The sequence below is a fragment of the Staurois parvus genome, unplaced genomic scaffold (genome assembly GCF_062004578.1).
Source record: "Staurois parvus isolate SC_StPar_1 unplaced genomic scaffold, SC_StPar_1.0 ptg000548l, whole genome shotgun sequence".
Classification (NCBI taxonomy): domain Eukaryota; kingdom Metazoa; phylum Chordata; class Amphibia; order Anura; family Ranidae; genus Staurois; species Staurois parvus.
In genome coordinates this window covers 4,799,720-5,088,077 of record NW_028318344.1, presented here as the reverse complement: position 1 = coordinate 5,088,077, position 288,358 = coordinate 4,799,720, and the positions used below count along the sequence as shown (strand labels likewise).

Below are 288,358 nucleotides of genomic sequence, written 5' to 3'. Positions count from 1 at the left end.
AGTTTAAGTAGACAGTAACACATGCACCACCAAACAGACAGGCCCCAACATTAGCCGACTTAAGTTTGTCAATCAGGAGCCAGGTACTAACAGAGGTACTGTCACGTACCTGATGGGAGACTGAATTGACGAGGTTGGTCTCACTTGTGTCACTAGCCCTGACCCCGCTGAGGTTGGAACAGATGGAGTCTAGGGACCAGGGGGACAAGAGCGCAAGTGGTTGTTGCTTGCGGCTCTTGCAGGTGGTGACCTTGGTAGGCAGCGTATCCTCTGATTTGAGCACCATAATAGCAGACAGAGCAGGTTCTGTGTAGTGCCCGATGTGCAGCAGAGCAAGGTAGGTAGCCAGGACACAGGACAGAAGCAGGGACATAGGATAGCTGGGGTCATCAACAGTCAGGCAGCGCGGTACTGAGTCAGAAGGAAAAGCGAAAGTCAGGAGCAGAGCCGAAGTCAGGAACCAGGAGCAGGAGAGTAATCAGAGTTGGGTCAGGAACAAGCCGGGTCAGCAACAAAGGAATCGTACAGAAGCAAGCAGGACACAGGGGGGAGCTGAAGATCAGTCAGCACTGAACTTGAGCAGAGGCCCTCCTTAAATAGCCTGTCTGGCGCCAATCTTCGCCGTGCGCATGCATGTGTGCGATCACGCATTCCTGCACAACCAGCAATTCTTCTGCGGGATCTCTTTCGCGCATGCGCGTTCTGGATCACGATTCTTCTTGCCGGAAATCCCTTACAGGTACCCCTCTCAGGAATGTGTACACCCACCCCCTTTTAGGAGTGAATGCGCAGAAGTCACTCATCAACACTTTTTGACTGGTCATTGCTGAGAGTTGTTGGGACATTTCCTTGTGATGTTTTTTTGTGGTTATTCTGTTCTTTATTAACACTGTGTGTACCAGTTTAAATTGGGTTAGCCTAATTTTGGCCCAGTTATGGAGTATTAGTCACCCTACTTAGTTCAACATAGTCAATTACCTATTTCTTGCTTCGTACAAAGCCTTTATCTTGTTGTGCGATAATACACTTACTTTATCTACCATGAAGTAGCCTATGGTCTGTTTCCTGTACGCTAATATAGTGTGGTAGTGTACTAATACTTAACCAAGTGTGTCAGAGGGGACAGAGTGGCTTGCAGAGTCGTTGCAGAATAGAGAACCCATCATACCAAATGGCTCCTGGGGGGTAAGTGCTATATTGGTCTTTATTTGTAAATTAAAGTGAGACTGTAAGGCATTCTTAGTGTTTAAAATGCCTTACAGTCTCACTTTGAAAGACACCACAAGATGCCTGGCATTTTCTTTGGCTACCTAGAAAATTCCCCTATGCACCTCTTTGAAACTAGTTTCACTTTGATACTGGGGATTTGAAATCAGGGCTACTACCTGACAGCTGCCGTTTTCTTGTCCAATGGGTTTGCTCTCACTGGCATTATAATTGGTTGTTGGCAGAACTTTGCCTTGAAGTCTGGTAAGTCTAGTCCCTGTTAGAAACTGAAGCTAATTTCAGAGAGGCATATACTAAAAACCTATAGGGCCACTGAAAGCACTGCAAGACTTCCCTCTGTAGTCCAAAGCACAGATCGGTTGCTCACATTCAAACAAGCTCATCCTGGCTAACAAAAACAGATCGGAAAACAGAAGGTGGAAATGCCACACACCAGAACTCAGCCACTATTATCACTATAAGACTGATCATCTGAATCATCAGACTGGTTCTGAGGAAGAGGAGATCGCTCCTTGAAATGCGGCAGTCTTAAGAGGGTCCTCATGATTCTGGGAGCTAATCCTCTATACTGGCTACTTTGTGCCTGACATGATTTGTTTGTACAATGTTTGTGAGTATATTTTATTTTGGATCATTAAAGTTATCACCCTAGATAATGCAAAAGGCTGGTGCACCTCCTGTTTTTCTTTGTTTTTACAGATAAAACCTTCTCCGTCAGGGGACTGCGGGGGATATAAACATGAGGTCATAACAAATTCTAAGCTGACCTTGAATAAAATTTTAAATTAAAGAGAAAAAAATCAAACCTATATCCTAATATGGTAATACATAATTATATCCTCTCATTCAAAATTATATTTAGGGTCAGCTTGAGTTTGTTATGCTCTCTCGGCGATGTCCCTTGCAGTCCCCTTTGGGGGGTGTTCATATAATGTCAGTGCAATTTGGCACACACAACCAATATGTACTTCTCAATAAAATTTCCCCATAGCCAAACCATAATTTTAACACCTAACCCCTGAACATAAAAATCCTTAAACTAAGCCCTAACACAAAATTTCTATCTGTATACTCTGTTTATACCACCTCCTTTTACTGAATCCTGACAATTGTACAGTCAGCTCTGCATCAAATGACACTGGCACCAACCCGACAGTGGCTGGAGCTTGTGATCCAATAAAGATCTTTCTGTTTATATTTATAGGTTGTGAGATTTTGTAGATGACATACTGTATAGCATATCAAATGCACAATATGTGTACATGGGCAGATTTCGTATGCATATAAACTATATTAGTGCACGTATGCCATGCTAGATGGATACCAGGAGGTTCTCTTTTGTTGTAACCCTCGGCACCCATCACTATATCCTGAATGTGTTTTCTAAAAAATGTTAATACACATATATTATACCGCCAGATGTTGTTTCATTGAACTATTCATGCACAGCATTTGCTGAGTTCTTTTTTAAATCAATAAAGTAGACTTTGTTGGAAAAAAAGAACTCAAGCACAGCTATTAGACAAAATATATACATCTATATTTGCTTTATTATTTGTACATTGTTGAAGCCCAAATTGTTTTTTTTTTAATTTTCATTTCACATTTTTGGATTTTGTTTTTGTCATTAGCAAATGTTGCATGCAGATCCAGTTCAGTTTGTTTAGGCCACAGGTGCCCTTGTGACCGTCCGTGCAAAACTACATTGAAAGTTTTGGGGCAGGGCTCTTATTTACCCTCCACACATATCAAATAGCTTAATTTCAAGTGTTACTAAACCCACAATGGTAAAATCAGTCTGTATATGCAGTAAAACATGCTTGTTATACTCACTCTGGAACATAAGGAGTTAATCTTTTGCATTGTGTAAAAACGCTGTGTGATCCTGACTTCTCTGATCCTCCTCTTCTTCCAGTGCCCCCCTCTTATCTCCTGATAAGACATATTATGTGGAGTCACTCTGCACATGCTCAGTTTAGTGTGTATTGCTAGAGATGTTTTTTTTTATTTCTTGGGAAAGTCCATGTGATCAGCACAGGGCCAATCAGCACTGTCCAGACAGAGGTCAGGAGTTCTGCATCCTCCTAGACCTAGAGTAAAATGAAAACTCCTCATACAATCTATAACCAGTGCTCTGCTGTCCACTGATAGGAGTTACAAGACTGCTCTAACTGCTGATGAGAAAAGGTATTTAGCAGTTTATATTTACTAAAATATTTGCATTTCCATGTTCTGTGTACTGTGGGAGACCAGATATAGTGAATGCAGGGTCCTGGGTTTAGTAACACTTTAATTCTATAAAAGTAAAAATAACTCTGAAATGCAATGTCAGAACACAAGCAGAGTGCATGCTTGCCATCATTATTACTCATGTTATATTGTTACTTTATTGCAACGTCTCTGAAATCTGAGCCTGGAATATTAATAACATAAAAGCATAAATATGATGTCTTTAGTTGAATAATAACTGAACTTTCAGAAGGTTTCTTTTTTTAACTCAGTCTATTTATATATTTCCCATCACAAAAAAAGAAAACACAAAGAGAGAATACAAAAAGGGAATCTGAGGTTCTGATCGCCGCTATTCACAACTAGTCCAGGTGAACAAACGGTAAGGAGCGATCTCAGCCTACATGTCTCTGAGTGAATTTTGGTAAGCTCCTGATATAACAGAGACTAGGGTTTGATTTTCTTTTTTGTCAATAAATTTAATAATTTTGTAAGTTCTATACTGCTCTCTTTCCTTAGAGAGGATTCTGGACTGATAAAACTCCTCTCAAAACCACCTTCAATGTTTCCAATCCATTTCCATTTAAGAGGATCTGATGTAACATCTAGCTCGTGATCTCAGAGAAAGTTGTATATAGTAATTTACAAGGTTTGAATTTAAAGATGAATACAAGGTGGGACAAAAGTAGGTATAATTTACTGATCATATACAGTTTACCACTTATGGAGCACTATAATGTACACAATATTCAAACCTAAATATAATTTTATAAACATTTATACTCATCTAGGTGAATGCAGCATGAGCCTCTACACTGAGAATTGAGCAAATACCACTGATGATTCACGTCTTGGTCTTCGGTGAGCAGAAAGCTGGTGACTGTCAGTCACCGGTTCTCTGCTCTGCCCCTCCAGCACTCACTGAAGCGCTGGGCTGTAAAAGCAGCTGGCTTAGGCTCTGGTTTGCTGGGAGGCTGAGCTAGTTGCAGGTCCAGGCATCTGGATGGATCGCAACATTGAAGTTATTATCTCTCTGTCTCTGGACTGGCTGAGTGATGTGTCACAAAACAAAGTGCACTTCGGTGATACCCAGAAGAAGTATGATGTCAGCTCCTAACAACCAATGCAATAATGAATGTAAAAATGGATGCAAAATGGACTTCGTCCATTTACAGTTTGCCTTCATTCAGTTTTGTTTAAATAGTACAGTGCAGAGACTTGTTCCATTTAAAAAAACACGGACCTGAATGGATGTGGATGTAGGTGTATAAAAACAGATGTTCACCTGTTTACATCCATTTGCTCATAGAAATTAATTGTTGTCCATTTTTCATCCAACAATGGATGGATGAAATTGGACAGATTGAATGTCTGTGTGAAAAAGCCCTAACACAAATACCAGTTAGCATCAATGTCAATAAATGCTTTTGAAATAAACGCCTTTCATTTGTTCACTGTGATTGGCTTCCCAACAAATCCACATCTTTTATATGCCCCCTAAACAAGTCAAAAAATGTCAGGTCAATGCTGCCATTGCTGCTGTCAATGCTCCCAACGCTGCTGCCACCTGATCCAATGCTGTGGAAAGGTGTTATCAAGGTAAATCTGTACTGAAAAAGCAACATGAGGAGGGGTCCTGCTGTAATGTATAATGTACAATAATGCAGAATGTGGAAGTAATGTATATCTACTTTTGGCCCACCATGTATATAAAAATAAATATGTAAAAATATATTTTTTTACTTCTTTGCTCTATGTTGTCAGAAGCTAAAGTGGAATCCATCCTCACTAAGTGCAGACATCCACCTGGAACGTTCTGAGACTTATTTGTAATGTCTTTGCTAAGCACCTACATCAGCGGAGTGTACAATCACTGAACACTCTGCTGAGGTCAGCGTCCCAGGGTACTGCGGCTGCAGATCACATGGCGTAGAATTGAAACACCACGGGACCTCCTTTTTCCATCTGGTTACTTTTCACCTTGACCTCTCTAATTTCTGCTTCTGTGATTAAAGCAAACATAAGGTCTGCTTTGAACATACACTATTATTCAAAGCTGAACTCCAGGCAAGTGTAAAAACAACCCACATGACATATTTATGTAATATGTATGGTAAGCCAAAACTTTTTTATTTATTTTTTTTTAGCTTAGCCTTTCTTAGGTACTTTCACAAATTTTCTGTACCAGTAATGTTTTTATATTTATTTGCTATAGGTACTTATATAGAGACATCAATTTATGCAGCACTTTACATATACTTTGTACGTTCACATCAGTCCCTAACCCTCAAGGAGCATATATTCTAAATCCCTAACTTACATTCATACATAAACATACTTAGGCCAATTTAGACTGGAGCCAATTTATTTACCATTATGTCTTTGGCATGTGGGAGGAAACTAGAGTACCTGCAGGAAACCCAAGCAGGCATAGGGAGAACGTGCAAACTAGTGATATATGTATTTCAACTGTGTAATTAGCAGCTTGCCTAGAGGTCATTTTTAAAGTGGTATTAATTCCAAAACAAAAATATATTACCATACATAAACTTCTTGGGATAGAGGTCAAAAAGCATTTTACATCAAACATGGTACTCGCACCGCCGTGATGACGTCAAGATTAGGCTCTGTCCAATGTGTTTTGTGTCAAAACACATCTTCAGGGGACCACAGCGTGATGTCATCACACATGCCAAAAGCCAGTGTATGATGTATAACACTTTTTGATCTCTACCTTTGTGAGTATACTTGCACAATAAAAATGTCTGTGCTCTTTGAGTTATAAATACATGGTGATTGAGGCAGTGATTTGCTGGAGTCCTTGAGGAAGTGCTGGAGCCATCTAGTGGTATGGGCCGCTGATAACATATCCCAGGGTGCTGCTGTTAAACCTTGGGTTTATTTTATCTGTGTTAGATTGACTTTCTATAACCTTTCTATAAGGTCTGGTCATTGTGGAAAGGAGTTTGCACACTAGAAGGTGGTGGAGTACTTTATAAGAATTGTTTTATTATTTTATTTTATTCACTTTATTATGAACATATGGTGTGTGAAATTTGAATTCGATTTTTACTGCACTTCATTTGGGTTCCCAATTGATGGTAACATGATGAATGATATGTTTTTATATATTTATTTAACTTCTGTTTGGACCATGTGGCATGTTTGATCAACTCTCCCACATACATGGGGTTGATATCGTATATTAGAGATGAGCGAAGTATTCAAAAATTTGATTCGACTGATTCGGCGAATTCGTGGACAATATTCGATTCGAGTCGAATATATTCGCTGTGAATTTAACTTAAAAAAGGGTGTTTCTAGACTTCAGAGAGACTTAATATTAGTGCAGAACACTGTACCTTTAATTTAAATGCCCTTGGAGTCTGCTGGGGAAGAGAAATAATACTGTCAGTCAGTATGACATGCAGATGAGTGCCGTCGATCTTAGAATCACCGCACACTTCACTCATTTGGCCAGTCACGGGGCCAAAACCAGTGTTTGGAGCCACAGTGTGGCGGTGGAGGCAGCAGCAATGGGAGGCCATACAGCAACCTATGACAAAATGGAAACCAGCAGGAGTGTGAGGAGACCTCAAAGTGGCACATGGCAGAGTGGGAGCAATGGGAGGCGGTACAGGGACCCATGTCACACTGTGGACCCAGCAGCAGCGTGACCAGGCGGTACGGGGGCCCATGGCAGATTACAGGCCTGGCAGCAGCAATGGGAGGCCCGTAGTAATCTATCAGCACCCTATGACAAAAAATGGAACACACCAGCAGTGTGTGAGGAGACCTGAAAGTGGCACATGGCAGAGTGTGGCGATGGAGACAGCAGCAATGGGAGGCCGTACAGGGACCCATGAGAGACTCTGGACCTGGCAGCAGCATGAGGAGGCGGTATAGGGGCCCATGGCAGATTAGGGGCCTGGCAGCAGCTATGGGAGGCCCGTAATCTGCCAGCACCCTATGTCAAAAAATTCAACACACCAGCAGTGTGTGAGGAGACCTGAAAGTGGCACATGGCAGAGTGTGGCGATGGAGACAGCAGCAATGGGAGGCCGTACAGGGACCCATGAGAGACTCTGGACTTGGCAGCAGCATGAGGAGGCGGTATAGGGGCCCATGGCAGATTAGGGGCCTGGCAGCAGCTATGGGAGGCCCGTAATCTGCCAGCACCCTATGACAAAAAATGGAACACACCAGCAGTGTGAGGAGACCTGAAAGTGGCACATGTTTGGGGCATGATTCATGGCGGATTTAGTCAGTTGTGTCAGGAACTGGTGGTTTGAAATCCAGACTAATCCACGCCTGATTCATTTTCACAAACGTGAGTCTCTCCACACTTTGGGTGGACAGTCGTGTCCTCCGCGGAGTTGCAATACCTCCTGCCGCACTAAACACGCGCTCCGATGCCACGCTACTGGCCGGGCATGACAGCCTTTCAAGGGCAAATTCAGCTAGTTGGGGCCAAAGGTCAAGTTTCGTTGCCCAGTAGTCAAGGGGATTGTCTACCTCGGTTGGCAGGGTGCTGTCCAAGTAGGCCTAAGCCTGTTGTTTGAGGTCCTGCTCCAGGTCCACCTGATGCTGCTGCTGCTGCTGCGGCTGGTTATTAGTTTCCTCACTGCGCTGGTGAAGAAAGCTACTCATCATCGACTGCAGACTGAGGCAGCTGCTGCTGGTGGAGTTGCCACTGCTCCTACCACCCCACCCCTCCCCTGCTGCCATGGCAGCGGAACGCGAGCGCACAGGGCCCACAGTGTCTGAGCATGGACGTTGGCGCAGACAGGCAGAGACCAGCTGACTACATAGGTGGTTTTTATAGTACGTTATTTTGGCCTCCCTCTCAGCAGGTGTGAAAAAGGCCACCATTTTGGAACGGTAGCGAGGGTCCAACAAGGTGGACAGCCAAAAGTCATCCCTCTGTCTGATGGTTATTATTCGGCTGTCGGTACGCAAGCAAGCGAGCATGCTATGGGCCATTTGTGCCAAGGAATGCGAGGGACTCCCTGCCTCCATCTCCACAGCATACTGCCACGGTGCGTCTGGGTCCTCTGTCTCCTCTTCCTCCTCCTCTACCAGATGCTCCTGCTCCTCCACTCCTGTCCGCTGAGTGGAAAAACCACCCATTTCACTCAATAATTCCTGAGCACCAATGTCCTCCTCTACCTCCTCCTCTTCTTCCTGTCCTGCCCCCAAAGGGGTCATGTGGCGTTGAGATCTGTGCACCACGTCTACCGCACCCTGACCAGCCATTATTAACAGCATTTGTTCCAGGGCGTGCAACAGAGGAATGACGTCGTTCATCCCATAGTCCTGCCGACTCACGAATAGCGTGGCCTCCTCAAAGGGCCTGAGCAAGCGCAGGTGTCACGCATGAGCTGCCAATGGCTGACATCTAAGTTACACAGGGAGTACCTTTATCCGCTTTTAACATCAGGAAATCTGTGATGGCCTTTTGCTGTTCGTAAAGGCGGTCTAACATATGTAGGGTTGAATTCCACCTTGTTGCAACGTCACAGCATGAGGAGTCGGTACGGGGGCCCATGGCAGATTACGGGCCTGGCAGCAGCAATGGGAGGCCCGTAATCTGCCAGCACCCTATGTCAAAAAATTCAACACACCAGCAGTGTGTGAGGAGACCTGAAAGTGGCACATGGCAGAGTGTGGCGATGGAGACAGCAGCAATGGGAGGCCGTACAGGGACTCATGAGAGACTGTGGACCTGGCAGCAGCATGAGGAGGCGGTATAGGGGCCCATGGCAGATTAGGGGCCTGGCAGCAGCTATAGGAGGCCCGTAATCTGCCAGCACCCTATGTCAAAAAATTCAACACACCAGCAGTGTGAGGAGACCTGAAAGTGGCACATGGCATGAGACACTGTGGACCTGGCAGCAGCATGAGGAGGCGGTACAGGGGCCCATGGCAGATTAGGGGCCTGGCAGCAGCTATGGGAGGCCCGTAATCTGCCAGCACCCTATGTCAAAAAATTCAACACACCAGCAGTGTGAAGAGACCTGAATGTGGCACATGGCAGAGTGTGGCGATGGAGACAGCAGCAATGGGAGGCCGTACAGGGACCCATGACAGACTCTGGACTTGGCAGCAGCATGAGGAGGCGGTATATAGGGGCCCATGGCAGATTAGGGGCCTGGCAGCAGCTATGGGAGGCCCGTAATCTGCCAGCACCCTATGTCAAAAAATTCAACACACCAGCAGTGTGAGGAGACCTGAAAGTGGCACATGGCATGAGAGACTGTGGACCTGGCAGCAGCATGAGGAGGCGGTATAGGGGCCCATGGCAGATTAGGGGCCTGGCAGCAGCTATGGGAGGCCCGTAATCTGCCAGCACCCTATGTCAAAAAATTCAACACACCAGCAGTGTGAGGAGACCTGAAAGTGGCACATGTTTGGGGCATGATTCATGGCGGATTTAGTCAGTTGTGTCAGGAACTGGTGGTTTGAAATCCAGACTAATCCACGCCTGATTCATTTTCACAAACGTGAGTCTCTCCACACTTTGGGTGGACAGTCGTGTCCTCCGCGGAGTTACAATACCTCCTGCCGCACTAAACACGTGCTCCGATGCCACGCTACTGGCCGGGCATGACAGCCTTTCAAGGGCAAATTCAGCTAGTTGGGGCCAAAGGTCAAGTTTCGTTGCCCAGTAGTCAAGAGGATTGTCTACCTCGGTTGGCAGGGTGCTGTCCAAGTAGGCCCAAGCCTGTTGTTTGAGCTCCTGCTCCAGGTCCACCTGATGCTGCTGCTGCTGCGGCTGGTTAGTAGTTTCCTCACTGCGCTGGTGAAGAAAGCTACTCATCATCGACTGCAGACTGAGGCAGCCGCTGCTGGTGGAGCTGCCACTGCTCCTACCACCCCACCCCTCCCCTGCTGCCATGGCAGCGGAACGCGAGCGCACAGGGCCCACAGTGTCTGAGGATGGACGTTGGCGCACAAAGGCAGAGACCAACTGACTACATAGGTGGTTTTTATAGTACGTTATTTTGGCCTCCCTGTCAGCAGGTGTGAAAAAGGCCACCATTTTTGAACGGTAGCGAGGGTCCAACAAGGTGGACAGCCAAAAGTCATCCCTCTGTCTGATGGTTATTATTCGGCTGTCGCTACGCAAGCAAGCGAGCATGCTATGGGCCATTTGTGCCAAGGAATGCGAGGGACTCCCTGCCTCCATCTCCACAGCATACTGCCACGGTGCGTCTGGGTCCTCTGTCTCCTCCTCCTCCTCCTCTACCAGATGCTCCTGCTCCTCCACTCCTGTCCGCTGAGTGGAAAAACCACCCATTTCACTCAATAATTCCTGAGCACAAATGTCCTCCTCTACCTCCTCCTCTTCTTCCTGTCCTGCCCCCACAGGGGTCATGTGGCGTTGAGATCTGTGCGCCACGTCTACCGCACCCTGACCAGCCATTGTTAACAGCATTTGTTCCAGGACGTGCAACAGAGGAATGACGTCGTTCATCCCATAGTCCTGCCGACTCACGAATAGCGTGGCCTCCTCAAAGGGCCTGAGCAAGCAGCAGGTGTCACGCATGAGCTGCCAATGGCTGACATCGAAGTTACACAGGGGAGTACCTTTATCCGCTTGTAACATCAGGAAATCGGTGATGGCCTTTCGCTGTTCGTAAAGGCGGTCTAACATGTGTAGGGTTGAATTCCACCTTGTTGCAACGTCGCAGATCAGGCGATGCTGTGCAATTCCGTTCTGCCGCTGCAACTCAAGGAGGGTGTGCTTTGCGGTGTAGGAATGGCTGAAATGCATGCAAAGTTTACGTGACATTTTAAGGATGTCTTGCAGTGGGATGGTGGATTTTAGGAACCGCTTGACAACCAGATTGAACACGTGAGCCATGCATGGCGCATGGCACAACCTTACTTGACGCAGAGCAGACACCATGTTCTTTCCGTTGTCGGTCAACATGGTTCCGATTTTCAGTTTGCGCGGAGACAGCCATCTGTCGATTTCTCTGTTCATTACACTGAGAAGTTCCTCCCCTGTGTGACTACGTTCGCCTGGACCTGGCAGCAGCATGAGGAGGCGGTATAGGGGCCCATGGCAGATTAGGGGCCTGGCAGCAGCTATAGGAGGCCCGTAATCTGCCAGCACCCTATGTCAAAAAATTCAACACACCAGCAGTGTGAAGAGACCTGAATGTGGCACATGGCAGAGTGTGGCGATGGAGACAGCAGCAATGGGAGGCCATACAGGGACCCATGACAGACTCTGGACTTGGCAGCAGCATGAGGAGGCGGTATAGGGGCCCATGGCAGATTAGGGGCCTGGCAGCAACTATGGGAGGCCCGTAATTTGCCAGCACCCTATATCAAAAAATTCAACACACCAGCAGTGTGAAGAGACCTGAATGTGGCACATGGCAGAGTGTGGCGATGGAGACAGCAGCAATGGGAGGCCGTACAGGGACCCATGACAGACTCTGGACTTGGCAGCAGCATGAGGAGGCGGTATAGGGGCCCATGGCAGATTAGGGGCCTGGCAGCAGCTATGGGAGGCCCGTAATCTGCCAGCACCCTATGTCAAAAAATTCAACACACCAGCAGTGTGAGGAGACCTGAAAGTGGCACATGGCATGAGAGACTGTGGACCTGGCAGCAGCATGAGGAGGCGGTATAGGGGCCCATGGCAGATTAGGGGCCTGGCAGCAGCTATGGGAGGCCCGTAATCTGCCAGCACCCTATGTCAAAAAATTCAACACACCAGCAGTGTGTGAGGAGACCTGAAAGTGGCACATGGCAGAGTGTGGCGATGGAGACAGCAGCAATGGGAGGCCATACAGGGACCCATGACAGACTCTGGACCTGGCAGCAGCATGAGGAGGCGGTATATAGGGGCCCATGGCAGATTAGGGGCCTGGCAGCAGCTATGGGAGGCCCGTAATCTGCCAGCACCCTATGTCAAAAAATTGAACACAACAGCAGTGTGTGAGGAGACCTGAAAGTGGCACATGGCAGAGTGTGGCGATGGAGACAGCAGCAATGGGAGGCCGTACAGGGACCCATAAGAGACTCTGGACTTGGCAGCAGCATGAGGAGGCGGTATATAGGGGCCCATGGCAGATTAGGGGCCTGGCAGCAGCTATGGGAGGCCCGTAATCTGCCAGCACCCTATGTCAAAAAATTCAACACACCAGCAGTGTGAGGAGACCTGAAAGTGGCACATGGCATGAGAGACTGTGGACCTGGCAGCAGCATGAGGAGGCGGTATAGGGGCCCATGGCAGATTAGGGGCCTGGCAGCAGCTATGGGAGGCCCGTAATCTGCCAGCACCCTATGTCAAAAAATTCAACACACCAGCAGTGTGTGAGGAGACCTGAAAGTGGCACATGGCAGAGTGTGGCGATGGAGACAGCAGCAATGGGAGGCCATACAGGGACCCATGACAGACTCTGGACCTGGCAGCAGCATGAGGAGGTGGTATATAGGGGCCCATGGCAGATTAGGGGCCTGGCAGCAGCTATGGGAGGCCCGTAATCTGCCAGCACCCTATGTCAAAAAATTGAACACAACAGCAGTGTGTGAGGAGACCTGAAAGTGGCACATGGCAGAGTGTGGCGATGGAGACAGCAGCAATGGGAGGCCGTACAGGGACCCATGAGAGACTCTGGACTTGGCAGCAGCATGAGGAGGCGGTATATAGGGGCCCATGGCAGATTAGGGGCCTGGCAGCAGCTATGGGAGGCCCGTAATCTGCCAGCACCCTATGTCAAAAAATTCAACACACCAGCAGTGTGAGGAGACCTGAAAGTGGCACATGGCATGAGAGACTGTGGACCTGGCAGCAGCATGAGGAGGCGGTATAGGGGCCCATGGCAGATTAGGGGCCTGGCAGCAGCTATGGGAGGCCCGTAATCTGCCAGCACCCTATGTCAAAAAATTCAACACACCAGCAGTGTGTGAGGAGACCTGAAAGTGGCACATGTCAGAGTGTGGCGATGGAGACAGCAGCAATGGGAGGCCGTACAGGGACCCATGACAGACTCTGGACCTGGCAGCAGCATGAGGAGGCGGTATATAGGGGCCCATGGCAGATTAGGGGCCTGGCAGCAGCTATGGGAGGCCCGTAATCTGCCAGCACCCTATGTCAAAAAATTCAACACACCAGCAGTGTGTGAGGAGACCTGAAAGTGGCACATGGCAGAGTGTGGCGATGGAGACAACCCACCGACTGTTTTGCTCGCTGCCAAGCTGCCACCCTCTTCTCCTGATGATGCGGAAGCAATAGCCTGATGACGACGAGGCTGCCAAGTGCGATCAGCCTCATCATCATCAATTAGGGTCTCCGCCTCACTACTAGCCCCCTCGGCTGCGTGTGGGTCAGGAGACAGACCTGTCTCTACACCGGCTACCGAGCCACTCTCCTCGCCACTACTTCTTCGCCTGGCTGCTGAAGAGGCGGATGTCTCCCCCCGTTCCTGACCGCCCTCTGTTAGCTCTTCCTCACTGTACTGGATGACACAGGGAGCACTAGCCTCTGTCTGCGAATAGTGCTGCCTCGACCCCTTCCTCTGCTGCCACGTCTGCTCGCTCCTAAAACATTGCCTCCTCTGCCACTCCTCTGCATGTTGTCTGACATACTCTTTAATTAAACGATTCTGTGTCCCTGAGTAACAATTCTGTGTCCCTGAGTAACGTTTCTGTGGCCCTAAGTAACAGTTCTGTGGCCCTAAGTAACAGTTCTGTGGCCCTCAGTAACAATTCTGTGTCCCTCAGTAAAAATTCTGTGTCCCTCAGTAACAATTCTGTGTCCCTCAGTAACAATTCTGTGTCTGTCCCTGAGTAACAATTCTGTGTCTGTCCCTGAGTAACAATTCTGTGTCCCTGAGTAACGTTTCTGTGGCCCTAAGAAACATTTCTGTGGCCCTCAGTAACAATTCTGTCTGTCCCTGAGTAACAATTCTTTGTCTGTCCCTGAGTAACAATTCTGTGTCCCTCAGTAACAATTCTGTGTCCCTCAGTAACAATTCTGTGTCCCAGAGTAACAATTCTGTGTCCCTCAGTAACAATTCTGTGTCCCTCAGTAACAATTCTGTGTCCCTCAGTAACAATTCTGTGTCTGTCCCTGAGTAACAATTCTGTGTCTGTCCCTGAGTAACGTTTCTGTGGCCCTAAGTAACGGTTCTGTGGCCCTCAGTAACAATTCTGTGTCCCTCAGTAACAATTCTGTGTCTGTCCCTGAGTAACAATTCTGTGTCCCTGAGTAACGTTTCTGTGGCCCTAAGTAACATTTCTGTGGCCCTAAGTAACATTTCTGTGGCCCTCAGTAACAATTCTGTCTGTCCCTGAGTAACAATTCTGTGTCTGTCCCTGAGTAACAATTCTGTGTCCCTCAGTAACAATTCTGTGTCCCTTAGTAACAATTCTGTGTCCCTGAGTAACAATTCTGTGTCCCTCAGTAACAATTCTGTGTCCCTCAGTAACAATTCTGTGTCTGTCCCTGAGTAACAATTCTGTGTCTGTCCCTGAGTAACGTTTCTGTGGCCCTAAGTAACGGTTCTGTGGCCCTCAGTAACAATTCTGTGGCCCTCAGTAACAATTCTGTGTCTGTCCCTGAGTAACAATTCTGTGTCTGTCCCTGAGTAACAATTCTGTGTCCCTGAGTAACGTTTCTGTGGCCCTAAGTAACATTTCTGTGGCCCTCAGTAACAATTCTGTGTCCCTGAGTAACGTTTATGTGGCCCTAAGTAACGGTTCTGTGGCCCTCAGTAACAATTCTGTGTCCCTCAGTAACAATTCTGTGTCTGTCCCTGAGTAACAATTCTGTGGCCCTAACTAACGTTTCTGTGGCCCTAAGTAACAGTTCTGTGGCCCTCAGTAACAATTCTGTGTCCCTGAGTAACGTTTATGTGGCCCTAAGTAACGGTTCTGTGGCCCTCAGTAACAATTCTGTGTCCCTGATTAACGTTTCTGTGGCCCTAAGTAACGGTTCTGTGGCCCTCAGTAACAATTCTGTGTCCCTCAGTAACAATTCTGTGTCTGTCCCTGAGTAACAATTCTGTGGCCCTAAGTAACATTTCTATGGCCCTCAGTAACAATTCTGTGTCCCTGAGTAACGTTTCTGTGGCCCTAAGTAACGGTTCTGTGGCCCTCAGTAACAATTCTGTGTCCCTGAGTAACAATTCTGTGTCTGTCCCTGAGTAACAATTCTGTGGCCCTAAGTAACGGTTCTGTGGCCCTCAGTAACAATTCTGTGGCCCTGAGTAACGTTTCTGTGGCCCTAAGTAACAATTCTGTGGCCCTCAGTAACAATTCTGTGTCTGTCCCTGAGTAACAATTCTGTGTCCCTAACTAACGTTTCTGTGGCCCTAAGTAACAGTTCTGTGGCCCTCAGTAACAATTCTGTGTCCCTGAGTAACGTTTCTGTGGCCCTAAGTAACAATTCTGTGTCCCTGAGTAACAATTCTGTGGCCCTAAGTAACGGTTCTGTGGCCCTCAGTAACAATTCTGTGTCCCTGAGTAACAATTCCGTGGCCCTAAGTAACGGTTCTGTGGCCCTCAGTAACAATTCTGTGTCCCTGAGTAACAATTCTGTGTCTGTCCCTGAGTAACAATTCTGTGGCCCTAAGTAACGGTTCTGTGGCCCTCAGTAACAATTCTGTGTCCCTGAGTAACAATTCTGTGGCCCTAAGTAACGGTTCTGTGGCCCTAAGTAACAATTCTGTGGCCCTCAGTAACAATTCTGTGTCTGTCCGAGTAACAATTCTGTGGCCCTAACTAACGTTTCTGTGGCCCTAAGTAAAAGTTCTGTGGCCCTCAGTAACAATTCTGTGTCCCTGAGTAACGTTTCTGTGGCCCTAAGTAACAATTCTGTGGCCCTCAGTAACAATTCTGTGTCTGTCCCTGAGTAACAATTCTGTGGCCCTAACTAACGTTTCTGTGGCCCTAAGTAACAATTCTCTGGCACTCAGTAACAATTCTGTCTGTCCCTGAGTAACAATTCTGTGGCCCTAACTAACGTTTCTGTGGCCCTAAGTAACAGTTCTGTGGCCCTCAGTAACAATTCTGTGTCTGTCCCTGAGTAACAATTCTGTGGCCCTAACTAACGTTTCTGTGGCCCTAAGTAACAATTCTCTGGCACTCATTAACAATTCTGTCTGTCCCTGAGTAACAATTCTGTGGCCCTAATAACGTTTCTGTGGCCCTAAGTAACAGTTCTGTGGCCCTCAGTAACAATTCTGTGTCTGTCCCTGAGTAACAATTCTGTGGCCCTAACTAACGTTTCTGTGGCCCTAAGTAACAGTTCTGTGGCCCTCAGTAACAATTCTGTGTCTGTCCCTGAGTAACAATTCTGTGGCCCTAACTAACGTTTCTGTGGCCCTAAGTAACAATTCTCTGGCACTCAGTAACAATTCTGTCTGTCCCTGAGTAACAATTCTGTGGCCCTAATAACGTTTCTGTGGCCCTAAGTAACAGTTCTGTGGCCCTCAGTAACAATTCTGTGTCTGTCCCTGAGTAACAATTCTGTGGCCCTAACTAACGTTTCTGTGGCCCTAAGTAACAATTCTCTGGCACTCAGTAACAATTCTGTCTGTGCCTGAGTAACAATTCTGTGGCCCTAACTAGCGTTTCTTTGGCCCTAAGTAACGATTCTGTGGCCCTCATTAACAATTCTGTGTCCCTGAGTAATGCTTCTCTGTCCCTAAGTAACGTTTCTCTGTCCCCAAGTAACGTTTCTGTGGCCCTAACTCTGTCCCTAATACAGAGCGGTCTGCCTCTCTTGAATGACTGGAGGCAAATGAAGAATTCTAAAATGGCCGCTATTTATAGCTCGACCATTACACAGTGCTGGCTGGCTGGCTGCTGATTGGCTAATGCGATCACATGTCATTAAGGAATGCATTATGGGTCAGCGCGCCTTGTCTGCGCGCCTTCCCAGACATCCCCGCTCCGTCGCCGCACATGTCCGCCGCCATTTTAGGAAAAATTTCGATTTTTCCAATATTCGACTCTAATTCCACTTCGCCTACTTCGATTCGCTCATCTCTATCGTATATGCTCCCCCTGACTGGGAGTAATGGTTGTTGTTATTTACATTCGTGATCTAAGGTCCGGATGAAGCAGGCTATCCCACAATGACCTACGTTCAAAGATCTCTGAGGACTTCCATGCTATAACTCTTGCATTCATTTATGTGGAATATAAGTGGTAGAGTTGATGTCTTGTTTCAAACTAAATTTATTTTTAATGAAATACATTTTTTTAAGCTGATATAATAAAGATATGTAGTTCTTTTTTAATTTCTGTGTCATGTGTTTATTTGACCATTGGAGGGTTATTGAAAGTTTCATTATCTGTTTCTTTATTCAGGAGACAAACAACCAGTATTTTCAGGGGAGGCCAGCAATACCAGCTCAATTAAAGTATAACTAAAGGTAAAAGTTTTTTTTTTAGTTTTGGTGCAGAGGGATTAGAGTGCTTGTTTATTTTTATTTCCCCCATTAAGGAGATTCACCCCCTCTAATTTGTCCTGTTTACCATTATCATTGAAAGTGAAAGTAAAAGTAAATCCCAAATTATAGGAAAATCTTCAAAGAAGGACACCAGTTCTGCTGACCTGGAAGTCCCCAAGGAATTCTCTTAATTTCAGGGATTTCCTCTCACTTGCTGTGTGACTATGGGACAGGACGTGAAGGGAAATCTCTGCAATGGGACACAGATGGCAAAAAAAAAATCTGACAGGGGTTATAATAATCCCCTACTCTATCCAAAAGGAAACAAAAATTTGCCTGTAGTTCTACTTCAATTTGCAAATAGAGATCCATCTCTTGCAGTTACCATATCTTGTCTGTCTATTCTTTTCTCCTGTACCTTACTATTAGCCCATCCCTGCGATGGGTGGCCCCACAAACCAATAGACAGGATTTGGAGCGGGCAACAGTGCAAGCCAGGTGTGACCACAACCAGGCGCTATCAGGGTATAAGAGTCTTGTGGTACTAGAGGTTCATGCATTTTAAGGGAAACAACGACCATAAACATGGGTCCTTACCACCTCCAAACCCACCAGAAGTTACCACTGATTAAGAACCTGACTGATAGTGAATTTTATGTATTTTAAACATTGGTGGAAAAACCTGTACATTCCAAAGTATCTTTGAGCTATGGAGCATAGAAGATGACACATTGGGGGAGATTTACTAATACTGGATTGGGCAAAATCTGGTGCAGCTCTGCATAGATGGGTGGCCTTATAAAGCAATAGACAGGTTTTGGAGGGGGCAACAGGGCAAGCCAGGTGTGACAACAACCAGGCATTATCAGGGTATAAGAGTCTTCTGGTACTAGAGGTTCTGCTAAGGAAAGTAAAAACTAAAATGCAGACACATGGGCATGTCTGCTATTCATTTCCCATTGAAAGTTTAAATAAATGCATTATATACATTTGGGGTGCAGGGAAACAGCACATTCCTAGTGTCTTACAAATGTGTGTCTTTGTAAAGCAGCCTCAGGGAGAAGAGAACACTACATGTCCTTCTTTTCACTTCAAAAAGGGATTGCTGTCCTCTGTGGGAAGCAGCAATATCTCTGCAACAGTCTGACACACACACTACTGAGTCACAGCAATCATGCTTTCGGTTGGTTGGAGAACTCTGTCAGTCAGCAGGGGTGCGTATGACTGCTGCAGAGGGACTCCTGTTTCCACTCAGTGCAGGACATATAAGTTTCTGCTTTTCTTAGGGCTACCTGACAAAAAAATTGCAGTAAGACACCATTACTATACCCCCGTACACCAAATGTTTATGAATCATTTCTCCTGAAACTTCAGGTGGGGTTTAATGTCATACCCCATTTTAAAAGCGTATGTATACATTTTACCTCCCTAGTTTGTGTTCCCATATCTCAAGTTCCCCTTATGTGCCTCCTAACAGTATATACATGTTTTCTGAACAATCCAGTGTATATTGTAAATGTTTTAAAATTCTTTCTGACATTTTTAATGCCTTAAAACTGCTATGATAAATTTACTGCAAGAAGTAGAATAAGATGTTCAATAGATAGACCTTTCCCTCTATAGGGTCTGGGGGTACAGTGAAAGGTAAGTGTGACTAACATAAATCCCATTGGTGTCAGAAGGAAGAAAATAAACCCCATTTTTGTTAGTGAGAGTAAAATAACTATCATTGTTGTTGTCAGTACAATAAAATAAGTCCCATGATTGGTGCAAATGGGATAAAATAAGTCCCATATCACTAGCGTTAGTGGTTTAAAATGAGCTCCATATCGCCGGTGTCAGTGAGATGCAAAAAGACCCATATCAGTGTCAGTGGGATACAATAAGTATCAATTCACTGGTGTCAGTGGAAGCAAGAATAAGCATTGGTATTTAGCTGTTTCTTATTAGAACACGTTTGCATGCTGCTGCTCTGCTTTTGCTGATGCTGGGCCTATAGGGATGCTGCTTGAAACCACGGGGGCCCATACAGCCAACCTGACAGGGCCCTCCCCCCAAAAAAAAACAACACAGTTTACTATGCTTCAGTTATGTATTTCACATTGTGAGTGATCGGTACCGATCACTCATTGTGTTCATTCAGGAAAGAAAAGGGCTAGCAAATGTGACATATTTATCGGACCCTTCCTCCACTCTCCATCCTGAAAGATCCTTTTGTGTGTTTGCAGTTGGAAGGAGAGGAGGGAAGCTGGTAGCACTGTGGGGGTGGAGAGACACAGGGGGACCTGGGTAGCAGGGGAAAACATATGGTCCACAGGGAGGGTGATGGTGCAGTGAGGGAGCAAATAGCAGGACTGATCCTCTGTATGACTCTCTCTGCAGCAGCTGAAAACCAGCAAGAGGGAGAGGAAAAGAAGCCAGCTTTCAGCTGTTGCAGAGAGTGCCATACAGGGGATCAATTCAAGTAATTGCTCTCCTCCCCTGCCGTGCTGATCACTCTCCCTGCTTACATCCAATTCACCCAGCTACCTGGGACCTCCTGCTGGCCTGGGCCTCGTACAGGAGGACTGGTGGTTCCCCCTCATCCACTGCCCTGACTGTGCCTGCAAGACTGAAGATCACTCCACTCAACAGGCACAGCTGGTTACTACAACAGGTATTCTGGTTCCATTCTGCAAAGTGCCAAGTGTCTTGGATCCTGCAGGGCAGCCTGCAAAATGGAGACACCGCGGGACACTATCCAAAATCAGTGCACCAACTGCTATTTTTAGCACCTCGCTTTAGACCTGTTAGGTTATTGTGCTTAGTCAAAGCAGAAGGAAACACTAGAATGAGGTTTGAAAGATAGTACCATTGCTGAAGACGTCACAAAACTGCATTCGTATGATGACGCCCAAGCAGTAGTAGCCAGGTTATAGCAGCACTAGCAGTCTAGCACAGCAAGGTCAGGGAAGATATTTATTAAATGCTAATTAAAGTATTCAATACTATTTAAATGAACTATCAATCTGACAATGTCCTCGGTACAAATGCTTTGTGGTTTTGCCATGCATTGCGGTGCATTGTATTAAAACAAAAGCCCAAGCTATTTTTTTAGCTTGTTAAAGTAATTATTTACAAAAATACCTTTACAAACATGTAATACTTACCTGCTCTGTGCAATAGTTGTGCACAGAGCAGTCCCAGTCCTCCTCTCCTGGGGGTCCCCTACTAGTACTCCCCCCTTCTGAGTACCCCCATAGCATATGATTAAAATCCTTCTTACAACCACTTTAGGTTGCACTGTCAGCCCAATCAAAATACATGGATTAACACAGCATGCCTTGATGCATAGTGTGAATAAGTCTTTGCATTGTCTAATAGTAACACCCATTCCTGTGACAAATGTCTAAGTGGGCAATACCCTTCAGTTTGTAGATATACAGTATGTTCCTGTTGCATCTTGAAGAAGTAAAAGGAAATCTTCCCAGTGAGATGCAGACAAAAAATTTACGTGGTTGGAAAACTCAGACATGAAATATATACAAAACATATCCCTCTATAGTGTGTACTTGTCTGAATCCAGAGCACGAAGTGTCATTTCTGTCTGCTGATTTGTTCCACTTTTATCTGTATGAATCACTTCTGACACATTTTCCTGACACCAAGAGGTAAAAAGGTAACAGAGGAGGAACCTCCCGCACAGAGCCTGTGATTGGCAGCTTCAGTTCTGTTCCTGTGTGCTGTATGAATGGAGGTGTCCCTTCCCTCAAGTGATCTCTGCAAAGTGTAACTTTATCTCCCCACCCCCTGCTTACTGAAAGCTCAGACAAGCTGTAGAAATTCTGGACTTTGAACTGACATAGAGAAAAGAAGACTGGAGATAAATAGGTACAACTTATATAGAGGGATTTGTTTCATCTCTGTGTATCACCTGAGGTCAGTCACTTGGTGTATATAAAGGTTTACAAATACTTCAGTTTGATCAGGGGACTAAACCTACTCTACATACTCTACTCAGATAGGAACATTGCTGATTGTACACACATTTACTTCTCCTCTACCTACATCCTTAGTACTTAATCATCTCCCAAATCGAGCCCCTACCCTATCAACAATTAACACTTAAAAGGTTACTTAACCCCAGACCCTGCATTCACTATATCCAGTCTTCCACAGTACACAGAACATGGAAATGCAATTATGTTAGTAAATATAAACTGCTAAATACCTTTTCTCATCAGCAGTATATAGCAGTCTTGTGACTTCTACCAGCACTTGTTAATCATGTAGAAGGAGTTTTCATTCTCCTCTGGCTGTCCTAGGAGGCTGCATGACCCCTGACCCTTTGTCTGGACAGTGCTGATTGGCCCTGTGCTGATTACATGCACCTCCCTCCCCCCCCCAAAAAAAAACCCATCAATACACACCAAACAGAGCATGTGCAGACTTCCCACTCCTGCTATGTACTATGGCAGATGGACTGGGGATAGTAAAAGAAGTGGAGGATTAGAGAAGACAGGATCAAACATCCTTTTTCACAACATCGAGAATTAACCCCTTAGGTTCCACAGTGAGGAGAACAAGCATGCTTTACTACATATACAGACTGATTTTACTTTTGTGGGTTGGGTAACACTTAACTTAGCCCTGAACAATTAAACTTGCCCAATTAACCATTGTCCTAACCCAATCTGCACCTCCAGTTCCGGTTTGTGAAAAGCTCTGTTTATTAACGCCTCTGGGTCAGGGGCAGACTGACAAAGGTACCAGGGGCATCTCATGGGGCCTCCTACTGACCCCGAGTCCTCGGGCAGTGCCTGAATGGTCAGTCCACCCCTGCTCTGGGTTTATCTTATCCTAAATTGGGATATTGCAATATTTGTGTCTTGGGTTATTTGTTATCTGTTTCTTCTATACATAAGGATGTTTTCAATGTGCAGTGCGTTTTCTATTATGTCATATAATTTACAATAAATGTTTTAAGTCTTATGGAGCTATATAATTTGATGTGTTATGTTTTATTTGTATCAGTCGTGTTATCAGTTGTATTATTTTGTAACCAAAAAAGGGAGTATCTGAGCTCTATCTATATGTTGGCAAGCAAAGAGCAGCACTTTGTTCTTATTGCAGCTGGAGGTGGTGATTGTGCCGGAGTCTAGTACAGTAATACCTCGGTTTAAGAATTCAATTCGTTCTGCAGGACCTTTCTTATAGCAAAAAATTCTTAAACCGAAATGCCGTTTTCCATAGAAATGCATTGAAAACCAATGAATCTGTTCCGGAGATCAGAAAAAAGTAAACACTAATAAATACCGCAAGAGTTATTTTATCAAGTCATGCGGCATTTTAGTAGTGACAACCATGTGTTAATATTTCAGATGTCAGCGGGGTTCCCCACTGACAGCTGAATGTAAAAGAATTGCCGGCAATTAAAAAAATAATTTAAAAAACTGCGTGGGGTCCCCCTTCCCATCCATACCAAGCCCTTTATGTCTGGTATAGATTTTGAGGGGAGCTCCCACGCCAAAATGTAAAACAAAATGGCGTGGGGGTCCTCCCCAAAATCCATACCAGACCCTTTTCAGAGCATGCAGCCTGGCAGGTCAGGAAAGGGGGGGGGGGCAAACAATGTTTCTTTTTAGTTTCTTAAAAGAAACAACATTTCCGTTAACTTTGGGGAAAGTGACAGCTAATTCTGTGAGCTATAGTGAAGAAAAAAAAAAAAGAGCCAGCAATTGCATTTAAAAATCAGCACTGACATACACTTCGTATTGCAAATAAAATTCATACAAAATTTGTAAACCGAGGCATTATTTTCAGTGGATTTTCATTTGTAAACCGAAAATTACTTTAACCGAGGCGTTCTTAAACCGAGGTATTACTGTATTTCTAGTACTGTCTGTGACTTCATTAGGAGACTTTCCTGCACTTATTGTACCTGTGACATCAGGAAAGTAAACGAGGCTAACAAGTGTCTTTGGGACAGGAAGACCCAATCAGCAATACAAAAGGCAGCCAAACTGAGCACAGTAAGCAGACTTCTGTTCTTTTCAATAACATCTGTTATATTACTGAAAACTGTACAGAATTAAATTGTTTTTTACATTTCCAAAACCTTGATTAAGGAATGTCCTTGGAATCCCCCAAACACGTTGACTTGTGTTATTGATTACAAAGACGAATAAGATTAACCAGGACAAACATCTTTAGAGTGACGCTCTCTTCCATTTGTTTTCCTCTAGCAATACATTGTGACAGATGTTGTGACAGATGTTCTAACCCTCCCTCGATCTAAAACTGAGTTGGGCTTTAAAGGGGAACAATGGGCAAAATAATAAATACTATATATTGCCTTGTGTCACTAGCATTTTGTGTCATGAGCAGGTCTACATGTCCTCCATGTGCACAGCCTCATGGTGGGGACACAACTGTACTCTTTAACCACTTAAAGTCCGGATACTTTTACCCCCTTCCTGTCCAGGCCAATTTTCAGCTTTCAGTGCTATCACACTTTGAATGACATGCGCGGTCATGCAACACTGTACCCATATGACATTTTTAGCATTTTTTTGAGACAGATAACACTTTATTTTGGTGGTATTTATTCACCATTGGGAATTTTATTTTTTTGTTATATAAATGAAAAAGTCCAAAAAGTTTGAAAAAAAGTGTTTTTCTTATAAAATTTTGCAAATAAATTATCTTTCTTCATAAATCTTGACCAATATTTATTCAGTTATCTTTTTAGTAAAAAATAAAATAACCCAAATTAGTTTATAACCAAAAATTATGATTTTTCAAAAAACATTTTTACATTTTTTTTTTTACATTATTATTTATGTTTTTTTTTTTTTCTTTTAACATACCGTCACCCTAGTGCAGGGGTGGGCAAACTGCGTCTCTCCAGCTGTTGTGGAACTACATTTCCCATGGGGCATTGCAAAGACCGGACATTACAAGCATGACTCCTATGACTTGCAGAGGCATGATGGAACTTGTAGTCCTGCAACAGCTGGAGAGCCGCAGTTTGCCCACCCCTGCCCTAGTGGTACAGTGTCACCATAGTGACACTGTACTACTTGTGGGGGGTGATAAAGATTTTTTTTTTTATTTACACTGATTGCTTTCACACCCATAAAGGCTGTAAAAGCAATAATTTCTCCTCTCTGGCTGCATTCTTGCAGCCATTGAGAAATACTTTGAGAGCTGTGATTGGTCACAGCTTGTCACATGGTACAAGGCAGTTGTGAATAGCCCTGTACCATGTGACTTCACAGATTTCACACGTAGTAAGCAATGATGTCAGAAGTGACATCTTGCTTACTACTATTCATGTGATCACTGATTGGCCAATCAGTGATCACATGATCGGGACCTCACACAGAGGTCCCGTACAGCGACTGGTGTTCCGCTGTGTCTGGAGGACACAGCAGGCACCAGATCATGGTGCTATGCGCTCCCAGGGAGCGCTCACAAGCAGGGAAGTGTGAGGACGTTTATAAATGTTCACCCACTCCTGCACTGCTCCCATCTGGCCGTTTATGTACATGGGCCGGAAGGGAAGTGGTTAACCCACTCCTGCCTGTCATAGGCTGGTCCCCAAGACTCTATGAGATGCTATGTGCATGGTTCTTCTCCTGGGTGCCATAACAGAGGCATCACCTGGGAGGGCCCTGGACTTACAAGTACGAGTAGTAGTCTGTCTTATACCTTCCTCAGACCTCATAGCAATAGACTCCAGAAGATGTTCCTATCTGAGGTTAATGTGGTTGTGAAGTGGTATACCCAGTGAAATGACTGGACTCAGGTGCTACACAGAGGTGAAACAAATCCTCCTACATAAGTTGTACCTGTTTATCTATAGTGGTATTTTCCCTACATCCATTCAAAGTGCCAAATTTACACAGGATCTCAGTTCTGAAAAGCAGGGGGCGGAGAGCTGAATTTACACCAGTGAGGAGAGCTCTAAGAGCTGATTGGAGGGAAGGGACACACCCCCTTCACACAGCTCTCAGTAACAGACACAGGAATTCTAGGTATTGCTGTGAGCAGGCAGGTAGGTGTAATTTATTGCAGAAGAGACTGTATGTCTCTTCTGCAATAAAAAGCTTGCCTGCTCTGAGTGAGTTACAGCCGGACTCTAGTTCCCCTTTACACATCGCATTCAGAGAGTAACTGTTAATGATTCATACTCTGAATGGACTAAGGTTATTAGTGCGGCCCTTACACTTTAACCTATGCCAAACTACAGTTTCCAAAGAAGGCAAAATAATATCTTGTGTTAAAAGAGATATAGACTAAGGTGACCAGATTTTCAAAATGAGATCCAGGGACACAACACCCATGCCTACTTTTAATGGGGGTGGGACGGGTTGAGGTAGTGGGAGAGACTAGTTGCACCAGATGGTAGGTGAGACTAAATTGTACTAGCAATGGGAGTGACTTAAAGAGGTATAGTTAAATAACATCTGAACCTATTCTGCTCTGGGTCAAGAGTGCGTAATTCACAGGAGTCCCAGGGTCATAGCTGTGTAAAACACAAAGTGCAAGGTAAAGTGCAGGGTATGAGGTAAGGGGCAAAAGTAAGTAAAGAGTACTTGCCAAGCACAAATTCCCCTCTGCCCTCAGTACACCCCACCTTCTATGTCAAAACCACCTCCATCAAAATTCTTACTTCTCTTCTAGAATTGTACTCACTGAGCTTCACAATATATTACATCTTTTGGTGAGTTCCCCAGGTTCCGATGCCATGTCCACCCAAGATTTTTTTTCTTGTATGTCATGTATGCAGCAATTTATAGAATGGCAACTAATGGGTAATTATGACAAAATCTAAGTAAAAATAGGTGATTGTGACAATACACTGTCATAAAGGGGAGAGGATGGTCATGATGACATGCTGTGGCTCCTGCTGCTGCTGCTCGAGTTCTGTGTGAAGAGGGGAGAAGAGATGCAACCATGCATAGCATTGGATCTATTCTCCCTTCTCTTCCCCTTCACACAGGATTTCTAAACTTCGGAATATTCCAGTGAGCACTATTGGAGCCATAATCCGTAAGTAGAAAGAACATCATTTCACCATAAACCAGCCACGACCAGGTGCTCCTTCTGACAGAGGAGTGAAAAGAATGATCAGAAGACTTGTCCAAGAGCCAAGGACCACTTGTGGAGAGCTTCAGAAAGACCTGGAATTAGCAGATACAATTGATTCAAAGAAAACAATAAGTAATGCACTCAACCGCCATGGTCTGTATGAACGATCACCACACAAGACTTCATCGCTGAAGAAAAACATGTTGAAGCTCGTTAAAAGTTTGCTGCACAACATTTAGACAAGCCTGTGAAATACTGGGAGAATATTGTCTGATCAGATGAAACCAAAATTCAACTCTTTGGATGCCATAATACACACCATGTTTGGAAGTCAAATGGCAAAGCACATCACTCCAAAAACACCATACCAACAGTGAAGTTTGGAGGTGGGAACATCATGGTGTGGGGCTGTTTTTCAGCATACAGTACTGGTAAACTTCATGTAACTGAAGGAAGGATGAATGGAAAAATGTACCAAGACCTTCTTCATAAAAATATGTGGCCGTCTACCAGGATGATGAAGATGAAACAAGGGTGGACATTTCAGCAAGACAATGATCCCAAACACAAACCCAAATAAACTCTCAATTGGTTTCAATGAAAGAAAATAAAGCTGCTAGAATGGTCCAACCAATCACCTGACGTGAATCCAATAGAAAATCTATGGAAAGAACTAAAGATCAGAGTTCATAGAAGAGGCCCACGGAACCTTCAGGATTTGAAGACTGTTTGGGGGTTATTTACTAAAGCTGGACAGCGCAAAATCTGGTGCGTAGAAACCAATCAGCTCCCAGGTTTTATTGCCAAAGCCTAATTAAACAAGATGAATTTAGAAGCTGATTGGCTACCATGTACAGCTGCTCCAGATTCTGAGTGCACCAGCTTAAGTAAATCTATCCCTTTGTATGGAAGAATGGGCCAAAATTACACCTGAGCAATGCATGCAACTAGTTTCTCCATACATAAGGTGTCTTGAAGCTGTCATCACCAACAAAGGATTTTGTATGAAGTATTAAATAAATTTGTTAGTGTGTTTAATACTTTTTCCCTGTGTAATTCCATTTTATTACACATAACTTTATTTCTGAACTTACTTGCTTTGCTTTCTTTGTATGTATGGATTGTATGGGTGAAAATCTCATGTCAATAGCACCTAGAAATACTGTATATTTACTGAGAAAAATGGTGACATGTTCAATACTTATTTTACCCACTGTATATTTATGGATAGATACACAATATACTATATATGCTGTATATAGGATTTATTTTTGAAGTGTGTGTAAATATGGGGCAATAGGCAATCATGGGGCCCCTGTGTCCTTGCCCAAACTCAAAAAAGCCTATGAAAAAGGTACCAGGGGTATCTCATGGGGCCCCCTACTGACCCCTTGCCCTCGGACAGTGCCCGAGTTTCCAAATGGTCAGTCAGCCCCTATATATATATATATATATATATATATATATATATATAATATTTGGGAAGGGGGGGATGTAGGCCTAAAATGCATTTTGACAAGTGCAAAAAGATACAAAACGAATAGAAATGCTGCGCAAAAGTGTGGAAATTCTCAGCATTCAGATGTTCATGAATACAGTCTTTAATGCAATCACGGGTTATTGATGACTGGTTGCTATGGGCTGCTTGAAGGTATATATATATATATATATATATATATATATATATATATATTTGGTTTTTTTATTTATTTATTTTCATATATATACACATATATACATATTTTTTTTGCAAACATTTGCTCCTGCAATGCACCCCAATAGAGCGGTAATAATATATATATTATTTTTTTTGCAAACATTTGGTCCTGCAATGCACCCCAACAGAGCGGTATGTCTTTGAAACAGTGGACAGGAAGATATTGAAAGTTTCATCGCCCCTTAGCTATGGCAATCTTGGAGCATCAATATGTATTTTCATGGATTTTCCCCTATACTGAATAGAGGCTTTTATTTCTGCTTTCTCTCTGTTTCTGATTCACTCAATTTGCTTCTGGCAAAAACACATAAACAAGCATAAATGATATTTGTGTACATCTCTGAGCTTGTGTGTTTGCTTTATACATACAAACATATGACATGAATAGGAGCACCTGCTCCTTGCCCCCCCTCACCAAGTGCTCTGCCAGGCAGCTAAGCACAGGATCATATTGGTATGCAGTGAGCATCTTATGCTGCAGTCAGCAGCTGTGATTGTAATGGGGGTTGGATCAGATGAAGGCAGAGCCACAGCAAGCTGAGCCAGTGGAATTTTGCATGTATTAACCCCTCAGCTGCCAAGCCACAGAGGTATCTTTCTGCTTTTTTAACAGCTTCTCTTAAAGCACAACTCTGATTTCTAATGTATGTAAAATTGGAAGGCAGTTCAGGCAATAATCAATCCGGAATTCATACTGTATGTATTACCTTCATTACAAAGCCTGTGATTTCCTAGAGGATGTTAGTGTAGACACGACATGTATTTTATTACAACTATAGCTGTATGCTTTCCATAGAAAATTCAGCCATTCACATCAGTCATTGTTTCAGTTCCTGCCATAATATCTAGGGCCAGTTGTGCCATAAAATACATTTTGCTTAGGGCAAAGCCAGCCCCAGGGAGAAAAATCATCATACATAGAATGTCGTAGTGGGTAGGAATAAGCACAGGTTTTGGCCAAGCCTAGGTTCCTCAAAGCTAGGGCATTCCCTTGTAATTGACTAAGTATGGCCACATGGTCTCATCAATGACTAAAAATGGCAATTTGGCCATTTTAGGTCAATGAGGTTATGAGCATCCCATTTGTTAAGTGCGGCTGTGAGAATGCACTAGCCACAGCTGGTTGGGTGCTGATTTTTCAGGAGTGATAGCTTGCTTTGGAAGACCCTAAGTTTGGGCCAACACTATGCTTCTTACTGGTAGGAACTGAACCCAGGGCCCCTGCAGTGCTTCAATACTAACAAACACACTACCCATACAATTTTCCATACAACATGTCAAGTCTGCTGTCTGATTTTGGCATAGAGAAATACTGAATATTTCACACAAAGGCCTCATTTACACTTGCAGTTGAGGGTGTTAAAGACATACAGCTGAGCCTCTTTTTTTACTATCCTCCAACTGCTCCCCCTTAATCTGCAAAGGCAACAGACTGAGGGGTGTACTTATACATGAAAAAATTGATCCCCACTATCATGCTTAATAGGTAGTACTGCCTGATAAACACGACTGGTTCCACTAAATACGACCATGCCGCAACCGCATGCAATGCACAAAGTTTACTGGTACAGTAGTGCAGGTTTTCAAGGGTTAAAACAAGCAAAGAAGAGGAAACATAATGTCCCTCACCACCTGTCAAATAGCATCTGAAGAGTGAACCACTGCGGAAACAAGCCCCAACAGTGATACTTCAAGAACCAGTGCGAACGCAAAATAAAAATATAGGAAATACATACTTATTCACCTGAAAGGGTTTCTCAACACCACCATCTGGGCACTGTGTGATTTGGCACAGGACTGTATCCTATTTGATGTATAGTATATAAGAACATAACTTTGGACTTTATAGGCAAATACAGTCCACAACAAAGTTTGTATATAAAAAAATACCATCTTTATTACAATTGAATTGTTAAAAACAAAAAATTATAGAATAACTCAAAACGGTTTTTCCGCTCATATTGTTACAGTTTATATAGCACCAAAACATACATTTCATCTAAATTGATTGGAAAATTATCCCCTACGTAATTCAAATTGTCAGAGCATCAGTGAGGTGCCCAGAAAGGCCACCCATGTAGTTTATGATTTCAGCCAAACGGGGGATGTTCCAATTCGAGTTATTCTTTGCTCAACATGTTTCGCAACAACGAGTCGCTTCCTCAGGAGATAGTTTGGTGCATCTACATGAGAAAACAGAAGTTCATTTAAACCTTCTTAATATAAGAATTAATAAGGTTTAAATGCACATGTTCCCTGGAATGAGGCTTTCGCCCTGGAGGGTCATGGGAGAGGTCTACCAATGTAGGAGGTGACTACAGAAATCCCATCTCAGTGAGTACTAGTGACCCCAGATGGATAAAGACTGTTTAATGTTTTATGTTTTTACTATCCTGCTTCTACCTAGTAAACCGCCATTTATTTCCTCCATCAGCTCATTCCCCCACAGCTATTACCTTTTGTATCACTCAACCCTTCCTTCTAGATTGTAAGCTCTAACGAGCAGGGCCCTCTGTTTCCTCTTGTACCAAATTGTATTGTAACTGTAATGTCTACCTTCATTTTGTAAAGCGCTGTGCAAACTGTTGGCGCTATATAAATCCTGTATAATAATAATAATAATAATACTAATAAGGGAAGATGGCCTACTAAAAATGCTGCATAATGTGTCCACTGCAGACCATTCACTAAATGTGAATGACAATGTACTGTTAAGTAACCCCAGATATTATGTTGATGTAATGTGGCTGTTTGTGCTGTCTTCCAAGTTCCAACAGGAAAGTGCAGCAACTTTATTTTTGTGTGGACATTCCTTTTTTTGTTAATATGAAGGTAAATGGCCAGAAATGTTGAAAGGAGGGTTGCGGCATGGAGGGTGGCAGAGGTTTAAAAACTCAAGCAGAAGCATCACTGTTCTAGCAGGAGAGAAAGTGGGACATAGATTTGTGCTCTTGGCGTTCAGTTCTAGCCATTCACAAGCCCCTCCAACATACAGATCTGCAGTATGCTGTGTGTTAAATTGCACTGTGGTAAAGGAGCCAATTCAGTTAAAAGGACTGCCAATGTACTACAAGGTACTAAAAATTGCAATCCCACCCTTCTCCCAGAGAGGTGACAGATTTTTAATATCATATACATTTATACATATGAAGAGTGTAGGGGTGTGTAGACAATGTAGAGGTGGGTATGGGCAGAGTAGTAGCACCATTCATGCTTCCAACTTTGGAACTTGCAAATGGGAGACAGTAACCTGCGGCATGCGTAGCAGAAATAAGTGGGTGTGGCCAAGCTTTAAACAGTGACAGGGGCTTAAATAAAACCCGGGCTTTCCTATACCTTTAAAATATCTTTCAATTGCTGTGCCACAAGAAAGAGTCTCACAGACACATATAATCATAAAAAAAAAAACTTCCATTATATGAATCAAGACCAGTGCCTAAAAACCTTTTGGCAATATCCCAATGTTTGTGAGCTAGTCCTATATCTTTAAGACAGCCTTTCTCAACCAGGGTGTCCAGGCACCCTAGGGTGCCTTGAGGTTTCTTCAGGGGTACATTGGGAAAATTTCAAAAGAATTGCCCAAAACCTGTATACAAGCCAGTGGGTGGAACAAGCCGGCCATTTAGTTACACAAAGCCACAGGATTTAATTGTGCAACACTACGACCTTCTAGCCGCTGTAATCCTGACAACCAATGACATCACCAGTTGATAAGAAGGATGTCAGCTTCCTGCACAGCATCCTAGTTTGACCCTCCCCTGCCCCATCTCCATCAGGACTGCGATCACATTAGCTCAGTGATGGAGAAAAACTAAGGGAGAAACACTGGAATACTAGTCATACTAGTTTTAGAATGGGGTGCTTCGGGACTGTCCAAAATTTTAAAGGGTGCCTTGACTGAGAAAAGGTTGAGAAACACTGCTTTAAGATGTTTGAACTCTCAACAAATGGAATGACCTCAGTATATATGGGTCAAATAAAGCTTGATTCCAAAACCACTATCATGTCTTCACTTTATTCCATCACCTTCAACTTTTCAGCCAAGCGATATAACAAAGAAACAGTAACAAAAAAACACAAAAAAAAAAAGAAGTATGGTCTAGTATATTCAAATTTTTATAAACACAAAGAAGAATTGATTATTATGCTCACATTTAGAAATGTGAGTGTGCCATACAACAACCAGTGCTTTTTATGCTTTCCATTCCCTTTGTCTCATTTCTTCTTACCAAACATAAATATTCAACTGTAATGTATGATGAATTCCTAGTCTCCACCATCCGTATAAATTTTCAATGTTGAAATGCATTTTTTCCCACAAAAACAGAAAAATTCCTTGATAGTGTAACATAGTTTCACATAAATCACATATATTACACAATAATTTTGCTCACATTTATTTGTGACTCAAAGTGCAAAGCCTTAAAGTGTTACTAAACCCACAACAGTAAAATCAGTCTGTATATGCAGTAAAGCATGCTTGGTATACTCACTGTGGAACCTAAGGGGTTAATGCTCTGCATAGTGTAAAAGGATGTTTGATCCTGTTTTCTCTGATCCTCCCATTCTTCCAGTGTCTCCTAAATATCTCCTGATAGAACAGAGACTCGGGGGCAAGCTGCATATGCTCAGTTTAATGTGCATTGCTAGAGATTTTTTTTTCTCTTGCGAGAGTGCATGTGATCAGCACAGGGCCAATCAGCACTGTCCAGATGGAGGTCAGGGGTCCTGCATCCTCCTACAGGAGAATGAAAACTCCTCCTACAAGCTGTAACCAGTGCTCTGCTGGACAGTGATAGAAGTTACAAGACTGCTCTAACTGCTGATGAGAAAAGGTATTTAGCAGTTTAAATTTACGAAAATAATTACATTTCCATGTTCTGTGTACTGTAGGAGACCAGATATAGCGAATGCGGGGTCTTGAGTTTAGTAAGGCTCCATGTACACAGGACGTCTGGAAAACACTTCTGAAACTGACTACTGGAAAACGTAGGTTAAATAACATCTGTTTAGCCGCGTTTGCATAATGCGTTTATGTGCTTTTGTGTTTAGAAGTGTTTATTAAAGATAACATCAGGAGACCTTCCAAAATGCCCAGAATGCACTGAAAAACAGTAAAAAATTAACTATTTCAGACATTTTGAGAGAAATAGAGAGAGCAGAAGCAGAGAGAGCAGTATGTGTTGAGATTACCTATCTTTTCAGGTTGTATCAAAATGGATCCCATCATGATCATAATGCAGGACGTTCTACCATTTTTTCCTTCACGCAAAACCTGGAACTGACTGCGCTGGTGTACCGGGTCCATTTGAATACATGGAAAATGCTTTGCATGCATTTCTGATGATGAAAAAAGGCTCTGGGCAACATTTGGATATGGAACAGTTAAAAAACACTTCTAAACGCAAACGCTTCTAAACGCGGTTAGCCGTGTTTACATGCATTTACAAGCATTTGGCATTTGAAACGCTGATAAAATCTACTCCTGAACGCAAGTTTGGTGTGTTACAAAAAAACCGACTGTAAACTCAACTGCCTGTAAATGCCTATAAACAACGATGTGTACATGTGGACACATAGGAAAACATTAGGGAGAGTTCAGGGGCTGCTGCAAAAATGCAGAAAAGCTCCTGAACGTCAGTTTATCAGCTGCAGTGTACATGAGCCCTAACACTTTAAAATTGGATTTATTTGGAAAAATGTGTGAGTCATGGGTGAAAATTGTGTGAATCTTGTGTGAAAAAAGTTTATCCCTACATGTATAACAAATTTGTAATATACTGCAGCCTGCCAGTCTTTCGATGCATTGGATTTCTTTTTTTTTTAGGCTTTTGTTCCTTTATTTTCATCCAGTGATCCTGCCAGTAAAATACATGTCCTAACCCTACCATGTTGTATGTGTGGAGGAGCAGCAGGGTCACTTCAGAATAATATGTGTGCTAGGTCTACTGAACACCTCACCCTCTGCAAGTATCCATAACATAGTGGGAGGTGATCTGTAGTTTATAGAGGTGATTCGGGTGGGGCTGATAAGATGGCTTGAAATAACACTGCAGGGTGTACAGGATGGCACTGGATTTCTGGTAGAAATTTTTGTACCTACTGTATAACAAAATAATTTTATGAAAATTTAACAGACCAAAAGGAAGCAAGGGAAGTTCATTGTTCAAGTTAACATACACTATGAAGCCTAAGTACAGCCAAAAAAAAAAAAAAAATCAGTAATATAACTTATAGTCAGTAGGATGAGTCTTTTGTGTTGATGCGTTTTTCTTTTACTAGAAATTCTTCCATCCATGCTCTCTCTACCACTCCCACCACCATAATAGTTCAGTGCAGCGGGGGTTAATACCACTAAGGGGGTGTCACATGCTATCATCAAGACATCCCAACTATGTATGCCCTTTCCTCCCAGCTACTACATTTATAGAAGCCATACTACAACTTCTATGAATGAAACATAATCTATGACTGGATGGAGGGGGCGAAGCTATCAGTCATCTGACTGTGCTCCATTCATAGATTGTGTTTCATTCTCAGAAGCTGTAGTATGGCCTCTATGAATGAAGCAGCTTGAAAGAAAGGATGGGCATAGCCAAACTCTATTAATCAGATCCTGTGGCAGCAACTTAGTTGTAATAACGCCTTCCGCACTGGAAGCTTACAGGATTTCTACTAAAAGAAGAAACATCAGCACAAGGGACATTGTAGCAATTGTGCATACAGAGATGAACGCGGTCACCCATCTTGCTAGGGATCCTCCATCTTGTATCATTTCTACTCCCAAACCAGCCTCCCTCAGGAATGTGGTCTGGATGATGCCAGAGATCACAGGCTCAGCGGGAGAACTTAATGATTATAAATCCCACTAGCTGGTGCTCGGGTGTCTGTTAGCTTCTCAATCTGAGATATTATAAAGCCATAAACCAAGTCCTTCACTGAGCTTCCAAGACATTCCAGATAAGCCGTAAAACAGACATCACATTCAAAATCCACTTTCCCCTATGATTTCATATCTTGGAATATGAAAGACTTACAAGGAGACCAGGCATATATTCAGATTGGTCACTTTAATACAAGTCGCCTGATATATTACACCCCCTATCTGAAATCTACAGGAGAGCAGAAAATTATATGTCCTTAACCGTCCCACACAGGTATGTCATATTTCATATCTAGACGTTCAGCAGATGCTTCTGCATATTAATCTACTAGTGGCTAGGCTGCGACATGCACAGAGGGTAAGTTATGGATTATGATAGAAACTGCGAGGGATTTTGATTCTAGCTTGGGTCTCCGCCTCCAACACCCTCCCCAAATGAGGCCATTGGTTCTCTGCTTCAAGGAGACACCCTGCTGAGTTCCTAGAAAGGCTGTTATGCTTGGAGCAGAAAGTTAGGTTAAGTTGAGTAGGTCGTGTTGAAGTTGAAGATTCTTCCCTTTTAACATCGGAACTAACTTTAGGAGATAAGGCACCCTTTTGGCTCAGGAAACTTGATCTGCTTAACCCAGGACTTTTGGCAAGTATGCTATCTCTCTAAATTTCTTTCTGTTATCTCTTTGCTGTGTTATTGCTCTCTGTATATTTATATATATATATATATTGGCTACATCTTTTTCTGTAAATATTTTTATTGCGCCCTTTTGACATTTTAGTAATAAATCTTACTTTATGAAAGTGTTGAACTGGTTCTAAATCATTTTAATGCAAACTAAGAACCCCTGCCTCTGAAGAGAGCTACTGTGTGTTTTAAACGTCTGCATACATCTGTCTGTGGTGACATTGTGTATACAAATGATTATTCAAACATCATAGTGTTATTGCTGATATTGCCGAGTTTCCTCTTTCTCTGTACAAAAAAAAGGTGGCGGCAGTGTGAAGGGTTAATTGCGTAATTAACCTGACCCAGTAACAATCTCTCCCAGGCTGCAGGTACACAGATTGTGGTCCATTAGCTGGAAAATCATTGTGCAGGGTGCAGCCGGGCGTGGCATTGTTACGCACGTGACAGCGCAGTTTTAGATTGGCTAGTCCTTCGGTCACGAGTTTGGTGAGAAGGGCTGGGGTCTGATGCTGTGATCATCACAGACATATCCTACTGACTGTAAGTTAAGTCCCTTGTGCTAATTTTTCTGATTTTTATTTTGACTGCACTTAGGCTTAAACAGTGATTATTCAAACAGTCAATAAACATGCACAAAGCTCCTTTCAATTATCAACCAAACCATTACACTGCACAGTAAATCTATAGTTAGACCTATTTCACATGGGCAGCCAGAGGGCAGTAAATAGAGGTGGCTGAGTTGCAGATTTACTGTCCCCCAACTGCCCACCTAAAATCTAACATACAGCAAGGGGGCTGTTCATATGCAGCCACAATGCAAAGCATTGTGGCCGAGGGCCTGCACTGCAACTGCAATCAGGGCTGTGGATAAGGGAGTACCACCAGTCCTCCTGCACAGGGCCCAGGCCAGCAGGGTGAATTGGATGTGGGCAGGGGGGATGATCAGCACAGCATGTGGGGGTGAATACTGGAATCAATCCCTTGTATGGCTCTTCCTGCAGTAGCTCAAAGCTGCATTCATCTCCTTTTCCTCCCAGCTGCTGCAGAGATAGCCATGCAGGGATTCAGTCCCAATAATTCCCCTCCCACCCCTCAGCTGCACCCATCACCCTCCCTGTGTACCATACATTTCCCCTGCTGTCCAGGTCCCCCTGTGTGCCCCCCACAGTGCTGTCTGCTTCCCTTCTCTGCTTCCCTCCGGCTGCTGCAAGCACACAATAGGATCCTTCAGAATGGAGAGTGGGGGAAGGGTCCGGTAAATATGTAACATTTACCAGTCCCATTCTTTCCTGCATGAACACAATAAGTGATCGGTACCGCTCACTTACTGTGTCCATTCATAACTGAAACATCTCTCTTTTTTGGAGTGGGCCCCTGTCAGGTCAGCTGTATGGGGCCTCGTGGTTTCTAACAGCAGCCCTAACTGTAAGCCAAACATTTTCAGGGAATCAAAAATTGCCATTCAACAGAAAAAAGCAAAACAAAGACTAGAACGTTCAGGAGGAGGTAAGCTTCCTGAACACCTGGAATCTGCTGCTTAGCTGGTCCTGAAGGCATGGGCTCTCTGGCCCATCCACCACAGATCCCATTTCACAAACTGCTGCAGTGTGAACTTACTGTGTTAGTAAATACTAAACCTCTTTAAAAATAAACTGCACAAGTTATTTCAGATACCATGGTCGTATAAAATGGACCTGTGTGGAGATAAAATACAACACCGGTGAAAAGTGCTCATCAAGCAGGCTTAGAGCTCATGTCACTTGTGTTTGTGTTCTAACAACTTAGCAGATCAGCTGCAGGTATGGGTCACAGCTCTGCTTCAACCACATCACTTGCACATTTTTCTCATCATGTCACCTTCTAGAGCTGTAAAGAAACGTGGGTGGTTGAATTTTAATCTAGTAAAGTAATTGAGAATACTATGGCTTCTTGAAAACATTCTTTTTTACTTAAACAGTAAAAAGATGTAAGGGTAACACAGTACCATTACCTGCTGAGTAATTCTCATTTTCTTTCTGGCAGACACCTATGTGGGAAAAAAAATTACACCTCTTTTTTATTATAACCATTGATGCTATGTTTTCTAAAAGGCAGGGAATGTGAGTCTTCCAAAACGCTGTTTCCAGGATTCAAGTATCCTCCTCTTTAGTTCTTAAAAGGACAGACGGTGTTTTTTCTCGTGTATGGAAGCTAAGGCGTTTTTATTTGGGTGAATGGAAAGCTCCTCATATGTATTACATACTGTATGTGTATCATATGTACTGTATGCATACGTGGTCCTACAGACATTTAGAGGCTTACTTTGGCTGTCTTGCTGTGTGGCGGAATATGAGTCCTAATTTGGGTACACTTGTTTCTCAATATCTGCCCAGGACCTCTGGCTCTTACTCCTGCTTTTATAATGTGTACATTTGGAGTCATAAAGATTGGAGCGTGTCCTTGCCTCATGGATAGCAGCATAGAATGGCCTTGCTCCTCCATTTTGTTTCTTAGCTGAGCTTTCTGGGTGGGAGGAGAGGAGGAGGAGAACAAAGAAGAATAGTTGTTCAGGGACAAAAACTGGCATGAAAAGCCTGTGTAGCTGATTACAGGCAGTTCCATTGAAGTCTATGGGGTCAAAAATGTGTTACACAGCTCAAGTCAAAAGCTTGTGTACCTTTTCAAGCTTTTCAAACTTCAAGCAACTATTCAAATAGATGTCAACAGCCACAACAGAAAAAATAATTACTTGCGTTGAGCATTGCTACTTATAGGGAAATGCATAAAAACATGCAACAATATAAATAGGTGTGAATGAGGCTAACAGTACAGCTAAGGATTTATAGCAAGGCATATTTCAGGTCTACCTCAGAATAAAAGTCGCCACACTAGTGGAAACGTTGTACTTCCAAACCTTTATGTGCGCTGAACAATAAGCATCCGCAAAAAAGCTCTAACTTGTGCTTGGGCATTGTAGACTCTCAAGACATTTGGAGAATTCAGCACATATCTATGCCTCAAGACAGCAGATGCCAGTTTCTATTAGTGATGAGCCAAAACTTACCCAGGTTAAATTTGGGGCAGATTTGGTACAATTGTTTATTCTTCATCGGGCGTATAGGACCCCTGTGCAATTGTACCCGTGGGGCAGGCGAGATTCACCTGATTGCCCGAGGTGTAGGGTCCAACAAGGTGATTTCATTCACATGCTCTGGCACTGCCCAAAGCTGGATATATATTGGAGTGAGGTCCTCCAGCTTATTTCCTTAGTGTCACAATATACTGTTCCCCAGGATCCCCTGCACTGTCTGCTGGGGGCACTGGACCAAGCACTGTTCCAACATGGAGGGTATATTACGATATCTAGACTGTTATATCTTGCTAGGAAGTTGATTGCAAGGTACTGGTTGTCGTCAGCCCCACTGACAAGCAAACAATGGATAAATTATGTTAATTCATTACTCCCCTGGGAAGAACTTACATACCAACATCGCAATGCTTATTGCAAGTTTCAGCAGGAGTGGCAGGGATGGCTAGATACACCTGGTCTTGCCCCTCCTCAGTTGATAGCGGACCGGCTCCTACAGGTGTGATGTCTTATATCAGGCATGTTGCTCCACTTTAGGGGATGTCACATGTATCCACAGTTTTCTCTGATGGATGTCTCGGGTGAACCAGTTGTCTCTTTTTTTTGTTCATGTTGGTTTAACTTTGATTTTGTTCCTTTCCTCCATTTATGTATACATCTAGATGGGGAGGTAAAAGGAAAAAGTAATGTATTGTCAATATAGCCTTGGTCCAGGTGTCTCCTGCTCAGGGGCGGACTGACAACTCATGGGGCCCCCGGGCAATAGGGGATCATGGGGCCCCTGTGTCCTTGCCCAAACTCAAAAAAGCCTATGAAAAAAGTACCAGGGGCATCTCATGGGGCCCCCTTACTGACCCCGGGCCCTAGGGCAGTGCCCGAGTTTCCAAATGGTTAGTCCGCCCCTGCTCCTGCTATGATTGGTCATTGCTTCAGTTATTCTGTATGTTACAGGATCCACGTATCCACATTGTTTTACCTATGCATAATTCTGCTGGTACAGTAACATTATTGTTGATTCTGTAAACTCTATTCATTGTCTTGACAATCAAAGTTCTTTGGATTTTAAAAAAATATTCTTACTGGACCACAAAAGAAGATGTAGACATTAGGGAGGATTTATCACAAATAAATCATAAATGTTTCAGAGCCACGAGGCAGAAAAACTCAACTGATTTACTGGACAGCATATGCTCCTATTTTGCTAAGATGCAATGTCAGAGGGAGAGAGCCGGCAGATGTCATGTTACATAAACAAATAATTATTCTATCATTTCAGTCCACAATACAATTTTATTTGTTTTCTGAGTCTACAGACTGAAAATTGTAGATATTTTCTGCAGAGTTTTGAAGCTTTTCTTGATATTGGAAGAGAGCAGGCAGCTTTCATTTTTTAAATATTAATTATTGTCTATTTTCCAAGTCAATATTTTTAGGGTGAGAGAAAGCAGATTGCATTTGGTACTATCAATTTAGCGTCTTCAGAGACTGAAAATAGAAAATAGAAAAGAAAATGTATTTTTACATTTTAAATGTAAATGGCATTTTAAATTTTACAAGATTTTCAACACAACTGTTAAGCCTTTTTGGGAAAAGACTGCTTTATGTGAGCAAAAGAGCAAACATATTGCATCATACAATAAAAATGATATCATTGTAAAATAAAAATGTTCCATTCTATTTGGATAGGCATCTAGAGAGAGAGCAGGCAGACTTCATCAATAAATATGAAATTAGATTGTATTTTTGTGGAGACAGAATATACCAATTATGCAATTATGATAATTTTCTACAGGAAATCTCATCCTTATAATTAAGAGGCAAGTTTGTAGGCAGAGAGTAGGCCTATTTCAGCTAGAAGTTCATCCATTTAGAGAAGATTTAATTGTAGAAGCAGAGAGTAGTCATATTTCATCAAAAAATGTAAATTACATAAAAGTTCAAGGATTAGTAAGAGGTGTGTACTTTTTCTTTAGTTCACATAGCTGGGGCAGTGAAACCTGTCTGCTCAGTGCTAAAGCTGGAGATGACAGGAAGCAGAATCAGAGCCTCTGACACCCTATGAAATATTGTCATTCCTATTGCTTTAGGCTGCTGATAAGATAGTAATGGAGAGGTGGAAAGGGAGAAGCTGAAAGGAAGAAGAGGACCTTTTGTTGCCTACCAGTGGCCTTCTAGTGCTGCTCCCACTAAGCTGTGTGATAAGCACTCATGTGATTCTTCATATACCTGGTACCCAATACGTAGTATTACCATTTGTGATGCTGACAAAGACTGCATAAGACTGCAGTGCAGTCTGAGGCACATGTTTTGAAAAAGACTCATACAGCTGAGCTCTGGGAAGTAGACCAGGAGGTAACAGTGGCCTGTATCTGTGGAGCTCTGCTATCTGGTAGAATCGGTGCTCCCTGCACTCCTCTGCGAGCTGCCCCTGAATGACATTTTGCCTCACTGTTGTTGTGCCTCTCCCTCACATTTCTCTTCTATATTTGGCACCTAGGTATGTTTGGAGACCTCATTATCCCCTAACCCCTCCTCATTGCTGCAGCTGCAGGAACATGAGTGCCAATTGTCCACTACTCCATCCTCCTACTCCTCGACATCTCTGCAGCCTTCGACACAGTTGACCACCCCCTCCTCCTTAATAAACTATACTCCCTTGGCATCAGAGACTCCGCTCTCTCCTGGCTCTCCTCCTATCTATCCCAACGCTCCTTCAGCGTTACGTATAACACTGCCACCTCCCCCTCTCTCCCCCTCTCTGTTGGGGTCCCCCAAGACTCTGTCCTCGGGCCCCTCCTCTTCTCCATCTACACCTCCTCCCTTGGCCAACTGATACACTCCCGCGGCTTCAACTACCACCTCTACGCCGATGACATGCAAATCTACCTCTCTACCCCTCGCCTCACCCCTTCAGTCTCCGCCCGAATCACCCGCCTACTGAACGACATATCAGACTGGATGTCACTCCACATCCACAAATTAAACCTTTCCAAAACCGAGCTCCTAAGTTTGCCCCCAGACCGCCCCCCCCCACCCTCTCCATCACGACCAACAACGTCACCATCAGTCCCACCCCGCAAGCCAAAGTCCTAGGTGTCACTCTAGACTCAAATCTGTCCTTCCAACCCCATGTCCAATCGCTGGCAAACTCATGCAGGCTCCACCTCCACAACATCTTCAAAATACGTACGTTCCTAACCCCAGACACTACTAAACAACTCATTCACTCCCTTATTATCTCACGACTCGACTACTGCAACTCCCTCCTCACCGGCCTACCTCATCACAGACTATCCCCGCTTCAGTCTGTCCTGAATTCAGCGGCCAGACTCATCCACCTTACCAACCGCTCCGCATCTGCCACCCCCTCTGTCATTCCCTCCATTAGCTTCCGATTGCCCAACTCATTAAATTCAAACTACTAACATTGACGTACAAAGCCATTCATAACATTGCCCCAAACTACCTTATCGACCTGATACCCAAATACCACCCAACCCGTACTCTTCGCTTCTCTCAAGACCTTCTACTTTCTAGCTCCCTGGTCTCCTTCTCCCACGGCCGACTGCAGGACTTCTCCAGGACTTCCCCCATCCTCTGGAACTCACTACCCCGATCCATCAGACTGTCACCTACCCTCCTCACCTTTAGGCGCACCCTGAAAACCCATCTCTTTAGGGAAGCCTATCCCACCCTCACCTAACAGCCGATCTCCTCCACTCCTCCCACCACTCCATCCCCCACAGCCACTTCCTCCTGTACCACTATCCCCTCCCTCCTAGATTGCAAGCTCGAAAGAACAGGGCCCTCGAACCTCTCATATATTGTCTTTTTACTGTATTGTCTCATATACTGTCCCCCACTATATTGTACAGCGCTGAGCAAACTTTTTGGCACTATATAAACACTGTATATTAATAATAATAATAATAATTGTCCCCCTGCCTGTTGTCCCCTGCCTCTATGCTCCCTTTGCTCTCTATTTCAGCCTCAGATGCAATTGTTGTGAATCCTCTTGCAGCAAGTGGCTGATGCTGTGCTCACATAAGTTAGAAAATTCCTTTTGCCACTTTGCAGGGCAATGGCAGGAGTAGCTGTGGCTGAGGAGGAAGAACAGGGTGCTTTTGCAGCTGATGATACCTTCAAGATACTCTGTGCCTGAGAGACAGAGGAAGATGATGAATGCTTGGTTATCCATTCCACCATCTCTTCTTCGTGCTTGGTATGTATAGCTTGCATACTACTAATAGAGAAAGACACATGTGCAGTCTTGGTTATGGATGAGGGGATATAACCAGTCCTCCTGTATGAGGCCCAGGCTTGCAGGAGGGCCCAGACACATGGGTGAATCGGATGTGGGCAGTGAGGGTAATCAGCATGGCTGGGGGGAGGGGGGCAATTAATGGGATCGATTCCCTGTATGGCTCTCTCAAAGTGGGGGAAGGGTCTGGTAAATATGTCACATTTACCAGCCCCTTCCTTTCCTGAATTAACAAAATGCATGATCAGGACCAATCATTTGCTGTTTTCATTCATAACTGAAGCAAGTAAACTGTGCTTTTTTGGGGGGGGGGGGGCAGTCAGGTTGGCTGTATGAGGCCCCATGGTTTCTAACAGCAGCCCTGTGTGCAGTGCTTCTTTATGTTGCACATCAATCGCCAATTTGGCCTGTGGATATAGAAGCTGTTTACCCCCCAATAGCTGCCTGAGAATCTTTGCCTCTCCTTTTAGGCCTCCCAGATGTGATGTAGGGCTTCATAGTTTTATTAACAGCTATGGCAAGAGATGTATAGGGGATGTGGCGATTTGGTGCACTTGACACTGTGGTGCTTTGGAGTAGCTTTTCTTAACTGGGATGCAATGGTACCCCCGGGTGCTGCCTGAGGTCGTCAGGGATGCTGTGGCATCCTGGTTGAGAAAGGCATTCAAATTTGACCAAGCTCTTACTCCTCCACCGAATTGTACATCAGCGAAGCAGGACGTCAATCAGGGGAGCACTAAAGTGCAGTGGAAGGGAGAGGTGTCTTCCTGACCTCTCTGCCTCCCCCTGCCAAGCAGTATCTGGAAGTGTAAGTGCAGGTACAGTACTGCAGTTTATAAAAATGATGTATGTGTGTGTATGTATGTATGTGAGTGTGTGTATGTGCAACTATGTATGTGAGTGTGTGTATGTTTATATGTACAGTATACTGTAACTGTGTATGTATGAATGTAGGGTACTTATAATCCTGCCCCCTAATCCTGCACGGTCAGGCAACCAGATGCAAGAGAAGGGAGGAGGGATACAAAGAAAGATAAAGAGGAAGAGATTAAACTCCTCACTGAAAATAGAAGATGATCGGGACTTTGAGGGTGCCAGCAATATTGAGACAGTTATAAAAAATACAGCATTTATTGCCATCGTTTAAAATTCACTTGTATAACATGTAAGTTTGAGTATCCAAAATTTGTAATGGTACTTGTTACAGTATTTTATATCCAGTGTATTGCTTCTCAACATGTTTTGCCTATTTTACGGCTTCTTCAGGAGAATTAAATATAACACCAACAAATACATAACTGGCTCAATTGTATGAAATGTCTGTAAGACCATTAATAGGTAGTTTCAAAGAACAAAGAGTTCAATCAACCTGGACGTAAAGACAGCTCAAATGGTTGGTAAGGGAACTCATAAGCCAACTATTAGAATGGAGATACAGTATCATAGAAATACTACTCGATGAACACTGCTTATCACAGCCGTGACAGTGGCAATACATCAGGGAAAAAGACCAGAGTTGCTGGTCCAAATTGAACACTCAATTCGCAAAAACCTCCCCATCACACCTTTTTTTTTTTTTTTTAAAAATACAGCATTTATTGCAATCATTTAAAATTCACACGATAACATATAAATTTGAGTATCCAAAATTGGTAATGGAACTTGTTACAGTATTTTATATTCGGTGCATTGCTTCTCAACATGTTTTGCCGATTTTAAGGCTTCTTCAGGAATATTAAATATACGCGAATTACAAAATATAATATATAACAACAGGGCCATGGATAAGGGGGTATCACTAGTCTTCCTGTAGGAAGCCCAGGTCAGCAGGGGGGCCCAGGCAGCTGGGTGAATCAGATGTGGGCAGGGAGGGTGATCAGCAAAGCAGGGGGGAAATTACAGGAACTGTCCCCCTGTATGGCTCTCTCTGCAGCAGCTGAAAGCTGGCTTCTTCTCCTCTCCCTACTGCTGGTTTTCAACTGCTGCATAGAGAGCCATACAGGGAGTCGGTTCCACTAATTGCTCCCTGTACCCTTCACGCTTTCTGTACACCAAACATTTCTCCCTGCTGCCCAGGCCCCCTGTGTGCCCCCACTCCTGCAGGGCTGCCAGCTTCCCTCCTCACCTTCCCATCGGCAGCTGCTGGCACACAGTAGGATCCTTCAGCAGGGAGAATGTGGGAAGGGTCTGGTAAATATGTCACAATTACCAGTCCCTTTCCTTCCTGAATGAACACAATGAGTCATAAGTACTGATCATTCACTGTTTTCATTCATAATTGAAGCATAATAACCTGTGTATTTTTTTGTGGGGGGGGGGCGTCAGGTTGATTGTATGGGACCCCCAAAAAAATTGATGAGGGGAACTTACCAGCAAATATTTAACCTGCTCAATTGTATGAAATGTCTGTAAGACCATTAATAAGTAGTTTCAAAGAACAAAGAGTTCAATCAACCTGGACGTAAAGACAGCTCAAATGGTTGGTAATGGAACCCATAGGCTAACTACAAAAATATTCAGAAAAAGAAAATCAACTGCCACCCATATCATGGGTTTGATTAACAGCTTAAAGCAGAAAGAACCTTAGTTTTATACCTATTCAAATGGAAATATAATAGAAATAATACTCGATGAACACTACTTATCACCACCGTGCCAGTGGCAATACATCAGGGACTGAAAATACTTTTAAAGGCCACTGTGACTGGAAAAGGTTTGAGAAACGTTACTTTAGAGGACTGAACTGGACCACAATACTATGCAATGCTTACGCTGCTGCTGAGAGATAAATAAATAAATAAAAGACCCTAACAAAATTAAGCACAAATAAAAGAGCTTAAGGACCAAAAAACTAAGGTAATAAAGAAACCACAAACACCAACCCTAAGGCTCCATTCACACTTGTGCAACTTGGCATGCATCTTTGGACATGACAAGTCTCAGCCCATTCTTTTCAATAGCACCCATTCAGATCTGTGCAACTTAAAGTTGCAGTGATCCTAAAAAAGGTGCCTGCACTACTTTAATGTGACTTTTGATGCAACGTAGGTCCACAGAATGTAAAGTGGGATCAAAGTTGCACTCAAAGTCGCATCAAATTCCCACTTTGGAGTTGCACATGTCTGAATAAAGCCTAAAAGACAAAAAACAAAACCTCCCATTTTTTATAAACTTGACAAAATGGAAAAAAGGATGTGCAGGCACAATAAAATGATAAAAAAAGAGTAAATCAATGAAACATCCCCAAAACGAAGACCAAATAAGGGGGAAACAGCGGCAACAGAACTTGCCACACACAAAATTAAGAAAAAAAGTACTAATAAAATGGGCTGTTGGGTCTTATCAAATAACAGTGAATGCAGGTGGGCTTACACTCCACTCTCCCTAGCCACACAATCTGCGATTCAACTGCATCTGCAATGCTTCAGTGGCAATATACAGCACTAAATATAGTACTGTATATAGCAGCACTGTATAGCTCTGTAGTAGCACAGTACACTAGCAACGTCTCTCTCTAAAAGCACTGACATCTGTTCCTCGCTCTCACTAAACTCCAACACACTGACAAAGGGCTGCTGGAAGAACTGTTTTTTTGTAGTGTGAGAGTTGGGACTTTAACCAAAAACCATGATTAGCCAGAAGACTTTGGCCATTCAAGTTTTTTAAATGCATGGTGGAACATTCAGCTGGGCAATTCCTACTGAGTGTCCTGAAATTTGGGATTTGAAGCTCAAGCAAGCAAAATTTGCACTGAACCTGGAGCTCATCCCTATTAGTTACTAAAGCCTCAGATAAGTCTCCCTTTGGTTTCTGAAGCAAATACATTAGTAAAGAGGCCAGTTAGTCCATGTGAGACCTTTTTACAACCACTACCCTTTTTTGGGTTTAGTTTCTGTCCATATCTCCATTGTCATCCATATTGGTCAGACTGCTATAGTATAGGCACCCTATTGCTGCCAGCTCCATACATCGAATGGACCTGACAGCAGGGGGAGTTTCTACACAATCCAGTGGCTGCAGCCTCCAGGATTGTGTATAAAACTGACAGGCAGACGTTTGCCTGTCATGTGGAAGCAGTCAGCCAATTGCTTCCACACACCCCAGTAATGGCGGCCACGCGCTCGCACTTCCACCATATATGTGCCATTGCTGACAGCATGAAATGGGAATAGGTTTTCTTTGTTAAGTAAAACCCTTTTATAATCAGCTGTCTGCTGGACACCTGTTTAATGAATAATTAGACTCACCTGTAGTTGAATTCTTGTTAATTAGGATTTTGATGTTTAAAATGTAGCTTTGCTTCTAAGACTTTCATTAAAATGTATTCATTTTTGTAACATGGTCTTAAATTAAGTTGTTAGGAAAAATACTTTTTTGTGTGTGCAAATTAACAAATCTTGTTTGCAATCAATGGCCTGCATTTGTGGGAGCATTTTGTAGTATAGTGTCCCATAGAAAGTGTTGATTGTGGAAGTAAAATAGAGGTTTTCTGAAACATCTGTTGGGGTGTACTCATTTATGCTGAGCACTGTACGTGGCTCCAACATGCCCACTCTACACCACCTTCCTCTATAGCTGACATGAAAAAAACCACACCGTACATGCACAACTATCTAATAGCTGCTAGAAAGCAAGTGATGGGTCACACATGTGCAATGCACAGCCCAAGCCAACAATGGGCAGCCAATACAAGGGGGCAGACAAGCAAGTGGAGCAGGGCAGTACACCCATTATATGGCATGCACTGGCAGAGGGGGGTGGAATTCCGCATTCTTGCCCTGGGCACTGGACGAGCCTTTCCTCGTACTGCACATGACCTAATATCAGACCAGCACCATCACGAAATAAACACCAGAATCTGTTTATTTGGATTTTATAGGCCAGAGCAGCCCCGTTAATATAAATCCAAAATCCATAAATATTCAAGTAACAGTTAACAAACACAACAAGCCTTCATTTAACTCCTCCTAAAACAATTACGATTTTAAAGTACAAAATTGTTCACCAACCCAAACCCACGAAAGACCATTGCCACACACATTGCTTCAAGACTCCATCTGATTTTAAATCTCCTTTAAAGCCCCCAATGTGCCAAGCTACCAGCTGATTACATTTACCCTAAACCTGCCATTTTTAAAGTGTCTGTACCACCTGAGATGATGCATGCATGTCTCAGCCTGCTTGCCCTCCACCTGACTATCCAGGATCTTATTGCATCTCTATCCCTCATGTGTCCCCTCCACAGCTAATCAGCAAAGCCGGTTTCATTCTATATGCCTCCTTGCACCCTTTATTCTCTTCAATGCCTCTCTACCTGTTCCCTGTTCATTTACCCCCTTGATTTGACTTGCAGCTCTCATGCACTCCACAATGAAAAAATACTGCAAGGATTCCAGATTGTGTACACTTCAGCGCTCCCTGAAGAGATTGGATTAATGAAATGCATTATGTGGAGTTGTGTCATCCTGCACACAGACTGAGCTAGCGCCAGTCTAAGCAGTGGTGCCAGTGCCTTGCGGCAAATAAGCAACATACCTGGCTGTTTGGGAACAGCATAGTCAATGTAAGTGCAACCGTTTTTATGTGCTTTTAAAATAAATAAAAGAATTTATGCTTTGCCACTTTTTATTGTCTTTCCTTCTGTGACCTGCATGGGTGAAGTATAAAAGGAGGTAATATTGCAACCTTTGTTAACTTTATGGAGGTCTGACCTGACCTAGTAGTGAAGGAGTGGTGGAAACCCCCCGTGATATGAAGCACAAGTTGACCCAAGGTTTAGTAGATATGATTAGTGGTTTGTGAAGGTGGAGGTCCTTCACATGGTGTTTGCAAAAAGAGGAGTTGAGAAACTTTCAGGGAGCAGTATTGATGTTTAAATAGTATGTAAACCCAACATATCTTATTCCTGATCTGTGCCTGCTGTACCATGTACTTGTATGAAACAATATCCTGTTCTCTTTCTATTGCTTCCTTTGTGTGAAATCCCTGGTGTTCCTACCAGTCCAGGGGCGGACTGACAACTCATGGGGACCCCGGGCAATAGGGGATCATGAGGCCCCTGTGTCCTTGCGCAAACTCAAAAAAGCCTATGAAAAAGGTACTAGGGGCATATCATGGGGCCCCCTACTGCCCCCAGGCCCTCGCCAGTGCCCGAGTTTCCAAATGGTCAGTCCACCCCTGTGCCAGTCCCTCTGCGTTCTTAATAAAAACTGACCACACTAGGCATGAGCGCACTCCGTGGTCAGTGTTCTGGCTGTGCTGGGGGCTAATCCAGTTCTCAGGCTTGTGCTGACATGTTCCCTCTAGAGAGCTATTCACCAAAAAGATCAGTGTGCTGCTGTCTCTCCTCCCCCCAGTTCCTTATGCAGCTGAGAACAGAGGGTATGTAATCATTTGTAAAAAAAAAAAAAGGAAAAACAGTATTCTAATTTTTTTTTATATGTATATATAAATGTTTTGCCTTTCATTTCTATTTTTAATTTAGTGGTTTGTTTTACAATGTGGGGGGTTAACATATACTTTAATGGGAATTGTAGCACTAAACTTTGACATTTTTTGTGAAGTACAAAGCTTTTTTTAATTTTAGAACAAATCACACTTTATTTGTTGATATGGTGCACTTTAAATGTATATAAATGCAAAGAGTGTATATACAGTATATATATGAATTTGCAGTTTGACACTGAGCACTTTATACAGTATGTATATAGGTGGATATAAATGTAAGTGCTGTATATATACTGTATGAATTTGCTAGGATTCTAGATTGTATTAGATAATCTCTGCTCTGAACGTAGAGTTATTGATAAATACTGTATATATATATTTGCCAAGTTGCTAAATTTACACAATTTTGCTGCTTAGGCTTAAAGCATATCTATGATTAAAATGTAATATAATATATAATCATTTCCATATTGTATTTCAATTATTCCTAGCCTACTCCTGTTAGTCTGCGCAACCCTGAAGTTTGTGAAGTTCTGTGACACGTAGTTATGATGCCCTGTGAGTAGGCACTGCTGTGTCACACATTTCACAGAGCCTGCCTTCTGAACCATAGAGGTACTGAAAGGAGAAGTTTCAGGAGGAGGATAAGTCTAGGAATCACTGTTTGCAGGCCGCAAGCTACCATGGGATATGTAGTCAGTAGAAATTGAACATAAAAAGCAAAGTAGAAGTAACAAAACCTGAAGGGAATCCAGGAAGTTGTGGAAAGAGAAAACCAGCAAACGGGTACTACTCACAACATGAAAGGAGATTTGTAACCACTTCCCAACGGAGATGCACAGCGGGTGGGCATTAACGCAGAGAAGCCGCATATCCAGTTGCAGACTCTGACCATGTTAGACACACCCCAAAAAATGTCACCATTGCAGATAGGGTGTCCTTCTGCCCTACTTCCAGGACCTCCCCTGTCCCAGTACCAGGCAATTCAGCTCTGATTCATCAAAGCTGCATTGCCAAGTACACAGAGAAAGTGCTGATAGCTACAGCTGTCAAAGAAAAGTATTCTGACAATGTTTATCAACAACATTGCCAACCTTGCATACAGAAACATACAAAGAAACAAATAAATGTTCCTCTGTTTAACCCCTTATTAACCCTTAGTTTACTCTACTCAGCCCTAATTAACTCCTTATTCTCCATCTCCATTCAATTATTATTTTCCCGCTCTGTTTTTTTGTTAGTTTATATTTTATTTATTTATTTCAGGTACTTATATAGCGCCGTCAATTTACGCAGCACTTTACATATATATTGTACATTCGCATCAGTCCCTAATCCTCAAGAGGTGTACAATCTAAGGTATTTTATTAACTAACTAATAATATTTAAACTTTTTTTTTTGTTTTGTTCATGAATATTTTTACACCTAACATATAAAACAAAAATAACATGACATATACAAAATATTACATAACATATATAATTTAACATTATTATTATTATTATACAGGATTTATGTAGCGCCAACAGTTTGCGCAGCACTTTACAAAATGAAGGTAGACATTACAGTTGCAATACAATTTGGTACAAAAGGATACAGAGGGCCCTGCTCGTTACAATCTAGGAGGAACATATATTTAAACTTTTCACATTTAAAAATGTGCAACATTGAAAAAAAAAACATAAATTTAGAGTCATTTTAAAAAGGACAAATTACAGAATAAAATCTGTTTTATGTGCAGTAACACAATTTATTTTTAAACTAACAAAAAAAGAAAAAGTGCATTTTGTTCCTTTTTGTTACATTTAATTGTTTAATGATTGCGAAAAAAAAAAATAATTGTTGCAAGACAATATTAATTAAAAGAAAGCCTTGTTTGTACTTAAAAAAACAAATATGTATTATGTTTTTATCTTACGTAATGGCAAAGTTATCGCCAATTGAACAGGTTGATAGCAGAAATCTAAAAATTGCTCTGGTCCATAGGGGGTGAACAGGTGTGGGAGGCGAAGTGGTTAAATGTTGCCCTATGTAAATAGTTTTCTGTGCTGAGAGTGTGCGCCCTGCATGCTCCCAGTACAGTCACTGTTGGGGACCGGAAAGCTCCCGAAGCATAATTGTGATTGGTAGCTTTCCGATCATGTGACCGCTGTGACTGCCAATTACAATGGTCACATGATCGGAATGCCCATCTCTGCCTCCCAGCATTTAGAACCTCTTAAAGGGCCGGGAGGTGGCAGTGGGAAAGGGATTGGGTAAGCTTATATTGGATTGTCAGTAATAACTATTGTTTGTATCATTATTACAATTCTGATGCTATAAACTGAAAGTTTATTCTGTGACTATAAAATTTGTTTAAAAAATTAGCTGAATTGATCTGAAATTCCATGTGAAATTCTCAGCTAAATTTGGTCTCCTGTCATTCTGGTCTCCTCTCTCTCTCGCTTTCAGCAGTCACCTTCAGTGCTTCTCAGTGTCAAAGTCCTTTTGCAGCATTTGCTTGTAGAATACATCAAACCTTGCACAGGCCTCTCCAATTTCACTACTTACAGTATTTTTTCCACTCCAAAATAGAATCACTTATTGATCATCTGTGTAAACAGAAACCCCACAAGGCTGCTACAGTAACCAATTCTTCCAATTATGTCCTTGCCATTTCATTCGCTTATATTTTTAAACAGGCTAAATTCCCAGTGTTTTAGTTAACAAAAAAAGTGCAGACAGACATGTATTTGAAAGATAATAAAGCATTGCATTTTAAAGGATGCGATTCATCTGTGCTTTTAATTAAAATACATCTAAATCCGAACTGGTTTATATTTAGTTTGTTAGAACACTGTTCATTATTAACTATTGGTGTGGGATTTTATCTTTATAAAATACTGTCTCTATTATCTTTTCACCTTTTTTTTTGCATCTCAGTGCAGCTGATCTCCTTTTGCCTCTTTCAGACACTTCTTGGATACATACAGTTGCTCCAGTTCCAGTTGTGCATCATTTCTACAGGATCTGTTTTCCTTGACTATAATAGAACATGTCCATACATTATGTGTTAGCATGGCCAGTTGTAGTCTTCATTGGTGGTGCAAGTGACAGGGTGAGAATGCAGGAGAGGAATTGGGAGATAGTTATCCCCCTCAGAGCAGGAAGTGCCTTAACAAGGACCTTCATGGCAGAACCACTAAGTATTCTGTGAATAGAATATGGAGATTTAAAGATTTAAAATTATTTCTGAAATTACATTTTAAAGCTTACATGAGATTTTAGTGATTGCATTTTGATCTGCTTAAGTATGAATGTCAATACATTGTGATACACCCAATAAAATGTCTATGCCCTTTAGGTCCAGTATGCTTACAATGTACTTGGAGGTCACTGCCAGTATGTAAAGTATTCTACCGGGCTTATTAGTTTCTCCCTGCTTACAGCTATTGCTCCGCTGTGTATGTCCACAAACATTCCGATCAAACTGTTCATCTACACCAGTGGTTACTAAATGGTGGATCGCGGTCCGGAACCGGACCAAGGTACAGTCCTGTCTGGACCACAGCCATGCCACTGCCATTTTGGGCTTCTCACCCAGCCACTGATGTCATCCTCACAGTGGATGGGGTGTGAGGAGCTGCAGATCAGGACTGAGGGGTGGGAGCTGGTGTTTAACCAGTTTGTTAATATGTAAAGACTTCTCTCTGCAGATCAAGACAGAAAGCAGGAGTCTTTTCATATTAGCAAGACAGGCAATCACCCACTTGTTAACATAACAACTTAGGAAGTTCCCGCCCCTCAGTCCCGATATGCAGCTCTTCCCACCCCTGCCCGCTATGAGGATGACATTGGTTGTGGGTTGGAGGCTCAGGAGAGGATATCCCAGAAGAGTTAGTGCCTCTGCCCTGCCTAAGGTACCATAGGACTGTGCGGTGGAAGACTTGCATTAAAAGGGGCTCTGTGTTGTGTTAAGGGGCGCTGTGTTTTGATGAGGGCACTGTGTTGTGTTAAGGGGCACTGGGTTTTGTTAAGGAGTGCTATGTTGTGTTAAGGGGTACTTTGTTGTGTTAGGGGCACTTTGTTGTGTTAAGGGACACTGTGTTATGTTAGGGGGTGCTGTGTTGTGTTAAAGGGCAATGTGTTATGTTAAGGGGCACTGTGTTGTGTTAAGGGGTGCTATGTTGTGTTAAGGGGTACTTTGCTGTGTTAGGGGCACTTTGTTGTGTTAAGGGAAACTGTGTTATGTTAAGGGGTGCTGTGTTGTGTTAAGGGGTGCTGTGTTGTGTTAGGGGCACTTTGTTGTGTTAAGGGACACTGTGTTATGTTAAGGGGTGCTATGTTGTGTTAAGGGGCAATGCGTTATGTTAAGGGGCACTGTGTTGTGTGCTGTGTTAGGAGGCGCTGTGTTTTGTTAAGGGGTGCTGTGTTGTCTTAAAGGGCAATGTGTTATGTTAAGGGGCACTGTGTTGTGTGCTGTGTTAGGAGGCGCTGTGTTTTGTTAAGGGGTGCTGTGTTGTGTTAAGGGGTGCTGTGTTGTGTTAGGGGCACTTTGTTGTGTTAAGGGACACTGTGTTATGTTAAGGGGTGCTATGTTGTGTTAAGGGGCAATGTGTTATGTTAAGGGGCACTGTGTTGTGTGCTGTGTTAGGAGGCGCTGTGTTTTGTTAAGGGGTGCTGTGTTGTGTTAAGGGGTGCTGTGTTGTGTTAGGGGCACTTTGTTGTGTTAAGGGACACTGTGTTATGTTAAGGGGTGCTGTGTTGTGTTAAAGGGCAATGTGTTATGTTAAGGGGCACTGTGTTGTGTGCTGTGTTAGGAGGCGCTGTGCTTTGTTAAGGGGTGCTGTGTTGTGTTAAGGGGCACTGTGATGTTTAAAAAAAAAACCACCAACAGAATAGGGGCTGCATATGCAGAAGCTGGCATCAAATGAACATACATTTTGTATGAACAAAACTTAAACAGGGTATACACACACAGTTTTTTTGTTTTTTTTTCAATCCAGCTGGCTGAACAGAAAAAACCTGATTGGATATACACAATGTGTTATGCAGGGATCTCCCCTGCTGTGCTATTGTATTCTGACAGGGGGGACATTTCCTTGCCAGGATATAGTACATATCAGCACTTGCAGCCATTGGTTGCAAGCGCTGCTTGAATGATGGTTTTCCAATAGGGCCATTCTGACAACTGGCTTCTGTTGAACATATAGCAGTAAGCACTGACCAAAATTCGTCCAGTTCCTGCTGGATCAGACAATAATTATGGAGATGAAGGCATTAAAGTACGCTTACTTCTACTGTGTCCAGAGTTTCAATTTGGCCCATAAACTCCAGCATAAATGTAAAGAACAGGGATAAACCAGAGGAGGCGGCCAACGTTGCTGTCTGACGTGGAGGAGAGGCTCACATATAAATGAGCCACTTTGGCCTTAAAGTTTGATGGTTGATGGGGAGGTGGTGTTGTGGTGCTGGTGCAACGTTGGTGAGACTTTAGAGATACATTTTGGAGCTTCTGGCTGGTACTGTATATTTTTGGTCTCCCAAGAGTTATCATTTAATTTTTTTTTGTTGTCTTTATTCGTTAGCATGTGTTTCCTTATTTGAGGATTGGTCCATTGTTTAATGTGCATTTGGCTGTTGCCACCTTCCCTTTGGTGTTCCATATTGTTCTGATTTAGGCAAGCTGAGCATTCATATTATTAATGTTATGCTACTGGTAGGGATAGTGGCCCCCTTTTTGTTTCATTGTACTTTACATTTATATTTCAGTATCCAGTTTGGGACCTGTGTTTCTCGTTTTTTCCAATGTAATGCTATCATACATGACGGTAATAATCATGTACGCTGAGCATTTAATCAGTGGTATCTATTCTCTCCCTTAAAGGTATATTTCTTTTTACCTAAACCTTTAGAGCATCTTTTGGAAACTTTCAGAGGAGTTTGATGCTTTTGTATTTTTATATCCAGCTTGTGAGCCCATCTACCAACTATCTGAGGCACCTTTCTGTCAGGGCTTATTTGAGGATTTTATGTTCTATCAAATTGCACTATAACTGCTCTGTATACCATTTGTTCACCTGAGCCATTTATGAATTATTTGGTAAATTGCGCTTCACTAACTTTTGAAATATCTGTATGATGTATATCATATATGACTTGCAGTGATCTAAATTTGTTTTACTGTTGACCTGTGTACTTAGGGTATTGAATCTGTTGGCATATTGTGTAATCAACATGATTTTTTGTGTAGATGCTATATTTAATATCTCCTGAAGAAGCTTGAAATAGGCAAAACATGTTGAGAAATATTTCACTGGATACATGTTACTGAACAAGCATTACCACTAATGTTGGGATACTCAAATGTATTTCTTTTAGTATGAGATTTTTTAGTGATATAATAATAAACATTATAACTTTTAGCTCATACCTTTATTTATGGTACCCTTAACCACTTCCAGTCAAGACACTTGTACCCCCTTCCTGTCCAGGCCAATTTTCAGCTTTCAGTGCTATCACACTTTGAATGACAATTGCGCGGTCATGCAACACTGTACCCATATGAATTTTTTAGCATTTTTTTGAGACAGATAAAGCTTTATTTTGGTGGTATTTATTCACCACTGGGATTTTAATTTTTTTTGCTATGTAAATGAAACATCCAAAAATTTTGAAAAAAAGTGTTTTTCTTATAAAATTTTGCAAATAAATAATTTTTCATCATAAATCGTGGCCAAAATATATCCCATTATCTTTTTAGTAAAAAAAAAAAAAATAACCCAAATTAGTTTCTAACTAAAAATTATGGTATGTTTTTTTTTTACATACTGTCACCCTACACTGATTGCTTTTACACCCATTAAGGCTGTAAAAGCAATCACTTCTCCTTCTCTCTAGCTGCATTCTTGCAGCCATTAAGAACTACTATGTGAGCTGTGATTGGTCACAGATTGTCACATGGTACAAGGCTGTTGTGAATAGCCTTGTACCATGTGACCTCTGTGATCATTCACAGATTTCACATGTAGTAAGCAATGATGTCACAAGTGACATCTTGCTTACTGCTCTGCATGTGATCACTAATTGGCCAATCAGTGATCACATGATCGGGACCTCACACAGAGGTCCCGTCAGATGATCGGTGTTTCACTGTGTCCGGAGGACACAGCAGGCACCGGATTGCGGTGCTGCATGCTCCCAGGGAGCACGCAAAAGCAGGGTGCGGGGAGGCCGTTTATAAACGGCCACCTGACCCTGCACTGCCACCGTCCAGCCGTTTATATACAACGGCCGGACGGGAAGTGGCTAAAGTCCCGTTTACTTTCTTTTCTATGTGAGGAGTTTATTCTCCTTCTATTTTTCTTCCTTTGTATCTCTTCCTTTCTTCTCTTGGCATTTTATTAAATTTTGGAATGTGGTGCCGTCGAGCTCCGTTCTAAATTCAATTATTCTTGTTTACAGTATATGATTATGAAGGACAGTAAACTGGCCCTTTGCTTAGAAGGTTTGGAGACCACTGGCCTCAAATGCACACAGTAGCTTTACAGTAGGGTCGTGTCTCATTATTATATTAATAAAACAAATGTTCAGCAAACATGCAATTTATGTCAAACACATTTGTATCATAATTTCACACATGAGCCTTAGAATTGTACATTTACCTTCAAAAATATCTGAAATGTTTCATGTGGAGTGCTTCTGCTGCAGTAGCTACCTAAAATAGTGCTCCTCATACAGATACACTATATTTACTATATAAAGTATTGACACACCCCTCCAGATCATTGGATTCAGGTGTTCCAATCACCTTCATGGCCACAGGTGTATACAATCATGCTCCCAACCTTGTGGTAACAGTTTGGGGATGGCCCCTTCTTGTTCCATCATAACTGCACACCAGTGCACAAAGCAAGGTCCATAAAGACATGAATGAGCGTGTCTGGGGTGGAGGACCTTGACTGGCCTGCACAGAGTCCTGAGATTAACTCGATAGAACACCTTTGGGATGAAATAGAGTGGAGACAGCGAGCCAGGCCTTCTCGTCCAATATCAGTGCCTGACTTCACAAATGCGCTTCTGGAAGAATGGTCAAACATTCCCATAGACACACTCCTAAACCTTGTGGACAGCCTTCCCAGAAGAGTTGAAGCTGTTATAGCTGCAAAGGTTGGGCCAATTCAATATTGAACCCTGTAGACTAAGACTGGGGTGCCATTAAAGTTCATGTGCGTGTAAAGGCAGGCGTCCCAATATTTTTGGCAATATAGTGTAGCTTCAGGGATGGAATGGTGCCAAACACATTGCTAAAGCACCAAAATACATCCCCACTCTTCTCCGCAAACTCTGGTTGGTTTGGCTTTTTCCACCTTTTTTACAGACTGACAGGCAGCAGCAGGGGCGGACTGAAAACTCATGGGGCCCCCGGGCAATATTGGATCATGGGGCCCCTGTGTCCTTGCCCAAACTCAAAAAAGCCTATGAAAAAGGTACCAGGGGCATCTCATGGGGCCCCCTACTGATCCCGGGCCCTCGAGCAGTGCCCAAGTTTCCAAATGGTCAGTCCACCCCTGGGCAGCAGATCCAATGATAAAAGCAGAGTGCTATCCACTTCCCTGCCCAGCAACTCCCCTCTGCATCAGCTATTGGCTGATTGGAAAACTCAAACACTCTGTTATTTGAAATACTGAATTTATTATAAAATATGGCACCCATAGCGGAGATCCCATTCCAAATTGCTGTACAGTATACATTGTGCAGTCATGCCACAATCCTTTTATGTATAAAATACTCTAAATACCGTGCCACAAGTGACAGTCTGTCAGACACATACAGTGGGGAAAATAATAATTTGATCCCCTACATATTTTGTAAGTTTGCCCACTTACAAAGGAATTAAGAGTCTATAATTTTTATCATAGGTGTATTTTAAATGATAGAGACAGATTATTACTCACAAATCCAGAAAAATATACAAATGTTATAAATTGAGTTGCAGTTAGTATAATACAGTGTATAGAGTGCAGCAGTCTCAATAGGAAAAGGGGGAGGAAGGGGGAGAGAGAGAGTAAAGCTGGCCATACACTAGAAGAATTTTGTTACTTTTTTTTTTTAAAAAAACCCTTGTTTGATTTTCTAATGGTTAGTGGGGTCAAATCGACATTCATTGTAAACCGCAGTGACAAACAATTTTAAGGAACAGGATTGAAAATGTTTCTCAAATGAATGAATTCCCAATAGTGAATGTAATTTTTGTACTGGAAATTACATTTGTCAGTCATCAATTGTACCAAGAATTCGTATGAATGTTTGTTCAAAAATCTACTTGTGTATGGCCACCTTTAGGGAGAGAAAGGGAAAGATAAAGAGGGAGGAGAGAGAGGGAAAGAAATTGCAGAAGAGACACAGAGAGGGAAGGGGAGCAAGAAAGAGAGGGGAGAAAGAGGGAAGGGGAGAGGAATAGAAAGTTCAGCATACAGAATGCTCAGTTACCAATTATGGTCCTCCAGAACCCAGGCACAGTCACCTGATCTCCTTTTGGATCAGACACTAACTCTTCTCATGCACAGGCAGCAGCAGCAAGCAGCCTTTATCTAGAGTTGTGTGCTCTAAGTTTCAAACCTGCCACCTGGCGCCCACATATCCACACAATCCCTTCCACCAAAGCTGCATTAGTGAGCTTTAGAACTCCTCTTTGCACAGCAGAAGTTGGAGTATAGGTGGACACAGGAGATGAGATGGAAGCTGGAGAGGATAAAGCCTCTACCCTATTCATGCAAAGTGCTTGGAGACTTCTGGGGGCTAGGAGAGGGTCTAGGACATTTGCGCACCCACTGCCAGCCAGGGGTATTTTCACAAACAGTTTCATCCATCCATGGACTTTAACCTCCTCGGCAGTATGATTCTTTCCTATTTTTGTGCTGAAAGCAGTACCATTTTTTTGCATGGAAATATGTAGTTTTTTTATTGTAGGCTGTAATTTTTAGGAATAACTCACTGAAATCTGTACGAACAAGAGTCTAGTAAACATTCCGGATATTATAAAACTTGAAAAAACGAAATCAAAAATTATAATTTAATAAATAATCATAAAAAATAATAATATAATAATAATAAATTTAAATCAATAGTATAATCAAACCAAAACACTGAAATTTGAAATACAGAGGCAAGTTCGCACATCGCTGAGCAAAGTCGCAAAATCGTTTTCAGTGTCTGATGATGAATTTCCCCACAAATCATTATCACTCAATTCTGCAAGTGGTTCTGATTTACTATTGCTGTTCTCCAGCTGGTCTAAAACCACTTTTGACGTAAAGGGATGCTTTTTGGACGCCATGGACTGTTCTAAGTTTCCAGACAGAAAGAACGGTCAAAATGCATGCAGGGCACAGGACAAAGCAGTAGGGACAAAATATATGTGAAATGCATTGAAACAGCAATGACAGCAAAAATGAATTTTTTAAAAAAATTTAAAATTTGTCCCCGGTTCCGGAGCCCGTACGTCCCGACGTCACAGGGACCAGAACACGGAAGCCGGATGCCGGCATCGGCTGGAGGAGAAGGCCGGGGACGCTGCAGGGGACACATCGCAGGAGCGAAGGACAAGTTAAGTGCTGCAGGGACTCCCTGAGCAACGCCGCATGGTAAGCCCGAGTGTAGCTCGGGGTTTCCGTTCTTGGTACTCAAATTTTACTCCGAGCTACACTCGGGAAAACTGCTAAGGAGGTTAATGGACAGGAGAAAACAGGATGATTTTTACAAACTGTCCATAATTTTCAAAAAATTCCCAACATGACCGATCACTCAGATTCGAGGGCTGTACAAAAATCAACCAAGCTGTGGCCCACTAATGATGAAAGTTTGAAAAAAAAATTCTTAGTTACAATTTTGAAAAGAAAATTTGTTCAGAATTTGACCCATGTATGGGCTGCATAACTGCAAAGTGCACAGCCCTACAGCAAAGTGAAATTCCACACCTAAAAAGAGCATGGAGACCTTTCCTCAGGGTACCATCTGGCCAGTAATCATTGGTGATCCCTCTTTCCAAAAACAGGGATTTATGAAGGGGAGGGGGATTTGTCCAATGTGACATACACAAAGTAATAAGATTACCTACAGCATTTAAAGTAAGATCCTTATGAAATTCTGCTGGCGGCCCACATTGTGTCTGGAGGCCCACTGACAGTGTCAGAAGTGTTCTGGTAAATGGCTTTTTGGAGATAAGGTTAACCAAGAGGTGAAGAAACTGTACTCCTTTGAATAACTTTACCAGTTAACTCGAGGGAATTAGATTTGCTAAAGAATAATGTTGATTCCCAGAAAATCCTGGTTCAGAGCAAAACAGCTGGATTTGCTATGTGTTCTTGTCATTGACATTGTGACAACACATGCATTGGTGTACTGTGGTGCCATACATTGAGAATGGCACCCCAAAGCACCTTCAGATTGCAAGTGGACTGCAATGCAGCTCAGCACATTGAAGGTCTTCTGTGTAATATACTACATTGTGAAAAAATTAAGCCTGACACTGTTTTTCGCTCATTGAGGGTAGTTTCAGCCCATTCATTTTAAATGAGCTACCTAATGCAGCATGCCGAAATGTGTGTCAATTCACAGCAATGTGAGCACACTGAGTTCTGGTGTAAATGGGTGCTTTCTCATATGAATCATAACACTCTTGACTATTTACTGTATTTATTATACAGTTAAAGTTGTGCTCATCAGAATTGATTGCTTTTAAACCCACACTGTTTTCAAATGATGAATCACTGTATTCATGCATTTTCTTTGGACAATCCATGCTGCATACTACTTTGTCACCTAAGTCAATGCCCATCAACCTACAAGTGTGGAATATGTTGTGAGAGGTAACTATTTAACATATGTTTTGAGTTCTCTCTGCTGAACTCATTGGTGTTTGAAACTAAGTCCATCATGATTTACAAATCACAATATTACAGCCACGTATGAAACCTATATGTCAGACTCCCTCCTATCCCCAGTTTGAAAATTAATATTCATAGGGTTACAAGAAAATTCACTGCATTACAGAAGCTTGGATTTCTCCTTCAATAATTATTCCTAGATATTGTATACCTCATTACAGAAATAAGAAAGCACAAAAAAAATCAATATTTAGCCAAAAAGGGAGATACTCTAGACTAGATGAACATTTTTTGGCTGGTTAGTTGACCCTTGTACCACCAGGAAGGGTGGCAGCAGCAGAGAAGAATGGCATCCACCTTCCAAAAAAACCAAAAAACAAAGCAAATCCAACCAATAATTATAAAATAGTTCACTGTTCTGTATAAAGTTCAAACCAGGAAAATGTTTTAACTGAAATAGCTATTATGCAAAAACGTAACATTTGAATCATTTATGTATTCTTTGGAAATGTGATTAAAATAGAGGACTCTTACCTAAATTTTAATGCTACCGTTTGTCATCAGAACATCTTGCTGCTAATGTTATGGCAACAGGGAATGTAAAATCCAATTTTCTTCCCTGCAGGACTTTTTTTTGCATCTATCTTGAATGAGACCCAGTATCCTCCTGGCTTAGTGCCCAGCTTCCCCTGCTCCAGGCTATAGAATCTGACGGTTGAGGATGCTGAACAAAGGTAGAGTTATTATGTAGATCAGCATCTTCTAACTAAGAGCCTTGTAGTAATTACTTATAATATGACAGTGGGAATTGGTGAATTATTCCTTGTGCTTTATACCCTTTTGATTTCTAGTTTCTTTTGTAGACCTTTTGGTTAGGTTATACTGTTCTGTTTGGTTACAAGAATGATGTAAAGCTGAAGGTTTCAGTCAGTCAGGATTTAGCAGGTGGTCTGATATTGAGCTGTACAAAAGAGATGGCCTGCATCCCTTGCCAAAGGCTACTTTGTATGGAATTTAGGATTTTTTTTCCAAGAGGCATTTAAACTGAAAAATGGGGGCAGATATTTAAATAATAAGGAACACTTCTGTCTCAAGCAGGTAAAAACAAATGTGGCAGTTTATGTTTTAAGGACATTACTAATGAGGTAGTTAATGCAGTTTAATGCCATAATTCTGATGCTAAAAATCCAAAAGTAGATAGCAGTGTTTGTCATGTCTTGTACATAGTTTGGGTAACAAATTTTGTGAGCTGACAGCTCTTATAACTAGTGAAAATGTGGACTTTATTGTGATTACAGATACTTGCCTCAGGGATTCAAATAACTGAGGACTAATTATAGTAGGGTACACAATGTACAGGAAAGACAGGCAGAGTAGGAAAAATATCATAAAGTGAACATTATTTAAAAAAAAACTAATTAAATGCTAGACCCCCTTTGGGGTTGCTTGGTACCAAAAGGGATCTCCCCTTAGAATTAGTGTAGTACTGTATTTAGACTCACATGACTGAGGATTATGATAGTCTGTCGATTTCTGAGATGAAATGAAGGGAGAGGTTTGATATTTGATATTTGGGAGACTTCAATATGCCAAACATTAACTGGAATTTTCAAACTGCACTTACAGCAGGAGTAGGGATATGTTGGAGGCATTGAAAGGGGTTTCTCAAAACCAGTTAGTAAAAAGACCAATCCAAGGAGACAATTTTCTGAGTTGGAGACCACTATATTAGAACAAAGACTGAAAAATCATATAGAAAAACAAACGTTTTACATTTCAAAAGGACACATTTTTCTAAATTAAAAAAAAAGAACTAAAGTTTGGAGTAACAAAGAAATGTACAAAAAAGACAAAAGAAGGCAAACCATATTATCCATGCTGCTATAGCACTGAAATAACTGGAAATTGCTAATGTTAAGTAATTAAAGAAAACCTTTTTAAGTACATCAATCACAGAAAGAAAAAACAAGGGGATCACAAAAAAAAGAAAACTAGGTGCAACACTTTTATTGGGTGAGACCTGGATGTAACAAACTGTTTACATCATTAATTCTGTTAAATCTTCTCAGAATTAAATGACAAAAACAAGTTGGCAAATCATAATGGTTTAGTGTTCTATTAATATATGTATGGATCAAACAGTGCAGGTTAATTTTTAAGGTACGAGGAAGATGGATCAGATGAATTGGCTGGCTTAAATCTTAAATTGCACCCAAAAGCAAAACTTTATTATATTGCAGCTTAATAATTCTTAAAGCCCAACTCCAGGAAATCTGAAAACTCTCCCTTGTAGTGGGGTTAAACCCACACCGCAAGGGTTCACTGCTCAAATAAGTCTGGGAAAGTGTGAAAGGAATTTTACCTACTGGATCCTCCACTCCCCAGGCAGACAGCACTCCCCCATGCTCTGACAGTGGACTGTTCCTCTGCACCCTCATGTCTAATGTATATGCATATTATAATTTCACCAAAACATTTGATACAGTTTCAAATAATGAATTCATAAAAGGTCTGTCAAGCTAGAACTTCATTCAGACTTACAGTGTCAGCAAACTCACGTGGTTTATTTTTACCTATAGGTAAGCCTATATTAAGGCTTACCTATAGGTACAGTAAATATCTCCTAAATGTGCATCGTTTAGGAGATATTTACTTTAGCAGCAGCTGGTGACATCATTGGTGCATGCGCACTGGGCTCTGAATGGACTGTGCCATTCATTCAGAACTCTGTGCAGTGGCCGTAACTCCTGTGCCCATTCGTGGGATTGATGTCATTGTGGCTCGGCCATTCATATGGCCGAAGCCTGCAAAGCTGGAAGGAAGACCAAATGAAGATGGAAGCTCCTACAACAGTGACAGCATTAAGCTGGAGGGCTTCATGTTCAGGTAAGTTTGTCAAAATGTGTTAGTATGCTGTGCCTATTAGCACCTTTTGACTTAAACTGCCCAGGAGCCCTTTTGTTGGGTATGGTTTACTACCACTTTAACTTTGCCAAAGGATAAATATTAGAATGTGATTGTCAATGGGGTTCATTTGGAAAATACACCAATCCTTAGTTGTATACCCCAAGGCTCTGTACTAGGTCCTGTTATATTTAATCTCTTTTAAGTGATATAAGTGAAAGTTTGATGGACAAGGTATGTCATTTTTGAGAACCATAGAAACAATGTTTTATCTAAAGTGTAGGTAATGCTTTGAATAGACTTCCAAGAAACTAAGTAAGTCAGTCAACAATACGTTAGGCATGATTAGGACAAACCTAAATCTATACAAAAGACCAAAAGGTTAACAAAAATGAATCAAAAAAAGGTCTGACTCGATGGACCACTTGGCTTTATATATATATTATTGTGCAGATGTAAAGAAATGCAGTAAAGTAAGAATGCTTTAAAAAATATAAATTGTAATTGTTTATTTTTAGCAATATACAATATGCAAAGTGAGTGAACAAAAGAAAAAACTAAATCAAATCAATAATTGGTATGACTACCCTTTGGCTTCAAACCAGCATCAATTCTTACACTTGCACACTTTGTACACTTGAACAAAACCAGGGATTTTGTAGGATTAGAGTAAGGTGTATGATGAAACTATTATACCAAGCAGGTGCTAATGATCATCAATTTCATATGTATGTTAACCACTTGCCGACTGCAGATAGCAAAATGACGGCTTCACTCCGACCGGCCAGTTCTGGGAGGGCGTCATATGACTTCCTCCCAGAACGCCCTGATGATTGGTGCCCAGAAGTGCCACCCACCAGTGCTGCCCACAAGTGCCCAGCAGTGCCACCCATCTGTGACCAGCAGTGACACCCACCTGTGCCCAGTAGTGCCACCCATCAGTGCCCATCAGTGCAGCCCAGCAGTGCCACCCATCAGTGTCACCCAGAAGTGCCACCCATTAGTGCCCAGAAGTGCCGCCAGTCAGTGCTGCTTGTCAGTGCCCATCAGTGCCGCCTATCAGTGCCCATCATCAGTGCCACCTTTATCAGTGCCAGCTCATCAGTACCGCCTATCAGTGCCGATTATCAGTGCCACCTATCAGTGCGGATTAGTGCCACCTATCAGTGCCCATTAGTGCCGCCTATCCGTGCCACCTCATCAGTGCCGCCTATCAGTGCCCATCAGTGTTATTTTTTTAAAAAGTGAAACTGATGCAGCCACTACATTTAAAGTGGTTCTAAAGGCTCAAGGTTTCTTTTTTTACCTTCCTGTGTTCTATGACATCTGTGTGAGTAGGAGCTGTGTGTGTGAATGGACACTCAGAGCCAGAGCTGGGGCGTGCACATGCTCTTCTGCCCCCATAGCAAGCTGCTTGCTGTGGGAGAACCCAAAAGGAGGGAGGGGCCTGGAGCACCGGCAGGGGACCAAGAAGAGGAGGATCAGGGATGCTCTGTGCAAAACCACTGCACAGAGCAGGTAAGTATGACGTGTTTGTTATTTAAAAAAAATGTGCACTAAAAATCCCATGGTCCGTAATCAATATTGGAAATGAGCAAGAGAGGGTAGCTATGTTGCTACATATAGTGGGACCATGAAGAATGAATGTAGCCACCCTCTAACAGGAAGTCGGACCACAGCAACAACAAAAAAAAAGGAATTTGGTGATTTGAAGGAGGCTGAGAGTAATATTAGTGAATTTCTGGAGTTGGGAACGCATAATTGAGTAGATTTCTTTTCTATCTAAACCAGAGCTTATTGTTGCTTCAAAATGATTTCCAGGTATGGTTTTTATTGAATAGTTATATTAGTACAGCTTGGACCAACGTCGTTAAGCATGTGACATACTTGGCTGATCCCTGTGAAAGTTGGAAATCGCTATAGTTACAGTGATCATTGCTAGCTTGCATATCCCTATGCCGAATGGCTATCCTGCTGATAAGTTAACACAGGGGGTCGCCATTCAATCAACCTTTTCATGGTGGTTTGCTATGCTGATGCTCTCCCTTTTAGTTTAGCTACAATAGGTTTTATCATCTACCCATACATACACTCATTGTAGCCTTGTCTTGGTGGATTTCCCTGTATAACCTTTCTTGCTGGCTCGCTTCATCTACTGCTCTCAGTTACAACATGCTAGTTGATGCCTCTCCATGGCAATTACCTATTGGCAAAGGTTTTGGATTTAGGTTTTTTTAAGATCTCTAACTTTGTGTACACATTTAGGTTCTACTGTCTCCTGAAGAAGTGAGCATCGTTTCATGAAACGTGTCATGACTATTATCAGGATCTGTGTACTTGATTGTATAAACTGCAGGGGCAGACTGACCATTTGGAAACTCGGGCACTGCCCGAGGGCCCGGGGTCAGTCGAGGGCCCCATGAGATGCCCCTGGTACCTTTTTCATAGGCTTTTTTGAGTTTGGGCAAGGACACAGGGACCCCATGATCCCCTATTGCCCGGGGGCCCCATGAGTTGTCAGTCTGCCCCTGAAAAACTGTAACCTTATGTGAAATATATACTTGTGTGTATAATTTTCACTTTTTCACTGTGTGGTCATTTGTATCTTGTTTTTAATTGATATTTGGAATAATAGATGTACTATTTTATACAATTTGATATTCATTTTTTGGCGCAGCTCAATTAAAAGCCCATGAGCATTTCCTATATTTATAGTAACTTGATGAGGTGTGGAAACAGGGCAGTGATGTCACAGTCTCAACCTCATCCAATCAGAGGATGCTTTGCATTCAATGAGAAAATACATGATGTTCTCTGAATGCTGCCCATGCTGAGCAAGCAACCTTCTGTGTTCACTGTGCAGCAGAGCAGCTGCTCAGCCTGGACCTAGAATCACCTGTGGTCCCTGTAGTAGTGGTGACTATTACAGAGATTTTGAGCTTGCACAGGGAATAAACAGGTATAGCACATTGTTACTGGACCTATGAAACTACAGTATGCAAAAAAAAAATCCCATAATTAAATTTTGTCTTTTTTTTTATTATAAATAGGTGGAATGTCAGGTGAATGTCAGGAGTGTCAGTTGCTCATAAACTTCCACTGACAAATTTGCCTTTAATAATATGACCCATGAAAAAACAGTAAATAACAAACAAAATTAAAAAGGATGAAACACATACACCTTATTTGCTACTTCCAACAACATGATTCTGCATGTGGAACAATCCTGCAGATGTAAGCCCATGGTAAACTGTGGGCAGGACCAATAAATTGTGGGTAAATTTGCAATTGTTTGCCTCCTCCCCTTCCTCTTTAACTTTTGGCACTTTATTTTTTGGAGTGGTAGTACCTGGTGTGGACCCTTTGACTACGCTTTCCACTAGTAAATGCTTGCCAAATCTAGGAGGATATTTATTAACACTGCCCATACTAAACATGGCTGCCAATGTTCACTCACTGTTACAGTGTCCAATCATATAGCAGCCCTTCTGGTGACACCTATGGAGTCTGCAGAGGAACAATATTCCTCCCAGCCTCCATTCCATCTGCACAGTGGCACAGCAACACAACATCACCTACAGAATGGATGTCAAACTGCATCTAGCTACAAACTGTCATTCAGACCAGAATGTAGTTTACCCCTTGGTGCCGGTGGCTCCTGGCCCTTTAAGGGCTTTGTGATGCTGGGAGGCGGGGTGGGGTTTACGGTCATTTAATCGCTGTGACAGCCAGTCACATGATCGGAAAGCTTTCCGTGAGGCGCCAGTAAATTTGCCAGGAGTGCACAGGGTGCACACTCTCGGCACATGTTTGTTTACATTGGGTACACAACAATGCATCCTCTCTACGTCAAGGCCCAGCTGCCGAGAGGCCACATATTTGTGTACCATCAGCGTCAATGATTTAACCACTTTACCTCTCACACTTATTTAGTTGTTACAATTCTTAAAATCATTTTGTGATATTGTAAAACAATTATTTTTTTTTTTTTTGCAATCTTGACAATAAAATGTAGCAAAACTAAACAAAACTAATTTTCTTTTGGTTATTTTATTTATGTATTTATTTATTTTTGAGCAGTGGTAGTTTAAAAATAAATAGTGATACTGCAGATAAAAAGTATACATTTTATTTGTAATTTGTCCTGTTTAAAATGACACAAAAATTATGATTCTGGTACAAAACATTGCAAAGTTGTTACAAATGAAAAAAAGTTTTTTTGTTCTTTTTTTAAAATGTGAAACATGTTATTATATGTTAAAGTTGTAAAAATATTAATGAACAAAAAAAAATTTAATATTAATGGTTGATTAGAAAAGAACAAAACATTAGTAGGAAAGTAATTGAATGGAGAAGAGTGTTAATTAATGTTATTAGAGTTATTAGAGTAAAGTAAGGGTTACTAAGGGGTTTGACAGAGGAATATTTTATTTAAGAAAAAAAAAATGTAACTTGTCATCTGCAGATTGAAGGTCATCCCTTTGACCTGTAGATGAATGAACCAAATGATACAAAAAATAACAATATTTTCCATTGTATCTTTCTATAACATCTGAGCAGACTTTTCTTCTTTCTTTTTTACAGCTGAAGCTGCCAACCTTCTCTGTGTACAATTGTTGTTTACTGGGAATGGGGTCGTGGCAAACAGACAGAGACTGGACGTGCTACACATGTCCTGTGTATAATGATGACCTTTTTTTAGGGAGTGCTTAGCATGCGTAAAATCTGCAACTACTCAAACAGGTGACAGCATACTGTGCATCCCAAGTTACAGTTAATGCATGATCTCCTTGACAGTGAGAATTGTCTCCCTTTAACAAAAGCCAAGAGGAGCTATGTTATTCTATAATGAATTTAATTTAATTGACCCACCAACAAAGTGTACATAAGGGAACTGTATTGTTTAGCTTTTTCATTCATACATTAATACAATATTTTAGGAATAAAAAAATTGTTGAACTCAATAACCAACGGAATTGATCAGCAAATACCACTCGTTAACAGACAGTGTAAAACGTGGATGAAAATAATACAAGCAAACGTTCATGGTTATGAAATGAGAGCTCCAGATACAACAGAAATTCTAAGCAAACTTTCATGTTATCAGACTTTGAGCCTTGCTGTTTGCTGATTCTTCTGTTTTTATTGTGAGCCACAGCAGGACCTGTATACTGAATTTAGAACATTGACAGATCAGCTCCCTGCAGCTAAGGATGAGTCTCTAAGGGCCCATTTATACCTTTGCTCTTAAACATGCATGCATTTTTAAAGGGAATGTATAATGGTTCTGTTTTTTTTTTATTTAATGTGGTCAGCAGTAAATGAATAGTTACAAAAATATGTTTTAGTCAGGTAAGTATAAAATATTGTACATGAATATTTTGTATCTCACTTACAGGCAGCAGGTGGAGTTCTAAGCTCCTTTTTACATGTTTAGCTGTATTTCCTTAGCTGCTCTGTTAAAGCTGAACTCTAGGCAGATATAAAAGTTACAAATGAATGCATCTCTATCATAAATAATATCACATTAAACAACAAGCATTGCAAGTACCTGAATAGCTTCAGAAATGGTTTATGCAAGTTCTGCTTGTTTGATCACTTCATGTTTTAAATGTTTGTTCACGTTTCTCCATTCCTACACTTTGCACATTGTTGCTTTAGATACGCATAAACATTTGACAAAGAAATCACAAAACAATCTGTTGTTTTATAAAATGTTGCACTCATATGGCTCAAGTAGTTTAAAGGGGGCTTCATAACAGTTCTTGTGGCATTTTGCTGTTTGTTTTGGGGATAAAAAAGGTATGACACAATAGTGGCAGACATTGGAGTTATGTTACAGAAGGCTACTTTGTCTGGTAGCAACCACACTCTTTTAGAGCCGAGTACTAGCACACAGTGCTGGATTACCAAATAGGCAGAGTATGCACCAACCTATGGGCCCCATGCCGTGACAACGGATCAAGATAATATTGATTTGATCTTGAAAGAAAATTACAGTGAAGTTTTCTTAAATTGTTTACAAAAAAACTGAAAAACAAAAATGAATCGACTCAAAAAAAACAAAAACTTTACATGAAATAGCCTGTAGAGAAAATACTATATTAAAGTGGTAATAAACCCCAAACTAAAAATTATATATATTGCAGCTCACCAGTGATTAGATGTGGTGGCTGCATTCATTTTCTCTTTTTAGCCTTTTCTCCTCTGTTTTCACCTGGTGATCTGGCCAGTAACACACATCCTGTATTAGAGTGCCTCTGGATGAAGGAGCACAGAGGCACATTTGGACCGTAGCATTGTTAGTCTGGGGGAGAGCACTGTTAGATGTACTAGCAGATTTAGATACATTAACAAAAAATAAGCTGAACTCCAGCTCACACTTTATAAACAGTTACAACAGTTTTTTTTTCTTTTAGGATAAAAGTTTTACAAAAATAAATAAAACTGATTATTGTAAGCACCCCTATCAGTGGTGTATGGTTTGTCTCATTCCTGTAAACTGATACACCCGGAAGAGAGCCTGTTCTTTTGAAAAACGACAGACTTACTGCCTGGACCACCAGATGAAAATAGCAGAAAGAAAGCCTAAAAAAGAAAACAATTTAGTAATCACATCTAAGAATTGGTAAGTTGCAACATAATAAGGCCTCATATACACCGAACATTTGGCCATCTCCCCTAGACACTTTTCCTCCTGGCCGTGGCGTTTTGACAGAAAAAATGCTTGATGCTTGTAAACACGTGTAATGAGTTTATGAACACCAAGCTCTTGGGTGTTATTTAATTTCTTGGCCATAATAATAATGTATTCTGGCAATTGAAATTAAATAACGCTCAAAGCTAAATGCACCTACATGCGCTTATACGCGCCAAGCACTTTTTCTGCCAAAATGCTGTTGTATTTGGATGCAATGTTTTGGGGTTTTATTTTCTGCCTCTAATTGCCTTTAACCACCTAAAGTATGTGTACATGGATACGTAGGCTAACATGCAGGGACGTTTAGAGGAAGAAACAACCATCAGACAACCCTAACAACCCTTATATCTTTGACGCTATGTGGGGAGTGTGACCTGAGATTGCTAGCAGCAGTGGATTCCATACTACCTCCTGGCCTGGACGTTGCCTTGGATTGGTATTCATAAGGCGAGTTGGCCCTTGTGGTCACCACTTTGAGGTGAGGGGCCATTTCTGCCATTTAGGATTTATCTGCACCGTGTTTGAAGATCACCTATCACGAGCACACAGCTGTTGACCAACAGTTACTTTGCATGTTGGATATCCATACTGTTTTCCAGCACTAGTGTGGATTTTATACAGTTTCTTTTGGACTTTCACTCATGATTAATTTTTTTCTATAGGAGGGACCACTATTATTATATTTTTTTCATTTATTTATTGGTCATGTTTTGCCGTGTTTTCATCCCCATAGGAGTCACATGATTTATGTATCAGTCCCCTAGTGCACCAGGGGTGGCTGGTTTGATTTTTTCCCCTATTGGGAAAGGGTTCACTTGGTAGAGTACAGATTGTACCTGTTCACCATCAGCAACACTTTATGCGATCCGTTTGGATCATCACTTTGGTTTGTCACTTTGTTTATGTCAATTTATTTGTCATGTGTATGCTTATTTTACATTTCTTGTGTTTTGTACTGTATTGTTAGCGCTTCACTATTTTTTATAATATAGTGTAATGTAGCCAAAACCAAGTAAGTAAACCACAGACATCAGGTTCACATTACAGTTTGTCTCTTAAAAGCTTGTCTTCTTTTAGCTGTCAGTTTGTAAGACATTTTGGTGCAACCTTCATATCTGTAATGTACTGTAGTGATGGCCATCTTTATCTAGTGACTTGTGTGCACAATACTTCGTTCAATGTTATCCCACTATGCCTCGCTCTCTTAAGTTGGCCATACACGTATAGATTTTTGTTGTAAAATTTTGGTTTCAAGAATATTTTTTTGATTTTCTGACCGTTAGCGGGGTCAAATCAATGTTCATTTTCGACAGCAGTGACAGGAAAATTCAAAGGGGCAGGAAGGAAAACTTTTCTCGATCAAATTAATTTTTGGCCAGTGTATGTGGTTACCATTCAGAAATTACATTCATTTTAAAGTCGAATATTAATAGCAAAAGGCAATTTTTAAATGACATTTGTCCATTCATCGAATGTTCGAAAAATTTTCATAAGACTTTTCTTAAGAATATTCTTGTCTGAAAATCTACATGTGTATGGCAAGTCTACTCTTCTCTACTGTGGGAACTTGCTTCTGGGTGAGCGCTGACAAAACACTAAAAAGGATAGTGCTGCCTGTTTGATTTTTGGAACCCATTAGGGGAACACCCTAGTAGCTAGGAACCTTGGTTTAGTTCAGAGGTTGACTGCCAACTTATGGCCCAGGAGGCAAGTACAATCCAGAAGTTCATGGTGCAGCGACTAGGCCCCTCTCCCACTCTCCCTCTTCCCTGTCTCCTCCCAAACCCCATCCCAGGCTGAAGCTCGGCTTCAGGTACTCTCTGCTCACTGGGCAAGTCTAACTAAACAGTGCTTGCAGCACTGACTCTGAGTTCCCAAACTAGCTGGCAGGGGGCGGCCGGGGGCTGCAGCGGAGATGTTTTACTCCTCTTCACCAGGAAGCATTTAAGCCTAGGTGTGTGCAGCCTATAGTATTAGGGTGTGCACCCTAAATCTCAAACACACACGTGTGTGTGTGTGTGTATATATACACTGCTCAAAAAAATTAAAGGAACACTTTTTAATCAGAGTATAGCATCAATTCAATTGAACTCCAGGGATATTGATCTAGTCCAGTGGTCGGCAAGCCGCGGCTTGCGAGCCACATGCGGCTCTTTACAAGCTTAAATGCGGCTCTTCTGTGTGCCGGGCGCCCGCTCCCCTCCCTCCTCTCCCTCCTCTCCCTCCTCTCGGACGGGCGTGTGCAGGGCGGCCGCCCCCTCACCTCCCCTCCCCTCCCCTCCCTCCTCTCGGACGGCCGCCCGCTCCCCTCCCTCCTCTCGGGCGGCCGCCCCAAAAGTCAGGACTCTGCAGCTGTCAGGATGTAGGCGGGGCAGCCAGGATGTAGGCGGGGCAGCGTGACGAACTCCTCTCCTCTCACAGTCCGCCCTGAAGACCAGAACGGCGCGGGAAGCACGGCGAGAGGAACGCGCAGAGCAAAGGTAAGTGGATTGACACAGGGGGGACTTACTATATGGGGGATGAATTACTATATGGGGGACTTACTATATGGGGGGACTTACTATATGGGGGGGGACTTACTATATGGGGGGGGACTTACTATATGGGGGATGAATTACTATATGGGGGACTTACTATATGGGGGGGGACTTACTATATGGGGGACTTACTATATGGGGGACTTACTATATGGGGGATGAATTACTATATGGGGGACTTACTATATGGGGGGGGACTTACTATATGGGGGGGGACTTACTATATGGGGGACTTACTATATGGGGGACTTACTACAGTTGTGGCCAAAATTATTCAACCCCCAATGCTGTAAAGGGGTTTAGGGACTATAGTGTACATTTGGAATTGTATTCAGAATCAAATCCTACAAGGACGTTGTAACTACCCAAATGCAACTAAAATGACATCAATTGTTTATGTAATACAGTAGTAAATGGTTCTTATGTGGTTTCTTCATTGCCACAATTATTCAACCCCTTAAAGACTACCACTCTGAAGAACAGAGGTTCATACAGGTGCTTTCCATCAGGTATTGAAAACACCTGTGGATGTCACCGAGCAGCAATCAAGCATAATAAGCACCAATTAGGCAGCTTTAAAATGACTGTGATACTCAGCTCCTTCTAGACATTTACTGGTGTGGTTACAAACATGGTGAAGGCAAGAGAATGGTCCAGGAAGACAAGAGAAGAGGTGATTTCTCTTCACAGGAAGGGCAATGGCTATAAGAAGATTGCAAAGATGTTAAACATACCAAGAGACACCTTAGGAAGCATCATTCGCAAATTCAAGGCAAAGGGCACTGTTGAAACGCTACCTGGTCGTGGCAGAAAGAAGATGCTGACTTCGACTGCTGTGCGCTACCTGAAGCGTAGAGTGGAGAGAAGTCCCCATGTGACTGCTGAGGAACTGAGAAAAGATTTGTCAGATGTGGGTACAGAAGTTTCAGCCCAGACAATAAGACGCACACTGCGTAATGAAGGCCTCCGTGCCAGAACTCCCAGGCGTACCCCCTTGCTGTCTCCAAAGAATAAGAAGAGTCGACTGCAGTATGCCAAAAGCCATGTGGACAAACCACAAAAGTTGTGGGATAGTGTTCTGTGGACTGATGAAACAAAATTAGAACTGTTTGGGCCCATGGATCAACGCTATGTTTGGAGGAGGAAGAACAAGGCCTATGATGAAAAGAACACCTTGCCTACTGTGAAGCATGGTGGAGGGTCAATCATGCTTTGGGGCTGTTTTGCTTCTGCAGGTACAGGGAAGCTTCAGCGTGTGCAAGGTACCATGAATTCTCTTCAGTACCAGGAGATATTGGATGGAAACGTGATGCAGTCCGTCACACACCTGAGGCTTGGGAGACGTTGGACCTTTCAACAGGACAATGATCCCAAGCATACCTCCAAGTCCACTAGAGCATGGTTGCAGAGGAAAGGCTGGAACATTTTGGAGTGGCCATCGCAGTCACCAGACTTAAATCCGATTGAGAACCTCTGGTGGGACTTAAAGAAAGCAGTTGCAGTGCGCAAGCCTAAGAATGTGACTGAACTGGAGGCCTTTGCCCATGAAGAATGGGCGAAGATACCCGTAGATCGCTGCAAGACACTTGTGTCAAGCTATGCTTCACGTTTAAAAGCTGTTATAACTGTAAAAGGATGCTGTACTAAGTACTAAGATTGAATGTCACTTGGGGGTTGAATAAAACTGATAATGCTGTGAGCACAGAAAAGACATTTGTGGTTATTTCATTATAACTGTTATGTTATATTTGTCTGACCTACAAGTGCCTCTTTAATGTAAATGTAAGCAAGATGACTGAATGATCAAAAGCAATGTCAAACTGGCCAAAACACTCAATTTCAGTGGGGGTTGAATAATTTTGGCCACAACTGTATATGGGGGATGAATTACTATATGGGGGATGAATTACTATATGGGAGATGAATTACTATATGGGAGATGAATTACTATAGGGGGGATGAATTACTATGGGGGATGAATTACTATATGGGGGATGAATTACTATGGGGGATGAATTACTATGGGGGATGAATTACTATATGGGGGATGAATTACTATGGGGGATGAATTAATATGGGGGATGAATTACTATATGGGGGATGAATTACTATATGGGGGATGAATTACTATGGGGGATGAATTACTATGGGGGGATGAATTACTATGGGGGATGAATTACTATGGGGGATGAATTAATATGGGGGATGAATTACTATATGGGGGATGAATTACTATATGGGGGATGAATTACTATATGGGGGATGAATTGCTATGGGGGATGAATTGCTATATGGGGGATGAATTACTATGGGGGATGAATTACTATATGGGGGATGAATTACTATATGGGAGATGTATTTTCAGTTTTAAAAATGTGGCTCTCAAAATAAATTTCAATCGTGGTTTTGGCGAGATTTGGCTCAGTTGAAAAAAAAGGTTGCCCACCACTGATCTAGTCAGTTAAGTAGCAAAGGGGGTTGTTCATCAGTTTCATCTGCTTTGGTGTTAATAAAATTAACAACAGCTGCACTAGATGGGCAGCAATGAGATGCCCTGTAGCAATTGTACGTACAGAGATGGATGCGAACCTCCATTTCGCCAAAGGCCCTCTATCTTGTATTATTTCTACTCCAAATCAGCTTCCCCCCTCCCTCGCTGTTGAATGACACGTGGTCCCTGTGTGCTGGGTTCAGAAGTGCACAGGATATCAGGCACAGCGGGACAGCTTCATGGTTATAAATCCCAAAATAGCTGGTGCCCAGGTGTCTATTAGCTTCTCAATCTGAGATAGTCGTAAAGCCATAAACCAGTCCTTCACTGGACTTCAAACGCATTCCTAGGTAGCCGTAAAACAGCCATCACATTTACAACCCACTTTTCCCTATAATTTCATATCTTAAGGTATTAAATAATTACATAAAAATAAAGCACATATTCAGATAGCTCAGCTTAATGCGAGTCACCTGATATCTTACACCCCTGGATTACGTATACCCGAGAGCAGAAAGCGATATCTCCTTAACCGTCCAAGGAAGAAATGTCATAACTGGTATCTGGACATTCAGAATATCATTCTGCAGATTATCCTACCCGTGGATAGAATGTTACATGTACCTAGGGAAGGTTATTGACCCTGGTATAACTTGCGAGGGATATTGGTTCTAGCCTGAGTCCTCCGCCTAAAACACCCCTCCCCAAATGAGGCGATTGGTTCTCTGCTGTAAGAAGACACCCTGCTGTCAGGTTTGGACAAGTAAGTTGAAGAATCCTCCCTTTTAACATCGGAACCAACTTGGGAAACGGTACCCTTTTGCTCTGAAACTTGATCTGCTTAACCCAGGACTTTTGGCAAGTACTCTACCTCTCTAAACTTCTTTCTGTTATCTCTTTGCTGTGTTATTGCTCTCTGTATTTATATATATATATATATTGGCTACATCTTTTTCTGTAAATACGTTTATTGCACCATTTTGACCTTTTTAGTAATACATCTTACTTTCTGAAAGTGTTGAACTGTTTCTAAAGCTCTTTAATGCAAACTAAGAACCCCTGTCTCTGAAGAGCACTACTGTGTGTTTTAAACGTCTGCATACATCTGTCTGCGGTGACGTTGTGTATACAAACGATTATTCAAACATCATAGTGTTATTGCTGATATTGCCAAGTTTCCTCTTTCTCTATACAAAAAGGTGGTGGTGGCAGTGTGAAGGGTTAATTGCGTAATTAACCTGACCCAGTAACAATCGCTCCCAGGCTACAGGTACACAGATTGGGGTCCATTAGCTGGAAAATCTTTGTTCAGGGTGCAGCTGGGGGATGCATTGTTACACATGTGACAGACCGGTTTTAGATTGGCTAGTCCTTCGGTCACGAGTTGGTGAGAAGGGCTGATGCCGCGATCGTCACAGACCCCAAAAATGGGAACGGTTTTACAGGTGGAGGCCACTGACATTTTTTTTCCTACTTATCTTTTCTGACTGTTTTTCACTAGTTTTTCTTTGGCTAGGGTCCGTGTCACTACTGGTAGCATGAGGTGATACCTGGACCCTACAGAGGTTTCACAGGCAGTCCAACTCCTACAGGATGGCACATCAATACATGCCATTGCCAGATGGTGTCCTGTGTCTCCCAGCACAGTCTCAAGAGCATGGAGGAGATTCCAGGAGACAGGAAGTTACTCTAGGAGAGCTGGACAGGGCCGCAGAAGGTCCTTAACCCATCAGCAGGACTGGTATCTGCTCCTTTGTACAAGGAGGAACAGGATGAGCACTGCTAGAGCCCTACAAAATTACCTCCAGCAGGCCACTGTTGTGAATGTCTATGACTAAACAATCAGAAACAGACTTCATGAGGATGGCCTGAGGGCCTGACATCCTCTATTGGACCCTTTGCTCACTGCGCAGCACCATAGAGCTCGATTGGCATTTGCCATTGAACACCAGAATTGGCAGGTCCACCACTGGTGCCCTGTGCTTTCCACAGATGAGAGCAGGTTCGCCCTCAGCACATGTGACAGACGTGAAAGGGTCTGGATAAGCCGTGGAGAATGTTATACTGTCTGTAACATTGCTCAGCATGACTGTTTTGGTGGTGGGTCAGTGATGGTCTGGGGAAGCATATCTACGGAGGGACACACAGACCTCTGCAGCCTAGACAATGGCACTATGACTGCCATTAGGTATCGGGATGAAATACTTGGTCCCATTGTCAGACCCTACGCTGGTGCAGTGGGTTCTGGGTTCCTCCTGGTGCATGACAATGCCTGGCCTCATTTGCAAAAGTATGAAGGCAGGTCCTGGAGGATGAAGGAATTGGTACCATTGAATGGCCCCCAAAATGGACTAGCCTGTTGCATCATGTTTTCACTTTGATTTTCAGGGTGTCTTTGAATTCAGTCCTCTGTAGATTGATAATTTTTATTTACATCAAACAATGGGGCATCCTTACAGTCCTAACACATTATCTAGTCCATATCATTATAGCTATCCAGCATATTATTGATATTCTTCCCCATTGAGATCTGATGTGTTTTCAAAGTATTCCTTTAATTTTTGTGAGCAGTGTATATATATATATATATATATATATATATATATATATATATATACATAAACACACACACTCTTAAGCAGCCTATAGATTATACAATTTTCTTACATCAGAGTCTCTCTTACATTACAGGACTCACTGGGAGGCAGGAGAGAGAAAGGAGGGGGGGAGGGACTCATGGTGAATAGAAGGATGGATGGATCAGCAGAATGCACCTTTCCTCTTCCTGCTGCTGGGCTTCAAATTTCCCGCCCACACATCCCCTTTGCCTGAGGCAAAACACTGCTGGGAAGTGTAAGTGGGGCAGACACGGGAGGAGATGGTGGGAGAAGTAGAACCAACTCTCTCTCCTCTGCAGTCCATGTATGTGTGTGTGTGGGGGGGGGGTAGGGGGGAACTGTCCATACTAGCTCTGGACTGTGGGAAAGAGACTCTCTCAGCTCAGAGCCTGTAGCCACTGGGGAGCCACAGACCGGCCTCTTGCGCCTCCCCCCACAGTGGAAGAGCAAGCTGGGGGGGGCAATTGCCACCCTGGCCCCCCAGCCCAGCTTGTCCCTGGTTTCGTTAAAGGAGAGGTTCACTTTCCATAACATTTTACACCCGCATGCAGAAGACACCCCCCCCCCCCCCTCAGCCCTGTTATTTGAAACAAAACAGAATTACCCTTTAGAATCGCTTTAATTATCTACAAGCAATATTATTTATCTAGCATCAGTCACAATCATGTTGAAAAAAAAAATATATATATATGTATATGAGTGTGTATGTGTTAGTTTGTGTGTGTGAGTAATGAGAAGCTGACCTCAGAATCTATAAAACTGGAAATAAGATAAACAACTTGTACAGTACACCCTGTTCTGAGTATATTAGGCAATGAATGTCTGTCCAATAAAAGGAACCCAGGGACCTGCTATACTTGCATCTTTTCCATTGTTTGATTAAATATAAAGTCATAATTGCAGTTGTCTTATTTCTTTCCTAATGCAGTCCACTATTATCGTTAAATTGAATTTGGGACTTTTGTTAAAGCAGTATTAAACCATGCAGTCCATCACTAAAAATCATAACTTCATTCCAAAACATCACGCTCTCATTAGTAAAGACTCTAGTCACCTCTGTTGGTATGCCTAATGTGTTTTGTAGTATCATCTCTTATTATTATTATTATACAGGATTTATATAGCGCCAACAGTTTGAGCAGCGCTTTACAAAATGAAGGTAGACATTATACTTACAAGACAATTTGGTACAGGAGGAAACCAAGGGGCCCTGCTCATTAGAAGTTACAATCTAGGAGGAAGGGTTGAGTGATACAAAAGGTAATAGCTGTATGGGATGAGCAGATAGACAAAAAAAAAAAGGCAGTTTACTTGTTAGAAGCAGGATAGGCTTCCTTAAAGAGAAAGGTTTTTAGGGATCATCTGAAGGTGGATAGATTAGGAGATAGCAGGACAGACTGGGGTAGGGAGTTCTATAGGATGGGAGAAGCTGGAAAGAAGTCCTGGAGGCAAGCATGGGAGGAGGTGGCAAGGGAAATAGAGAGCAGAAGGTCTTGGGAGGATCGAAGAGAGCGGTTTGGTTGATATTTAGAGACCAGGTTGATGATGTAGCTGAGTTGTAGATGGCTTTGTAAGTTGTTAGTATTTTGAATTTTACTCATTGGGCGAGTTGAAGCCAGTGAAGGGATTGGCAGAGAGGGGCAGCAGCATTCATGATGAACCGGAGGGTGGATAGCCTATGTAAAGGTAAGGCAATGAGGAGGGAGTTGCAGTAGTCGAGGCGAGATATAACCATTGAGTGAATTAGGAGCTTTGTGGTATCATTGATTAAAAAGGGGCATATTCTGGAGATGTTGCAGAGGTTGAGGAGGCATGATTTGGACAGTAATTGGATGTGGGTCTGAAAGGATAGTTCAGAATCCGGGGTTACCCCTATTACCCTGGCATGTGGTGATGGGTTGATAGTTGTGCTATTGATCCTGACCGAGAAATCAGGGGAAGAGGTAGGTGGGGAGGAAATATTATGAGCTCAGTTTTGGATAGATTGAGTTTTAGGAAGTGGTGTGACATCCAGTCTGATATGTCTGTTAGTAAATCGGTGATACATGAGGAAACTGATGGGGTGAGCAGAGGAGTAGAGAGATAGATTTGTGTGTTATCAACATAGAAATGGTATTGGAAACCATGGGTAGCTGACCTAAGGAAGAAGTGTAGATCGAGATAGGTAAGATTCAAACTAATGGAGAGTACAGTCACGGAGGCCAAATAAACATAGTTTTTTGAGGGAGAAGGGGTGGTCAACTGTTTCAAAGACAGCAGAGAGGTCCAAGAGTAAGAATACAGAATAGTGACCATTGGTTTTAACGGTTAGTAAGTAATTTGTGAGTTTTAGGAGAACAATATCTGTGGAATGTTGTGGGTGAAATCCAGATTGAAGGGGATCGAGAAGGTTATTCTCAATGAGTTGGCAGCTCAGTCAGTTTTAGACTAAATGTTAAAGGTGTTTGGAGACAAAAGGGAGTAAGGAGATGGGTCTTAGGTTGCTAAGATTTAGAGATTTGGGGAAGATGCCAGTAGAAAGGGAGAGATTGAAGAAATGAGTTAAAGAATGAAGGATAGAGCCAGAGGGTGACCGTAGTATTTGCAATTGAACAGGGTCCAGGGGGAAGGTGGTTAGGTGGGCTTTAGAAAAAAGTTTACCAACCTCCTCTATAGTGGCTGGGTTAAACAAGGGAAGTATAAATTGTGCAGGTGGACAAGGAGTGTAGGGTCAGTGAAATATCTGTACAGTGGAGATATTGTCACAAATTGTATCACTCTTCTTTGTGAAGTGATTAGCGATCTCCTGGGCAGTGAGTGAGTTAGTGGGTGGAGGTAATGAAGGCTGAAGTAGAGAGTTAAATGTAGAAAAGAGTTGATGGGGACTGCGTAAGAGGGTGTTAATGAGAGCGATAAAATAGGTAAGGTTGGCTATGTGGAGACAGAAATTGTATTTTTGAAGGGCAGATTTATATTGGTCGAAGTTTTGCTGGGTCTTAGTCTTACGCCATAAATGCTCAAGAGCACGGCTAAGTTTTTTGAGGCATCTGATATTGTCTGTTTGCCAGGGCAAATGTCAAAGGGACCATAACTCCGTGACGTCTAGCCACCGGCTCCTAAAATAGGTCTGGTGGCCACCTTTTACTTCATACGGTCAGTATACTTTGCTTGTATACTTTGATTTCATTGTATGTTCCCAAACCACGTGGATTAATAATTTCTTTTAAAATACTACACCATGGGCTATTTTTTTGTGCGCTGCACTTTCTATTTGTGTATCTTAAGAGGTTTCGTTGTGGTTACCTTTTCGTGCCTTTAGCTGCTATATTATTAAGCGCTCACTGAGTATATCTTATTACCCCTGTAATACTTGTTTTGCTGTCTGTGCTCCTGTTCAGAAGACTTCATCTCACTTTCTGTCCCTGTGATAATTGGATTTTGAAAATTTCGGATTGTCGAGGAAACAAGGATTGGTGATAAAGTTTCAGTGGCGACACCTTTTTCCCAACATAACTCTTAAGTAGTGAATTTCCCTTTCTAGTGGTAGATATCCTCTCACTACCTGTTGCCTCCTCCATTTGTAAGTATGAGTCATATGTAAGTCAAATGTATGTGATGCGGGGACTGCCTGTTATGGCAATGAACACATGCATTATAACTCATTAAATAGTAGCATAAAATAGTTTTTTGGGGGAAATTTCTCTATCATGAAGAACAAAAAAATTGCAGACCAAAATGACATTTATGTTTGTGATTTGACTTTTTAGACAAAAATATCATGAGAGAAAAAAGTGAATGGAATTAAACTAATGAATTAACCTTAGTGAATTAAGCCACATAACTACACCACATTACACTGCCACAGCACATTATACAGTATCATGCCATTTCAGCTAATTATGTAATGGTTGTAAGAACATATCACACTGTAATAGCAAATTACAACAACCAGCAACTGCACATTATATCACCAGGCAATAATACAGACTACAATAGCGTACGAAATCGTCCTTAAAGGACACAGAATGCAATATGCATATATGGATATTATGCCATCCAGCAAAATCACATATGCTCCATAACTGATTTATATTAACTAAGAACAGTATTTAGATATCACCATTTCCTTTAGTGTGAGTTTCCCCTATATTCAACCTCCAGAAGGAGTTAACCACCATCAGTCATCACCCATCAGTCATCACCCCACAGGAGGCTCCCCTCAGATTCTTCTGGCAGATTTAGATCCTCCACTAACCAAAGGACCCCCAATACAATGGAGTTCTGCAGAGTATCACCTATGACAAGAGTTTTACACAGACAACTAAAGTTAACTAGCATTTACAAAGACTTTTAGACTGACCATCAATATAAAGAGGTAATTTTTGCTGACCACTACAGATGAGCAAAGCACACCTGGGTCTGGTTCATGGAGGTTTGGCTGGACAAATCAAAGGTTTGGATGCCGAATCCAAACCCCATTAAAGCCAATTGGAGTTAAATCTGTCAAATCAGTTTTCTCCATTTTAAAGGCTAATAGCCAAGGGTTTGGCACAAAGTGCATTGACAATGAATGTACATTAATCTGTTGGACATGGCCATAGGTGGGCAATAACACCATCCCTCAGACCCCCTCAACATGCAGCCAGGGTTGTGAGGAAGAGGGCCTTATCCTCATAAACATGGGACAAAGTATTTTATCAAGGGGGTGTCCCTCCTGGCAAGGCACACCCTACATGTTGAGGACATGTGGCCTGCTATAGATCTGGAGGGGTTCAAGAGGGGGGGTGCCCTCAACATGTATAGGGTACTTTTCCAGGGAGGATACAAGGGCAAATACTCCATATCTCTGGCCCAGTGGTTTGGGGGGGGGGAGTATGTTGGCTGGGGCCCTGCCAGCCTACGTGAATGAGTAAAGAGTGCATAGTATACATACTCATTCACAAAAAATTAAATATTAAATAAACACACCACACACTTTGACAATTACTATACTAAAATAATTCCACAATGTAAATCCATTGTCAGTCGTGTTGTCTAGTGTTTCAGATCCTCATCAATCACAATGAGCAACACCTGCTGAACTGCTGAAAGAAGATGACCTACCTACAAGTCCACCTCATTGCTACTTGTAATGTACAGCGCTGAGCAAACTATCGGTGCTTTATAAATACTGTATAATAATAATTATAATAATAATTGCTACTCCCTACAGAGGTGGGCATGTGTCATTGGCTGTTAGGAATGCAGTTGCCGTTGGCTTTCTACCAACCAGCCAGGGCAGGAAGCTGTCACATTTAGCAGAGGTAATAATACTGCAGCTGAATGCATCACTTCTCACTGCAGTCAGGGGTTTTTACCAGTTCGCCTGTTTGCTGATTGATTATTAGGCAAATTTCCTATTGAATTCTTCATTGGTTCAAGCCCGAAGTTCATCCCTCATCAGAACCAATCAGTACTTAGTTCCATTGCAAATACTATAGATTTGATTGGAATACTCCTTTAATATGTTAATGATAAGATATAGGTCACTTATGCATATTTTAAGTGTGTAGGCAAGAAAACAAATTTAGAACAGATTTACTGGACAAAAATATAAATATTACAATCTGCTGCAGTTTTTTCATGAACACTGTCCTAGATTTGACTCCAGGAGAAATCTAATATGCTCTGTGACGTGTACAGAGACAAAAATACAAGTAAGAGAGAAAAGGGTTTCCTGGCTTCTGACATGTAATATTGCCTTCCAGCACATCAGTACATCAATAAATCGTTTCTATTCATTAATCATTTTTTACTGCACCACAGACACGTTAATCCTTTCACTAATACAGATACTTTCTTAGCATTAATGGGAAGAATATTTTTCCATAGATAAATATCTAAAATAGGTACAATACATTAATTACAGGTTGTCACCAACAATATATTGCAGCAAATCTGTTAGGGTACAGATCAGTAGGAGTAAAATTAATCTCATCATTGGTGTCAGAGGTAGCAATAATATACCCCATTCTTGCATTGGTTGAGCAAAACTATGGATGCTGGAACACAGAACCTTCCAGTACTCAACACACATTGCCACTCTGCACAATGTCCTAAATTTTGCAGGACAGCCCACAGTGCACAGATACTGCAGGACAGTGTCCAAACTCCTGGACTGCCTTGTAGGGTCCAGGACACTTGGCAACTTTGCTTACAGTACCTTTCACTGGAAACGCCTAAACATAGTAACTTAGAGGGGTGTACGTGTACTTTTGTCCATAGCATATCATTTTCAGCCACATAGCAATGCTCAATACTTCCAAATCTAGGCAGCATTCAAAGTTAAAGAGATGGCTCCAAATCACAGATTATTCAGTATTGGTAGTACAGTATTGTAATACTGATGCTGGGTGCAATTACTAAAAACAAGTCATATACATGCACACAATCAACATTCAGTAGTGCAGGTACTTTTAATCAGCATTTAACCACTAACAGTCCAGACACTTTTACCCCCTTCCTGTCCAGGCCAATTTTCAGCTTTCAGTGCTATCACACTTTGAATGACAATTCAATGGTCATGCAACACTGTACCCATATGAATTTTTTAGCATTTTTTTGAGACCAATAAAGCTTTATTTTGGTGGTATTTATTCACCACTGGGATTTTTATTTTTTTTGCTATGTAAATGAAAAGTCCAAAAACTTTGAAAAAAAGTGTTTTTCTTATACAATTTTGCAAATAAATAGTATTTCATCATAAATCTTGGCCAAAATGTATTCCGTTATCTTTTTAGTAAAAAAAAAAAAATAACCCAAATTAGTTTATAACTAAAAATTATAATTTTTAAACATTTTTGTTACTTTTTTTTATTTTTTTAATATTATTTTTCATGTTTTTTTTTTTTTTACATACTATCACCCTAGCAGTACAGTGTCACCATGGTGACACTGTACTACTTGTGGAGGGTGATGAAGATTTTTTTTTTTTTTGTTACACTGATTGCTTTTACATCCATAAAGGCTGTAAAAGCAATCATTTCTCCTTCTCTCTAGCTGTATTCTTGCAGCCATTGAGAACTACTGTGTGAGCTGTGATTGGTCACAGCTTGTCACATGGTACAAGGCTGTTGTGAATAGCTTTGTATCATGTGACCTCTGTGATCATTCACAGATTTCACATGTAGTAAGCAATGATCTCACAAGTGACATCTTGCTTACTACTCTGCATGTGATCACTGATTGGCCAATCAGTGATCACATGATCGGGACCTCGCACAGAGGTCCCGTCCGACAATCGGTGTTCCACTGTGTCCGGAGGACACAGCGGGCACCGGGTCGCGGTGCGCGCACAAGCAGGGTGCGTGGAGGCCTGCACTGCCACCATCCAGCCGTTTATATACATGGGCCAGACAGGAAGTGGTTAAACCATTACATGTTCTACGCATTGTGAAAGACCATCTACCAAATGAATACCTGCCCTGGCACATCATAGCATTCACCTGGCACTCCAAGAAATAACAGAATCCAACTGCAATATTCTTGCACTGCCAAAACCTCCACTTTTATTATCACACGACATGGCACACTATATCTTATAGTCATTACAATCTGCATAATAATCCACACTAATAACTAGAAAAGCTACAATTTCTGGGGAAATTGTGTGAAGTGTTCTTGCCTCCACCAGTAGTCTATAACTCACACTCTAGCTTTTGTCACTCTGCTGCCTGCTCACACACTTGGGTTCCTATGGCAACTCACTCTACAGCAAGAGCAGAGAAGAGTGGTTAAAAACAAACTGCTCCAACTTGCTCACTTCACTGGCGATTACCATCTTCAAACGGTTGTAGTTTAAAAATTATAAATCCTACACCGAAGAGCTGTATATTGTGAGAATCAGAAGACCCAGACCTACATTTTGATACATAGTATGTCTCTGAAATATTAAAAATGAAGGCACAGTAGCAGTTTAGAAATTGCCCTTCAAATTTGAGGTGGCTAGAGTGGAGTTTCAATGAATGTCAATGGGCGGCATGAGTTGCAAACAAATAGTCATATTGTGAATACTATCAGGACTATGGCTTAGCCGTGGACATTTTTAGTGGCAGCAGGGATAGCAGAACATTTTGATATAAGATTTGTGTAGGTGGGCTTGAAAATGAGGGAGTGATGGCAGTTTAGAAATCATGTCCTGATTTTTCAGCTCACACTCTAGCTTTTGTCAGCTCCCACTCTAGTTTTGAACATTCCTCCATTCATTCCTATTGGACCAATTTCACTACAAAAACTCCAATATTTCGTGAACCATTCGGCGAAACGTTCCACAAAGTAATAGCACACCAATCGGGAACAATCCGTACATTTCTGTATATTACTGTGTATGTAATGTAAAAACTGTGGGAGGAGTTAGGGTGGTAAAGTTGGCTATAATAATGAGAATATATATGTGATATAACAGTAAGTGCTCTTGCCATGCAAGAACACTTAATAATGTGAGCATTACAGCATGAAATAGACACATCATTTGACAGCGTCACAGCATAGAATTAATACATTACCAAAGCTATGTGGAAGCTGGGAGGAACAAATCCCATCGGAACCAAACTGCCCAGGGGGTCACGGAGAAGCCGTAGGCGCAACCAGTCGATGAGACCATATAGAATTGGTAAAAATCCCAGCGTCAGAGCGTCCTTTGGCCACTAGGGGAGCTTCTACTGGTCTTGCCTGGACCTCCGCCTTATAAACCCTTTTTCTGGAAGCAGTCCAATAGTGGGCGGCACCACACCCACCACAGCAGGGGCTAGCAGAAGGGTTCCGCGAGGATAACTGTCATGTTCTACCACCGTATTCGTTATCTGAAAAGTCACACTTTTGCTTCTTATCTACCCCAAAACATCTTTTCATCTCCACCAGACTTAAGGATTTCTAATTTCGATGTCCTTAAACAGGTTTTTATCTCTTAATGTGAGGTTACTAGATGTCATAAACACGGTTCATTCCATAAACAAGTTTTTATTTTTCTCTCAGCGGAATATCTTGAGACTCTGTTCCTTTGGCTAAAGAAATTACATCATCACTTTTCATGCCCCTGGCAATGCTTTATTGTAAAAATTACCCAAGAAACAAAGGGTCCAAGGCCAACACATTTCATAAGCCTTACATGTATGATTATACAAAGTGATAAAAGTAATGCCAGCCCCATTTCGTATTGATGTATAGTACATAAAGAGATGCCTATGTTTGCCACTCCGTGCAGGTTAAACCTTAGTGACAGTAGCCAGCATTTGTTTCACAATCAGCTTTAGGCAAAAATCTAATGCTGTCACTGTTTTATTTTTGCTTATACTCAGTGGCGGACTGACAACTCATGGGGCCCCCGGGCAATAGGGGATCATGGGGCCCCTGTGCTCTTGCCCAAACTCAAAAAAGCCTATGAAAAAGGTACCAGGGGCATCTCATGGGGCCCTCTACTGACCCCGAGACCTTAGGCAGGCCCGAGTTTCCAAATGGTCAGTCTGCCCCTGCTTATACTTAAACTTTAAGATCTGTGTTTACATCCTGATACTGGAACTGAAGTTTAACTTATAAGTTTTAACAAAGCTTCGGGAAGCTGGCAAGATTTACAAATGTTGAAGCTCATATGAACACGGTTTAATAGACTCATCACTTACAGAAGCTAGGTATTCTAATATAGTGTCCCAAATTTTGTTGTCAGTGTGTACTTAACACAAAGAGAACTGTTTGTGTGTATATAACAATATAGTGTAATACATACAGTATATGTGAATCAAACTCCATTGCTCTTAGAAAAGTAATGTAGTGTGGGATTATGTTACTATACAGCAAAGCTTTAAATTATCAGGAGGACACTTGAAGGGGATGGTCAATTTTTGTACAATGCAGTGCTTGAATATAATTCTGTGACTAATATGATAGTGATAGTGGCAGCTATAAATGCAATTTTCTTTGTGACTAAAAACCTACATTTGTTGCTCAGGGCTGCTTCTCCATGGTGTGGAGGACAAGCGCGAGGAAGGAGACTTGGCTATAAATGTAGGCACTGCTTCTGAGAAGTATAAAGCAGCAACAGTCTACTTTACATGCACAATCTCAACCAGGTCAGCTCATACTGGGCTTGCCCTAGAAGCAGTTTTTACAGAATGTCATAGCCTGTAATAACCTTTCTGTAATAATCTAATATATCTATCTTTTTCTTTTTAACTATAACCTAAAAGTATGGTTGTCAGCTTTTTACAAACCTAACGGTAAATGTATTTTCTTGTGTGTTGATAACCAAAACCTATTGTGAACACTGGACAAAGTAGGGAATGGTAGGAATCCATGATGCTTTTAGGTTTTCTTCTTTTTTGTTATCTGTGTCCCATTGTATAATATTCACCCAGCAGAGACACAGAAAGCAGTTAAAATCTAAATTAAATTGTATATAAAGTCAAAACATTTTTAGCGAGGAAAGGTTAAACCATCTGTCAAGTTTTTATTGCTCTCTGTGTTATGGGTGTAGATAGCATTAGGTTCCTTTCACATGATTGGTCCAATTGAACTGCCAGTCCATTTTTCAGGCAGACCCGATTGGACCCTCCATTGTCCTCTATGGAGTGGCGGAGGTAAGTGGACTTGTGTCTGTTTACACCCTCCTGCCTCAAATCTAATCTGATCTACTAATAGAAGGGGATCTATTCCTCTATGTTTAGGTGGATTGGAGGGCAGTGTAAATGAATAGCCGGTTTATTTACATCCAACCTCCCATGGAGCAGAGTGGGCTGTATCTGGGTCCGCTCTGCATAAGCAGAGTGGAACTGTCATCCACCCGCTCTTTTCTACTTACAGATCTTGCGGACCGCTCTGTTCTTGCGGACAGATTCCCTGCTGAGCAAGCGGATTCCGCTCTGTGTAAAAGGGGCTTTGCTGTTTATAGTTTATCATTGATAGATATCTAGTAATACAGACAGGGTCCCACTCTCGTTGGGAACAGATTTATACTTGCCAAGGTGTCCCCTTTTCAACACCCTAGACCTCACTTAATGCAACTCTATTTGAAGAATTGTAGTATTGGTAGCTTGTAGAGTGAGGCATGCTGTGAAGTGAAAAGAGAGCTTCCTGGTATTGTGCCTCTATTCACTGAAGGGAAGGGTGGGGGATTAAAGTGGGTTCCAACCCAGCAAAGTAGGGGTGATTTATGTATTCAGCCTCAACCTGCACAAAGATTTTCCAACAATATATTTGCCAGCAGACTGAGAATGATTGTCACTGGTGTAGGTTGACTTGGCCTTTAAGAGCACCTAATCTCTGCTTATTATTAATAAGTGCCATCAACTCGAGTCCCAGTCTGACTTGATGCGACTTGATGAATAAAGGCTCTAAGATGGCTTTGTGTTAGTCTTTTGAGATCCTCCAGTGTCATCCCCACAGCTGTAGTCAATGTGTCTAACCACCTAGTAGTCAGTCTCCCTCTTTGCCTGGTTCCTTCGATCTTCCCAAATACCCAATTATTTATTTTCTTCTCCAGTGATCTCTCCCTTCTGACAGTGTGACCAAAATAATTGCAACTTTATAATTTGGGCTTCTATTAACATAGCTGGTTTGATTCCTTCCAAAAATCTATTTTTTTAGTTCTTTGGGCTGTCCACAGAACACATAAAATCCTTCTCCAGCACCAATGCTCAAATGAGTCGTTCTTCTTTCTATCCTGTTTCCGTAGTGTCCAGTTCTCACAATCATAATTGAACACTGAGAAAATAAGAACATACACAAGTCTGAACTTTGTTTTCAGTGTAATTTCCTTGCATTTGAAAACTTTGTTGAGAATCTTCATTGTGTAGCTACCAAGTGCAATAATGTGGAATATTTCATCACTGCTGGTTTCTTCCTTGTTTATGATAGAGTCTAGGAGATTAAAATGATTTACAACTTCTATTTTGTCACTGTCAAGCTCAAAATTGTCATTTTCTGTGTTCATGATCTTCATCTTGTTTATATTCCGTTCTAATTCCATGTTACAACTTTCTACTTTAAATGTTCTCAGTAGATACAGCATATCTTCTTTGCTGCTGGTGATGATCGTTGTGTCATCTGCATAGCTCAGGTTGTTTATGTTTCGGCCGCCAACTTTAATACCGACAGACTTCTTCCAAATTTACTTTTTTCAAGATGGCCTTACCGTATAGGTTGAAAAGGTAAGGCGGTAAGATAAATTCCTGCCTGACACAATGTTTTATCATTGTCGTATTCATCCCTATATCAAAACATTTTTGAATCACCAATCAAACTGGAAGTTTTAAGATGTCACACATTCAATGGTATCATATTAAAATATCAGTTAATTTGATACAATTGAATAAAAAATGTTACTCCCAATGGATGTTATTACATGATCATAGACAATAAAATATTACATCATCAAACTGACTATGATGAATCAATAACATTCATTGGATGTAACTTTGTTTTTTAATTTATTGCATTAAATAAACTGATATTTTATTACAATACCATTGTATTTGTGACCAATTGATGCTTTTTTAAATATATGCAGTCTTGGTCATAGCTAGCTGTAACACACTAAACTAACATTAAAGCTGGGTATATTCATGTCAAAATTTGTCCCTTAGATTTTTTTCTTTCAAGTTCTACAGTTGCAAGAAAAAGTATGTGAACCCCTTGGGATTACATGGAGTTTTGCATGAATTGGGCATAAAATGTGCTCTGAACGTCATCTAAGTCACAACAATAGAAGAACACAGTCTGCTGAACATAATACTACACAAACATTAGATGTTGCCATGGTTTAATTGCACATAACATGTAAACATTCACAGTGCAGGGAGGAAAAGGTATGTGAACCTTTGGACTTAATAACTGGTTGATCCTCCTTTGGCAGCAATAACCTCAACCAAACGTTTCCTATAGTTGCAGATCAGACCTGCACAACGATCTGGAGTAATTTTGGACCACAACTCTTCACAAAACTGTTTCAGTGTAGCAATATTCTTGGGATGTCTGGTGTGAATCGCTCTCTTAAGGTCATGCCACAGCATTTCAATCGGGTTGAGGTCAGGACTCTGATTGGGCCACTCCAGAAGGCATATTCTGTGCTGTTGCAGCCATTGTTTTGTTGAATTACTTGTATGCTTTGGGTCATTGTCCTGTTGCATCACCCATCCTCTGCGGAGCTTCAGTTGGCAGACAGATGGTCGTACGTTTTCCTGCAAAATGTCTTGATAAACTCTGGAATTCATTTTCCCATCAATGACAACAATCCGTCCAGGCCCTGAGGCAGCAAAGCAGCCCCAAACCATGATGTTCCCTCCGCCATGTTTTACAGTGGGGATGAGGTATTGATGTTGGTGTGCTGTGCCTTTTTTTCTCCACACATAGTGTTGTGTGTTCTTCCCAAACAACTCAATCTTGGTTTCATCTGTCCACAGTATATTTTGCCAGTAGTGCTGTGGAACATCCAGGTGCTCTTTTGCAAACTTCAAACGTGCTGGAATATTCTTTTTGGACAGCAATGGCTTCCTCTGTGGTGTCCTCCCATGTACTCCATTCTTGTTTAATGTTTTCCTTATTGTAGATGTGTCAACAAAAATGTTAGCATGTGCCAGAGATTTCTGTAGGTCTTTAGCTGACACTCTGGGATTCTTCTTTACCTCATGCAGCATTCTGCGCTGTGCTCTTGCAGTCATTTTTACAGGACGACCATGCCTAGGGAGAGTAGCAACAGTGCTAAACTTTCTCCATTTGTAGACAGTCTGTCTTACCGTGGACACATGAACATCAAGGGTTTTGGAGACACTTTTGTAACCCTTTCCAGCTTCATGCAAGTCAACAATTCTTGATCGTAGGACTTCTGAGAGCTCTTTTCTGCGAGGCATGCTTCACATCAGTGCTTCTTGAAACCAGTAAACCCAAAACAGGTATGTGTTTTTTAAGGGCAGGACAGCTGTCAGCAACACATCCAATATCATCACATAGATTGGAGTCAAGGTTGGCTCACTCCTGGCTCCAATTAGCTCTGGGAGAAGTCATTAAGCTAGGGCCTCACATACTTTTTCCTCCCTGCACTGTGAATGTTTACATGTTATGTGCAATTAAACCATGGCAACATCTAATGTTTGTGTAGTATTATGTTCAGCAGACTGTGTTCTTCTATTGTTGTGACTTAGATGACGTTCAGAGCACATTTTATGTCCAATTCATGCAAAACTCCACGTAATCCCAAGGGGTTCACATACTTTTTCTTGCAACTGTATGTGAATACCCAGCTTAAAATAAGGTAATAATTAAATCAGATTGACAACACATTGCACAAATCTAAAACCAATAGCAGTACTAGTAGTATTGTAGCTCTAAGTTCTAAGAAAAACTATCCCACCACGCCGCCAACAAAAGGTGAGGATCTACATGATTTACACACTAAGTTTAACATAATTACATAAAGTGGAGTTCCACCCAAAAGTGGAAGCTCTGCTGTTTGCCTCCTCCCCCCCTCCACTTCCATATTGGGCACTTTTTTGGGGGGAGGGGGTTTTGACAGGTACCCGCTCCCACTTCTGGCTCAGTTCACAGCTGTGAACTTCACAGGTCCCAGAAGACGGCACGACTTGAGCATGCACAGTGAGCACCCAGCTGTGAAGTTGCAAGCTGTCACAACCTGGTGCCCACAGTTGAGATGCTGGCACTGGGGAGAGAGGAGAGAGAGAAAGGACGGTGTGGGTGAGTACATCGCTGGACCCTGGGATAGGTGAGTGTGTGTTTATTAACATTTATGAAATTTATAACGTTTATTAAATTATCATTTCTGGTCACTGAAGAGGGTGTTTATAGAATGAATGCCACCAATTAAAGGGTCTGAGGGGTGTGCTGAAAGGGTGTTTTGTAATGCTGCAGCAGACACTCTCTTAAAGCAATTATTCTAACTATATCTGTATTTCTTGTGACAGGATTTTAGAATCCAAAAACTGACGTTTTTTTGAACAGAATGATATTACGATTTGATAGACACAAATTATGAGGATTACTTATCTTAAGTCTATTTTTCCTAGGAAAAAGCTCTCCCATTAGCCTTTTGCACCTTGTAATACGGGCGTGTCTATCTGGTTTTTATTTTCTCATACTTTAGAGCAAGGGTAGGCAACCTTTGAGAGGTGGAGATCTATCTGAACAACATGAAAGAGATCAAAGATCACCGGGGTTTAGTGCCAGTTTTTAAAAAAAGTAATTAACTAGCAAGGCCTAACTAAATAGTAAGGAAAAGGAAAAATAAAATATAAAACAAATATCACTGTAAACATACAAACTTAGTCTACCTTAAAAATGGACAGTGTCAGTCAGTATGGCAGTGGATGGTATCAGTGAGTACAGCTGTAGACGTTGTCAATAGGGCAGTGGACAATGTCAGTCAATAGAGCAGTGGACAGTGTCAGTAGGGTAGAGGTTGGTGTCAGTAGGGCAGTGGATGGTGTCAGTAGTTTTTATTTTTATTTTTACTATTTCTTTAGGAGCCCTGTTGAAAGGGGAGCATACAGGAGGCTGGGCAGCAGAAAACAAAAGGAGCAAGGACAGCAGGGGCAGAGGGGAGGCATTATTTTCTAGTACTGATCCACTGGATTTTCTTCCTGCAGCAGCCGTATATTATTATTATACAGGATTTATATAGCGCCAACAGTTTGCTCAGCACTTTACAATATAACGGGAGACAATACAGCAACAATACAGTTCAATACAAGAGGGATAGTAGGGCCCTGCTCCTTGGAGCTTACAATCTAGGAGGGAGGGGCTAGTGGTACAAAAGGTAGTAACTGTGGGGGATGGACTGGTTGGAAGGGTAGAAGATTCCAGTATTAGCTGAGGGCAGGATAGGTTTTCCTAAAGAGATAGGTTTTCAGAGATCACCTAAAAGTGAGCAGAGTAGGCAATAGTCTGATAAATTGGGGTAGAGAGTTCCAGAGGACGGGGGAAGCTCTGGAGAAGTCCTGGAGACGAGCATGGGAGGAGGAGACAAGGGAGCTAGAGAGTAGGAGGTCTTGTGAGGAGCGGAGAGTACGGTTTGAGTGATATTTAGAGACAAGATCGGTGATGTAATTAGGGGCAGAGTTATAAATGGCTTTATACGCTATTATTAGTGTTTTGAATTTTATCCGTTGGGCAACAGGAAACCAGTGGAGGGATTGGCAGAAAGGGGTGGCAGATACAGAATGGTTAGTAAGGTGGATGATTCTGGCAGAAGCATTCATGATAGACTGAAGAGGGGATAGCATGTGATGAGGTAGGCCAATGAGGAGGGAGTTACAATAGTCAAGGTGAGATATAACAAGGGAGTGGATAAGTTGCTTAGTGGTTTCCGAGGTTAGGAACGGTCGTATCTTGGAGATGTTGCGGAGGTGAAGTCTACAAGATTTGGACAGTGATTGGATTTGGGGCTGAAAGGACAGATGGGAGTCTAGGATTACACCTAGTACCCTGGCATGAGGGGAGGGACTGATGATTGTGTTATTGATCTTGATGGAGAAGTCCGGGGAGGGGGCACGGGCTGGGTGGAATACTAAGAGCTCAGTTTTGTAAAGATTGAGTTTGAGGAAGTGGAGTGACATCCATGCCGATATGTCACTTAGTAGGTTAGTAATGCAAGAGGAGACTGAAGGGGTGAGGTGAGGGGTAGAAAGATAGATTTGTGTGTCATCAGCATAGAGATGGTACTTAAAGCCATGGGAATTTATCAAGTGTCCAAGGGAGGAGATGTAGATGGAAAAGAGAAGGCGTCCAAGGAAAGAACCTTGAGGGACAACTACAGAAAGAGGGAGTGAAGAGGAGGAGGCAGCGTTATACGTAACACTGAAGGAGCGCTGCGATAGGTAGGAGGAGAACCAGGCGAGAGCAAAGTCTCTGAGGCCAAGAGAGTGGAGTTTTTTGAGGAGGAGGGGATGGTCAATCGTATCAAAAGCTGCAGAGAGGTCAAGTAGTAAGAGTACGGAGTAGTGGCCATTTGTTTTAGCAGTTACTAGATCATTAGTGAGTTTTAGTAGGGCAGTTTCAGTTGAGTGTAGTGAGCGAAAGCCAGACTGTAAAGGGTCAAGAAGGTTGTTGTCGGTGAGGTGGGAGCTCAGGCGATTGTAGACTAAGCGTTCTAGGAGTTTAGAGGTAAATGGCAGCAGGGAGATGGGTCTTAAGTTGTTCAGGTTGGTGGGGTCCAGGGAGGGCTTTTTAAGTATGGGAGTGATGTGCGCATGCTTTAGAGGGGAGGGGAAGGCACCAGTAGAGAGGGAAAGATTGAAGATGTGAGTGAGGGAGCATAGGATAGAAGAAGAGGGTGACTGTAGTAGTTGTGAGGGGACAGGATCCAGAGGGCAGGTAGTGAGACGGGCTTCTGAGAAAACCTTAGTGACCTCTTCGGTAGTAGCAAGGTCAAAAGAGGAAAGTGTTGAGGGAGGTTTAGTATAAGGTATGCTAAGTGGGATGGATGTCTGTGCACTGGCGATGCCCCTACGAATTGCATCAATCTTGTTTTTGAAATGATTTGCAATCTCATGAGCAGTGAGTGAGGTACTGGGTGGAGGTGGAGAAAGTAGAGAGTTAAAAGTAGAGACAACAAGGACTGGATGACAAGGTATTAATAAGAGTGACAAAGTAGGCTTTTTTGGCAGCATGAAGGGAGGAATTGTATGTTAAGAGAACAGATTTATATAGGGTGAATGCTTGTTGAAATTTGGTTTTACGCCACAATCGCTCCAGCGCACGACTATGTCGTTTAAGATTTCTGGTGTCGTCAGTCTGCCAAGGTTGTAACGGTAGTGGCCTGATGCTTCGTGTTGTTAGAGGAGCAAGTGAGTGTAATGTGGATGAAAGCAAACTGTTGTAGACAGCAGTGGCCAGGTCAGGGCAGGACAGGGGAGAGATTCTGTCATAAAGCTGGTCAGTTGCAGAGTGGAAAGGAGCAGGGTTCAAGTTGTGAAGGTTTCTGCAGGTAATTGTTTGCTGCTTGGAGGGGTAGGTGTTTGAAGACGAGGACACTGTGAAGGTGATGAGATTGTGATCAGAGAGAGGAAGGGGGGTGTTTGTGAGGTTGTAGGGAGTGCAAAGACGGGAGAAAACAAGGTCTAATGTATTCCCATCAGAGTGAGTGGAGGATTGTATACATTGTGCTAATGCAAAAGATGAGGTTATGTTGAAGAGTTTGGATGTAGCCGGGTTGTTGACATTAATAGGGATGTTAAAATCTCCAAGAATGATAGTGAGTAGTTCAGAGGAGAGAAAGTAGGGTACCCAGGCGGAGAAATCATCAAGAAAGCGGGACACTGGTCAAGGAGGTCGATAGATCACTGCAATCCTCAGAGAAATGGAAGAAAACAGCTGGATGCAGTGAGTCTCGAAAGAAGAGAAGGATAGAGAGGGAGGGTTAGGGAGGACTTGAAAGGTGAAAGGTGAGGAGGAGATGCTGGCTTTCAGTTGCTGCAGAAGGAAAATAAAGTCGGTTGAAGACAGGTATTTTAAGAATCTGAATTCCCAGCAAGTGGCTGAGGATTTGGATTTTACCACCCTTCATACGCTAGCGCCCAAATGTGGCTGACTAAGAAGCCTTATGCTGGAAGCGAGCATAAGCATGCTTAAGTAGCTGCTTTAGGGCGCTGGGGGGGAAGGGTGTGGTAAAGCCCAAATACCAAGCCAGTTGCTGGGAATTCAGAGTTTTAAAATACCTTTCCATGGGAGGGAAGGGGGCTGGCAGAGGACACTGCTATGGGGGAAAGAGGGGAAGAGGAAACTACTGTGGGGGGGTGATGTGAAGGGCAGTAAAAGACACTGCTATGGAGGTGGCTCTACTCATAGCAGTGTTGTCTGCCCCCTGAACATTTCCTCCCCCCACAGTGGTGTCCTCTACCTTCTTTTAGCACTGTCCTCTGCCCCCTTCATATCAAACCCCCCCCAGTAGTGTCTTATTCCTCCCACAGCACTGGCCTCTGTCCCCCTTCACATCACCCCCCTCCCCATAGTAGTGTCCTCTATCCCCCTTTCCCCCATAGCAGTGACCTCTGCCCCCCCCCAGCAGTGTCCTCTGCCTCCCCCCTTCCCTCTCATAGCAGTGTCCCAAGCAGTATCCTAGCTGTGTACACAGAGGAGAGATTGGGAGGCAGCACAGTTCTAGACAGAGGGTGGGATCGAGAGCAGGAGCTGCCAGAGTGACTTTTCACATTAATAAGCTGGTGATTGATTGCTAGGACTGCCCTAGCAACCTATTACCTGTAGGTTAACTTGAAAAATGTATTTGGCCAGCTCCTCCTCCCGCCTTCCATCCTGAGCTGTGCTGTCTCCCACTCTCTGCTCTGCACTGAGGATGACAGTGGTGGAGGAGGTTGGGGGGAGAAGGAATAGCACCTAAAAGGTGGGGCAGGGACCTATTCGCAGTCCACCTGTCACCTGCCCAAGGTCAACAGGTAGACCGTAACTGGCAGGTTGCTGACGCCCGCGTTAAAGTAATGGACTTTGTATAGTCTGCTAGTTTGATCTCGGGTCAAAAACCAGACCTATAGATGTGTATTTGCTTCTAGAATATTTTACAACCAGTTTATAACAGCCACATTAGGACTGAGCCCATAAACAGTCTTTTCCAGATCATGGGCTGAGTAGCGTTTGATGTTTTTGAATTCCCTTCTAGGATATCTGCTTTGTGTTAGTGTGTCTGAGGCCCTCTGCACATTTAGGTGATGCTGGAGTGTCGTGTTTTTTTGTAGCATTTTACTTGCACATTTTCACTTGAATGGGAATACCTATGCTCCAAAACCTGTACCCTTTTTTGGAGCTGCCTTTGATATGTTTTGAATAGCGCATTTTTGTTAATTTGCCCATCTCTTTAGAATGCTTTGGGTACCACTAAAAATGAATGGCATTCAAACACGCATTGCATGTTTTGGTGTGTTTTTAGCTTGTTATGAAAATACAGGCAGAATTGCAAGTTTGTGCCTCCAATTCTGATGAGATGTGAACGGGGCCTGAAGCTGGACTATAATGTGTTATCTTCCACTAATGCGTAAAATAGACAGAATATTTAAATCTTACCATTTTGTCACTAACTTGTGCATTTGGGGAAATATAAGGGTGACTCTGTATCCAGTTCAACTTCCCCATTCTCCCCACTTAGTTTGGGGTTCATCATACCTTATTATTATCACAAGGGGCACTATACAGTATAAGGTCTGAGCCCCTGCATTATTATAACAAGAGAGTCTTAAAGCGGCATTAAACCCAAAAACAGAAATTTATATAATTACAGCTTACCAATTATTGGAGGTGGTGGCTGCATTCATTTTCTTTTTTAGGCATTTCCTTTATTTTTCGCTTGGTAAGCTGACAAAGTGTTATTTTTCAGCTTAGTTTCACAAGCCAAGCTGTTAAAAAAAAGTACCAGTTACAGGGCTGAGACAAACCATTTAAAACGTGGGTGCTCACAATCATCAAAAAAATAAAAAAACTGTAACTGATTATAAAGTGTTAACAGGAATTCAGCTTCATTCTGCTAGTCTAACAGTACATTCTCCCCAGACTGACGATGTTGCTGTACAAGTGTCTGCTTTACTACTTCATTCAGAATTCAGATGCCATGTCATCTAAGGATTGCTAAACTGTATGCAGCACTACCCCCACCAGAGCTGCTTGGTAGATTGGGTTCTTTGTTCTTTTGCCTTGACTCTGTGAACAAACTCTGCTCCTCTGATACACTAGGTTAAACCAATGGACATGACAATGCTATTGAGAGCACAAATATAGATATCCGGCACACAACTCTAATTAGGTATCAGAAAGCAAACACCAGACTAGTTAGTGGTAAAGGAAGCCAATATAGTGTCATGGGTTAAAGTAAATGGCAAAATAGAAGTACCAAACATAGTCCACTAGCAATAAAGTCACTAGGTTATAGCAGTTTATAATGGAATTCTATATGACTAGATTAAAGTAGACCTGGTAATCCACAGAATCAGCAATGACCAATGGCACTAGAGAACAGCAACAGCAACTGTGATCGATACTGCAATAATTTCTCTGTAACCAGTAGTCTCTAACCACTTTAAAGTACACTCTGAATGACAGCAATTAAATTTAAGCCTCCCTAAAGAGTACCTCTTATTGTGGACATCAGGCACAGTTCATGTGATGCAGATATCTAAGTGAGCAGTCCTTAGCACTAATTCTTCAGCTGGCTAGTGTTGAGGCCCAGTCTTTACAGTGGTGCACTGGTGTCCCAGTAAAGCCTGCATGCAGTGAATAATTCTGCTAGTTAGGTGGCCAGTCCCTGTGTGCTCTGCTAGCAGCAACTGGTGCTCTCTCACCAGTTCCAGTGATATAGCCACTTAATCCCTCTGTTCAGCTGTTCTCGCTTTTGGGTTTGCCTGGAGCAACTCCAGTTCTCAGCACAGTGGTTAATGATGCTCTGATTTCTGGCTCAGGAAACAGGCTTGTAGCAGGTTGTTGTGCACTCAGGAGTATTGATGTGCACACTCCAGTGCCCCTTGCAGCAAGAGGAAGTTGCCCCGTCTTTCTCCTCCTCATAGCAGGCTCTCATTGGGAGCATGCAGTCCAATAATCCACTGACTTTCACAGCATGACTCTTTTTCTGAACTACATCCCCCACACTTCAGTGTGGTCAGATTCTACTTGTCAGCTTCCCCTGGTAGGTTTAGGTGAGGTAGTGTTAACCCATTCAACCTGAAGTCTGGTGAGAGTACAGAAAGCACTGCAGCACTCTGTCCTAAATCACTCTTCGTCTCTAGCCAAGTACCTGGCTACATACAGTATATTACATTTTTGTTTCTGAGTTTAATACCACTTTAAGCAGCTTTCAGATTGGTTTATATGGGAAATCCTCTTCAAGAAAATGACCTGATTTTTCTCCAGCACCTCTGTCCTTCAAAAAAGGTCAACTGATTGCCTTCTGTTATTAACAAACTGTCGGAAAGTCACCAGATTTTTGTCCTGTGATCATAACCTTTAAAAAGGGTAACTACTCCAGGTCTATTTAGGTGACCTCATTTCAGTCCTCATCTACAGTTAACAAACCCTAAATCAACTGACCCGGTAGCTATATTATTCTACAGTAATTCCATTTCTCAATAAGGTGACCTGATTTTTTCCCAGTTCTATAACAATAAAAGCCAAGGTCACTGCAATCTTGGGCAGTAAAATAGATTACTCCAGCACAGAGGCTGCCTTTGGACCTTTCTTTTTTACACAGGACATTAAAAAGCAAAATAGGTTATGGCACTAATTTGATTTGATACCTTCAGACCTCGTACAACAAGGCACTGCAAAGCTGCACAAGGAATGGTGATTTGTTATGTATAGTAACAAATCAGACATCGACTCTGAACAAAAAGTGATTTCTGTAAACTTGGATAAGATTGCATGCTATAGGTTTCTACACTTTGCACATTATTACTCGTTTTGCTTTCTTACCGAAAAATCCATTACTATAGCTACAAAATTCTCAACTTAGTTCACAGTTATGAGATATGACACAACCTTGTCAATTAACTTACGAGATATCCATATGTTACATTTTAGTTTATAGTAGACCTCAAGCCAAAACATTTTTTTTACATTTTTGGATAGAGGAAGGAAGTCTTTTAACCTCTGTCAGTTATGTTTGTGCTATTTATGTTATATTGGGGGAATGTCTCATAGACACAACTGGAAGAGAGAAGAAATCCCTCCAAAAGTAAAGGAAATCCCTTGTTGTCACCAGGATCGCTAGGACTAGTGTCCCCATTTGAAGATTTCTCCTTTATTCCTGTTCTGGTGACAATTCAAAATGTGGGGTTTTCTTTCACTTTCGGTGTTACCAGTCATAAGGACTTTCGGTGTTACCAGTCATAAGGACAAATAGAGAGTGTGAATCCCCCTAACTGGGAAAAAAAACAGCGATAAAAACCTAGACTGATGATTCCAGAACTTTAGGTAAATAATACCTTTGTGCTATTGGTGAATTTGTCAAAACTGAACTGGTGGTATATCAATGGGGTGTCTGGGTGATAAGTGAGGTGCTACTGTGATCCAAGGATCTGCCACAGTAACTTTGGAATATGAAAGTAATATCTGAGTCTGAAGATCGAGGTTTCACACTAAAGTGTTAGGCAGACTATAGATGTGATTTTCTACAACCACAGTCAGTGTTGATGGGGGAATCCCTCCTTCAGAGCTATTGTGTTTTCCTGGTGGGGTGACACGGGGAGCCGTCCTTGCTGGGAGAGAACAATGATACCGGCTATCATGTTATAAATAAATAGTGCCACGCTCCTATTAACTCATATATATATCTCTTACTCCTAGAGGTGCATGAAATTTTATCTATAGCAATTCATAAATCTCTGTGACCAATAAATACAGTTATTAAATAAAAATAAAAATAGCAGTAATAAATTAATAGTGAATCACTATGACTAGTGAATCAAGCAAATTATATAAATATAAATAAATCAAGAACCTTCATACATGTGACTGATAACAATTAATCCTAAAATGGTTGTGACTGTAAAAATAAACATATAAATTCAAATCCATATATTCTAAATAAGTGCCCCTCTGATCTACTGTGATCACTCCATTTATATTGTGCAAAAGCATATAAAAGTGTGCACGTGCATATAGTAAAATAATACTATCAAAAGTCTTTCAAAGTAAAGTGCGGTGTGCAGGTGGATTCCTTATTCCCTCTCGCCGAGTGCTTAGTGGTCTCCCTATGCGCTCACCTTAATATTTGCCTGAATAAATCCAGGCAAATACGCTTTTAATCCTTCCAGGATTGATGGGATGGGATGATACTCTTATACAGGCTGTTCCAGAAGGTAGGTGTGGATCTATAGGGGTTCTCCTGTTCTCTCCTTTATCCCCTTGTGCAGCTGCTCATGAATAGATATCCTGACCAGCTCTCTAAGGATCTCCTAATTCCCCTCCTGGGGTTATCACCTTCTCCAATCCTCCTTATACCAGCTTGAGGAGTGTTGGTCAATTGAAAAAGAGAAGAAAACAGACCATGGTGCCTTATCTTTGTGCACAAAAGGAGATTTATTGCTGCCAATTGCGGTGTTGCACAATGGTATACAGCTCTATTGTAATCCAGGTCAGCATAGATGACAATCTACAGAAATACTCTGCCTCTGCCCCTGCAGTGCTGTCTGCCTCCGTCTGTACTGGAATCACCGAGCCTTCCCGATGCCACGTCGTGACGTCAGAGCCCCTCCCCTACGCGTTGCGTCACAGGGTCATGTGACTTCATCAGGGGGAAATGATTGGATGCCACGACTATGCTTATCCACCTATTTATATCTCTCGGCCGCCATTTTACTGAAGCCCACATGGGCGCGGCCATTTTCCTAGTGATTTCCTTTAGCTGTATAGAAACTGAGTGTTTGACCCGATTAGCAATGTCTGACAGACAGATACTAAGTTACACTCGAGTGGACACACATGAACAAACACTCAGTTTCTATACAGCTAAAGGAAATCACTGGGAAAATGGCCGAGGAGATCCTTAGAGAGCTGGTCAGGATATCTATTCATGAGCAGCTGCACAAGGGGATAAAGGAGAGAACAGGAGAACCCCTATAGATCCACACCTACCTTCTGGAACAGCCTGTATAAGAGTATCATCCCATCCCATCAATCCTGGAAGGATTAAAAGCGTATTTGCCTGGATTTATTCAGGCAAATATTAAGGTGAGCGCATAGGGAGACCACTAAGCACTCGGCGAGAGGGAATAAGGAATCCACCTGCACACCGCACTTTACTTTGAAAGACTTTTGATAGTATTATTTTACTATATGCACGTGCACACTTTTATATGCTTTTGCACAATATAAATGGAGTGATCACAGTAGATCAGAGGGGCACTTATTTAGATTATATGGATTTGAATTTATATGTTTATTTTTACAGTCACAACCATTTTAGGATTAATTGTTATCAGTCACATGTATGAAGGTTCTTGATTTATTTATATTTATATAATTTGCTTGATTCACTAGTCATAGTGATTCACTATTAATTTATTACTGCTATTTTTATTTAATAACTGTATTTATTGGTCACAGAGATTTATGAATTGCTATAGATAAAATTTCATGCACCTCTAGGAGTAAGAGATATATATATGAGTTAATAGGAGCGCGGCACTATTTATTTATAACATTGTATATACACTAGCAAGTGAGTCGGTGCAAGTGCCAGCACACCAAACACATCATATAAGAGGATAACTACAGTCATGGCCGAAATTGTTGGCACCCTTGATATTTCTCCAGGAAATCATGTATTTCTCACGAAACGTATTGCATTAACACATGTTTTGCTATACACATGTTTATTCCCTTTGTGTGTATTGGGACAAAACAAAAAAAGGGAGGAAAGAAAGCAAATTCGACATAATGTCACACAAACCTCCAAAAATGGGCTGGACAAAAGTATTGGCACCCTTTCACAACTGCGGATAAATAAGAATGTTACAAGCATGTGATGCTCCTGTAAACTCACCTGGGGCAAGTAACAGGTGTGGGCAATATAGAAATCACACCTGAAAGCAGATAAAAAGGAGAGACGTTCACTTAACCTTTGCATTGTGTGTCTGTCTGTGCCACACTAAGCATGGACAACAGAAAGAGGAGACGAGAACTGTCTGAGGACCTGAGAACCAAAATTGTGGCAAAATATCAACAATCTCAAGGTTACAAGTCCATCTCCAGAGAACTAGATTTGCCTTTGTCCACAGTGCGCAACATTATCAAGAAGTTTGCAACCCATGGCACTGTAGCTAATCTCCCTGGTCGTGGACGGATGAGGAAAATTGATGAAAGATTGCAACGCAGAATAGTCCGGATGGTGGATAAGCAGCCCCAAACATGTTCCAAAGACATTCAAGCTGTCCTGCAGGCTCAGGGAGCATCAGTGTCAGCGCGAACTATCCGTCGACATTTAAATGAAATGAAACGCTATGGCAGGAGACCCAGGAGGACCCCACTGCTGACACAGAGACATAAAAAAGCAAGACTACAGTTTGCCAAAATGTACTTGAGTAAGCCAAAAGCCCTCTGGGAAAACGTCTTGTGGACAGATGAGACCAAGATAGAGCTTTTCGGTAAAGCACATCATTCTACTGTTTACCGAAAACAGAATGAGGCCTACAAAGAACAAAACACAGTACCTACGGTAAAATATGGTGGAGGTTCAATGATGTTTTGGGGTTGTTTTGCTGCCTCTGGCACTGGGTGCCTTGACTGTGTGCAAGGCATCATGAAATCTGAGGATTACCAAAGGATTTTGGGTCGCACTGTAGGGCCCAGTGTCAGAAAGCTGGGTTTGCGTCCAAGATCCTGGGTCTTCCAGCAGGACAATGACCCCAAACATACGTCAAAAAGCACTCAGAAATGGATGGCAAAGAAGCGCTGGAGAGTTCTGAAGTGGCCAGCAATGAGCCCAGATCTAAATCCCATTGAACACCTGTGGAGAGATCTTAAAATTGCTGTTGGGAAAAGGTGTCCTTCCAATAAGAGAGACCTGGAGCTGTTTGCAAAGGAAGAGTGGTCCAAAATTCCGGGTGAGAGGTGTCAGAAGCTTATTGATGGTTATAGGAAGCGACTGATTTCAGTTATGTTTTCCAAAGGGTGTGCAACCAAATATTAAGTTAAGGGTGCCAATACTTTTCTCCAGCCCATTTTTGGGGTTTTGTGTGACATTATGTCATATTTGCTTTTCTGCCTCTGTTTTATATTTGTTCCAATACATACAAAGGGAATAAACATGTGTATAGCAAAACATGTGTTAATGCAATACCTTTTTTGTGTGAAATACTTGATTTTCAGGAAAAATATCAAGGGTGCCAACAATTTCGGCCATGACTGTATATATTACCCACTGAATGCCTCATTTCATAATAGCTCACAAGTATTCACCATTGATACCGGCTATCAGCTGTAGCCACTGGCAATAATCTCATGCTAGAAAACTGAAATGCTGGTTGTACCCAAGTCGATTAATGGATCAGCCTGCCCATACATCGATCAAATCTCGGCCAATTCCTGCTGAACTGGCCAAAATTTGAACCTTCTTTGACCAGTTTTAAACTCCAAAATGAGACTTTATTTCAAACATATATTAGGTGCTACAGCCAACGTGTTTAGGGGACCACACGTTGCCCCCTTCATCAGGGCTTAAAATTTATAGTATCCCTTGGTATGGACCCAAAATTGTTATTTAGACTCAGTATTAAGAAAAATCAACAATACAAGCAGCTAGTAGCACAATGACTTTACTAACTGTTATACGTTTGGAATAAAACGTTATTGTGGACTCTTTAGTGTGTCACCTCGATCTTCAGACTCAAATATTACAGCTATGCAAACCTAATAGGTGTTCTAATCCTTCCCCACTCCATCAAAAACTAAAGAAAATGTTTTGCCTTTAGTCATGCTTTACTAAAAATGTCATAGCTGAGAATATAGTGACTGGAAATCTCTCCAATACACACCATACACACCAGTTTCAAAGACCCTTCTGTAAAAAATACATAGGATTACATTGCTGGTTTTTTTTTTAATACAATTTGCTTGGCAACTTTCTCTTTCTAAGACAATGATCAGGAACACCAATGCATTAAGTTAGTGTGTGGTCTTGATCTTTATATTTATTGCAATTCAGTGATTCAGAAAGTACTGCAGCAACTGGATAAGCATGATAGCCAGTCAAATTGCATTTTTTACAGGAGAGGTCAACAAATGACACTCTTAAAGCGTAGCTAAAGTCCAAACAGGGGCGGACTGACAACTCATGGGGCCCCCGGGGCAATAGGGGATCATGGGGCCCCTGTGTCCTTGCCCAAACTCAAAAAAGTCTATGAAAAAGGTACCAGGGGCATCTCATGGGGCCCCCTACTGACCCCGGGCCCTAGGGCAGTGCCCGAGTTTCCAAATGGTCAGTCTGCCCCTGAGTCCAAACTTTTTTTGACTTGGATAAAGCAATGAGGGGTTAGAAGCTCTGTACTGTTGTTTTCTTTCTGTCCTCATTGAGGAGATTTACTCTGTTTGTCCCAACGACCACTGTCACCAATATCGAAAGTCAGGAAAAATCTAGTTTTGTCTTTAATGCTTTTGCTTACAATAGTCAGCTTTTTACTCATTTGTGGAAAATTTTTATCCCGAATTAAAAAAAATTCTGTAACTGCTTACATTTTTTTTTAGCTGGGTTCAGTTTTAATTTGTTAGTGACTTATGTAAAGCCCACCCAAATCTATCAGTCCATCTGACGGTGACTATACCTGCTTCGATTATATTATCCAATTGTGCGATTCGATTAAAATGATCGAATCAGAATCAACTCATATAGCAATAACTTTCCTTCCAATCAATTTAGATTCCATTTAGCTCAAATTTGCTCCGGTCAGGACAGAAAAGTATTGATCATTTTGAAATGATTGGCATCACTGGGATACTTTGTTTATGAATATAACCGTATTTTGATTGATTAGATTATAAGATTGGTGGAAACAGAGATGTGAACAATAACTGATGATCAAGTTATGATCATATCTTAGCTATTGATTGAAATCCACTTTCCCATGATTGATTGATTATTCCTATTGGAAGAGATTGATTGGAAAAGAATTTGATCATTTAATGAACCATAACCATAACAATACCCTCTCTAGACAATTCTGCTGTCTATGGGTGTCTCCATTGTCTCTGTAGATAGAGGAGCCACCCTAAGACAGGAAGCGTGTTACTGGCCAGATTACCAGGTAAAAATAAAGGAAAAAGCCAATGCAGCCACCACATTTAAGGATTGGTAAGCTGCAATATATTACATTTTTGTTTCTGGGTTTAGATACACTTTAAATGGACTCTAAACAGACTGCTCGGCTATGTTTACATGTGCAGTTAAATTGCTGTGCCTCTGAAAAGCTATCTATGTTCATATTGCTTTTCAGAGGTGTTAGGTAGGTAGTGAGGAAGCAATATGTCTCCTCATCACCTGTTTTCACACTGTAAATGCCACAACACTTGTGTGCATTGCCAGCGATTTCAGGGCATTTGTGACACATCCCCATTTGTTTGAATGGGTCATGTTTTGCTGTGGTACTGCCACATGACAGGAGTGGTAATTTTTGCTGTGGGAGTGAAGCAAAGTATTTAGACTGCAGCATGTGAACACCCCTGTCTGTTGCCTTTGCAACATAACACCAGATGGTTGGGGAGAGCTAAAAACGTTGCACAATCACATGTTTTTAATGCCTCCCCCCCCCCCCCCACAGCAAGGTTAAATTAACCCTAACTGTGTGCATACCTTTGACAAATTTACACTTGCTGCAGTCTATGCTTCTGTTCTCAAAAGATAACTTGTCATACACTTTGAGCTAGGGGAGGGGAGGAGAAACAGCAGCACACTTATCTTCCCAATGAATGTGTGTGTGTGTGCGGGGGGCAAGCCTGATCATTGAAGCAAAGTGCACTGAGCTACAGCACAATTAGGGCTCATGTACACTGCAGCTGTTCAGCGTTTTTTTCAGCAGCCCCTGAACTCACCCTAATGTTTTCCTGTGTGTCCATGTACACTATGTCGTTTACAATTGTTTACAAGCAGTTGAGTTTACAGTCATTTTTTTAAACGCACCAAATGTTCAGGAGTAGATTTTACCGGCGTTTTTCAAACGCCAAATGCTTGTAAAAGCAGGTAAATGCGGTTAACCACGTTTATAAGCATTTGCGTGTAGAAGCGTTTTTTAACTGTTCATGTCAAGATGCTGCCCAGAGCCTTTTTTCATCATCAGAAATGCATGCAAAGCGTTTTCCATGTATTCAAATGGACCCGGTACACCAGCGCAGTCAGTTCCAGATTTCACGTGAAGGAAAAAATGGTAAAACATGCTGCATTATGCTCATGATGGGATCCATAGTGAATACAACCAGAAAAGACAGGTCATCTCAACTCATACTGCTCTCTCTGCTTCTGCTCTCTCCATTTCTCTCAAAATGTCTGAAATAGTTAATTTTTTACTATTTTTCAGTGCATTCTGGGCATTTGGAAAGGTTTCCTGAGGTTATCTTTTAAAAACGCTTCTAAACGCAAACGCACATAAACATGCATAAATGCAGCTAAACTGACATTTTTTAACCTTGGTTTTCCAGCAGTCAGTTTCCATCGAAGAGTTTTCCAAATGCCCCGCGTACATGAGCCTTTAGAAGACTGAGCATGCCGTGATCTCAAGCCTAGTGTGGTCAGTTTTTAATAGAAAAGCAGAAGGACTGGCAGGAACGTCAGGGATTTCACACAAAGAAAGCAATACATAGAGAGCAGGATACTTTTTCATGTAAGTACATGGTACAGTAGGCACGGATCAGGAATATGACATGTTGGGTTTACATATTGTTTATTAAAATGAATTCTGATAATTGATTATGCATCAACCCAGTAAGAATGTCCTATATGTCTGCAGTAAATACTATGTATCTATGCTGGATTGTGACAGGTAGGATAACACCTTGCTCCGGGCTATAGTTCACCGCTGATTAGAAGTGTAAAGCCCCTCTGGCATCAATGATTAAATGTCCAGCATCCTTGTTTACTCTCCAGGAATGGGAGGGATGCTGGGAATCCTGCGACAGAGCAGACACATGCACAGTAGTAGAGGATGAGTCCCTAGTCATCGCTGCTCCCCACTGCAGTCCTCATGGGTGGCAGGTGTGACCAGTACAGCTCAATGCAGAGACATACAGAGGAGTGAATGGGAAGCAGAGTCTGCTGTCTCTTTAAGAGAGATCCCTCTGACATCACATTGAAGAGAAGGGAGGGGGTCAGAGAGGGGATTGTGAAATCTTGGCCACTCACAGAAGAGACTGAGTGCTCCTGAAAAGCTATGTAGAGGAAAGACAATGGGGATCTCAGGATAGACCAGGCTCCTAACTGGTCTTTTCAGAGCTGCGGATGCCTTTCTCACCATTCTGATCTGCTCATCACAGAAGACAAAGTCTGCCCTCTTCATCACCCCCCCCCCCCCATTCATTCAGCTGTATTTCCTTTTTTTTTAAACCTCCATCCTCGTGTTTTGATTGTATAAATATGAGAAGCATCCTCCTACTGCTCCAGACAGGTCCTCTTCAGAATCCTGGCACAGATGACTTTACAGTACCTAGACTTTAGCAAGCTGCAATACCCACTTCCCACCCCCCCCCCCCCACCACCACCACCACCTTCCACCATCCGACACACAGATCCATACCTACACCAATAGATGTATGTAGCTGATTTCCCTCTACATCTTCAGAAAAGGATGACTCAGATCTAGAAGCAAAATCACTAAGTACCTGGCTGCAAGGGGAAGAAAAAAAAGAGAGACCTTATTTTTTGTACAGAAGAGTTGAAGAATTGTCAGACTGGGGATACTGACACATATAGATGTCATTTACTCAAAGGAATGCCATTCCAAGATTTGCTGAAGCAGTAACTATGCAGAGGCTAAGAGAAGACTACCGCAGCTCTTAAATTCAGTGTCTACAAGGTGAGATGATGTCCTACATTGTCATATTCTGCATCTCCTGCTTCCTTTAACTCTTTCAGCTCAGCCGATGCATGTCCCAGGGGTTAAACCTTGACCGTGACCCCTGAAGGTTTTCCCTGCTTAATCTGTCTCTTATTCCATGCTGTGTTTTTATTCCCTGACCTGACAGCCTGGCGCATGCTGCATCCTAATATGGGGGTTTTCCATGCACGGATGTCGGGGAGGTCTATATCAATGAGTTAGCACTGGACGTGAGTTGTATCAATGCTTATGAGTCCAACCAAGATTTATTGTGGGATGGATCCAAGCATACCATGTAATTAGCCACTAACTGGCGTATAAATGTTTGTGCTGCCAGCTGAGCTGTTTAATAGAATTGTTGGGTAACAGAGATGCCGAGATTTTCTATCTGCAGTATCGAGAAGCGAGATTGATGAAGTGTGATCCGCTAGGGTCCCTCCATACATTATTCATTTACGGTAGTGGGGGATTTATCCAACGACGTGCAGTGCAGTATTTGTACACATATCATGCAGCACATGTCACTTCTCAATTCAATTGTTTTGTCAAGTTGTCAGCAATTCTATGCCGTGTGTGTGTGTGTGTGCCGCAAACACAGGACTATATTACATGCTGATGCACCGTCATAGGGCACCCTGATTGCTGATGCATGCTCTTCTAGTCAGGTGTCATAGTATCACAGCAGCATAGTGTAGTATACATTACATTCAAATTCCAGTTTAGATTTGTAAACCAGTGATTCATTGTAGGTTTTACAGGGTGGCAGTGGTACGGGGGGGGGGGGGGGGTGTCGGATGCGGTTCAGCCCTGCCAATGATTTCTTTTTAGACAGGGAGGAGCATATATAAAAAAGTGTGGGAAGCAGGAATGATATAGAATGACACATAATTACTTTTTTATTGGTTGGCGAATGAAGGAGGGGAGCGGGGGCTGTTAGTCTAGAGTAGATTGAGGTAGTACGGTGTGACCCCCCCCCCCCAACCATACAACCATAGTAAAGGGGTGACATGCATTGAAATAACCCTATGTATCTTTATCCATTTTGTGCCTGGAAGGGTTAGGGGAAAGAAGTGGAGGAGGGAGGGACTGCACCAGCGTTGATGAAAAAAGCTGATTCAATCCCTGTTTGGATCCAACAAGGCTTTTGGCTGAAAGGTATGACAGTGAGATGTGATATGCAGGTAGGGGATAAGATTTTACTGCAGAGGATTAGAGGGAATGGCGGTGGAGACTTTGGTGGGTAGAGGGGCACTTGGGAACTCTGCAACATGACAATCAGTCCCCTTGATATCCTGCTACCCAGGACTGCATAAGAAAATCAAGCTGCATCTCTGCGTACGTTGTTGATATGTCTTTTTCAAATATCATAAATAGTCACTTGTTTTGTCACCGTCCCTTTTTGTTTGCCATCGGTGACCTAAATCTCTGTGTTGGGTCAGTGTGGATCAAGTACTATGATGCCATTATTGACTAGAGAGACAGAAATTCCATCAAATGATCATTCTGGATTGGTGAAATGTTCTGCTTGCTATTTGAGGAGTTTGTGTCATTCTATAGCAGGCTGTGATGTAGAAATACCCAACGTTACTGCATTGCATATTCATCCTCTCAAGTCACCTCAGGCAGCCAGTGTTTAACTTTCGTCTTCTTATGGCAACAGAACTGGCATTTCTATAACATCTTGAAGTATTTTTCTTAACACGTCATGTGATTTTTGTTATCAGAGCCTCAATTTTCTAAAAAAAAAGTTGTTTATATATAACTGGGTTCTTTCAGAATTCAGTAATGTTTGTTTTTTTCTAAAGATGACCATACAATCTGATTGTACAATCTCCTTTAGATCCACCAAGGGCTTGTGTAGGGTATTGCCAGCTTTAGCCCTAGTCATGCCAATGAGTTCAGGTAATAATCACAATCATTCATCATCATTAATAAGTTATTGAGTTTTTATCATTTTATGAAGTAACCTAAGAAATACACACTGGGGGACCCAGCACAAGAGCCGCTGTGTTGAGTAATGTGTTGATTTTTTAAAAATATTATATATTCAGAGATTTATGAAAACCTGGAGCAGAAAAAAATGGAGTAGACCTGACTGGATACCTCAAGCAATATCTATGATTATCATTTTTTATAAAAATATTGAAAGAAAAAAAAAGTATACAGATTTCCACTGTACTGATACTATACCATACAGGAATGCAACATAGTATTCAGTTACACTGGGGTGACAACAGTAAAGAGTAACATAAGAAATGTCTGCGACAACATAGCTCTATAACTGAATCAGAAATGTGAAAATATTATAAACCTAAGCATCTAAGAATGATTAGGTGGGATAGGAAAGAGACAGGATAGGGGATTAAGTGCTTCAGATCCAAGGTGACTTATATCAGGCCCAAATGGTAAGACATATCAACATCCCAGGTCTATCAGGTGACAGTCAATATCTGATCGTAGGAAGTGTGAAACCCATGGATGCTGGATTTTTCCTAATTTGGGCATCATTTTATAGAGTTTTGCTGTCAACTTTTCATTGGAGAATGTCCAACAAAGTCTAGTTTTGACCATGGGTAACTCAAACGAGTCAGGTATCAAGGTTTTTGCTATAGCTTGTTTGGTTGCTGTCAAAACATGTCTCTATTTTGCTCATATAAGCACATTTATATGCCTTGGTAACAAAATATGTTGGAAAACAGCTCACAAAAAAATCACAGATGACCACTGAAAGTTGGCCTGTTCCTCCTTGCATTCTAGTGTCAGTGCAGAGATAAATGTAGTGATGACTATCACAGCCTGCTTACTGTATATGCTTAGGATGAGATTACATGATGCTCAATAAATCAGTTTGGCCTCATTTGTATGAATTCTTTTCAAGCAATGTAAAAATAGTGGTATGTTAAAACTTAAAGTGAAACTACTAGCTATTTTATTTTCTTTTAATTCCTTAAAATCAAAGAAAACATGCCTGCTATTTTAATCAAGAGAACCATCTTCAGTTTGCCTCTTTGAAACCAGTTTCAAGTTTCACTATGTTACAAAAGCATTACTTCCCTAAATTCAGGGCTATCCTCATCAACTGCCACTTTACTGTCAAGTCAGTAAGCATCAGTGTTCCATAAGGGCACTGTCTTTGTATATGCGAATGACAGTTGGTGGGCATTAGTTTTGATATCCAGCTCCAAAAAAAATGCCTCCCCTCCCCGTCCACCCTTGATGAATGTTCCTTTTTTAATTAATTTGTGTCCTATAAATACCTGGAATTTTTTTACAGTTTTGCAATGATGTCAATGTTCCAGCTTTACTCTTCAAATCACCCTGTTTGGGCATGACAGGGTAGCTGCACAAGAAGAGGCAGATGATGCAGGGTGTCACAAATCATGCATGCGCAGAAGAAGGACAGCCGACAATGGATGCCCCATAGTAAGCCTATAGTAAGCCTATAGTTGACGTCATTGCCCAGGCTCTGCAGCCATCTCTCCTCTTCACTGAAGCTGGTGCTGGATAGGTCATGTGACCGGACCAGAGAGAATTTAGAAAAGGTACACTATAAGTATAGATATCTTTCCTTCTAGAGGGTAGATAAAATAGGTTTAGAATGGGGATGGGAATAAATTTAAGCTTAATTAGGTTATGACTTGCCTTCCACTCTAAGTATTGCTGAAGGAAACAATATGTGAAAGTGGTGAGAGGACTCCCAACCATCACTTCTTTCAAGTGGTTCTTTATAAAAAAAAAGGGCTCTAAAATGGCTGACAATAAATATACTGTATGTCAGTCTAAGTGACTAGTTGTAAGTAGAAGTAATGTATTAATTATGTAGGCTGCCATTGCTGATCTATCCTTTTGAGATAGTGGAGGTAGGTGAAGAGCTCCATAGAAAGTCATGGAAACTCCAGAATGTGTGTTGCGTCTGCAGTGGCAAAACAACCATTTTTTCTACACTCCAGAAAACTGTTATATTAGGAAACAAACAACAGCTCAAACAGTACCAGGGCCCTAACGAAGGGGTATCCCCATTCTCCCGTAATGCATTGACTATTATCTACTGTATGTAATACACTAAATAAGTGAATATTGTTCTCCAGCCAGCTGGAATTTCTCAGACTTTCAATACTTACATGGTGTTCCTCATCTACCTCCACAATCTTCACATACTTGAAGGGACCCACGCCAAGTATCCTCTAAGAGTCAAACTTCCACAGACCTACTGACCACAGACAAGGTCTAGTTGTACCTCACACATACGCTACAAAGCTCTATCCTTTTCATAACATTATTCCCCTGGCTATTGTACTGATGCTTTGGTGATAACACTTTCAGAGTCACGTAACTGGATCTAGTATAAAGATCACTTCTGAAACACATTTACTGCATGCTTGTTCTAGTCTTGTGACTCAAATGGATTGAATCCAAACACAGCAAGGCAACTACTGATGTTGGTAAGAGACCATCAATTGCAGACCCATACCTGTTTCTTTCCAAGTTTAATTTAAATATGATTCCAAGGTATCAGAAATACAAAGGGCTGCTATTTTGTCTTTTCTGTCAGGTGTAAGCATTGCTTGATTACAGCTACAAGCCATGTATTACTGAAGAATAGGTAGGTAGGATGGGAAATAGCTATTTACCTGGTTTAGACTAGGGCTAAAAGGATGATTTTTATATCTCTTGCTAGTGAGAAATGTAAAAAGTGAAATCAGTTAATGGTTATATCTGCCAGTAGGACAGGATTTAACTTACCCATGTAACGCTGATACCTACAAACTTAAAATAATATGGCTATGATATCAAAGCCTTGTCAAATAGCAAATCTTTGCCACAAAAGATTTTTGTACAGATATGCACTTCTGCTGTACAGTGGGTGAATGTGCATGCCTATGTTATGGTAGTGTAGCGGAGGAATCTCTCCGTAAGGTGGATGTCTGCCATGGTCAGAAAGTGTATGGGGCATATGAACATTCATCAATCTGGCCGTAAATAGTCAGATGGGGTAAACGTTCTATGATTCCATTAGGGTCCTTTAGAGGGGGCTTAATAAACTATAGTAACAGTTAAAGCCCGGCTTTAGGACATTGATAAATTTACCCATTGAGTGGTGAACCCAACCCCCCTCCCCCACTGCATGGGTAAAATGTTCATTTGACTGTGGAGAAAGGATAGGATACAGATATTTACCTTATTTCCCGCTCCCCCAAGAGTCAGCACTGTCCTCTGCTGTCCAAGACTCTGAAACGTGGGTGGGCCCTTGCTGTCCTTGACTGCTAGTACTGCGTTGTACGGGATGACATCAGAGAAATGCAGTCAGCTGGACAAGAAAGTAAAGCGGCTTTAGGAGATCAGTCAAACTGAAAGGAAGATGCCTGCTGGAGTGATGACTAGGGCAAATATTTATACTTATTTTTTCCTCCCTAGACACATGAACTTTATTCTATGCAGTGCAGGTGGGGGGCAGGACCCCACTGCGTGGATGCAGCCTGGAGAGGGCTTTACATTTAACTTTGATGAACAGCTTTAAAGGGTCCCTGTAAGTAATGATAGGTCAAGGAGAATCTTCAGTTTAGCAATATTTGATTTTCCTGAATTTTTACATGCAGTTCTGCGAAATCTGCAGAAGCTCCCAGTTTGGCAAACCAGAAAATAATGTAACATGGATTGTATGAATCTCTACAAATTGCATATTAAGTTAAATAATAATTAGAAAAAAACCCGAGGTATTGTTTTTTGAGTGTAAGCAGGTTGTAACACTGCTGTATTTTGTTAGCGGCTGGCCCAGGCTGGTGAAGTAAGGGTTAACCCATGTATTCGCTGTTCCTGTGCTCTTGGGCCTCAGCCTGCCACTGGTGATATAAAAAGAGAAAGTCTGAGGTCCAGAGGCTGTTCCTCCCGCTTATAACTCAACTGGAGAAGGGACCGATGTGCCTTGCAGTCCACCACAGACACCTAGGTTCCACAGGATCACCACCAACAATGGACTTTACTTGCATGGACTACCACTTCACAGAGGTATGCCTGGGAAGCCACACAAATGTAGTTAGCATTAGGAATCTTGTTCACATTGGACTGTAATGCTGAATTTCACTTAGCAAAGTTACTTTAACTGTTCTGAGCCTGGCCTAAGGTAATTCCAAGGGGTGCATGTAGGTTATGGAGTATCAAAAAGAACCAGGGTCTGTAAAACAAAACTGAGTATGAATAGAGAGAGGAAGGGATATATAACACAAAGTGCCAACATTTCTAATGAATACAAGGGGGGGGAGTCCTCTTTTTTAGTGGGACTTTAACGGCACAATTTAATTGTATGATAAATTTCAACAATTCAAAAGAGATTTTTTTATAAAAACAGTATGAAATTTTGTTTTTACAATCTTCAAAAATAAATATAAAGCTACAATACATATTGCGGCGGTGTCTTCAGAGATGGTATTGCAAATCTAATCATGCATGGTTCGCAATTGACGCATTTCGAGATCAACAAAAATTTCTTCATCTGAAATGCTCAAGAAGGCATGACATACAGTTGCAAGAAAATGTATGTGAACCCCTTGGGATTACGTGAAGTTTTGCATGAATTGGGCATAAAATGTGCTCTGAACGTCATCTAAGTCACAACAATAGAAGAACACAGTCTGCTGAACATAATACTACACAAACATTAGATGTTGCCATGGTTTAATTGCACATAACATGTAAACATTCACATTGCAGGGAGGAAAAAGTATGTGAGGCCCTAGCTTAATGACTTCTCCCAGAGCTAATTGGAGCCAGGAGTGAGCCAAACTTGACTCCAATCAGTGTGATGATATTGGATGTGTTGCTGACAGCTGTCCTGCCCTTAAAAAACACACACCTGTTTTGGGTTTACTGGTTTCAAGAAGCACTGTCTGATGTGAACCATGCCTCGCAGGAAAGAGCTCTCAGAAGACCTACGATCAAGAATTGTTGACTTGCATGAAGCTGGAAAGGGTTACAAAAGTATCTCCAAAAGCCTTGATGTTCATGTGTCCACGGTAAGACAGATTGTCTACAAATGGAGAAAGTTTAGCACTGTTGCTACTCTCCCTAGGCGTGGTTGTCCTGTAAAAATGACTGCAAGAGCACAGCGCAGAATGCATGAGGTAAAGAAGAAACCCAGAGTGTCAGCTAAAGACCTACAGAAATCTCTGGCACATGCTAACATTTTTGTTGACACATCTACAATAAGGAAAACATTAAACAAGAATGGAGTACAAGGGAGGACACCACGGAGGAAGCCATTGCGGTCCAAAAAGAATATTGCAGCACGTTTGAAGTTTGCAAAAGAGCACCTGGATGTTCCACAGCACTACTGGCAAAATATACTGTGGACAGATGAAACCAAGATTGAGTTGTTTGGGAAGAACACACAACACTATGTGTGGAGACAAAAAGACACAGCACACCAACATCAAAACCTCATCCCCACTGTAAAACATGGCGGAGGAAGCATCATGGTTTGGGGCTGCTTTGCTGCCTCAGGGCCTGGACGTATTGTTGTCATTGATCGGAAAATGAATTCCAGAGTTTATCAAGACATTTTGCAGGAAAACGTACGACCATCTGTCCGCCAACTGAAGCTCCGCAGAGGATGGGTGATGCAACAGGACAATGACCCAAAGCATACAAGTAATTCAACAAAACAATGGCTGCAACAGCACAGAATACGCCTTCTGGAGTGGCCCAGTCAGAGTCCTGACCTCAACCTGATTGAAATGCTGTGGCATGACCTTAAGAGAGCGATTCACACCAGACATCCCAAGAATATTGCTACACTGAAACAGTTTTGTGAAGAGGAGTGGTCCAAAATTACTCCAGATCGTTGTGCAGGTCTGATCTGCAACTACAGGAAACGTTTGGTTGAGGTTATTGCTGCAAAATGAGGGTCAACCAGTTATTAAGTCCAAAGGTTCACATACTTTTTCTTCCCTGCACTGTGAATGTTTACATGTTATGTGCAATTAAACCATGGCAACATCTAATGTTTGTGTAGTATTATGTTCAGCAGACTGTGTTCTTCTATTGTTGTGACTTAGATGACGTTCAGAGCACATTTTATGCCCAATTCATGCAAAACTCCACGTAATTCCAAGGGGTTCACATACTTTTTCTTGCAACTGTATGATTCCATGTGAGGTAAAAACCGCCAGGAAATATTAAGAACAACATATGTGAACACAGCCACGTATTTCTCATACAGTATATCTCTGGCAAAAATGATGAAAAGAAAATTAATGAAGAAAAAACTGAGACCAGTGGATGAAAAATTACGCCCAAACGCTTCCTGAAGGGACCCCGCCCAAATCCACCGTCAACAAGATTACCTGCTGGTTGTTACTGATAGGGCAGTGCTACTATGAGTGCAAAGCAATAACCACAAGGAATCAGGTTTGAGATGTGAAAGGCAGCCCAATATGGGGCAATATACCAGGTCTATCCAAAGAAGCATGCTTGATGGCTTTGAGCTCACAGCCATCAACACTTTCTCTTGCAAATTCCTTGTGGTCATCGCTTCACACTCATATTAGCACTGCCCTATCAGTACCAACCAGCAGGTAATCTTGTTGATGGTGCATTTGGGTGGGGCCCCTTCAGGAAGCGTTTGGGTGGCATTTTTCATCCACTGGTCTCAGTTTTTTCTTAATTTTTGTTACATCATTTTTGCCTGAGATATATGAGAAATACGTGGCTGTGTTCACATAACAATTTGTTCTTAATATTTCCTGGCTGTTTTTACCTCACATGGAATCATACGTCATGCCTTCTTGAGCACTTCTGAAGAAGAGATCAAGAACGAACCATGCATTATCCATGATTAGATTTGCAATACCATCTCTGATGACACCGCCACAATATGTATTGTAGCTTTATATTTATTTTTGAGATTGTAAAAATAAAATTTCATACTATTTTTATAAAAAAATCTCTTTTGAATTGTTGAAATTTATCATACAATTAAATTGTGCCGTTAATGTTCCACCAAAAGAGAGTACTTTTCCCCTCCTTGCAAGTGAGTATGAAGTTACACTACATCAAGAAGAGGTTTAACTCAGCAAGTCAAGGAAGTGTAGGGCTGTTGCTACGAGTAACCAAGTACAAGTTCTAGACCCAGAGCAACCAGGCATAGGTGTGGTACTTGGTAAGATGGCAGATCCTCTGCTAATGAGGGGATCGCTGTTGGCTCCTTACCAAGCGGTCCATCTCCCATAGCAGCTGGGAGCAGACACGCATTATGGAGATCTATGACCTGGTCACAAAGTATGGGAAGCAAAGGAGTTAAGATTTGAGCATGCATGAGGTCAGTGCTATGTACTCATGGGATCCCAATCTGTTACTGTAAGTGAGGTAACAGAGGTACTCTGGTTGGTGGAGCAAGTGTAGGCTCAGCACGTTCCTCCTAATGCAACAACTACAGACATGGGACACCATGTTCCAGAGGATCTCTGTATTTTTACTGCACACAGTGTAGGCTCATCTCTAAGTTGAGGAAATTATTTAATGTTAGATTTTGCACATGGTCGCAGTCTCCGCTTGGTCCTGGGCATTGATGAGCATGCTTACAAGCAAAGGTACCCAAGTGTACAGGCAACGTAGACCCCACCCACAACCAAATTCCTCTAGATAGGCCCCCAAATGTCTGAGAAGGGACAATGCTAATCCTTGTCATATTTCTTTTTTTTATTTATTTATTTCAGGTACTTGTATAGCGCTGTCAATTTACACAGCGCTTTACATACTGTATATATTGTACATTCACATCAGTCCCTAACCCTCAAGGAGCGTACAATATAAGATCCATACATATACATATTAGGGCCAATTTAGACAGGAGCCAATTCATCTACCAGCATGTCTTTGGAGAGTGGGAGGAAACCGGAGTACCTGCAGGAAAACCACGCAGGCACAGGGAGAACATGCAAACTCCAGGCAGGTGGTGCCATGGTTGAGATTTGAACCAGCGACCCTAGTACTGCCAGGCGGAAGTGCTAACCATTTAGCCACTGTGCTGCCCATAAAGGAGGGGGGGGGGGGAGGATTCCTAAAAGCAGAACTTCCCAATTAGGTTAAAGTTAAGCTTCAAGTCTCTGCAATCATCCCTCTTTCATCTTTTGAGATAGAAAGCAGTCTTACTGAATTATATGACTTGATTTCAAAAGATTATTTTATCGTAGTTTTAATTTTTTTATTGTACACAATGTTTTTATCAGTTAAGGCTTTCAATACAATAATCCAGGGTTTCTCTTTCAAAAGACCCAAAAGTCAGTATATTGCAAAGCTGGACCTAGGTATTTTAAACGGTGGACACATAGTCATTACAGAAGCTCAACAATTTTGCTCCAGCCTGTGATGACTATGTGTCCGGTATAAAAGGTATGGAACACTGATTTGGTATTGGGATAACTACAGATAAAATAAGTTTGATTTGTCTTTCACTTTCAGGATAAAAAGTCAGGATTCTAGTGCAAGATTGGCTTGACCCTCTGACGTTGAGATGTATGGAAACATGCATACGCTTTGTATGAGTACATTCTACTAAAACTGTTAAAATACAGTATGTGGAAATAATTTGATATGTAATACACACTATATTTCCTAAACAGCTCATTTAACCTGAAATGTCTCCAGTTATAGCATCAAAAATATTTTTCTTGGATGTGAGGAGGCAGAGGTTCAAACACAGTGACGCAAATTGGTGGGATATAGAAAGTCATTGGGTGATAAAATTCAACTGGAATGCACCCAAAAGAATATAATTGTGTGCCTAGCTGGTATAGAGCAATAGGTCGCACAGCTAGCTCATAATCCCTACATATAAGTATTCACAGACATCTCATTTTATACTCAATTATGTTTGAATAAAGGAGCCAAATGACTATTTAATTCAGGAAAGGGATACCACAAAGGCATATATTAAACTTGTTTTAATGGCTGTAATGGAGCTACCTTGAGTTCTCTTGTTTTTAAGGATGGAATGTAATTTTTCATTTATGTGTTCTGAATATTCTTTATCATAACAGTAGTTATGTGTAGAGTACTTCCTGCTTAAATTCCCAACTTTTGGTTGGTGGACTGAAAGACTCATAGTAAATCATAGGAGGGCGACGGGAAGGCCAGCCCTTGAATTTGCTTTAAAGTCAGTATTTCCATATAAGTGGGCCAGGTTTTAGTTGTTCAAAGGAGCTTGAGAAGACATTGAAAAGTACATACTGACACTTAAGGGGTGATCATCAGACAGATGAGCGAAAGGTGGAATCATACCATTTATGGCCATTGTAAAAAATTGTAATTTACATAACATTTTTTTTCAAGTCAGCCTGTCATTAGTGAAGTCTGTGGGATGCCATTGTCTCAAAATACTACTTTCCTTCATACTACACCTACCCATTGACATCAGTTTCTATTGTTCACTTAAGGCAAAATTCAGGACATTTCTATTTTTTCTAGTTATAAACATAGTGTGAAAATCTATTACCCGCATTCTTGTGCACCCACATGATTTATGGTTTCAGAAACATATTTTATTCTGTCTGTATTACAGGCCCGGCATGCATGGGAGAGTTCTAACAATTTGCATACAATTTGCATGGAACTCTGGGTTACTGACAAGTTGAGCATCTCAGTGCAGGCTGAAAGTATTTAATGAATAATAGACTCTTGTAGTATCGTATTATATGGAACATTTCAGCAAGGACAACCAAGATAAATGAACTTAATTTTTGTGCCCAAGATTTATATATAGGTTTTGTACATATTTTTTAGGTTTTAACTTGCATTTATGTCATATATTCATATTGCATGAAATGCATGCAAATTGAAAAAAATCTGTACAGAGAGAGGCTTTTGAAAATGCTAATTACCTGGCTCTTACCTGGTTTCATTCATTTTACAGTTTAAGAGTTCTGATTTCACTCCAGTTTTCTAATCTGCATCTAACCTGTCCCCAGACACAGAGACCTTCAGGTGATTAGTATTCTTATATAGAGGTCAGCAATAACAGTCCTGTATTTCTCTGACTACAGGTTTCCTTTAAAGTATAAGTATGGAAATTTTTAATTGTTTTTATTTTTTTGTAAGTATTTGCTATGAATGAGAAGTCCCTGTACTAATGTCTACTCCCTTAGTGGAAAATTATTATCCTCGGCCCTTCTCCATAGCCATGCAGTGGTAATCTTCTAGTGTTGCAGGGGTTAATACGAGCCGCTGGATCTGTCATAGGCACTCATCAAGAGTCCTCTATTCGTAGAAACTGTACTATAGCTTCCATCAATGAACAGTGCTCTGTGAATGGAGGACAGGCAGATGAATAAAAGGTCCAAATCCTCCATTTCAGGCAAGAAAATACAGATGATAAAGACGAGAGCTATAGCTACTGATTGGATATGAAAGTATAAAATAATTATATGCAATATTTCTTATCTACCTGAGCAAAAAAGGAAATAAAATAGATTTTTTTTTTAATTTTTTAGTCTTGAGCATAAAATGTAAAAGATAATAGTTACCAGCATACTTACCGTTTAGCATAGTCCAACTTGCTCTTAACTGTTGTAATCAGAACATTTGATTCCTCTTGGATTTGAACTATAGTCTATAATGATTACCTTATCCATTTGTGTTTAGTGCTGTGGACAACTGCTGTGGGTAAACTGACAGCTGATCATGGCAGTAGTTGAAAGGCCATGATTTATGTTTAATTTCTTGGTCCTGTACACCTTCCAACCTCCACCTGGTATCCGTCAAAAGATTGTTAACATATGATTGCAAACTTTTAATCTTTTTAAACCATCTCATCAAATAAAATAAATATTTTTGAGATGTGTTTGTTGGTCACATTGGCAGCTTTAGCCACCCTCAGAGGTTACAGGAGATTTTTTTTTTCATGAGCCTCTGTCACTCAAGCTGTGGAGGGCAGAATGGAGGACCTGTCAGCAGCAAGTTGACTACGGGACTAGAGGCATGCTGTATGTTGGTACACATCCTGTGGCTCGTACAGGAAGAATAGGTGCAATATAACCACCCTACAATGCATCTGCTTTTGTTCTTAGGCCTGTTTCACATAGACGGTCGGAGAGCTAGGCAGCTGAGCTGTGGTTTTAACGAACCCCCCTCATCCCAGATTCCTAAAAACTAAACAACAGAAAGCTGTTTGCATGGAGCGGCCGCAATGTTTTGTGTCACAGTCACAATGTGACATGGCACGTTGACAAGCAGCACTGCCTGTCAAACTCAGCTGTCCAAGTGGGCCATGCCACAACCACAAGCCAAGCTCTTGGCTCACAGTTGCAACGCATCAACAATACAAAAGGCAAAAAAAGCAGGCATTCAGCAAGCAGTAGGATTGCATTCTCAATCAAACAGTGCAACATAAGTACAGTTATAAAGAAAAAAAGACCAATAAAGCTGGATAACAGTGAAGAAATTGCCTCCGTTCTAATACCAATTGGTCAGCAGGATTGCATTCTCACTCACGCATGTACACATATGTGTGGATATTTGCTCAAATGCACCATTCTCCATAATGGTACGCCCTTCCTGAAAGTATGGTAAGTGACATCAGAAGTAGTTTATCAAGAAAGAGAGCATGGACAAAGAGATGCTAGGAAAAAAATTATGAACATGAAGTGACTGAGACAATGAGGTGTTTCAGAGGACATGGCAACAGTAAACCCAACCACAATGCAGCCAAATGAGCAACTCAGTGTTCATTTCCAGCATGCCTGTGTATTGAGATGAATTCCTTTGTGCATGTGCAGAAGTTATGTCATCCTGGGCTGTCAAGATGGTAGAAGAAGCCAAACCCAGAAGAAGATTGGACAGAGATGTTAGAGCCAATAAGGGAGCTAGCTGAGGCTGCATCATTGGACTAAGTTTAGTGGCTTTACATCTACTTTAACAAATATTGAAATAAGTTCCAAACCACACAGGGAGGGCATTGTTTTCAATTATTTGGCTAATTATGGACTTACATTGTGAGAAGGAACAGTTAAACACAACCACTCTGTGGCACTGCAAAGCTGGTAGCAGAGCCTATGTATGTATTGAGGAATTATGACCTGCCACTATGTACTTATACAATTACAAGCTATACAAACAATGTACTCTATGTATTCTGTATTTAAAATTCATAACATAAGACTGTATATTTACTAAAGAGTAACAGAGTGTATTTTATTCAAGTCAGTTATTTGTAAAAGCCTGTCTTCTGTAGATATTCAAAAGCCATATGACTGCTGCTGGGTGCTGCTATCTTGGATGTGATGTCAGAGGCTTCAGCAAACTCAAAGCTGTCTCTTACAGCCTAAAACTACCTTCAACACAGACAGTAATTAGATCAGGGTTTCTCAACCAGGTTCTGTGGAGTCCTAGGGTTCCTCCAGAGGTTGCTAGGGGTTCTATGAGCAAAAAGCGATTTCTGCTTCTCGGATGAGTAACCACTGACACCAATGATCTTTTTAGCTGTCTGTACAGGGGGGATTATTCCCTATAACCACCATTGGAAGGAGCATTCCCACTGACCATCACACTAAAGTTCTGTGAGCTGTAAATATAATACTTATTAGTGGGGTTTTATTGATGTTATATCAAGGGTTCCTCCATGATAAAAAGGTTGAGAAAGCCTGAATTAGATACTCCTAGAAGTAGAGAGGACTATGATGTGCAAGGAAAGAGAGGGCTGTGCTATGGAACTGACTCTTACTGTACTAATCAGATTTTCTAGCAAGTTCAACAGCATTTTGCAAGGCAATTAAAAAAAAGGAGAAAATATAAGAAAACTTATGAAATATTTGGTTTACTGTGATTTTTATTTGCAATTTTTTAAGTTGGTGACAGGCTCACTTTAATATGTACCAATCAAAGAGAAATGTAATTAATGCGTAAAAAAAAAATGTGAAAAAAATAAATGATTCTACTTAATATATTGAACTCTCAGACACAAAGTGATGAAACCTCACTTTAAGCCCCTGGTGTTTTTAATAATCTAAACCTCCTTTGCAGTATTTCTAGCTGTCAAGTGGAGCTGATTTCCCTCTTGGCACTGAAGGTGTATTCTTTCTGGTATAGCTGCCACCAGCCCAGTGACAGCTCAGGAAAGTAGTTTCATGGGTGGGCTCATTAAGTCTAACTTCTAGCTCTGTCATTTTTTCTGATTTCACAGCCAACAGTAAGGCACAGCGGAATGTGAAATCAGCGAGTTTCGGTGACTGCAGGAGATTGGCCACTTAGGATATTACAATATATCTTGAGAGAGCTGATACAGAGACTCTGGGCTTAGGAAAAAAGTAAAAAAAAAAAATGCAACCAGGGTGTAGGGCCAGATTTCTATTTCTGTAGCCTGTAGGCACACAGCTTTTGGCATACCTACCAAACCTTCTGAGATGCAAGAGAGGAACCCGTTTTATAGTATCATATAGTAGAGTATATGAGTTTATGAACATTTTTATAAATCAATTAAAGTGTTTAAATGCTAGGTTTTTTTAATACATTTTTTAAATGTTGTAAATAACAAACAGGTTTATACTTATCTGCTCTGTGCAATGGAACTGCACAGAGAGGCCCCGATCCTCCTCTTTTTGGGTCTCCCTGAACCGCACTGTTAGTGTCCATAGACACAGACAGCGTGGCTTGGCCTCACCCCCACTTCCTCATTACAGCATTTGACTGACAGCAGCAGGAGTCAATGCCCCCCCCCCCTCTCTCATCCAAGTCTGTGAGAGCAAGGAGAAAGGAGAGAGCCAGTACAGACGGGTACAGCGCTGGATGGAGTGAGGGCTCAGGTAAACATAAGGGGGCATACTGCTACCTAAACATTTTTTACCTTAAAGGAGAAGTAAAGTAAAAGCTCTTTTGGCTGTACTTCTCTTATGAATCACAGGAGTGTAGTTCGTTCTGCACTCCTTTAATCCTTTTTCATCTGACAGAGGGCTAAAGCTCGCTGTTTGCTAACATCACAGAGCTGGTCCAGGCTGGGGAAACATCCTAACTACATGGTCAGGATCCACCCAGGGCCTGGACCAGCACCTGGATCAGTCTCTCAGCAATCCGCTGAAAGCCTGAGCCAGCCGCTCCTGCCCCCTCCATAGTCCAGTGATCCAGTGAGCTCTGGGGGGGTGGGCAGAGCAGACAATGGTGACTGACAATTGCCGCTTCCTGCTCAGAGCAGCAGGGAGAATTGAGCGATCACCAGTGTCTGATCGCTCAGTTCTCACCGTTAGAGCCAGCGGTGGAAAGATGCAGCATTTTAAAATTAAAACAAAAATCCCAAACTTCTCTTTTAATGCAAGGAATGCATTAAGGCAAAAAGTGTTCAGGCTTTAGAACCACTTTAACAACAGATTTCTGACAGTCGTTTCCTTTAGAACTACCTGTTCCTTATTCCAGAAAGCATTTATGCCAGTTTCAATAACATTATCGGTATGTGCACCAAATTCAGGCAGTTCTAACTACCCCTATTTCAACCACTTGCTAGCCATGCTATAGTCTATTGATGGCTACAGTGCTGTTATCCAGTTCTGGGAGGGCGTCATATGACGTCCTCCCAGAATGCACCCTCCGGCGCACCCCCAGCGGCACGCAGTCAGCGATCTCCATGACCGATGTGACCTATGGATAGAGCTGATCATGTGATGAGGTAAAAGGGCAATCACAGCAGCCTTTTCCCATGTGATCAGCTGTGTCCAATGACACAGCAGATCACAGAGTAAATGCAGTTGCCGGTTATCGGCAGCACTTTCCTCATGCTGTCACAGTGTGAGTAAAGTACTGCCAATAACCAACAGCTTTCACAGAGCAGATTGGCACTGATGATCAGTACCCCGATGATCAGTGCCATGCAGTGTTGCCCAGCAGTGCCACCCATTAGTGCCACCCACCTGTGTCCAGCAGTCCATCCCACCAGTGCCTAGCAGTGCCCAGCAATGCCACCCATCAGTGTCCCCCAGCAGTGCTACCCATCAATGCCCATCAGTTGTGCCCATCAGTACTCATCAGTGCCACCAGTCCGGGCCATCAGTCAGCACTGCCCATCAGTTTTGCCCATCAATGCCCATCAGTGCCACCTATCAGTGACCATCATTTCCACATATCAATGCAGCATCATCAGTGCCTCCTCATCAATGCCCACCAGTGCTGCCTCATCAGTGCCACCTCAACGGCGCAGGCTATCAGTGCCCATCAGTGCTGCCTATCCGTGCCACCTCATCAGTGCTGCCTATCAGTGCTGCCTATCATCAACGCACATCAGTGAAGGAAAATTGCAAAATTTTATAATAGAAACAAAGAAAAACTTTTTTTTTCAAATTTTTTGCTCTTTTTGTTTATAGTGCAAAAAATAGAAAACCCCAGTGGTGATTAAATACCACCAAAAGATAGCTCTATTTGTGTGAAAAAAAATGGTAACAATTTCATGACAGGAAGGGGGTATAAGTACCGGGTAGGCAAGTGGTTAAGAACCTCTGGCTATGGCAGTGACAGTTTCTTAAAGATTTAATTTTAGTTTGCAGATCAGGAAATTTGTGGTAATTAAAGTGATTCTAAAGCCTAAAGATGTTTTACCCTAATGCACTCCTCACATTAAGGTAAAATAATGTTAGGGTATTGGTATTGCCCCCCCCCCCCATTTTTACTTATCTGAGCCCTCATTCGATCCAGTGCTGTGCACATCTGCAGCTCTTCTCTCTCCTCACTGGCTTTGCTGGGGCACCAGGAGTCAATCAAAGCCAGTTAGGAGGGAGCAGGGGTGGGGCCAAATGTGTCAATGGATACAGCAGTGGAACATCCCAGTGAAAGGCTGTGCAGGGGAGCAGTGTCAGGACAAGTCTGATCTTTGGAGGAGAGCAGACTGAGGTCCCAGAATAGCTAGAGAACTGACCACGCTGTGCTCTCATGCCTAGTGCGGACAGTTTTTAATAGGAAAGCAGAGGGACTGGCAGGAACACCAGGTATTTCACACAAAGGAAGCAATACAAAGAGAACAGGATACTTTTTCTTACAAATACATTGTACAGCAGGCACAAATCCGGACTATGAAATGTTGGGTTTTCATACTCTTTAAACTCACTGAACATTTTTTATTTGCTACTTTATTGTTTGTCACAGTAAGAAAATGGGACTTTTTAGGCATGTTCCCTTATTTACAATATATTCCAGTTAAAATCCATATCATTTATTGTTCCCATTGAAACATTATGTTATAAAGTTACTGGCTTGCACATATTTCTGTCATATCCATATGCTTCACTAACACCCCATATTCCCATATCACAACAATTACCAATACTTCTGTTACACAAGAGATTTCTAAATTCTTGTGTGAAAATAGTCCAACGCATTTCAAACTATGTTCTTCACCAGGGGCATGGAAGACACAGAAAGTAATATCTTTACTGATTGCTTTTATCTGTTGGTTTGTGGAGTGTAGCAGCCAGGAGTGTGTGCAAAACCTCCCACTGCCCCTTCAATTCACATAAGTTGTTGGGAGTCAAAGGGTTAAAGAAGATCTAAACCCTAAGTTTAGTTTGCTAGAATACTGTGTACCATTTTTATAAAATCCTGTGTTCAATTTTGTTTATCCTAACTTGCATCTACATGCTGCTGATCTGCTCCAGTCTTTTTCAGACACTTAGAGGTTAATTTACTAAAACTGCAGAGTACAAAATCTGGTGAAACTCTGCATAGAAACCAATCAGCTTTCAGGTTTTTTTTTTGTCAAAGTTTAATTGGACAAGCTGAAGTTAGAAGCTGATTGGTTGCCATGCACAGCTGCAGCAGATTTTGCACTCTTCAGTTTCAGTAAATCAACTCCTTCCTGTCTACATGCACTCGTTGCAGTGTCTGCTGCACATCATTGCCCATTACCACTTATAGACTTCATCAGGGTCCATGTGATAGGATGACAATGCTTGTGCAAAATTTGGACACATTTGTCACCCTATAAGGCTAGGTTCACACCTATGCAGTTTGTGTTTGATCCGTTTCTCCAGTGCTTTCTGCATCACAAAACGCATAAAAAACGCACTACATGCTATTCTGCAGCATTTCCATTGAAGTCTATAGAACCAAAAACGCAACATTTTGCGTTTAAAAAAGTCCCTCTGACCCTTTCCAAAAAACTCATCGGTGAAAACGCGGAGATGTAAACCTGTCCCATAGGAAATCATGTTAAATGGACTGCTGTGCGTTTTTGCAAAACACAGTGGAAAACGCATAGGTGTGAACCTAGACTAACAGGAAGTGTCTGAACAAGGACCTTCATGGAAGGGTCACCCTATATTCATTTAATAAAATCTGCAGATTTGAAAACAACTTTTGAAATGATATTAACATGTTAATGCGTATATGATATTTTAGTAATTGGGTTTACATACAATATACTTTAATAAAAGGACAAGGGGTCATAACCATGCTGGAGGAATTCAGAATAATGAGCATCAAAATGTAATAAATCAGTAATTTATTTTTTGCTGCAAGGGAGGGACATTATCATCATTAAAAATGGTCATATATTTTCTATGCTAATGGGTTCTATTTATAAACAGATACCATTTCTTGTCAGAAATGCATTCTACGCTCTTACTCAGTGACTTGATCATTAGCTGTCTCAGTTCAACATGATCTAAGAGATCTACCTATACCAGTTTATGTGGTTCAGAGAATGTAATTAAAGTAGTATTAAACACTCAGCTTTTTTTTAACTTAACACACAATAATATAAACATTCCCCTGCACACTATTTATTAAAATTCTTACCCCAGCGGCTATAATTTACAACTTTCAATGCTGCTGGCTCCTGCTTTCTTGGTCTTGCTTCCCTGAACTTCCGATCTTCATAGGAAAGCATTAATAGTGGGCAGTGCAGTCCCAAGTCAGTCTGTTAGGTTGGAGAAGAGAGGGTGAGGAGGGTATAGAGTGGGGGGGGGGGAGCCTTGCCATCCAAGGTTTTGGGTTTCTATTGATGCACACAGTGTAGGGAGATACAACTCTAGTCCTTGCATGCACGGTTGGTTCCACAGGATGCTGCAATAGCAAGGAGCAACCTTAAAACAGGAAACCTGGGGCAGCAGTTGTGACACCAGCTTAAACCACATCATAGGCAAGGGCTAGAAGATAAAGGAACTCTGTACTCAGTAAGTGAATAAATCAGCTTTCAAAAGTGCTTACAAATAAGACTTTAATATCACTTTAAGGGTGCATTGACACCAGCGAATGGGACCTGCCCATGATTATATGACCAACAGGGATTTCCACAATTAGCCTCAAGAGGCAGTCCCTTTGAAAGCAATGGGAGCCTGCTCGCTCCTGCAGCTAATCGCGCCCACTCACATATAATCTCTCATGCAGAGATCACATGCAAATGATCGGCCTGGGGTGCAAGCTGTCTGCATCCAGACCTGATAATTCACATGTGGTCACTACAGGAGTGTGCGCAATTCGCTGTGAAAGCCAGCAGCCTCCCATTTCTTTCAGTTGGGCTTCTTTGCTGCTTACTGCGGGAACCCCCGCTGGATTTCTTGCATATAATCGCAGGCAGGATGCATTCATAAGTGTGAAAGTTTGCTAAAATATAATTTCACAATTTTTTAATTTCAAACTGAGAATATGGTGATAACATGCATAAGCAGAAATGATCACCAATGAAAAATCACATCTAAAAACAATCAGCAGATCCAGAGATATTGGCTGGACGCCATTCAACTTCAAGAAGAGAGGCCAAGTTAGGACAAAACAAAGCCTCTGCAGGCAACATGCAGGCAGGTGCAGTCTCTTTTCTCCACTTCAGGTGGTGCTCAACTGTAGTGGCATCACAGGAGAGGAAGCCAAGAGGAAAATGGTTCCTCCATGTTTCCTGGGTCACAGGGGCAATGACCAAGTTGATTGCTGGCCATCAATATGATCCTGGCAGCCATCTTAGGTCTGGCAGAATCTATTTAAGACCCTGTCTCCTGCATTTTTTGCCAGTATATAGCTTAGAGACAGATCAATCATCTGGCAGGGAAAGTAACGAGCGGTAGGAAGAGGTTCCTGACAGGTAGGGACAGGTTAGGGATATGCCTTCCTTTCTGGAATCCTCCCACTTGAATGCAGACTGGCCAGGCCGCATTCTGAGACAGACACTGTAGGCACGTTCAAGAACTGCTCAGCTCTACTTTGACCAGATATACTGTGTGTGTGTTCCCAGGTGGGAGCCTTCCCACTGGGCTGTTTGTATTGTTGAACTTTCTTCTCAATACAAGGTTTGTTTATTGCAACCTGACTCTGTGTCTTCACTGCTGCCGTACAATGCTGCACCCACCCACAGACAGTGCCAATGGGAGGGCGAGTGTTGCACCAGGAGGTTCATATTTTACTCCGCGTACAGGCATTAAGGAAAGTAGTATTTATATTTAATTTAAAGTTGAAGTTGCGCTTCAAAGCCTGGTCTTGCCCCTTCTGCCTTCTTGTTCCTCACTGTTAGTTCTTTAATTTTATGGGTGACCTTATTGACCAATAGGGAGGCTTAGAAAGTGGAAGAGCTAAGCTCTTCTTTTTTTAAAGTCAAAATTTCCACATAAATTCATTTGCTTATACATACTGTATTTTCATCATATATTCAGTAAGAATTCCTGATGTCTGTGAGGGGTTTACTATAATAACCTTTCTGAGCTACGTGTCTCAGATCTGCAAGATCACATTGAATGTTCCCAAGGGAAAGAATGATGATCAATTCATTAAGTGAATGTTCAAGTGGATGCAATGCCATTTCTTACAAGAAATGGTATCTGCATCTATAAATAGAATCCATTAGTGAAAAACCTGATCTTGGGAGTAAGACTGATATCTATATTTAGAGTCAAGAAGTATTTCATTGACCTCGAGGTTAAATCTGGAGCTCCATCTGAAGGTTTGTTTAGACTTCCACTGGATAAACCCCCAAATACATAAAATAGGTTGACCATGGTTGCTTCATCTTTTATTTATATTTGCTGACATTGTAGCCATGTAGATATGTGCATCTGATTGTGATGACAAAGATGGAAATGATGTTGTAAAATATTAATTATTCTGAATATTATTAATAATGCTATTACTAAGCAGTGGGGGCCATTCACCCTGGTGAGATATGGTAACGTACAGTAAAGGGTATGATTTGTGCATGTTTCAGCAGCACATAGTAATGAATGATCTTTGATACATTCATGTGCCATTCATTCTGCCTGGGTACCTCAACGCAAGTGAGTTGCAGCAGGCTACGATGAACAGATGTCATCTGTGCATTGTGGTGTGGTGCCTTGGAAAGAAAGGAACTTGTTCACTTTTTCATGCGTCAAGGTGGACTGCAAAAAATGTTATTGAATAAATAAATGAATAAGGCACAATCTTTGGCTGACTTAAGAGTTGGAATAGAGCCTATGCTGGAACATTGCAACAGATAAGGACTGGGAGCTGGAACAGAACCTACATTGGAACAGAAAAAAACTGTGAGCTGGGAAAGAATTTGCAAATGAGTTCAAGCATGGTCCCACATAAAGAAGGTGACATGGGATCTCACAAGGCGCTAAGTCTAAGGATCACCATAAACATTACAATCTGTACACGCCTTGTATAATCAAATTTAGATTTACCAAAACTATGTAATAAGAGGACCTACCTCATCTATCCAATCAATTTTTATCCAGCCAGGCAGGTCTTACACTAAACAGTTGCAGGTAGATCCAAAATAGATTGTACAATTAGGCTGTAACATGTTTGGCAAGCCTAAAGGCCAATAGGAATTCACCAGGAACCCCATAACTGTGTTTTGGACCTAGCTATGTGCTGGCTGCAGCTCACAACCCCAGGCATCAAGGAGTACAGTAGACATGAATCAGAAAGGAACCAGAATTAGGTCTGAAGCAGAACAGTGGACTGCAGGTACAACAAAATGGAGTGGTGAGCCAGGAAATACCAATTGAAGGCAGGCTGTGGACATGGATACCAGGAAGCATACCAGAAGTCATTGCAGGCAGCGGACACAGCACAGCAGTGAACTTGTAAAAGTGTTGCAGAAAGCTACACTGAATGTAAATGTACCAAGCAAAGGGAAAACACTGCTCAGAATGGTGCATCCGAGACAGAGAGAAGGTCACCCTGACTAGTGAGCCTGTGACAGGGAGAAGGCTGCTCCGATTGGTTGCAGCAGATAGGATGTGTCTGTAGCACTCCAGGTACCGTGCACCTGGAATTTTGCACAGCCATGTACCATAAAGGCAGTGGAAGTGGAAGGTATATAGCGCTGGCATATACACTATATTGCCAAAAGTATTGGGACGTCTGCCTTTATACGAACATGAACTGTAATAGCATCTCAGTCTTAGTCCGTAGGGTTCAATATTTAGTTGGCCAACGCTTTGCAGCTATAAATGCTTCAACCCTTCGGAATAGGCTGTCCACAAGGTTTAGGAGTGTGCCTATGGGAATGTTTGACAATTCTTCCAGAAGCACATTTGTGAGGCCAGGCACTGATGTTGGATCACAAGGCCTGTCTCGCAGTCTCCACTCTAATTCATACCAAAGGTATTCTATCGGGTTGAGGTCAGGAGCAGGCTAGTCAAGTTCCTTCACCTCAGACTCACTCATCCATGCCTTTATGGACCTTGCTTTGTGCACTGGTGCACAGTCATGTTGGATAGGAAGGGACCATCCCCAAACTGTTCCCACAAAGTTGAGAGCATGAAATTGTCCAAAATGTCTTGGTATGCTGACGCCTTAAGAGTTCTCTTCACTAGAACTAAGGGGCCAAACCCAACCCATGAAAAACAACCCCATACCATAATCCCCCCTCCACCAAACTTTACACTTGGCACAATGCAGTCAGCCAAGTACCATTCTCCTGGCAACCGCCAAACCCAGGCACATCCATCAGATTGCCAGACAGAGAAGCATGATTCATCACTCCAGAGAACACATCTGCTCTAGAGTCCAGTGGCGGTGTGCTTTACACCACTGCATCCAACACTTAGCATTGCACTTGGTGATGTAAGGCTTGGATGCAGCTGCTCGGCCATGTAAACCCATTCCATGAAGCTCTCTACGCACTGTTGTGCTAATCTGAAGACCTCATGAAGTTTGGAAGTCTTTAGCTATTGTCTCTGCAGACAGTTGGCGACATATGCGCAATGTGCACTTCAGCATGTGCTGACCCCGCTCTATCATTTTACATGGCTGAGTTGCTGTTGCTCCCAGTTGCTTCAACCTTGTTACAATACCAACAGTTGACTGTGGAATATTTAGTAGCAAGGAAATTTCACGGATGAACCTATTGCACAGGTGGCAATATATCACAGTACCACAATTGACTTCACTGAGCTCCTGAGAGCGACTTATTCTCTCACAAATGTTTGTAGAAGCAGTCTGCATGCCTAGCTGCTTGATTTCATACACCTGTGGCCATGAAGGTGATTGGAACACCTGAATCCAATGAATTGGAGGGGTGTCCCAATACTTTTGGCAATATAGTGTATCTATTCATAAAGATTAATGAATTGTTTTGCTGCACTGCAGTTTGATGTGACACATTGGTTAGTCTTAGAGTTTATGCAGATGGGGCATACTTGTCAAATGCTGCCTTTTGCATTTAAACATAGCACTGTTCAGAAGCATACAGTACATACAAATGTAAAACTCAGCAGAGATTCCATTTGACCTGCTTTTCCTGCAAGTCAGTTGCTTCTCAATAGGACCTGCTGTGTCCAAAGGAATGCAATGCCAAGCAGGCCAAATTGCAGCCTCAGAACATCCACACTGCACCATTGAACTCAACAGAAATTTGCTTACCTGTGTATGACATGCATTTTAATGCAGGGAAGCTACGAACGTTGACGTGAAATTTAAATCTAACTCAGATAGTTTTCTATATAGGTAACATCTTACATGCATGCCCATTTACTCCTTCCACCCCCAGGACATGTCTTTTTATGAACTGGTGTCTTAAACAGAACCACATCTTCAAAATGCTAATGCTTTTATAGAAGAAAATTTGTGATTCTCTCTCGAGTTCATTAGCTTTTTATTACATGATAGTATCTTGCTGGCTGTACAAACTTGAAATCCTTAAATCGTAATATGCATGGTGCAAACTGATCCAAGCATGCTCACTTTCTAATGGCTAGGTATCATAGCAAATAGTGTACCTGATGGATGCTATACTGCAATGAGCTTTAGGCTGGGATGCTTTTGCAATTTGTGAACATAGTTAAAAGTGCCCAATTGGAGCTTACTTGTATTGGTTATTACTCTGTTTACGAGCATAGTTTTCATGTACTTTTACTTTTAAACCATTAAGCTTGTTTGGGAAGATGAAGAGCAAAATGTATTACCCCATAGCAGTCAATCCAAATGTTTTGTTCGTTAAACTGATTACAGTAAACTCTGATGGGTGGCTGTGGGTAATATACTTTGCACATTGCATTGCCAATTTAAACAAGCCTGGTGCAGGGGTGGACTGACTATTTGGAAACTCGGGCACTGCCCGAGGGCCCGGGGTCAGTAGGGGGCCCCATGAGATGCCCCTGGTACCTTTTTTATAGGCTTTTTTGAGTTTGGGCAAGGACACAGGGGCCCCATGATCCCCTATTGCCCGGGGGCCCCATGAGTTGTCAGTCCGCCCTTGGCCTGGTGCATGTATTTATGTCACTCTTTTTTCCACTCCCTTCAATTGTATCCTGTATATTTCAAACAATGCTGTAACATTGCTTAAAAGGGTATTTAAACTCAATATAGAAAATGTAATATATTGCAGCTTACCAGTTCTGAGATGTGGTGGCTGCATTAATTTGCTGTGTTTAGACTTTTTGCCTCTATTTTCACCTTGTGTAAGTCTGTTTTTTCTTCAGCATTCATTAAGAGACCAAGCTGTCCAGCAAAAGTGCCAACTAGAGGGTTGAAACAAACAATTTAACACTGCTAGGGATGCTTGCAATTGTCAGCTTTTATTCATTTATGTAAAATCTTTATCCAAAAAAATGAAAGAAAAGGTTTTTGATAACCTAATCAGATAACCAGGTGATAGCAAAGGAAAAAAAAACAAAAAAGAGAAAACAAATGCAGCCACCACATTTAAGGATTGGTAAGCTGCACTTATACATTACATTTTTGGTTTGGGGTTTACATCGCTTTTAAAGTATATCTAAATCCAGGAACAAAAATTTGATATACTGCAGCATACCAGTCCTTGGTTGTGGTGGCTGAGGAAGACTAAAGAAAGGAGCGTGGTGACTCCAGAAACATGTATCCAAACATTCCTTGCATGTAGGAAGAGTGTCTGGCTGCTACTCCATGCTGAGCTTCTGTCGCTCAACGCCTACATTTTTCCACACGCATTGGCGGTGTTACCGCTTACTTGTAATGGAGAAGCCTCCCCCTGTGCAGTGGTTATGCTGATCCAGCCAATCCATCCATCCATCCATCCATGGCTCAGACACTGACTGTCAATTTCATGGTCGGAACTCACCCAAGCATGTAAGTTCATATACTGTTGTTTTTATATGTGTTTACAATAAACTGGATTTACTGCACTATATGACTACTCGGCTCCCCTCTTCCTTTTCCTGGACTTTTGGTGCACTTTCAGAAAATGTATCAAAACTGAGGTAAAAGTTCAGCTGCTCAATGTGAGGTTACCCTTAAGGAACTCATCCATCACTTACAGCGGTTCATTAATATTTACTTAAAAAGGAACTGATTCTGGAAGTTGTTCTGAAAAAAGGCAAGCAAATGGCAATGGATTAGTCACATGAAAAGGTGTTAAAGAGCAAACTACCTGTGTGGGTTCCATAGCAGAGAGAAATGTACTTAGGATGTAATTTTCTGACAATTTGGATACTGAAAGACAGGGGAGGAAAATATTCGCAAGCAATTCACCACTACGTGGGTTCTCTTTCTGTACTTTGTATCATAGGTCATTTATAACATACATGAAATGTAACCATTGTACATGCTATAGCTGTAGGTAACCTATCAGCAGATAATATATGTGTGCTGGGTGTCACACAGATGTTCTTTGATAATGAAAGGCAGAAAAAGCTAAAAGGAGAACTCGTCACTAAAACCAATGGACAAGACTCACACAACTGCTCTCTCTGTGAGCATCCCTCTAAAACATGCACTGGTAAATACTATACTTAAAAATCCCTAGCTGGACCCAACCAGTATGAACATTCTAAGGCCCATCTTGTCTGCCAGTCCTCTCTGACAATTCTTCCACTGGACAATTCTTCCACTGGTTCGCTCACCTATTGTATAAAATTCATAATACTAACAACAACATACAAAGTTATCCACAACTCTGCTCCAAGCTACATCACTAACGTCTTCCCATAAATATCAACAAACCATCCTCTTCGCTCCTCTCAAGACCTCACACTCGCTAGTTCCTTTCTTACCTATTACCATGCTTGCCTCCAGGACTTCTCCAGAGCCTCTCTCATCCACTGAAATTTCCTACCCCAATTTAATTGGCTATTTCCTACTCTGCTTTTAAGCAATCCCAGAAAACTAATCTCTTCAGGAAGGTCCAACCGTCACATAATAAACTCCACCCATACTTTCTCCATCAGCGCATCCCTCACAATTATTGCCTTTTGTATCACTTGGTCTACCCTTTCACGAGCAGGGTCTTCTGAAGAACCCTATTGTATTTTTTCTTTTCCAAGTGTCTCTGGGCTGGTCCCATGATGTCACCCATCCTCTTCTCAAGAGAGCTACTGAAATTCTCAAAACAAAATAAAAAGTTCTTTGCTGTGTTGTCTCAAACTTTACCTATAATTTGATGGACATTTGTTTTTTCAGGATAAGCCATCCTTTCCTATGTAATTGATTACTACTATAAGGCAGCCCATACATTTTGTTTGGTCAATCAATGGGTTCACGTCGAATATGTGGTCAGGGAGATTAACCCTGCTGAGCTATTGTATTCTGACAGCAGGGAAACTTCCCTGTTATCAGGATACACTGATTAGTATTGCTGGCTATGGCCTGCGGTGCTGATCGAGCAAGGAAACCTAACAGGGCAGTTGTACAGAAGTTGATCAGTAGATCGACTTATGTACAACCATAGTGCCCACCCATGGATTGAAATTTGGCTGGTCCTTGTTGAACTGGCCGATTTTTGATCCATGTATGGCCAGCTTAAAGGATAGGTTCACCTTTGGGAAAATTTACATATTCCACCCGTTTTTAGGGTGGAACATGTCACATGTTCCCACTCCTGGTGGCCACTGCCCGCTCCGCTGCATCTAGTGACAGCTAGCTGGCTCCCGCTCAGCCGAGTCATTCATTCATAGAGTTCTGTGAATGAAAAACTACAAGCACTGACAACCTTTGCAGCTGTCAGCTTGTAGTTCTCAATGAACTGCCACGGCGCTGTTGAGCTCTGCGGTAGTTCATTTTCAGGGTGTATCTGCTTGCCCACATGAGGTACGAGCAGACAGATACACTGACAAGTCTGCAGGAGTTCTGTATGGCACCCTCAATCAGCAATGCTTTCTAGGCTCCTAGTACAAAAAAAATTGTAAATGCACATTTTTTTTACCTGCAAAAAGATGTTCATTTCAATATTTTTTTTTTAAAGGTGAACTTATCTTTTCATGGTCTTTTCACACAGGCTTTCCAATCAGATCCATCTGTTTTTCAGGCAGACCTGATTGGAAGCTTCATGCAGCTCTATGGACAGGCTGATGTAATTGGACTTGTGTAAGTTTACACCTGCCTACCTCCAAGTCCGTCCCAGCTCAAAAAAAAGAAATGGAAATAGACCATTTTTCCAGACCAAAACATGATGGAGCAGAGGTCGCCTGATGTAAATAGACACAACTCCATTTACATTCTGGCTGCCTATAGAGCTATCATCCTGTCTGCCAGGCACAAACTGAATGGACATGGATGTCAAATAAGTGGCATCAGTCCTGTTCAGCTCCAATTCAACATGGGGCACACTCATGGATTCCCTCCTGAATAGAGTGGAGGGGCTCCATGTAATAAAGCCCTAAGATTGATATTCTTCTGTTCCTCTTATTTAAATGTTTGTAACAGTTCAGAATTTATTGCATTGTAGATTTCATAGAGTAAAATGTATCATCACAAAATATTGCAATTTCATCTTTCTGCTTACTACATTAGTTCTCTGTATACGCCGTATGCATTTATATCCTAGAATAGATGTATCCTCATGTGAAATACAAAACAATAGATTAGATTTTTTGTTTTTTACCATCAATTGCATTCTTGTACATTGTAAAAGGATTGGCCTATTCACCATTATTTCAGTGTTACAGGAGAATATTAATAGTTAGTCATTGCTGGTGTAGCACCCTCCTAGTTAACTAGTGGGAACTAGAAACCTGATTGACAATCAGGAGCTGAGTAGCAGCCCATGTGCCTTAGTCAGAAGGTTAAATTTGGGTCAGGAGCTGAGATGCTCTGCAGACCAGCTCTCTGGAATTCCCCCAGCTCTAGAGCTTTGGAGGAAGGTCAAGAAGCAGTGGGTGGATCTGAAGAGTGGCTGGTTTGTACTCTTAAGGGATCTTGGCCAATCCCCCAACAGGAGGCTTGGCAAGGGTCCAGGACAACCCTTAAAAGTGTTAGGAGGTGGAGGAGGGAGAGTTCGGTTAGAAGGTAGAGTGAGAGGTTGGAGATGTAGGAGGCTGTGAGGAGACCTGGTGGGATGGGCCCTACCTGCAGGCCGGGAGCTTGGAAGGAGGAAAGCTCAGAGCTTCACTGACCCCCAGAGCAAGGACCACCTGTACAGCAGGAAAGGTGCGGCCCAGCTAGTGGGCTTGATAGCAGCCACCAACCCATCAGCGGATCTGAGTGAGTACTCCTGCACCCCCTGGGTGGATAGGGAAAGGAGCACTCTAGTGGCAAACCAGATTCAGCACCTGCCCGGGACTGTCCATTTTTTAATGCGACAGGCACCAGATCCCCTGTTCAGGGATACCTCCAGATTGCTGGGTGAAGGAAGAGGAGATCATCTAGGGTCTGGGGTTGTACATTAGGGGATGCTGGCAAGCTCTCCAACAGAGACTGTGTTGCAGTGGAGGTTTGTAAATAATTCCAGAAAGTTGTCCCCAGTTCATCGGTTCCATTGAGCATCCTGTCCACCCCTAACCCTATCACAGTTCCCAGTTTTGTTATAAAAATAACAAAAAAGCTCAAGGACTGATCTCTGACTTTGGATGCAAGCTTATGTGGAAATGCGTGTTGCCTGGCTGTGCAGCACTATAGGGGGATCCGAAATCTCTTGCAACTCCTAAGGGGGCTGTGCTCACTGGTATCACATTAGAGTCTTCTATGGTAACTAGCTTGAATTTAAAGTATAACTAAAGGCAAAACTTTTTTTTTTAGTTTTGGATAGAATAGAGAGGCATCAAAACACCTGTCAGGTTTTTATTGCCACCTCTGCCCCTCTTAGGGAGTTTAAGCCCTTGAGCACACCTCAGTCAAAGCCTACGGAGATTATTTATTAAAACTGCATGGCACAATATCTGGTGCAGCTCTGCATAGAAACCAATCAGCTTCCAGGTTTTATTGTCAAAGCTTATTTGCACAAGCTGAAGTTAGAAGCTGATTGGCTACCATGCACAACTGCACCAGATTCTGAGTGCTCCAGTTTTAGCCTTGGTTCACATATATGCAGTGACATGGGCCGCGTTTTGCGTGGGCACAAGAGCCCATTCATTTGAATGGACTCCTGTTCCCCCCGTGACACACAGGGAAAAAGTCCCTGCACTTCTGAAAATGCAGCCTGCATGGGAACCTTGGTTCCCAGTACGGTTGCATTTTCCAGTGCGGTCAGCATGCCATTAGAACTAATGGCACCCGCCCATGGGTCCACATTTCTCTGTGCGGGTGGTGTGGCTTCACGGATTTTCGTGCGGATCCGCAGCGGCACCACCCGCACATATGTGAACCAAGCCAAAGTAATTCTCCCCTTATGTGCCCTGTTATGATTATCGCTGAAAGTGAAATTAAAGAAACCCTCCTGTTCTGAATATGGGACAGGAAGTGAAGGTAAATCTCCCCAATGAGACATAGATGGCTCAAATTAAACTGGCAGGGGTTATAACCCTCCCTTACTCTAAGATGAAAAAAAAATGCCTATAGTTCAATTTCAACTATAGTTTCATAGTAGTTGTGTGTGTATATGTGTGTATATATATATATATATATATATATATATACATAAAAAAACCAATATTCCATGGGGTTGATTTACTAAGCCCTGGTTCACACATATGCAGTATGGGAAACACAGATACCCCTACGCAATTACCGCACCGCATTGCGATCGCACTGTGTTTGCATTCAGCTGCCAGTGTCAATACTAAGAGAATGATACCCCAAACACATTGCAATCACAGTGCGGTTTGCTTGCACTGGATCACATGGTACAAAACGACTATGCAATGAGGTTGCAGTGCAGTTCCAAAAAAGGTGCCTGCACATTTTTGGCGGAGTGCAGTTTGAGCCCATTAAAAATACATGGGCTCAAATTGCATCTCACTGAATCGCATGTGAATTGCACAGGATTCGTGTGTGATTCAAATGCAATTCATAGTGTGAACCTAGGCCAAAGGCAAATAGGCTGTTCACTTTGCAAGGGAATTTTCCCCTAGCTTGTTGAATGTGGTGAAATTTCAGTTTGTAGTCACAAGCAAGGAGAAAAAAGCAGGACTTTTACTTATACATGATTGAATAATGGAAGTCAGCAGAGTTTCACCTCATGCACTAGGCTAGGGGAAAATTCCTTTGAAAATTAAAACTGCCGGAACTGTGGTCTACGTGAAGACGTCTTGCACATTTGGTGGTCGTGCCCGGGATTGATAGGCTTCTGGTCTAAGGTTTTTGGTTTGCTGCAAACGTTATTTCATGTTATGGTCCGTAGGGATGCAAGGGTGGCCCTCCTGCATTGCCAATTTTGGGTCTGTCTAGGTCTCAGCAGAAATTGGCATCCTACCTTTTTATTTCGGCCAAACGTGCTATAGTTCAACCCCTTCGGATGTCTTCCAGGGAGTGAAGACCCGGATGAATGCTGTGCTGATCAATGAACAGATGTCTAGCGTTCTTCAACATTCTCATTCGAGATTCCTTAAGGTTTGGGAACCTTGGATACGTTATTCCTTGCCATCCCTGCCTCCTACTAGCTATGGCCTCTTATAGTCGTTGCCTGTGCTAGCCGTGGATCCGTGACTCTTCTAGTCTTCTTTTCTTCCATGTTTTCTCTCTGAATTTTTCTTTCTTCCTTATTTCTTTCTATGTTTTTATATTTTTTTTCCTTTTTTCTATCAGTTTGGGTTCTTTTTCTTTTCTTTTTCCTTTCCCATATGTTCTGAGTTGATATTTCTTGGTAGGGGTTTTCCCTCTTTGTTTTTTTTCCCGGTAATATGATGGATTGCTGCTGCTACTATTTGGTTCAGCTTTTTGCCGCCCCTCCTTGATGTCATTGGGCAGTCCGTTATTTGGCTAACACACCATGCTGACTTGTATCTGCTTATGTATGTTATTGTTCTGTTCTGCCCCTGCGTGGGCGTATCATGAGCTTGTTGTATTATAAAAACAAAAACTTCCTAAATAAAAATATTGAAATAGAAAATTAAAACTGCCAATTTGCATTAGTAAGCCAACCCCCATGTGTCTTTTGACTGCTCTTTCTATGTAAGAATTGCCTTGACATTTTTGTAATGGTTTTATAAATAGTAATTTTGGTTCTGCTGTATTTTCAAGATAATTCTTTTACCGACACTTAAAGACAAGTTTCTCTAAACATTAAGTATTGCTTTAACTTGAGTATGCGTCAGCACTGTGTGCATTCATCAGTTTGTTCACTAGTTGTTTGCTATGTGAATTAAGTTATCTTCTGCAGGGAGTGTACTTTGGCATCTTGGATGGATTAAGATCCAGTGCTTCAGCTTTCAAGCTGTGGTCTTAGGGCATATTCACATCAGCCACTGTGTTACAATGCACTGGTTGGTGTGCGATGTGGTCAGGTCGGAACAGTGCAGTGCTGATGTACCAAACTTAGTGCATCGCACTGTTCAACTTTTTTTTTTTACAGCTTCCCTATATACTGTTCCCTGTAGATATACTGCTACAGGGCGGCATGGGTGCGCAAAATCACGTGTATATATACATGTTATGGGCAGCGCAGTGGCTAAATGGTTAGCATTTCTGCCTGGCTGTACTAGGGTCGTAGGTTCGAATCCCAAACATGGCACCACCTGCCTGGAGTTTGCATGTTCTCCCTGTGCCTGCGTGGGTTTCCTCCAGGTACTCCGGTTTTCTGCCACACTCCAAAGGCATACTGGTAGGTGAATTGGCTCCTGTCTAAATTGGCCCTAGTATGTGTATGTATGAATGTGAGTTAGGGACCTTAGATTGTACACCCCTTGAGGGTTAGGGACTGTTGTGAATGTGCAATATATGTAAAGCGCTGCGTAAATTGACAGCGCTATATAAGTACTGGAATAAATAAATAAATAAAATTTGCATTTCAGGGTAGGAGTCATGGCTGTCCCGGATGGTGAATATTCGCCCCTGCCTGGTGATTGCCGAGCATCTCCTACCAAGAGTAGAACTATTTATAAACTAAACAGTTCTCCCTGTCAGCTCCTGCACACTGCTTTGCATGGCTGTGCACAGCACAGCCATACAAAGCAGTGTGCTTACAGTGAAGCACACGGACACAGCACTATTTAAAACAGCACACAGTTAACCCTTTGATCGCCCCTCATGTTCACCCCTTCCTGCCCAGTGTGATTTGTACAGTGTCAGTGCTTTTTTTAACACTGACCACTGTATTGGTGTCAATGGGGATGTCAGTGACACCAAGTCAGTTCCCCCCCAGTATCAGAATGCCCGCCGCAGTCCTGCTATAAGTCGCTGATCGCCGCCATTACTAGTAAAAAGAAAAAGAAAAATACCAGTGTATATATACCGCCATTTGTAAACACTATAACTTTCACTAAACCAATTGATTTACACATATTGGGATTTTTTTTAGCAAAGACATGTAGCAGAATACATTTTGTCCTACATTTTTGAAGAAATTTGATTTTTAAAATATTATTACTGGACATGTTTAATAGCAAAAATTCAAACACATTGTTATTTTCTCAAAATTGTCGGTCTTTTTTTTTATAGCACACAAAATGAAAACCGCACAGGTGATCAAATACCAGTGAAAGAAAGCTCTATTCGTGGGAAAAAAAGGACGGAAATTTCATTTGGGTGTAGTGTTGCATGACTGCGCAATTGTCAATTAAAGTAATGCAGCGCCGTAATGCAAAAAATTGCCTGGTCAGTAAGGGGGGCAAATCCTCAGGAGAGCAAGTGGTTAATTTATTGAAATGTCATAGAGACGTTTCATAAAGTTCAATTGGCAGTGGATTGCCTTGAACTGCACTGTGATGAAAAAAATTCCTGCACACATTAGTTTTTTTTTACCGCACACTGATGGCACACCACCGCAGATAAGGATATAAGGCATTTGTCTTGTCTTGTCATGGGACTGCGCTGGAATAGCCATCCAATGAGGTCCCACCGCGGTGGTGTGACTGTACTCTTAGTAATTCTGCAGACTTACACTGTTTTAGCTCATATTCAGCTCATTTATACATTAGTAGGGTGGGAAAGCAAAGAGATCTGAGATATTATTTGCCTAAAAAAGGGTTGACACGGTACCCCCAAAACAAGTGACTGTCAAACGTTGGTAGATTTTGCATGTGGGGAATTTATCCTACACTTTGTATTACAACTCTACTAAGTTTCGCAAAATATTAGTGCTTAAAGTGGTTGTAAACCTTACATATACCCAGTAAAGTGACTGGCTACAGGTGAAACACAGAGATGAAACAAATCCTCCTGCAAACGTTGTACCTGTTTATCTAGGGTCATTTCTTCTTTACAGCCTTTCAAAGTGCAGAATTTATACAGCTTCACTGAGCTTCCAGAAAGTGGGGGCAGGGAGCTGAAGTTACACTATGCAGAGCTCAGTGAGGTAACCTCTGAGAGCTCATTGGAGGGAAAGACCTGCCCCCCTCTAAACAGCTCACAGGAACAGAACTAAGGTTGTCAATCTGCTGGACATCCCTGCCCTGTCACCTTTTTTCTCTTGGTGTCAGGAAAACTTGTCACAAGTGATTAATGCTGATAGCAGAGGAACGAGGCAGCAGACAGAAATGGCACTTAGTACTCTGAATAGAGACAAGTACACACTATAGAGGGATATGCTTTGTTCATATTTCAAGTCTGAGGATCACAGCCACTTTAAAGATTTGGTTATACCTCATCAACCAAGAGCACCAGTGGGAATTCCATTATAGACCTAGGTGCTTGTCCTTCTGGCCCCGAATACAATTACTGGGCCATGTCTAAATGTGAAACACATCACCACCCCCACGTTTCCTTACATACATAGCTCATCTTCATCTGCTACCTCCAGAAAGGACAATGAGCACTACTACCCAGCTTTTTACTGTTGAATTACCTGGATAATGAGGCACGATGCAGCTGATGTCATGCAGATCATTACTTTGTATTCCCTCTTCTTTTTTTGTTATAGCCAACATTTCACACATATCCTTTTTTACCCATGTGTTTCTATCTTACAGCCAGTTCACACCATATCACAGTACAGGAAAGACGCATTCTGTGTGCGTTTTCCACACCATATTCGATCATCATGTGATCTTCATGCTGTTGTTAGCAGCAACCCAATGCAGATTGAAAACAGTGAGCAAAAAATCGCATAGTACCACAGTACTATGTGATTGGTGCAGCGCTTCTTATTTATATCTGGTATTTATATAGCACCATCAATTTATGCAGCGCTTCTCAAGGAGCTTACAATCTAAGGCCCATAACTCACATTCATACATACAATGGTCAATTTACACAGGAGCCAACTAACTTACAAGCATGTCTTTGAAGTGTGGGAGGAAACCCATGCAGTCACAGGGAGAACATGCAAACACCAGGCAGGTAGAGCCGTGGTCAGAATACTTTTCCGCATGTGCATTTTTGACGTGTTTCGGTGCATTTTTAATGCATTTTTGACTTTTTATTTTCTCCCTGCAATGCAAGGAGTAAAAACAGGCATATCACTTAGTAAAAGCAGCACATACTACACATAGTAAATATTGTTAGGCACACAGTTAACCCTTTGATTGCCCCTAGATATCAACACCTTCCCAGCCAGTGTCATTTGTACAGTGATAGTATATAGTATTGGCACTGATCACTGTATTAATGTCACTGGAGATGTCAATGACTTTTGGTCAGTTCCAACCCAGTGTCGGTTAGTATCAGATTTCCCACTGCACTTTCACAGTCCCAACATATTACTGGTATAAAAAAAATAAATACAAATTCCAGTATATATCCCATAATTTGGTAGTTGCTATAACTTTTATGCAAAACACTTATTGGAATTTTTTTTTACCAAAGACATGTAGCAGAATACATTTTGGCCTAAATGTATGGAGACGTTTTTCTTGTATTTTTTTTTACTGGATATGTTTTGTAGCAGAAAGTAAAAAATATTGTTTGCTTTTTTTTCAAAATTTTTCAAAATGTTCAATGTTTTTTTCATTCATATAATAAAAAATAAAAACACAGTAATGGTTAAATAACACCAAAATCTATTTAACAAGCTGCAGCCTCCATGGAGCAATTCATCCTCAAAGTTCACAGTAAAAGCACTAAAGTCATTCAACAGCTTAGCTCCTTCTGTCCCTCCCTTCCCATCCGGAGCTCAGATGTCAGGTTTCTCTCTCAGGAAATTATCTGCATTGTATATTTACATTAGTCCAGCTTGGCACAATGTAAGCACAGTATACTGTACATATGTCACACCTGATGGGCCCTTCAGGATGCTAAACATCACTGTAGTATTTGATGCTACTAGAGTGATAGCCAAGATCTTCTGGGTATGCTTGGTCTTTGTATGAGCATCTTCCACTTTGCACACTGGGGGGGGGGGGATCTCACGTTTGGTACTGCTGCTATTCATTGAATACTTTTTTTTTCAATGCACACAAGGAGTTCTCTGACTGGACAAGGTGAAGAGGAGGGGCAGTGATGTCACAATTGTAAACACCCTCAGAAGTGTAATATGGATCATACAAACACTGTAGCTACTGCTTTTGCTGCATAACTTAGCTTGTTACAGGAAATAAAAAAAATAAAAAAACATTGGATCTACTGACAAGATCAAGAGGTAATAAAGCAATGTTAAAGGAAAAAAACAAAAACTGCTGCATTAATGTTAGCCACAGACCACATCGTATATGTCCTTTTTATTTTATGTCTATAGTCTGACCACAGGTTCACTTTAAATCCTTGTTAGATGTTGTATGATGATGTATAATTTTGTAGTCAGCATGTTTTTAGTAAATTGATTTCCTTGAAGATTTCATGAGTTGATTAAACCATTAGGTAATAATATCCATACATTTTTTGTGAACTTCCTAATTATTAAAACATTATTCTTCAGTCTCAACAGAGCACTATTGCAAATTATTTACAAGATCTTTTGTGCAACACTTATCCAGGAAAGCAGTTGCATTAAACCTTTTTAAATTAGTGTACATCATCTTAAAGCTGAACCTAACTTTATCTGAAAACACTATTTCATTCATTTTTAATATGTAAAGCAAACTCTTCCATCCATGGCTCCATGCTTTATTTTGAGAAATCACTTAAAAATCATCCCCGTCTGTAGCCATCTTAAGTAACAGCAGATGATTCATGTTGCATTTTTCCTGGAATCCATCTGCTCTTAGCTCAGGCATTCAGGCAGGAGGGTGTGCTTAGCTGAGAAAGCTCCTCTTCTGCTCTCCCTGATGAAAGAAAACAATGCCCATGAAGACTCCTGGGATGTATGACATCATTTTGACCTAGGCTGAAAACCAGGAAGAAACTGAGACAATTGTAAGTTGTAAAAAAAAAAGAGTTGAAAACATGTAAATATAAAATAACTTCCTTTCTATTTACTAATGCTAACAGCATAAAGATACAAGATAGTTAATGCTGATTTAGAGTTTAGTTCTGCTTTAATTGACTTCAAAACTGATTTATTTAAAAGTATATTATATAACACTTTGCCATCAGGTAGGGTTCATAGTCACTGGGCTTCTTAGAATGCAATGTTTTTTTTTTTAACTTGTGTTGAGATTTGTAGTCCAATACAATAACATGCATTTCACATCAGGAAAATGCAGTACAGATTGTATATTAAAAAATAGCTACTAAGGTTGGTATTAAGATGTTAAAGTAGAATTTTACCCATGACAATGTGATAAAAAATAATGTTCTTTAGCAAGGAACAAACATTCCACAAAAATAATTATGCTATCAAATTAGTGTGTGCTGTAAATTGCCACCAGCGTTGTTTCTGTTTCTTCTGGCTGGAGGCTACCATTTTGTTGAAGCCTGGAGCTCCAGAGCAGCAGTAAATCTTTAGACTGTCTGCTGATCGGCTTCTACATTTTCACACAGTGCTGAAAAATAGAGAGCAACTGAGCATGTGCAGAGCAGTACTAGATTATAATGTATTACTAGATTTTAAACAGTATAGGCTCTTATTTTTAATGTTTTATATGATTATACCTGCAAAAGGGACCAGCCTGAAGTGATCTATAAGGACTTTTCTGAATAAAGTTCCACTTTAACCACTTGCCGACCACAGATAGCCGAATGATGGCTTCACTGCGGCCAGCAGTTCTGGGAGGGTGTTGTATGATGTCCTCCCAGATTGGGCCTTCCTGCGCTCCTGGAGGTTTGCACCCTGCGATCTCCATGATCGCTGTGTCCTACGGACACAGCTGATTAGGTAATGTGGTAAAAAGCCAATCACAGCAGCCTTTTACCACGTGCTCAGCTGTGCTCACGCTGTCACAGCATCACGCTGTCACAGCATGAGGAAAGTACTGCCGATAACTGGCAATTGTCAGAGGACGGATCAGCACCGATCATCAGGGCACTGATGATTAGTGCCCTGGGGATCAGTGCCCAGAAGTGCCACCCACCAGTGCCACCCACCTGTGCCCAGCAGTGCTTCCCACAAGTGCCTAGCAGTGCCACTCACTTGTGCCCATCACTGCCACCCTGCCACCCACCTGTGCCCATCAGTGCCACCAACAAGTGCCCAGCAGTGCCATCCATCAGTGCAGCCCAACAGTGCCACCCATCAGTGCCCAGCAGTGCCACCAGTCAGTGCCCAGCAGTGCCACCCATCAGTGCCCATTAGTGCCACCTATCAGTGCCATCTATCAGTGCCCATCAGTGCTCATCATTGTTGCATATCAGTACCGCCTCATCAGTGCTGCCTATCAGTGCTGCCTATCAGTGCCCATCAGAGCTGCCTATCAGTGCCCGTTAGTGCTGCCTATCAGTGCAGCCTCATCAACGCACATCAGTGAAGGAGAAAAATTACCTGTTTGCAAAATTTTTTATAGAAACAAAGAAAAACTGGTTTTTTTTTTAATTTTTGCTCTTTTTTTGTTTATAGCACAAAAAATAAAACACCCAGCAGTCAGTATATACCACCAAAAGAAAGCTTATTTGTGTGAACAAATGATAAAAATGTCATATGGGTACAGTCTTGCATGACCGCGCAATTGTCATTCAAAGTGTGACAGCGCTGAAAGCTGAAAATTGGCCTGGGCAGGAAGGGGGTATAAGTGCCGGGTAGGCAAGTGGTTAAACACACAAATGTTAAACAGATAAATATCAGAGAGCATGGTGCTGTAGAAAATAATACATTTTACTACATGCTTGCATTCATTTAAAAGCTGATCTAAATACCTCCAACATAAAACATGAAGAAAGACTAAAAAGATCACAACTTCTGGCTCTGTAGTCATTGTCATCTGAGCACCTGTGTGTTTTTAGCTGGAATCTGTCCAGAAGTGCCCTGGCTACACCTGTTTTCAGCCACAATCTGAGCTGGCAGAACTTTAATCAAACAGCATCAATCTCATGAATTCTTGAACCAATGACAATATGCATGCATAATATATTAAAGTGATTGTAAAGGTAGAAGTTTTTTTTACCTTAATGCATTATCTGCATTAAGGTGAAAACACTTCTGTGCCCAGGACCCCCCCAGTCCCCCATAAGTACCTCAATCCAGCTCTGTGCCTCAGAGTATTGGCTCTCTCCATTCTCTCTCTCCTCACTGGGCATGGAGGCAGTAGAGGGAGCCATTGGTTTAAGCCTGTGAGGAGAGAGTGGGGTGTGGAGCCAAGCTGCGGTGTCCCCCCGCTAAATGAGAAGTGACACACCGGAGAAGACTTCATGCTTTGATGATGAACCACATCAAGTGGAACTTCCAGTGCGTCACTTCCGGTTTGGTGTGGAATGCATTCCGAGTGGCCCGTGGCTCCCATGTGATCAGAAGGGTAACAGTTTATAGTTTTCCCTAGTATTTATATTTATGGATGGATATTTTTTATGTGAACCATTTTTATGCTATTAAATCCTACGGTTTTATGTTATGAGAGAATCCTCTTTATTTTTTGGAATACATGCCATTTAATTGCCATTGAAGTACCATTTAACCAGTTGGGGAGGAGGTGAAAATGGAGAGAGGTGTTGAACAAGGAGGTCCCAGGCAGGGGCGGACTGACAACTCATGGGGCCGCCGGGCAATAGGGGATCATGGGGCCCCTGTGTCCTTGCCCAAACTCAAAAAAGCCTATGAAAATGGTACCAGGGGCATCTCATGGGGCCCCCTACTGACCCCGGACCATCGGGCAGTGCCCGAGTTTCCAAATGGTCAGTCCGCCCCTGGTCCCAGGGAAACCACAAAGTGCTATATGACTTTTCTTGTTGTATAACAAGGAGGTCAATGGCATCTGGTGAGGAGTGTTTCTAATCATTGCTGGTGATCACTCGGTAGTGGGAACAGTGGATAAAACCACTTTCATCACTTTACATGGATTTCTTGGTCATCTTATGTTGAATCCTATGGATTATTTATGATTTGGGACTTTGCACTTATATAAGGACTTTTTTTTATTTAATCATTTGCACTTACTAGTTTATACTATTACGTTTTTATGATCACAATTGCTTACATATGTTAATGGTGGGTAGCAAGCACCATCGGTGACATACATTTCTTTATATCCTTTGGGATAAGTGGCAGCTGCTAATAAGAGTTATTTTGATATTTGTTAGTTGGCACGAGTGGTGATTGTATATTATATCTGAATTTTGTCTGACCATTTGGGTGCCATGTAAACACTTGTCACACCTAGCAATGGAGCATGTGAAATGGTAGCAACAAAGCTACAACTTAAAAAAAAAACGTCTCATATTATCTTGGGTCAATCTTCTCTTCTGAGTCCCTTCTTTCCCATTTTAGAAAGCAATGTAGATGTGTCTACTGTCTGGCTGAAAATGAAAATTAGTATGCAGAGAATAACATATAAAGGGACTGCAGATAATTAAGTCAACGCGTACATAGAATAAATGAAAGCTTTTCCCATTTGCCCAGAGTTCATAATGATAACTAATCATTCTTGTAGTGCCTACAAACTACTGACTTAGATGCTTTAAAATGCCTACAAAATGATGTATAATAAAAAACAGCAACTTCACCAATTAACAGCACAATCTGCCCATTCAAACGTAAAACAACCTCATCTCTCAGCTGAATTGAGTGAACAGTACAGTAGTCAGCGCTTAGGAAGTCATTCTCTTTGTTCCTAACTAGAAGATCATGTGATTTGCTGCTATCTGCAGTCCTAATTAATCCATCCACTTCAGGGACTCTGGAAAAACTCAGTGCTGTGTGCAATGGTTTTCACTTGGCATAATGTAATACTATGGCATGAAAAAGGAGCGTAAAGGAAGCTTAGATCCCGCCACCTTGTCACCGTAATCTTAAAAAGAGCGCCTGAGGGACCGTGGTATCTTATACTGCGTGGTCAGATTACTTCACAAATGCAAAGCTTGCAGGAAACGTAGAGGAGTGCAGAGCTTGTAAAAAATAAATTGCATGTATTGAAGATGCGTACTTGCAAGAAAAGCACTACTTCTAGCTGAGAGGATGAGGGAAATCCTAGTTTTAAATGTACGTTTTTCACTTGTCTCACCTTCCTTACAAAGAGGTCATTACAGTACTATTGCATAATTTAATTTTTTTTATATTCAGGAGTGTATTCATCTTCCTTACACAGCATGTGAATAGTTATGCCCCTTTGTACATATTCCACCCCTTTTGTTATATACCGTGTCTTCTATTTATCTAAACATTAAATGTAGACTTTGCTTTTTAGAGACACTAAGACATCTGTTTTATATAGAGCCACCACTGGATAATAAATACCAGAAATAAAAAAAGATGATTGAATGTTTCCTGACCTGTAGTGAACAAAGCAGAGGGCCCGGGGTCAGTAGGGGGCCCCATGAGATGCCCCTGGTTCCTTTTTCATAGGCTTTTTTAAGTTTGGGCAAGGACACAGGGGCCCCATGATCCCCTATTGTCTGGGGACCGCATGCATTGTCAGTCCACCCCAGAACAAAGCTAAAGGAAGACCCAGCTGTTATGGTACATATTGAAAAAAAATGACAAAACTAGGGGAAGATGGTGCATCCTAAAAAGAGATTTTAAGGACTTAGGTACCAAGCTTAAGAAAAGGGTAATATTTTCTTAAATAAAGCCACAAGTCAAACCAAAGAGGCAACAGGAGCTAAAGGAGCTGAACAAGTGGCTGAGAAGTTGGTGTTAGAAGGAGGGGTTTGGTTTCATGAAAAACTGGACCATCTTCTTGGTTGGCTACTGGCTCTACTGTAGGGATAGACTGCATCTAAAATGTAAGGGTGCAGCTCTGTTGAGGGAGAAAATGGTTAGAATACTGTAGGAGCTTTGAAACTAGACCTGGGAGGGATCTGAAAAGAATTTAAGAAGTCAGCAGGAACCAAGAATATAGGAGAAGCTGGGCATGAACAAGACAGCAGAGTAATAGTATTACCTAAAATGAATGCAGGATGTCCAAAAATTTCAAAATGTAATAGAGAACAAACAAAAATAATAATATATAAAGGCTAGATGCTAAAAAAAAGGCAAGAACAAAAATTCCAGAAACCTGGCAAATAAAATAGATGACTTGGAGCATTTACTAATCAAGAAGGATTTTGACTTTGTGGTAATATCATAAACTCTGTTGGACTACTTACAGGACTGGGCTGCAAATATTTAAGGTTACAATCTCTTTAGGAGGGACAGGTTTGATAGAAGAGGTGGAGGGGCATGCATATGTCAAGAGCAATTTGAAAGTGAGTATAAGTGAGGATATCACCAATGAGCATGCTGATGGAGCAGAGTCTTTATGACAAGGGGTTCTACAAACAGTAAATTAATTGGGAGTATGTTATAGGCCGCTCAACATAGAGGATGAGGCAAAATATAATCTACTCTCACAAATAGAATTAGCTGGAAAACATGGTGAAATTATTATGATGGGAACTTCAGTTATCTGTACATTGATTGGAAATATTGATTGGGGCAGCACAGTGGCTAAATGGTTAGCACTTCCGCCTGGCAGTACTAGGGTCATTGGTTCAAATCCCAGCCACGGCACCTCCTGCCTGGAGTTTGCAAGTTCTCCCTGTGCCTGCGTGGGTTTCCTCCAGGTACTCCAGTTTCCTCCCACACTCCAAAGACATGCTGGTAGGTTAATTGGATCCTGTCTAAATTGGCCCTAGTATGTGTATGTATGAATGTAAGTTAGGGACCTTAGATTGTAAACCCCTTGAGGGTTAGGGACTGATGTGAATGTACAATATATATGTAAAAGCACTGTGTAAATTGATGGCACTATATAAGTATCTGTAAAAAATAATAAATAATATGGTAGTGCACTCTCAACTAAGGCTTGCCAGTTCCTGAACAAGATTCACACTGCAGGTTAACTTTATGGGACAAATGGTAGAAACCCCAACTAAAAATGTGAATATGTGAGTACCACTAAAACTCTTAGTTTTAAAAAAGCAAACTTCAACAAACTGCTCTCTATACTATTAATACTGAACAGCACCAGAATTTTAAATCAAAGAACACAGTGGATAAGAGGGAATACTTTGAGGCACTGTTAAATAATAGAATTCGCTGTTACATCACATTGAGTTAAAAATATAACAAAAAAAAATGCTAAACTTATGTGGCTGAATGCTAGCCTTCAAAAGCAAATTAAGGAGAGAAAAAAGTCTTCAAAAAATACAAAATATAAAGGACAGTTTTGGCATTTAAGGTTTACAAGGAATGCAGTAAGAAATGCAAGAGGAAAATCAGAGTAGCTAAAATTTGATTATGAAAAACACATTGCATCAGAAAGCAAGACTAATCCAAAAAAGGTCTATAAATATATTAACAGTAAAAAGCTAAGGACTGAGCAAGCAGACCCCTTGAAGGACAAACTCGGGACTTTGGTCACCAAAGACATAGATAAGGCTAAAGTGTTCAATCCCTTTTTCTTCCAGTTGTACACATAAACAGAGACATTAAAAGGGTTAGTAATGTTAATGCCAATGCTAGAGTAAGGCTAGGTTCACACTACTTTGATCTGATTTTGATCCAATTTATGTTTGATTATGTAGTGCAACTTGGTTGCTACTTGGTTGTGTTTTGGATGTGGTTTGCATATTCTGATGTGAAAGGGCACCATTCTGTTTTCCATTGTTATGCAATTTTGCGTGACATATAAAATTGCACCAGTGTGAACCTGGCCTAACTCCATTGTGGTTTTCAGAAAGCAGAACGTGAAACAGACTAGAAAAGAAAATATATATAAGTCACCAGGACCTTGTGATTTACACCTGTGAGTCCTTAGGGAGCTTAGTTTGGAAACAGCCAAGCCACTCTTCCTGATCTTTAAAGACTTCTTAGTGACTGGAACAGTAACGGCTGATTGGCATAGAGCACATGCGGTTCCAATATTCAAAAATGGACTAGATGTATACCAGGGAACTGCAGACTAGTTAGCCTAACATGAAGAGATTTAAAGGGGTTTGAGGGGATGCTAAGGGACTCTATTGAAGAATTTGTTAGGGAAAATGGTATCATAAGTAAAAATCAACATGGGTTTATAAAATATGACTCTTGGCAATGCAACCTATTAAAATTCTATGAGGAAGTGAGCAATAATCTAGATAAAGGAAGCGTGGTAAATGTATTACCTAGCTTTTGCAAAAGCCCCACAAATGCTTAATTTATAAACTTAGGTCTATTGGATTAGTGCAAGTATTTAATGTACATGGATAGTAATCTAACTTCAGGAATGGGGTACAGAAGGTAATGGTATATAACTCAGCCTCTGATGCGGGCTAAGGTTGTACGTGGGATGCCTCAGGATTTTGTCTTGGGGTCAATGCGGTTTAACTTGCTTCTAAACAACTTTGAGGTTGACTCTCATTTTAGTGTCCCCCCCCCCCCTTTAAACTTCAAATGGCTGTGGACAGGGGTGTGTACATACTGCGGTCGCAATGCTTTGCTTTCTGTCCACAGCAAAAACTACCAAACATGTCATGATCAATGGGATCTCCAGAACACAACAGATTTGAGCAAACAGAGAAGCGCCGCACCCGTCCCACAAAAATGTGCAATGCACATGATTGCAGTGCGTTTATCAGAAAATATGACACAAAATTGTGCAGGGAAATTACTTCAGCACAGAATGTAGCAACATTACAAGAAAACCCTCTATATAATAGGGGGATATGCGGAGACTTGGCACATAAAATTCAATACTGATAAACAAGCAGGAAAGATATTACTAAAGAGGTGTCATGTGATATAAAAAGATTTGGGGGTCCTAGTGGATAAAGGATATAAATGACATTTATTTGATGAATAAATCAATACTATAACCCCTTTTCAAAAATTGGTTCAGCTTCATCTTGAATATTCAGTTTAGTTTTGGCCCTCTCCCAATCATTAGAAAGGATGTCTTAGACTTAGAAAGAGTCCAACAAAAGACTAAATAACCTAAGCTCAGTTACCTTAGAGATGAGGTTCTTAAGACATGATCACTATCTATAAATTATTCAATGGTAACTGTAAAGGCGGTAATAAATTGATTAATCTTAGATCCCTGATGCAGACATATGGCATCATTTAGGGTTGAAGAAAAGGAATTCTAATCTGAAATTACGGCTGAAGTTCTTACAGTTAGAGCAGTAAAAAGGTGGATCCTGCTTCCAGGGGTAGTAGTATCAGCTGGGAGAATTGTCAAATTAAAAAATTTCCTCAAAGAGCGCAATATACAGGGATATGTATACTCTTAGAATATATACTGTTACAAATGAAAATCTGAACACACATACACTGGGAGTGGATGGTATCTTTTTCCAACCACACCTACTATGTAACTATGCAATTAACCAGGTATTCTGCTTGTGAATATCAATAAGTTAGAGGAGAGAGGCAAAGGATATCCTGCAATACATATTAGTGAACATTTCAGTTGTCCCTTTGGCACTGCAATGGCAGTAAGGTGACATTGTTGTGCCTACGGGATTGATGTTCTCTTTTTATATGGGGGAAACCCTGATAAAGTCTAATGGACACAGGTTGCAGAGAGCTTTGCCATGCTATACTTTGCAAACCACTAAACAGGTGCAAAAAATCCAAGGATCTGACCTTGACCAGGCAGCTCACTGAAACTCAGCCCTATGGTAAAATACCATCTAATTTTGTGCTGAGACAGCCTCTAGAGAAGACCACCCAATATATTTTTCTTGCACTTTGTACTATATGTACTGAAAAGAACAAGAAAATGTGCAAGATTAATACTTTTAGTATTTATTTAATCTAAAAGAGATCGCAGTACTCCTCCTGACAATGACTTTATCTTTTTTTTCTTGTGTTTCCAGATTCAGCATTTATTTCTAGAACAGAGATACTGGTCCAGAGAAAACATAATCTAATATGGTACATCTAAGAGTCTGGGCAGCAGCTTTTCTGTTCTTGTGTATACAGATTGCATCAAGCAGTTTACCCCCCTGCTGCTGTTCCTTGCTCTGCTAAATATCCACCACACTCATACAGCTCACTCCACATGGCATAGGCTTTCTGCTGCAACCCACTCTGTGACCAGCCAGTGTAAAAATCCATCACACAGTTTAATTTTTCTTTTGGCATTCATTCTTCTGAATAGAATCCAATGTAAAATCTACCACTCTCTCACAGCACAGTCAACACATCTTATGCCATCTGCTGCAACCCACCCTATGACCAGCCAGAGTAAACCTGCTGTCAGTCATATGAACAGAATTCAGTGTAAAATACATCACAATCATACAGCTTATTCTCTCTGCTGCCTGTGACCTGCCAGTGTATAAAGCATCCATCACAGTTTGACACATTACCCCCTCCACCACCCTTGTGCAAGTTTGTGTCCTATTACCTGTCAGAACAATACACTAAACAGTGCATTCACTGATAGAGGGGAGACTTGGGAGCTGCTTCCTCCTGCCTGCAGCAGACTCCTTTCAAGCAGAGCTATAACTCAGTCAAGCGTAAAGTGGCTGCAAACCCTTACATACAATCAGTGAAGTGACCGGCCTCAAGTGATACATAGAGATGAAACAAATCCTCCAACATAGGTTGTACCTGTTTATCTGCAGTCTTCTCTTTTCTACAGCTGTTCAAAGTGCAGAATTTATAAAGCTTGTCTAAACTGTCAAAAACAGAGGGCGGAGAGCTGAAGGTACACTCTGCAGAGCTCGGTGAGGAGAGCTCTGAGAGTTGATTGGAGGGAAGAGGCACACCTATCTACACACAGCTCACAGGAACAAAGCTGAGGATGTCAATCAACTAGAGCTCCCTTCCCTGTCATCTTTTTTCTGTTGGTGTCAGGAAAACTTCTCAGAAGTGATTTATGCTAATAGCACAGGAAAGTAGAAGCAGACAGAAGAGCACACTGTGCTTTAAAAAAATGCCAGTTCCCTTGGCAGAAAAAAACACTCATATAGAGCATATTTGTACGCAGTTTAGGCAAGTTTGGGAGTGTTTAGTGTTTTTTTTCTGCCAGAAAGCTCCAATAAAAAACTCAGAAGGGTTTTTTTTTCTGCATCTAAACACTGACCTTAAAATATGCCTCTAAACGTCTTCGGCTACATTTACGCATGAACTTCCCTGGAGGTTTATCTCTCCAAGCAGCAGAAAAATGCTAAACATGGCATTTAGCGATTGGATGTTTATTTATTTGATTGGAAAGAGTACTTTCTAGTTTCCTTGAATAAACACCCAAGCGCTAAACATGGCTTGCTTTTAGGTACATTTGGGGGCATATACACGCATTTTTGCTGTGTTTAGCGGTTTTTGGCCAAAACATTCCTCTTCTGAGCGTGATTCTTCTGTGTTCAGGAGGGAAATGCTTAACTGCACCTAAACTCTGCAGCTCCTAAACTCTGGTAAAAGCCTGTGCGTACATGGACACATAGGCTTTTATTGAGATGAGCTCAGGGGCTTTGGCAAACAAACACCAAAAAGCTCCTAAACTCAAGTTTAGGAACAGCAGTGTACATGAGGCCTTAACCTCCCTAGCGGTCTGATTATGTCCATATTTTGTGCTGAAAGCAGTAAATTTTTTTGCATATAAATATGTCATTTTGTTTATTGTAGGCCTGTAATTTTTAGGAATAACTCACTGAAATCTGTCTGAACAAGAGTCTAGTAAAAAATAATAATATAATAATAAATTTAATTCAATAATATAATCAAACCAAAAACACTGAAATTTGAAATATAGCGCCAAGTTCGCACATCACTGAGCTCAGTCGCAAAATCGTTTTCAGTGTCTGATGACAAATTTCTGCAAGTGGTTCTGATTTACTATCGCTGTTCTCTAGCTAGTCTAAAACCGCTTTTGACATAAAGGGACGCTTTTTGGACGCCATGGACTTTTCTAAGTTTCCAGGGAGAAAGAACAGTAAAAATGCAGGCAGGGCACAGGACAAAGCAGTAGGGACAAAATGTATGTGAAATGCTTTGAAACAGTAATGTTTTACTATGTAATATTAATTTATTAGAAAATGACAGTTTTTAAATTTGCCGCCGGTTCTGGCCCCCCGTACGTCCCGACGCTCGCAGGGACCGGAACACGCAAGCCGGATGCCGGAGATGGTGCAGGGGACGCATAGTGGGAGCGAAAGACAAGGTAAGAGCTGCAGGGAATCCCTGAGCAATGCCGCAGGGTAAGCCCGAGTGTAGCCCGGGGTTACCGCTTTTGGTACTGAAACTTTACCCCGAGCTACACTCGGGAATACCGCTAGGGAGGTTAATGTGCATGGACACAAAAGAGAATTAGCTGCTTCTACAGGTAAAACACAACACTCCTGTAGAAAGCAGCGATTTTTAAGCCCAGTGTGCATGGACCCTTAGTGCTCTTAACTGAGACAAGTACACACTATAGAGGGATATGCTTTGTTCATATTTTATCTCTGAGGTTTACAACCACTTCAAGGACTGTTGTTTAACAGTAAAAGGTTTAAAGGATACTGTTGCCTTTTATTGCGACATGTTAGAATTTTATTCAAGCACACTTGAAAAAAAAATTGCTATTTCACTTTCAGAAATGTCACCAACACGCACCACTATGTAGACCACTGAGTAATTATGAACTAAAAGATACTGCCTATTTTTCAAAGTGCGACTTAAAACACCACAATTTTAATAAAACGATCACATATTATCACATATGCTGCTATTGTTCTCTTACAACTATTTTGGTCTAAAAAAAAAATATACAAAATCTTCATTAAAAATTATGAAAAGGTCATTAACTGGATAACTTGAAGCAGAACTCCAGCCAGAAAATATCAAGATGAACATGAATAGCCAATTAAAAGATAAAAAGAACAAAGCCGGTGTTTGCTGCAATATTCAGCTTCAATCCAGGAATTTCTCTTGCAGTAATTTTTTCTCAGTAGATGTCCTCAGTCTGATGTCCAGCAACATTCAAACCACTTCTTGATCCCAGCTTTTTATGGATCTGCATTCAGCCTGTGATTGGACAATGAAAGGAGAGGCAGCACAGTTATGAGTTCATCTCTCTAGGTCAATATACTCAACAAGGTGCTGGGAACTTTCAAACTTGCACATAAAGCCATATGAAGGAAAACTTCAAACAAACTCGGTATCTCTGGCAGGCAGCTCCCACACATCAACACTTTCCTCATTGGGCACCCTAAAGTAGCATAGCAAGGCATAGATATACAAAAAGTAGCTCTGGACCAAAACCAGATAAGAGTCCTAAATCATTTTAATTGTTGGTAAATAAATCCTATAGAAACAGCCAATATGTTCCAATAACAACACCACTCCCACTTCAGAAGGGCTCAACACAGGATGCACCTTGGATAGATTCTGAGAAAGCAGTGATTTCACAGATCTAGATCAGAACCAATGCTGAAATCTTCTCATTGAGGGTCACCAGCTCTAAGCTAGATCTAGGAAGTCGCTATTTTCCCTCCAGCCATGTTTTATCCTGTGTTAAACCTGATGAAAGTGTTATTGCCCCCAAAATGCAATGGCTGTTTTTATATGATTTATTTACCAACAACTAAAAGGATCTTGGACTCTTTCATCAACTTTGGTCTATTGTCCCTTTCTGTATGTCTGTTCTTCGCAATTATCTCTCTGTCACTCTGCTTTCTCCTCCTATCAGCATGCTTCTTTTCAGCACATTAACTAATCAGCTCTTTGTACTGCTTCTTCCTCTCCCATGTAAGCCCTACTGTAAAGGGAATACTAGATGCTGATCCCAGGTCAGTGTAAGAATTTGCAGGCCCTACTAGGTGTCTGCACCTTACACCTGACAACAGTCTGTTTTTTATTTATTAATTTATATGTATTTATCTTATTTTTGTTGTTTTTTCAGACAGATTTGTATTACATATATACACTTAAAGATGATTGTGCTTAAATTTGTCACTTGAATGTACAGTACATGTGATACCTTTGATGAGAGCTCAGTAAAGCCCACATTCATGGCCACCTAAAAATGTAGCCTAAGGACCCCAATCAATCCACATACAGCCAATTAATTAATTGGAAGAGTAAGTATCACCATCTGGTGGTCAAAGAAAGCACTGCAATAGCTACAGCTCCAGATCAGTGGAAGATACCTTTAGAAAAACTTTTACATTCCTGCTATATGGATTCAAATAAATTGTCATAGTGAATCCAAATATACAAATTTTAGCACTCACTTGCACACTTTCCATTTGTTGTAATGAGGTTTAATATTCCTTAAAATGACATTTCTTTTAGTCAAAATGTAAATGAATAATTATAAAAGGGTTATATTTTCCTTATAGGACCAAAATTCATGCTCATAAAGGCTGACCGATATTGATAGCTGGACGTTGACTGTGATAACGCAAACAGATTAATAACAGTTGCAGACTATGACAAACAGTGTCAGTAAGGTCCCGTTCACACTTATGTGAAACAGGAATGTATGCAATATTGTACGCATTCCCACAGTGCATGGAAATGCTAAATGCACCAGTCAATGCCTATGTGCGAGATTGCACGCAATGCATGGTTATGTGATGCGATTTTAAAAAAAAATGTTATTGTCACTTATAGAGCAACCCATTGAAATGAATGGGCTTCCCTAAACGCGTCACACTTAAATAGAAAAAAATGTGTCTGCGCCAGGGGCGGACTGACAATTCATGGGGCCTCCCGGGTAATAGGGGTCATGGGGCCCCTGTGTCCTTGCCCACACTCAAAAAAGCCTATAAAAAAGGTACCAGGGGCATTTCATGGGGCCCCCTACTGACCCCGGGCCCGTGGGCAGTGCCCGAGTTTCCAAATGGTCAGTCCGCCCCTGGTCTGTGCCATTGCACTAGGCATAAATGGAGTTCAATGCTGACCATGCATGTTTCAACTTTGCATACTTTTGTAATTGAATTAAAATTTTTTGCAGTTTGTGGCATAATTTGCCTGTTTGATGGTGCCACACATATTTGATATTGTATTTTACATTTGATCCATATTGCAATCAAAACTGCAGTCTCTTATTTTTATGAGGATCTAGAGCATTGAACTGAAAAAGTAATCAATCAGTTACACCACAATTGCTTCAAATATTGAAATAGTGTTCAGCCCTGCTGTTTTGCTATTAATTTGATGTACAGATATCTGTCTTAAAGCATATGCATGTGAACCCTTGCCTTGTAAAACAACACATTCAGTTTAAAATAGAAATGAAAGGCAAAACATAAGTTTATATCACATAATCTCTGTTCTCAGCAGCATAAGGGTTTTAGGTGGGGGAGGGGAAACCGCACCACACTGGTATCCCAGTTAATTAGTCAATAGATGTGCGGAGAATGGAGGGGGGTGTCAGCACAAGTCTGATCATTGGAAGACTGGCAGGCTGTTCTTCCAAAGAGAAAAGGTATACCGCTCAGGCAAACAATCCAGATCAGTCCACAACAGGTGCAGGCTCTGGCTTGCCACCACATACGATGCAATAGGAAGAAGGGTCAGCCGCACACCGGAGGATAGATGAATATAGTGCATATTTATTGATCCATAGGACACACAAAACACCAGGACATAAATACAGGACTTGTTAACGCGTTTCACACGATCTCGTGCTTAATCATAACCAGTTCTTCCAGCACAGCCAGAAAACTGACCACTCTAAAAAGAATGTGCTCTCATGGCTAGAGTGATCAGTATGAGATGGGAAAGCATGGAGACTGGCAAGATCACCAGGTATCTCACACAATGGAAGCAATGTAAACAGAACAGTATACCATTTAATACAAGTACATGGTACAGCAGACACAAATCAGGAATATGAAATGTTGGGGTAGCATATTCTTTAATATACATACAAGTGGGTTTGTTTCACATAGACCCAACTGACCTGGAGCAAACACAATGAATCAATGCAACTGCAGCTTCAATATGTATAGGAGCATTATAGGAAACAGACTTACCTAGGGAGGTTCCCATGTAGAATCATATGATATTGGAAGCCAAAATCAATTCACTTTAAAATCTGCCTACTCTCAGACAAATATCCTTATTCACCAAAAGGGACCGTTACATACAACAGCAATTTATAATCCATCATCACCTTCAACTGAATGTATTCCTATTCATGGGTACTACATTTACAGGTGAAAATTGAAAAATTAGAATATTGTGCAAAAGTTCATTTATTTCAGTAATGCAGCTTAAAAGGTGAAACTAATATATGAGATAGACTCATTACATGCAAAGCAAGATAGTTCAAGCCGTGATTTGTCATAATTGTGATGATTATGGCTTACAGCTCATGAAAACCCCAAATCCACAATCTCAGAAAATTAGAATATTGTGAAAAGGTGCAATATTCTAGGCTCAAAGTGTCCCACTCTAATCAGCTAATTAAGTCATAACACCTGCAAAGAGTTCCTGAGCCTTTAAATGGTCTCTCAGTCTGGTTCAGTAGGAATCACAATCATGGGAAAGACTGCTGACCTGACAGTTGTGCAGAAAACCATCATTGACACCCTCCATAAGGAGGGAAAGCCTCAAAAGGTAATTGCAAAAGAAGTTGGATGTTCCCAAAGTGCTGTATAAAAGCACATTAATAGAAAGTTATGTGGAAGGGAAATGTGTGAAAGAAAAAGGTGCACAAGCAGCAGGGATGACCGCAGCCTGGAGAGGATTGTCAGGAAAAGGCCATTCCAAAGTGTTGGGGACTTTCACAAGGTGTAGACTGAGGCTGGAGTCAGTGCATCAAGAGCCACCACACACACAGATGGATCTTGGACATGGGCTTTAAATGTCACAATGTCTGAAGCTTCTTACCTGGGCTATAGAAAAACAGACCTGGTCTGTTGCTCAGTGGTCCAAAGTCCTCTTTTCTGATGAGAGCAACTTTTGCATCTCATTTGGAAACCAAGGACCCAGAGTATGGAGGAAGAATGGAGAGGCACACACTGCAAGATGCTTGAAGTCCAGTGTGAAGTTTCCACAGTCTGTGTTGATTTGGGGAGCCATGGCATCTGCTGGTGTTGGTCCACTGTGCTTCATTAAGTCCAGGGTCAACGCAGCCATCTACCAGGAGATTTTGGAGCACTTCATGCTTCCTTCCGCAGACGAGCTTTATGGGGATGCTGACTTCATTTTCCAGCAGGACTTGGTACCTGCCCACACTGCCAAAAGCACCAAAACCTGGTTCAATGACCGTGGGATTACTGTGCTTGATTGGCCAGCAAACTCGCCTGACCTGAACCCCATAGTGAATCTATGGGGCATTGCCAAGAGAAAGATGACAGACATGAGACCGAACAATGCAGAAGAGCTGAAGGCTGCTATTGAAGCATCCTGGTCTTCCATAACACCTCAGCAGTGCCACAGGCTGATAGCTTCCATGCCACGCCGCATTGAGGCAGTAATTGCTGCAAAAGGGGCCCAAACCAAGTACTGAGTACATATGCATGCTTATACTTTTTAGAAGTCCGATATTGTTCTATGTACAATCCTTGTTTTATTGATTGCATGTAATATTCTAATTTTCTGAGATTGTGGATTTGGGGTTTTCATGAGCTGTAAGCCATAATCATCACAATTCTGACAAATCACGGCTTGAACTATCTTGCTTTGCATGTAATTAGTCTATCTCATATATTAGTTTCACCATTTAAGTTGCATTACTGAAATAAATTAATTTTTGCACGATATTCTAATTTTTCGAGTTTCACCTGTATAGTCCAACTCCAGGAAAACTAAAAGTCCTCGTTTGCAGAGGGTCTGCAGGTTAACTGCTTGTTACTGTCTAGGGAATGGGAAAAGCATTTTTACTTACTGGATCCTCCATGCCCCAAGCAGACAACACCCCCTTCTGCTCCTGCAGTGGACAGTCCCTTGGTATTCTCATGTCCAATGCAGGGCTATTGGCCTTACCTCAGTCTTGATGAAGTCAAAGGACAATAGACTGATGGAGCATAGGGGAGAAGAGGCTGCCAGAACTAGTCTAACAGCCTGGAGAATCCTGCAGGAGTGGAGGATCAGGTATGTAAAACTGCTGTACCGCATTCCCTACACAAAAACAAGTGCTTAATCCGTGTAGTGTGGGGGCGGCACACTGCAAGGGAGGACTTCTACACCATGTTCCAAATTATTATGCAAATTATATTTTTCTCAATTACCTAAATAATTGATGTAAATAACAGTCAGCATAATTCTCATTTTATCAACTATTAAGAGTACAATTCACATTTTATTGAACAAACCTCCTAATGATAACAGTATTTTTGTTAAACATAAAAAACTTACAATGCACTGTTCCAAATTATTACACACAGTAAGTTTCAAAACACTTTATAGGTTGTAAAGAACTGAAAATTGTCATTTGTTGTGTTTGCAGCATATTTACTGAAATCAACATAACATAACATAGGAGCCCTTATTCGATAGCAGCTTCACAAGCCTTGTATCCATGGAACTTGTGAGTTTTTGGACAGTTTCTGCTTGAATTTGTTTGCAAGATGTCAGAATAGCCTCCCAGAGCTGCTGTTTGGATATAAACTGCCTCCCACCCTCATAGATCTTTTGCTTGAGGATGCTCCAAAGGTTCTCAATAGGATTGAGGTCAGGGGAGGATGGAGGCCACACCATGACTTTCTCTCCTTTTATCCCCATAGCAGCCATTGATGCAGAGGTATTATTTGCAGCATGAGATGGTGCATTGTCATGCATGAAGATGATTTTATTACGGAAAGCATAGTTCTTCCTTCTGTACCAGGGAAGAAAGTGATCAGTCATAAACTCCACATACTTTGCAGAGGTCATCTTTACACTTTCAAGGACACTAAAGGGGCTGACCAGCTCTGTTCCCATGATTCTGGTCCAAAACATGACTCCACTACTGCCTTGCTGATGTCGCAGCCTTGTTGGAACATGGTGGCCGTCCACCAACCATTCACTACTCCATCCATCTGGACCATCCAGGGTTGCACGGCACTCATCAGTGAACAGGACTGTTTAAAAATTAGTCTTCATGCATTTTTCTGCCCAATGCAGCCATTTCTGCTTGTGAGCATTGGTTAGTGGTGGCCGAATAGAAGGTTTATGCACAGTTGCAAGACTCTGGAGGACTCTACACCTTGATGTCCGCGAGACTCCAGAGGCACCAGCAGCTTCAAATATCTGTTTGCTGCTATGTAATGGTATTTTAGCAGCTGCTCTCTTGATCCGATGCATGGATCTGGCAGAAATCTTCCTCATTGTGCCTTTATCTGCATGAACCCGTCTGTGCTCTGAATCAGCTGCAAATCTCTTAAGAGTGTGATGATCACGCTTAAGTTTTCGTGAAATATCTAATGTTTTCATACCTTGTCCAAGGCATTGATCTATTCCACTCTTTTCAGCAGCAGACAGATCCTTTTTCTTCCCCATATTGCTTGAAAATAGTGCTCTGCTTAATAATATGGAATGCCCTCCTTTAGTAATTTTTCCTTAAATTGGGCTCACCGGCCAATCTAATGTTCACAGGTGTCCGAGATTGTTTTCAGTGATCAAAAGAGCCCTGACACACAATGCCATCCATGAGTTAAACTGAAAAACAAAATATTTCATCTTTGTGACACTTAAATAGAATTTGCATAATAATTTGGAACGCGGTGTAGTTTTATAAGAGTTTAGCTTAACAAAAAAACTAAAATTCTTTATTGAATAAAGTTGAAGCTGTTATTTGAAAACACATAGAGCTGTATGGGACTAACAAAAGCAAAGAAGAGGATGCAGCAGCCTAGTGCATTACCTTAGTAAACTATTTATTAATAAAATCAAGATAGATATATACTCTCAAAAATCTGTGAACAACAGGCACATCAAAAATGATCAAGCACAATGTTGCTTGACCCAGTGCACATACTCCTTGGATCGGGAAGACACTACCTGGGTCTAGTCGATGTTTTTTTCTATGCTTGGCATCTGAAAACTATTTTCAAAACTCATCATACTGTGTGATGTTTAGAACACTGCTCTCTACATCCAGTAGGTACAGACTTCTACAGTAGAATTACAGTAACACTTGGCAAAGTATCAGTGAACGGAAAGGAGTAAAATTGCTTGTTGAGATGGAGTGAGACATGGCCTGAGCTTGGAAAAAGCTGCAAAATGGACAATTTAAACTATGAACACCATGCTGAAATATCTGGGGAAAGCAGTGATAAGACTTAGCTATACATGCATAGATTTATTTCATGCAGCCTCTGGGTCGAGCAAGAGAAATCTAATAGATTCCTCCATCTATGGTAAACAGTATGAATGGAGAAATCACCCCTGCTGGCACCTGTGGCACCCAAACAGTATTTGATTGGATGCAGTCACAGTTCAGCCAACGATTCTCTGCTTGGCTCCCTCAATTTTTCAATTGAAGCTTGCCAAGCCAGTTGTAGCTTACAGGGCCACACACAGGTTGAATTTTAGCCAATTTAGCAAATAGCACTGATTGGTACACTACCCTACGTTCTTGTAAGGCAACATGGGGGTGGGGACAATTGGTAGGTATCCAAGTGGAGGAAAGGCACACCGAGACCAAGTAGAGTGATACTTGCTTAACAGTCTCAATCAAGCTGCAACGTTGTCTCACTGACACAGGTGGAGGTTAGTCCCAGCACTTACAATGCCACCTTGATAAGGCTTACTAGAACAGCATTTGGCAAGAGAGGGGGTGGCGGCATAATCAGCACTTGCAGCCTAATGGATAGTTAAAAGATGGCGGAGATAGCAAAGGTCACCATATTCTGTCCCTCCTCCTCAGTAACCTTTCCCCATAAAGCCTGTCCTTTTCCTATCCACTTTGCTAATGCGTGCCAACTGCAACTATTTATTAGCATTGCCCTCACCAGAAATGGCTGCAGAGGTCATCCAGTGTTGCAGTGCCGAATCAGACCATTGTTCCCCTAGTGGCACCCACAGATGCTTCAGAGGAACAAAGTTCCTCTCATCCTCCATTCCCTCTGTACAATGAATATCAATAACATAGCGCCTCCTCCAAAGAGGAGGGTGAACCACACATTCCTACAAATGAACAAATAATATAAAATCACACACTGAAAGTTTTACATCTGAAATCATTTCTTGAGAAAAAGACAACTTCCTCTGATTCACATTAAAAATGTTTGTTTCCCTTTCTTTGCCTGCATGTAGTTACTATGCAGTCTGTATTGATGCAGATGTGCTTCCCAAGATAACTTTTAATAAAATAAACTAATTCTGGCAGGGGGCCCTGAACAATCACCCTATTGTCCCCTTATAAATTCAGCACTGCCCCCAACCATTTATTGGTACTTTGTTCCTTTCCTCCTGTAAAAGTGTTTGTGTTTAGTTTGTTTTTACTATGGGTATTGTTTGTCATATCCAGAACCCAGAATTTTGGATGATGTTAAACTTTGACCTAATGGCCATATCTAAATTTGAATATTAGTGTTATTTTTGGTGGTTTGGATTTCCAAAAGGCTTCTGGGAAAAGGAGACTGAATTAGGCTTAAAAGGCTAAATGTGTCTCATATCTGCTTTTGCTATTGCCTGAGCATTATTACCTTGACTGTCAGTGCCAGAAGATCCCCCCTTCTATGTTAGCATTCCTGGTCAAATTTTTAAAAGGATGTGAAACAAACTTTTTTTTGGCCCCATCATCTCATCAGACAGGCCCACTAGGTTCTTCCCAAACCATTCATTACAATTTTACATCATTTGCTGCTTTTTAGCAGCAGAGTTTGGATTTCCATTGACTTCAGAAAATTCAGAATTTCAGAAGCTCACAAATTTTTAAAGGATAAGTTCCCCTTTCAGTAAAAAATAATAAATGCACATTTTTTTTGCACCAGTAATCAGTAGATTGCTGGTCCCATGCAGGTCTCCTGCAGATCTGTCAGTTTATTTGCTTGCCGGTACGGAATGTATTAGCAAGCAGATATACTGACAGGAAAAATGAATGAACTACCACAGTGCTCCACAGCGGCGTGGTAGTTCATTGAGCACTACAAGCCAACAGCCACTAAGACTGTTGGGACTTGTAGTCTCTCATTCACAGAACACAGTGTATGAGTGACGTGGCTGGGAAGACGGGCAGAGCGTTTTTTTTAAACTTGACTGCTAGCGAGGGGAGAGAAGATCACCTGCTAGCTGTCAAGGTGGGGAGCAGGGGGGAGCAAAAGCTGGTCTGATCATAACATGTTACACCCTGAATATGGCTTTAACATGTTACAAAAGGTGAACCTATCCTTTAAATAGATCAGCAGAACCACAACAGATTAAACTCATTCCCAATTACCTTAGAACCACTCACAGATGCAAAGTAGAAAACAGCATTGTAAGCTGCCCTTATGTGTTACGTCCAATCAGGGACTTCTTCAGAGGGTGACCCTGTGAAGAAGTCTCTGATTCCACATGAAGCATAAAGACTGAGCTACGTAAGTGACATAATCATGCTTGGTGGATGAGTGGGTCGCCGCTAGTTTGAGCAGAACAAGATGTGTTTCTCCTTCTGTGCTTTACTGTAATTTTAGGCACTCTGGATTGAGGCTTACCATGCTATTTCCTACTTTTTCATCTGTGAGTGGCTTTTAGTGATTGTTTTTAAAATATATTATGGCAGTGAGCCAGATGCTGTAAGTATTGATCCATTGGAGAAGATAAACACTTTATGTATCTGTGAAGTGTTGTTTGACCACCTGTTTTTAAGAGGTCCTTGTTGCAAGGTGAGCAGATTGTATGCAGAGAGGATTTGTAATGAAGAGCACTATGAAGAGCACTTTGGATTTGTCTGCAGGTGTTTTGTTAACTGCACTACTGGTGTTTATTACAGCAGTGTTTCTCAATCTTTTTCCAGTCAAGGCACCCTTTATAATTATAAACAATCTTGAGGCACCCCCTTCTAAAAAAACCCCAAAAGCTAATAGTTTTAGTTAGCGCAGAAGCATCCACACATGTAAGCATAAGTGTAAATAGTGAAGCGCTAGAAATAAATATAAAATCAACATAAACTATACCGTATACTGTTAAGATATTAATTATTATAATATTAAGAATGTGGTAATGATAAGTGACAAACCTATAAATAAACACAATGTGCTCTGATCACATTAGGATCCAATAAAGTGCAACTCTAGTGATAACCACAATATTCACTTGGTGACACTCTGTGATCCTAATCTCCCTTTATTTGAATCCTTAACAGGATAAATATGGTGACTGAACAATCGCGGTCCCTTATATAAAGGGAAAATATAATAGTGTTTGGTGCCTTATAAACATTAAATAAACTTATAAATAATATTCAGTCCCTCCCTAAAGAGACAAAATGCCCACATTTTCAAAATCTTCCCAAAAAGTCCAGTGAACATATATAAGTGATTCTCCAAAAACAAAACAATCATGCAAGTGATGAAGTGAACTGGTGATCTTCACTCTGGTGCCAAATTCTCAAATCAGCAGAAATGCCCACTCAACTCCAACTCTTGACCCTAGGGGCCAACACGCTTTTAGGATCACCTCAATCGATCCTTAAGGGTACAATTTTTCACCACAGGGACAGATGTCATATATACTCCTTATCATATTGACTCTTACTCCGCTCAGATTCCTTAAAGGCAATGGTACTGCAATACAGTTCACTCTCCACCTTCTCCACTCAGGATCATGGTAGTGAGATATAAAGAACAATATCCTCCATAGTGCAATACTCAGTGCAAAAAATAGTAGCCAATAGCACACTCACATGTAATCCCATGAACAAAAGCTTTTTCACCACAAGCTATGGGTGTACTGCATGGGCTGGGTGTACCAATATGGCCTCTACGCCCGGAAGTGCGTCACTGCGTCGCCGGAAGTTGCGTACCAACGCGTTTAGTCAAGTGCCACGTGACTTCATCAGGGTATAGCCCTGCAACTTGATTGCGACTTAGATATTTTGCAGCTTTGGATATGGCCAATCATAACTGTGCAGAGTGTGACTAATATTAATGAACTTCCAAAAATTTCTGAAGTTGCCCAAATGAAACAAATGAATGGCTTATGTCCGTCATCCATTTTTTAATAAAACAATTTTAATTTGTTGTTTTCATTATAATTTATATTGGATTCATTGAAGTTCATTACTATTGTGAATTGGAGATTTGGTTACATCCGAATCTCTCATTAATTAAACTTTTGTCCGAATTATGATTCATAACAAAATTGAATTGCGCATGTCTATTATTGAACTTACAAAACCCTCTGAAGTTGCAAATGAGTGAAACGAATAACTATGCATGAATTTGTTGTTTTGGTTATAATTTATTTCGGATTCATTGAAATAGTTACTATTGTGATTTGGAGATTTGAATGCATCCCAATCTCTGAATAACAAAAATTGCATACAAATTTCGATTTGTAATTAAATAAATCACACGTTTAGTTTTTACCCAGGAGCAAGTATATAACTTCTCTGAAAAAGAGGTCTATATTTGGAGGTGAGCAATATAGGCACACATATCCTCGTCTCCTACAGCTTTATGCAGATTGTTTGGAGTGGAAAGGTCTTCCTTCCTCTTTTTATGAGGCCCACGTGGTATTCTTGGCCAAGCTGGATAAGGACCCCTTGCAAAGTGCCTTCTATAGACCTATAGCCCCTCTCAACATGGATCTTAAAATCAATCCTTACAAAAATTCTTGCTAGCAGGCTTATGTCGTCATCCATTTTTTCGTTTCCTCGGATCAGACTGGTTTTATGCCACACAAGATTGCTGACATAAATCTGAGACAGTCTTCTCTCATATCCAGTTAGGCCCAAAATATCCAGTGGTGGTATTTTAGTGTTTCTAGACCTGGAAAAGGCCTTCTACTGGACTGGACTTGAAAGTAGCCCTAGCTAAATTGGGTTTTGGGTTGGTTTTCTTGAAATGGGTAGAGCTCCTTTATTAGAGCCCAGTGGCAGCAATCAAACTCAATGCAGTAGTTTCTGATTTTTGTTTTCAGTGCCCAGAAGCACTCATCAGGGGTCCCCTCTGTCCCATGGTTTCTTTGCCATGATGATGGAGCACTTGGCTTCCACCCTGCGTGCATCCTCTGAGGTACAGGGTATTTAGGTGAGCAGCCTAGAGGAAAAAATGGCCCTCTATGCAGATGACATGGTCCTTTTTTTTGCGTGTCTCAGGCACCTTACTGACTGTTTTGTCTACTTTCTGTGGCCTCAAGATCAACTGGCATAAATAAAAAATGTTACCCCTTTGGGTTCCCTCCCCTTCACTTGACTATTATCTACTAGGGACCACCTTATTCAGTACAAATTCCTGCACAGGATATATCTGACTCCGTCCAGGTTAACTAGAATCTATCCGTCTCAGTCTTCAGGTTACTGGCGTTGTTCTTCTCCTCATGCCAATTTCATTCATACTTTTGGGAGTGTGCAAACATCCAGCAATACTGGCTAGAGATTGTCCAGTGTATTAGGTCAGTCACAACTTTAGTTATACAACCTTTCACTGACACCTGTTTATTGAGTTTGGTGGATTCCCTAGCCCTTACAAAGGTCGTCTGCATCTTGCTTGCTTTATTATTTTACTATGCTAGGAAACTTATACTCCGCTCATGGAAGAAAACTATGGTTCTGTCTTTGTCAGCTTGTAAAGCTTTGATAAGCTAGGCCCTTGTTCTTTACAAAGCTACATATGCCAACAGGGTTGTTCCTGCTAAATTTGACAAGGTTTGGAGGGTGGATTAACTCCGTGAATACAGTCTCTGATTAATATCCTGTACCTTCTAGGTTGTATCGCTATTACCTTGCTTGTAGAGCCTATTTGTTGGTTTATGGGGTCTCTTAGTTGGGCCAAATCTGTAAGGTGAATAGTTTATATGGCTCTCTTCGGGCCCTTTGATATTGGCTTAGTAATGTATTGCTCTGGCTATGGCGGATTTGTGACCATTGCTATAACAACTGTATGTATTTGGGATACCTGAGTTTGAAGATCCTTATGCTATGATGGCTGCTGGTGCTGTAGCATTGGAATGTTTGTTTCATTGTCAATGTTAGTTTGTTAGTACTGTTTGTGTGCTGTATTTTCTGGCATGAAAAGCAAAAAAAAAAAGAAGAAAAAAAAAAGATTAATACAATATTTTCTCACAAAGTTTGGATTGAACTTTATGTGACTGTTTATATCAAAGGACATTTAATATCATGCTTTTCATTTTATTTGTTTGGACTTTAGTTGTTTTAAGAGTTTTGCTTGATACTTATTACCGCTGCATAGTTTTTGTTTCATGTCTGTTATGTTAGTGAGAAACTCTTTTTGGTGCCGTCTAGCCTTTGTAAATAAAGGAATTGGAGTTGGGATAAAGTTTGGGATAAAGTTTGTAGGAATAATTGTGCACACAGTTTTGTTTGTGTTTATTAGTCAGCTTTGAGAAATCTCAAAAAAATCTTGTAACAGCTTCTGGTTTCTGGCCACAAAATGAGATTGTTATCAATATACCTGTGCCATGAAATGACATGGCACAAGTACCTTGATGCGTCATCACTAGAGAATAATAAATGCACCCTCCCACACACACACAAACACACACACATCCCACCCCCTCAGGTACAAGTAGCACACTGTGTGTTAAAACAAACTCAATGTCAGAACAAATTTATTATATTCACACTACTCCATCTCAGCTAAGAATGGTGTCACCACTGCCAGCCCCTTCCTGAGATGGTGGTATGCTTGAATAAAGAGCCTCCACACCTATAGATACCAGCAGGGTGTTTTGAGGAACATGAATTCCATCCACAATAGTTAATAAGTGAATTGAGTTTTTTAAGTAAAATAACAACCATTCCATGTGAGAGCGTAAATAGTCAATCATTAAATGTACTAATATTTTGAGTGAGGCATTCCATAATATAACATAATGGGTCTCCTTAGTGGACATTGTAAGCCCTAATGCATTTTGGAAAGTGCATAAACTGATGGGGTTACTGGTTTTTTAATCTTCACATACTGTACTGTATTTGTAGAAGTGAATAGATCAAAACTTGCATGATTGATTATTTGAAACATTTCTTGAATTACTCCTTCTGTATTCCTTCTCTCAGATAAAAGTGGGAAAGCTGGGTTGTGCCCACATACTATGGAGGAGAGTAGTGCCATACATGTCTAGTGTGCAGGGGAGGACTGACAACTCATTAAGGCCCCTGGGCAATAGGATATTATGGGGCCTCCTGTGTCCCCGCCCACATTTAAGCCACGCCCCACACAAACTCCATCTACCTAGTGCACTGCCCACATTATATGCATTCAAATCTACCCCCTTTAGCTCCAGAGGCAGTAGATGAGGATGTACACATGCTGTGGCAGGAAGTATACTCCCTGGCACTTTTGGTGGGTGATCGCAAGTGAATGGGGCCACTCTACAAACACCCTGCAACTGTGTGCAATGTACACAGTTGCAGCATGCTAGTGTAGGTGCCAAGAGGTTAAAGCAGGTGGTGAGGAGGCAAGACAATGCCTCCTCACTGCCTGCTTTATCCCTTTGATTGCTGTACTGCACAAGGTTGCAGGGCCATTGCAGAGTGACCCCATTCACTTGGATGGGTTATGCTTAGCAAGTGTTACACCTGTCAAGCATGATAGGATGTATAATTTCTTCTGCGGCTGCAACATGTGTACACCCCCAAACTGAAAATGTAAACAAGCCCGTACTGTCCTGAGACCCCTCTCACAGTTGCTTTTTAGTGGACCCTTGGGATGAGGACAAAGAGCGACCCTGGGTAGGGGAAAAAAGAGGGACCCTAGGATGAGGACAGAGAGGAGCCCTAGGATGAAGAAAGAGAGGGACCCTGGGATGTGTACAGATTGGGATTCCAGGATGAGGACAGAAAGGGCCCTAGGATGAGGACAGAGAGGGGCCCCTGGAATGAGGACAGAGAGGGGCCCTTGGGATGAGGACAGAGAGGGGCCCTTGGGATGAGGACAGAGAGGGGCCCCTGGGATGAGAACAGAGAGGGATCCCTGGGATGAGGACAGAGAGGGATCCCTGGAATGAGGACAGAGAGGGCCCCTGGGATGAGTACAGACTAGGATTGCAGGATGATGACAGAGAAGGACCCAGAATAAAGACAGAGAGGAGCCCCTAGGATGAGGACAGAGAGGGACCCTGGGAGGAGGACAGGGAGGGGCCCCTGTGATAAGGACAGAGAGGGATCCTAGGATCTGGAAAAAGAGGGACCCTTGGATAAGGACAGAGAGGGACACTGGGATGAGGACAGAGAGGGGCCCCTGAGATGAAGACAGAGAGGGATCCTAGGATAAAGATAGAGAGGGACCCCTAGAATGAGGACAAAGAGGGGCCCCTGGGATGAGGACAGAGAGGGACCCCTGGGGTGAGGACATAGAGGGACCCTGTGAGGGGGACAGGTAGGGGCACCTGGGATAAGGACAGAGAAGGAACCTAAGGTGAGGACAGAGAGGGACCCTAGGATGAAGACAGAGAGGAACCCTAAGATGAGGACAGAATGAGGCCACTGGGATGAGGACAGAGAAGGGCCCCTGGGATGAGGAAAGAGTGGGACCCTAGGATAAGGACAGTGAGGGGCCTCTTGGATGAGGACAGAGAGGGACCCTTGGGAGGAGGATAGAGGTCCCTTCTCACATGTCCATTGCCCCTCTGTGGCAAGTGGCATCACTTTGATTTTGAGGAGAGGAGGTTAAGAGGATATGTGCTGAAAGGGTGCTTTGGGAAAGGAGAGGACTTGTGCTGGGGGGAGGGGTCGGATTTGCAATCCCTCCACCCCACTATCCAGCACAAGTCCTCTCTCCTTCCAAAGCACCCTTTCAGCACATATCCTCTTACCCTTTCACCCATGACTCCTCCATGTGTTCATCCTTGTTACTTGCCCCCCCCCACTTCCCAGGTTCTGTGTCCCCCTCCTCTGTATCCATCCATAAACTATACACAGACCTCAGATAACCAGTGCGGCTCTTGTAGTATAATGTCCCTCCTCCCCAGCTCCTCCTCCTCCTGTCTGTATACATGAGAACATCGAAGCTGAGGAGGGAGAGGAGGATCCCCAGTGAGCTCTGTGTGATGCATGGGCTGTCACTGGAGAGAGAGGCTGGTGTTGGCTGCAACAGAGGGGCAATCACCACGTGTGGGACCCTGGGCACCCCGCAAAAGATGTGGGGAAGTTGATCCAAATGCCCATGCTAGTGTGATCCTAGTGGTAACTGGCATGACAGGGGCTCTGGGATTCGGCGCAGATTAGTCAGGATGGAGGTATCAGGGGCCTCTCATGGGACCCCCTACTGGCCTCGGGCCCTCGGGCAGTGCCAGAATGCCTTAATGTTCAGTCCACCCTGCTGGTGTGAGTCCTACACATAGTAATTTGGGGGACAGACAAATCTATATCTTGTTTGGATATTAATTACAAGTAGGAACTTGATACTATATCAGTTACAAAGGTGGTGTATACGATGTACCTTATTTTAACTGACTTTAGGTATGTACCAGGGGCGGACTGACCATTTGGAAACTTGGGCACTGCCCGAGGGCCCGGGGTCAGTAGGGGGCCTCATGAGATTTCCCTGGTACCTTTTTCATAGGCTTTTTTGAGTTTGGGCAAGGACAAAGGGGCCCCATGATCCCCTATTGCCCGGGGGCCCCATGAGTTGTCAGTCTGCCCCTGGTATGTACTATACTGCGGTTTTACTGAGGGCATCTTCGTAGTAATTTATTATAGGCTATGTAAAAATGTTCCTTTGCCACCAATTGCTTTTCTGATATAAAGTCTAATTTCATACAGATCTTATTGGGTCTCAAGGAAATGGCTTCAGACTGAAATGTGCAGACTCCTTCCATTTATAGGGCTACATTGCTCTGATGTTTCAGGAATATACTATATGATGTTTCGTCAAGAAAACAAGTTTGAATATTTTTATCTTTTTGAGGGACAATTTCTGTGTGATGCCCTCTATATGCTATTTTATATATTTGACCTAAATAAATGTTAATATTTTATATATACTGTATGATTTATGAGTTTTAAGTTTTCTTGTGGGCAGTGGAAGGAAAGTCCCATTTTATTGGGAATTCTTGGTTCTAATTTCCTTTCTTTACTGGATTATATTGCAGTTGTTTGCCCTTTTTTTTGCTTGATATGGCAATGACCATGGACACAGGAGTGATGACATACCACAACATATCAGAGATCAACTCTCAGCTGACTAGGCCATGGTAGTAAAGATTCAACATATTCCATAACACTCACAGTAGACAAATGCCTGAAAACGGTACATTAAAAAATGTATCTTTTAAGTGAGTCTGAGTGTTCCATTTATATTACTAATGCGAAATACAGATTCAGCCAGAAGGTCTTTTGCCGTTAATATATATTTATATAGATTACAGCTGAAACATGAAAGGGATAGTGATTTTTGCTATTACATTATATGGAGATAAATTCCATCGAACAAAATTGCTAAGTAGGTCTTGCTTTCAAAGTATGTATTTTTTTTACTCCTAAATGGAAAATCATTTTTTCTTTCAAGCTACAGAAAAGACAACTGTGGGCAATTTGGTTTTCAGATTGCTTTGTAGTTTTACTCCAAATGTTATTTTTATTTATTTATGTTTTTTTTTTTTTTTGTAAAAACAGTAAGAACCCAACTGTATCCTGTATAAAGCAGCTCATTTAATCCAGTCACTTAAAAATGCACATGGATCTGCTGCCCTCTACTGTCTGTATTTGTAACAGCCTATGAATATATGTGTATGTACTTCCTATCCCTGGGTTGTTGGGTAAAAAAACCCAGAAAGAGGAAGTGAAGAGAGAGAAAGTCTCAGGAACATGTCCTGTCCTGGGGAGTTGCTACTGTTGTACTTTCAACCAAGCCTGAAGGGCCTATTATGCAAGTTTTCCTGTGTTCTAATAGTTTAACTGCAGTTGCTGAATGTGTATCTGAGTCCTTGTGACAGACAGAGTATCTCTCCATTATATTGGTAGGCAATATGGGATTCTATAGCTAGTTTTAGTTTAGGGCTGGATAACCAGCATAGACAAGAGCCAGGCTAGGCATCTCATGGCTACTTCTGGTAGTTAGAAGTCCAGTTGCATGTCAAATTAGAGACTGCAAGACTAAAGCGCAAAGTAGATAGGCTGACTATGACCTCACTACCATTTCTGTATGTGAGAAGCTGTGTTCCAGGCTGGTTGGAAAACAGTTACAGGATCACCCCATCACACAGATATTATTTTCAGGTCTCCTACAGGAAGACGGATGCCACATCAAGTCATTCCCAGGAGCCCCTGCAACTAGACTTTGTTGCATTGTTTATTTGGAGGTATCTCTGTTAATAACTAATTAAATATATACCCAGGTATATGTGCACATTTCCACCAAGGCTCTTGTTGGACCCTATGCTGATAATACCTGTTTGTACATTGGATATGTATTATTAAACTTCTTATATAAAGCTTGTATTATTTCCATACTGATGTGCTTTTATACAGTATACATATGGTTAATGTCATATGCTGGTTGCAGTAGTTCCTCTGTTCCCAATTACTTTGATTAGATTACTGGTTAATTTCCCATGAAAATAATTATTTCTGTTGACAGAGACCCTGTCCTGGGTGTTGGCACTGCTAACTTTATTGTCAAACACACTGTTCCACTTAGCAAAGGTTCTGGTTTTCTTATTTACCTACAGGTTTAGCACAACATCCTCTTTGGGGAGGACCATTTTCTTATAACCACTCCCCTCCAAAAAGAGGGCTACACGCATAAATGTTATTATAGAAAATAAGGAAATCACATATACAGTACCATTATTTTTTGTGTAAAGAAAGTTCTCAGTCTAAATTGAAAATAAAATATTCCAGTGTCATGGATCAGCTTTCATTTTGCACCTCAGATGGCCAGGTCAGTTTTGCAATCTTTCACATGCATCTTTCACATGCATCATGGCTCATTGCAGACCTGACATTTCAATATAGATACCATAAATCTTAGATTGTAAGCTCCAAGGAGCAGGGCCCTCCTAACCCTCTTGTATTGAACTGTATTGTTGCTGTACTGTCTCCCATTATATTGTAAAGTGCTGAGCAAACTGGTGGTGCTATATAATATTAATAATAAATCAGCCATGGAACACTTAGTGGCATGGCAGAAATCAGTGGGTCAAATTGAGGGCCACACCTACCTAATTCCAGTAAAAGATGATATCACTTTGGTAATAAGCATTATAGTAATCACTGTAAATTACAAGGGTATAAGAAAAATCTCATAAAGCATTTATCTGATACATGCAAGGAAGTGTAGTAAAAGGGTCTAAGAAAGTATGTTCAAGTTTGCTGTAAACCATTTACTTGCTAAAAGCATGGAATTGAGTGGGTAAAATGTTTCTTATGGTAGAACTTTATTTTGTATTTTTGGATAAAAGGTTAATAATGCCTGTCAGAAATGTTCTGCTGTCTGTATCCCCATTGAGTAGTTTCACCCTCACTGTATATCCTGTTGGCTATTGTGCCCTGGATAGAAAGTAACGGAGCATTCCAAAGTTTATAGTTTTCACTGCAAGGTGAGGAGGTAAAGGGAAATAATTAATATTGCTTGTTGGTGAGAACTTTCTAAGAGAAGATCTCCATTCACTTTGGAGAGACTCCAAGACAGGACATAATGGGACATAGACAAATAAAAATTCCAATAGAGGTTTTATCTTTCCCTGTTCTATGAGACAACTGTAAAATATTGAATTACCCATCACTTTCTGTCTTGGTAACAATAGACAATCACCAGCAATCTCCCCAGTGGTAACACAGACAGCAACAAAAACCTGAAGGCCTAAATCTGACCCACTCTATCCAACATAGAAAAATAACTAGAACTGATTTTTGTGCATACAGTTGCATGCATTATGGATTTCTCTGTGTCAGTCATGCTAAAGCAGGTTCTATACATTGTACAGATGTGCAACTTTGCAGGTAGTTTAAGGGGATCCCCCCAGGCACGATATTCAAAGTAAGTTTTCATTTTTTACTTTACTTTAAGCAATGAAAAATGACTGCCCAGGTACTTTTTTTTTTTTTTTTTCATTGATTCAAGTCCCTCAGGGCAGTCCCCAAATCTTCTTTATGGCCAATAACTTACATATAAGCCTTCAAAATGGGCACTTCTGCATTTACAAGTTCGAGTCCCACAGACTTGCATTGATTTCAAAGTTTGCGGTCGAACATTCATTAGAACACAGGAATGTTTGGCCCATCACTAGTTTTAACTCTTCCATACTGTATCCAAAACCAATAAAAATGCCTATACACAGCTTCAACTGATCAGTCATAGTAAATGCATTTTTTGCCTTCTAAACTCTGTGGAAATTAGGTTTAATAAACCAAATAGCAATGTTTTCAAATTTGACCGTATATTGAATTCTGCTTAACATTCTGCTTAAAGTGGTAGGAAACTCTTCTTGAAAAATTTTCTTATAGTAAAGCTTTCCTATAGGAAACAAATGAACATCTCCTAACCGTGAATTGTTTAGGAGATATTAACCCTTTCTGATATTCAGCGCATGCGCTCTGAAGGAACGGCATACATGTGCCGTAGTGCATGCATGCAAAAGTGATGTCATCTTGCCTCAGCCAGTCAACCGGCCAGGGCTTGTGAACCCGGAAGCAAGACCGGGCGAAGATGGAAGCCCTGGGGAGCCATGACAGCGCTCCGCTGGAGGGCTTAATTTCAAGGTAAGTCCTTCATAATGTACTAGTATGCAATGCATACTAATGCATTATGCCTTTAGCTTGCAGGGTTTTTTTTTTCTTTTTTTATGCGCTTTACTACCGCTTTAAGGTTTACATGTTATGCAAAACACAAATATGGGTTCTAACTGACAAGCTTTCCTCCAAACTTCAATTGTAAAAATGAAAAACACACAGAATTGACAGATGTAGAAAAGTATGTCTTATACAATTGAAGGGAACATATAGCGTTTAAAGCAACATAACTTTGTAGTCCTTGATCCCAAGAAACCAAACTAGGAAGTGTGAGGGTAGATTTGAAATAAAGCATTGTGGTTTGTTTCTGAGATTCTACATCAGTTTGTATAATAGAAGGACTGTAAGTATTGCCTGCTTCTATTCCATTAAAGATGGAGATGTTTGATGCTTCCAGGTTAAGAGTGTCAACTTCGAGCATAAAAAAACATTATTCCTAGGAGGGATTTAGAAAGGGTATGATTATGGAGATCACAAAGATAATACATAGGCAGATGCTTGGGTTGGAGATATTCTCTAATCCCACAAAGCACAGAAAATAATCTCCCCATTCCCATTCATGCCCCAATAGTAAAAAGAAAGTGAATACCTACAGTATACAATAAAAATATAGGGATTCTAAATATGGTATTTGGTGGACAGTAGGGGGAAGAATGACTTGTCATAAGGGACCAGTAGGAGGAAGACATGCCTTAATGAGTCAGTGGCTGGAAAAATATAGGAAGACTTTAAGTGAACTAGGAGTCAGATGGTGCTGGAGAGTTGGAAGACTCTGGATGGGGCTGGTTTTTACTGTGGGGAAAGAGGGGTCAAGGGGGAATGTTATGTGCAACTATGGAGTACAAGGTCTCTGGTGAGATTTGGAAATCTCTCCAGGGGAGAAAGAGTTTTCTGGGGGCACTGTTGGAGACTGCAGAAAGATGTGGGGGCTGTAGGGGCAGCATTGTGTAACACTGTTTGATATTAGGGTCACTATGGGAAACTGGAGGCTATACAGGCTAGGAACACTGTTAGAGTTTGGGGGACACTGCAGGGGGCGGGGGGCACTGTGGGAGGCTTTCTGGAGTTCTGAGGGCTCTTTGAAACATTGACAAAATCTACAGGCCACTGCGGGAAGGTGGTAGGCAATATTGGAGGTTAGTGGCACTTTAGGAGCTGGGGGGGATGGACTGTGAGAGGTGTTCTATCTTCCTTTCCCTGATTACTTTAGACTTGCCTGGTGAGGCATCACAAGGAGACAATGAGGTCGTGCCTGGTGGTGAAATTGCAATTGCCACGCTGCGGCCCTGTTAGTAGGAAGAGGACACTGTAACTATCCCTGCAGTCCAACAGCAGGCCATGGCCCAGGGGTTGAGAACAACTGCCCTTAAATATAAAGACAATACATGGAGAGTTTATTTAGCTGGGGTATATTTAGAGAAAGAACTTCAATTGAACTGCTCTGTCACTAGGTTATATTAGCGAGAACCTATATGTGTTTTCAAATTCTGACCATTCTTGTTCTTGGTGTGTGACTTGGCTCTTCTCCCTAGACTTGTCATATCTAAAAGTACATTTAGTGAGGAGTTTAAATAATATCTAGAAACCAGCTTAGCATGTTTTGATTGTTGAAGTATTTGTTCCAGTTGTGGCTGAACAAGGGTTACATAATGGAGGCTCACTTATCCCATTAGTGCATGTAATGACTTTTTCAACTTGGATACTTGGACACAAATAATTTCCTTTACTATTAGAAAAAGGAACAAAGAGCGCACTGTACATGCACAACAAACACCAAGGCATGTCCCAAAGTTGCAGCAATCGTTTGAGAACAGCAGATGTCATTTTTGCCTAGGTATCTCCTGTGGCTTGTGCTTTTTTTATTATTATTATTATTATTATCTGCGGACTTACAATTGTGAGATTGTAAGGTGCTCGTTTTTTTTAGTTGATAAACATGTGCCTTTTTTAACTTGACCTTTGCAGAGAAATTACAAATTTGCGCTAATGGTGAGAATCTCAGTTGAGCTACTTTCTATATTTAGAAATGTTTGGGAGGTGCATTTAGTGCAGTTTAATTAATGCCATTTAGAGGTCTATTTATCAAGGATGAAAGGGTTATTTTTGATTATCATCCCCTCAAACATATTTGAGTAACATTCACCCTATGTATCAAATTTCATTAAATTTTCTTTCACAATGACCATGTGCATTACTAAAACCTTGTAAAAAGTATCATTGCAGCACAAAGGTTATTATTGTCTATAAAAAAAATCATTTTGGTAAGATAATATTGAGACTTGGGAAGTTAATATTGGGAGAATTTCAGCTGATGCTTTTATTTTCATCCAGCAAAGGCAAGCACTTTAGAAGATGGTGTCAGGGGAATTCAGGTGCTGAATCATTAGCTTCTCAGGTCTTTGCATTGTTTGTACACTTCTTGTTAACTTAGAGTACACTTTGTTAAATACAATGCAGACTAACTGACAGCCTACACTCTCAACTAGTAATAAGCTGAACACACCTGGGTTTGGTTGGAAAAGGGTTTGATGAACATGATTAACGTTTGGGAGCAGACTCCATTATACACGACGATGGGTAAATATTCGGGAATTTGTCCAAGCACCCGAACAGCCAATGTCTTGTTCGAACTTGTGTTCAGGAGTAACATTTAGCTCATCCCTATTTTCAACAAATGTTGCTATTGCCAGAGTAGCCTTGAACAAGAATTATACCTCCAGGGGCGGACTGACCATTTGGGAACTCGGGCACTGCCCGAGAGCCCTGGCCCAGTAGGGGGCCCCATGAGATGCCCCTGGTACCTTTCATAGGCTTTTTTGGGTGTGGTTTGAGTGTGGGGGCGAGGACACAGGGGCCCCATGATCCACTATTGCTCGGAGGCCCCATGACTTGTCAGTCCGCCCCTGTATACCTCACTTCACATTTGGCTTCCTTTAATATGATGAGCATGTATACACTATATAACACACTGTAAACATACACCCCAACTTTGGAACTTGAGAAAGTTGAACACCTTGGGATGGAGATGACGTGGCACACGGAGCATGCCATGACAAAAAATTTGGTGTAGTCAAACTGCCCTGAATATGGGACAGCGCTTAAAGGAGCATGGTGCCTTCATATTTGTACCCCCCAAAATATTACACTATTACTGTGCTAGGTGTGAGAGTCTCACCTAAATAAACCTATAGCATCAAAAAATAAAAACTGTAGCCCTGTCTGATAGGTATGGAAATTGCATTGCCCAGGCATCACGTCCATGCTGAAGCTTGTTCCCCCTCCTCATGGGTCCACAGGGGGAAGGGGAATATGATTGACCACATCAGCAGCCTCGGAACTTAGCTCCACCCCCAGCTTGAAGAGAAGCAGTACAGGCAAAGAAAGAATCAGCAGACCTAGAGCAGGGGCAGAGAGAGGTATAGGGGAAGGGGTTTGGTGTCATCAGCAGCAGGAATTAAGCCACCCCCAGTTCACAAGGAAGTTCCAAGCTAAAAGAGAGATAGAAGGGAAAATTATTTTTACATGTACTTATATAGCACCATCAATTTACACATATATATTGTACATACACATCAGTCCCTGCCCTCAAGGAGCTTACAGTCTAAGGTCCCTAACTCATAAATAGAGTACACATATCAGGCCCAATTTAGATAGGATCCATTTACCCTACCAGCATGTCTTTGGAGTGTTGGAGGAAACCCACGAAGGCACAGGGAGAACATACAAACTCCAGGCAGGTAGTGCTTTGGTGGGGAATGGAACCAATGACCCTAGTGCTGCTAGGCAGAAGTGCTAACCACTTTGCCACTGTGCCACCCATCCAAAGAAGTTCAAATATTGTGGCCTACCTCTTGTTCTGCCTTCTAAAAAAACCCATGTGGGCTATCAGGGAAGGTGCTGGTTTAGGAAGAAAGAGGGAGGTATGGGGACCGCCAGGGAGAGGTGACCAAATATTCTGAGCAAAATTCCTAGTATATGAAAATATAAAATAAAGAGATAATCTGGCGCACTATAGGAAATGTAAAAGTCCACAATGCCACTGGAAAAAAATGTCTACATGTCCAACATGACAGGAATGCCTGGATCAGTGGCTGCTGATGTGAAGAGCTAGAAGAACTGTGAAAACAGAAGCAAACGAGAGAGAGCGGCGCCTTCAGAGTGTAGCATTAAGATGTTTATTCCAAGGAGCATAAACGATGACAATTTACAAAATAAAAGCGTATTAAGTGCTCATCTGAAGTTGTAATAGAGCTGCAGCTGGCCAGTCCCGCTGTGCACACTGTGGTATGGAACATTCAGCGATGCTCCCTGCACTTCCTGCATGGTCCATGAACCTTGGGAGAGTGGAGGAGACGTCGGCACAGGAAGCTTCATCAGGTTATCCATGGCGTGATGAAGGAGCACGCATGCTCCAAACGCATGCCATGCCCAACGATTACAGCTTCCTGTGCTGACGTCTCGTCCACTCTCCCAGGGTTCGCAAACCATTCAGGAAGTGTTATGAAAATTCTTCAAAAACAGTACCTTGCACATTACAGAACATACAGTAAAGTAACTCTTTCAGTATGTGCACACATGATGGCTACTGCTTCACAACTCTTTTTTTCATAAGTATAACGCGCAAATGCCAATGTCATGCTTTTGTCTTGCTGCTAAACAGTTTTGCTGTATTATATGACCATATCTGCTATGAATTTTCTAAAATTTAAAAATGTCAATCATATTTAAAATGTACCATTGATCACCCTATCATATCTTTTAACAAATTACTTTTTACACATACTTGCCTTTGATTTCTACCTATCTATCTTGTTTTTTTTTCGTATTGCAAACTTAATTTTTATATTTTTTATTGGCCAAAGCGATATTTTAGAAAACTGTATTTTAATAACTAATTTTGCATTTATTGCATAAAGTAAGCCATGCATTTTAGCAAGTTTACCATTTCAGCATTTTAGCAAAGTCATTATATGCTTTTACATCAAACCAGTGGGCTGGATAAATACCAACGACAGCATAAGTATAACACAAGGTCTCAAAAAACATAAATACACACGAATAAACACTTTTAAACTAAGTACCCTAAAATCCTGAAGGCTTCTATTATGCAAACATTGATCAGACTCTCATAGCATTGCTGTGGTTTGCCCTTTCCTGCTCTTATCAGCCTTACTGGTCAGTAGGGAGCTAAAGAGTGATCATAAGATATATACCCACTGTTTATTCATGTGCCTTGGAGAAATAAGTGTAGATCCACAAAGTATGTGTAGGTGCTGCATTATCATCACAAAACTAATTTTCAAATTTTACCAAGCTCACAGGTACACTTGCAAGTCATTCTTAGATTATGGCAAGTTCTACAGGGAAAGATATAGTCACTGCTATAGCTGTATCCTGAAATAAGGAACCCGTGTTTTATTGAGCCTGCTTTACTAGTCCTAAATTATCAGTGGAAATAACTCTTTTAAATTAGCATAGGAACTGGGATTAGATTATTTAAAGCACTGCTCGCATGTTCCTGTCAGATGTACTGGACAGTTCAAACGCTTCTGCTGGGTCACTGATAAGAGCATGTCTAGCCCGTCCCTATTGTCACAAACATTTCCCAAGACCACACACCAATGTATTGAATCAGAAACAGGGGCGGACTGACAACTCATGGGGCCCCCGGGCAATAGGGGATCATGGGGCCCCTGTGTCCTTGCTCAAACTCAAAAAAGCCTATGAAAAAGGTACCAGGGGCATCTCATGGGGCCCCCTACTGACCTCAGGCCCTCGGGCAGTGCCCGAGTTTTCAAATGGTCAGTCCGCCCCTGATCAGAAAACAAATGATCACAAAATGGCTTAAAGGAAAAAACCCCTCTAACATGTTTCACCTGTATAGGGCTTGATCATAGAGGCCACTACAATTTCCATTGCTTACGTATTTTTAGACAGGCAGATCATGGCTGTGGGAAGGACTGGTAGGGTTTTGTACATAATTTTCCAAAAACTTCCCAGCACCCTGCCTCAGGCTCCTGCAGTCACTGCTGATATCTATACCTCAGCAAGGGCAGACAGTTACTGAGCCCAGCCCCTGATTGGCCTCAAATCTCTTGACTGGCATTGACCTAAGAGATAACACAACACGTTGGCAGGGACTCTGCTAACCTGCCATTACTATCACTCACGTTCCATGTCTCTTCAGTCAGAAACAAACACAGCTCCACCTCTTTACCACAGATAGTAAGCACTCACAGCTGATCTTCACATTTTATTTCTCAGAGCAATAATTGCAAGATAAAAAAACACCTTTTAGGTGTTAAACAATACTTTGTCAAAGACAACGCAAACAACCTTGACAGAGCATAGTTGTACATATCAGATGGCTGCCAGAAGGTCACATTTAAGTGTTAGTCTACAGTGTGAACTTATGCTCATTTTAAATACCCATTTATTTGCAATATGTTTAAACTTGACTTTTAAAGAACTAAAAAATTGAGTTTTTTCTAGCACATTTTTGAATTATCAAAGTAAATACAATGTATTCACTAGCATTACTGTCGCAAAATGAGCATTAACTTTGCTAACTGAACATATACTTTGCCAGGTGTACAACCTCTATTTCCTTGTAAATCAGCCTCCAGTGTCTCTGTCAGAAAGGTCATCAATAATTTCCATGTTCTCCAAATACAAAACTTTGTATCAACAGCTTTACATTTTCTCAAATAGTGAAATTCTTCATTTTGCACATACAATGCACTTTTTGCTTGCCTCACCTTGATGAAATATGAAATGCTAAGTTAAACACCATGTTTTTTTTTGTCAACCACTAAAATAGCAAAATTTGCAAACACATTTCTCAGTGTAATGATATATAAAACACATGTAAAAAGTGCACATATAACTGCACGTTACATAGTTGATTCTGCATTAAAAAAATTTAGATTACCACACATACAAAAAGTATGACAAATTTGATATGAAACATACTGACTTTTTATGCGGTCATGGATTAAGAAAGAAATTATCATGCATTTTCAGTAGCATTAAGTAGTTCTCTCTCTCTGTTCTGTCTCTCTGTAATTATCATTTCCCTGTTTGCATTTGTTTGCATTATATATCTGTGGCATTTCCGCAGTGCATACACAGAGAAATGCACTGTTAGGGCAGATGGTTAGAGTTAAGGTTATCAACATGGAATGTATATCAGACTGTCCCATTTTTTCCTGTATGCAACATATTTACTTACAGTATATGTATTCATTTGTGCCCCTACCATGTTAAACATATTTTATACATTTGTGGACAAGGAAAATATTCAAATTGCTAAAAAAATTTTGTCTATCTCTTCATTGTTCCTTTTTTTCCCTTCACCTTCTGTCCCTGTGACAGAAAGAAAAGGAATCTAGAGATCAGCTGTCATTGATACAAGAGGGCACAGAAAGCAACAAATCAAAGGTCCTATTCCTTCTATAATACAAGAAAAAAGTCATATACAGGTGTGAAAGTTAAAATATTCTGCCTTAAAGCCTGTATCTTAGTAATAATCCACTTCGTGTTTGATAAGCCTCAAGTATGCTGCCTTCTTCCAACTGGGGAATAAAAAATGAAAAAGGTGGTGCAAAGTCTTGTGCGTTACTTTTAAAAATTATTATTAAATTAGAAAGTATCAATGACGTACTGAAAAAAGATGTGATAATACATATCCATGGATACGTAGACCCTCGTAAATGACACTGGATACAAGGTACAAATGCTTCATATGGACCTGGACTCAATAACAAGCAAGCAAACTGACACATTTCAAGGGCAGAACCCTCTTCCTCTGAGCTATGAAGAGGGTTTGGTCCTCCAAACACATGAACTTGCTTGCACATCCAGACATATCCGTATGGCTTTTTTGAGTATGTCATTGACAATTTAATCATTTAAAAATAGTTTTTAATGGTAACACACAAGGCTTTGACCCCCTTTTTCATCTTCTATTCCTTCCATGGTCTACTGAAAACTGTTGGAAAGATTTTACCTCCACTTCCTGTCCAGACAAGTACAGAAAGTGATGGGGTGGCGATTAAGCCCCAAAAGAGCACCAATATTTTTTGTAGCTGAAGCAAAATTAAAGGTTTTGGTTGAAGTGGGACTTTAAAGTTGTGTGCACTTACAATGTGCATACGAATAGTATCTGCAGCTGCTGAAAGCAAAATTCTGGCTCAGCCTTAACTGCCTCCTGCACTTCATTTTGTCTTTGATTTCCCCGCTGACACTGTCAGCTCCTTCCTTCATTGGATGCCTCCTGTAGCAAGCCAGGTACTAAAGAGGTGTCCTAGCTTGCTTGATGCTGTTGGGTCTTAAGCTGGGCTGTGTGCATCTATAGACATACATAGCCCCAGTAAGCCACACTCCTGCTCCCTTCTCACAGGAATTTGACTGATGGCAGTAGAAACCTATGACTTTGCTGCCCTCAGTTTCTCCTGTAAAAGCAAGAAGTGAGGGGAGCAGTGCTGGAGCTGGAAACAGCTCTGATGACATGGAGCCGGGTGAATATTTAGGGATTGGGGGGGAGGGTCTGGAGTAGGACAGTTTGTTGGGCATTTTTTACATTAAAGTGGAACTTCACTCTCTCAATAAACATTGGATATTTTGAACTCTTATGCTGCTAGCTTTAGTAAATAGATAAATAAGTATATCATATGTACATGTTCTAAACTGTTTTTTACATTTCTTTCATTACTTCCTGGTTTCCATGCCTAGGCAAATGATGTCATACATCCCAGGAGTCTTCAGGAGGGAAGGAGGAGTTTTCTTAGCTAAGCACAACCCTCCGGTCTGCATGCCCGAGCTAAGGGCAAATTAATTCCAATTGCAACATGAATCATTTTGTCCTTACAATAGTTGGCCATGGCCAGAAATGATGGGGGATGTATTTCAAAGTGATTTCTCAGCAAAATAAAGCATGGAGACATGAATCGATAGAGGAGTTTGCTTTGAATATTACAAATGAACTAAACAGAAGTTTTGGTGCTCAGATACAGTGTAGTTCCATTTTATTGCTGAGAATGCATTAAGTTCAAAACCATTTAGACTTTAGCACTATTTTAAAGCCTGCTAGTCAGTGGTGAGGCCAAGTGGCAAACTTTTTAGCTGCATGTAAAGCCAAATTACAGTATTAGAAAAGAGTATAGATAGTGGTCCAATCCAGGTATGAGGATTGAGGAACAAAATAACATGTCATTATTTAATCACAGGTAAACATACTCTTTAAACATTGCTTTCACAACTGATTCCTTCCAGAGCACCTATTTTATTAGTATGCAAATTCTCAGAGAAAAGCTGCATTATGTGGATTGCATGACTCGTGGAAAAGAAAAGTGCTAGATCTAAGTCTGTAGAAAAATTGTCTTTAGTAGTGTGTGGCTATACAATATTGTTCCTTTAATTGGTAACTAGCGATTAGAATATGTTATTTTCTGGCAATAAAGGAAAAAACAAACCTACTGAGTACAGCTCAGAGGTTGGGCAAAAAGCAGCTACTAAAAATGGCAAATGAGGCTTGCAGTAGTAGACTTATGCAAACAATTTATTAATGGTATCAAAAAAATAATCTATTATCAAAAATAGCTCAGTATTAGAAACACGCAGTGCTTATTCACCAATGCAAAAAATACCAAAGTGCATTAAAAACAATGTACACCAAGTAAATATCCGGACATCTATTTTAAACATACATTATATACAGTATACACTGAAAAGGAATCCAGTGCGGTCAACCGCCTCATCTAGTACATAAACCAACTTCAATCCAGCTGGAGATGCAATGCATATATGCCCATAGGCCTCACACTACTGCCTATTCCTACTAATTCACCCTAATATCTAGCTAATGCACTACATCTCCCCAATGGGTAGTGAAGAGTCCCAATGGACATGTGGAAGTAAAATTAGACTTTCATCCACTGCACCAGCTGGTTGGCATTTAGTATATGCCTAAATGTAATGCAGATAGAGGCAGCACAAAAGCAAAGAGACTTGCAACATAATCAATAGTCATTCAACAGCAGCTAGACGTCTCAAGGAGTCTTGCTTAGTAATGGTTTATCAGCTGGTATATCCTCCTTGCCTTTGAACCGTCATCAAATGCATAGAGGTTGAATGGTTTTGGCAATAAGCCTTTTATTCCTCTAATGAATGACTATTGAAGCAGAGCACAAGCAAGATATCAAAGGGATCAGGTCAAGACAACCAAATAGTAAACAAGTAGGAAAACGCTTAGCAGGATAACGAATGACTATTGAAGCGGAGCACAAGCAAGATATCAAGGGGATCAGGTCAAGACAACCAAATAGTAAACAAGTAGGAAAGCGCTTAGCAGGATAACGAATGACTATTGAAGCGGAGCACAAGCAAGATATCAAGGGGATCAGGTCAAGACAACCAAATAGTAAACAAGTAGGAAAGCGCTTAGCAGGATACAAGCATTCTCAGCCAAGCAGTCACTCAGGAAGTGTATAAGTAGCAAAGTGTCCACCCTTATCAATAGCCCCAGATCAACCCTGTCAGATGGTCGTCCATATGGGGAGTGGGCTTTCATAACATTGCTTGTCTACTTGGCAGTATGCAATACAGGATATCCCATCTTACCACACTGCTGGCACTTCATTCCTTCCCTATACACTTACCATCCATGGTACGATGTAGTAACTCCTTGCTATAGGTAGCCACTCTGTTGGTAGCCCAGGCTCCCATGCTTCCTAAAGTCCTGCTGTTGTGCAGGTAGGCATTGGGGCTGTACCTACATGACATTACTAGACGTACCGAGGACATCAATGCGTTTTGCTAACATACAAGCGTAACTTCGACAGGACCACAGGCAGCTTACAATTCACCCTCTTACATTGGGTTGGCCTAATAGCCGTAGCCATCAATTTCACATTTCTTAAAGTGATATTGTACAATTTCCTCCTGACTAGGTTCAAGTCCCCATTCATACTTGTATCTTCCACCTTTGGGATCAATCACCATAAAGGGGCTCTCCAAGTGCAGATAACTTTAAAGATTAAAAATCAGCAATTGGAAATGATAAAAATAGGACATGCTTCTCTGTGTAATAGGTAAGTATTCCCTAAATCTATCCTCTCAGATATATAATATTCAAACTAACCTTCCTGTCTACTATCAGAAGAGTGAGCGATGCATTGCAATGCACTACAGTACACTGAAATAACATACAGGTAAAAAAAAAAAAAAAATGACCTGTGCACTATAATAGCTTTATTATAACATCTTCATTTGTCATGGCAGCACACAAGTGTTCTTTACTGCCAAGTGGTGTGGTGTGGTGTGGACTATCGCTTTCCAAGCCTTCCCATGGTTAATGTTATAGCTGATCAAATATGTTTTAAGTTTTGTTGGATTTTCCTTTGTTTTAACCTCTTCCCCGCCGCCCTATAGCAGAAATACTGCTACAGGGTGGCAGGGCTGCACAAAATCATGTACATATACATGATTTGTATTTTTAGTAGGGGGCGTGCGCCAAGCTACCCACTCCTCCGTTGGCGGCTACAGGTGTTGATCACTGGGTGATCCCCCGCCGCCACCCGGCTATCACTGTGAAACAGTGACAGGGGAGAGATCTGTGTGTAAACAACAGAGGTCTCTCTCCTGCCAGCAGTAACATGCTGCTGTGTATTTCTCTGCACAACAGAGAAATACACAACAGCATGTTTCCCCAGTAAAACACACACTGCACATCTTGTAAAATAGCACACAGTTAACCCTTTGATCGTCCCAGATGTTAACCCCTTCCTGTCCAGTGTCATTAGTACAGTGTCAGTGCTTTTTATTAGCACTGATCACTGCACTAGTGTCATTAGGTTGTCAGTGGCAGTTAGTCAGCCCCCCCCCCCCCAGTGTCAGAATGCCCACCGCAGTCCCACAGTCCTGCTATAAGTTGTTGATCGCCGCCATTACCAGTATTAAAAAAAAATAGCAGTATATATACCGCCATTTGTAGATCCTATAACTTTCACGTAAACAAATTAATTTACACGTATTGGGATTTTTTTTAGCAAAGACATGTAGCAGAATACATTTTGGCCTAAATGTATAATGAAATCGGATTTTAAAAATTTTTTTCCTGGATATGTTTTATAGTAAAAAGTCAAAAATATAGTTTTTTTTTTTATAATTGTCGGTCTTTTTTTGTTTATAGTGCAAAAAATAAAAAAGCACAGGTGATCAAGCTCTGTTTGTGAGAAAAAAAGACATTAATTTACGTACAGCGTTGCATGACCACACAACTGCCAGTTAAAGTAACCTGGCGCCATATCGCAAAAAATGGCCTGGTCAGGAAGAGGGGTAAATCTTCTGGAGGTCAAGTGTTTAATATGTTGCTATTAATAAATGTGTATTTACATGCTAATGCCCTATGTACACCTTTCACTTTCTTGATCTTAATTACTCTGCAGGTACAGCACAGCACCATCGACTGTCTTCTCCCTGCATCCTAGAATGAGTAATTGCAGCAGTCGTGCACTGACCCTACTCAGTAGTGTCTTTGGAGCGTGTGGTCTCCTTCTTGTCGGCATAGCCGTTAGCACTGATTACTGGCTGTACATGGAAGAAGGAATCGTTCTACCTCAGAATCAAACTACTGAAGTCAAGATGGCATTACATGCAGGACTCTGGAGGGTGTGCTTTGTAGCTGGTAAGTCTATCAATATTACAAGGATTCACAATGAAATGCTGCTTACATCTGTATTTTTGAAAGTTTCTGTTGGTGGGGTAATTGTGCAGGTATGAATCTACGTAGAGATGAGCAGCAATTGGTGTCAAGCAGACTCTCATTTGAAGATGTGTGAATTTCCTTTCTTCAGTGTTAGGAATCCTCCTGGATAAGCTGTGGATGGGAGCATAGGCTGCAGGGCCAGATGTTGCTGGCCTTGTTTTGCTTCCCACCCATTTGTGTTCAGCTATTCTTTCTACAGTTAAAGTGGACCTCTTGGTTGCTTTATATAATGGGAGGTGCAGTGCAGTGGCAGTGATCACACAGAGTCCAGCTAAAGAAATAGAACTTGTATTAACAGCCAAGTCAGAATGCAAACAGCCCGGTGGGGAAAGCACCAGACTGGGGACATGCACAGAAAGTCTTGGAAACGTAGAATAGAGTGGATCTTGAGCGTGCCAACAGCATTTGTCTCAAACGGCAGAATGTGGCCTCGCCAGTCTGCACCCAAATGGAAGGATTCCAGGAAGGGTGGCGTGTCCCTATCCTGTCCCTGCTCATCTGGAACTTTACCTAACACTACTTACTTTCCCTGACAGACAAGTGACCTGTCCCTGCACTACCCACTTACAAAAATGCATGCCAAGTTTTAAATAGACTCTGCCTGACCCAAGATGGTCACCAGAGTCACACGAGGTGTCAGCATCCAGTGACCTAGGAAACCATAGAGGATTATGCTACTCATGGCTTCCTCTCCCTCTGCAATGCTGCTTCAGTAGAGCACCACCTACAGTAGAGAAAATAGACTGCATCTGCGTACATATACAGTAAGTCTGCACAAATACATTTCTGACATTGCACAATATACAGCAACAATATATTTTTAAAAAATGCTGCACCCTTTAATAAAAACCAGTACTTGATCACCAGGCAAGTGACTTTGCTGTAGGCAAGAGGAAGCATTTCTTCAGCCTCCTATCCCCCAGTGATCGGAATGCAGCACAGGAATCAGGATATATGTTTGTGTCATCTCCACGCTAACAGCTCAATCAAGGAATTAGATGCTGACCTGAATGATGTCTAAACAAAGATGGCTTTGTCCTTCTATAGAGCAAGGACAGAAGAAGACATTGTCAAGAGGAATACAGTGATCTCTATGAGAGAAAATACATATTTGTAGATCTTACACTTACACATTGCTTAGCATGCATGTATGCAATTAACATGAAAAAATGTATTTGATCCTAGTTCCACTTATAGCCCCACATCTTTTCAATTAAATGAGTGTGCCAACACATGTTCATTCCTTTGCTATTGTTTTTAATGGTGCTAGTTCTCATGTGTGTGCGTCATTGTTCTGCATGTGCCACATTTTCCAAGTCATTTTTTAGTGTGTCAACACACATTGTAGGCACTGTTGAGTGCAATGTTAGTGCTTGAAAATGCAGATAACATCCGTTTTATTGTGTTTTTAGCTCACGGTAACTATCCTCATGTTGCAACCTCATCTTTGAACAAGAAAGCACAGAATGCATGAAACTGCAAAAAAAACACATGAAAATGTGTGTTTGAAATATGCATAAAAATGTATAACAAACACATCCAGCTTTTTGATGGTTTCTGTGTCACTAGGAATACCAGTGCTCTCATTCTGCCTCTACCCTTCCCTCCCCTTGGCTATGATGGTTCAATCACTGGATCATAATCCCACACTCCTCATTCATCCCTAGCTTAAAGATTCTAATTCTGCCTGCTTATCCCAGGTACAGCAGTTGAAACTCAAGACTACAACATTATTGCATACCATATATTATTCAATGTTATACTTTATAAAAAAACCAAAACTGTGATAGTGATCTATTGGCCGTTCACTAATGTAGTGGGCCAAACAATCTACAATGTACAGTCTTCATTTGAAATGACACCAGATGGTATAGCATTTTTGGGGTTACTAATGTCCCCTTTTACCAGGGGTTTGAAAGCTGTATAGCACCAGAAATGATGACTCTTGGAGAAAGGTTTTGGGAGCTTATTATCCTTTGTGTTAATACTGTTGCTGGGATTCTGCTTTGGTCTGTTAGTCAAGTCCTTCAAAAGGTTTTAGTACATGGTCCATGTTCTCCATCTCCACAGGTTGACAGTGTTGTTGTTGAAAAGTGGGTCCATTGCTTCTCTATAGAGTAGAGCCACCCTAAGACAGTAAGAGGGAGATTTACTAAAACTGGTGCACTCAGAATCAGCTTCTAACTTCAGCTTGTCCAATTAAGCATTGATAGAAAAAAAACCCTGGAATTGATTGGTTTCTATGCAGATCTGCATCTGATTTTGCACTCTCTGGTTTTAGTAAATAACCTCCTAAGTGTGTTACTGGTCAGATCACCAGGAAAAAAAGGGAAAAAGTGTAAATAAAGCAAACTAATGCAGTCACCACATTTAAAATGATTGAAACCCCTTCCATATACTTAGTGAAGTGACTAGCATCAGGTGATACACAAAGATGAAACACATCTAACATACAGTAAGTTGTACATAAGTTGTACCTGTTTATCTGTGGCCCTTTCTTATCTACAACCTTCAAGAACACACGCTTTATACAGCATCTCTTAGCTCTGAAAAGCAAGGGATGATGATCTGAAGTCTCACAGTGTAGTGCTCAGTGGGGAGAGTTCTGAGCCCTGATTGGAGGGAAGGGACACACACCCCTCCTCACAATTCACGGGAACATGCGCAGCTGTGGCTGGGAATCACAGGCTGTGTGCTAGAGCTTTTTTCCCTGTCTCCTTCCTATCTCTCAGGGTTAGGAAAAGCAGACATATGTGACTTATGCAGGTAACAGAAGAAGAAAAAAAAACATTGAGTGCTTTGGATAAAGACAAGTACACAGTATAGAAGGGTGTGCTTTGTTCATATTTCATGTCTGCAGTTTACAACCACTTTAAGGAATGGTAAGCCTCTTTTGGGGTTTAGATACATTTTTAGGAGTCAAGGGTTAGTGCATACATTCTACAGTATTGTGTAGGCTAACTGTAGTGCAATAACTCACAGCTGTTATGACTTATGAAGTGCACGCTTGTTAATGAATTGTGATACAAATTGGCAGTAGGTGAGGCAACAATCTCACAAACACTGCAGTTGGCATTTTTTAACTAAACTATGACAGTATCAGGGAAAAGAATAAACATTAATTTGGGGGAGGCAGTCTTTTGCAAGGCAGAAGGCTTTGTGACACCTAGTCATTAAACTGTAACTTTGGCAAAGCTGGCAATGTCTGGCCGCCGATACAACAGAAATGGACAATGGCACTGCTTAGATCTGAGCCAAGGTGGGCAGCTAAATCAATGGCTGCACTATGCTTTCCTCAATTCAATTTCACTGCTGTCAAATCCATTTGGAGAAGCAGTACCAAGACTGACAAAATGTGACACAGACCCTTTATAAGTTTTCTTTACAGCAGCATGCAGTACTTAGCCAGAATGATTTATAACTGTAGCAATACCCTTATGCACCTTTCTGTATTGGCCAGCCCTAACTGCACACACATCAAAGCACTGTATAATATATTTCCCTCAAAGGTATTACAAGATAGATAAAGAATGCATTCCGTATTTGCAAGTGATAAGTATGAAAAGTTGTTGCTCTCATTTTCCCATAATGATGTCTCTTACATGAATTTGAATAATACATGATTTGCATTCATTTACTTATTTTGTGGAAAAACTGTGTGCAACACCCAATTTGCTCACTAGCATGTCAAAGACGAAAGGCTTAACTTTTGGCTTTGCTCTAATTGGCCATGCTCTAATTGTTACACATCCTTTTTATTGCAGTTAGCATTGTCTCCTGTCTTTTAAAGGCTTGATTCTTTGAAGCTTGCTGCTCAATTATACATTAATTTTCTTTTTCTATAAGCAAATCTCAGTAATCATCTTGGATTTATACACTGTGCTTATAAATATTAGTCTTAGTGATAGGGTTTTATTTAGGGTAAGCAGTGAGTGTGAGCTACAGTATTTAAAGGCAACATAATAAAAAATATCTTTCAGCTGCTGAAATTAATATGTATTAGCTATGCATGTAATTTTTTACATTCTAGTCATATTTTCACATATCTTCTAGAACCATATGGTACTCCTAAAACCCAAGGTGCGCTATTGTGCACAGACTTGAATCTGGCTGCACAATTATGGGTTGTTTGCATACTTTCCTGCTGGTTTGTTTTTTGTCTTTTACTCATTATTAATGTCTCCATGACTGCTGAGAAACATAAAAGTTAAATTAAAGTGGCCTTACCCAAATATTAATTTTGAATTGGAAAAGGGCAAGGTCGCAGCTCTATTCTTTATTGCCATTAAACATAAACAGCCAATATACATTTTCTGTCCCAGTCATGATTTTACTGTGAGCACCTAAACAAAATTCACAAAAAAAATTGAATGCCTGTCCTCACCATGAATGCTGGACTGATATTGGACAAACCCAACAACCTATTTAAGGGAATAAACCATGAGTAGCCATCTGGTCGCTGGCAAGGTACCAACCGCCAATAAATATGTGACAATGAAGCAGAAAACAAGGTGGGTGGTTGGGTGGTAAACTTGTCAGATGCGTTTTTGAAGGTCAGTGATTATAGTCCAGATCTTGAAGCCCACCTCTTAATCCAATAAGACCAGTATATAAATCAAAATAACTGTAACCTGCTGAATCTGCAGAGCCTCTTAGGATGCCATGCTCCTGTTTTGGCGGTTTCGCTATCCACACTTATTTACTTGATCCTATACAGATTATAAACGTAATAAGTGATTATAACCTTTTGTCTATACCTGAATTTAGCCAATAGTATTAATATTAAAAGATAACCACTGTGCAAAAAATAAAGATCTAATTTATTTACACAGCAAGGAAGCTTTCTATTAATCAAATACAAGAAAAATATAATACAGAATGTTATCAATACAAAGGCTACAAGATAGTTACAAGAAAAAGACAGAGCACTGGTGATACATTACAGCATCCTGATGTTCTGAGGTCTGTGCTGTGGGAAAGCACATGGCAGGAAAGGGGAGGCTTCTCCATTGTCCAAGGTGTTTTATGCACTTTACAAGAGACCATCCCAAGAACCACCCACCCAAGTTATCTTCCAATGGGTGGGCTTCAGAGCAAGGTACACAAAGAAGCAATTGCCTTCCCCCTCACCTCCATTGAGTCTTTTGTGTAATCCCCCCCCCCACACACACAGTCACAGTAACATACATAGGTGTGTTGAGGTGATACAACAGATGGTAAATATGTTGCATACATTGAGACCCTGAACAGAAGTTATTATAGGCCCAAAATAGCCACCACATCTCCCCCTGAAGTTCATTCGAGAACTTATGCCCTCCCTCAATGATTTTGTACCCACCCATGACCACCCAGAAGGCCCAACCCCCCCACCACCACTGCGGCCTCCTCTTCTTTCTTGATCACGAAGGAACTCCTAGTAAACAAAGAAGTCCTGGTGCCTCCGAGACCTCACATTCGCACCATGAATGCCTGTGCTGCGATGTTTCCTCACCCCTCTGCCTTGGAAGGATGGAACTCCAACATCGATGGCGGGATCCTGGTATCTTTAGTCCCGTAGCTTGGGAACACTGTGCAATGTTTGCAGAGATTGGATCAGACCGCGAAATGGCACTATTCAGCATGGCGAAAGATAGTTGAGGAAGGTCTAGCTTTTGCACCCTTGTCTCTAGAGATGACGTGGTGGTTGTTGTTTCTTCAGGTGGTGGTAGGGCAGGCCTCCAGACAATCATACATGGATACGAAAAAAGAGAAGGAGAATGTTATTGGGGGGAAATCAAGCGTGAAGCAGCTGTTTGGCCTTTAAGGTTGTTAACCATAGGGGGTCTTAATGTGGGCAAGTAAAGCGGGATCCCCACAGGATGCAGAGTCTGAGCAACAGCCGGTATTTACCAGAGCCCCTGAAGGTGGGGATGGCCGATGCTGCATGCTATTGTCAGGTCTCAGTTCCTGGGTTCTCCCCACCCACTCACAGAGCTCGGGGTGGAAACTATAAACAGATGTCTGCAGGAAGCAATTCTAAGCCTGTGGATCCCCATCGGACTCTTGAAACTGAACCGGGCACAAATGCCACAGCCTTATAATTCAGGCTAAAAAAATTACATGAAACAAGGAAAAAAAAAAAAAGAGAGGAAAGAGTAATAAAAGCAAAAGCATAAACAAAACGATATAAAAAATAAAAAGGGTACAGATTTAATGCTCCTCCAACTACGACTTTTACTTTAGGATGGTGAAGAGCAATGAATCTGTATTCATACAAAAAAATTAAAAATGAGAAAAGGTGAAAAAAAAATAATATATACTGTGGATATATATAGTCGCCTGGGAAAACTGCATTAAAACACAAAAACATTGCAAAAAAATTGCAGCAGTTACTAGACAATAGACAAGTCCTCCACCATACTATAATCAACAGTATATTTGCAGGTCAGGTACACAAAAACAGGGATAGTAAAAAAAAATTTGATTGAAAAAAAACTTTTAGAATTTAGATAAACCTGACTGCATTTTATTTCTCCAATTTAGAGGCTTCTCCCTAAAACAAACCAAAAAAACAATAAAAAGGGGAAAAAAGAAACAAAGAACATCAAGAGTTTCCTTTTCCTTTATGTTGTTTTAGGGTCCTCTCTTGAATGTGCAAATTTCTTTTGTGTGTATCGGATCAGGTTCTTTAGAGAGCAGTTAATGGCCTCTCGGTTTCTCAATAGGAGATACCTCATTGAGGTACACCTTCTTATAAGTTTGGTGATCATTTTCCTGACAGTGATGCACATTATTAATTGCATCAGGAAGAGCAACAGGGTTACACAAATCAGGTGAAGAGGGTGGAGTAAGATGTTTAAGAAAGCTGTGGCTCTAGGACTGTACCTGAAGAAACTCATCAGCATACCTTAGCATCTCTCTAATGTGTGTGTTACTTGGATTAATCGACTTTGATCCAAAGGTAACACCTAAATTGACCACTCCACTCCTCCTAAGACATCCTGATCTCCAGCTCCCCTGTTACCTTCTCCCCTGCTCATCATCAGGACTACTCCAGAACCTCTGGAACTCCCCTCCCCAGTATGTCCAGCCAACTCCTATCCTGTTCACCGCTAGGTGATCCCAGAAAATTAATTTATTTATGGAAACTTCATCTGCCTCCACCTAAAAACTATACCTCAGCCAGCAACATCAGACCATTCTCCCGCAGCTATTACTCTTTGTACCACCCCCTCCCTTTAGATTGTAAGCCCCTTGAGCTGGGCCCTCCTGTTGATGCTCTGCACAAACTGTTGGCGCTATCTAAAACTCAAACTTTTAACTCTGGCCCAAATCCCAAAGGAAGTTTCTGTAGGTGTATGGAGGTGTCAGGTTTGAGACCAAGCCTTTTCCCTGAGGTAATAGGGGTATATCCCTGTGTCTCTGCTATTCTTTGTGCCAGCATTGCTGTCTCCTGTAAAGCCCCAAGCCTAACATAGCACCCTCCTTTCTCCAGCACCCATCAGTATCAATCATCTGAGGATGTCCGGACTCATAAACCATCAAAACATGATGGACTCGGGGGTATAACACAGTAAAGTCTGACAGGATAGTACCCAAATTGACTGCGGTATATGCACATTGTTCAGTCCCTGCAGCTGGACACAGGGATGAGACAGTGCAAGTCAGGCATTGATAGCCAAGGACCTGAGCCATCCACCAATCCTTATGACTCATAGCAAACTTGGATACTACCCTACCTGTGTCTTTTCAAAGTGGAAATTATCCCACTGAGAAAAAAAAAAACAATCATTCCTCCGAGGTCCTGGGACACCTCTGATCGTACCTGGGTACTGGACAGAGCAAGTTGGATTTCCTGACCCCTTCACCAACATGTAGCAGACCTCCCAATTTGGTTCTGAGTATCTCCAGATCCGTATTGTAATATTAATTGAGGTACACTAGGAGTCTAGGACAGGAAGGGCACCTATGGGTACTATGTGAGGAGACTACAGCATACCCGAATGTATCACAAGGTGAAGGGCTCTTGGAAGAGCCGAGGCACAGTGTTCAAGGATCTGCTGCTATTGGGAACAATTGGCCAATAAACAAATAAGAATCTCTTGCAGCGCCGAGGTGCTGGGATCACTAAACAGGGGGTAAAATTCAATTTGACAGGTGTGCATAGAGACACACAGATACTGGGGACAAATATACAAAAACACATAAAAACAGCCATGCAAACAAACAAACTGAATTCTCTAGAAGACAGGTAGAGGTACACTGTGACACTGGACAGGAAACAGGCTTAAAAATACAATTGGGTACACAAAGGCAGGCTGCTAGGAACAATAAGGTGACAAGCCTATGGTAATTAGGTAAGCTTGAAAAGAGAGCCTGGCTGGGGGTGGGGGTGAAGCTAACTGAATTAACAGCAGGAGGTTAACCAATCTACAACACAAGTTTTGTGAGACAACAAGGATCAGCCAAACCTTACAAGTTAAAGCCATGGCACTACATATACCATCATACCTACTGATCCTTAGGAATATCTTCACAAAACACAAACACAATAGATGTAGTAACACTTTTTAGCGCTGTCCTAATCAGATTTCCATCTGAAAACTGGCTTTACCTAGTCACCAATCAGTGGAGCAAAGAAACTTGTTCATACTTTAGCTCCATACATGTCAGATTAGGACATACAAGTGTACAATCCAAACGCACACGTTCCTGCATTACCAATGGCGGTGTGTATAAGTGGGTGCTGCAGCGACCGTCTGCTGGAACCGAACAGAATCAGCAAAGCAAATTTTCACCAGCACACTGAGGATCACCAAAAGTTTTAATGAACGATCACGTGGTTATAACAAAGTAATTAGAATATAACATACAACACACGCTTAGACCTGAACAGTAAGACACAACCTGACTGACAAACTCAAACAAGCACCATCTAACTAATGGGGGTGAAACTCATAAACATGGACATGTGAAAACAGACAATACAGGAGAAAGACAATTTTGGAACGAGATGATCTCCTTCTGTTCGGAAAGCCCTGAAAGCCAATGACAAAACCTGTGAGGTAAAACACCAATAAAATTTAGAAATAAAACATTACATTTCCACCTAAAAAATAAACAACCAATGGTTAGGGCTTTACAACAGCAACACAGCTTACAGTGAATATTAAAAAAAAAAAAGATGTTTAAAGAGTGCGCTTTTTCTATTACAAAAAAAAATTGTTGACGTCAACTAATTATTACCACGTGGATTTTGTTTATGGTATACCATTAATATCCAAAAAAAAAAAAAATTGTTTACCATGGTTAAAATGAGCAGCTCAAAACAAACATTTTAGTGTTACCATTCATTTACAAAATGTTGTACTTCACCAAGAAAATTCTCCAAACTTGTCTTTCTAGAAAAACAAACACATCATAGTGAATACAGCTCAGTACATTTGCATATGAATAGGATCATTTCCACTCACAGACCTGGCTATACAGAAGGGGGGGGGGGAACAGTTGTTGGTGGGCTGTCAGCAACTGAGACATTAGATTTTTTGAAGCTCTAACACACACATTACATTCACCTTCAGACAAGACAACATAGATTCCATAAACACACTCTTACAATTTGTTATCTTAAAGACAAACTCTAGATACCACTAATACCATCATGTCTTCTCCAATAACCTGGACTTTTTCTTTTTACTTCCATAAAATCCATTTTGGAAGTTTGAGATTCTTTTAATGATTCCTCCCTTTCCAGTTGCTTATTCTCAGCCTGTGTAGATGCATTCTCTACCTTCATCTGCTGGAATGGGACCCGTGATCTCGGCCGTTCATACTTATTACACTTCGGCCATGTTCGTGCAATGTGGCCAAATAATCCACATGCATAACATTTGATCTTTTCTAAGGTGGTCCGGCATCTATTAGCTAAAGGCTTTGTTTTAGACTGAGAATATTCAGTGACTGACACCTGATTTGCAACTTTTTCTGGCTGCATACAAAATGAAGGGGTAGCTTTACAATCGCTCCTACCATCCAGAGATTTACAGATGTTCACACAGACACTAGGGGAGGATGATTTTTCACTGAATTCACAAATACTTAAATCAGTCTTTTTATCATCTACTTTGATGGGAAAATGAGCGAGCTGCTTCTGGCAGTCCACAGAAAATTGATTCAATTCACTTTCTGTGTTCTTCAATTTTTCTACTAACTGATCAATTTTCTCCTGTAATCTTTTGTTATCTCTTGTTAGCTGTTGGTGGCTAGCATCAGAATTGGTTACAGAAGTTTTTAAACTACTCTTTTGGATACTTCAAGAGCTTCCTGTAGTGATTCGTTTTGCACCTTCAGATGCTCATATTCCTTAGCCATCCAACAGGCAGCAAAGATCAGTGGAGTTTTTCCCGCACGCTTACTATAACTTTTCCCGCTAGGTTTTGATTTTGTATCTTCTTCTAACTCCAGTCTGGCCTTTCCCTGACTAACTTCTCTGTTTTCCTCATTCTGTTCCTGTTCCTCACAGTCTTTTGGTCTTACCTTGTGGCTCTCCCTTTTCATCAACTGCTGATAACAGTCCATATCAGTGCTTGAGAATTCCACTGGCAAGGACTGGGTAACTGCATAAGGCCCCAGTCCTGAAGATTGCTCATTGTCCCCCTGTTCATCATTGCCACAATTCTGGGGTTTAGACTTTTGTGACTGTTCCTTTATACATTTACTTTCAAGTGTTTGGAATGCGTTCTCATGGAATGATTCCATATTAAAAACATTCCCTGCTTCCCTACTCATTGACTCTAACAGCCATATACTCCAAGCATCTCTTTCATTTGGGCGTGTCATCTTTTTATGATGATCATACCAAAGGTCTTCCCAGGTCTTAGGTTTAAAAGTACCTCTTTTAGAATACTTCATTCCAGTCCAGCGCTCCCAATCATGTATGTATTCTACCACCCAGGGTCCATATTTACCGATCATCTCTTCCCTTGGGGTCAGTTGGCAGGGTTTGCCACACTTAGACGCCCTCCTTGAGTTGATGCTGTTACCCATCCTTACGGATACCGGACCCTGGAATAATTCCCAACCTTAAGCGGTTGCCCCAACCTTGAGCGGTTGCCCCCAGAGGTAGCTAATCTCTGGCCAATGATTGGGTTGACAGGTTCTGCCCCTGTCACCGTTGCTGCTTTTCACTACTTGTAATATAGTCCTTCAAGCAGCCTAGGGATCACCCGAACTTGATAGTTCAATCCCCCCCGTGGACGTTTCTGAAGTATTCTGACAGATTTTTTCCTAAATTGCTCCTATTATCCCAAGAAGGATTAGAGTAAACTTAAATAATCAAAATTTGAGTGCTTGAAACGCATCAGGCGTGAGACACAGCTACTTGCAGTATGGTGTGTAGTAGTTACAATATAGCTGGTTCTCACAGATCTAACTACACGCTTACAATCTACAGTTAGTAAATTACAAAGAGGACAGATTCATACTCACACCCCGCTGCAATAGGTGCAACCCAGCAGTTATGATGTTTCCTTATACACTCTCAGTACAATTTTAATTCAATTATACTGTTCATAATCAGTCTCATCAAAATATTAGTAAAGACAAAAGGTAAAAATGACATTTGACAAAGCTTACTAGTCTAGGTATTTTAGACAGAAATGGAAGATAGACATGAAAACAAAGAAAGATGTAAATAATTATCTATTCCACACAACAAGTAACATTTACCTAAACATTCAGACTTCCTCACTAAAGGGGCACCATTTGTTTTGGCGGTTTCGCTATCCACACTTATTTACTTGATCCTATACAGATTATAAACGTAATAAGTGATTATAACCTTTTGTCTATACCTGAATTTAGCCAATAGTGTTAATATTAAAAGATAACCACTGTGCAAAAAATAAAGATCTAATTTATTTACACAGCAAGGAAGCTTTCTATTAATCAAATACAAGAAAAATATAATACAGAATGTTATCAATACAAAGGCTACAAGATAGTTACAAGAAAAAGACAGAGCACTGGTGATACATTACAGCATCCTGATGTTCTGAGGTCTGTGCTGTGGGAAAGCACATGGCAGGAAAGGGGAGGCTTCTCCATTGTCCAAGGTGTTTTATGCACTTTACAAGAGACCATCCCAAGAACCACCCACCCAAGTTATCTTCCAAAGGGTGGGCTTCAGAGCAAGGTACACAAAGAAGCAATTGCCTTCCCCCTCACCTCCATTGAGTCTTTTGTGTAATCCCCCCCCACACACACAGTCACAGTAACATACATAGGTGTGTTGAGGTGATACAACAGATGGTAAATATGTTGCATACATTGAGACCCTGAACAGAAGTTATTATAGGCCCAAAATAGCCACCACAGCTCCCAACAGGCAAGACTTCCTTTTTAAAGTACTTAAGATGTTGTCATTTCCACTTGTTGGTATTGGTATCTCCTGTTTTTGGTGTGTCCCTCAGCCAGCAAGGGAGAGACTCCATAAATGTGAGTTGGTGTTTCAATTGGTTGACTCTGCCACTGGCGAGATGCTGCCAGCATCAGAATTGCCTTTTAAGGCTCGTTTTCAATGCTTATTGAATACCACTTCTGTTTTTGAAGTCAGCTAATCTCAGCTGTTAACCCTGTTAGGTTTTTTTCTTCTTTTTTCCTACAGTAAAGCAGAAAATCTCCAGTGTAATGTAATTCAGTATAGTTCTGATGTCTCCAGGATGAGGATTCTGCTCTTCAGTGTTTACTTCTTATAAATATGTAATTTCAATATACTCTGAAATACAAATTACTAACAACAAATATGGGACAGCGCAAACAGAACGCATGCATAAATAATTTGACTCTGCAATGTTCCAGTAAAAGTTTGTATATTTGTCTCTAAATAACCTATTTACAGTTGATGTGTGTGTGCTTTATTAAAGCTAAATGCAAACCAAGGCCTGCATGCAGTATAAAAGGGTTAGAGCCTCTGACAGGTCTTTATTGGCATCTGTTTCCCTATTTTGAAGTTTTACAATCACTTATCCTTAGGAATGCAAGACAGAAAAATGCTGGCAACCCGGTGTGCTGTTCTGGTTACTCTTTATCAGCTACATGACATGAGTACAGTGTAAGAAATGCTAACGCGTTTTGGCTATACAGCCTTGCTCATAGCATAATGTGCTTTAAAAAGACAATACTTAAATACTCTTCAAGCCCACCACCACAACTAATTGCGGAGGCAGGACTATAAACAATTAAAAACAATTAATATAGATATAATTGCAAATGGAAGGAACTAACAGAGTAATGTAAAACTACATCATCTGGAAAGACAACAGAATATACAGACACAACACATTACTTAATGAGTTACTTTAAAAATAGGTCTAAGTCCCATCTGTTGTTTAAACCAAATGATGCTCTCATATTGAGGGTGTGGATCCACCACACTTCCCTATGCAATAACATGTACACTTATATTAGGACCCTATCCTGTCTTTTGACTTAGGTTCTATGCCTCTCAGCCTTTTGCCCTGACCTCTGGTCTGTGATATGACATTGCAGGAATGAAGCCTGTACTGGCCTCTGCAAACTTTTGAACTAAACCTATTGTCTGCCAATTGTTCAAAAATCCATTCACAAGAGTGTGTTGTTTTGACATGCATTCTGATAACTATGCCCATTCATTTCCTATTGGTCCTCAATGAGTGTTACCGCACCAGAAGAATACACCTAACCCCTTCTTTGCCAATGTACTGGAGCACAATGAATGTGTTTTCACATTGTGGTGCTATAAAGATTTGGGTGGGTTGCTTAGTGCATGGATGCACATGGGGGCATTAGAACTGAATAGAAGCACTTTCAAAATACATGCACAAAGCATGTGTCCAATGTCCATCAACATGTATTAAAATGCTTCTGCATATATTGGAAGTCACTCAAATTTTCTAGTTAGCAGCTCAGCTGTCCCCAAAGAGGGCAAACCAGGGAATGACTTGGCAGTGTTAGGTATTGAGATCCATACCTCTTTGCAAAGGTTGGTAAATGATCCAATGTTCTCTAAGGCAGACAGACAAAGTGGGCATGGGGCCGGGATTTACTAAAACTAGTACACTCAAAATGTGGTGCAGCTGTGCATGGTAGCCAATCAGCTTCTTTTTTTTTGTTTCATAAACGTTTATTAAAAGGTGACAGCATAATACAAGGAAAATACACTCGAAGTAACAATCAGGTAGTGGACATACCCAGGGGCGGACTGACAACTCATGGGGCCCCCGGGCGATAGGGGATCATGGGGCCCCTGTGTCCTTGCCCAAACTCAAAAAAGCCTATGAAAAAGGTACCAGGGGCATCTCATGGGGCCCCCTACTGACTCTGGGCCCTTGGGCAGTGCCAGAGTTTCCAAATGGTCAGTCCGCCCCTGGACATACCATAAACTAAATACAGGAAAGAGAAAGGCAAAATGCGGCACTTTTGGCAATTGAAACATGTCAGGTCACGACAATGATAGGCCTGTAATACTCAGGTGTCACTATAATACGACGTGGAGGATGACAGCAATACATCCCCATCAAATACGTGTCGGCATGCCAATCTGTACAGGGGGGAGAGCAACACTCAAAGCCTGCCCCAAAGGCAATACGCCATCTTGAAACAAAGAAAAGCTTGTGGTGTAAAAGTGAATGTCCTGAGTGCTACTGAAGAACATATAAGAGACAGACTATCCTCATACCTAGTGGTCCATAAGCAAATAACAGAAAACGACTAAACCTGATATATGTATAGAAGCCTGTCAAAGAGAGAAGAAAAAAAAAAGAAGGAAGAGAAAAGAGAAAAAGAAAGGGAAAGGAAAAAGATGGGAGCCAAAAAAAAAAAAAAAGCCAATCAGCTTCTAACTTCAGCTTGTTCAATTAAACTTTGGCAATAAAACCTTGAAGCTGATTGGTTTCTATTCATATCTGCACCAGATTTTGCACTCTCCAGTTTTAGTAAATAACCCCAAGTGTGTTCCCCAATCTCTTCTTGCAGAAAGGTGCCCAAATCTTCCAAGTTTTCTAAGAGCATACCAAGTACTCTGCCATGCCTTAGGTTTCTTTATTTCAACTTGAGCTTTCATCAAAAAGTGAACATGCACAGAGGTGTGTAGAGCTTTATTAACTGCACTGTTTAAGGCCACAGATCACTGGTGCTGTGCAATCTTGACTTCCTGGAGAGCCACTGGGATTTTCCAAGCAGAAATTAGAAATGACATACACCAGAAATCCTGAACACATGGGAAGGGAGAGGTCTTGAAGAATGACAAGGGTTTCCATCTTACGTCTCTTTTTGGTACCCTGGACAGTGATTATTGATGGCAGTGAGAGACTTTAAGGCATTTGTCCATGTTTATTTTTTATTTGGATGTCTGTATGTCATTTGATAACACCCACACTGTTTGAACATACTGTATATTAATGTCCCTGCACTGTCTGTGAATTCCTGAATGCTGTTGTCACAACAAATTGAACGCCATGGCTAAAGCAGACTTAGCATCAAAATGCACATTCAACTTTGCTTGACTTCTGCCATAATAAAACATGCTGATTAACATATAAAAATCAGAGAGACGGAACGTAAAAAAAAGTATACTAAACTTACACAGCGGCTTCCAAATGTGCCCTCTAAATGACAGGTCTGATGTGTACAGAGCCAGAAAACTCAAACATATGTGGTCAGTCTGTGAGCAGCACACTAATACATGTAATGTTTGGTCCAGGGATGCTCACTGTATGGTTCCTCCAGCTCTAGAGTAATCAGACCACAGGTGGAACTCTGCTCCAACATCAGTACTGGATACACTTTTCCTTTGATCAACCATATGAACTTAATATTAAAGTGGACCTTCCCCTCGTTTCACTAGAAAGCTCATTATCATGCAGCCCTGCATGCTGATATGAAATAATTAGTTAACCACTTCCCTTCCAGCCCATGTAGATAAGCGTCCGGACGGGAGCGCTGCCGGAACGGGTTGACATTTTTAAACATCACCCTGCATTGATTGCCTGTGCGCGCTCACCTGTTCTGCGCTTCTGGACATAGCGGAACACTGATCGCTGTACAGGACCTCTGTGTGACGTCCCGATTCATGTGATCACTGATTGGCCAATCAGTGATCACATGAATAGTAGTAAACAAGATTTCACTTCCTGACATCATTGCTTACTACTTGTGAAATCTGTGAATGATCACAGAGGTCACATGGCACAAGGCTATTCATAACAGCCTTGTACCATGTGACAAGCTGTGACCAGTCACAGCTCACATAGTATTTCTCAATGGCTGTAAGAATGCAGCCAGAGAGAAGATCAAATGATTGCTTTTACAGCCTTTATGGGTGTAAAAGCAATCAGTGTAAAAAAAGAAAAAACAATTCTTCATCACCCCCCACAAGTAGTACAGTGTCACTATGGTGACACTGTACTGCTAGGGTGACAGTATGTTAAAAAACCATAAATAATATAAAAAAAATGTAAAATACATTTTTTTTACTAAAAAATAGATGAATACATTTTGACCAAGATTTATGAAGAAAGATTATTTATTTGCAAACTTTTATAAGAAAAACACTTTTTTTCAAAAATATTGAACTTTTTCATTTATATAGCAAATAGTTAAAAATCACAGTGGTGAATAAATACCACCAAAATAAAGTATTATCTGTCTTAAAAAAATGCTAAAAAAGTCATATAGGTACAGTGTTGCATGACTGCGCAATTGTTATTCATAGTGTGACAGCACTGAAAGCTGAAAATTGGCCTGGACTGGAAGGGGGTGAAAGTGTTCAGACTTGAAGTGGTTAAACAAATGTGTTTACCCAAAATTACTGTTTTTCCACTTCCTGGTTGAGTGAAGTACTGGTGATGTAACCCTGGCCTCACAGATGCATCCTGAGAAGGCTACACCAGCAGTACCTTTCCCCGCTAATGATGTGTACCTTTCCCCGCTAATGATGTGTACCTTTCCCCGCTAATGATCACATGTTCCAGGAGGCAAACACAGGGGTTTATTTGTTAAAAGCAAATAGATTGTGCACTTTGCCAGTGCAGTTGTACTAATTTCCACCAAAGCATAGCCACTTGCTCTCCGGAAGATTTACCCTTGTTCATGACCAGGCCATTTTTTGCTATACGGCACTGCGGTACTTTAATTAACAATTGCGCGGTCATGCAACACTGTACGTAAATTAAATGTGTAATTTGTTTTTCACAAATAGAGCTTTCTTTTGGTGGTATTTGATCACCACTGAATTTTTTTATTTTTTGTGCTATAAACAAAAAAATACTGACATGTGAATTTGAAAAAATTCACATGCAAAGTGCATATTCTATTTGCCTTTAATAAATCAACTCCACAGAGTTCTAGGCAGAGTTCCAGGGCATACTGTAAAGGAAGATGAATTCAGCTTCCCTTAGTGAATATGGCCCCTGTAAGAAAGAGGAGGAAAAGAAAAATAAGGCATGGAAAGGAAAAAAAGCCTGCAAATTATGTATGTTATCTGTTTGTAGATTGCCATTACTAAACATTTCTAAAGTGGCCTTTGTTGCAATATTTAAGATAAAGGTGAAATTCCTCTTTAATCCTCATCTTTTGAAAACAGGTTCTTAACTAATAGAATATGTACTTCTCTGGATGAGGGTTCTTTATCTTGTTAAAGTTTTTCTGCAAATTATTATTTCAAAAACTAACAAAAAATATATGTTACACAAACAAATTCTAGTTGACATATATAGTCAACATGTAAAAGCTGTGCCTGACATACTTACATGTATACTTACCTTTTCAAGACTAACTCCAGGCATTTATTTGAGCTTTTGATAGAGAAAGCAAGAGATAATGTTTCTATCAAGTATTTATTTCTGCCTGGGACTTTCATTGGAGAGATTTTTCCTCCTGTCCTGTTTTTGTGACACCGGGATAAGAAATGGCAGGAAAGGCTGTAACCAGGATAGAAAGGCAAAAACAGCAGTAAAGCATTCTCAGACTAAGATTTCCTCTTCTGTGTTTTTGTCCTCCTTAGAGAGATTTCTTATTATTCCTGTCCTTTCAGGAAGCAAGAATAAATCTCCCTAATAGGGAGTCAGATAATAATAAAAACCTCTAAAGGCTCTAACTGTTCTGTCGTCTGTTTAAAAAAAACAATTTTGGCTGTTGTTGGGCCTGCTTTGAGAAACAGTGATTTATGATACTAGAAAATGACAGTATCTCCAGTCTCTTCCACACATAGTTGTAATTTCCTTTTAATTAGTGAAAAATATAACTTTCTTGTATATTCTATTACATAGTGATGTTCCCTACTGCAAAAGCAGGGGTGTTGCTATAGAAGACTGCATATTATAGTAAAAGATCATTTCCAATATATCAATATAATTAAAAGGTCTAGGGGCGTGGCCAAATGTAGGAGTAGCCAAAAAGTGGGTGCAACCTCATAACATATGACTTGTAGTGGCACACCTTTCCTCCTATACTTTGCTATGTTTTAAACAACATAGGGCCCTGGGCAAAAAATGAAATGATGAAATACAGATAGAAGAAGCCTATAGAAGAAAAACGTAAGTGTAGCACCCTTCTAGTTTAGCTAGGGGGAGCTAGAGCCCTGATTGTCAGTGAGGAAGGCTGAGTAACGGCCTTGGTGTAATAACTAGAAGGTCAAATTGTGGTCAGGAGTTGAGAGGCTCTGCAGGCCGGCCCCTCTGGAATTTTCCCCTGCTGCTTTGGAGGAAGACCTTAGAGGCAGTGGGTGGATCTGCGGAGTGGCTGGCTTGCATTCTTGAGGGATCCAAGCAAATCCCCAACAGAAGGTTTGGCGAGGGGCCAGGATATCCTTAAAAGTGTTGGAGCCTGCTCAGCTTCAGGAGAGTTCGGGTGGAAGACAGTCAGGAAGATGTGAAGCTGAAGGCAGGAGGCTGAGAGGTGGCCCAATGGGATGGGTCCTACCTGCATATCTGAAGCTGTAAAGGAAGAAAGATCAGAACGTCACTGACTTCAGAGCGATGACCACCTGTATGGCAGAGGAGTGGCCAAGTTAAAAGGCCTGCTAGCAGCCACCAACCCATCAGTGGTACAAGAGAGGATCTGAGTGAGTACCCCTGCACCCCCTGTGTGGATAGGGGAAGGAGCACTCTTGTGGGAAACCAGATTCGCTGCCAAATTAGGACTGTCCACTTTTAAAATAACAAGCACAAGATTCCCTGTTCAGGGATACCTCCAGATTGCTGGGCGAGTAATCTAGGGTCTGGGGTGGTACATTAAGGAGATGCTGGCTAGCTCTCCAACAAAGACTGTGTTGCAGTGAAGGCTTGCAAATAGTTCCAGGAAGTTGTACACAGTTCATCAGTTTCCTTGGGCATCCTATACACCCCTAACCCTATCCCAGTTCAAATTCCCTAAATAAAACAACAAAACCAAAGCTCAAGGATTGATCTCTGACTCTGCATGCAAGCCTGTATGAAGATGCTTGCTGCCAGACTGTGCAGGCTATAAAGAGACCCAAATCTTCTAGCGACTCCTAAAGGGGTAGTGCTATATAAGCAAGCCATAGATGATAAGACCACAGGTTGCAGGAAAGAATTGCTTGATTGCCCCGTCAACACAGTCAGTGCTGATGGGGGATCCCTCCTGCAATGCTATTGCGTTCTGCCTGCTGGCAGATTACTATGATTACAGCTAGAGGCTATAGCCACCAGCAATATTTACATGTAAAAATCCAACAGGCTGGTTGTACTGAATTTGATCGACGGATCGACTTCAGTAATACCAGCCTGCCCATAGATGTATCGAATCTCAGCCGATCCCTTCTGAATCAGCCAAGATGTGATTCATTTGTGGCCAGTTTTAGGAGTCTGCATATGTTACTTGATCATAAAAATATGACAAGTAATGAAATGGGAAGTCATCTCAAAAGTCATGTCATGTTAGCTAAATTTATCTTGCAGAAATAGTCCTCAAAATGAATACTAATTGAAAAAAACATGTTCCTTTAAATGAACCTGCCATTGCAAGCATAACAGTGCCGAATACTGATGTGCTAGAAAGGATATTTAGAAAAGATTAGCAAAAGTATATATAAATGAAAAATGTGAATGTTCATGTTATGATTATAAGAAGAAGACAGAAATACAATGTTGAAATGAAAAGTCAGCATAACTTTAGCTAAAATAAGAGAGCATCACAAAGGAAATTGTTTTCTTGGCCAAGGAGAGTGAACCACTAGAGGTAAAAGCATCTGTGACTTGCCTATGATTAGAAAGGGTTCTGACCCTAAAAGAGAATGACACTTTGGCAAGTAATAAACTATTTAATGTGATAACATGGGGTGCTTGTCTATGACATTTCAAATAGGTTTACTGCACTTGAAGCGATGCATCAATTTCATGTGACACCTTTTAGCTTAAGTGGATTATTTTGCTTGTATGGAAGAACAGCGGCACCATCAGTGAGCACTGCGATAGACTACAAAATAATGGAATATCTTTTTAGATGTGACAAGCTGCGCAGTTGCCAGAATTCTTGTTTGGTAGGCTTCTAATATAAAAGATTAAAAGTTATTTGAAGGAAGAATTAAAAATCTGCAAGATGGATAAGATAGAACAAAGGATGGCTGTGATCCAGCACTCTGACCTTTGGAAGAGAGAGGAAAAAGCATGGAGAGACTTCTCAATGTAAAGTAGTGATTCACCTAATAAGTGAATGCAATAAAAGTCAATGCTAACTTCACATTAATTCCATTGATTCAAAGTTTACTCACTTATTGACCACAACACACTAAACTAAGGCTGCCAGGCTAAACTTACAATTATAGTGTCTCTCTGTGGAAAGCTAACATTTTATTCACTTTCTTACCTATAGCTGAATGATGGCTACAGCGCAGTCCAGCTCTGGAAGGGCGTCATATGACGTGCACTTGGGCACTGTCTGTGATCGCTGTATCCTTTGGACACTCTGATCTCATGACATAGTAAAAGGCCAATCATAGCGGTCTTTTACCACATAATCAGATGTGTCTAATCACAGCTGATCACCATGTAAATACATATATGTTTACCACTGCTCAAGGTAGAGAGACTCCCAATCTCCAAGCACAACGCCTCCTGTAGGTGCTAGCCCAGCTTGTATGCTGCATAGATGAGAACAAAGGACGTCCGATCGGCTGCACTCCAAACAATCAACTTTATTGAACCAAGACAAAACCAATACAGACGGTGGAAATATAGTGGGGGACTGGCAGGTAAACGTGTTTCATGCTAAAAACAGCACTTATTCATGTCTGTATTGGTTTCACCTTGGTTCAATAAAGTGGATTGTTTGGAGTGCAACTGATCGGACGTCCTTTGTTCTCACTATGTAAATACACTTGACAGTTATCGTCAGTAGTTCCTCATGCTTTCACAGCATGAGGAAAATACTGCCGATATCTGGCAACAGTCAAAAGGAGACATCTGCACTGATAATCAGTGCCCTGATTATCAGTGCAGCCCCAAAAGTGCCCATCAGTACCCAACAGTGCTGCCCATCAGTGCCCAGCAGTGCTCAACAGTGCTGCCTGTCTCTCTGAAAGAGAACATAGCCAGGAATATTAATGGCCCAGTCATGTGAAGAATGAAGCCAAGATTCAGCAATACCAATTAAATCATAGTTCTGTTCATACACCAAAGCTTCCAACTCACCTATTTTGCTTGGCAGACTTCTGGCATTGGTGAACAAACACTTTAATCCATTGACACCTTGTTCACTCTCTGAAAGAGAACATAGCCAGGAATATTAATGGCCCAGTCATGTGAAGAATGAAGCCAAGATTCAGCAATATCAATTAAATCATGATTCTGTTCATACACCAAAGCTTCCAACTCACCTATTTTGCTTGGCAGACTTCTGGCATTGGTGAACAAACACTTTAATCCATTGACACCTTGTTCACACGTATGTTGCATATTTTTTATTTTCATACAAATTGTACCAATTCTACTGGTTGTTTGCAACATGGGAACCTTCTTATCATCTGCCATAGCCCTCCCCCCATCTTTCCCCATTCCACCCACCAATAAGTACTGACTCCTGTCTGCTCTGTCTACCTCGTTATAATCTAATTCTCCCTCCCCACTCTATCCTAGTTTAAATACTCCTCCAGCCTCCCCATAAACCTTTCCCTCTGCTGCTAAACTAATACACCTTACTAACCAATCTGTTAATGCTGCCCCTCTCTGCCAATCTCTTCCCTAGCTTCCACTAGTCCAATGTTTAAAATTCAAAATACTAACCACAACGTACAAAGCCATCCACAACATCACCCCCAGCTACATCCCAACCTCATCTGTAGGTATTGTCCAAACTATCCTCTCTGCCCCTCTCAAGACTGCCTCCTCTCCAGTTCCCTTGTTGCCTTCTCCCACTCTCACCTACAGGACATCTCCAGAGCCTATCCTATCCTTTGGAAATCCCTGCCCCAGTATGTCTGGTCAGCTTCTACCCTGTCTGCCTTTAGGTGATTCTTGAAAACTCATTTATTCAGGGAAGCCTACCCCACTTCCACTGAAGGACTGTACTTGAGCCCCCCCCATCAGATTATCCACTGCAGCTATTACCTTTTGTATCACCTCCCCCTCCCTCTAGATTGTAGGCTCCATGAACAGGGCCGTATATAAATCCTGTATAATAATAATAATTTCTGAAAGCAAACACCCTGAAGAATAAAATGATGGTTTTTCCAATTTTTTATGTAACATGATATTTGCACAATGGTTTATCAAGAACAAAACTTTAGTAAAAATACATTACAGTTAATTCAGGGCACACCAATGCAATATATTGCCCAAGTGTTGAGTAAATAGATATTCAACATATTAAACTTTAAATTTATATGGCCCAAAGAATGACAACAAACTTTTTTACCTTATATTTATATTGTATGTTACTTTCACTAAAATTTTATTTATATCACATAGGGGACATACAGTAAAATCCCATATGTGATGTAATATGTTTTAGACAAATTCTCTTTAATGAGAAATCAGGGGTCTTTTATATATCTGATGCCTCACCAGACTCCATTTGCTTCTTCCCTGGCCACAAGAGCCAGAGAAAGTGTCACCTGAAACCAGAAGTGACATTTTACACACTGCTTCCAGGTTCATTCTAGCTAGGAGAGATCATCAAATACATGTACACTGGCCTTCCTCTTTTCCACCTGTCTGTACCTGTCATACGGTTTCTGAAGCTTGCAGGTGGGACAGCGGAACTTGAGAAGCATGAGGGGGGTTGTGGTGGGGAAGGGTGAATTAAGAAGTGTTAAAGTATCACCTATTGATAATTTAGGTTACCGTAATTTATTTTGCCATTTTGTGGCTTGGAATACTGGGTATCTTGTTATGTGACACTATTTTATCTGTTTTTGTGCAAAAACAAATGTGGATCACATTTTCACCTGAGAACCACCTAGGAACAAAGATTAGAAAGGAAGGATTTATGCTAAGCAGGCATTATATGCCATCACGTTCTTGCACACCAGTAACTATAGATGCTGATTAAAAAGGACAAACAGATACTGAATAGTGAAAGCTGAAGTTTAGGTATGAATTTTGTTACATATAATATTGGTCCAGCTTGGACTAATGTAAATATGCATATCTCATACCTGGGTGATCTCTGGTGGAATCTGCAAACCACTGTAGTTAGCTGCTGCTGCTACTACAGTGATATCACCAATCATCTGGATCCAGTTGTTTTTTTTCTTTTTCAGTGAATACAAGGGGTCCCCTAACTGGACATGGTGGAGAGGTGAAACAGAGATGTCATTTTCTCCACCTTGTCCAATCAAAAAATGCCTTGTATTTATTTAAAAAAAATTAAGGTAAATGTCAGAAGAGCAGAGCAAACAACCCCCTGTGGTTACTATACACAAGGGCAACCCCTCAGATCAATGCAACTATGCAAAACATTTCTACCAAAACTTCAGCTTTAAGTGACCATTTTATGGTGGCTTTGCAAAGTTTGCATAACATTTTAGGAATAGCGTCCCTTTAATTGTATTTTTACATCTAACCATCAAGGTATATTTGAATATTTTCCAAATATTGCTGTATTAACCAACAAAATTGAATATTAGTGTGCTCACCTCAGATCACCTGGTAACCTGTGCAATAATAAAGAATGCAGAATCAGCTTTGATTTTGTATTTGTTAAAGCTTTCATCCCCTGTTTATTCTCTGTGGAGTTCATAAAATGTCTGCTACAGATTTTTAAATCTTTATGCACCTAATAATAGCATGCTTTGTCATCATTGTTGATGTGTAAAGTAAATTGCAAGGTTAGCAAAGTGATTTTATAGACTTGCTTGAGTAATTATACATTTACATCAATTTTCATTGGAATGCAGAACATTTACCAAGAGGAGAGAATACCACAATCAAAAGTCGGAATTTCTAACTGTAAATCAATATAAATGATACACATTAGCACAGTATATTGGCATATCTTGCCACAGCATATTTAAAAAAAAATGTGTGTATTCACTTTGGTTGCTTTTCTCAAATAAAGATGCCTGCTATACAAAGTATTAGTAACAACTCATGTTGAATATGCAGTTTAGTTTTGAGTACCAGTTCACTAACAGGATGTCACTGAAATGGGGAGAGTGCATAGGAAGGTAACTAAATGAATAATGGAAAGAGCTAAATGTGTTCATTCATAAGAAGAGGCGATCAAAGAAGAATATTATAACCTTTTGTAATGATTTGAATGGTCAATATAGTAAATTTAGTGGCAACCTTAGAAAGTATTATTTTATTGAAAGAGTAGTTGATGCTTGGAATAGTGAATCAGTCAACAGTAAGTGGATTGAAAAATGCTTAGGACACAAAAAATGTGTGTGTGTGTGTGTGTGTGTGTATATATATATATATATATATATATATATATAGTATTTACACTGTATATATATATATATATATATATATATATATATATATATAAGTAAATTGTTATCAATACTTACTGTAACTGGCTTGTCTTCACTAGAGATGAGCGAATCGAACCAGGCGAACCGGAATTCGAGTCGAATTTCAGGAAATATTCGATTCGCGTCGAATCCGAAATTTTGCCTACTTCGGGTGCGCGAATCGAACATTTCCCGATCAGCCGGCAAAAGTGTCCTTGCAGTGAGCTCCGCTATTTCTGACAGTTCTCTGACAGAAGGAACACATGTTTAGCGGTTGAAACATTGTATCTATTAGTTTCCATTTAGGATACAGATGTTTCAACCGCTGTACATGTGAAGAAGCTGTCAGAGAACTGTCAGAAATAGAGGAACTCTGCACATACACTTTTTGCCGGCTTGGAATTATTCTTCTTTTCATCCTACTTCTTCTTCATCCTCATCCTCATCCTCTTCTTCTGAGGATGAGGATGAGGATGAAGAAGAAGAAGAAGAAGAAGAAGAAGAAGAAGAGGAAGTAGGATGAAAAGAAGAATAATTCCAAGCCGGCAAAAAGTGTATGTGCAGAGTTCCTCTATTCTGCAGATACACTTAGAGGAGCTCTGCAGATACACTTAGAGGAGCTCTGCACATACACTTTTTGCCGGCTTGGAATTAATCTTATTTTCATCCTACTTCTTCTTCTTCTTCTTCATCCTCATCCTCATCCTCAGAAGAAGAAGAAGAGGATGAGGATGAAGAAGAAGAAGAAGAAGAAGTAGGATGAAAATAAGAATAATTCCAAGCCGGCAAAAAGTGTATGTGCAGAGTTCCTCTATTCTGCAGATACACTTAGAGGAGCTCTGCACATACACTTTTTGCCGGCTTGGAATTAATCTTATTTTCATCCTACTTCTTCTTCTTCATCCTCATCCTCATCCTCAGAAGAAGAAGAAGAGGACGAGGATGAAGAAGAAGAAGAAGTAGGATGAAAATAAGAATAATTCCAAGCCGGCAAAAAGTGTATGTGCAGAGCTCCTCTAAGTGTATCTGCAGAGCTCCTCTAAGTGTATCTGCAGAATAGAGGAACTCTGCACATACACTTTTTGCCGGAAACCGCTGTATGGAGGGAATGTCATAGAACTGTCAGAAATAGACTATTTCTGACAGTTCTGGGACATTCACTCCATACAGCGGTTGAAACATTGTATCTATTTTTTTCCATAAATGACATTCTGCAAATACACTTAGAGGAGCGCTGCAGATACACTTTTTGCCGGCTTGGAATTAATCTTATTTTCATCCTACTTCTTCTTCATCCTCATCCTCATAAGAAGAAGAAGAAGAAGTAGGATGAAAATAAGAATAATTCCAAGCCGGCAAAAAGTGTATCTGCAGCGCTCCTCTAAGTGTATCTGCAGAATGTCATTTATGGAAAAGAATAGATACAATGTTTCAACCGCTGTATGGAGTGAATGTCCAAGAACTGTCAGAAATAGACTATTTATAACAGTTCTGGGACATTCACTCCATACAGCGGTTGAAACCGCTGTATGGAGGGAATGTCATAGAACTGTCAGAAATAGACTATTAATGACAGTTCTGGGACTGTCCTTCCATACAGCGGTTGAAACATTGTATCTATTTGTTTCCATAAATGACATTCTGCAGATACACTTAGAGGAGCGCTGCAGATACACTTTTTGCCTACTTCTTCTTCTTCTTCTTCATCCTCATCCTCTTCTTCTTCTTATAAGGATGAGGATGAAGAAGAAGAAGAAGAAGTAGGATGAAAATAAGATTAATTCCAAGCCGGCAAAATGTGTATCTGCAGCGCTCCTCTAAGTGTATTTGCAGAATGTCATTTATGGAAAAAAATAGATACAATGTTTCAACCGCTGTATGGAAGGAATGTCATAGAACTGTCAGAAATAGACTATTTCTAACAGTTCTGGGACATTCCTTCCATACAGCGGTTGAAACATTGTATCTATTTGTTTCCATAAATGGATCCATGTATGGAAACAAATAGATACAATGTTTCAACCGCTGTATGGAAGGAATGTCCCAGAACTGTTAGAAATAGTCTATTTCTGACAGTTCTATGACATTCCCTCCATACAGCGGTTGAAACATTGTATCTATTTTTTTCCATAAATGACATTCTGCAGATACACTTAGAGGAGCGCTGCAGATACACTTTTTGCCTACTTCTTCTTCTTCTTCTTCATCCTCATCCTCTTCTTCTTCTTATAAGGATGAGGATGAAGAAGAAGAAGAAGAAGAAGAAGAAGAAGTAGGATGAAAATAAGATTAATTCCAAGCCGGCAAAATGTGTATCTGCAGCGCTCCTCTAAGTGTATTTGCAGAATGTCATTTATGGAAACAAATAGATACAATGTTTCAACCGCTGTATGGAAGGAATGTCCCAGAACTGTTAGAACTAGTCTATTTCTGACAGTTCTATGACATTCCCTCCATACAGCGGTTGAAACCGCTGTATGGAGTGAATGTCCCAGAACTGTCAGAAATAGTCTATTTCTGACAGTTCTGGGACATTCCCTCCATACAGCGGTTGAAACCGCTGTATGGAGTGAATGTCCCAGAACTGTCAGAAATAGACAGAAACTGTCACAGAACTGTCCTTCTTCTCATCCTTCTCCTTCTTCTCATCCTTCTCCTTCTTCTCATCCTTCTCCTTCTTCTCATCCTTCTCCTTCTTCTCATCCTTCTTCTCATCCCTCTTCTCATCCTTCTCCTTCTTCTCATCCTTCTCCTTCTCCTTCTTCTCATCCTTCTCCTTCTCCTTCTTCTCATCCTTCTCCTTCTCCATCTTCTCATCCTTCTCCTTTTCCTTCTTCTCATCCTTCTCCTTCTGCTTCTCCTTCTCCTTATTCTCATCCTTCTCCTTCTTCTCATCCTTCTCCTTCTTCTCATCCTTCTCCTTCTTCTCATCCTTCTCCTTCTTCTCATCCTTCTCTTTCTTCTCATCCTTCTCCTTCTCCTCATCCTTCTCCTTCTTCTCATCCTTCTCCTTCTCCTTCTTCTCATCCTTCTCCTTCTTCTCATCCTTCTCCTTCTCCTCATCCTTCTCCTTCTTCTCATCCTTCTCCTTCTTCTCATCCTTCTCCTTCTCCTTCTTCTCATCCTTCTCCTTCTCCATCTTCTCATCCTTCTCCTTCTCCTTCTTCTCATCCTTCTCCTTCTGCTTCTCCTTCTCCTTCTCCTTCTTCTCATCCTTCTCCTTCTTCTCATCCTTCTCCTTCTTCTCATCCTTCTCCTTCTTCTCATCCTTCTCCTTCTCCTTCTTCTCATCCTTCTCCTTCTTCTCATCCTTCTCCTTCTTCTCATCCTTCTCCTTCTCCTTCTTCTCATCCTTCTCCTTCTTCTCATCCTTCTCCTTCTCCTCATCCTTCTCCTTCTCCTTCTTCTCATCCTTCTCCTTCTTCTCATCCTTCTCCTTCTCCATCTTCTCATCCTTCTCCTTCTTCTCATCCTTCTCCTTCTTCTCATCCTTCTCCTTCTCCTCATCCTTCTCCTTCTTCTCATCCTTCTCCTTCTTCTCATCCTTCTCCTTCTCCTTCTTCTCATCCTTCTCCTTCTCCTTCTTCTCATCCTTCTCCTTCTCCTTCTTCTCATCCTTCTCCTTCTTCTCATCCTTCTCCTTCTCCTCATCCTTCTCCTACTTCTCATCCTTCTCCTTCTTCTCATCCTTCTCCTTCTCCTTCTTCTCATCCTTCTCCTTCTTCTCATCCTTCTCCTTCTCCATCTTCTCATCCTTCTCCTTCTCCTTCTTCTCATCCTTCTCCTTCTCCTTCTTCTCAGCCTTCTCCTTCTCCTCCTTCTCATCCTTCTCCTTCTCCTTCTCCTTCTCCTTCCTGATCTCCAAGGGCATTTAAATTAAAGGTACAGTGTTCTGCACTAATTTAAAGGCTCTCTGAAGCCTAGAAACCCTTTTTATAAGCCATCTTCGTAGCGAAGAAATTCGCATCGAATCGAATTTCATACTGGAATTCGCCGAATCAGCCGAATCGAATTTTTCAATACTTCGCTCATCTCTAGTCTTCACATCAGCACACCTGTGGTTGTGATCCACTCCTCCTATGAACCCTCAGGACCACCTTTCTTAGCAGAATAAAAGAGAGTTCCTCCCCTCCATTCCTGTCCTATATGCAACAGGCCACTAGGGAGGGAAGAAAAAGTTGAACTGATGTGAGAATTGGCCAGGAAAGGAAAATTATGGTAAGTATTGGTAACATTTTTCCATTTTCCTGGCCAGAGTCACATCAGCACACCTGGGATATAACTTAGCTAATCTAGGGCAGGACAAAAAAACAACAAAATCAATCTGTCTTGCTGCTTCATTAATCTTTTTTTAATTTAGTCTGAAAGGGTGCTGATATTACCATCGCCCCAAACTTAGCCCGTTTAGTGGATATCACATCCAATTTGTAATGTCTGCATGTAATGCATGAACTCAAGCTGGCCATTCTGCATATGCCTTCTACTGATACCCTAGCGAGTGATGCACATGAGGCTGCCACCCCTCTTGTTGAATAAACTTGTATCATTTATGGAGGAGTAAGGACCTGTTGTTTATATGCTAGGCTGATTATCCTGGTAATCCAGGTAGCTATGATTCTTGCCGATGCCGCATCTCCTCGCCTGGGTCATACTGGTAGAATAAATAAGTTATCGAATTTACAAATCCATTGGGAGCAAAGAAGATAGGTTGTAAACAAGCTGACCATATCGAGTGGTCTAAGGTCTAGGTCATCTGCTTTCTCCGGCAGTTGCATGAAACTTGGTAAGACAGGCTCCCAGTTTACATGGAGTCGCGAGACCACCTTGGAGGCTAAAGCGGGTGAGGGTTGCACAATAACTTTATCTGCCAACACAATACAAAATGGGTCTCTGCAAGATAGGGCTGATAGCTCTGATACTCTTCTCACTGATGTAGTGGCCCTGAAAAAAGTTAGCTTAACTGTTATAAACCACAATGCACATAATTTCAAAGGGATGAATAAGGGCTGGAGCAGGGCATTTAGCACTATGCCCAAGTACCAGGCTGAGAAGAGGTTCTTTTTAGGAGGCCACATAATTAGTTCTGCTTTAAGAAATTGTTTTACTAAGACCTCATCTTCCTATTTGTGCCCTATAAATGAAGATATTGCTAATATCTGTACTTTGATCGTGTTATAGGCTGAACCCTTATCCAGCACTGATTGCAAAAAATCTGGCACATTTGTGATCTTTGGAGTCAGTGGGGAGAACTTTCGCTGTGCAGCGAAGGCTACAAATTTCCCCCAAATCCTGGAGTACGTAGTGTTTGTAGAGGATCTTCTCGCCCTTAAACGTGTAGAAATTACCTCCTCCGAGAGGTGTTATGACTGTAGTCTGGCTGATTCAAGAGCCATGTCGTTAGTTTCAATCTCCCCAGATTGGGATGGCTCCATTGACTCTGCTTCAGTAAATCTCTTATCAGAGGCAGAGGTACTGGTGGGGCTGATGCCATATGTAGGAACAGTGGAAACCATGGCCTCCAAGGCCAGAAAAGCAGTATCAGGATGGCATGGACTTCTTCCTTTGCGATCTTTAACAATGTCCTCATGATCAGAACGAGGAAAAGGTATACTAAGGGGAAGCTCCACGGTATTGAAAATGCATCCTGCATTATTGCTCTGTCATCCCTCTACCTTGTTACAAATTTTGGCACTTGTGCATTCTCTGGGGTTGCAATCAGATCCATGGAGGGCATCTCTTAGTTGGCAAAAATTGGTTCCAGGTAGTGTCTGTTGATTGCCCATTTGCTGTTGCTGGGAAATCTCCGTCTCATTTGATCCGCAATATGGTTTAGTTTGCCTGGAATGTAGGCTGCAGTTATGGCCTCCACATGTGTCTCGCCCCAGGTCAAAATCTTGGTAAGCTGTAGTAACGGACTATATAGGTGATATCTGTCTGATTTCCCATCATTAACTTGACCTAGGCTCTGTATTTTAGGCTCTTGAAAGCCAACAGGGCTAGGTAAATTGCTCGCAACTCCAGAAGATTGGAGTGTCTGGTTTCGGTTGTACGCCATCTTCCCTGCACCTGCCTACTGAGGCAGTGAGCCTACCAGTCCCGGAGACTGGCATCTGAGGTTATCAGGATCCAATCTCCTGGGCTGAGGATCATGCCTCATAACAGGGTTTCTGGTGACATCCACCATGCTAAGCTTTGGCAGATCTGTGTTGGTAAACGGATTCTCTGTTACACCAGCCCACTGTCTTAGAAAAGGACATTTGAAAAGCCCTTGTGTGAAATGTTACTTAGGGAACTGTGGAAGTTGCTGCTGTAAACATCCCCAGAAGCACCATGCAATTTCTTGTAAAAAATGCAGGCGATTTCATCATGCTGCTGGCTCAAGCTCTTAATTCGGCTACCTTGTAGTTGGGTAGGAAGATTTGGCCCTCCTGTGTGTTGAATATTAGGCCCAGGTATTCCAGCTCCTAGATTGGAACCAGTTGGCTCTTTTGAGCGTTTATAAGCCATCTGAAGTCGGACAGGATCCTCAACACCAGGTTACGCTAATGTGCCAGCTCTTCGCTTGATCAGGTCACTACCAGGATATCGTCCAAGTAATGGAAGATATTTATCTTCTTTAATTGATTGACCGCAATGGTGGCTAGTAGAATCTTGGAAAAGACCAGGGAGCGGTGCTGATCCCAAAGGGCAGACATCTGAATTGATAATGGCCTTCTCCTAATGTGAATCTTAGATATTTCAGGTGGTGCCTGTTGACTGGAATAGGTAGATACGCATCTTCCAAATCGATTGAGATCAGCCAGTCTCCAGCCAGTTTAGGATCGATAAAGAGATTTAGAGATCTCATGTCCAAACCTGGCCCCGAGGCTTTTGGCATTAAGATTGGAGAATAGACACTTTTCACTCGTTCTAAAAGCACTGGAGAAATTAAATCCTTCTACTGTAATCCGGCTACATATTCTACTATGCACATTCTCTTCCTCTGATCCTATGACCATTCTGTGTGGACAAAGATGTTCAGTGTTTTCTCCTGAAATATTATCTTGTAACCATTCCTTGCCATCTTCTAGACTTCTTTTACACCGTCAAAAAGACTTCTCATTATTTTTAGCCATTTGGGATGCTCTTGATTTTAGGCCCCTTAAAAAGCAGCTTTGCGTTCCTCTCCATTGGGCTCTAGCATATATTCTCAGCCAGGTCTATATGATATGGCCTCTTGTGCTTTTCTGAAGTCAGCTTGCCCCAACCGAAAGGTCTGTTGTCTCCTTTTGTTCCTTTAAGGTAGAAGACCTGATCTTCCTCCAGTGACTCACTTAATGGCCTCTTCTAGGGTCTTACCGAATAACATCTTGCCATTACACTTAATATTGCAAAGCTCCTGTTTCGATGTGCCATCTGCAACCCAATGATGCAACCAAAGGACCCTCTTTGCTGTCACTGAATGTGCCATGAACCTTTCCAGCAGCTTGACCAGGTCTATGGATGCCTCTGCTAGAAATGCCGCCGTTAGATTGAGATCCTATAGCACTGTAATAATTCTAGTTGCCTCTACTCCTGATCTTAGGGTATTTCCACATTCATTACCAAAACATTAATGCTCTTGAAATGGAGGTTAGTGCTATGGTCAGCCGTCAGACTGTGCCTACCACAGAATAAATCCTCCAGAGGTCAACATTTTCCCACCTATTCATTGGGTGCCTGAAGGTGGTAGTCTTCTAAGGGAAAAAATACGTACCTTACCAGATGCTGCAAGGCTGCGTCTACTCCAGGGGCAGTGTCCCGGAAATCAGCATTTGAGGCCTTGAATGGATACAGTTTTGCGAATCGATTTTGGGTGTTTTCCTCCTTTTCTTGCCTCTCCCATTCATTCTCATACAATTTGCGGATCTTCGTCATACATGGAAACACAGCTCCCTGTCTTTTTAGGTATGGAAAGTATCTCCTTATCCTTTCCAGGGACTGAGAGTTTTGTTCCCATTCTATGGCCTTCTTAACTGTTGTAATATATGGATGTATAAGTTGGAAATCGAACAACTGTTCAGAAACCTCTTCTGATTCGGGTGATGTTTCAGAGGATATCTCTAGCACCAGTGGTGAACTTTGCCTTTGCTTTGGGGTGCTCTTGGCCTTAGGATCACTTTTAGATGCACTTTAGTTACCACATGTATACTATCGGCCATGGCCTCATGGAAATAATCCTTGATTTTGTTTGCTTCTGCCTCCTTGTCTCATGCATTCGGGACACAAGAACTTCTTAGGTGCTGATGGAGCCAAACCATCCCAACACAGGCCCTCGGCAGGACACCTTCCTGAGCTCTTTGCCTCTGTGGCTAAACACTTACTGCAGCCTGGACTGCCCAGAGAGTGGGGCATATGATTTGAATGCAATTCAGTCATATGCAGAGAAGTTGAGCCATGGCGGCACTTTTCTTTCTGTGAATGTCTATTTTTAGGGCTTCTGCTCTTAAAAGAGATTAGACACCCAATTAATCTGGTGTGCAACACCCTCCTTCCTTTCCAATGGCCTTCATGCCTTTTGTGGCTGAGGCGAGCTCATGGCTGCTAAGTGTGGGATTGCTGCTATATTTTTGACATCACAATATGGCACCAGATAGCTGCACATGCTCAGTAGTAGTCTATGATCTATGAGGTTTCTACAGCTTGTGCTAAATTCCACAGCCATATGCCAGGAAAAAACCTTTCTCAGATCTGTTAAGAATTTGGTAAGAACATATGAATCTCAAGCCACAAAGTGAGGTGGATTAATATAATTTGCAGGAAAATAATGGAGGCGAGTCAGCTAGCACAAGTCCACAAGGCATCTTCATCCAGGACCCCTGGATGTTAGTCTGGCAAATCTATTTTGCTATGATCATAAAAAAGTGCAGCGCAGCACTGAAACAAAGGAGATAAGCAAGTTCACATCCTGTGTGTTTTTGTAAGTGGTTGTAAAGGTTCAAGGTGTTTTACCTTCATGCATTCTATGCATGAGGGTAAAACACCTTCTGTAAGCAGCTCCCCCCTCAGCCCCGGTACTTACCTGAGCTCCATCATGATCCAGCGATGTGCACAAGAGCTTAGGCTCTCCGGGGACTCTCCCTCCTCATTGGCTCCCGCTGCTGTCAATCAGAGCCAGTGAGCCAATGAGGATGGGGGGGGGGGTGGTCTGAGCTGCGACTCTGTGTGTGAATAGAAACGCAGAACAGCAACTCGGGAGCAAGCCTGCTTTGGTGCCCCCATAGCAAGCTACTTGCTCTGGGGGCATTTTGCAGGAGGGAGGGACCAGGAGCACCAGCTGGGAACCTGACAAATGGAGGATCAGGGCTGCTCTGTGCAAAACCACAGTATGACATGTTTGTTACTTTTTAAAACATGCCTTTGATATCACTTTAAGCAAATAAGGGGAAGCAGCACACAGATCCAATCAGTTGTGCTTCAATGTAAGGAGCGTGCTGATAAGAGGAGACAGCAGAGTGACAGAGAAATTATTTAATCAGTTTGCTGTTCCTCATTTTACTGTCCAATCAAAGACTAGAGGAGAGACAAAATATGTTAGTGTTACTAACAGGTCTCTTCCCCAGCCAGACAGGACTGTGCGGTGTAGCTGTGGAAGTCTCAAAACTGAATAGATAGAAATTCAAATCTTTTGGTAGGTAAAGCAGTTCTTTTATATGCATTTCATTTGTCTATTTAGCTGTTTGCCTGGAGTTGAGTTTTAAGGTATGATTCACCTTGGTTTACGTCTGTTATTAAAAGTGACCCTTGAGAAAGTCTTCCACAATCTTTGTTGACCAACAGCAGCCAATCATATTCTCCTTTTTATTTTTCCTTACTGTAAGTAGGAACTTAATTAGCTTCTATGGGGCATAAAAATGTTGAAAACATTAAAAAATGTTGAAAAAGTTACATTCCTTTAGCCACTTTGGAATTCATTTGTTAGATATGTAGTTAAAATTAATTTTATTCTTTCTTTACAGGTAAAGACAAAGGTCGGTGTGTCGCTTCTGAATTTTTCCATGGTCCAGATACGGATGCTGTGACAGAAAATACTGCAAACATACTGAGTAAGTGCACAGATCACAAAAAATGGATATCCTTCTCATCAAGGGCTATTCACATAGATTTACAAAGTGTGGTATCTCTCACTTGGATAAGAATAGTTGTTCTTAGACATCCCAGTATAAAAATGCATGGCTAAAGGCACACCCCCTACAGTGGAGACATTTCAAGATCCCATTATTTCTTCTGCAGCCTTTCTTGGACTGTATGACAGCAGTTATACAAAGCAACACCTCACTGGTATCACCTTAGAATCAGTTTATCACTTTTCAGTTAATTTAAGGGGTCTATTTATAAATGTTTTCACACAAGATTCACACAAACTTCTCAGGAATTTAAATTTTTTTCAATTGATTCCAATTAGAATAGTGTGTGTATTTTTGGTGAAAGTTGCTTGAATCTTGTATGAGATCATTTATAAATAGACCCCTAGTGTAGGGATGATGAAAAGTACATGGGATCCTTAAAGCGATTCTAAAGGTTCATTTTTTCTATTTTTTTTGGAAAATAACAAACTTCTATACTTACCTGCTGTGTGCAGTGGTTTTGCACAGAGCACCTTGGATCTTCCTCTTCTCGGGCCCCCCGCAGGCTCTCCTGGCCCCTTCCGCCTGTCGGGCGCCCCCACAGCAAGCAGCTTGCTATGGGAGCGCCTGCTACTGTGTTCATTCACTCACAGAGCCATGGCTTGGCCCCACCCCCTCTCTCTACTCATTGGCTGACTGGATGTTATTGTCTCAGCCAATGAGGAGGCAGAGATCCTGGACAGTTGGCTCGTGATGAGACTAAGATAAGCATTGAGGGGGCTGGGGGCAGTGCTGCATACAGATTTTTTTTACCTTCATGCATAGAATGGATGAAGGTAAAAAGCATTCAGCCTTTCCAACCACTTTAAGCTTATTACACAATCTGATTCCCTGAGCATCGGGTATTGGTGGGTTGAACTCCGATTGGAAGATGGCTACATAATTGTGACACCTTCTCCTTTTGATTCTCTGGTAAGTAACCACTGACACAAGTGATCTTTCAATAGGCTGTAAATGAGTCATTCTTCCCAATGACCCAACACTGTAACAGTGCATTCACCCCAATGATCAAACACTGAAACAGTGTATTCTTCCCAATGACCTTTACTCTTTACTAACAATGACCCCTAATGTAACAGCGTTTCCTCACTGACCACCTAGGTAAGAGGGCCTGTCTTCACTGACCAACAGTATAAAAGCTGCACTTTATAAATTACTATAATTTGTACTGCCTACTTTCATTTTCCAGCCATTATTATTATTATTATTATTATTATTATTATAATTTGTGCCTTGTTATTACTGAAAACAATTCTGTCATACAGAGCAGGAGGGTGTTAGAAAATGATCCATTCTGAGTGTCAGATATGCTAGGTAGGCCACATTTTTATTCTTTATCTAATATTATGTTTAAAACTTGCCAAGCATGATAATGTTCCTTAAGCTGTAGATATCATGTTTGCTTGGGGTTCTCCAAGACCTGAAGATTATTTATAGAGTTCCACCATGGTAGAAAAGCTGAGAATGGCTGTTTTAGACCATTGTGAGCAGAGAAATACAAGATAGATGTAAGTTCCATCAAAGCTTTGTGACAAAAGTATTTAGAGGAAAAGTTTTCTGCAATGTAAAGCTGAATTTTTACAATGCCCTGTTCCCAGCCAGAATATTCCTTTGAAGCACCATAGTCTGACTTCTATTCTTTCTTCCACCACAGACTCATTCGGCCTCCAGAGTAGTGTATGATGCCTTTCCCCACTCAGTATAAACAAGGTTCAGGTACAGAGAGTCTAAATTCTCAAGCTGTTAGTGGTGGTGGTGTCTGGTTCATAGGTACAGTTGTTGTTTTTTTATGTTGTTGTTATTTTGCATGATTATATTTCATCTGTATATCAACACCTGGACAATATCAATTTAGAATTGCTTTGTAGCTTGAAAGTGAACCTCCACTTTACTATGGTTCAAACAGCATACAGCACAGTGCTGGTAAGTGGGGTGTCCATGGATGATTTCCTCACTGCTTGCTTTCTTGACAAGTCACCTTACAGCTTGCACTAGGTAAGGATATCAGATATTGAATTTCAGTGCTTAGTCAATAAAGGTCAAGGTCAATATTCAGTATGTGTCTTGTGGGCAAATACTGCAGGAACCAGCAAACCTTGGGGCCTTACAAGAGTACTTAATTCACCATTTTGGTTCATGGATAGGGATTTTAGCACAGATGTTAACACATCACTATTGCAATACCTTGGTTTTACAAGGTAATTATTGATTGGAAAAGAGTAGGGCATGGATAAAGAGGTTAAGCGCCAGGTTATGTTTAAGAATTCAGTCAATTTAACATTTATCTTAAATTCTGACCTCACTCAGGAGCCATTCATATAAACACAACACCAAAGGAGAGTTCCTAAATTAAATAAAACAATTTATTTACTCCCCATCTTCCATATCAGTTGTGACAAGGTACCACTGTATTCCTTCAGCAATCCACAAATCTCTCTTAGAGATCCTTTCCTAATTCCTCCAACAGTGTAAATTTCCTTCCCATCACAACAGTCCCGGCATACTTTTGCATGGTACCTCTGGTCTTCAGCCACTTTCCACATGTAGGTCCACATTCCAAGTTTTGGTTCCAACTCTGGCAGTATGTACAGTACCACAATGATTCTGTACCTTGAGCCTAAGTTTGGATCCCAACATTGGATGCTCAAACACTCCTTGATTTCTCTCTGGAGATCCAAATATTTAAAAAAAACAACAAAAGTATGACTTAGAAACTTCAAAAACAAATCTATTATTTTTTTCCTGACCAGTTCATTCTAGTGTCTATGGTCAGCTAAACGCAAGAGCTAAAGGTTGTTGGCGACTGGAAGGTTCCAAGTCCAAGGAAGTCATACTTATCCTTTTTCCAGTATTAGGGTTTAGAGTTGCATATTATTCAAAAAACACTAAGCATTTTATTCAATGGCTAGGTTTAAAGGAACTGAGATTTTTCCTACAGTTCTTGTTCAGTCAGCCAAATAAACCTATAGATGTTCAAACAGCAGATAGGAGGAAAATAGAATACAAATGAATACTCTTTACAGAAAGTAATACAAATATATAACCGTTAATAAGGAGTACCCATTGTGCTTTGGTTTTGCTGCCTTCCTGGGCCCCAGAGCAGCTGTCCCAACTGCACTCTCTCTGTTTCACATTTGTTTCTTGTACTGTCATATGAAAGCGAAATGAGGACTTCCAGGAAATAGACTATGCAAAATCTGCAAGGAGGACTGGACTGGGGATAGAAGGGCATTTGCCCACTTGGCTAATAGTAATAAGACAATTTGAGCTGATGGCTTTTAGTGGAGATTCTTCACCATTAAAACATTGACAAGAGCATGACCCACAGTCAATGACACATGCTGTAAGTATATAAAACTACCCACCCCTTTAAGATCTCATGTCTGGCAGAAGGAAGTCTTGCCAACTTCAACCAGTGCCTACTTCTTTTGGATCTCTCAGATGTTATATGACTGAATGCTGAAAGATACAAATGAAGATGTAAAATGTATATCACAATAAACTAAGACCTTTAGGAACGCTCATTGTCCACCATGCTCACCAATAATGAGGTACCCTGGCACACTTTGTTTGTTGCACTTTTTTAACTTACAGAAATTGCTGTAACTATGAAATAGATAGTTGGTTGTTCTTGCTTTCCCAATTCAAAGATTCCCAGTCCTCTCCTTGAAATATGGGACTGAATAACAGCTTCTCCAATTCGAAGAATCCCAGTCCTCTCCCTGAAATATGGGACTGAATACTACCTTATATCCAAATAGACACATACATACATCTCAGCATACACCCACATTCACAGGTGCAAAAATTAAAACAAAATGCAGTGGAGTAGAAAGTAACAGCCTAATGCAGGCCATAGACGGTTTGTTTATCGGCCGAATTGTCAGCCAAAAAACGAAACATCGGTCGTTCTGTTGCCACCAATGATTACGAAAATTGGCCATTTTTCGTAAATTTTCCAGCATTACCGATAAAAGAAATGAGGAGGAACCGCAAAAATCGGCTGATGACATTGCCCCACTAACGGTGCGAATAACGACCGATTATTCTTTCGGACTAAAATTCGGCTGATAAATGAACCATCTATGGCCTGCATAAGAGGCACCTATGGTCAACACTTATATAAAAGAAAAAAGCTGTCATTCCTATTTTTTAGGCAACGTCTTTGAGTCTGCTGCTTTATACTACTCAAAGTGGTTCTAAAGGCTGAGGGTTTTTTAAATAGTTACATAGTTAGTCTGGTAGGAAAAAAATCCATCTAGTTCCACCAATAAAAAGCAAAAAATGTATACAATCCTATATACACAATCCTATACCCACAGTTAATCCAGAGGAAGGCACAAAACCAATACAAATAATGATCCAATATGCTCCAGCAGGGGAAAAAAAATTATTCCTGATCCCCCAAGAGGCAATTGGACATTCCCTGAATCAGACAATAATGGAGGGTGGAATGGGGATAGATGGGGGGAAGGGTTATTCCAGGTGACAAGAAGGTTCCCATGTTACAAAAAACCATTGGAATTGATAGTACTATATTTGTACTGCTAAAAAAGATATGCAAAACCTTAATGCATTCTACAATAGTAATTTGTCTAGACAAAAATCTTCAGTTTGCCATGCATTAGTTTAATTTTTGTTTTACTACTTTGTATATCTACTTGATTTTTTATATTATATTTTAAGAAATAACATGCATGTGTTTTATTATATGTGAAAAAAGTACAAAAATATGTACAAAATACACTTTTCAGTTTTTTTTAATAGTTGGCTCTGTTGCATATATTTACACAATATTTCTCATATTTATGTGAATTATGGGGTCCCAAATCTGTGTAACTTTAAGTATAAATAAAACTAGTATGTATATGATGTATAAAAGAGGGTGAAGATTTTACATTTCATAGTATTATTTTATTTTCATATAATGCAAATGACTCTAGTTCATGGAAGATTAAAATGTCTTAATAAAATACATCCCCGGCATCTTATGTACATATGATTTACAGCTTCATTTCAGTTTGCTTTGCAGAGGACCTTTACATGGTGATGCTGGAATGACAAAATGGTATTTTACCAGAGAACATCAGGAATACTCCTTCTTTTTAAGTATTAGTATAGGTTTTCTAATACAAGAGCCATATGTATTCTTACTTTCATCTTGGTGTGCTTTGCATATTTTTGCCAGATCTGTGTAGCAATCCACTGTGGAACTTTGCCTCTGTACAGCAGTTTCCTGTAATAGAGACTCATCATTGCTGTTTGTCCTTTTGCAGGGTGACTGGTCTTGTTTCCACCCCCTTGTATAGCTTTTTGCAGATAGGTTGTAGTGGATGTAGCCTGTTGGGTCCCTCCCACAGCTCTACTCTCTGCACAGGCTATGTGCAGTGCAGTGATGAAGTCACTGGTACTTTTATAAGGTAATACTTAAGTTTCCTAAGGTATCTAGTGCACACAAAGTTGATGTATATCCTTTGTGCTTACTAAAGAATATACAATATTTCAATGAAAGTTTTGTTTCCAGAACTCAGCTGTAAAGCCCAACTCCAGCCCATTTTTTTGTTTAGGACAAATACGTTCTCTATTAGGTGTTTACATGTAGTTTGTGTTTCTTTTGCTTATTTCTTGCCCTAGGGTCACTTCACCCTGATCCTAGCTCCCTCTCAACACACATTATATAGGCATGGTTCACTGTTTTTATTATTAGAAAACCCAGTTTGAAAAATGCCATGCGGCCGTCATCAGAGTGCATGTAGACAATAAACAGCTGTAAAGTGGTTGCAGGACATCAGCATTACTTAGATACTACAAAGTCTAGAAAATAAATTAGAAAATATTAGAGTTAAAAAAAGGGTAGTTGTTTATGATACACAGTGCTTTAGCAAACTAAATGTCACTCTGTTTGAGCTTACATCTACCTTAACAGCATCGTTCTAGTTGTGTATATATTTGCACTTACATCTTATGCTGACATTTAGGGTTTCAAAGATTTTCTTTTTTTTAATGCAGAGACTATCCGCAGTGCAACCCCATTTCCTATGGTTAGCCTTTTTCTTGTGTTTACGGCCTTTGTCATCAGCAACATTGGGCATATCCGACCACAGAGGACCATACTAGCATTTGTTTCTGGAATTTTCTTCATACTTTCTGGTAAGTTCCTAAACTTGGCTCAAGTAACAGGTACTCTTTATAGCCCATCTGCTCTGCTGCTAACACTTACCTTCCCCACACTCCTCTGAAGCCCACTTTCCAGTTGGAGCCCTTGCAAATACCAAGTATTGGTAAGCATGTATTCTTCTCCACCTACACGAGTACTGTAACATTGGGGAGGATGGAAGGTCCCCCATGATTCAGAAATTACTGAATTTTCACACAAAACAACACTGAGCTCACACAAGGCTGTAGATGGTGAAGAGTTGATAGCAGAGGAGGTAAGCTATAGCAAGAACCAGAATGGGAAAAGTGATATGTCCATATTAAAAAGTATTTTGATAAAAAATAAATCACCTCCTTTAAAAGAAATGTATTGTGCTTAAAATATCAACATAAAAGTGATATTTCAGTCATAGGTGGAGTCTGCTGAACTGAATTTCTTGTTGGCATCTTGTATATCCTAGAGTCAATAGCTGCAAGATCTCCCTGCAATAATTCTCAATCTGTTATCTCCAGATTTGAAGTTTTGTGTGTTTCCTACCACCTTAAGAAAAGAAAAAGACAAATATGGGGAATACACCTGTAACGGAACCGGACCCAGATTGCACTAGGGTATTTCCATTAGACTCCCGCTTCCCTGTCCGAACACAGATCCACGGACACCACCGCTGGCCATACAAGATGAGACAGCACCAGGCTTGTACTAAAACAGGAGATATACTGCTTTATTTTAACATAGATACAAGATATATACACAGAGCGGGTAAATACGCACCCAGACAGGAAACACATCAGCAGGCCGTCCCATCAGGGGGAAGGGCTGCCGGAAACATGACATCCCATAATAGTTTTCTCCCAAGCAAGACACACAATAGAACAATGGGATGCACCACATGGCAGTGAACAATGAACAACCCCCACACCAATACACAAACATTACATCCCATAATAGTTTGCTCCCAAGCAAGACACACAACAGAACAATGGGATGCAGCCACATGGCAGAGAACAATGAACAACCCCCACACCAATATTAGAACGTTTCACCCTGTACCCCTAACAGGCACAGGGTGACTTACACCTAATAGGAATATGGGGAGCTGAGACAGGTGTCCCCCCACCTCTCCAAAGGGGGCTGTGTTCCATGGGCCCCCCACCCAAAATCACTCCCGTCACAACACCCCTGTATTTTGGCCAACTTTGCAAAACTGAAAGTGCAGTGTGCTGTGATCAATATTTTTTTTTCTAAACCCAGGAGACAGTTAAAAAAGAAACAATAATTTAAGTAGAGGCTTTCATCATCATTTTCCTCACAATCTAAATGAAAAAGTTTGTATGGAGTTTTCCTTTACCCAAAAGCCTAATTATTGTTGTAATTTTTGAGTTTGGACATTTTCTGGAACATCTGCCAGTGTATGCATTTTCATTATCCCCAGTAGCAGGGAGGAATCTATAGTTTCTGCCCTACAAGGCCAAAGGCTTTGAGCCACTTACCCCAGTCAACTGACTAAACTCACAGTAGCAAGATCTGCTGGTGCTAGAGTGGCTAGAATAGTCAGTTTTTGAACTCTGCATCAATACACAATGGAACCAATGATTGGAAGAGTACATTACATTGTCATCCTTCTCTGCTAGCAATTCTGTTCTAGTTTTATGGACAAACTGTAATTACATACTACACTATTGCACCAACGAAGATACACAAACTGTTCAAGGACAACAACAATAAGGACCTGGTGTTATTGCTAGAACAGGATGTGTGCTAGCCCTAGTTCACACCAAATGTGGATTTGAAATTGCGCTACTTCAGCTGAAGTAGCACGATTTCAAAGCCGCTGGTCAGTGCAATTTCATGTGTGGCTTGCCGATATCTGTGTGACTTCATGCACAGATGTCAATTTAAGTTGCACATGAAATTGCCAAAAATAGTGCAGGAACCTTTTTCAAAATCAGTGCAAGTCAGAGTCTCATTGATTTGAACAGTTCATTAGGCACAAATAGAGTGCGTCTTGTCATGTGATAAACTTGCTATTGATAATCATCAAAGTGGTTTTGTAGACAGCTTTGTGCCTTCCTTGAGTCCTGCCATTTTAGGCAACAATCTATTCAGAAATTAGTAGGCAAATAGCTCACTTTCTGCATATATTGGTAAAGTGTCAGACATTGTGTAGTCGTCTAATATTAACCACTTGAGCTCCAGAGGATTTACCCCCCTTAATGACCAGGCCTCTTTTTGCTACTCGGCGCTGCACTAATTCAACTGATAATTGCGCGGTCATGCAATGCTGCACCCAAACAAAATTTACGTCCTTTTTTTCATACAAATAGAGCTTTCTTTGGGTGTACTTTGATCACCTGTGCGCTTTTTATTTTTCACGCTATAAACAAAAAAAGACCAAACATTTTGAAGAAAAACAATATTTTTTACTTTCAGCTATAACAAATATATAGTAAACTCAAAGTTGGTTATAAATTTAGGCCAAAATGTATTCTGCTACATGTTTTTGGTAAAACAAATCCCAATAAGTGTATGTTGATTGCTTTGTGTGGAAGTTATAGCGTCTACAAACTACGGTATAAATACTGCAATTTACGCCATTTTTCTGCTATACAGCGCTGTGCTAGTATAATTAGGACAATTGCGCGGTCATGCAATATGGTACATAAATGAAATTTACATCCTTTTTTTCCCCACAAATTGAGCTTTCTTTCGGTGGTATTTGATCACCTGTGCGGTTTTAATTTTTTGCGCTATAAAAAAAAGGCTGACAATTTTGAGGAAAAAAAAACAATATTTTGGACTTTTTGCTATAAAACATGTCCAGTAAAAAAAAATGCAAAAATCAAATTTAGTCATAAATTTCTGCCAAAATGCATTCTGCGACATGTCTTTGCTAAAAAAAAAAACCCAATACGTGTAAATTAATTGGTTTACGTGAAAGTTATAGCGTTTACAAATGGCGGGAAAGATACTGGGATTTTTAGTTTTTTTTTATACTAATAATGGCGGCGATCAGCGAATTATGGCGGCGATCGGGGACTTATGGCAGCGACCAGCGACTTACGGCGGGACTGCGGGACTGCGGCGGACATTCTGACATTGGGGGGTACTGACTTGGGGTCACTGACATCCCCAAAAACACTAATACAGTGATCAGTGCAAAAAAAAAAAACACTGACACTGTACTAATGGCAATGGGAAGGAAGGGGTTAACTTTATTTTGCAGGGAAGGGTTATAGGAGTGAGGGGAGTGTTTTACTAGGGGGCGGGGGTGTGTACTGGATGGGACAAGGCTGATCGAGAAAGAGAAACTGTTCTTTCTCGATCAGCTCATCCTCGAGCTGACAGGGAAGTGACAGACAGCACAGCTAGTGCAGCTGTGCTGTCTGTCACTGTTTGCCGCCCGGCGACTCACATCTGCGGCGGTGATCGGCGGGACAGATAGGGCGGCGGCGCGCCTCGCGCGCGCCCCCTATTTGTTTACAAAACACACGTTTTAAAACGTGGTTTTGCCTGCGAGTGCCGCCCTGCCGCCGAATATCTATAGTGGCTGGGCGGCAAGTGGTTAACTTATAGACAAGTTAGGATCAGTAAAACATGACAATCTTTTGTTGTTGATCCTAACAGATGGATGTTGCCTCCAGTCCAAAAGTTTATATGCTTACAGTCTCCAGCAATGGAAATAAGGTCCTAAGAAAAACCTACAGATAACCTCAGAAGAAATACAGGCTGCTCTTAAGGAGCACAATATGACAATACTACAAAAATGAGCTGCATTGTCGAATTGCCAGAAAGAAGCCTTTACTGCACCAATGCCACAAAAAGCCTGGTTACAATATGCCTGACAACACCATGACACGGCTCACTGAGCTTTTTCGTAGCATTGGTACAGTAAAGTCTTTTTTCTGTCAACTCAACCATGCAGCTTCTTTTTGTTTAACCATTAGCCGCTCGGCCTATAGCCGTTTGGCAGCGGCAAAAATGCATCAGCTTTCCGGGTGCACGCCATTTGGCGTGCTCCCGCACATGTGCAGTTCGCGCGGTTGCAGAGCCGCGCAGCGGCGCGATCTGTCACCGGCCGAGTACCTCAGACACGGCCAATGACAAATCTGAGTACCGGCCCCCATTGCCAGTACCATGTGACCTGCTGTGACCAATCACAGCAGGTCACATGACAGTTGTATACAATGGATGGCTTCATTCATGCCATCCATTGTATACTAGTGCCTAGCTGTGAATGGTCACAGCTAATCACATGCACATGTCATGTGATTAGCTGTGGCCAAATCACAGCTAAGCACAAAAAACAAAAAAACAAAAAAAAAACTGAATGAATCGATTTCATTCAGGTAAATGCTTGCTTATAGCAAAGTAATTATTTGCTTAAAAAAAAAAAAAAAAAATACTGATCACTTCCCCAAAGTAGTACAATGTTACTATGGTAACATTGTACTACTTTGGTCATAGTAAAATATGAAAAAATCTTAAAAAAAATAAAAAAAAGTAATAAAAAATTAAAAACAATAAAAAAATTAAAAATATATATATATATATATATATATATATATATATTTTTTTTTTTTTTTTCATACTGTCACCAGTCAGTGTCCCTGTTCACCGCCATGCCAGTTATATGATGACGCTGTACTGCACTGGTGACAGTATGTAAAAAAAAATAGTGAAAATAATTTTTTTAATTTTTTCATTTTCCGAAAAATTATGACAAAAAAATACAACTTCAAAAAACTCGCCATTCCTCTTATGAAGTACGTCGGACTGTCTACTCTGCAAAAAGGGGTCATTTGGGGGATATCTGTACTGTTCTGACATTCTTGGACCTCAAAAAATTAGATTGGCTGTCAGTACTTCAGGATTGATCAATTTTCAGATCTATACCATAGTTTGTGAACTCTATAACTTTCCTACAAACTAAATAATACATCCTAATTTGGGTTATTTTCACCAAAGACATGTAGCAGAATACATCTTGGCCTAAATTTATGAAGAACAATTATTTATTTGTAAACTTTTATAACAGAAACAAAGAAAATGTGTTTTTTTTTTCAAAATTTTTGGTCTTCTTTTGTTAATTTAGCAAAAAACAAAAACCCCAGCGATGATTAAATACCACCAAAAGAAAGCTCTAGTTGTGTGAAGAAAACGATAAAATTTTAGTTTGGGTACAATGTTGTATGACCGCGCAATTGTCATTCAAAATGTGAGAGCGCTGAAACGTGAAAAATTGCCTGGGCAGGAAGGTGTAAAATTGCCCGGTATTGAAATGGTTAAGTATCATCATATTTTGCTCCTTGAAACAGCCACACCATCTTTTTCCAGAGCCTGTATTTCTCCTGATGTTACCTGTGGGGTTTTCATTGTATCCCAAACAAGTCTTCTGGCAGTTGTGGCTGCAGTCTTTCTTGGTCTACCTGACCTTGGCTTGATATCAAGAGATCCCTGAACATTCCATTTCTTAATAAGTAGTTGAACAGTACTGACTGGCATATTCTAGATTTTGAATATCTTTTTATATCCTTTTCCATCTTTATAAAGCTCCATTGCCTTGTATCAGTATCTTGCCTGCTCAGTGCATCCACATGAGAGCTAACAAGCTCATTGACCTTTTTATACACAAACACTAATTGCAATTTAAAAAGTCACAGATGTGGGAAATTAACGTTTAATTGCCATTTTAACCCGTGTTTGTCATCTTGCGCATCTGTACCAAGGCCAAACATTCCTGGGTGTGTAAACTTTTGATCAGGGCTATTTGGGTGACGTCTTTTATCATTATGATTTAAAAAGGAGCCAAAAAACTATGTGATAATAAATAGCTTAATATGATCACTATCCCTAAATAAAAGACAGTTTTTTGGCATGATCAGTCATTTTCAATATAAATGCCAAAATGTCACCATTTCTGCCAGGGTATGCATACTTTTGAGCACAACTGTATATATATACTTTTGAGCACAACTGTATATACTGTGTGTATATATATATATATATATATATATAATATACATACATACAGTATACACACTACTTTGCCAAAAGTATTGGGACACCCCTCCAAATCATTGGATTCAGGTATTCCAGTCACCTCCATGACCACAGGTGTGTAAAAACAAGCACCTAGGTATGCAGACTGCTTCTACAAACATTTGTGAAAGAATGGGTTGCTCTCAGGAGCTCAGTGAATTCAAGCGTGGTACTGTGAGAGATTGCTACATGTGCAGGAAGTCCATCTGTGAAATTTCCTTGCTATTAAATATTCCACAGTCAACTGTTAGTGGTATCATAACAAAATGGAAGCAACTGTAAACAACAACAACTCAGGCACACAGTGGTAGGCCACATAAAATGACAGAGCGGGGTCAGCGCATGCTGAAGCTCACAGTCCGCAGGAGTCGCCAACTGTCTGCAGAGTCAATAGCTAAAGACCTCTAAACTTCATGTGGCCTTCAGATTAGCACAACAATAGTGTGTAGAAAGCTTCATGAAATGGGTTTCCATGGCCGAGCAGCTGCATCCACGCCAAATATCACCAAGTGCAATTCAAAGCGTAAAATGCAGTGGCGTAAAGCACGCTGACACTGGACTCTAGCGCAGTGGAGATGTGATCTCTGGAGTGAGGAGTCATGCTTCTCTGTCTTGTAATCCGATGATTGTGTCTGGGTTTGAAGGTTGCCAGGAGAATGGTACTTGCTGACTGCATTATACCAAGTGTAAAATGTGGTGGAGGGGGGATTATAATGTGGGGTTGTTTTTCAGGGGTCGGGCTTGGCGCCCCTAGTTCCAGTGAAGAGAACTCTTAAAGAGTCAGCATACCAAGACATTTTGGACAATTTCATGCTCTCAACTTCGTGGGAACAGTTTGGGGATGGCACCTTCCTGTTCCAACATGACTGCGCACCAGTGCACAAAGCAAGGTCCATAAAGACATGGATGATCTAGTTTGGGAACTTGACTGAGATGACCTCAGCCCAATAGAACACCTTTAGGATGAATAAGAGTAGAGACTGCAAGCCAGGCCTTCTCATCCAACATCAGTGCCTGATCTCACAAATGTGTTTCTAGAAGAATGGTCAAATATTCCCATAGACACACTCCTAAACCTTGTGGATAGCCTTTCTATAAGAGTTGAAGCTGTTATATGTTAAAGTTCATGTGCGTGTAAAGGCAGGCGTCCCAATACTTTTGGAAATATAGTTTATATATAAACCTTCTATTCCAAAATTCACATGCAGTAATCCTGTAATAAATATTAAACAATTCATACAACAGATCTGAAGTGCCAAAATAGTGCAGTAAATAAATTACCTTCGTAAGAAAATCTCAGTAACTTAGTAAATAAAAATATGTGAAAAGTAACAAAACCATTAAGTAAATCCATGAATAGGTTAAATAATTTTATCCAAAAACAATCCCCATCTCAGTTCATATACTCTATGAAATGAGTATTCATTATCAGAAGAAACTTCCCACTGTGATTCTTATTACAACTCAGGACCTCCCCCTACCTCAAGCCACCTTCACACATGTATAAGAAACAGTAGTGTGCTCACCCTCATACATGACCTCTAAGAGCTTTAAGAGGGCTACATCACATATACTGGAATACCATTGTATCAAAAGAATGATTGACGCCTCTTGCAGCTTGCAGAATAGCTCCTTTCCTCTTGTTATCTGCCTCAGACCTGGAACCTTTGTCACTGTGTCTAGGTGATTTCTGCATATGTTCCTCAGTAAAGAGAGATCTATGCTCTCCACAAAAACAAGTTTTATTAAGAATCATAAAAAGGAACTCACATAAAAACAATAAGTTTTTAAATAAAAAGCAGTCCTGTTCATATCCAATCCCAGGGGTTTCATCTCCCAAACACACCAATCCCTAACAGCATGTACAACTCTCTTCCATTCAGCAGCATAATACCGGTATTAATTGCTACAGATTGACTTGTTGCATCTCACTGGACTTCATCATAAGCTATGAGGGGAGAGTGCATCACACGCATTGTTTTTCAAATTTTTAGTTAAGTTGTGCCAGTGTAACACATATTGGTGCTGGCAAGCTCTCAGAGAATATTTGTTTCAGATTAATGAAGGGTTTGCTGCATGGTGATATTGTTATACAGTATATAAATGTGCAATATTGTGGTTGCAGTTATAGTTGTCAATGAATGAAGAATAATGAAATCTTATAATTAATTTGTGTTTTGATTATCTTACAGGCCTTTCCCTAATTGTAGGCTTGGTTTTATATATCTCAAGTATTAATGATGAAGTCATGAACCGGCCCAGCAGCTCTGAACAGTACTTCCACTACCGATATGGCTGGTCCTTTGCTTTTGCAGCCTCATCGTTTCTCCTTAAAGAGGTTTGTGAAATTTTTTTTCACTAAACTTTAAATTTTTATAAGCATGCTTTTTCCAAGGGCTGTAATTTCTGGTAGCCCTGCAATCTAAATATCTGAATTTTATGTAAATGCTCTATTGACTTTCTTCTCCATCACTACCATTGCTACAGAAAAAATGTTGGGCTCAACATGTCTCACAAAAAGTGTTCTAAAAGCAAGCTGGACACCAGGAAGAGAGTGGAGAGGGACATGACCCTTCCAGGATCATACAGGGATTTAAAGCGGAGTTCCAGTTGAATTAAAAAAAATTAAAATTAGCAGCTAAAATAACTGTAGCTGCTAACTTTTAAAATACAGACACTTACTTACCAGTCCCTCAGTCCAGCGGTGTCCTCACTACGGTTGGTTTCACTGGCTGTCTTCTCTCCCCGGCACCGGCATCTTCAGTGTGGGCACCCTGCTGTGACAGCCTGTGGCTTCACAGTCAGGTGCCCACTGTGCATGAGCGAGTAGCTCTGCGCTTTGTGAATGGTCCTGTAGTCTTCTGGAACCTCTGGGACCTGTCAGGTTTCCCAGAAGACTATGGGGAGGGAGGGGGGAGAACAACTTCCACTTCCTATCACCTTAGGCTATTGCACAGGAAGTGGGAGTGGGTACCTGTTAAATTTGGCTACCCTCTCCCCAAAAGTGCCAATCCTTAACAGGAAGTGGGGGACAAAGCCTTAAAGCACAATGGTGCAGCTCCGCTTTAAGTCCTGTGATCAATTCCCTAGAAGACTTCAACCACTGAAACCCTGTATGCAGTCCCAAAAACAATACATAATGGTTTGCCACTTGGCATGTCAAAATAATGTCTCTCAGCAGTCCCCTCCATGAATATCCTTCTTTTATATTCCCTTATTGATTTTGCACTTCTGTCTCTTTGATGTTACTCAGCACATCAACAACGTTCCAAGAAATGCAGAGTCACAGCAGCATAAGAACCCCTGAAGCTTTAGCTCATGGAGAAATTTAGATAGACATGAAAACTTAAAATTTTAATAGATTTTAGCTTTCACCTCTCCATAGGCCATGTGCATCAGTATGCTATGCTGTTCACATTTCTGGGGCTGCAGAAAACCTGGTGTTCTGTAACTTCCTGATCCCATAGGGACGGCATTATGCATGTCCAAGGACCTCAGAATTATGCAGTAACTATGCCGTGCCCCGATAACATTTTATTGACTTTCATCATTCATCCTCATAGCAGCTGATGCATTAAAAGATTTTACAGAATGATTATTATCAACAGGCTGTGGTTTGGTTCGTAGGTAGTATGACAGCTTTGCTCAAACTATCTGCTGACATGGCAGAATGATGAAACTTAAAGCAAATGTGCATTTTGCCTTTGTAGGGTTTCTTTAAAGCTTGACCCAGCTGTACAAATTCTTTAATTTCTCTGTTGTTCCATTCAGCCACTGGAAGCAATAAAAGGAAGCTCTATGTAAAGTCAGAGTAACTGTAATTGGTGCTTGGAGAGGATTGTCTCTCCACCCCCATATGATAGTGTTGGATTTATCACCAATCTGTAGCACTGTCACATGAGGGAGAAAGGCATAAAGCAAACCTGTTGCATTGCCCTGCATAGGTAAAATACAGGTTTGCTTTAAGGTAAACAAAGTGGACTTATACATCTTGCTTTCTCACTTTCTATATGCATTCCAAATTATCAATATCATCACTATTGTTACATGTATTATTATGATTACTACCATCATTTTTTTTTTGCAACAACTTTTATTTACAGGGTGCAGGTGTCATGTCAGTATATCTGTTCACAAAGCGGTATGCCGAGGAAGAGATGTATCGTCCTCATCCAGCTTTCTATCGCCCCCGACTCAGCGACTGTTCAGACTACTCAGGCCAGTTTCTCCACCCCGAGGTGTGGCACCGTGGCCGAAGTCCATCTGACATTTCCAGTGATGTCTCAATCCAGATGACCCAGAACTATCCACCAGCCATCAAGTACCCAGACCACATACACATATCAACATCCCCCTGCTAAAAGCAAAATCAGTGGTAAACTTTTTGGAAGATCTAAACATCTCCTTAGGATACAGTTCTCTATAAAGATGACACAGCTTGGCCTGTTCAACTAGAGACAGAGTACTGTGGAGCTAAAACTATGAACCTTTACTTCCAAATGTCTGGAAATTTCCAGCCCCTGTACCTGGAAATCAGTTCTTTTGACTTTGGCCTCTTTTTAGTTTTATTATTTTAACTTTACTATTGTTACGTTGGCAATTATTTCCAGACTATTTTGGTGATATGATTTAGCCATATCTTGTTTTAATCTCTTTTTAGCTTATGTTATATTTTTTTCAGAAACTAGATTCATTTATTTGATTATTTTATCATCTTCCTTATTCATTTCTTCTATAAAAAGAAATCTTAGTACCTTGATGAAGATTTATACTCACTCTTGATTTTTTGGCTTTGCGAAAAATTCTTTCTTAACTCTGCAGTGAAAAATATGGACAATGGAAAAAGTACATGAACAAAATCTTTTTCTTCCACTGCAAGCTTTATCTTAATGTAATATTTACCAGACTCTAAAAGAAGAAAAATGCTAGCGATAAAATCTCTCCAGCAAGACTGATAAAATGAAGAACAAAAGAAATGTCATCATAAAAAAATTAATTGCAAAAGGAGAAATATTTTACTGGTTTCAGGAAGACACAATGGTGTCCAAAAACTGAAAAAAAGACTTTCATGCTTAAATTGTCTATTGTGTCATCCTCTCAACAGGTTGACAATTTTTTGGATGTGATCCAAAGTCTGACATATATTATAATTTTTTGCGTTCACTGTGCAGCCTGAAGTTATAGACAGTTGTCCCCCATGAATGTTGCTTTCCATTAATATCTTATTTTTATGGGAAAGGAAAACTAAAAGCCATAGAGTAGTGAAGTATGATAAATTATTTTATTTTATAAATAAATATGCATCCTATTTTAGAATGCACTAAACATGCTGTCTGCAGGCACAGTTATCTGATTGAACTATCCAGGTTAAATGTTCTTTTCAATAGTTTTATTATCGATTTAGAACATTTTGTTTTATTTTTGTGTTATTTTGTTAGCTTTCAGAGTATACAGAAGACTTTAAAATAGGAGACTAACCTCAATGTCCTTGCTTAATTTTGTGCAGGGGAAAGTATAAAGTGCATGCAATTATGTTTTACTACATTGCACAATTTGTGGGGATTTTGAGGATTCATTACTAGACCTCTGTTGTCCCCTGTATAAATGTCCATTGGCCTTTGATGCTGTGCCTTCAGTGACATCATGCCAAACTCTTAAAATGTCACACATACTGGACCATACCACCAAACTCTTGTATTCTGAGGATGCTGACACTGCAGAAGGATTGATAGGATATATAAAGGTTTACAAATTGAAAACTAAGGAATAAAATGTTACTCTAGGACAGGGTTCTCCAAATTTTCAAAGCAAAGGGCCAGTTTACTGCCCTTCAAACTTTAGGCCGGACTGTGGCCAGTGGTAGTAGAAAATGCCCTGGCATCGGTGGGAGTAAACAATGCCATAGACTTGCTGGTCAGGTGGGAGTAAAAAAATGACATCATTGGTGCCAGTGGGAGAATTAGTTCCCCATCTCTGGTGTCCTTGGGAGTAATATTAACCACATTGTTGGTGTCAATGGAAGGAATAGTGCTTTGTCTTTGTTATCAATGGAAGTAATAGTGCCCCAAGGGCAGATAAAAGGCAAGCACATCCAGGCCACAGTTTGGAGACCCCTGCTCTAACATATAGTCAATCATTGCACAACACAAATGGTTCTGACCGAGCTATGTGACAGTCTAATAGTATATAGTGTACAATGCACAACTGATCACAACAGAGCACTGAAACATTGAATGGATGGACTAGATGCTGTTTTTGAAGAGCATTGCTGTTCATTTGACATGCTATAATCACTAGGTGTGGGCCCTAACCAAACACACTAGTAAGCACATCCAAACGGTGCTAGTTAGGTTACAAGGTTACCAATTTGAAATAACCACAATTAGGAGGAAAAATTAAATACCCAGTCAAAGGTAGCCACACAGTCCAATCACATAGCAAATAAATATGCATCAGATACTAAGAAAACAATAATACAGTTGAGAAATCCAAAAACAAATCCCCATCCATAAAACACCTAAAATAGACAGGAAACCTCAGTCATAACCTCAGGATTTTTCTTGCTTTTAAGGGGTATTTGCCTTCCTTTGGATCAGCTGTCTCTGTAGGGTTCTGTATATGCAGGTTCTCAATTTATTCATGTTTTAATGTATTTCTATTGGTTAAACTCAATGGACTTTTTCAACCTAGCTAACTATGTAACGATAACAATCATCAGTCAATTCATAATCAACATCTAGGATTGAGACAGTCAACCATAAAACATGATATAATGGTCTAATTAGAAGTGTATAGTAGCACAATATTCCCATTAGATCTATACTACAGGGCCAGTTACTCGGTTTGGACAATAAACAAGTATAACTCAAACTAATGAGTATCAAAATATCTAACAATTTACATTGAAGAACAAGCATATAAGAGCTGGAGTCACTATTGTTATAAAACATATTTTATAGCTACATGCCAAGCTGAAACTCTCAAAAGACAGCAAAGTGAGAGTGTGTCAAACAAAAATATATAAACAGTCAAAGAAAAAAAATTAAGAAAAATATAGATGCAAAAGGAAGGAAAAACAATAAAACCCAGTCTGGTCACTGGGGAAAAAATCAAAGGCCCAAAGAAGAGAATGACAGTTAGGGTACAAATATTGTGGATGTGATTTGCTTTGTTAGATCATTTGAGCAAAATTTAGATGTGCAGGTAGGCTGAAAAAGAGGTCATTTGTTGGAAAGGATGGTTCTACATGAATGGTGAAAAGGCATTCTGTAAAAGCAGAAAAACAGTAGAAAGATAACATATTTCTACAAATACACCAAGAGCTTGCATTTTCAGTTTGTTACATTCCAACAAAAAGATATTACCTTTCCTTGAAGCTTTAAATATGAACCCCAAGCAAACAGTTTAACAAACATGTTAAACAACATATACAGAAGCTGTTTTACATGTCAAAGTATTTGTATTTCTGTCCATACAGTTCTGACATTCACACAGGACATCCTGTTGGATCGACCCACTTTCTGTGGTGTCCTCTTTTCACCTACATACTGTGTGGATAGTTAAAGAGCAGCAAGCTGATGAAGTCATCCCTTTGCTTACCCCTTCTATCATCATGTTTCTTATCAGCACATTTTGCATGCAGTACACCTGATGGCTCCCATTCCTGCTCCTCTTTCTCCCCATCTGAGTGCTGCTGTATCAGGGATTGCAGGAAGATGATACCAATGATCTAAAACATTGCAAGAGGATGATACCAATGCTCTAAAAACAAAATAATAATGTATTAATGAATACAGAGCTGCATTAATGTGTGCATTTTATATCTGCCTGGAGTTCAGCTTTAATCAGTATCTAACACAGTAATATTCCCATGCTTATACTGAAACATTTATACCAGAAAATATAAAGGGAACATAAGAGAGTACAGTAACTTCTTTTAAGTTATGAAATAAGAAGCAACCAAAGCAACTTTCATGGGGATTTCTGAAGTCATATAAGAGAGAATGGCTGACACAGTGGACATAAAACACTTAAAAAACACAGAAAAGAGACTTATAAAAAAAGTCAGCTTGTCAAGCTGCATCTACTTCCCATGTTGCACTATCCACACTAACACATTCTGACGTGTTGGTTTAATGTATAGAAAAATAATGTATAGCCTAATGTAGTTCATTTTACTGCTGTGGTTTTCACAGGGACTCGGGAAGGCTTGGCTTGCATTTTGCCCATCGTATATACCTTTCATCCATGGAAGACATTTTGTTTCTGCAGTGAGCAGACTATAATGGTGTCTAAAGAGCACTGAAATGTACATAGATAGTTGATATGTATCAATGCAATGTAAGAAATTGAACCTGACCTATAGATATGAAATAATGACCTGTCTGGAAGTCTTTACCAGATATAGATAATGACACTATAACTATATATTTTACTATTGAAGTATATGGCCTTAAGCATTATAGTTGGCACTTAAAGCTCAACTGAAGTCAAGACATTTGGACAGAATAGAGAATGATTAACCCTCTGCCAGGCTTTATGGCTGTCAGTCTTCCTTTTAGGGAGATTTCCCTTTACATCTTGTGACCACACAATACTTGAGAGGGATCACACTGATGGAGACACATGGATACATAAATAATATAATTGACAGAAATTTGAACCTTTCTCCACTCTGCAGGAAATGCTGAAATTGCTGTCTGTTACCCTGTCATAGAGTCTCTACTTCCTGCCCCGGTACCAAACAGACAGTTCTTTCTCCATTAAGGCCACAGGCAGTAATAAACCCTGGCAGATGCTTCCTCATTCTATTTAAATAAAATGTTTGCCTATAGTTGGGCTTTTTAAGGACCAAGACATCTAAAGCACAAGTTGGTTTATATATAACTGTTGTAAATATGATTTTCAGAAACACCTTTATGAAATGGTTTGAGAAGTCAAATTAAGAAATCAAAATAAGAACTATTATCACGGGTTTTTTTTTTTTCATTTTCTATCCACAACAGATTTCCTGTTGCATAAGAATGAATGGAATTGAGAGTTTTAATTTCCCCTAAATTTTGGTAAAACTTGAGAGATTCCAGTAAATTTCACAATTTTGGTTTTGAGTCAATGGAGAGAACAAAATTAAGTTGGTTGGAAGATCCTTTCAGCTACTGTATCTTGAACTTGCTGTTGTTTTAAAATGGGGTCCCTAACTAGTCTAATTACTTTACGTGTTTCTCACAGAATGAAACAACATATAGTGAAAAAGTGACGTAATTAAATTTAAAGTACTCCTTCAACCACCTTACCCCAGAGTGTTACTCGAGCTTGATATTATATGTAACAAGCGTAAACCGAAGCACCACTCAGGGTAGCTGTTTTTATCTACACATCGATCCTCCCACTATTTATTAACCCAAAAGTGCTATACTCACAGCACTTATGCATTTGTGGATATCAGATTTTGGCTGCAGGAATGCACACAAATTGAGTACTATCTGTACCTCAATTTGTTTAAAAGCCATTCAGGAGAGACATCTAATAGACCCCTGATGCCTTCATAAAGAGATCTGGTCTTGTAAAATATACTATTACATATTGACTTGTCAGCCCCTTTGTGTCCCCAACATACACACACATACACATTTGCACACATACATGCACTCAGGACAGGTAAACAGCGATCACATACTGGATATTCCAGTGCACACCTCTGAGAAAGGAATAGTTCCAGGACCAGTATTTATTGTTAACCAAAAACTAATGAACTGAAATTTTTGAAAACATCTCCTATGTAAGCATCATTATCAAGGCTTGACATATTTAGTACCCATTTATTCAACAGCATCCCTTTTTTTTCAATTTTGCAAAAGAAAAAAATTGTATGCACTAAAATTAATTTTAGTGTATTTTTTACTAAAAATGTAGGTTTCCAAAAAAAAAACCCTACCCGGAAATGCAAATCATGTGTATATACGTGATTTTGCCCAGCAGTGCTGCCCTGTAGCAGTACTTCTCCTATAGGGCAGAGGGCAAGTGGTTACACCCCGCAACAGATCACATAACGCAGTGCGATTGCCAGAAATCGCATCACATGGATGAGAACACCCATGCGATGCGATTCAGGTGTGGGTAAAAAAATGGTCTTGCGCCTTTTTGGTGCGAATGCGATGCAATTTGAGTTATACAAAATGTAAGGCTCAAATCTCACTGCACAGACATCACATGAAATTCACACAGGAAGAAGAGGAAAATGAAGGAGGTGCCAACTGAGTGTAGTAGATTAGTATACAATTTAATGACAGGAAAAAAAAAGATGGACACCAGGCTGCTACACAGACCAGGAAGCTCCACGCCGAACCAACGTGGAACGCACCAGTGGAAGTGACGTCATCGGAAGAGAGATACACACCGGATCACAGAGATACACAGGCTACACGCTGTTTCAGCATGGAGCTTCCTGGTCTGTGTAGCAGCCTGATGTCCATCTTCACTTCTATGGCACCCTGGGATCATGGCTGGTGGTTCCTGCAGGACAGAGAGGAGCGGCTCCCCATGGAATTACAAATAAGCCCTGTTTTATATTTACTCCTGTGAGTGTTTTTATCCCTATCATTAAATAGTATACTAAACTACTACACTCAGTTGGCGCCTACTTCATTTTCCTCTTCTTCCATTATCTAGAGCTGGCAACACTCTAAAGGATGACAGCCACTATCTGACCCTCAGCATTCAATGGACTTACATTAATCCATGGACCCTCATAGTCATGGCTTTGTATAGTGCCCTCACAGTCATTTGACTACTATGGTTTATTGTTATTTTTATTCTGGATAACACATTTGTGTGTGTCAGTATCACACTGTCTTGTTAATTCGCACATAAGTGTGGTGTCCCATTCAGCATTAGTGTGAACCCGGTCTAAAACATGCATTTTAACTTGCAATACATTTTAAATGCTCATTTTAAATGCAGCTTTTTGTTGCATGTTTTTCTGAGGGGAAATGTATTGCTAAAGAGGATAAATAAAGTTATTTCTTTTTTCTAAGCAAATTTCATCTATTTTTGAAAGTTTTCCCTTTTTCTGGTAAGCAAAATTGATATTTGCATAAAAAAAATCTATGAGTGCCTATTAATACTGATGCAGTGCAAAACTCACAGGTTTCTATACGGTACCCCCACCACATCAAACTCGCACCCCATTCAAGCGAACTGCTGCGGGTGTGTATGTTAACGACGCTCCAAAATTGGTTTGCAAAATGCAGTTCGATTTGCAGAATAGGATTGCATGGGTGTTCACAACCATGTGATCCAATTCTGGTGCGGACAAAAAAAGTTATCTGCACGATTCTAGTGTGAATGCAGTGTGATTTGAGCCATACAAATTGAATGGCTCAAATTGCACCTCACAGAAATTGCATGTGATTTGCACAGGAATGTGGTGTGATTCCTGTGTGAATCACATGCAATGTGCAGTGTGAACTGGCACTTCTGGCTAAATCATTTTGCTTATCCCTACTGTCGAGTTAATGAGTTACCCCATACCACCATTAATCTCAATCAGCCCAACATGGGGAAAAACATAAAACGTGTGCCAAGGCAGTTTTGGAAAACAGTATTTTCTGTGATAAAATACTGCTTATATTTCCATTGGATATATCTGCTGGCAACATGTGTTCAAATTAAATGTTCTGGCCACTCTATCTACTCAACAAGTAATAATTAAGTAGCTATGGAAACACATTATTCAGTATCAGCAATCCCACTGAAGCTGGATCCTGGTTGAGAAATTGTCAATGTCAACCTGTAAAGGAAGAATGTGATACTTAACTTTTGGGCAGGTGATGTATCAAACCTTTGCCCTCTTACAGAGCCCTTGGCACTGCTGCTATCTAACAATGTGGATGTGCTGGATAATACACTGCTCAAAAAAATTAAAGGAACACTTTGAAAACACATCTCAGTGGGGAAAAATATTATGCTGGATATCTATACTGATATGGACTGGGTAATGTGTTAAGAACGTAAAGATGCCCCATCGTTTGATGGAAATGAAAATTATCAATCTACAGAGGACTGAATTCAAAGACACCCCAAAAATGAAAATGATGCAGCAGGCTAGTCCATTTTGCTGAAATTTCATTGCGGCAACTCAAAATGGTATTCAGTAGTTTGTATGGCCCCTACATGCCTGTATGTATGCCTGACAATGTCGGGGCATGCTCCTAATGAGACAATGGATGGTGTCCTGGGGTATTTCCTCCCAGATCTTGACCAGGGCATCACTGAGCTCCTGGACAGTCTGAGGTGCAACCTGCTGGTGGCGGATGATATCCTAAAACATGATATCCTAGAGGTATTCAATTGGATTTAGGTCAGGCGAGCGTGGGGGCCATTCAATGGTATTAATTCCTTCATCCTCCAGGAACTGCCTGCATACTCTCGCCACATGAGGCAACGCATTATCGTGCACCAGGAGGGACCCAGGACCCACTGCACCAGTGTAGGGTCTAACAATGGGACCAAAAATTTCATCCCAATACCTAATGGCAGTCAGGGTGCCATTGTGTAGCCTGTAGAGGTCTGTGCGTCCCTCCATGCATATGCCTCCCCAGACCATCACTGACCCAACACCAAAACGGTTATGTTGAATAATGTTACAGGCAGTATAACATTGTTCATGGCTTCTCCAGACCCTTTCGCATCTGTCATATGTGCTCAGGGTGAACCTGCTTTCATCTGTGAAAAGCACAGGGCGCCAGTGGCAGACTGGCCAATTCTGGTGTTCAATGGCAAATGCCAATCGAGCTCTATGTTACCGTGCAGTGAGCACAGTGTCCATTAGAAGATGTCAGGCCCTCAGGCCACCCTCATGAAGTCTGTTTCTGATTGTTTGGTCAGAGAAATTCACACCAGTGGCCTGCTGGAGGTAATTTTGTAGGGCTCTGGCAGTGCTCGTCCCGCTCCTCCTTGCATAAAGGAGCAGATACCCTGTTCAGCTCTCCTAGAGTTACTGCCTGTCTCCTGGAATCTCCTCCATGCTCTTGAGACTGTGCTGGGAGACACAGCAAACCTTCTGGCAATGGCACGCATTCATGTGCCATCCTGGAGGAGTTGGACTACCTGTGCAACCTCTGTAAGGTTCATGTATTGCCTCATGCTACCAGTAGTGACACTGACCCTAGCCGAATGCAAAACTAGTGAAAAACAGTCAGAAAAGATGAGCAGGAAAAAGAAATGTCACTGGGCTCCACTTGTAAAGCCATTTCTGCTTTGGGGGTTGTGTTATTGTTGCCCATCTAGTGCTCACGTTGTTCATTTCATTAACACCAAAGCAGCTGAAACGTAACAACCCCCTCTGCTACTTAACTGACCAGATCAATATCTCAGGAGTTTAATTGACTTGATGCTGTACTCTGATTAAAAAGTGTTCCTTTAATTTTTTTGAGCAGTGTATATGCTCTGCTGTGTTAATGTTGCAGCTGGTGGGATGAATTGCAGGGAATAGCAGTAGTGCCCAGAGCTCTTCAAGAAAGCAGAGATTTGACACACTATTGGTGGGAAAGGTAAGTATTATAGTTTTTTAATTCGAAATAGTCTTTGAGGATGTCAGTTACCAGAAAACCGCTAACTAACACATTAGATGTGCTTCCATTACTTGGTAAAAGTTATTCTGGGCAGACCTCTAGACATGCTTTCACCAGTTAAAAAATGTATGTGCTCACCTTCATGCCTGACTTATGTAACTCAACTTGTGTTTTAGGTCTGGTGGCCCTTTCATTTTCTTATGATATTCAGCTGGCAAATAAAAGAAGCCAGTGTTCACTACAGTGTCATAATATGCCTTGTATGGTCAGTAAAGACCTCTAGATATATCATTATTAATAATATAAACCTCTCCTTACTAATAAAGGATATTATATTTTTTGCTAGAGTTTAGATTTAAGCTGAGCTTTCATAGCCTATCATTTGTTAAAGGAATGAGTGGAAATGTAATATTAAAAAGCTATCCCCACTAAAATGACAGAACATAAGTAATGTATAATGCATACCTCTAACTGACCAAGAAGATTGCCTAAATTTCATTGCAATAACTGTTATGATTATTACGTAGCACATGTCTTGTCAATTGTAAAAACATTTTTCAAGAAAGTTTACTGAGATTTGAAATGCACAAACTGTTCAGTTCAATGGGTTATGTTAATGCTGTGTCCTGACACAAAAAGGTTTGAAATTACCACTTATGTTTCCATGTGCCTACCAGTAGTTATTTACCACACACATACAGTACTCGTCGCTATATGAACACATTATGTTCATGAGTACAGTATGTTCATAGAGGAAAAAATAACAATAAGAACCCATTCACACATGTGCACAAATTAAACTGCATAACTGCAATACTCATTAACAAGAAACAGGTCCTTGCATTGTGGCATTTAAACACACCTACTCAGTGCACCACACTATATGTGTGTCTTTGCGCACTGAAAAGTTAATGATCTGTACATTGTGGTGTGTTGGCTTTAAAACAATTCATTCATGTGTTAATGTGTTCTGCCAGCCCATTTAAAATGAATGGGCTATCTAAAGGTTGTGTTACAGCACATATGTTAATGTCTGTGCTGAAATGCAACACATCCTGTGAATGGGCCCTAAAAGTTACATTGGAGTTAATAAGCTAGTTATATTTTCACATTCTGAAGTTTATTAATAAGCAATAAGTCAAGGATATGTAGTTACCCAGGGTGAGTGGTCAATCCCATTTTTAGTGTTTTTTATTTTAGTGTGGCCAAAAACATAAATGATTAATTGGTTTATGAGTTCGGTGCACTTTTTACATTGCTTTTTGAGTTAATAAAGGGTAATTGTACGTTTATCTACAAAAGAGGAGCAGAGGAGGGAAGAATGAATGGACTGACTAAATGATGCTTAATGGCTTTATCTGGTATGTCCAGATATGACAAGTATTTGCAAGATTTGTACCATTACCAACCATTGCTTGGTAAAACCAAGTATTGAAAGGTTAACACTTACAATAAGGAGCAACTGGTAAAATCAGGTACACTCAGCATGGATTCCAGAGATTTGAAAATTTGCATCAAATGCACTGATCTCTGCTGAAAATATGCAAACATTGCCTTTACTCCATGGTCTGATCCTTTAACTGGCATTGATTTACTAAAGGAGCAGGAAGGAGTAGAAACTGTTCATTTCACAAAGTGAATGCTTACATTGCAAATTCTATCTTGTTTGTAAAGTATATGCTGACTCATCTTGATAAGTAAGGTAAAGTATTGTTCCCTTCAATCATTCATTCACGTACAAAAAAAAATCCTGTTCATTTCTACATTTTTGGTTGTTCAAAATGAATTTTGCTTTACTTTTTTTTTTCTTAAATTAATGAGGACAAAGCACCAGATATTCTTTTTCTTTTCAGGTGGTTGCATGCTAAGTAATGTGTGTGTGGAAGTTTTCAAGGTATTTATTACATCATAGAGATTATTGTACTCCCCTTAACAATTCATTCATCCGCTTTTCTCATCAGAAGGAAGACATTTTGTACAAGGACAGCATGTATTTACTGGTGCCCGTGTTATTCTTGGCTGTTCTCACAAATGTCTGACACAGATTAGCACCCATTTGGATGCGTAGATATAAAAGCTCTCCACTCTAAGCCGTTCCTCCTCACTGCCACTTCAAACCCTGGTGCCATCTCTGCTCACAAAGTGCTAAGAAGAAATCCACCACACACTGCATGGATCACTGGTGTCCCCATTTATTCGGAGGGGTATCCACAAGCTTAAAATTGACAGCTCCCATCAAGGAGCGCTCCTCTACTGAGTTTCACTCACATAGAGAGCTTTATGACTAAGTTCTATGGGTGAAACGCATTAACCTCCCTAACGGTATTCCCGAGTGTAGCTCGGGGTAAAATGTCAGTACCAAAAGTGGTAACCCCGAGCTACACTCGGGCTTACCATGCGGCGCTGCTCAGGGATTCCCTGCAGCACTTACCTTGTCCTTGGCTCCCACGATGTGTCCCCTGCAGCGTTCCCGGCCATCTCCTCCGGCGGATGCCGGCATCCGCCTCCTGTGTTCCGGTCCCTGTGACGTCGGGACGTACGGGCGCCGGCGGGAAATTTGAAAATTTTAAAAAAATGTCATTTTTTTCAAAACGATTTTACATAGTAAAACATTGCTGTTTCAACCCATTTCACATACATTTTGTCCCTAGTGCTTTGTCCTGTCCCCTGTCTGCATTTTGATTGTTCTTTCTGCCTGGAAACTTAGAAAAGTCCATGGCGTCCAAAAAGTGTCCCTTTAGGTCAAAAGCGGGTTTAGATCAGCTAGAGAACAGCGATAGTAAATCAGAACCACTTGCAGAATTGAGTGATAATGATTCATGGAGAAATTCGTCATCAGACACTGAAAACAATTTTCCGACTTCGCTCAGCGATGTGCGAACTTGGTGCTATATTTCAAATATCAGTGTTTTTGGTTTGATTATATCATTGAATTAAATGTATGATTTAGACATATTTCATATTTAGACAGATTTCAGTGAGTTATTCCTAAAACTTACAGCCTACAATAAAAAAACTACATATTTCCATGCAAAATAATGGTACCTCTTTCAGCACCAAAAATATGAAATAATCATACCGCCAGGGAGGTTAAAGGGGCAGTCCTAGATGAGGGTTGCCAATGCCAAGCTTGTGGATATCCTTCCCAATAATTGTGGACTCCTGTGAATACTCTGGGATTTGGTGGCTTTCTTCTTAGCTAAGATTTGGTCCCTCTGCTTTCTCTCACCTTTATTAAACTTCCTACATTGTTAAAATGTTGCAGTCTGATCATTTGGGGTAGAAAAAAAATGAAAAAATGCTACCTCCTACCTGCAGCAGGCTAGTGACATAATTTCAGCCTAAACAAATATCACTTGCCTGAAGCATGTACTCTCTTTTAATGATATAGGCTAGGTTCACACTAGTGCAGCTGTGATTTGCTTTTCAGTGTGATTCAGCCAAGTTGCTTTTCTGATGCATTGGACTCATTCCTGCTGTTAGCTAACAGGGATGAATCATTGGTTGTTAAAGAGCTGGCACACAGGGATTCCCAGCTGACAGCAGAATGTAAACAAATGAGCCTGTCAGTAAAAATAAAAAATACATAAAAAAAAAAGTCATTGTCCCCATGTTGATTAAGACAAGAGCCTCTTCCTTACAACCCAGACCCGGTACTTGATGAGGTGCAGGAGGGTGTGACTTGATGTAAGTCCATGTCAATCATGATGAACGACGGCTGGCTACCTGCAGAAAAAAATGTCAACCACTGTTACCCTACTGCACCTGCTGTTTGCCACCGCCAAATGACAGCTCCAATTCCCCGCCACTTAAATAAACAAGGGGACAGCATCAATAGCATCACAAGGGATGGGGCCACTCGGTGATGTAATTGACCATATATGGACAATGACCCCACTGGATAACCCCCACTCCTCATTATATCATTGGACAATATGGACATGTCCGTATATGGTCAATGATGCCACTGGTTGGCTCCCTTGTGATGTCATTGATCCTGTAGCCTGCATTCACACATGGGCAGAGGGTAAGCAGATTGTATGCCCAGTGATTGTGAAGCATTTTTTCATCGTGTTTTAAAAGCTTTGTGTAAGCATTTTTGCACATATATTAAGCTTCAGGTGTTTGTTTCCTGGGCTGGGCAGGGAGTGAAGAACAGTTCTAGAGGAGGAGAGGAGTTCTTCAGGCACACAAAGGTGCAAAAATTAATGTATTGTGCATTTACTGGCACTCCAATTGAAGTCTATGGGGCCAAAAAAAAACCCAAATACACTCACAAAAAAGCTCAGGTACTTTTCTGAGGGTTGGGTGTAGAGTGTAGGGCAACTGAGTGTACACGTGTGAACTGGGGCAAATAGAAAGAATGAGATTTTGCATGTTAAGTGTAGTCAGGCATACGGAAGGGAGCTGGAAAATTCTCAAATGTGAGTTGGAACTTAGTTTTGTGATGCAGATACTTTTCATTTATCATAAGACTAGTACCTTTCTATGGTTGTTTGGGGGTGCAGAAGATGATCACAGTTTTCAGAAGTCAGCCAGTAGGATTTACAAGTTTTGGACTGTGAAATCAAAACATAGGGGTTAATGTACTAAAATTGGAGGGTGCAAAATGTGGCGCAGCTGTGCATGGTAGCCAATCAGGATCTAACTTCAGCTTGTTCAATTAAGCTGTGACAAAAAAAAATGGAAGTTGGTTTCTATGCAGAGCTGCATCAGATTTTGCACTCTCCAGTTTTAGTAAATCAATTGCATAGAGCAGGGGTCTCCAAACTTTTTAAACGAAGGGCCAGTTTACTGTCCTTTAGGGGGGCTGGACTATGGCCAGTGGGAGTAGAAAATGCCCCGGCATCAGTGGATGTAAACAATGCCCCATCCTTGGTTTTAATGGGAGGAATAGTGACCCCTTGTATTAGAGGTAGGGACAGTGTTCCATCATTGGTGTCAGTGGGAGGAATGGTGCCCTATCACTAGAATCAATCGATGTAATGTACCCCATCATTGACATCACTGGATGGATCAGTGCACCAGTGTTATTGTCAATAGACAGAATGGTGCCCCAAGGGCCGGATATAGGCAAGCAAAAGGCCACATCCGGCCTACGGGTCACAGTTTGGTGACCACTGCCATAGAGTTTAACATTGTTGACAGATTTTTCTTATTCAAAACTGCACACTTGATCTTCGTTTTCTAGATCATATGGTGATGCCTTTTAAATAAAGGTCTGTTTCTTCTTCTTTAGAACATAAACATTTTCCTAATTTCGTATTGCAGCTAATATTGTTAAGACTTGCCTGCAGAGACAATACGAGTGGTATGATAAAGCATTGCACAGAATGGTGTCATATCCAAACCTTATCCTTGGTAACAGTTATGCTAATGAGAATTCAGGTTCTCCATCCTGGGGCTATCCAGACAGACAAGTTTGGGATTAGTATGTCTGCTACATATAAAACAGCCTGCTCTCAAGAAATGAAATCTGATTATATTTTGTATTATAAACACACCGTGCTCTGGATCCACAAGCGAGACTGCACTGTGAAAATACTGATAACGTTTGATTGTGTTTATGATAAAAAATAATGATGCCTGGAAGCCAGTGCACTCAAAGGAAACTTTTGTTAAACACAAAAACTGTTTTGATTTAGCAGTTTCTATATCATTATTTTTATTATATTTTTGCATTTGTGGCAACACTCACTGATCTGTGAGTACCATGCTCCACATGCATTTCCTACAGGAAAGTACATTATCTGACCTACATAGCTGATGCAATTGGCTGACGATGATACATGGCATCATCATGTGACTTAGATAAAATGTATTTTAAGGATACCAGTGAGGCCAAAGGGAGCACTGTTTGTATCTAAAAGTGATCCGTAATGTAATATCAATGCATTTTCAATAAATTATAAGCTGTGCTGTGTAAAGAGAAACAAAATGCAATAAATAGTAGCTCAATGTCTTACTATATTTCTACTGCTATTCACATATGTGAAAAGAAGTTCATTATGTGCTAACTCTTGCATTTGGTTAAAGTGGAATTCCAGTCAAAACCTTAAAGTGCTAGTAAACTTTCTTTTTTTAAAACCCGCTGAGAGGTAACGTTTTTATAACAGAAGAGACCCCAGAGGTCTCTTCTGTCATAAATGCCCCCCCCCCCCGCCTGTCAGTGGGTAATGGGATCTGAGATGCGTATGCGTGGCTCAGACCACATTTACGGCTCTCTCTGCGTGCTGCTGTGATGTGATGTCACTGCAGCCTGGCCAATCAAGTGGCCGGAGATTTGGAACCTGGGAGGAGGACCGGGTTAACATGAAAGTGCCAGGGACCATGAGGAGCGAGGCAGCCCAGCACTGGAGGGCTCCATTTGTAGGTAAGTCTCTCATCATGCACCAGTATGCAATGCATACTAGTACATTATGGCTTACACCTGCATGGGGCACATTTTTAAAATTTCTGATATAGACTTTACTACCACTTTAAATTTCACACATATTTCTATGAGCCCTTTAATCACCTTTTGTATTATTCATTCTTGCCTGTGTAACTGCTGCTGACCTTTTGTCCTCCGATTCTGTCCTGTTCTGAACTATTCCCTTTCTCTGATGGACAATGTTATAATATCACTGCTGAATCCTACCTCCTTATACTGTTGGACTCTCATCTCTCTTCCTGTACTGTGGCGTAGACATGTCAGATGATTTCTCTTGAATGAAGGTTCAGAACAGTTCTTCCCATCAAGTGTTAATTTTGGCGTCAAATTTCTATTTAGTTTTAGCTATAGTCTTTTGACTGAAATGCCATTTTAGTTTTAATTGCATTTTAGTCACCTGAAATGGTTTCAGTTTTAGTAGTATTTAGTTGACTAAAATCTCCAGTACATTTTATTTGACTAAAATCTAATGGGTTAAGTTCAATTGCAATGCATTAATTAAGCATTTCTCTAGAATTTCCAAACTCATTATATACACCTGGAGTAGAAAAAAAATAATATCATATTATTATTTATGGTATAAAGGTTTGAACAAACCACAGACACAGATTTAGCCATTGTATAGCTCCTAAATTTCAAGAATATTGCTTTTTTGACAGAAGTGTAATGGTAAAATTAAAAACAAAAAAACTCTTTACGTGATGCCACCATGCACAGTTACATGAACTTTAACAGTTCAAGTAACTGAATATAACAAAAAATTTCAGAAGCTACACGCACAGGCACTGCCACTGGCACAGCTTAATAAACCAATACTTGAGCCTATTTCTACAATAAGAATCAGTTTTTACTGTTCGTAGAATATTATTTCAACAGTTCTAATTCTCAGATACGTTCAAAGAAAAAGTGCGCAGTCTACAATGCCATTAGTGTGTGATTTATAACAATCACCACTTTTTATCAACTCCAATCTCTCTCAGCATTGATAATAGAGGTAAATATTATACTAAGACTCCCCTACGGGCACAGGCATTGTGTAGGGCAGCCTTACGCTGAGGTGTGTGGTGTCCTGTTAGTCCATGCTCTGAGGAAGGGATTTTGACTCCCGAAACGTGTTAGCACTTTACCCGAGGATGCATGCTGTCCATGATTGGCACCTTTGACTTCTTGTCTCTGTTTTTATGACCTTTGTGGCTTGTGAGTATGTTTTTGCATCTTTTTAATACATTTTTGGTTGTTGCATTAATGCACAAGTAGAGTGTACCGTTTTGCTTATTTTTTTGCTAGTATCAAGATTCCCCAATCTATCAAGGGCGGCACCTCAGCAAGTGCACAATTCCATTTTGAGTGCAGCAAGAGAGATTTGAGCACCGGTTTCTGGTTACCACCAGACACCTGCACAGCGCCCCCCTATGGAGGGTATTTAGACACATGCCTACTCTGCCTAATTATAAATCTATTATTTACACATATTAATTATACAGGTTCTGTGGCTGATTACGGTGGTAATTAAACTCACTTAGTGCCTTATCTGCAATAAATTAGCCCCAGAACCTGTGTAATTAATATGTGTTCAGTTTTAAAGAGATGAGGTGGCAACCCTATATTGACAGCATATCTATTTGCATTGATTTGTGGACAAAAAACAAAAAAAAGTACTCACTGCTTCATTCCTTGCTATAAGTGCATGCTATTTTTGTGTTGAACAAAATAAACCTGAACATATATTGTTGGTCCTTGAACAAGTAGCCCACCAACACACTGCACAGTCAATTAAATCATATGTGGACAAAGAGGAAGATCCTAACAGTGATAACAGAGAATAGAAGTAATATGGTGGCGGCATTTAAAGAAACCACAGCAGCTGAAGAGGAACCACCCAGCTTTAATAAGGAAGACTCCCTCATGACAGAAAGTGACTCTGAGACTGAGTCTGAAATTGATGATCTGCGGTGAGCAGTTTTTGTTATTATTCTTTTACATGATGACAGTCAATTATCACATGGATATGAGATGATTGATATTGGGGCTGTATGCTCTACTCTACTGGAGTATCTTTGTTGTCTTTCCAAATTATTTGTAATCTCATGTAAAAGTATTCCCATAAGATGTTGAAGGTTAAAATAGAATGGAAATGGAAACGGTAACCTTTTCTATACTTTATGCTTATCTGGCTGTGTTCGTCTTGTTAGGTACCAACAGATCGACATAGACCGGACACTGTGTGTGGTGCATACCTTACAACTTGTAGTCCACATGGTACAGAAGGAGGCAAGTGTTAAGAGAATCCTTGATAAAGCAAGATCAATAGTGAACCTCTTCTGCAAGTCTTCCATTGCAACACAGAAGATTTTGGAGCAGTGTGGTCTTACTCTTTTAAATGACTGTCCCACACACTGGTCAAGTAATGCATTCAACACAATTGCAAGACTCCTCAAACTGAAAGAGTCAGTCTGCCAAATCACAAACAGTATTAGATGGGACAGCTTGCTCCCTAATGAATGGCAAAAGCTCACATCATTGCATGACCTACTGCTGCCTTTTGCAGAACATACTACAACCCTCCAGAGTGACATGTCCATGTCCCTGCTCTCCTTGATGTACTCTGCCATCTTGAGGACTTTAAACAGAACACTGTATACCAAGACCTTATCAAACTTGCACAGAAAATGCAAGGAAATGTGAACCAGTGTTTTGCTTCCTTCATTCTTAGATCGAACCGATTAAATGTTCTCGCCACTTGCAGCAGCTACTTGTTTTGTCAACCCTACTGTCTGTGAAACCCTTGTTGATGTGGCTGATGATAACATTCAAGAAATGCGTAAAAGACAATGAGTATGCCCATGCTGTAAGAAAACCGACATTGGCTCACACATATGTTGAGGATCTGTCTGACTCTTAACATGATATGGAAGAATGTTGAAAAATCTCAGGAAATGGAAGAAGCAGAAGCACCATTCACATCAAAGCAACCAGTTGTTCGGTTTCTTTCAATATGCCACAGAACACCCAAGCAGAAGATCAGTCTGACTGGTAGTCCGATGCACTCAATCCATTTTGCTATGGCCTCCTCCCTGGCCTCAGTGGTTTGTTGCACAGTGCTATGGAGGGTGGTCTGAGAAGGCCTGTAATGCATGCAGTGCTCTGGGCAGTCTGAGGAGGCCTGTAACGCAAAGTGCTCTGATCCTCTGGAAGGTCGGAACTGTTGCAACTCAGGAGGCCTGTATGCACAGTGCTCTGGATGGTTGCCTCAGGAGGTCTTTAATGCTGCACAGTGCTTTGAGTGGTCTGAGGAGGCCTGTAATGCACTGTACTCTGGACGGTCATGAGTCAGGACTCTTGAGAGGCCTGTAATGCACAGTGCTCAGGATGGTTGTCTGAGGAGGCCTGTAATGCTGCACAGTGCTAAGCATGCCACACCACTAAGCATGCTACAGTTGCTACCTTTCTTGCCTGGAGAGGAAGCACTCACAGACTTTACAGCTGGAGCTCCAAGGAAACCGGCAGTTCACATTTCATTCTGTTTTTGTTCATTGAATAAAATGGAATTGACAATTGCGCAGTCATGCAACACTGTACTCATATGAAATTGTTATTATTTTTTTCACACAAATAGATCTTTCTTTTTGGTGGTATTTAATCACCACTGGGTGTTTTATTTTTTGCACTATAAACAAAAAAAGAGCACTGATGCACTGACAGGCAGCACTAATGGGCACTGATAGGCTGCACTGATGAGGCGGATGGGTGACATTGACAGGCCACGCTTTCTGACTGCCAGCACTGACTGATGGCACTGACTGACGATGCTGCTGGGCACTGATGGGCTCAACTGATGGGCACTTATGGGCGCAAACTGCTGGGCAGCACTGATGGGTGGCACTGTTGGGGGGCACTGTTGGGCACTAGTGGGTGGCACTGCTGAGTGACACTGATCATCATGCAATTTTGCTCTGTGACAGCTGCTGGTTATCGGCAGTACTTTGCATGCTGCTGATAAATGGCAACTGTATTTACTCAGTGATCTACTGTGTCATTGGGCACAGCTGATCATTTCGTAAAAGGCCACTGTGATTGGCCTTTTACTTCACCATGTGACCAGCTGTATTCATAGGACACAGCGATCACAGAGATCGCCGGGTGCATTTCACTGGGGGCGCTCAGGAGGGTGCTTTCTGGGAGTACCTCATATGACGCCCTCCCAGAACTGGATAACCACACTGTAACCGTCATTCAGTTATAGCGCAAGTGGTTAAAGCACAAAGGTTTCCTATTTAAGTATTTTGATAAGCCTTGTTTTACAATTTAATAGACTTAGACAAATCAAAGGTAAAGCCAATATTGTCACACAGTTAAGTGTTGAGGGTGTGAGAGTTTAATTTTCACTAAATGGAGTTAAATGGGGTTGGTTTACTAAAACTGGAACTAAAGAGAGCAAAATCTGGTGCAGCTCTGCATAGAAACCAATCAGCTTCCAGTTTTTTTTTAGTCAAAGCTTAATTTAACAAGCTGAAGTTAGAAGCTAATTGGCTACCATGCATAGCTGCACCAGATTTTTCATTCCCTAGTTATAGTAAATCAACCCCAATGGTTTTCTGTTAACTATCTCAGCACACTCACAGTATCAAGAATGAATGAATTGCAAAAATGGTGACCTTCTACAATGCTTTTTATGGAGCTGTAAAACAAGTCCTCTTGTCTATTAAAGGATATTTTTGCCTTCCCAAAAAAAAATAATAAATGCACATATTTCTTCAGAACAAAAAAATATGCATTTATTATTTTTTTTGCAGGAGCCTGGAAAGCATCACACCCGTGATCAGAAGATCAGAGTACGATGTCAGGCTTCTGCAGAGAAGCTTCATGAAAATAAGAATGACAGACACAGCTGTGTGGATGGAGCCCAGCACAACTACACTCTCTTCAAAAGTGACAGCGGGTGCTGGGGAAAGATCCCCATTCTGAGAGGGATCCATGGAATTTGCAGCAGGAGTTGTAACATGTTACAGCCTCATGCGCACTGGGCATTTTTGCAGCTGCTCCTAAGGGCAATAACCTTTTTTTCCCCCTGCCTCTAAACCAGGGCTTAAAATTTCCACTCACCTGCTCGCATTTGGCGAGTGGAAATAATGTGGTGGCGAGTCACTGGCAAAGCTGGAGCCACTATAAGGCAGCACAGGCAGCTGGGTAGACAGACAATGTCTCCTGGCACACCCATCATGTCACAGTAACCCCACCTACAGCCCCAGGACACGCCCACCTGAGTTGCCGGGCCTGCACTCAGTAGGTTTGTCTCGGGATTGCCGGGATGGAGTTCATGGAGAAGCGACCGTCCAATAAGCTGTCTCTGGATAACACTGTACTGCTCACCGCCGTCATAGAGGCCAGCCAGAGCCTGCAGTCCCACACTGTGAGTGTATTTGTGTATATGAAATACAGGGAGGGCTGTGTGTACACCCTGTGTGTGATCGCTACCATTCCTGTACAGGATACATGGGGGGTGTACATCACAGATCACTGATACATGGAGGGTGTACACTATAGATCACTGATACATGGCGGGTGTACACTATAGATCATTGATACATGTAGGGTATACATCACAGATCACTGATACATGGAGGGTGTACACTATAGATTACTGATACATGGGGGGTGTACATTACAGATCACTAATACATGGAGGGTGCACACCATAGATCACTGATACATGGTGGGAGCACACCCAATAGGGGATCATGGGGCCCCTGTGTCCTTACCCAAACTCAAAAAAGCCTATGAAAAAGGTACCAGCGGCATCTCATGGGGCCCCCTACTGACCCCGGCCAGTGCCCGAGTTTCCAAATGGTCAGTCCGCCCCTGTTAGCAAGTAAGCCTTGTCACCCTATGACAGGAAGTGTGTTAAGGTCAGGATTACCAGATGAACAGTGTTTTGCTACTGGATTACAGTATCCCAGATCTAGCAGCCTCATGGACAGCGTGAACTCCTCCCCTACAATGAATAACCAAGACTGTGATGAAGTCTGAAGATTTGGTAAACATGCAACTTCCCTTGCAAAGTAACGTTAGCTGTGTAAAGTCACATTAAAAACGTGAGGTTTTCAGCATTTTTTAGCATTTTTGTATTAGCATTTAGTGGTGTTTTGCCACATTTTTTCGCATTTGCGGTTCTTAGGGGTTTTTTTTTACCCAAAAAAATGTTTTTGGTAAAAAAAGGACAAAAACACCGGTTTGCCGCGATTTACCACATTTTACCATGTTTTACAGCTAAAAAACTGCTCTAGAAACCCACTAGTTCTGGGTTTTTTTTCCAGCTAAAAAACGTCCCTGCCAAAAAAGTCTATGTGTGCATGGACACATAGGATAACATGCTGGGGGGTTTACTGGCTGTAGAAAAAAACATCAAAAGCCAAAAACAGCCGCTGTAAAAACATCCAGTGCAGGGGCGGACTGACAACTCATGGGGCCCCCGGGCAATAGGGGATCATGGGGCCCCTGTGTCCTTGCCCAAACTCAAAAAAGCCTATGAAAAAGGTACCAGGGGCATCCTTTGGGGCCCCCTACTGACCCCGGGCCCTCGGGCAGTGTCCAAGTTTCCAAATGGTCAGTCCACCCCTAGTCCAGTATGCACGAGGACTAAATCAAAGACACTGAGTTACAGTACATGACATTATGGTTAATAGATAAGTTCACTTTATTTTGGGTGGAACATGTAACATGCTATGGCACCTGCCTTCTCTTCCTGTGATCCCCCCCTCACTAGGAGTTCCTCCCCAGCACCTGCTGTCGCTTTTCAGCAATAGTGCGATTGTGCTGGGCTATGACCACATACTCTCCTCAATCATTCACAGAATCCTATGAATGAATAACCTGCCAGTACTGTTTGCTATCACCGCAGATCGACTTGTAGGTTCAATGGGCTGCAGGGGTGCTGATAAGCACTCTTGTAGTCCACTGACTTGTCCTCCAGCTTTCAAACAGAAAGATTGTACAGAGGTATGGGCTGAAGGCCATGTCTGCAGGAGACCACATTGCACCTGTGATTAGCTGATGGCAGGTTCAATGCTTTCCAAGCTTCTGTAAGAAAAAATAATAAATGCACATTTTGTTCTGTAAAAATATGTGCATTTATTACATTTATGCAAAGGTGAACGTAGCCCTTAAGATTCAGTCTTTTATTTCTAAACCCAGTAAAAACATATCTAACACATTTTTAGGGTTACAAAACTCTATTCTTTGGGGCTCACATGTGCAAAAGGAGATAGACAATGTCCATGAGTTGATACAAATACATATAAAACTATAAAAATGTATAAAACATTGTGTAGCACCCTGCTAGGTAGATAATTAAATAAAAATGTGGTGCGCTACCTCTTCATAAATAAATCCATAAGCCTTGAAAACATATGACAGTCCAAATACAAAATAGTGTAATAATAAATGTCCAATCCAATATGTCGCGTTATCATCCAGCAATATCCAACACCATGGTTGAATTGTGGCCTCACTCCCTGTTCACCTTGACCATTGACCATAAATTATAATAGGCCAAACACACTTTATAAGGATTATGTGCCTCCAAATTTCTGATCCCTGACGTGTTCCTTCCACATATTATGTCTCCATTGGACCTTTAAGTTCAAAATCCGTGCAAAATAAAGAAAAACAATACCATAGTGCAACACCGTTTTTATATATAACCAAAAATTAAACGTGTTACAATATTCACTCACATTAAAAAAATAATATGGGACTCCAAATTGTGGTTAACAATTATTAGCATTACTCCACCATGCTAACTACACCCTGTTCCAAATTATTATGCAAATTCTATTTAAGTGTCACAAAGATTAAATATTTTGTTTTTCAGTTTAACTCATGGATGGCATTGTGTGTCAGGGCTCTTTTGATCACTGAAAACAATCTCGGACACCTGTGATAATTAGATTGGCAGGTGAGCCCAATTTAAGGAAAAACTACTAAAGGACGGTGTTCCACATTATTAAGCAGAGCACCATTTTCAAGCAATATGGGGAAAAAAAAGGATCTCTCTGCTGCCGAAAAGAGTGAAATAGTTCAATGCCTTGGACGAGGTATGAAAACATTAGATATTTCATGAAAACTTAAGCGTGATCGTCACACTATTAAGAGATTTGTGGCTGATTCAGAGCACAGACGGGTTCATGCAGATAAAGGCACATTGAGGAAGATTTCTGCCAGATCCATGCATCGGATCAAGAGAGCAGCTGCTAAAATACCATTACTTAGCAGCAAACAGATATTTGAAGCTGCTGGTGCCTCTGGGGTCCCACGGACATCAAGGTGTAGAGTCCTCCAGAGTCTTGCAACTGTGCATAAACCTTCTATTTCACCACCACTAACCAATGCTCACAAGCAGAAATGGCAGCATTGGGCAGAAAAATACATGAAGACTAATTTTCAAACAATCCTGTTCACTGATGAGTGCTGTGCAACCCTGGATGGTCCAGATGGATGGAGTAGTGGATGGTTGGTGGATGGCCACCCTGTTCCAACAAGGCTGCAACATCAGCAAGGCGGTGGTGGAGTCATGTTTTGGGCCGGAATCATGGGAACAGAGCTAATCAGCCCCCTTAGGGGCCCCGAAGGTGTAAAGATGACCTCTGCAAAGTATGTGATATTTATGACTGATCACTTTCTTCCCTAGTACAGAAGGAAGAACTATGCTTTCTGTAATAAAATCATCTTTATGCATGACAATGCACCATCTCATGCTGCAAAGAATACCTCTGCATCAATGGCTGCTATGGGGATAAAAGGAGAGAAAGTCATGGTGTGGCCTCCATCCTCCCCTGACCTCAATCCTATTGAGAACCTTTGGAGCATCCTCAAGCAAAAGATCTATGAGGGTGGGAGGCAGTTTACATCCAAACAGCAACTCTGGGAGGCTATTCTGACATCTAGCAAACAAATTCAAGCAGAAAATGTCCCAAAACTCACAAGTTCAATGGATGCAAGACTTGTGAAGCTGCTATCAAATAAGGGGTCCTATGTTACAATGTAACATGACCTGTTAAAATGTTTAAAAAGTTAAAATGTTGTTAAAAGTTTGATTGAAATAGCTTTTGATTTCAGTAAATATGCTGCAAACACAACAAATGACAATTTTCAGTTCTTTACAACCTATAAAGTGTTTTGAAACTTACTGTGCGTAATAATTTGGAACAGTGCATTGTAAGTTTTTTATGTTTAAAAAAAATCCTGTTATCATTAGGAGGTTTGTTCATTAAAATTTGAATTGTACTCTTAATAGTTGATAACATGAGAATTATGCTGACTGTTATTTACATGAATTATTTAGGTAAATGAGAAAAATATCATTTGCATAATAATTTGGAACAGCTTTGTACATTGTAGTATTTCCCATCACCGAATAGGTGCAACATGCACTCACCTTCTTCCCTGACCTAACGAATAGATCATACAAGCTAAGGAATAGTAACCAGATTCTGCTTATCCACTGCCGATCCTTAGTGGTTACTTCATTAGTTCTGGCCCTTTAAGGGACACACACACGTTGTTGCAGGAGAGTTGAGGAGGATGTGAGGCTGAGAGACAGGAGCCTGGGAGGGAACCCAGATGGAGAGGGGCTCACCTACAGGCAGAAGGACCTGGGTAGGTCAAAAGCTTGGAACTTCAACGGCCCCCTGAGAGAGGACCACCTGTCTGGCAGGGAAGGAGTGGCCCAGTTAGAAGGCCTGGTACCAGCCACTGACCCACCAGCAACACAGGAGAAGGACTAAGTGAGTAAACATGCACCTCCTGGGCCAGAGAGGAGAAGGAGGCACTGTTTCACAATTTACTGTTTCACAATTTGTATGTGGCAGACCCTGGATCCCCTGTCCAGGGATTCCTCCAGCCAGCCAGATAGAGGAGCATCTGGGGTCTGGGTTGGTACTACATGAGACGCTGACTAGCTCTCCAGAAGAAACAGATTGCACTTACCACTTGTACATGGTTCAGGAAGTTGTCCTCGGTTTCTCAGTTCCATTGGGCATCCTGTACACCCCTTACCTCATCCAAGGTCTAAACCCCCTAATAATACTTCAAAACAAGCTCAAGGACTGGTCACTGACTCCTAAATACAAGTCTATGTGGAAATGTGTGTTGCCTGGCTGTGCAGGACTATAGGGGGGACCCAAAACTTCAGCGACTCCTAAGGGGGTAGTGGTACAAATGCATATGTAATAGTGATATCACAAAAGGTTTGCTGCCAAACACTGATTAAACCCTTTGCAAACATTGATTGAAAAATGAATGTCAGTCATAACAAGGATTATCTTTAAGCTTCTTGTGTTTTTTTTTTTTATAACAAACATGTTGTACTAACCTGCTCTGTGCAATGGCTTTGTACAGAGCATCCCTGATCCTCCTTTTCTAGGTTCTCCACCCAGCACCTCCTGCACCTCCCACCCTAGCTGAGTGTCTCCATAGTAAGCAACGTGCTATGGGGGCACCCATGTATGCTCACAGCCAAGCTTTGCTTTGAGTGTCCATAACACATACAGAACGGGGCTCGACCCCACTCTCCCTCTTCGTCACTGGCTCTGATTGACAGAAGCCAATGGCTCCTGCTGCTGTTTCTGAGCCAATGAGAACTAAGAGAGCCAAGAGCGCCTCAACTCCCGTGCACATCACTGGGTTGAGATTGGGCTCAGGTATATATTTAAAGGGGCTGCAGGGGAAGCTGCATGCAGAAGGTTTTTTACCTTACTATATAGCATCCAGTAAGGTAAAAAACCTTCTGCCTTTATACCACTTTAAAAATAAAATAAACTATGCCCCCACCTCCAGATTTAAAGAGCTGAAACACACGTTTCTATCCTTATAGCAAGTGGGCAGGAGGCATGCAGCTATTGCCATGTGGATACAGCCATGATGCATATCAACATTGTGTGGAGTACTTTGAGAGGGTTTTTTTTGTATGCTGAAAGGCTGATGGGAACGAGGTCCTTCAGAAGGGGATGTCAGCAAGGGTGTGTCCCTCTTGCATCATGCCCCATGCTATATATTATTCCTTAAAATAGATTTGGAATGCTCTTGTGCAAACACTATTTCTTTTTGCTTGTAGATATTATATCAAACAATAACTCCAATATTATTATTTTTTTAGTTTTTCCTCTGGTTTACTCAGAGGCATGCAGGAAGTAAGCCTAACATAACTTTTGGAAGATAAGGGAGGGTCACAAGAGAACCATCTTATCTTGCAGCACAGTAAATTGGTTTTCCTGATTGCAAATGCTTAAATATTCCCTAGGATTTTATCTGTAAATAACTGGCAAAATGCTATCGTATGTGTAAACAATTTAAATCCCAAATTTAATGATTGTCATTTAGGTTGGAAGTAGAAAGTTTACTTCCAGCCAAAGTTCTTGCTTGTTGTTTTATAGAGCTTGGAGAAGGGCTTTTAGCCCCCGTTCACACCGGGTGTGACTTGTCATGCGACTTGACAGATCAGAGTTGCATGACAAGTTGAATCCTATTTGCCTCTATGGAACCGTTCAAATCAGTGTGACTTGAGTTGCAGTGACTTTGAAAAAGGTAAAAAGGTTACTGCACTGTTTTGTGCAATTTCATGTGTGGCTTGCATTGACGTCTATGTATGAAGCCACACAGAATGTCTGCAAGATGCAAATGAAGTTGCACTGATCAACGGCACTGAAATCGCGCTGAAGTAGCACGACTTCAAACCCCCATCCAGTGTTAGTCGGGGCTCAGTTTGTCAGTGCTAAAACAGCAAATTTGGATTATTCAGTCATCATAGGCAGCACATTCCACCTTAACACCAAAAAGCGAGTCATACCAAAAAATACTGGGACTTTAAATGTGCTGCCCATAGCAGCACAAAACTGTATATTAAAATTATTTTTCAAGTTTATTAAACAAACTTCATTAAAATATTACATGACTACAATGTTTAAACACATGAGTAGGTAAAAAAAATACATTCCTAAAGTCCAGCTTTGTACTTTCTTGGCTTACGTCCCCACACTTTACATGATCTCCTTTTTGCATGGAATCATTAGATCAAAAGTGACTCTATTCAACCCATTTCTCTTTCTCAGGAACTCAGAGATACTCTGTAATCAGACAAATACGTACATATAATTTGCATCCATAAATGGCTTTGTATTTAAAATCTAGGCACATTAAATAGAGTGGGTAAGTAACATATTTGTATATTTGTATATACAGTATATGCGTTATGGAAACATACTAACTTAACCCCTTGGTACTGGCGCCTCCTGGCCCTTTAAGGGATTTCAGATGCTGGAAGGGGGGGGTTATAATCATGTGACCTCTGTGATTGCCTGTCACAGTGGTCACATGATTGGAAAGCTTCCAATCACAAGTAGTGATCGGGAGCTTTCCGCTGGCCGCCAGTAGTTGTGTTTACATTGTGGTGCGTATATATGCGGCATGTTGGCAGTAAGTCCCACCTGCCAAGAGGCCGCATATATGCGCACTGTCGACACCAAGAAGTTAAACATGAGTTTACATGTGTAGCACTACCCCATAGGAGTCACTGAGTTTTGGGTCCCCCTATGGTCCTGCACAGCCACAAGTATAGACCATCAAAAAAAAAACAAGCAAGCCTAACAGAATAGGTAAATAGGTGCAGCAACACAGGGGTAGTAGGTGGTGAATTTGCTAATGGAACACTTTCCTTCTCCACCACCACCTCCCTCCTCTACTCCTTATACCCCTACTTCATCCACTCCTCCCTCTAATCCTCTTCCCCATTTTCCTTCACATCTTCCTCCTTCACCACTGCCTTCCTCCTCTACTCCTCCTCTATTTCCCATTTAATTTTTCTTCCTCCAATGTGATTATGGCACAAGTAAATTCTCTGGGTGGCTGCTTTCTTTTTCTCCCCACCAGTGACAAATCATGCAGGAGGTGATGAAATGGCTGACAAAGCCTTTCTCTTCTTACTCTTCCCAGACATAGATGAGTCAGTTGTCTTGCAGTGCTGCTAATGTACCTGTAAGAAACACAAGGTGGAAGTATCCTGCAACTCAGCGGTACACATCCTGGTGAAAAACCTTATGGATTTTTTAGACTCAACTGCAGGACTTTGTTGGAAGGCAGCAAATTGAGGGACTACATTTCCCAGAAGATCTGGTGTGTGGTCGGAGGCATATGCACGTAGAAGCCTAGGAACAGAGGCAGGAAGTGAACTGGGGTAGAGCTGGAAGGAAGGTGTGAGGAGGAAGCTGTGTGGAATGCCGGAGGACTGGACCAGGCCACAGAGTGGGAGAGAAGAGAAAGAGGGAGGAATAGCCAATTACTGACATCACCAAAGAATCTGGACAACTACCCCATCAGCTGGAGACCCAGAGGGCTGCTGTCACCAACAAACTCTGCAAAAGGAACAGCAGGACCGCTGGGGTACGCATCTACAGTGAGACCACCAGTGACTAGGATGGTGCCACAGATCGGGTGAGAGAGTTCTAATCTCCAGCCAATTAAGTTGCCACTGACTTTATATTGAATAAGCCACTCTCTATATAGTTACTGACATTATTCACAAGTTACATATGTTACATGTGTTGAGGCCTAGTTCACCCGGCCTATTAGCAAACACATCTCCAGCGTAACAAAACGTGAATAGATAGGTGCTTGCTCAATACAATATATATCAAATAATTACAAAGTGCTCTCCCAACACCATATAGATAGTTAATTGGTACAGGATAGACTAAAATCCCCAATATATTAGGTGAATAAAAATACCATATGAGGGTATCCCGTAGTTCAAAAAATTCTTCTCCACCACGTGTATGTAACAGATGAATTTCTCACTCACCAGAAGGTGTTGACCCCCGTTAAGGTGGTCAGATAACGCTATGTGGTCAAGCAATATGTAGATTCCCAACTGTAGGCTCTCATAGGATGAATTTCCTGATTCCCTTGGCTCGCCAAGGAACAGAAGATGTTGACCCCTAAAAGGGTGGTTACATGACACTAGGCAATCGAATAATATATAGATTCCCAATTATAGGCTCTTCACAAGGTAAGTCTCCAAGTGCTCTTTTTGTATTAACAATTTTTATTGGTTTTCAAATAAGTAAATTATAAACAGAACAGAGAGAAACATCGATGGCATAACTACATATAATCATGTCCAATAGAATCATACAAAGTCATACAAAATTAGTGCAGAAACAATCAGGATCTTAGATTCGAGCCGGCAAAGAGGAAATGAAGGAATCCCACGGGAGCCAAATCAACTCAAATACAGCAGACAAACAATTATGTAAAGCAGTCAAATACTCCATCCGTCTTACTTCAGCAATAAGTTTGTACAAAGTCAGCAGTGTGGGGGGAGTAGAAGATAACCAACCCATAGGAATACTTCTCCTGACCGCGGTCAACACGTGAGCAGCAAGTTTTCTGGCTGGATTAGATAGACCCGGGAATGGCAAGCCCAGCAAAAAATGCAGAGGGTCAAAAGGGAGCGAGGCATGCAGCATTGATTGCAACAAGGAACGGACATCCTCCCAAAAAGGAACAATAGATTTACAAGTCCAAAAAATATGATAGAGAGAACCTGAATCCTTACCACAGCGCCAGCAGACAGGAGAAGCACTCGGGTTGAAAGCATGAAGAACCTCAGGTGTTTTGTACCATAACATCATAATCTTATAAATGTTTTCCTTAAAAACCACACAAACAGAAGATTTAGATGCATTTACCCAAATATTCTTCCACGTCAGTAAATCAATATCACGTTGTACAAACTGAGACCACCTACGCATGTAAAGGTGAGTTTCATTAGATAAAGGGGATGCAGCCATAAGAATTTTATAAGTATTGGAGATAATACCCCTTTGGTGGGGGCTCTGCATACATAAACGTTCGAAGGGTGTAGGCTTCCCCAGGATCAATGAGGGTGATAGAGTAGAGAAAAAATGGCGTATTTGGAAATATATATATAGGTGATGAGGAGGTAAAGAAGCTTTTTTCTGGAGATCCGGGAATGAATGTAATTTACGAGTCACCGGATGTACCAAGTGACGCAATTGAAAAAGGTTAGATACCACCCAAAGAGACATCCGAGATATGGCCATATTGTCTGGCAGGTTAGGGTTGTAGAGGATATTTGTCAAAGGGGAGCATTCAGAGGCTAGAGTAAATTGAGTCTTACATTTCTGCCATACCGTCAATGAAAATTGCATGGGACCAAGGAATAGATGGCGGAAGGAAGAGATATCCACTGCCGCGAAACACCAAAGAAGGGAACAAGGATGAACTGGGGACAGTTGTAAAGATTCAATCTCAGTCCATGTGTTGGGAGGGTGTTGCGTGGACCATGACAGAAGAAAACTAAGGTGAGTTGCATAATAATACTTGATTATATCCGGCGCTCCCAGACCTCCCCTAGAACGCGGAGAAAGCAGAACAGAACATGCAATCCTGTGCCGCATATTGTGCCAGATAAAGTGTAGGAAAGATTTCTGAAGCGAGTGAAGCTTGGACATAGGAACGGGAACGGGGAGAGTTGCAAACAAGTGCAAGAGTTTGGGTAACACGGTCATTTTTAGAACGTTAATGCGACCGAGAAAAGAGATGGGCAAGGCATCCCAACGTTTCAGAGAGCGAGAGATTGCTATAAACAAAGGGGGGAAATTGGCCTCGTATATGGATTGGTAAGAGAGGGAAATATTAGTACCTAAATATTTTAAAGAGTGTGTGCACCACCGGTAGGGAAAGGCTTCCTGAAGCGAGGACAAAACGATAGGTGGGATATGTATTGGGAGTGCCTCAGTTTTGGACGTATTGACTTTGTAACCTGAAATAGCCCCAAATTGTTTCAAGGACTTATGCAAAATCGGTAAAGAAGTATGGGGACTCGTAAGCGTGAGAAGAATGTCATCTGCAAATAACGATAATTTGTACTCATGGGAATGTGACTGTATCCCGCGAATATCCGGGTTCGACCTAATAGCGATGGCTAGAGGTTCCAGACAAAGAATAAACAGTAAAGGAGAGAGTGGGCAGCCCTGACGCGTTCCGTTTGACATCTGAAAGGGAGGCGAGAGAAAAGAAGCTAATCTGACCCGTGAAAGGGGGAATGAATAGAGGGCCTTCAAAGCTGCTACAAATGGACCTTTGAAACCAAATCTCTCCAAGACCATGAACATATAAGGCCAGCTTAAACGGTCGAAAGCTTTTTGAGCGTCCAAGCTTAATAACACTGTAGGGGTAGAGGACCTGTTAACCAGATCAACCAGATCAATAGTTCTCCTAGTGTTATCTGCGGCATGTCTGGCAGGTACAAAGCCCACTTGATCCCTATGTATGATCTTGGAGATGATTCCGGACAATCGGTTGGCTAAAATTTTGGTAAAAATCTTATAATCGGAATTGAGTAGGGCAATGGGGCGGTAGTTGTCCACGATAGAATGGTCCTTATCGGGTTTAGGGATGACCGAGATATATGCACGGGAGAATTCAGTCTGAGGTATAATTCCCTTAAAAAGATCGTGATATAGAGAGAGGAGATGCGGTGCCAGAATACCAATAAATGTTTTATAGTAGGAGTAGGGCAATCCGTCCGGTCCCGGAGCTTTACGAGAAGGGAGAAGTTTGATTGTGTCCAGTAATTCCTCTAGGGTAATGTCAGCATTAAGGGTGGCAGTGTCCGAAGGTGAAATACTCGGGAGTGACAATGTATCAAAAAAATTATCAAATAATGACTGTGTTAGGGGTGGGTGCAGGTCCGGGGTTAAACAGTTATACAATTTCCCGTAAAATGAGCCAAAAAGCGTTGCCATAGCCCGAGGATCGTAAGTGGGGCTTCCATCTGGCTGTATTAGTAAGTCAGGCATCGTGGAAGGGGACTGAGCTTTGAGACGATTGACTAACATACGATGGGGCTTATTGGAAAATTCATAGAATTTCTGCTTGACCCAAAGGAGGGATTGAGCAGTCCTACTGGAGTCAAGAGCTTTAACCTGATCCCGTAGAGAAATTACCCTCTGGAGCCCAGTAATAGATGGCTTAGCCAATAACCGACCTTCCGCCCAAGATAGCTGTTGTATGAGGGAAGCCCTAGCACTCGCCGAGGACTTTTTTAAACGAGAACCCATAGAAATACAGAGCCCTCGAAAAACCGCCTTGTGAGCCTCCCATAGAGTTGAGGAGGAGTTTACGGAACCAACATTATGGGTGAAATAAGTATCAAGTCCCTGCGATAATTCATCTCTAAGATGGTCTGTGGAAAGAAAGGTCTCATTAAGGCGCCAATGACAAGGTTTGGATATAAGAGGGGGGAAAAAAAGGTTTAAAGTCAAAGAGGCATGGTCGGACCAAGTAATGGGATTAATATCAGAAGATACCAGAAGTGGAAGCAATGGAGCAGAAACGAAAAAATGGTCTAGGCGAGAATAACTACGGTGAGGGGTAGAGTAAAAAGTGAACTGTTTATGGAGAGGATGTTTAATCCGCCATGCGTCAAAGAGATGATGCTCCCTAATTAATCTACGAAAGGATTTTGAAGAGGAGCATTGCCGCTTCGAGGGAGAGGACTCAAAAAGAACCTTCCTGTCTTTATGGGGGGAAAGAATCAGATTAAAATCTCCCCCAACTATCACCTGCGAAGTGGAAAAGGAATCCAGTTCGGCGAGTGTTTGGGATAGAAATTGCAATTGGCCTGTGTTAGGGGCGTATAAATTCAGCAGAACTATGGGAGTCTCACCAAACATACACTCCAGAAGAATGAAACGACCCTGTCGGTCAACTTTGGAGGAAACAACCCGAAGGGAGCAATGTGACCCAATCAAATTTGCCGCTCCGGCATTCCCAGAAGGATCAAAAGCCGAGTAGGCATGGGGAAAAAATCTCGAGGCAAAACGAAAGGAGCCTGTAGATTTGAAATGGGTCTCTTGAACAAAAATGATATCTGCTCCTGAGGATCGAAATTCCTTCAAAGCCATCCACCTTTTTTGAATAGAGTTGAGGCCCTTAACATTGTATGACAGAAACCTCAAAGCCATTATAGAATAACAGTGGCTGGGCTACATGTATTAGCAGCATGACAAATGGAAAAATTACCATCGATGTAGTAAAAAGAAAAAAAACAGAAAACAGAAAACATAACACAACAGAAAAAAATACACAATGAAGAGCAGGTATCCGCAAGGATATAAACTTGGGAATGTCAACTAAGCCCAAGTCGTCTAGGCCATTGGCTAGACAGTATCGAGGGCAGCACGACATCCGACACTTCCGGGAGGATGTCAAACCCGGCCAGAGAAAACAAGAACAAAATAAAATGCACCCAGCAAGGCTATGGCAGAACAAAACACCCGATTCGGCACAAAAGGTCACCCCTGAAAATCATCAGGCAGGAGGGTCGCTTGATCGGGGAGGGCGTGGACGTTGCGGTGTGCGTCTCCTCCGACCTCCGCGGACTGGTGTCCATATCTTGGAAGGGGTGGCAGAAGGACGGGATGGAGTAGGCGGCGGCGAGGACATATCATCAGGTAGAGGTGGAAGTCCCAACTGCTTAAGGAAAGAATCCGCCTCTTGAAGATCACGGAGGACAACATGGGTGTTGTCCCTAACAACCACCAGCTTAAAGGGGAACCTCCAACGATACAGGACACGATGATGTTGAAGATGTGTGGTGATCGGCTTAAAAGCCCGTCGCTTAGCAAGAGTAATCGGAGAAAGATCACAGAAGAGTTGGAGTTTATCACCTTTAAACTCCAAAGAAGATTTGTGGCGGGCTGCTGATAGTAAGGCTTCTTTACTTTGAAAGTAGTGGAAGCGGACTATAACGTCACGTGGACTGGTTCCCTCAATCGGTTTAGGGCCCAGAGAGCGATGGGCCCTATCCATCTGCCAATCTGCCTCTGGGACCATGGGGGCAGTAGCGATGAAGAAGGACAGTAGATGGCGGTGCAATTGAGCATCAGCAACAGATTCGGACAAACCACGTATACGGATATTTTGGCGCCGTTCCCTGTTTTCCAGGTCCTCTTGCTGGAGCTGCATTTGGGACATGGAATGTTTCAGATAGGCATTATCTTCCTCCAAAACGTGAACGTATTGCACCAAATCATCAAACTTACTTTCCAGCTTATCCGTGCGGTCCCCAATCTGGGCTATTTCCCCTCTGAGCTCATTAGCCAATTTTCCCACTTCAGCGGCTATAGAGGCGGTAATGTTTTGTAAAAAAATTTGCAGCTTGTCGTCTAACACGGAGATTGTGAGCAGAGGAGACGACTTTGTCTGCTGAAGATTCAGACCAGGGGCTGGGAGACCCCCTGGAGTAGGGTTGTCCATAGCCTCTCCTGCTGTCAATTGGGGGTCATGATCCCCCATGTGTGGAAGGATCGGAGCAGAGGTTTGCAGCTGTGCTGGAATTATACAGGGTGCAGTACCCTCCGCGGCCGCTAGAGGTCCGGGATCGATCCTCGGACCTCTATCCTCACTAGAGGCCGGGGATTGCGGCCTATATAGGAAGCGCCGCAGAGGCGAGGGCCGCGGGTCCTGAGGCTGCGGGGAGGGGGGCTTCCAGCGCCCTATCTTCCCCATAGAAGCCTCTCCCTGGTGCTGGGCCGGGTGCTTGGTGAAACGTGACTCACCCGAGGCAGGAGATCAGCTGTAGTGAGAAGCGGGTGAGTCACTCCTGGCCGGGGATGAGCGGAGCTCAGCAGAACACGTCTGCCATCATCCCTGGCCGCGCATGCGCCCTCCTCCAAGTGCTCTTTAAGTGAATGGTGCTCCAGAATGTTCAAATGAAACAAATAGATTAAACTTGCTCTAAGTGTAATATTTAATAAGCCTAAGTGTATTAATTTAACCAATTCAATACCGGGCAATTTTACACCTTCCTGCCCAGGCCAGTTTTCAGGTTTCAGCGCTCTCACACTTTGAATGACAATTGCACGGTCATACAACATTGTACCCAAACTAAAATTTTATCATTTTCTTCACACAACTAGAGCTTTCTTTTGGTGGTATTTAATCACCTCTGGGGTTTTTATTTTTTGCTAAATTAACAAAAAAAGACCAAAACTTTTGAAAAAAAACACATTTTTCTTTGTTTCTGTTATAAAAGTTTACAAATAAATAATTGTTCTTCATAAATTTAGGTCAAGATGTATTCTACTACATGTCTTTGGTGAAAATAACCCAAATTAGGATGTATTTTTTAGTTTGTAGGAAAGTTATAGAGTTCACAAACTATGGTATAGATCTGAATATTGATCAATCCTGAAGTACTGACAGCCAATCTAATTTATTGAGGTCCAAGAATGTCAGAACAGTACAGATACCCCCAAATGACCCCTTTTTGCAAAGCAGACAGTCTGACGTACTTCATAAGAGGCATGGCGAGTTTTTTGAAGTTGTGTTTTTTTTGTCATAATTTTTCCGAAAATTAAAAAATTAAAAAAATTAGTTTCACTATTTTTTTTTTTACATATTGTCACCAGTGCAGTACAACATCATCATATAACTGGCATGGCGGTGATCAGGGACACTGACTGGTGACAGTATGAAAAAAAAAATATATATATATATTTATTATTATTTTTTATTTTTATTAAATTTTTTTTCTTTTTTTTAAGATTTTTTTTTCATATTTCACTATGACCAAAGTAGTACAATGTTACCATAGTAACATTGTACTACTTTGGGGAAGTGATCAGTTTTTCTTTTTTTTTACACAACTTGCTTATAGCAAAGAATTACTTAGCTATAAGCAAGCATTTACCTGAATGACATCGATTCATTCAGGGTTTTTTTTTTTTTGTGCTTAGCTGTGATTTGGCCACAGCTAATCACATGACATGTGCATGTGATTAGCTGTGACCATTCACAGCTAGACACTAGTATACAATGGATGGCATGAATGAAGCCATCCATTGTATTCAACTGTCATGTGACCTGCTGTGATTGGTCACAGCAGGTCACATGGTACCGGCAATGGGGGCCGATACTCAGATCTGTCATCGGCCGTGTCCGAGGTACACGGCCGGTGACAGATCGCGCCGCTGCGCGGCTCTGCAGGAGCGCAATCTGCGCATGTGCGGGAGGACGCCATATGGCGTCCACCCGGAACGCTGATGACATTTGCCGGCCGCCATTCGGCCATAGGGCGGGCGGCAAATAGTTAATAACCATGGTAAAAAAATAAATAACAATGCACTCACATATTCGGGTGCCCAAAACTCTGCACCAGTCTGTGCAGCCTGTGAATAACATTGAGCTCACTGAGTTGGCTGGCGTGCGCTCTAAGCCTCACTACTAGTGGGCTGAATGTGACATCATAGGGACCTGGAAGTGACAGGATCACGCTTCTATGCACGTTTCACCCGTTCACGCGCGTCTTCAGGAAGTGACATACCGCCGTTTCCGGGCTCATTATATGCAGATGCAAGCATTGCGATTGGACAGCTACAGAAAGATGGCAATCCATAATATTAAAAGTAAAAGAAAGTAAGTAATAAGTCCACCTGCGCTGCTAAGCTTACAATATATAGAAACAGCTGCCAACATCCAATCCTCACCTTTTAAATGGACATATAAATATACAAATAATCAATATTGATGCAGTGCTGATAAAATTAACAATAGAGTGGATTTCAACCGTGAGAAGAAAGTGAATTCGGTGTTATACAGCCCGCACAACCACGGCACACAGTAATTCCCTCTATAGCATATGATTGCTGTTTGTAGATACAAATGCAGTCCACAGTACATATAAATGCATAAATAAGTTCTTAGAGGACACACATGCTTCTGTGTTGGTGTAAAGTGGTAGGTGACAATCCTTAAATGGCTAGCATGCCCGCTCACCTTCCCCCTGCGACCCACAGGGGCCAAATAGCCTTACGGGTCACACCTTGACCCTATGCGTTATCTCCAGGTGCAAGACACTCTTCACTCTCCAGTAATCTCTCCTTCACCATCTGCTATTCCCCTTGAATAGGTACCGCTGTACATGTATTCAAAAACTCATGGGATGGTGATAATCATGAAACAAAAACACAAAGATCCTCCATAGTGCAAAACTGTATATCACGTTTATTCCATTAAAAACCGCCAAGTCACAACTCACATTTCAGCAGATGAAAAATCGCTTGTGACACCTCTCATGGGTGTACTGAGGCACTCTGGTGTAGCAAAACGGCGCCAACCCGGAAGTGCGTCACCACGTCACTACGTCACATCTACGTGTTACGCCACGCCCCTCGTAGCTTCGTCAGGAAGCTGACGAAGCTACGAGGGGCGTGGCGTAACGCGTAGATGTGACGTAGTGACGTGGTGACGCACTTCCGGGTTGGCGCCATTTTGCTACACCAGAGTGCCTCAGTACACCCATGAGAGGTGTCACAAGCGATTTTTCATCTGCTGAAATGTGAGTTGTGACTTGGCGGTTTTTAATGGAATAAACGTGATATACAGTTTTGCACTATGGAGGATCTTTGTGTTTTTGTTTCATGATTATCACCATCCCATGAGTTTTTGAATACATGTACAGCGGTACCTATTCAAGGGGAATAGCAGATGGTGAAGGAGAGAGTACTGGAGAGTGAAGAGTGTCTTGCACCTGGAGATAACGCATAGGGTCAAGGTGTGACCCGTAAGGCTATTTGGCCCCTGTGGGTCGCAGGGGGAAGGTGAGCGGGCATGCTAGCCATTTAAGGATTGTCACCTACCACTTTGCACCAACACAGAAGCATGTGTGTCCTCTAAGAACTTATTTATGCATTTATATGTACTGTGGACTGCATTTGTATCTACAAACAGCAATCATATGCTATAGAGGGAATTACTGTGTGCCGTGGTTGTGCGGGCTGTATAACACCGAATTCACTTTCTTCTCACGGTTGAAATCCACTCTATTGTTAATTTTATCAGCGCTGCATCAATATTGATTATTTGTAATCCATAATATTACACTAAAATAGGTTCTACACTAATACTGGCTGAAAAAACTGTTGTGGCACACAAAATTGGTCAATACAGCTGTGTACGATAACAATAAAAATACAAAAGTACAAGGAAATTAAATTATAATGTAAAATAGTACAACATGACAGATACATTAAAAGGTAATGAGATAGATAGAAATATATCCTATTCCATGCAGACCAATAATGAAGGATAAATATTGTGTTAGCATTTCTCAATATTTTGAAATATCCTATTTAGGATTCCTATTGAGTAAATGACATATTAAACTAAACAAAATAGGTCAGGTATAGAATACCGTGATAGTACATAAAAAAAAAAAGACATAATCTATAAATATCCCTCCAGAACCAGGGCTGCGTGTAACAAATGGTAATAAAGGACTAAATAATACATATAATATAAAATAAAGAACAACCTGGGTGATTATAATGGAAAAATTAATAGATAAATTTTTAAACGAAAGGGGGATGATAGTGTATGGTATTAAAACTAAATGAAAAATTGATAAGAAGAAAAATGTGTATGTATGCGAAAAAATTTACATATGTTAAAAGATAAAAATATACTAAAAATATTTGGGGGAGGGGAGTAGTGACCTTTAATAGTCAGTGAGAAAACAATTGAGATCTATAAACCCCTTTGGATCTAATGTTTTTAATTTAAAGATCTAGTGGGTTTCCATTTGTGAGACCTTTTTTGTCATGTCTGTGCCTCTCCAGTGTTTGGACGTTTTATCTATTGCCCAAAACTTTAATAACCTGGGATTCCGATTATGTTTCAATCGGAAGTGATTGGACATGCTATGCTGTCTATAACCGTTTTTAATGTTCGTTATGTGTTCCCCTAAATGGGTAGACAATTTCCTGGTAGTTCTAAAAATATATCGTAATTTACATGGACATGTGAGCAAGTATGTAACATACCTAAAGCCACATGTAATACATTTCTTGATATCATAACTTTCACCAGTAACATATGATGAAAATTGGTCAGTTCTTTTCTTTTTATCTCCAGTTATTCTACAAGTTTTACACCTCCCACATTCAAAAAACCCCATAGCATCCAAGAACGTGGGGGGCCTTTTGGGAGGCTCCACCATGTTCTTGGAAATAATGTTTCTAAGGCCTAGGGCCTTTTTATATATAAATGTGGGTCTATTAGGTAGAATCTGTTTCAAAGTTTGGTAACTCAATAAAATAGGCCAATATCTACAGATGTTCTTCTCCAATTCCTTCTATTGTAAATGGTAGCCTGTAATAAATGCCAATTTGGCATTGTGTACTTTTTTAGATTTAGGTCCCTGTCAGGCCTGGACTTGAAACTCTACTGTGTCAGGCAGTAACTCTTCTCACTGAGCTACCTGGGATGCTGGACTATACTCTGCCTGATCTATTGGACAATCCTGCCTTGTTCCTTGTTTTCTGGTGAACCTTGAACTCCTTGCTCCTCCCATGAACTTCCTGATTTAAGCCATGTCTCTGCACTTCCTGGTTTCCAGATTATTGTGCCTTCTCCAGCCAGTATGTCGCTTGTCTCTCCTGCTGCTGTCTATACCTTCACTACCAACCTTTGGCTTGTTCCTGGACTACGATTCTGCCTCATCCCATCTACTACTGCTTGTTACCGACCCTTGGCCTGTTGACTGACTACGCTTCTGCTAGATCCCTACCTGCTCTATCTGCTATTGGATTGCTTGATCATTTCCTGGTAGGGTGATCCTGAGAACTGCGACCTGGTACTAACACACAGCTAAATCCATCTCCACCATTAGGAGCTCTGGTGAAAACCGGTTAGTGCTTAGACCCCGCACCTCAGGTGAGCCTGTGTCATTTCCCAGGGTGACCTGCTGGTGTACCTATCCTGCTGGTTTCAGGTAAGCCTGACACTGCTATAGCAACTGGTCTCTGAACCTGACCTCACACCGTGACAGTCTCACTGACACAGTGAAAGAAAACTCAGATTCCCAGAGCCTATCCTTGTCCTGTGCTCCAAAATGTACTCATTGACAGCCCTCTGATGCTAATGCAGCCACAGCATGGACAAAGGTGTGATTCTAGAGTGTGCACATATCACATATTAGGCAGTTGTTAGGCAGCTTATGTGGCTGTTGAATTTTAGCCAAGCAAACACTGGCTGAGAATAACCATATGTAGTGGCCGCAGCCTGCCGTAGGAGATCACACAGTCCAGAGTACCTAGCTAGGAACTGCAGCCCCAGGTTGAGGACCTGTGTCAGGCACATTCTCTGCCGACAAGAAGACAGCAGGTTGGTGCCATGGTTGCACACAAAATGACTTGGGGTCAGCTAAATATCAGCCTGTCCCTGAAAATCTAAAAGAATGTCTGCCCCAATGTGACCTGTCCCCCAAACACAGCAGCTGCAAAACACCATGGCAGTGTTTGTCCTGGGCCTTTGGTCGTTTGGGCTCCTGGTCTCTGTGGGTCGGACTGGTGATTCTCCAGATGCAATGAAGACATGACGCTAAGGGGTACTTGAATATTTCTCCTGGACTGAAAATCTGAAGTGGTTCACCTGTGTTGTTCAAGCATTATACTCATATATACCACACAAGCTAGGCCTCCAAGCCTTGAAACATCATTTGAATTTATACACTGATCACAATCAGGAGATGAAGTGGTTTATCTTGGAAAGTACATCATTCCTGTTGAAACATAACTTCTTTTTATTTGACCAGAAGTTTTACCTACGAAAACAAGGTGCCTCAATGGGAGCCCGGATTGGCATCCATGTATGCTAACCTTTACATGGGTAAATGGAAGGAACAGTTCATCTACATTTCCTCCAATCCTTATAGACATCTCATCAAGGTATACTATCGCTACATAGATGACCTGATCTTCATAGTGGACCAAGAGGTACCACTTGACAACTTTCTTTTGTACTTGAATATGAATACTTGGAATCTCCACTTTACCGGAGAACAACAATCAACATCTATTAACTACCTTGATGTTACCCTATCAGGCTCCTCGCAATCAAAACAAGTTACAGTCACATCATTCAGAAAGCTCACATCAAAAAACTCTGTACTCCATGCTTCTCGTTGTCATCTGAAACATGTTATTAATACAATTCCTAAAGGACAGTTTATCCGCACTAGAAGGAACTGTTCTTTTATGAAGAACTTTGAAAGTCATGCAAAAAAATGGAAGATATGTTTCTACAAAGGGGCTACAATAAACATTTGATTCCAAATGCTTACCAAGCTACACAGGAACAAAATCTATTTAACAACAAAAAAAACAAATCTATTTAACAACAAAAAAGTCACAAACAGAAGGGGGAAGAGAAAGGAGATAAGTTTGGGGCCTTCGGTGTCCGAAAACACTTTACAATTTTTTGGGATTCAGATATTGTTTTTGCATGTTTACGCACTTTATTATGCACTTTTATGCGTTTTTTTAGTTCAAATTTTGGACATATCACATATTAGTCTGATTTGGGCTAAATTTATATATATTTTCTATTTGTTTTGCTTACACCATCACTTTGGATCCTAATTTAATGTTACTGTGGTAACATTGTACTACTTTGGTCATAGTGAAATATGAAAAAAAAATCTTCAAAAAAAAATTAATAAAAAATAATAAAAAAAAAAAATATTTTTTTTTCATACTGTCACCAGTCAGTGTCCCTGATCACCGCCATGCCAGTTATATGATGACGCTGTACTGCACTACTGACAATATGTAAAAAAAAAATAGTGAAACTAATTTTTTTTAATTTTTCATTTTCTGAACAATTATGACAAAAAAAATACAACTTCAAAAAACTCGCCATGCCTCTTATGAAGTACGTCGGACTGTCTACTTTGCAAAAAGGGGTCATTTGGGGGATATCTGTACTGTTCTGACATTCTTGGAGCTCAAGAAATTAGATTGG

At 41.3% G+C, this 288,358-nt stretch overlaps 1 protein-coding gene and 1 pseudogene across 2 annotated transcripts; one reads left to right on the top strand and one right to left on the bottom strand.

Moving 5' to 3' along the window:
* Positions 1 to 109,965: 109,965 nt before the first annotated feature.
* On the top strand, positions 109,966 to 261,015 carry CACNG7 (calcium voltage-gated channel auxiliary subunit gamma 7). Of its 2 annotated transcripts, none has more exons than XM_089690974.1 (6): positions 109,966 to 110,634; positions 193,883 to 194,121; positions 229,111 to 229,197; positions 235,288 to 235,428; positions 243,667 to 243,812; positions 245,578 to 261,015. In XM_089690974.1, exons 2-6 carry the CDS (start codon positions 193,926 to 193,928, stop codon positions 245,833 to 245,835), a joined length of 828 nt encoding a protein of 275 aa, XP_089547100.1. In that variant the 5' UTR covers positions 109,966 to 110,634; positions 193,883 to 193,925; the 3' UTR covers positions 245,836 to 261,015. The 2 variants fall into 2 exon arrangements, with proteins under 2 accessions (XP_089547100.1, XP_089547101.1); XM_089690975.1 differs by lacking the exon at positions 109,966 to 110,634 and adding an exon at positions 111,678 to 111,810.
* LOC149451139 (uncharacterized) lies at positions 226,323 to 229,066 on the bottom strand (annotated as a pseudogene).
* Positions 261,016 to 288,358: the final 27,343 nt, after the last annotated feature.

Coding starts and splice junctions, on each gene's coding strand:
- CACNG7 (XM_089690974.1), top strand. CDS start 193,926: ATGAGTAATTGCAGCAGTCGTGCACTGACCCTACTCAGTAGTGTCTTT. Junction 229,198..235,287: donor AAATACTGCAAACATACTGA/GTAAGTGCACAG, acceptor TTTTTAATGCAG/AGACTATCCGCAGTGCAACC. Junction 243,813..245,577: donor CATCGTTTCTCCTTAAAGAG/GTTTGTGAAATT, acceptor TTTTATTTACAG/GGTGCAGGTGTCATGTCAGT.